Source organism: Anopheles moucheti, chromosome 2, assembly GCF_943734755.1.
Source record: "Anopheles moucheti chromosome 2, idAnoMoucSN_F20_07, whole genome shotgun sequence".
Taxonomy (NCBI): domain Eukaryota; kingdom Metazoa; phylum Arthropoda; class Insecta; order Diptera; family Culicidae; genus Anopheles; species Anopheles moucheti.
The window spans coordinates 16,090,906-16,337,701 of NC_069140.1; the positions used below are offsets into that span (position 1 = coordinate 16,090,906).

The following is a 246,796-nucleotide window of genomic DNA, read 5'->3' on the forward strand; positions in this document are numbered from 1 at the left end:
GGATAATTGGCAATTTGTTGGAGTGACGGGCCAACCGAATTAATGCTAGTTGGTGCGTTTGGCGCGCGGTGAGTTAGAGAAACTGTGAAGATGCATTTAATGCGAATGTAATTTCAGGATTATTGTTGTGAACTTTAGCAAAACGATCGAATAGTTAGATAATTGGATACAATTTTCAAACTCCGACCCCAGAAGTATGCAAGACAAATTGAATTTGCATTCTCTAAACAGTTCTTTCATCAACGGAATTGCATCGAGATTCATTGGCTCTTGTTCGAAATTGCATAATTTGTTTCCAACCTCTTAAGCGCAATTGCTCTCGATCGGTGGAAAAAGCTTTTCTAGGTTGCCATAGAAACTGTTTAGATATTCCTGGTTCAATTACGGCAGCAGTGGTACTCTAATGTCCGGGCAATAATTAATCTGAATAACCATAATTTATGACTGTATTCATTCTTGTAGCTACACAGTTTTCCCCCCCCCATAACGGGTGGTTACCTACGGCAAGCTCTAGCTCTGGTGCGATTGGGAAGAAGGGCCGCAGCCTTTATATTGCACGCCTTGGCAGTGCAGTGCCGCTACAGTTGCAGCTACTTACGTATTTCGATCAATTAGTAGTGCCTATTTGCTATGCACAATAGGGCGAAAGAAAGTGGAGCTCTGGCGAATCGCGCGTTTTCCATCCTTTTCCCCGTGCATTCCTAGGTCCAGTTTGCCGGCGAAACCAACGCGGGCCAACGCTGAACAATGCGTTGTGGAAGTTCTGTGGTCAGCAGTTTCGGGCGGGTTATGGCAACATCTTTACCCGGCGGGCCGCTTGCTCGTGGCCTGTGGCCTGAGTTTGGTCGAGGTCGAGGACGACTAATTATGGAGGTAGAAAATGAATCTGTTCGTCCATGTCCTTCCCGGAACGGGGTGGTTTGCCCTGTCCACGCCACCGCCCCGTGGACCCGTACGGGGAGGTGTGTGGCGAGTCTTTGGTTTGAATTTTGCACCGAAAACTGTACAACAACTACTCAGCAACAAATTAACAAACAACCCGAAACTTTTATCCAAGATTTTCTTCTTCGACCATGTGCCCCGGTTTTGCCCCGGCTAGTGCTCTCGTTCGCTCCCCCGAAGCTGGGCTGACAAGGCTTTTCAATCCCTTCTCCGCAAATAAAGAGCGAAGCCTTGTCGTTTGTGGGCCTTTTTTGTGGGGGTTTTGCCTACGCCGGTTGGTTGCGTTTTGGGGCGAGGCCATGTTTGCAAGTTGGCTTCGGCATTTCGGGCAGCAAGCAACACGCATCGGCGAATGGTTTTTCCATTGAGTAAACAAGGAAGCATTTCGTACCATTATTCCAGGCAGGTGAAAGACCGACGTTGGCCAGGAAAAAAAAGGGATAAGGCTCCCAAACTTGTTTATAGGCGTTCCACCGGTCCACCGCATACTGCTACTGTGTGCCGATGCAAACACCGGAGAACAATAAAAGTTCGGGAGCGGCAGCCAAGATTCGCTGAAGTAGGGTCCAAAGCCTGCCCGGCTAAGGAGAAACTTTAAACAGTTCCCATTCGCCATGGGCCGGGCAACGACCGTAACCGCCGGATCATGGTGAAACGAACGGCGTAAATCCTATAACTAAGAATAACCCGAACGCCGCTTGCGGGACACGGCGAACGCTCAACTTTTAATGTACTCCGGTAAGAGAATACCGAAGCGGCTCCTTAGGAACGCTCGCAAAACTTTCCCAAACCCCCTCGAAAGTAGTTCCGACACCGGGAAAGTCTTGAGTTTATACGACTTTAGTCTGACTGCAGTGGCGTCGTCTGACGGCAACGTGGTACGTGTGTCTCACGAATCTTCCAAGCCGTGCCATTGTTGAACGGAGATTTGTTTTTATTATTTGCATCGGATTAGTGGGTGGGAAATGATGTATCTATGCAACCACAGGATACAAGGGCGTGTTGTTATTGAAACAAAGCGGTTAACAATGACATTTACTAACTACCCCCTTCCGAGAAACCCAATTTTGCCAGCGGCCGTTGACAAAATACGGGTACGGGATGCTCCTGTCATCCGCTGGCGGTGATGATTAAAACGAGATCAAAGGTAAAGCCACCTACTTGATCGATGCGAAATAATGGCTTACTGTGATAGGAGCAAAATGTGAGGGATTTTTTTTCTCGTTTGTTGTCCCCACAACGGGGACGATGTGTAGGTTTTAATAATAATGTTAGCCTCCGTACCGGCGGCATGCCCCCGGGAGTCGGTGCAGATGTACGCCGGTTCCGTTTCGGGGTCCGTTGTTGTGACCGTTGTTCAATCAATGCTTGGAACATTGCGTCACAGTTGGGGTTGTTCGGGTGATGCATTTGATCGATTCGATGGTGCTAAGCTGTGTGTGTGTGTGTGTGTGTGTGGAGGGGTGGAAGGTATGATAGTGATAGTTTGTTTCCTTTCAGGCAAACATCGAGCGCGCTCGGTGTTGGCTGGGTGCAGCGCCGAATTTTTAGTTTTATTTCACAAGGGTTCTGTTTGTGTGGAAAAGCCGCTGGTGCGCGTTATTAAACAAGATCCAATATATGAAACGCAGTATCATCCCCGCCGGGCTTAGCGGAGTCGCTTATTGGTTCGTTTTTAAATTGAGTTTTTTAATTTCACAATCGAGGACGGGGCGCGGACGGGAGCTGCAATGTGCGGAAATGCGTGCGTGGAACGCGTACTAACGCTCCCGTGTTGTTTTTCCCTTGGTTGTTTTTTTGTTAATTGGTTTTTATTCCACGCTCATGTTTGATGATCGTGATGATGAAACGATTTTACGAGAGTTTGTGAATTTTTGGGTAGAAAATATTTTGTAGCCCTTGCTGTTGTTAGTCCGGGATGCTACGTGGATGCTGGCAAGCAAGTGGAGTTTGTTCAGCTGCCAAACGCAAGAATTTGTTTGTTTTACTTACGGATGAGCACTATTTCCGCTACCGAAGATTGTTGCAGATAACAGAGGAACAAACGTGTTTGGCGTTTGGTATGTAAAAACTCGATCGCAGCGAGCGAAAGGATGCAGCTTACCGCATTTAACTGAGTGCATTGTTCCAAAATTTGCATATTATCTCCAACACCAAAAGAGTTTATTTTGCGAGCTCGGTTGCTTCCCGTGGGAGGGGAAGGTTTTGTCGTCTTTTTTGCGCTTAAATAATAGAAATTCGATTAGGGAACATTTCGAACAAATAATTCCTTTCCACACACATACACATTTCCAGTTCGATTGCGTTGTGTGCACTGTTTGATTATAAATTGGTTGCTGTCTTCGGCGAGTGCAACTTCATTAGAAGTGTGGCAACAGTTTTTCGTCGCCGAATCATTTAGTTTGAAGCTATCAGAAAGTTTTACGTGACCAAAATCAATTTATTCTGCACTTCGCTGCCGGGGCCCTGCATGCATGTGGGCCCACGGGCACTGGCACACCCGGATAAAGTTATAACCTTTAACATTGTTTTGGTATGGTGGAGTATTTTTTTTATTCATCTCCTTTTTTTACCCCATATTGTTTGGTTGAATTTTTCCACAATATTCTCGTGTCTTATTTGCGCGGAGAATGCGCTTCTTTGCCAACAAAAAAAAACAGACCCGATCCGATCAAAATTGTACAAACGCTACAAAAAATAAACAAAATGGTGGACACAGGACAAAAAATAAACCTACATAGGGAGGCCGGTTGTCACCTGGAGAAAACAGGACCAGCCTTCTCCCTCACGCGCCCTTATTGTACTGGCCTGTGTTGAGTTCTTTTAGAAGTCGAACGGAATTTTAATTGCAAATTTAATTTTGACCTCCCCGATCGTCCCTGCGTGTCCCTGGTGTGTAGGCAGCCAATATGGCGCGGAAGGGACACTGTTGCGAAAATCTACAGGACACTCGTACGCCACTCGTCCAGTAAGGGATGCGAGATTTGCGTTAGCCCGTTGTGCCTTAAAAATGGCTTTATTATTTCTCCCGCTATTATTCCATGCCAGTGCTCCAGAGTGTCCCAGCAATGTTTGCCCACCGCTCACGTTCGATGTTTTCGCTAGTTAATGCTCTCCGATTTTTTTTTGTGCTTCCCACTCCGCGGCCTAAATGAAAATACGTTTGCAAAATTAGCATTTCCAGTGAATGGAGAAGCTGTCTTTCGCGTCCATTTCACACTTCTTTTAACGGGCCCGTTCGAGTCCGCGTGTGTCCCTCGCCCACAGTGGGGGCGCCCACACTCATTTGCCGTCTTGTCAGCCGGGACGCACTCCGGGACTAGGGTGACCAAAATTAGCTTTCGTTCTAATGAAGATTTTCCCGATGTTGTTGGAACATTGGTTCCTTTTTCCTTCAGCGTGTTCGTTTGTTCCGTTGCGGAGTGTATCGTACCGATACGAGTTCCAAAGAACTGGATCGAACCGAATGAACTGCTAAGTGCGACAACTTTCATAAGCATAATGCTGCCGAAAGGCATGTTGGGGCACTTGGAAAGGGACGGAGGAGACAAACGCAAAGGCCGCGAAATGAAAATGACCTGCTGCAAAGAATAAAGTACACGCGTCGGTAAAGTAACGGAGATTTGTGCTGGCTTTGTGTCCCGGGTCGCTTAATTAATTATTGGTCTTTGGTGCTCGTTTCGCTTTGATAACCATAGTGATTAGTTTCGCTGTTGTCGGTGAACTCTCCGGTCGGTAAGGGAAAAGGGAATTTGGAAAATACGGGCGATCGATAATAATATTGTAGCAAATTGTTTTGCAATGAAGTTAGCATAAAAGTAGTGTTTTGCTTGTATCTTTTGAGTCATTCATGCGAATCTTTAGAAAGGAGTCGCTCAAATCATGATTCTACTGTCAAAATATTTATGAATCATCAGAGAATCGTCAGAGATTCACGAATCTTCATAGTTTCTTTTAGTTTCATTCAAGTAAGATTGATAAATTTAAGTAATCAGAGATTCAAGTTCATTCTTTTGGATGAAGGATTCATTCAGAGCCATGAATCTAAATCAGTTTTACCCAACATCATTTTAAATATAATTAAACCTTTGTATGTTTTAGAGCAATGCGTTGGTATTTATGGACATTTTCCAGTTTACTACCTGCGCGGATAATAATAGAGAATTTGGCAGGAATCGATACCTCACTTCTGGTCTAGGAAGCATCACATGGATTTGCAGGTACCGCTTCCAGCGTTCGTTATGCAAAATGGAACCAATGGTTTTGTGATTTTTCCGTTACCGTCCACCACACGAGCGATGAATAATGGAGTTGCCGTAGGCGCCACTAGAAAACTTTTCGCATAGAGCATCGATCGATACATTCCGAACCCGATCGGTTCCGGATGTTCCCGCAAACAGTGCGGATTATTCAACGAAACAGCGCCCGCACACAGAGCGTTGGCGTTGGTGTTACAATGGCTAAACACCTGCCCAAAACCGTACACCCAAAAAAAAAAAAAAAAAACCCGACCATTCACCCAAACCAGGAACCTCAACCACGGCGGTTGTGGGTTGGGGTTTCTGCTGAAGATGATAGCCTTTTAGCTGCTGAGATTCGATTTTCGTTCCAACTTTTTGGAACGATCGGTGAGCGGGGAAGAGGGAGAGGGGAGGGGGGGGGGGCGGTTCTTATGGTGGTGGTAAAATATTCAAATTGAAATGCATAAAAATTGAAATAAATAGTGTTTGTACGAGGCTGGGGGAATCTGGGGAACGGCCACGGTTCTTGTTGGTGTCCAACGCCTAACGGCTGCAGGCTGTTCCTGGGCTTGGAAGTGTTCGGTTGCGTTCGGTGTATGCCCCATGCCCCCCACCATGAGTATGGAAAAGTGTGAAGGTTGTATTGGGGGGGTGTGGAGTTGTGCTTCGGTAGCCTACGTCCAAGAATTGGCCTGTAAAAGGTGTCTCGATTCTTTTGCAAACCTCCATTATCACAGCAGCAACATGGCAAAGTCGGTTCACCGGGAAACCACCCTGACGGATGGGATGTCACACCTGGGGAAAGGAGGGGGGGGGGGAAAGGTGTGCAGAAAATGGATCATAACTATCTTCCGGATGAAAGGATGTTGCTCTGAACACCGAAACGACCCTGGCTGACGTAAGTGTGCTGCACCGTATCCGGGCGCTCTCCTCTCGAAGATGGTGCTTTTCCCTTTCGAAAACCCTTTTCCAGGAGCAAAAGCAACAAAAAAAAACCCCGACGCCGGTAGGGTGTAGTGGGTCTGTATGCTAAATACTGTCGATTTTATGATGTACTTTTATTGTGCCGGTGGTGGTTGTTGTGGCCGCTCGCCGTTATCTAACTTTTCCATTTCCAAAAATCAAACATTTTGCCCAGGGTGTGTGTTGTCCCTTCCAAGACATATCACGACATACCTGCAAACTATTATCACTAAGGCCTAACAGCGGCCAAGTTCGGTGGAAGTTTGTCTATGACTTTTCCTTTTTCGCGAAACTGCGGCCCACGGGCGGAATAAAATGTGGGCCTTTTATGTAGATTTTATTGCACCAAGCGCTCGGAAGCTGTCTTCGTGTTCTTAGCATTAAGGACGCGTAGCTTATGGGTTCCATTTAGTGTGCAAGTTGACTTCGCTGCCTTTCTCCGCAAAAGGTGTGCGGGTGTGTTTGTGTGTACCATTTGATTATGTCCGCGTGCGGTGCCAGCGTCAACGGGCACGGGTTTCGTAAGAAACAAAATACACACCATAAACGCTCGAATCAATTTCACGATGGGATTTCCTGGATCGACAAATAAAAAAAGAAGAAGGAAAGGAAAACTACGAGTGCAGATGGCATTTCATGGCCATTCCATTCCACCGGGGCACTGCTTGCCATTGGCAGATTAGACATACTTTGGGGCTTTTTATTTACTCCCACGGACGAGATGATTGCTACTGAGCAGTGCGAGCAGTCGCCTCTTATCTGGATCGATCGATCGTGGGTGAGTGCTGTACGGGTTTTTGGGTAAGCATTGAGAGTATTAAACGCGTGGAAAAATAATCCAAATCAAGTACCACACGCTGGATTGTGTGAGGTGTCCCTTGAAGATTTTGCTTATCGCACACCGCACAGACATTTGGGATGGAAAAGGCAGTTTCCCCCACCCCCCCCTTTGCTAACACTCCTAGGAACCGGAAGAGGTCATAGGTTTCCAGGATCAAGTATCATTTCGCCTCCGATTCTCCACGGCAGCAGCAACGCCACACCCGACCACAGAACCCCAATCTAATCGTGCACGAGAGGAGGTCGAGAGAGGAGGTGTAAAGGGGTGGAAAAGTCTGATAATGAGAAAAGCCTTTCGTTCGACAGGCAGCATTTGGCGAAGAAGATTTTTAGGGACTAGTTTCCTCGATAACGCACCCATGATACCTGTTCCCACAGCCTCAGCGGTACACCAACTCACACACCCGATTGGGGTGGTATTTTTGGCTCGAACGAATGTCCCCATTGGGGTGAACGGAGTGCCACGAAGGGAGGATTTAATATGACCATGTTTGAGGCAATGTATGGGAGTGTTTATAATTTTAAATGAGCCTACAACACACACACACCAACACACACGAATGCACTCCGGTACAGGCGGATCCCCCACCATTTCAACCCTATTATTGGGTGCTGATGGGCAGAACATTTGCATTGGGAGCAACGTGCCAGCACTTTGTCGCTCTAGATCGAACGTCTGAAAGCGGGGGATTGTTTCGCCGGAATGGGTTACGAAAAGGTGAAGCTAATTTCGATAATATGCCAAACCGGCCATCCTTCGTCAGTGTTTGCCTCTTTTACGACTACCACGAACTTCGGGGTTTGGGAGTTGAGCTGCCAAACCTGAGCAAAGATCGGCAGACAGGACACGTTGAATGATGGTTGGCGATGTGGCAAAACTTTGCCCATTACCGGGTAATAGTGATTTTGCTTTTGGTTGCTGTTTGTTTAGCTGCTTATTTATAAGCGCTTGCTTTTTTTTTGGCAACCATTTGGCCGATCGAATCGGGGTTTGCGCATCGGTATGATGGGAAAGTTTGGACCAGGATTATGGCTTTGCTAGTCCGTACCTGTGTACGTATCTGCATAAAGTTGTTTGTTCCATTAGCGAGACGCGCAAGAGTGTGCTGAGTTCGGCTTCTTGGAACTACGTCAGTAGCAGCAGCAGCAGCAGCAGCAACAGCAGCAGGTGCAGCAAACAGCTAGTTAATGTTTTTCTTAATTTAATTCCAGTTCCGTCCATTTTTTTCGCTCTCCATTTACTACAACAACTAATGATCCACAGGGAGGGAAGTAGTTGTTTCCACCATTGTTAATCGGATTGTGTACTCGAATTGTTTCGAGTGAATTCGCTGCTCCAAAGCTCTCTCTCTCTCCCATCCCTCCCCTTTATGTTATCGCTTTTTATCGTCTTGTAGTACCATGGTAGTACTTGCACGCCCTGCCAGTTGGCCAGTTGAATTGGACGACGTTTTTTTTTCTGAGGCGCCTCCATTTCCAATTGTCCTCAGCAATATTGTTTGGCTCAATATGAAGATTGCACTAGCTTTTTGGTTCGGTTTGCTCATGGAAGGAAAAAAAAACTGGAAGCCCCCTCCTGTAACAAGTCACATTGGCGCAATAAAACCAACCGAAAGATGTCTTTTTGCTTACGCCGTGACCGGTGTTGGTGTGGTGATACATTTGTTTCCCTTCCATGCATGGCAGCATGGCCGTGTGCAATACGTTTGCCTGCTGCCGTCTGAAGGCTTTTTATGTGGCTCCCTGCTGCACTGTTCCTGATCCCCCGCAACGCTGCGTGCTTTCTGTGCCATCCGGCAAGAGACACCGTGTATGTAGCGACATCGCATAATGTTACAAAATGACGATGTCAAGTGTGTTCCTTTTTAGTGTCTGTCCGCTTGCCTTCCCACCGTTCCCACCGTGGTGATCCATTCACTCGCTTTCACTTGCCCTGGCCATCAATGGCCAGCCCGGAATCGCCGTCAGTTGTCAGCAATGGCCACTGTTTTTGAAAGTTTGTGCCAGCGCCGTCCCCGTCAGGTTCAGGGAAGATGCTGCAGTGGGGGAAGAAAGCAAGGAAAAAAACAGTGCGATTCGATTCGGGAAGGAAACAAACACAAACAGCACCGCAATTTGTTTGGACATGCTAGAATTATGTGTAGAAACTGGCGCCTTTTTGTTCGTTCGTGACCGTGTGTCCTTTTTTTCTTGGCAGCGTTCGGTGTTGGATGCTCTTGTCGCAGCTTCCGGTGAGCAGCCTGGCAAGATGGCCGGACAAGAGACAGCTCTTCTGTGTGAAGACAGTGTTGCTTCCGTCGTGTGAGGAATGTCGTGCCTTTGTGGCAAGATTTTGCATTCGGAGCATAAAGCTTAGTTAATCATGTTCAATTCTGGGCGGTTTTTCGAGAGATTTACCTGAGTATTTATACAGAATATTTCTTTAACACACAAAAGAGGCTCATAAGTATATAAATTCAAAGAAGAATAGTGAGAGGTGCTCCTGCTGCATTCAGGTAAAAGCGGATGATCAGTTAGGGTGTTCTTCTGTTTGTTGAACCCCTCGCATTCCGCTAAGACGTTTATTTAGACGTTAGGAATTTAGACTCACTTGAGAAACTTCGCGATCGGACGAAACTTTTTCCTAACCCCGAAAAAAAGTCCACCGGAACAGTGAGAAGCATTATAGTGCGCCATTTTCCCACACTGTCCGGTTTGTTTCGTGCAGTGCATACGGACACACAGCATCACCACCGGTTGGTGATCAGCTCGGTACATCGTTTATTTTATTTTATTTATTTTTTTGTGTTCCGAGACCGAACCAAAACCGAAAATTCGTCGCCTCGGAAAAGCTGATATTTACTTTTATGAGTGTGTAAGCCGGTGGAAAATATGCGCTTTATGTGCGGTTGGCGTGTGCAGTGTGTCGAGTAACAACTGCGCTCGAAACTGACGGGAGGTTCCCGCTCCCCGAGGTTCGGCAAGGAAGCGAGTGCGAATGGGTGTCCTTACGCGGAACTATTTCCACGGAGTCTCAGCTCGAGACTAAACGCTCCCATGTTCGTTCGGTTGTCGCCTTTTTTCCCCGCGACAGCCCGAACAGAGCGGAAAAACTTGCTTATTTATCTACATACTGCTCCGCTTCCTTGGATCAGAGTGGAATGATTGCTATGGAGTACCGAATGTGTACCAAATTGTGGAGTGTACCAGCAGCAACGATTTTGGCCGCTCGTTTTTTTCGCCTTCTTTTTTCCCGGCCATTCTACCCCGAAAACTTACGTGCTTAAGGAACACAATTCAGTCACTTGCAAGCATCATCCAAGCAGCTGCTCCGTGAGTGGGTGTCCTTTTTACGGCCCCCGCCTATTCCGCCGTTGCGATGCGATGAGCGACGATTGCTGAGATTTTACCGAACCACATTGCCGCTGAAAGCCAAACCGGATGAAAAATCACCGCACATTTGAGTGAACCTTCTTTTGTATGCATGAGCATAACTTACGGTCGATTCGGAGGTTCTTGATGTATTATTTTTTTTTGTTGGTCGTTCTGCTGCTCCAGCCTGTTTTCCACCGTTTTGGGGCCATCGTTTCCATCGGTATGGGGAGATATTTTGCTGGAGGTTTGAGAGGAGGAAATGGGAAACATTTTTCTTCGAGTGCTGTCGGTTGGAAATCTATCCGTGTTACTCCGTCCCGGGTGCACGAATGAATCGGGCGAGTGACAGTGGGACGCGACGCGACGGACAGGAAACATGGACGACAACAAAAAAAAAACGGCCAAGCAGCACAATGGCAAAGTAGCGGTGGGCAGCGTGTGGTTGATGCGATGTGGTATTGGGAAATCTTCGTTAGTGCATTCTGTGGCTTCACTGAATCGAAGCAAAGGATAACAAGTTTGACACGAGCGAACAAAGACGGACACGGACACGGTAGTGAAGCGTGATGTTATTTATGGCTGTGTGGCTGTGTGTGGTTTGACTAAAGAGCTGGCGCCAACGAATAAAAAAAAAACACGTCTATGATAATTTCCCTCCCATTCTTGCGCTAACTGTTGTATGATCGTTGTTATGAACTTTAACCATTAACCGTTCCGTTCCGCGTTTATTGTGTTTGACACAATGATGTAACCAATTTTCATGTAAAGCAATTAAACCCCCATTTAGTGAGAGTACTGTTTTTTTTAAGTATAATTAACCCGAATTGTAACACTGTGTAACAGAATCTTCCCTTTTCAGGGCTCCATCCAGCAGTGCGAGGAGTGGCCGCAAAATGGCAGTCATTCATAGGAATTGAGCGAAATTTAATCACACTACCGCAGGACGTCCGGTAATTGAAAAGCTGATTTGCAAAAACGGGTCTTGCACCGCGCTTGCCGGCAAGGCAATGGCAAACTCAGTGCCTGTTGAAACTTTCTCCCGGCACGTATGACACACGATACGGTGGCGTATCGCGTATGGCACAGTCGATCGCTGAGTGGGGTCGGGAAAAGTCAACCCTCGGATGGTGTGACCCGGGGCGGCCAGCGCGGTTAGCGGTGGCTCTGGTGCTGCCGTATCAATTTTACAAACGCAAAACGAATGATTGCTCCTCAACAAGTGCGAAAATTGTTGAAATATTTATAACCTCCCAGGCGACCCAGGGAGGACCCCTGATCGAACGTAGCTTTCGGTTGGTGCATGGACATGAAGTAAGCGCTATCGTGGCCGCTGTTGTGACGGTGTTGGCCCGTCAGTTTGCCTTTTACGGCAGAGCAAAAGAGGCTACTTCCTGCGGGTTGTGCATCGATTGGTGGAGTCGATGACCACGACCAAAGTCCCACACGGCCCAGTGCCAAAAGTGTAACGACAAAGTTATGACGCTGATGTTTTGCTGTAATAACGGCATTATCTCGACACTCGGCTTCGGAACGCTTCGGGGGTGTGGACGGCCGTTTGCGGGATTAGTTTGAGAGTGCGACCGATTCGGCAAACAAAACATATCCTTTTCCACGGTTGGCACAGACATGTCATTTCCTTCAACCGAGTGGCCACGTTCGGGTTCGGGCTCTGGACGACCGTAACCCGTATGCCGGCCGGAGCCTATTCCGTTGGGCGTTGCAGCGCCCGAAGCAGTGACAAATCTGGCAACGAAAGCAGAAGGTTCACGGTATGCAAATCGGAAAAGTCGGAAGTAGCTGTCATCGGCAGGTTGGCCGGAACGGTGCCTTTGCTCTCCGGTCGATGTCGAATCAGATTCGTTTGCGGCAAACTCGGATCGATGAACCGTGTACCATTTACATTCGTCGAGCAGACGTGCACCTTGCGCCACCCACCGACCGTGGCTGGGTGGCTGACACATTGAAATTTGTCAATATTTATAAATTCAAATTTCATCTCGTTCCGAATCGAAGGGAAAATCGATCGAAATTGCTCCGCAGGGGACAGGAGGGCATCAGCATTGTGCTGTGCTTTTCGCATGTTGCTTGTTCATATGGTGCTGGCAAGCAGCAACAACAGGGACACCAAAAAAAAATACGGAAGAAAGCGACAAAGCTGAATGAGAACACTGGCAAGGAGGTAGAAAATATGCTAACGTGTCGGCATCGTTATTATGTGGCTGCCGAAAACGGGGGTGGTGGCCGGTGGTGAGTGATTTCGTTCGACTAAAAAAGTTCCATTGTTATTCAAATGGATGTTGCTAGGCGTCGGAGTGCTCATTGGTGGCACAAACTCGTGGCAGAAATTTCGGGTTGCTCTCGTCGTGACGCGTACCGTGGCCGTCATCGTCTTTTCACGGTCGGTAGGTTTCGGTACTGGGATTACATTTTGCATAATCGGCACCGGGTACCGGCGACATTTGTGAGGTTTTTCAGCATGCGGGTGAACAAATCAGACAAATGCGTCCTAAGTACACCGTTGGTACACCGATCGTGTGTTTGTTTTTCGCGATCGATGATATTATTAAATGATCGTTAAATATTGAAATTGCCTTCTGTTGCCCCTAAGGTGATGGAGAAAATTCGATTTCTAATCGAAGATAGCATCTTACAACCAGCAATTTGTGCGTGGGAAAACATTAATCTAAGACCGAAGATGATAATCCTTAACGAATAAAAAGAATTCCTTCTCGAATCGAAGCATCGGCTGCATGTCTCAGTGCGGCACTCATCCATGAGGAGCTCATGTTTCGCCCCGGGAGTACATTACTACTCCCATCCATCTTCCGTGCTGCCGTGATGATCATTAGTGTGAGGTGGAGCAAAAATCTGGATTACATTCCCAATGAACTAATGTAAATATGGTTCCACCATCCGTTCCGTCCCATTCCTATCGGCAAGCACAAATGTACATGTGCAAACATGTGTAAAGGCGAGCAGGAACTAAATGCTGCAGGTTTATCGTTACGAGCTCAGGGGACACAGGGAAAGATCTTCCGAATGGCCCGGAGTATCGAATCGATTGAAGGAAGTGCTACTATTTCCCTGGCGGTATCAGGCATTTTTTCCACCCTTTGTCCTTCAGTTTTCTTTCCGGGGGTGGTGACAAGAGGGGGGAAATCCCGGACCCGGTGTGGTCGGAAAAGCGCATCTTTCCCGGGGAAGCACTGGGAAGATAAATGAAAAGGATGCTCGGTCTTATCATAAATTTTCTATGCAATTTTCGTTTCCCATTTCCCTGCGGTGCCAAGCTTCGGTTGAAGTATCTGGTTTCATAAATGATCATACGTGTACTTGCCTGCCTGCCTGCCTGCTTGCTCGTGGCTTGTCTGTCCGTGTCGAGATGGAAGCGAAAGTGTGCATGTGGCTATGGTTGGTGTTTGTGCTGCCAGATCCTTACAAAGTGTATCCTGCCTGTGAGTGCTAGGGTTCTTGTCAGGGAATATCTTTACCATTTTTTTTCTTCTCCCGTTTCGGAAACGTCCCACCGCCCTGCCAACAGCATCGGAGGATCGGTCTCGATTGGGAATGCCATTAGAAGATGTGGCTCGGATACTGTGTGTGTGTGTGACGCCATTGGCGCTACCAAACCGAGCGACTAACGTCAGTCAAAATCTCTGGCACCCGAACATCCGGTGATACCGCACCTTGTGAGCGGTTTTTGGCTTAGAGCCTTCGGTGCCAAGAAAAAGGGGAGCGGGAATGAATGGCGTTTTGGGGAGAAAATGCAATCATCCTCCGGTTTCGTCGTTTACTGACGAGCCTTTCCCGATGGGCCGTTCGATTCGATTCTTTTGGGGAAGATGTTTTTTTTTCTTTTGCTTGGTCCAGTGCTATCGTTATGGCCCAACTGATGTAGAGGTTTGGGCGAAAGAAAAAGAACGAATGACAGAACACCTTGGCGCTGAATCCAAAGAAGCAGGCTTTTCCTTACAGAGGTCACCCAGGAACGTCGCACGAGAACAAACAGGACCGGTTGCGTCGAGGAAGTGAATAATTTAACGGGAAAGCCCTTTGAAGCAAGGCAAAAATGCAAAATGCCAGCCCGAAATGCACCGCAAAACGGTTGCAGCAAAGAAGCTGAGGCGTAAAACCGCCGAAGTGCAGACATTATTTTTTGGCACCACCGTGGCCGTGGTGGTATCGTGCTGGGCGGGTGGTATTGATGATTACGAAAAATGATGCCACGGGTGCAGTTTCTGTACCTTCTGTTCATGGGCAGGGTGGCAAGGGGTAGTAAGGATCAGGCAGCAGGAACATGATGGTTCCTTCCCTTCGAGCTCTGTCAGCTTGTAGTTGATGAGATGTGTGTGTGTGTGTGGTGAAAGTGGGGGATGCAGTTTGGGTGGCAACCATTCAAATGGGAAAGCACGTGAAACGAGACTGTTGAGGTTTTAACGTGGGGAATGGGGAGAATTTGTCGATTTTGTCGTTTCTTCGAAACCGAAGCTCACAATGGTTCCCGTTGGTAGATTATTCGCCTGATTTGAGGTTGGGATGAAATATGATTTCCGGTTGCAGCGGGTTGTTACGGAGTGGAAAATGGTGGTGGAAAATGGAAATAGATTTCGGAAAACAAAAATCAAAGCCCAACCTCTCATGTACCGAATAGGATCAGATTATGCTGCTATCGCTGGTGTGCGATTTTCTTATTGCAAAATCAATGAACTGTGACGAATAAATCAAACAAAAAATGCCTGCCCTGCCCAAGTCCCTGCTAACCGACCCACGCTGACATTGACCGTGCATCTTGATGACCTTTGCAGAAAATGGGAACAAGTTCATTTCGTATCCCCCAAACAAAAACACGGTTGGAAAAATGGTTGGAAAGTTTTTCGAGGAAGTGGCTACACAGGGAAAAATCCTTTTTGTGTGTCATCCCTTTTTTCGGTTTGGAATTCTGGCCCGGCGCAGGCGTAACGGAAGCGTCGCGTACGCGGTGAGAGAGGTTCGTGGAATGGGAACAAATTAAAATTTATTGCTATCTACGGGCTATTATCCCTCGTGCATCCCGGTGGTGATCTGTGTGACAAGGCGCCCGAAGCCGCCCGATAGTGGCTCGCTCTGTTCGCTGATAAAGGATTCTGCTTTTGCCATCGGTGCAGCACTACGGTCCCAGGTTCCTAAGTCCATGCGATGTGACACTCACTTTAAGATGAGCTCTTTTTTTTACGTTATTTCGAGGCAAGCTCGGCACCACGGCACCACCACGGCTGTAGTAGTCTTGTCGGATCGGTTGACGGTTGGGTAAAACTGCCTTAAGCCTTTCGGACGACCCCGAGAGGATAATGGGCGCGTCCGAAAGGCGATCGTGGACCGGGCGGTCCGTCCGTCGCCCAGCAGGGATTTACAGGAACGGATGGAGCTGTCTTTTTTAAATGTTCATTTCCGTCGTATTTTTGGTTTTCTTTTGTCCGAGCGTTTGAACGGACACCCCCGGGCCCCGGGCAGCCGCGGCAGTGCTCGGACAGTGAAACGCGCGGCCAGAGAGCTTGGGAAAAGATTGACGGGAAGTTTAGCAGCCGAGAAGAAACCCTATGGCAAATGCCTTTGTTCCGAGTGGTGAGTGTGGGGGTGTGTGTTGGCCCTATGGGCGCCAGGGGAAAGAACTTTACAAGGCAAAGATCGCCTGAAAAGAAAGCAAAGTTCATTAGAGGAGGAGCAAAAAAAAAAAACCCCCCCGGTAGACGGAGGAACCAAATGTAGCCAAGAACCGAGTCAAATGAAAAGGAAACGTTGCAACGAGCACGAGAAATCCGACATCCGACGTAGTGCTGTCAGTTAGTTATTCAATTTAATGGAATTAAAGTGTCACATTTGCATTTAATTTATGTTCCTCACAGCTCTGGTCCGCGCACTGTGCGCTCGTAACACGGGTACCGTTTCCTGCCGACACCGTTGAGCACCTCGGCACCTGCTGCAAGGTGAGTCGTCAGGTTAACTTGGGTTTGTTCCCGCGCTCGCAACGCGCGCGATGGCACGGGAAATTGGACCCCGGGACATAATTTGTGCCGAGTGACTTCCTTCGCCGCAGGGATAATTTCATTGCAAAAGCGGTGGCGCAGCAACAACTATGTGTGTGTGTGTGGGTCGGGTGCAGTGGGTGCATTTGTGGACGTGTTGCGTCGCATTTCCACGTGTAAAAATGGTGGCACGAAGCCACCATCATCGTGACATCCAGTCGGCAGTCCCTGGCTACGGGCACGAGCGTCAATGAACTGCAATGGCAGAATTAAGCCGTTACGGCCGCCCGTACTGCAGCTGTCGTTTTCGGTAGTGTTAACTGGGTTAAGGAGACTGCTTCGTGTCGTTTCGCAAACGATGGGTTAAGTTGCTGATCTTTCCATTGGCGTTCAACGTTTGTACAAGTGTACAGTTTCTGGTGGGTTGTACTGAGTTCGAGTGAAATTGTTTTCGTCAGTGTTGGCTTTTACTTGAAACTGAGATGTTTCGTACTTACAGTAAAAGTTCAATTATAACGCGAACGTTGCTTGAAGAACTCAATTTTCACTAGCGAAAAGTTTGCCAAAGAGTTTTTATTTTCCCGTTAACCCGGGCACTTCCAGCCAGTACTATAAACTGCACCTTTATACGCACTAAAGTTGTGTAAAGTACATGTAAATCCTTCACGTTCGCACCCTTCCGGGGAGGGGGCGCTCAGTTCCATCCGAGTTGTGAGAATTATTTTAATTGGTCGGTAAGGAATCCGGGAACAGAGGAGGTGGGGGGGGGGGGGGGGGATCAGTCGAGACAAATGAATGGACGGAAAAGCTCAACTTGTTCCCGTGAACTTTCCTGTGGCGATTTTGCATCTTAATTGGTTTACCCCCATTTTACTCGACAAGGGGTAGGTGAATGTTTCCGGTAAAGCTTCATGAATACGAAATTTAATTTAACCACACCGCTCCATACACAGCGGAGGTAGTGCAGGTAATAAAGCATTAATGTTTCTTCGAGGCGCAACCGGACCCGGTTTCCTCCGGGATGTCTGGGATGTTTGAAGAACTCTTTTTCCAGCTATCCCATTGGATGGGACATGTCAATGAGCGAAGGGATGTTTATAGTGCCCCTATATAGGGTGGATATATTTTTAAACCCTTGTTGCTAGGAAGACTTACCACTAATTGGAGCTAAGCTGAGCCCTGAGCTGTACGAGATGAATCGTTATTCTGTATGAGTGATATTAGCGGGTTGTAGATATTACATCCACATCCATGACGGAAGAAGTAACATCCCTGGATGTGCTGAATTGCAAATAAACGCACACCCATCCAAATGATGTGGGCAGTGAAGTTGGTCCTTATTTCCTTACCAGTAAAGGAGCTCTTTTAATTCATTTGTGCTACAAGAACGGCTTTGCGGTAGAGTGATACTTTACCTGCCCGGTAGCGATGGTGGCAATGGGGAAAATTTTCACCCCATAAATCACTCCACCTTGTTAATCTTGCAAATATTTCACTTCCCCTCCCCCCCCCCCCCCCCCAGTACTGAAAGCGCCATTACGCCATTACCATTTCAGCATCCTGCGGGCGGAAGCATGGATGGAATGTGCTTGTTAAACGGCTGGTAAATATTTATCCTTTTCGCAAAACTTCGCCAACTAGCAAACTAGTGTGTGAAGAGGCCGAACAAAAGAGAGTGTTCCGTACGGTGGGGAAAAAAAAGGGAAGAAAAAGCACAAGACAAGTACGGCAGGGAGTTAGGGACGAGCTTGACAAACGGGGACGCAACACTGGCAGGAAGCAAGCTGGCAACTTTTTTGCTCCAAACCGGACCGGTACTTAGTTGATATTGGAAGTCTGCTTTTTATCAAAAAGTGGTGGAGTTTCCTGACAAAACCTTCGTTCGTTCGTTCGTTCGTTCGTTTGAATGTAGCGAAATCAATGAACCATTGGCTCGTAAATCAATGAAAAACCTTCGTGCGTCGGGTGCGAGCAGGAAGTGCTGGCTGTTGGCCGTGCGGCCAATGTGTAGGTAGGAAAGCAGTCTTCCGATAAGAAGGGGCAACAAAAAATCCTTTCGGCTGACGGGGTTTTCTGGGCAACTGACAGGAAAGTCGAAGGAATCAAGACGTTATCCAAAAACCAGCCAAGTCGCTCGACGGCGTGGTCCAGTGAGCTTTAAGCTTCTGGAATTTCCCACCCCAAACCAACCCCCGTGACAAAAGTGTGGTGGGCAAGGATGGAGTGGCGGATGTGATTTTTTTGTTGTTGCTGTGCTTTTGGTAAAGTGCACAAACGGTAAAGAAACAAACCGGCATGGGCGAGGTAGGAGTAGGGCGATTCGATTCGATTTGCCGCAAGACAGCAGCATCTTCGTTGAATGCGGAACGGAAAGGAACGTTCGTTTCCTACCACGGCAGAAAAGGGGTACTCGTTTGCAGAAGACATGAAGACCCGTCTGTTCGAAGTGAAATCGAAGCTTCCTTTGCAGGAAGTCGGTTGGGTCAAAGCCTCCAAAAGTTACTGAACTACGGGTGTGCACACACTGGCAGGTGAGCCCGGGGAAGGAGGAAGTGAGGCGAAACGAAAGGAATCCAATTTGTATATTTACTTATTCATTTAATCAATACACAGCCCCCACACCGGCCCGTCACATGCCGGCCGAGTCGGCAAGAAGGCGAAGCTTTTGCGATTGCAGGATTGCGGTTGCTAGGTTGGCAGCCGTGAAGTACTCGCCACGGTTCGGGCAGAGAAGTCAGCGAGGGAGAACGATTTGAATTAGATTCTGCAGGTAGCAGGAACTACCAGCCCCCCCTGGGCGGTAGCGGATTAGCGTGCCGAGGACGCTAAAGAGGACGGCTTCGATTACCGATTGACGTATTGAGTTATGGGCTTTCGTTTAGATTGTAAAGATAGTTTTAACTTATCAAGCTCACTCGCCTCCCAGTGCTCTCTACCGCCTCAACGCCTACTTTGTCTTGTTGCGGATCTCGTGTCGAATGAAAACTTGACTACACGGTGTGTGGAGCACGGTGGAGATTATTCACTACACGCGCAAGACACTTGAGACGGTACCGAAACGGAGCTACAAGCTTACGCCGGGCACTAAAAGTAACGGAATGAATGATTGTGCTTTGTTTCGGAAAGCGCCATTTTCCTGCGAACACCGAATCAGCATAACCGGCGCGTGATGGATCGCAAACAAATTGGTGACGCTCGGGAACCGAACGGTGGGAAGCAGGAATGGAAGGAATCTGCGTCATACCCGGGGTATTTCGATATTCGATTTAATAAAATTTGTTTTCCGTACCACATGGCACTGGCAGGCGGTGGCATGGTGTTCGTCTTTATTTCGTCTACTTCGCACACGGTGACACCCGGGTTCGGTGGAGGTTAATGTTGGTTTAATGAACTGGTAACAGCCAAACGCCAGAGACGCACTCAAAATGGTTCGGTCCGCATAATTAATGAACTGTGCATCCCGTCCGCATTTCCTTTTGGTTCGATGCAAATGTGCGATGCGATGTGCGCGGTGTTTTCAGCTTCTTGTCGTTGGCTTTGGCACGATCGCAGCTGATTTGTTGAGAGTGGTTGTAGTTTTTTTAATTAATGTAGATCACGTTTAGTCGATTTATAATCGTCTTCGTCAGTGAATCTGTTTGTTTGTTCGTGGTCCTCAAAATCACACGTCAAACGCAAGAGTTCGTTCGCAGGAATTGGTTGCGAGAATTATTGAGTTTAGGGGATGGCAAGACACGATTGATAAGGCGATAAGTTTGTTCGCAATGTAGGAAGGTGGGTGTTTGAAAGTCTTACGCGAGATGTCACTTACATCATTGGTTCGTTTAGCGTACGTGCGTACCCCCCCCCCCCCCCCCCCGCCCCCGCGGCCGTTAGTGAGGTTTATTAATTTGATTAACCTTTCCCAGCAGGGACCACCAGAAAGGAGCAAGGAGCGAAAAACTTTTAAATTATAATCAAGGGATTGTACCTGACAAGGGTGGCAAAAGAAATCAAACCGCCCTACCGCGACCGAAAACAGCCGGGCGAAGATGGAACGGAGGTTATATTAAAAGTTGCTCCCTAAAACATATCCTTTCCCTTGCAAGCATGTGGTGGCCGCTCGCTTTCACGAAGCTCGTGCTGTTGCAGAGCAGCGTAACGAAGCTGAAGCTTAAATTCAATCTAAACATAATTCCTCTCGGGAAATAACATCATCTTCCAGGCAGGGCTCAAGGATATGTCCTCACGGTAGTACATCATCGCCGTCCTCGTCGTTGCTGCGTCATGGACAACGGATGGGAATTTTTCACTGCACCCTTGACCCGTTTGCGTCTGCCGGGTGCGTTCGTCGGCGGGTCGGAACAGCGGGTTCACCGTGCTACGAAGTGAACGTCCCAATTCGGGTTCAGCATTGGCTCGGAATGAATGGATGGTGACATGTGGATTCTTGAAATTTCTTCACCAACACGGTGGGGAGAACTTTCCCTACACTCACCCATGGCACACCGTGCAAAACATGACGTGCCACCTTCGGGAAGAATGCTCCCCGGCTATCGCACCGGTTATCCCCCGTGGTGCAAGATGCGGTGCAAGTGCGATTGAGTCGTGCGAACTCTCGGGAGGCCGGAAACTGTTGCTGCTTGTAGACGGAATGAATACATCCTGGGACGCAAAATCGCTTCTGTCTCGCTAATCCCGGTCGAATATCGGAACCCGGCCGGCAGTTCTTCACGTACGTTGAGAGGAAGATTATCTCTTTCCCTTGATGGCAGGCGATGCAAATGCCGGTGTATATGTCTTCGTACGGTTCGGATTAAAGGCAAAAGGGCTGTTCTGATGTTGGCGTTCCGGGGCCATCTCTGGCGGCATGTGGCCGAGAAGTGTGGTGATTGAGTTATACGGAAATACACAACTTTCCCTACCGACTGTGGACGGTGGTTCGAAGAATGAGGAGCGATTTTCGGATGGCATGTGAAGAAAGAGTTAGCGATGGAAAAATGGCGTGTGGTAGGATGATGATTGGAGGCTTTGAGTGAGTATCGTTGTCGCTGAGAATCTCAACTCGCAGTCTCGGAGGATTACGACAAGCATGGCGGACGAAGATCGAGCATGTGTCTGAAGTAGTACATGGCAAAACCGTAGCAGCAGAGAAGCAACAGCATCAAACATTCATGGGACACCCTGGGACGGGGTGCGACGACGAAGAAATCAGCAAGACGCAGCCATCCTTCGCACACGGAACGGAAGTACGCTAAATTGATAGTTATTCAGCGTAAAATTGAAAATAAATTGATCCTAATCGTAGGGATACGTCCGATCGGCGTCACTTCCTTCGTTGGTCATGGTTGAGGAAATTCTGGGCTACAAAAAAAGAAGCTGCACGAAAAAGAAAAATAGAGAGAGAGAGCGTGAGAAAGCATTGAAAAAAAAAAAGAAATGACACGCAAGACAACACCATTTAGTGTGAAAGCGGGTAAAACCGATCAGCAGAAGAACGAGTCAGCACAAAACCGTGTTACTACTGTCACATTCGGGCGTCGCCTCATTTCGGTCCTACCACTGTGTCACCATAGCGACGGCTGAAGACGCCGATGAAAAGGTGCAAGATTATTAACGTTCCGAAAGCAGTGGCATGATTTCGATCGGATCTTTGATGGAAGTGATTCGTCGAACGGGGGATTGTAAAGATGAAGGATAAAGGAAGATCCAGGATGAGTGACGAAATGCGGACGCTTTTCCGGGGGCTTTCCGGACGATGTCATTGTGTGTAGTGTTTAAATTAAGTAAAGCTAGTAAAGAAGTGTTTCTTCTTTACATTGAATTTCGTTTTCGAGTAGACTTAAAATTGCCAACGTAAGGATCCTCAAGGTAAGTGGTACCAGTCCGTCCGTTTGATGCCAGCTTTCATCCAGCTATTTGTTTGCCGGACTTTGATAGCAGCAGTTAAGCACCCTGTTGGGAATTCGGTACGATATCTTAACTTATCGCAATTCCAATCCCACTCGTGATTGCAGTTTTGCAAGGGAAATGTTTTACATTTTGGGGTTGTGCTTCGATTCGAGTGTGTTTCTTTGTGTGACATCGGCACGGTTGTAGAAATATTTTGGTATTCCACCTCCACATTGTCAGTCGGGAATGAGTTGTTCCGTGGTGGCGCTTTTCCTTTCCCGCCCGGAGGGGGGAATAAAGGAAACGTTGATTTCCAATTCCATGGAACCGTATTCCCGACAGATAGCTGCACACCATTACTTTACGCCAAACGTTGCCTCTGTTTTCGCTCCGGGGCTGGGTACCGGATTTTTTTTCTTGCTTTTCGGAGCCATTTTTGTCGTTGATGGTGCGCCTGTCCTGAAGCATTTTAAGCCGGGGACTGATGCCGGTTCTGGATGATTAGATTGGTCGGTTCGGAGCGGTGCGAGCATGTAAGTTCCCTGTATGAAGCTTGGCTACATGGTTGGCTACTGGCTAGACCGAGTGAGGTCGGTTCGCCGAGTGAGAGATCCGGATTCCGGGCGGTATTCTTTTTTTTTTTCGGCTGTCTCCTGTCTCGGAAGTTGAGCACAAGTTTTGCGAATGGATTTTCCGTTTTCCGAGGCAAACGGTTGGAACGATTTGTGCGCCCAAAATTCTATTTGGTTGGTTTCGAATTGGAGGCTGCTCGGGAGCTGGTTATAACGCGATGAGCCGTCAACGGGCGACAGAAGGGCGAGGGGCCACCTCGGTCGGATTAGAGCCGGGTTGCCGCCTTTGCGAATGCTGATGAAGAATATGAATCTTCTCGCCTCAGGTAGTTTTGCACCTTCGTCATGTGGAGCGGATGTCGCGGGGGTGCAAGGGACGGCAAGCGAAGGGACGGTAAAATCCGTAACCCAATTTACATAATATTTCTCCGGTCCAACACAAAATGCCCTAATAAAGGACGTGGAGTAGTAAGTAAATGATTTATACATAATTTATGGCTCGTAATTCTGCCGAATGACATTGGGGGCGCCCGGGCGCAGCCATGGCCGTCGATCAGCGGTTTGTACCCCGGAGCTGACCGGTCGGATAGCTGGCCGGTTGGTCGGTTTGGGGATTTGCATCACCTCCTTGCGCTCCCCTCCAGAGCGGTTTCCAAAGAAAAGCTCCCCCCGGTGAGGGTCAAAGTTCGGTGTTCGGTGGCACGAAAGTTATCACCCAAATAAATATCCCGGTTCGCTCCCGGTGGAGGAAGTTAGCAAGATGGGCCGGCCTGTTGACTAAGGTACATTCACGGTACGGTGTGTACAGTTGTGATGGGTACACGATTCAGGACGTGGTTTCTGCGCCACACGGGCACGAGGGGGTGCCCAAACAGTGCTTATTAAAAATTCTTCACCCTCGCAGGTACTTCTCTAATTCTTAATGCACAAGCCGTTGCTGTGGGCAACGGTTAGTGACACTGGTGGACCATTCGCACATTTCCAAACGTCTGTTGTGTGACGCTTATTTATAGGTTTTTGTTCCATTCGAATGGAAATTTGGTAGAGAAATCTTTCAACATTAGCAGGGGGGCGATGTGATGCTGCGATGCTACGGAGAGCTTTAAGCTCGAGGGCAGCGAAGAATGTGCTGGGTAGAACTAAGTTGCGTTACGATTAACCGCACTAAAGCAACGCCGGGCAGGGAACTTGATGACGGCCCGACTGCTACCTTCTTCATAATTTAACAATTTTACGACTGTTCCGTTTTCCACCGTGACGCACCACACACCGCAAATCCTGTGGGTGGATACTGCACCACGAATCTCGGTCGGAAATTCTACCTTCAATCTGGGATCTCGTGTTAGCTAAATTTTTGTTTCGTGTGTCCCTTTCTGTCTCTCTTGCCCGCTCTTGGGGTGTCTCCGGAATGTGTGTGTCCGGAACAGCTCGTTACGTAATTTTTGATCAGTTGCGTTTCTGTTGCGTCTGTGTTGCGTAGCGGAAGCGTATATACGGGAGGCTTATCCCCACATTCAGGCGTGCCGCTGTGGACCGCTCCACCGCAACTGGTGCTGGCCACATTTGCACATGTTTGCAGGCAGTAAATGATGGGAAGAGAGAATAAACAAACCAACCTCCGAGCACATCCCGTTTGGACTTACGGCGTCAACGTGTATGTGTGTGTGTGTGAGCGATCGATGGTCCCAAGTTTCGTACCAAGCTGGTGGGGACAGCTTTCTGCTTTTTTCCGAGGGCAGATCCGAATAGCACAATAAAGTTTTACGAGTGTAAATAAATTTCGAGTGGAGAATAAATTCGGAATACATTATTTCAATTTCCTTCATCCGAAACCGCCCGCCCGAAGATCGGAGCTTAGTGTGACGTCGTTTGATGGAAACGGAAGGTAGGTGAAAAGAATTTCCCACCGAGCAGTAGAGCCTTGCGATGTCATTTGCCTTCAGAAATATTGCCTTTGCATAGTGTAATTTCGGTTCGATTCGTAAGTTTTCACGTGTTCCATTTTCCGGGATGGATAAACGCTCGATAAGCGTATGGCGCAGTGGTTAGTTTGTTGCGTTGAAGGCGGTGTCTTCCGCATCATTTGTGGTGTACGGCAGGTCAACGCTGCTTGCAGAAAGTAACAACACTGTTCCCGAAAGGAAAATCTGTCACGTGAAATGTGATGCGGTTCACTGCCCTTTTAACCAGACGCAACGCGACGCGATGAGGATTCGTTGCTCCGAAGAATAAGAATCTGTTTTTTGCAATGGCGTCGTGGTATGCGAAGGAAGCGAATTGATTTTCCCTTAAGAATGATTCCGAAAACGGAGACAATTTCTAAACACTGTATGATTTCAATGAATTGGGCAAAAGTTTCCCGAAACGGTAGCGAATCGTTCCCAGTGCAAGTGTCCAGTCCGGGTGAGTTAAATCGGTCGGTGGCACACCATGGTGGCGGGAAGCAGCGCAAGTGGTCGCAGTGGCAGTTTCCAATTTTCCATTTCGCCGAACGGTTTCTCGCCGTTTGATTGGAAGATTTATGAGCGGTTCGAATTGAAATTGAATTGAATTGAATTGTATTTTGCTTCATTTGGCGTTTCATGCTTCATGGTCGACTGTTGGCTGTTGTGTTTCTTCACGCTGTTTCTTGTAACGTTTCTGTTTCGATCGCAGCACACCGTGCTTCACTTTTAATCGTGTGTTTCCATAGAAGCTGTTTCCATCCATATGCACCGGCGGGGTCCGGTTCGTCAGGCGGTGATTGGACGCTGTACTTTTTTTTCTCTGTTCGAGTTGTCTGATGAAGCTATACATTACTGGCATGACAGATTTCTGTTGTCACACGGATGGCAGGCGGGCGGGATGGATGGGCATGGGAGACTGAAGAGAAAATTTATTGTTTTATAAGGACGTATAAGGACGCAACGAGATCACCAAGCTGCCGTTCGCAACAGCGGAGGTGGAAGTTGAAGTTAGTGCAGTGCGTATCAGTAGAATCAATTATGAAATTAAAACGAAAGGTTTGTAATGAATTTAAAATCGTTTTCCGTTCGAGTTACATGACAAAGTTCTTCCATGCGATGCAACATGCTCAACAAGACATTCGAGTAAAAGTGTATATTTATCGTTACCATGGTAACAAGCCGGAAACTAATTACCAGCTAGTTGTACTTGGTGTCTACACTGCAATCGTTGGAAGAAATTCAGTAAAGCAGCTTTGGCCGGTTTTTCCCTCCATTAGGCCTAGAGTGGTTGTTAACGGGACTATTTCTCGAAAGAAGAGGAGTTGCATGAAATATGTACGTGTTAATTACGTGTTCTGGGAATGTGCGTTGTACGGCATTCAAGTGAACCTGATTCGAATTTTAATATGCTTGTAATGATATACCTTTTAGAGCACGTTGATTGAAATTAGTAGTCGGGAATGATGTAATACATTTCCGAGTTGTAATAATTAGCTGAAAAATGGAACGCAATGAGACCATTGCCTTACGATGAAGTTTAATATGATACTAGCGACAAAAACATTCCGATGAATTTATTCACGTTGAGAGACGGAAGCACGGAAAGCAGGTTCAAAAATATTCCCAACAGCCACAGAATGGACATTTTTGATGTGCGGTTCTACAGACACGTTCACTGAGGAAAAATTGCACACACAATTTTAATGATGCTTTTTTGGCGGCGATCGGTATAGTTATAGCTCAAAAAAACAAAAACATACCTGGAACAATATTGTTTTGCAGAGAAATAAATGGAAGTACATTGGAGTGACCGAATGGAAATCAAGCTTTATGCGCGTATTTGAGGTCAATATCAGCATAAATTCAAAAGAAAATGATGAAATATGTAATTTTCATGAAACCGTGTATTAAAAGTTGTCGCTAAAAAGTAATAGATTGATGATAAAATGTATGAAAATTAGACCATTGAAGCATGTGCAACATCAATATGTTATGAAATGATGCTATCGCGGTAGAAGAGAGTCTATATTAAAATATGAAAATGAAACGTTTCATTGGACACATGTTTGTGAGATACGGTACAGAAACTCATCCAGGATCCAACAGTATCCAGGGAATAAATTCACCTTCAATACGGCTTACTAAAACAACCCTCGGAAACCGGGATGGACAAATGATAAAGCCCTGTGTACGCTTAGTCCACCGGGTGGGCCATTCACGACCACGAGCTCATCGCATTCGTACGTTCGATTTCAATCATGTAACCGCAAATGAGTGTATGAGGTTTTCAAAGCTCAAAACACCGAAAGCCCTTCAATAGCAAGAGAGAGAGAGAAAGAAAGTTCGAAGGGCGCACAAACACAACACGAAAAGAGGAAAGCACATACGATCGATACGAGGATTTTTGGACATAAGCGAGCATAAAGTCGAAACACACAAAAAAAGTGATCTTCAAAATATTGGTGCAGATTAGCATTTAATGGTGTGGCATTGATAAATGGTTGCGGCCGACCGAAACTTTGAGCACTCGTACATGGACGCCATTATAGCATTACGGCGCGATACATCCAACAACAAGCGTTGAGCTTGAAGCATTGAAATATTCATGTACAGTATATGTGAAATATAATCTCTTGAAGTACCGAGTGTTTTACTTTCGCTCTTTAAGCTGCTTAAAATTTATGTCTACGATGTCGATGCAACGTTTGTGTAAAAAACAGACCCGTAAGACACTCATCGCCGTTTTGGATGGATGGATCGTGTCCTTGGCTATCACTTTGATATTGATCAGTTGTGGGAAATCAAAATGCCGAGTAGCACAGCACTTCCTGCAAAATTGCCAGGACATGCCATGGCTCCAGCAATCGAGAATCTAGCTGCCAGAAACAGGCACAAAACTGTGTAACGTTTGCTTGCCGTGTAAACCTTGCACTCGCAAACGCTTGCTCACACTAATTAAATGTATTCAAAACAAAGCGGTCCGAATGGGTGGTGGGGTTGCAAATGGGCGGTATAGGATGCCGTTCGCCATCGTACTCGTGATCTTAGTTATGCCAGCGGCAGTACCACTGCATGTACCGGTGACAAGAGTCGTCGAGCGAAATCTCTACTTATCGCCCAGAATGGAAACGATGCTGAGACGAACGCTCTTCAGCGATCGGCACCATCGGGTGTGTGGGATGGAAGACGGGCAACGCCGGTTTGCATATATTGCGGTGCATGTTTGGGGATGCTTGGGTAAATTTATCAAATGCACCGGGCAAAACCGACATTCTCCAGGCATTCGACCAACGACGAGCGTAAGGTGAGTCGGAACCGTTGCGCCGCATACGCCGCAATACGCTGTATATTGAGATGTTGCGTCTTTTGCAGCGAAGCACCGGGTACCGGGTGGCACTCACGGCACAAACACAGCGGTTCGAGGGCACTTTGTTGTGCAAATGCAACCGGATGCATCATCGCACCGTGGGAACCCGATTGTTCTAATGCTTAGAATTACTTATTTATTTGCGAATTTAATCGTACGTGTTGTTGTGTGGTTACAGTATTGGCAACGGGGTTTTGGACAAAGGGGGGATAGGGGGAGGGAGGCAACCGCTAAAGCTGCCACATTTTGCTAAGCCTCTCCAGGGCACCGCCTTCCGTTCGTCCAATCGTCACGTCCTAGGGGAGCACTGTTGCACTGTATCTAGCACCGTTTGCGAAGCGAGAGGTGTTTTGTCTACCTCGGATCAGTATCTTGGTTAGGATTGCTCCTTAATAGGGAACAAGTGTGCCACTCCTTGCACTCACCGTACTCCACACCTTCACACACACACACACCCACCGGCCAGCAGGACGCGAGGGAATGATTGTCACTTCAATTAACGATGCCAACGATAGGATCCTTTATTCGATATCTTTCGAAACGGCAGAACGCCCCGAGCCGTTGGATGGAATGATTTCTTCACCCGATAGTGCCAAACAATACGGGTCGATTGTACGGGTTTGCCGAAGGGTCGGTGTGATATTCGATCCTCGGTTTGGACGGCACACCGTTGGGTGTTTCCTTCGGGTTACTCCCCAGTGGGGACACCCGGGAGTTCCACGGGGTTGCGGCTGGAGGCATCTACCTTAATGCGTCGTTATTCTCGGTGCAACAGCTGTGCGAAATTTCAAGACATTTGTCTCCCGATCCGTTTGCCGAACGTCGGCATCGGTCGTAGTTCTCGGCGTCGTCGTGATGGTGATGGTAAATGATCGAAGATTAATTACAGAAACATGGATAATTGGTATGTTAACATTCTCGTTTCCCATTCGAAGCTAGCGGGTTCGCTAGGCGTGTAAAGGTAGCGTTGGATAGACGGAGGCCGTTTCTCTCCGTTTTGCTTGCCTGGATGGATATTTCGGTGCCTGTTCAATTCTTCAGTCCAGAGGGTTGGGAAGAATTTATTTCGAAATGATGAAACGAGACCGTTTACCTGTAAAATCGTTGAAATAGGCGAACAGATCACAGTAAGTGATAGTGAAATGATGAATATTTCTATTGAAGTGAGTAATTGTTAACGTTAAAGCGATTTTGATACAAAAGCTTAATAATATCTTCTGAGCTTTTCTTGAAAATGTACTGTACATCTTTTAAAATACCGAAGGACCGAAGGTTGAAAGCGGTTTGCTCATGCTTTAGTCATGCTTGAGGACTTACTGCATATGTTGGTGACTTTTTGCTCGTAACATAAAGTTGTGCAACACAAACAAGGAAAGTTTCAGCCATAGCCATAAAGCAAACTTCAAGCATCATCTGAAACCGTTCTGGAGTGCATAAGCTGTTGGGTGTTGATTTAATAATTACAACATTACGTACACGAAATAGTGCTCCTGGAAAACTGGAGTCCTATTACTGAAGTGTCATTGCTGTGAGGTGTTTTCTGAAGAATGGTTTTTGTCTTGCAAAATTTGTTCAACGAAAGTGTTTTCTTGAAGAATGATTTCAGCAGTAAGGTAGGTGAAGTAGTTGCAGCTTAATACAATTTCAGCTTCAAAAAGCACCACTTTGGCCGATTTGTTGCAACAATAGGTTGGAATGAATGGCTTTGGAGTGCTATGGCGTACAATTGATAGGAAAAAATAACCGGAAATAAACTCAATTTAGGTCCGACCGGAGATGCAAACCCAGCTCGACTATTGAACTTCAAACGGGAGTCACAAAAAAGTAAAGATTGCACAATAGTCGAAAGCAACGAATTTTTGGTAAGAAACCTACCATAGAGGCCTTTCGCGTATGGATTCCATCAGCTTTGCAGGTTGCAGTTACCGTACGAAGTTCGGAAAAGAAATTGTTCGAAGAACATGGTTCACTTTTAAGGTTCACGCAAGAAGCAGATCTACCACAGCAGAAGTGCATAAGTTACCTTCGTGTGCAAGTTTTCATTGTTTCACTTGCAGGCGAAAGGTTTGTGTTTTTTGTTTTGTGTTTTGCGGCCGTCAAGCACTTCAGTATCCGGTTTTGTTCCGTTCGCGTTCCATTGTGTAAAGGGACGCCTATTGGGAGGAAAAATAAACTACATCCAGTGTAGGGAAGCAAGAAATGGGAATGCAAAGCAAAACAAAACAAAAACGCGAATCATGAAATAAGAAAATTCATGTTCCGGTCCGCAAAAGCGTCGCGGAGCTTCTGTTGGTGTGCTTTTTGTGCTTGCGTTGTTTCGTTCGTTGCCAGCTTCGTGTCACTTCTTTATACAGTTTCGCTGCAACGGTGGGAGAGAAAATTCCATCTACACCTTCCTGGGAGTTTGTTTTCTTTTTTTGGGTTTTTCCTTGGACGGTTAGGGAATAGCGCAGTAAAAGCTAAAACCCGGAACAGGGAATGGCGATGAAAAACAAACTGCGCTGCCAAGTGTTGTTGGGTCGTTAGTTTCGACGATGGTTGATCGAAAAGTGACGCAAGCAAAGCGTAATGGTACCTGGCCGCATCTCGGGGTTTTCGGGATGGTTTTTTGGATAATATGACCGAGGCAATCATGGCGTTTCATCTTCGCAAAGAGTGATGAAATGGTATGGAAAGAAAATCGCCCCTTTTACTAGCACGAAAGTGCAACTAGCAAAGTGGAACATTGTATGATTTCACTGACAGTTGCACATCACCGGTAACAAGGGTACTAGCCTGCTCATAAAACGTTCCCCAAACCAGGGCGAGCTAACAGCCGTTGCTACGGATTCGGTTACGGATTTTGAATTAAACTTCAATTTGTGCTACTTTGATGGGAGAAATTTAGCATAAACGATTCTGTTCCATCGGATCGATCGAGAACATGGTGAAAAAGGGTCTTTCGTATACACGGGGTAGTTTGTAACTTTTGCACCCATGTTTTGAGTTGCTGTGCAGAGGGTTTCGTAACTTTTCTAATCGAACCACCGTTTGGCACGATGGTGGCCAGCTGGGTTCGATGGGTGTGGTTATTTCTGAGTGTTTTGCCTTGCTTGGTAAGACTGATAATGTGTGGCAGCAGCATTGTTCTTTGTATATATGTTCTTTTTTTTGTGTGTGATTGTTGTCCGTGTGCAAATGCATTGAATGTAGAGCAAACTCATATCCGTTGTTGTATGAAGGTATACAGAGTTATTGAACTACTCTAGTCGAGGTATCAGATTAAATATTGATTGCATTTTTACGATAGCTTGAGCAACATTTGTTCTCAAATGTTCCCTGTCTTGTGATATAGAAACATTTAAAGCTATTATTATCAAATTTTCCAGCTTGTTTTGAAATAATATCAGATGATAATTTGAAAGAGCTTTTAATTACGGCACTACTTCTTGGATCAATTTCGGTCGTGTTTGTTGTGTTTAGTAGAATGCAAATTTCATTAATTATTTAGATTCTAAATTATTCAATATTGCAGTTATTTTTGCGAAATTAATTATGGACAGGCGTGAGAGTACGTTTTTTTGTACAAATTCTAAAGAAAGTAGCAAGAAGGCATACTTTTTTAAAGAAAAATATATCATTTTTACATTTTCTAGAATTCTGAAGATGTCTAAATGGAAAAATAGCAACAGACCCTTACTTTGGAATGCTACAATGAACTGCAAAAGCATCATTGTACCCCAAAGATACAATGAGTTAATGAATTCTAAAATTAATGACTAAATATTGGCCACTGTATTTTGCGATCTTGTGATCTCAGCGTGTCAAGTGTCTACAATATTGGTGTTTATGTTACGGCAAATCGCACGGTAAAACTGATTGAATGTAAAAGATGAAATGGATTACGTTTCGGTGTAGCAATGAAATGTATCTCATGGTCCAAAAGCATGTCCCCGCTCCAACCGTAAGCCCAGTAATTAGTTACAGCGTGATTCATTTGTGCACAGCAGAAGCGAACCCCTACGGGGTACGGGGACTTTTCCGAAGCCCTCTGCACGTGTGCGCTTAGTTGGGACCCCTGGCCCCGATCAAGGCCATACCGTAGGATACTTGCTTCCGTTCAATCAATCAAGCGAAGTGCTCGTAATAGGCTTTGCTGATCGTTCAGCATTTTTCATTTTATTATTCGCTACCAGCACGAGCTCTCGAGGCGCTCGGCAATCAGAGTGATTATGGTTCGGCATTACGCATTCCGTTGGATGTTGCCGGTGGTGGCGGCGCATGGTGGCGTTTTGCTGCCGTATCGAAATCAAAAGAAGCGACAGTGTCGGGATGGAGGATGTCCAGAATTTATTACCTTCAAAGCGGCGTAATCCTTCGATGGACGGTTTATCCCTCACGCCGCACCGCATCGTTGCGTCGTTGTGCGCATATTTTGGTGTTCGTACGGTTCGCATCCATTGCACGCGAGGATTATTAAGTGAAACGTTAGAAATGAGCGCGAATTGCTTCCGTGTCGGGAGTAAATTTCGTCTCGTCTTTGGCACATGGAGACGCCTGGTCGTTTGTACCAAAAACGCCGCACACTAGATGTCGCTTGTCAAAAGGGGCATAGAAGTACGCATTAACCTTATTTTAATGTACTGAACCGGATTTTTGTCAAAGCAAGTTTCTGGCCATTGGTTTAAGTATTCGAAATAGCCAAATTTGCTACTCGGTTGGCCCGATGCGACACGTTGAAGTTGAATAACGAAATGAAGATATAACATGCAATTGGATGCCTTCTTTGGAGCCTTTTTTTTGGATGGTTGGCCACTCGGTGTGCAATCGAAGGGTGGAAAAAGAAAAGAACCAACCATGACAAATGACACGGAAGTCTGCAGAAAAAGCGGTAATCACTTGAGCCGGTATGGTAGTTGTATTGATTCCTGGCTACTACTCTTTGCTCTTCGCGCACCACCACGGAAGCGGAAGAGTAAATGCAGCAAAACAGAAGCGTTTGGTACGGTTCGCCCCATTGGCCGTGGTATGGAATTGAAAAATGTGAAACAAAATCAGCTTAAGCTGCAATGGCAGCGAAAGGTGAATGTGGTTGAAAGGTTAAATGGAATGGAATAAAGACGCTTAACCGGCTGGCGACTGTCGAGAAACCAGTACCGGGCCATTTTGTGGTGACATTCGTACGAAATTGGCCAAAGTTAACTGGCGGTGGTGGGTATTTCGGGGCAGGGGCGCACACACACACACGGCACACGCAGCCCAGGAGCCCATCAACAAATGGAAAGGTTTGATTCTCATCTGTCAAGTGAAGTGAGCTCGGGTACGGAAGTCTGTTAAGTGCAGGTGCTAGAAAATTGCACCGAACCATAGATGGTACGGACCACTCCCCTCGCCCGGCCCGCCGGCCAGCCAGCCCGAACCACCCGTCGTTCTCCCGGTGAGTGATGAGGTGCTACCCGGGCTGGCAGAAGACTTACTAGCGAGGTGAAATAACGAGAGCTCATTTTGAGCACACGAGACGGGCTTTTCCACGTGACGCAACATCTGTGAGACGGTGCGGAAGGAAATTCAAATCCATCCACTCGTGGTGGTTTCGCCCTCAAGGTAGGCTTTGCCTTCTCGGAGGCACAGCACCGTCTGGAGTCAGCCGGGCAGCCGGGCAGACCATTAAGGCGAATGGGTCGACCGTTGTGTTCAATAATGCAACAAAAGGGCGAACGGAAGCATATGTTTCAGCGTAACTGCCGGGAGCGGTTGTTGCCCCAGGCAGGGCAATGCGTTGTGAAAAATTCATAAAAATGGTTGGCAAAAGATGGTTGCTTTGCTTTAAAATTTGTTACTTTACACAGCAGCACAATCGAATCTTCCGAATCCACCTACTTTGCGTTTTGGCGTACGATCCACCGATTGCTTTGTTGTTGTGGGGGCACAACTGTGCTGGCTGAGTTGCTAAGGGGGGAGAAATGCTGTACTCAAATGGTTTATCTACGATTACTGGCATCCGAAGGGTTTCAATTCGTTATGGAAATGTGCTGCAGGGTTAACGGAAGCTATAAGTTAAATGATAATGTGACTGAAGGCTGAATGTGTGAGAGGGGGTTGTACCAGTCGGCAACTCGCAGATTCGCAACCCCGAATCCAACGGCCATGAAATATATAAACATTATTTCTCTTAGCGCACCATCCCTCGGCGCTGGTTTTTGCGTCGGCTGGGGGGGGACGGGTAGAATCATGTTGTAATTTAAGCGAAAATCATAAACTGAGCAACGACATGTGGGGAAATAAAACAGACACTGCAGCGTAACGCAGCGAGGCGCAAGGATTTACTGGAGTGGAGAAACAATCCCATCGCCCGTTAATGGATGCGAAAAACAACAGTTAGAGATGTCTATTTGTTTTGTTTTTTCGCTCTCTCTCTCACTCCCTCTTTCTCTCTCTCGTTTCGTTACATTGTTGTGGCCAAACTGCGACTGGGGGTTTTTTGTTTCTTTTGCTGTGACTTTTATTCGCATACATTTTGTACACTCTCTTTTTTTTTCTTCTCGCTTTTGCCCACTGTTGTGCCACTGTTTCGCCGACCAGTGTGCCGACAGCGGCATGGAAAGAAATCTGCACACAATCGACACAGCACAGTGGTTGCGAAAAGATTCGTTTATGTTTACAACTTTGGTAACGACTTATGAAAGTAATAATAGCGCTTATAATGAGACTACGCGACCAAGATAGCGCCAAACGCTCGTACTCGCGCGCGCGAAACACCCGAAGACGCGTGAAAGTTTAGTCAAATAAAGGCAGAACTTTCCCCGAAAAACGTCTTCGCCCCTTGTGTGTGTGTGTATTGCTTCCTGTTTGAACAGTGGGGAACACTGTGGCTGGTTGTTGTGTTTATCCCTCTCTCCCGGATTTGGTTGGTTGGCCACTTCGGTCTCACAATCCCCTTCGGACCAGGAGCTGTCCAAGCCCGGCTGGGGATGGTTGTATCGCTCGCAACAGCTTTCCAGCTTTCGTGTCTTTTGTGATTGTGGTTAAACTAGCAAGATAAAGTGCAGATTCACTGGCACTGGGAGGCACTGGGAAAAGATAACAGCAAAAAGATAGCAAAAAAAAAAAGAGAAAGTGCTAGAAAATATCTACAAACGATTCGGCCTTCCCTCTCCACCCCAAAAAAGGATAAAACGGCTCGTTGTGGAGCAATTCCGAGGCGAAAAATAACCTAAAAGCGTGTCCTATTGCTATCGCGGGGTAATGCCCCGTTGCCGGTCCCTTTTGTTTGTGTTGTGCGTGTGTTTCTTAAGGAGGTGCACTATGACTCCCCAAACCGACCGCAGCCGGGGCGGGTGCTGGTGGGACAAAATGTTGCTGGAAGTAATATTTGAACGACAGGCAATAAGCAGCGTCACAAGCGACAAGCGAGCCTCGGCCAAGAGCTTTATGAGTTTGCTTTTTGAATGGATAATCGCAAGCGGAGGCCGTGGACATTAATGTGGAGAAATTTGGGAAAATTATGGCTCAATAAATCAGCACACAAAGCGCCATTGGGATGGGACTGCCCGGGAGGGGAGGGGGTTGTTTTCGGATGTCCTCAGGTCCGAGGTCATTACAGTGCGTAAGGAAGGCTTCTTTTAAATGGCGAAGGATCGTTCGTTTTGATTGATGTGGTCGGAAAATTGCTTAAGGAGGAAATTTGTTCCCAAGCCCACGAGGGGCAATGGGTTTGTTGTCATCGACAGGTCAAACATGGCTCCGGATTGAGGTCACTTTTGTATGGATGGGTTCTGGGCGTAAGCTGTGAGTGCAGCGAGAAATTCCCATTCCCAATCAACAGATACCGGATTTTGGGAAACCGTAGCGCTGGTGATTAATGCTAACCGAATAGACAAATTAACGATTGGTTCGTCATAAATTATTCACGCAACGGTGAGCGATGGCAGCGCGTGCTGCTGGTGGAGGGACGTGCTGAGCGATAGGGCAAATTGGTTTCGTGGCCAAGCAGCGCAAAATTGAAATCATTTCCGATGAATTATGATACCGAGATGCACAGTAATAAGTGGACGGGTGGTGGTCATATGCATTGCTGTTTGCCGAACCTCACCCCGGTTCGTACGAGGAAATCACCGATTGTGCAACTGACTTCGGAGATTTATCAGCTACTGAGGTTCTTCCGGCTGTAGAACTTCATCAAAATGGCATGCTAGCGATGTGAATGAAGTGGTGGTGCGAGACGGGTGACGCGGCGAATAGAGCAAAGCGAGTGGAGTTTGGTTGTGTAACTTCAAAACCGTATCTTTACACTTTGCCACAACTGTCATCTGATAGCGCTAATCGGATCCGGGCTGCCCGGAACATGCACTTAGCAACTGCACCGTTAGCAAGTGCAGAGATCGGGATGAAAGGACCTCCCATACCAAGGCTAAACCTCGGCTAACTTTGGCAGGTTACGTTCTAACCCCCGTTCTTGAACGATGATTGTGCATCGCGCAGGTAACTTGCAAGGAGAATTTTGAGGTACCACCATTCGACGTTCCCTTTTTGAGGAAGAATTGCATGTGAAGTAAAGAGAAGAAAATCGGTGAACACTTCCCGTCCGTTCGCATCAGACACAGGTTGTGAATTTTCTCTGACGCTTACGGTCTTCGGTTGCGGTGTGTGACGTTGCGTGACATGCAACCATTACGGAGAAGGACAAATTCCTAAAAAAAACAGCACACACAGCTCGCGAACTGGACGTCATTTCAACAAAATAACGTTTTCTTTGGATAGCATTCTTCCATTTCCGAAAGAAATTTGATTTGTAAAAAATTAAAATTCGCTATAAAATGAGCTAAAATTGGGCTGAAGGGTCGGTTTTATGGGGTGCCCTTCATTTAAGCATTTCCATTCGAATCATTAACACATAAACAGCATCTTCCGAGTTTCTTACTCGCATCAGATCAGAATCCCCTTTCACATTACTCGCTCAGTGCCTGAAAGGCACTGCAAAACAAACGATTGTTACATAAGGAGCAGTGTTGCAACTGTTGCCACGATTTCTTCTCACCGCGAAGCATAAACTGCATAAGTAGTTTTGCACTATTGCACCGTCGAGCGGTGGCTGGTGTTCGTTTTCCATGCTCGCCATCCCTTATCCGGCTGCTCCGAACTCGAACGTTCGTACGTGATTCGATTAACCAATTACTGGTCTCAGCGCAAAGGGCACTTGAGTAGCTCGGTGCAAAAAAAGAAAAACCCCTAAAGCCCGAGGAAAAATCGTGCCTGGGGGCTGGGGAAAATGCATTCGCTTGCCATACTTTTTTTTGTATTGCTCAAGCACTGTTGGATTGGTTTCTGTTTCAAATTTTAATTGCTTCGTTGCTCAATCTCCTTTTATTCGCTCGGTGGTGCGCTCGCCTGGACAGGGATCGAAGCTTGATCTCGTACTCGCGCAGAGCGCTTCTTAAGCTCGTTTGTTGAAGTATATGTAATTACCAACTTCCGAGGACCTCGCGCCCTGCTGTCATGTTCCGGCACCCGCGGGGCATTGATCATGTTTCCGGCTGTTATGTATTGTGTGCACTGTATCATCGTTTTTTTTTGCGCTTTTATCATCGCTTCGAACCGCTTCCCTTTACTTTCCGGTCGTACGTGAGCCACATTGGTGTCAAGTGAGTTGGTACGCGACCTTGGCATGAAGGAAGCAAGTATTAGCAGATTTTCAATCGTTTACCACTTCTCGCCCCGGAACGTGGTGGAGCATGTGTTTCTGTATCTGTTTGAACGAGCAGCGACACACTAATTGAAGTATGAGAAGGTTACAATACGTGTGCTTCGATACGCGGAGGTGTGCTACCGCTTGACCGAATGAAATGTGAAACTTGCGACGTGGGCTGCGACGTCACGACGTGACAACTGCACAATAAATTGAAAGCATAAGTTAAATTGGAAGGTTAACTGGTTGCAGTTGGCCCACCGGCAGGGGAATTCAGTGCAAATGCCATTACATTTCCTGGAACTTATAGATAGTTGCAATGTCACTTACTGGCGCATCCAAAGGGGAAATTCAGTTTGTGGAAACATATATTACATATGGACCATTTTACTGTCAACAAATCATCCATCTATCCAAGCATGCGTTGCAATTTCATCTTCTGTCAAAATGGTGCTTTTTTCCACGAACAAAAGGTACAACATATTCCATTTCTGTAGCGTAACATTTCCATATCATTGGGTTGCATGTAACAAGAACGGCTTGCCGGAAGATGCACAAATTACTTTATCGCTCAGCACACTGCAAATTTATGTGTTTCGGGAATTTTAACCTCACGCCCGTACAGTTGGAATATTAAATTGAATTTGAATAATCAAACGTGTATTACGGTTCAGTGGAAGCGTCGTCTGAAAAACAATTTGTGGAATACAATATTTTGCACAAAGTTTTTGCAAGTTTCCCCCCCACTGTACATGCGGTACATGCATTCGAATGTGATCGAAAAATAACAACTGCCTTGCCGGCATTCAATTAGATTCGTCTTTTGATGCGCAATTTGATCGTATTGAATTGAATGTTGATTCACAGCAGAGAAATATTAGAGTGCTTCTCTCTTTTTCGGGTGGAAAGTCGCATAGACTTGCTAAGGTGTTCTGGGTGGCGGACTGCTATGATCCGGAAGAGTGCTTGAGAAGAGTGAGATTGTCCTCCGATAGAATGGGGGGGGAAATATAAATAAGACTTCTTTTGACATTCAACGAACAAAAAAAAAGTATCTCAGACATCAATAAACCGAACGATCGGTGCGGCAGTCTGTACCATGCTGGTCACATGTTTGAAGTGGGAGGTGCGACAGTTGCCTAGCAGGCCGTACAAATTTACCCATCGAACGTGACTAGCGGCCAACCGAAGTTTAGTGGCTATTAAAATTCATAAACTTTCTTTGGATGGTCGGACGGTGAAGAAAAAGCACGAGGAAAGCAATCCCGGCTTGGAGGATGAGAAATGATGAAAACACAAGAATCACCGAAATTTCCACTTCCAAATCGAAGTTTTGTCTAGCCACCCGGCTCGTCGAAAATTGCAATTGGATTTGATGACTCTTTTGGACATCGTTTTGTATCGTGTGTGCGTGTGCTGAAATGTTTGATATTACGAAACGATGATTGAGGAGAAAGTGCGCATCGGACCCGCATACCGGTACGGCTTCACAAACACTGCAGGGGACCAGCGAAACTTTTGAGGCAAGATTTCATGCAGAAGAAATCGGAGCGGAGATTTTCCCGAGCTTCGGGTCTTGAACTTGAGGCCCGCTCCGCTTCGGTTGAAAGTTCAAACGGAACGGAACACACGTGGAAAGTGCGTACACTCAAAATCCATCACTCTGGTGGAAGATTTATAGAGCGTTTGGTGCCCTTTTTTTTGTGGAGGAGGATGAAGTATCTTTATTTGGCGCCCGCGAGGCTCTTCAATTCGAAGGTCGTGTGCGGCACAAATAAAAAATCGTTGGGAAGCGGCACGAAATAGGTCGGCGATGGTATCGTATCGAAATGTGAACGTGCACCGGTCCATCACGAAGGCTTTCGTCGGGAAGGCGGATGATGATTTATGAAGTAACAGCCAATCTAGGGCGGACCCAAGCCCATCCCATTTCCTCCTTTCGGTTCGGGGGGGTTGTTTTTCAACCCCTCTCCGAACGAAACGAATCGATTGCCAGGGACCATGAGGGGTGCTGGGTGCAGCATTTTTCCCTGAGGCTTATTGCTATCGACGTATAATTGATCGCAAACGTTCAGTCGAACGGAAAACAGCATACAGTTTGTGCGATTCGATTACTTTCCAACTCGAGTTTCGTGAGCTGGCGCGCTGCAGTGAGCGCTCTGAAGGGCACCGCGAACTAACCTTGACCAAATGACGCCAGGACGGATGGGTGCGGGAATGAAGCAATCCCTATTTTGTACACAGTCAGCAGTCGTAAAATCGCGCTATTCGCGCGGGCATGGAATGGATCATGTGTGAGCAGGAATCCGCGACCGTCCGGAGTAACTCGGAGGGGGTCCCGTGGCAAAGGGCGTGATCATAAACGTGTGAAAAAGGAGACTCGGTTCAGCCCGTTTCGACGCGGTAAGAAAGATATTATTGCCTTTTAAAGAGCGATCGTAAAAACAAACGGCGTTGTATTGGGCGGGGTGCATGTTCGGCCGTCGCACCGATACCATGGTTAGGTATTTTCCGATCTATCTTCCGCAGTTTGCTGCTAGAGCAACGCGTTAGCCGATGCTTATCTACGTCCAACAAAAGGTTGAGAAATACGTCCAATGGTTCGGCCGTTTGGCAATTAATGAAAGTGAACAGTGCGTTCCGTGTGCGTCATCGAGGGTCTCGAACGCACTGGGTCATAATCCTTGTGTCGGTATGTGTCGAGCCAACGGCGAATTCAATTCTTCTTGCAGGCTTCTTCCTTCAAAATCCCTTCAACTTGGCCGTGGAAACTTTTTCGAGTTTCGTCAAGTCATGGAAAACTAGACCAAATAAACCACCATTATGACAGTTTGTCAGGAGGCAAGGCTACAGGGGAGCGGGACGAAAGGGGGGATCGGAACTCGAACGACACGAAACACGGTCTCGCCCGTCGAACAGGACGGTGATCCATCGCTCTAATCAATACCGTAGCACTGGTTCATTGGTCGTATATTGAAGTTTTATCGTAAAATCTTCCAAAATGACCATAATTCACTGTGCGGACAAGAGTTTTCCTTTTTACCCCACCAGTTGTGATGGTTGGGGGGGGGGGGGGGGGGGGGTTGGGAGGGAGAAGTAGAAAAGGTAGAACATTGGGAAGAAGACGAAGACGTTTGGAGACGACATTGACGACATCGACAGCGACTTGTCGACGTCGTCCGATGGTGTCCTTGAAGGTACTGGTACTACACGACAGTTGACTTGACTCTTCCTGGACTCTTTTCGCATGGTTTATGTTAGAATTTACGTCCCTCATACCACCCCTCCGACCACCCATGTCCCTCACCGAAAACACACGAACACCCACCATCGATCGATGGTGCCACCGGAATCTGCTGACAGTGAAACTTCATCGACCACCGTTGATCCTAGAGCGTTCTGTTAGTACTCTCCTCAGCCTCTTCTCTGTTTTGCTTTCGTCCTCGGGTTTTTTGTGTCGATTCCCGTGCACTTTTTGCTCCGCTGCCTTACGTTATCCGTTTAGCTGATGTCCTGCCAAGGGTTGGATGCTGACAAATTGATGAAGCACGTCTGAAACAAAACGAAACTAAAGTTGGTGGCCAAAACAAAACCAAAGCAAAAAAGTCCGTATCCACCCGGCTATCCACGATTGGGGTCTTTTTTCGGGCAAACGGAGCGGAAACAATCCGGAACAAGCTTGTTTCTTGTCTTATCTTGGTCTGATCATCATGTGCTTCACTGGACGCATGGCGTAGTACCGGGACCCCGGTGTTAACCTTGGAGCGAATGCTTTGTCTTTGTGTCCCGGCGTTGCAAGGGATAAATTAATAGGCTAATCGACAAGGAAGGCAGGCTCGAGAGCAAACGATACTGGTAGTCTATGCTGGGAAGGCCCCGTTGGAAGTTTTAATGACGAAATTATTAAGACTGAAGCCATGTCAATCTGGCAGTGGACGGAGTAGGGGGTGGATGTAAAAAGGTTGAGTTAATTTTCCCCATGACCAGTCGAGGCGTGCTGAATGTCCATTATGGAGGATGTGTAAGCTTTTGAGGCTTGATGAGAGAAAGAGGGGCGATAAGTTAATGTCAGATCGTTGGTGTAGAGGTAGTTGAAAAGTTAGATACAACAATGTTGGAAAAACATTTACCAAAAGCCCAATCTCTTTGCGCCAAATCAAGTTTTTCGTAACGATCCCAGGAAATTTGCAGCGGAAATATTTCTTCACAGAACTTTGCTAAGTAAATCGTCCCCAAGCAGGAAGTTGGACCGCTTGGAAAGGCAGGCAGACAGGTGTACGTAGCAACGCGGTGTAAAATAATTGACAAGTCTTTGCATCTTCGCCTGCAGTGCACTCATCCTTCTAGCCCGTTAATCCGAAGTATGATGTACATCAAAGACGGTGTAGAGTGTGATTTTTTCGAAAGCAAGCGAAACGAAAAAAGCAACCAAATCGCACACTCACTGGCGTGGTTCACGCGAGAGACGTACGAAGACCCTTCCTCGCTCGGACGTATTGCTCGCTCGTGTGTACGAGAATGAGCCGGCGGTGTTCCGCACCGGAACACGGAGCAGCACCGGGAAAGTTTACCTTTTCCGTCCAACTTTGCACTACGATGTAACGCAACTTGCCGGGGCCAAGTCTCGCTTGCACACCCGGAGGCACCCTCGGCCAACTAAACGGCGCGTTATCCGCCTCAGGTTCGAGCGATGTCGAAAATTCCCCGGGAAAACAAGAGGCACGAAAAATGTAGCACATTGAAAGTGAAAACTTTAGCACAAAACTTTTCCATTTCGGCCCGAGGCTGTTTCCGAGTTGGTTGGCTGGTGTATGCATGTATGCTGAGCCCCGGTGTGCATGCGTGGCCACACACACACATCCTTCGGGATGCGAGCTAGCGATCAGTTCGCTTGTGCCATAATCCATCTTAGTCGCGTGGCCTACCGCAATCCGACAACTTTCCACGCGACGGGAGCAACGGGAGCAGTGGTCAGTTTTTGATGAACTAAGCAGCAAACTGGGAAAGGAAGCGTAGAGTCAGCAGACCACCATCAGCTCGTGGCACTAATTCTGGCGAAATTATCTGGAAGTAATATAATCTCTCTACAAAAAGGGGTGCCACATGGAGGAATGGGCTCCCCCACGAGCGAGTGAAGGGGGGCAGGGAGTGGGGAATGTTGGCACAAGGTCGAACATCGGACAAGGACGATCCATATATTAGACGATTCGGCAACATGAACTCGTAGTTTCTTGACGCTTGCCCAAACAGTGCCCGTCCCGGACGGGCTCGAGTGAAAACGAGAGGATTTGCTAATGAATTAAATTCACAGGGAAAATGTATGCACTGCCGCTCGGAGCAAACATCGCACATAAGACCTGCGATGACGATGATGGTGTCGTTTGTCGTCACTGGCCGGTGACCCGGTCCGTGTGTTCGATGCTCATTTATTGTTTCATCCCACTTATTCGACTGCGGAGTCCTCCGGTGTGGGGCGATCGGCACTGCTCGAAACGGACTGGTCAGCGAGAAACGTGGAGCATGATTCGATTCCGTAGCCTTACTCGAACGGTTCATCAATCTCAGCCCGTATGCTGGTTTTCGGGGGCCACGGAATGCTACGGACCTCCGGATGTGCAAACCTTGAACCTTATCTGTTTGGCTGGCCACTATAATTTCCAAACAAACCCAAAACGTGTTTATGCTTGTTGTTTTGCACATTTGCACACTGCACCGCTTCTCGCTCCGGTCCGGCTTCTAGTGACCCATGCTTAAGCATCGTCAGGACTGGCAGGATCATTACCAACATCAACATTGTGTACCGCGAGGCTTTTGCCCGAGTCGGTTGTGGATTTACTGCTTCTTCGTGCCCGCATCACGTTCACAGAATCACTCCAATCCGATCAAGTCAAGGCATCAAAGCGGAAACCCTCCCGGTCTGTTGGGAGACGAATTGCTGCGAGGTTAAAATGCGCACCTGAAAGTATCTTGATCCCGTTCCAGGGATGCTGAATCTCAAAGCCTAACAGTGGAATCAATGCTGTCAGTTGGACGGTTAGGTTTGACATTGGTGGTCAAATCTTGTGTTAAATGAGAATTCACAAAAATTACAGCTTTAATAAGAATGTTTGCAGATAAAATGATATAAAAATAAATATAAATAAATAATAATTTTAAAATAGGATAACAAAAATTTAAATATAAATAAACTGTTGGGAACACTACAACAGTGGGTGAAACGTTTCCAACGACTTGTCAGATAAAGCTAGGGAAAATGCAAAGGGACGTAGAAGAGGAAGAAAAAAAAGGATAAATCCGATCGCAGGATGCGCCTGCGACCTCTTTCAAAAACGAAACCTCAAGAATAAAGACCAATTGTTTGGCACACGAAAGAATCGTGTACGGCAAAGGAATTCTTTGTTCATTAAATTCGTTAGTAAATAATATAATATAAATTTTAAGAACACTTGAAATTTTTGCAATAAGTTTTACTACATCTGTGGACGTTATTGAGGAATACTACAGGCATTTCACAGTTCCTAGAAATGAGAGCAATGTAGTAACCTCTGATTGCATCCTGATGGCCAATATCGAAACTATGCCCAACGGGGCAACAGAAGCTGTGAGTGTCGGTGCGCCAAGAAATATCTCAGTCGTAGTTGAATTGCTTCTTGAATAATCGCTCGTGGAGACGACGGCTTACGTGTGATCATTTTTCATACCGTCCAAACACACTTATTCAGTCCCGAGCGGAAGGGTTTCAAAAGGGCATCTGAAGGGCGAGGCCAGTGTGGGGCATGGACCCCCGGACAGGCATGCTTGTTGCTTTGGGTGAAAAGTTCAAGCTAGTCGGGTAAACACTTTTGACTTTCCAGTTGACTTTAACATGCTGCTGAGTAATGATGGGAAAGTGTCATAAACGGTGGGGGGGGGGGGGGAGGGAGAAGGGGGGGGGGGGGGGGGAAAGGCAGGGCAGACATTTCCCCCTCGCTAGTGCAGTGCTGCGGCAGTCCAGCAACAACGAGAGCGAAACGTATTTCCCTCGGTGATCTCAGCAATCGAATGCACCCGTGAGGGGGAAAAGCATGCAAAAGGGAAAGCGCAGATTGGGGACGATTTTCTTCGAGGTTGAGGAAAGAATCTTTCGAAGGCAAGTATGTAGGAATACTTTCCAGGTTGCTCGTGCATCGTTTGCAGGGCCAACCAGCCAGCCAGTGTGCCATGGTCCGTTGATGAAACGGCAAAGACATTCCCGTACTACAGAGCATGTAGGATTTGCCGGCACCCGGCCGGAATGGGAGCGCCGTGGGTTGGAACCGACGGGAAGATCTTTTGTTTTGCCTGTCTTCAGTGATTACGTACGATGTTTACAACAAAATTCTCGAGTCCTGCATAATCACCATCATCTTTCGTCCACCTCGGCAGCCTCGGCAGCTGGAGAGACGCCCGAGAGACTGTGCAGTGCCTTTACACTCTCATTACACTTCGGTGACCTCCAGTGCGCACACACATGCACCGGATGCGATGAAACCTGTGCCCCGATAGACGAGGGCAGCACCATTAGACTGATGGCTTCAATGTAGGATAAATCATAAAATCACACTTTTGCCATCTGGAACTCAACGGTGCGCTGTCTTCGGAGTCGCTTTAAAGTGGGGGCACCCAGCTAAGGTAGGAAAGGAAAAATCGTGCGTTTTGCTGATGGCCTTCTGAACCGGCACAGTGTGCGTTCGATGGCAACGCCGGTTCGATTTCTCATCGCATCGGCAATAGCTGAGGGTTTTCGCTTCCGGAAGATAGAGATGAAAGCAGGAATGAGACTATTTGTAGTCGGGTCAACCGAACAGTGAACAGACATGCTCCACTTCCAGGGCGGAAAAAGAAGGAACTTCAAAGATGCAGTTTACGTCAATTGCCGTTCGTTGACGTTCGACATTTTCCGTTGCATCAACAATCTTACATGCAGCGTCTTAAGCTCCCGTTTTCTCTTCCTCCACGCAGCAAAAGTTCCGAAGGATCCGATTCTAATTCGAATCATTGGGTGGCCCTAACGTTAAACTTCTGGCTGCATGCATGCAGCGGCAGGAAATGGAAAGCAGGTCGACAGGATGTTTTGCCGGGGCGGCATCCCTGCTGTGGGTCGGGATTGCCGGGAAAGGGGGCAGAGGGAATCGGTGGAAGGAATGTTTCGTTTGAGGAATAACACATTTGCTTCGGGGGTGCTTCGAGTGCCATGGTTGTTTTTCCGTTCCACTGCAAGGAACAGCTTCCGAGAAGATTATCATAATATTTGCCATTTGTACTGGTCCAGAAGGACATTTTCCGATGTCTCCGGCCCTCGAAACAGGTAAGCTGATTTTCCGTTGCATTGCGACGACGTGATTGTAACGCACTGGCCTCTTCTTTGTAAGGAACGAGACCAGAGCCATCGGAATGAACTTGATAAACATGCCACTTTGAAGGAATGGATGCGAGATTTTCCGTCTCAAAATTGTTGATAACCAAACAAAAATCATGCCTCAAAAAGATGCCATCCCGGTTGAAAGGTTTATAAAAGCGTAGCTTTATTGACTGGCATCAAGGGGCAATTAAATTGTTTGTGCATTTGTTTGCCACGCCAATGGCTCGATCGAAACCGTTCATCCCCGTGCAACATTATGTTGCATTTAATCGAAATGCACCGGTTGAGGCGGTGCGGTTTTGCGGCACCACGAAACAAAGTACGGTGAATTAATGAAAACATTTTCCTTATCGGGAGGGGGTGGGGGGCAACACGACATAAAAAGGACGACAGTGTGGCCACCATTTCGCGCGCCCGCGATTTCCATACCGCTTAATCACCGTAACGGCAATAAATCATTATACTTGCTGATGAAATCTCTCTCTCTCTCTTTGAGCTGCTCAATCCTGACACGTGGGCGCAAATTAATAATTCGTCCTCCCGCCCATCGCGCGAGGTGTGTGTGTGTGGCGACCGGGCGAAAGTGTCAAAAAGAAAAACTTTTGCTCCCCACAAGCGACCGCTGCCAATCCGTTTGAGCGCGCGCGTTTTGGTTTTTTTCGTTTGTCGCCGTATCAGCCATTTCAGTTCTTTTATCCGAATGCTGTGGCTTCCTTGAGTGAGAAGGTACCGGGCCCGGGGTGAAAAAAAGGGTGGCTGTGTGTGTGTGTGTATCTCATAGTTGCATTCATTAATTCACTCCTTCGCACTGACGGGTGCTGATGTTGACGGTGGCATGTTTTTGCTTGATGTGTTGGTTTTCGGCTTTTCGCCAGCTAGTTCCCGGGCTAAGCGGATCATAACTTTACCTTTACTGTGTTATCATTTAATTTTTTGCCTTTCGCTCGTAAACATATCCTTTTGCAAAAGTAGGCCTTCAACATGTCAGTGGGCGAGTGTTTTTTTTTTTGGTTTGTTGTTCCTCCAGCGAAGTGTACTTTTGCTCCGCCGCTTCGGCCTGCTCCGCGTCGGCTGTTGTCGTTTGTCTTTGACTGGTGACTTTTGGTAATCCGCAAACTTTTTTCAACCCCACACTGCGGTGGCGTTTGTTCTGTGAGTTTCCCTTTTTTTGTCTACCCTTCGCCCCACGCTGGTTCCGTTTGGCTTCCCGTCCACTAGCGGTATGGAATCTTCTTCCGAACTGGAAAAGTCCAACGAGCCGTAGACGCTGCTTCCCATCCTTGTGCGCCCTACTAGCCCGACTTTGCCCGCTAAGAACATGGCCGAAATGCCCAAGAAACAATTTTTACTGCGACCATTTACAGGCGGTTAAGCGAGAGGGCAAAGCGGCGCAAAATTCCGAAGAAAGCTACGAAGGTTTACCGGATGGCCAACAAAAGGAACGAAAGCAAAGTCGGCACGGATGGAAAACTTTTGCCGATAAACTGTCACCTTAATACACCGTGTCCCGTGTCCCGTGTCCCGCGCAAAAACCGTGCCCGTCAGGCCCGTCAAAAGGAAGCCGGCAAGTAAACAACATATTCGATGCTGTGTCCCCGAACCAACGGATGGACGGAGGCATTCGACGCCCTCCCCAATCAGCGAATCAGGATGTAGAAACGGACGGAGACAAGACGTGAAAGTTAAAGTGAAGCAAAGCCTCGGGATTAGAATATCGCTTACGTTCGAATAAATAAATATAAAAGGGAAAAAATGCGGAAAAGATTTATGCTGTCATTATACTTACGGACTTTGAACTCGAAACGGTGGCTCAGTGTGTGCCGTTTGGACGTTCGTCACCCGGTCACCGGCAAGCACTCCGCAAATGGGAGTGTTGTGAACTCGCTGCGCATTCCTGCAACCATGGAAGGCATGGATGAGTTCCGATGAGTTGATCCAACCGGCTAGCCACTGGGCTTCACAACCTTCCGGATCTGTGGAGTGTGCCGGGCACATCAGTTTGTGGCTGATTTTCTAGCGGGAAAAACTTTCCGCAAATGCTGGCCGGACGGTTCGACGTCCGTTGCTCCGGGGCTGGCAATGACTGGAACCGACGACGACTGAATTGCTAGCGGGCAGGCGAACTTGCAGGGCGCTGTGCCCGTGGCGAGTGAATAAAATATTTACAAAAGGAACTGTAAGTGGAAAACTTTCGTCGATAAACGGCAGCAAAAGCGATGGTATCCCCGCACTAAACAGCGCGCAAGCAGCAAATCTTGGGCCCAAACACTGAAGCAAATCACTCGAAGCACGCGACCGCGCTTCGAGCACCACCATCACCACCATCGAGTCCTTTTTTATCTTTCATGCGAAATTTCCGCACTAATGGTCTAATGATACTTGCCTTTCCCCTCGGGTAGTGCTATCGGCGAAGATTTTTAGCAGCCGATCGCTGTCGCTTGTTAGCCGTGTAGGATGCTTGCGGAACGGGTGCGAAAAGCTTGCGGACCCCCCGCGCGAGTGGCGAGCAAGATGGATCAAAGAATTCCAACCGAGAAGTTCCAGCCAGAAGCGTCAAGGTGATGCTGTGAGTGCAAGCTTTATTACTTTTGACGGGTGTTAACGTAACGAGTACCATCGAGGATAAGCGTGTACCGCGGCTTCCGGTTGGGTAGAGCCACCATCCTTAAGCAATCTCAGCCTTTTGTCGGAGTGTATAAGCCAGAAATTTGCAGGATAACTAGAGACGGTGTAAAAGAAAATCTTAAAGTTATCATGAACAACTCGCCATCAAGAACAAATCTGCACAAACGCAAGAAATTGGAGTAGAAACTTAAAAAAAAGGGACGGAGCTTTAGCTTCCTTGAGCAAGAAGACGATTATTGGCATTCCATCACAGTACGCCTCGTTCTCATGGTAACCGCCCAAAGTCCCAAAGGTGAAAGCTCCATTATCCTTCATTATTACCAGTGCCGAAGCCTACTAGGTTGGAACCGGGAACGTTGGACTCTTCCCGTGGCGCACTATTATCATTCTTAATATGATCATCCTGCTAAAGCTCGAGACAAGCTATCAGTGCTAATGTCCATTGGCGGTCCATGCTTCGTCCGATCCATTGAACCGGCACCGGCCAGGGGGATCGATTCAGTAATCCTCTAAAATATGTCGCTGTCAACACCTTTGGGCCGGAAGTCTGCTGGGGGTTGGCTGGGGAGAAGGGAAAGAGAACCTTTGAGAGCTGCAATGCTTCCCCTCGAGAGACCTCGAGGAACGTGCGATAAACACAGCACGAGCTGACGGACGACTCGACGGGCTTTCAGCCCGTGAGTCCTTGGACGTACGTCAGTAACCGGATGCGACTTTCGTTAGCGAAAAGCTTGCGCTTGGGTGACAAAACAAAAACAGTCGAACGAAAAAGCTCCCGCTTCACTCAGCAGGCTTTTGGGCTGCCAGAAAGGGTGTCAACTTCGGTGCGCAAGCGCATTGCACGGCTCCGGTACTCACGGCCACACCGTAACGCATCGTAACGCTTTGGTCGAACTGTCCGGGTAACTCCTCCGGCGGAGTGGGTTTGAATGCTGTCGCTGGCGCTGCACTGCGCCTGCTCATCATGGCGGTAAATATTGGCAGCCGAAGCGAACGGGTGCCCGAAGTTTGACAGCTGCTCACCGTGCGGACCGTGTGCAGGCCGAGCGTTACCAGGCACTTGGCCGCACAAATTCGGTCGTCCCAGTCAGAGCCAGCAATGTTGTCCGGTTGGTAAGGAAGCGCGATTTTACGACAGTTGTCATCGTCCTCGCCCACCCGAACGCAGCGGATTGTGTGTGCGGATTCGGATTTTGGCAGCGGATTTTTTGCAGTGCGGTAGGTTGTGAACGTAAACCACCAGGAAACCAGAAGCGCCGAAGGAGCAGGCAGGAGTGGGAAAAAATACACTTTAAACGCCCCATTCTTTCACGTGTGCGAGATTACGCCTGAGCGCGGAGGTTTCGTTGGAGTTGGCTCTAAAATACTGTGCCAGTAAAACATTGTTGAGAAACAACTTCGTGCTGTGGTGAAATTGAACAGGTTGAAACGCGTAAGTGAATGAAATCGCCTAAGTTGCCTTTTCGTACGGTGAAGTGATTCGTCAGTGCAACAAATCAATGACATATTCAACTCTTGTCAGCGATGCGAAGCTGATCGGGCCGGGGGCGGTAAAACTGGAGAAAAGTATCTTCTTCAAGCTGATATCGCCGGGGGTGGAGTGAAACGGCGCGAAAGGCAGCCAAAAGTTAGTCCTCGCAAGCAGGCGGTCGGAAGTTTATGTTTATTGTGATCTTTTCCGGAGTCTATTCTGTATTCTGTGGAAAGTCATCGTTATCCTCTTGCCCGCCGAACAATTCCTTCACCAGTCGGGATAAGAAACTTGTTTGTGTGTGTATGCGCGATGGTTTGTGTATGTGCGTGTATGTGTGTGTGGGTGTGTGGGATGTGTGTGTGAATAGAAAGTGCGTGTCCCGGGAGATGAGTGGTGAGTGGAAAAGTTTTGCTTTCGCGATGAGAAAACCAAGCACAATAAACGGAGGCATAAAGCACTGAGCAGCACTGGCTTTGGGAAGCCTTTGCAAGAAAGCCGGCGTACGCGGCCATTGTTGTGGATGAAAAGTCAACGCGAACGATGACAACGGGACAACAACGGGATAACACCGTCCAGCGGATGGTGAATATTTTCGGTGAAAAGTTTCGCACAAATTCAGCACCTAGCCACAAACGGGGGCTCAGGTCACATTCCGGGCACGGTTTCCGATTCGATTGTTTATTATTGTTTCCTATTATCAGCTGCGCCCCGTTCGTGATTGAGTGATCGGAGTCGATGCTGCATACCGGTCCGGTGGTGCGCGACGGCGCCCGGTAAAACGCGCTCAATTTCCACCGCACCCCCGGTCGGAAAATCTCTCGTTGTTTGTTGCCTGTTTGCGAACGGTGAAATGAAAGTTTCGCGGAATTCGCCAGGGGACCCGAGCGAAGCAAAATCGAACGCGGAATCTAGCGGGTTCGGTACGGATCGGTGCAGTTTGGCGGTTAGTTGTTTTGCCTGGGTGGGCTGCTGTGGGAAACTGTGGAAAATGGTCTGATTATACTGTTCTACAAAAGGGGAACAAAAAAAATCGTTAATGTGAAAGTGTGTTTTAAATTGAATTTTATTTCGCTTCTGTGCAGGATGTGAATAAAAATGCCATTGCACGCCGTGGTGCCGATGTAGATGGTTAAGTGATAAAGTGTATTAAAGTTGATAGAAAGTGCTCCAAAAAAAAAATTGAAAAAAAAACCATAAATACCGCAAAGTCTAAACATAACGAAACCGAAACCCAAACATCTCCCACCCACCGGGTCACGTTCCTGCTGGCCGGACGGATTGGTGGCGTAGAAGCGTAGGATCGCTGTGCGGAGTAAATTTTAGGATTCCTCCCTCTTATCGCAGGCACGTCAAGCGGTGTGTCCCGTTTTTTTTTTGCTGGTTGCCCGTTTGGGCGCCCGTCTGGGACCCGGCACGCCCGCAGGGGCTTCCTTGCGATATGATTGTCCATTATTTGAGCCGTGCCACGGTCTCGGTCCGTCTGTGCTTAATCTGCATAAAAGCTTAATGAAGGAAAAAAGCGAACCATCTCCACCGGTTCTCGTCCAGGATTCCGGCCCTTTTCTGGGCCACCGGGGAACGGGAATATTTATTCGCGGAAGTGCAAACGAGAAGTGAAAAGCCAGTCGAAAGTAACGCTCCCGGAAGGTGACGTGGTGCGGCGGAAAGAAAACGGCTCCACCGAACCAGGAATCAGCGAGGGAGAGAGAGCGAAAGTGCTATCATTAGGTTTGGGGTTCAGGTTTTGGGAGATGCTGTAAAAATTCTTCCCGGAGCCCGGTGCCGTCGGGTGTTGTTCGCGAAAGCGAAAACGCGAACAGGAGAAGCACGACGAGAATAACCTCCACGGCGAGTTACTTAAAGGTATGGTTATATTCTATGTTCATTCACTGGCAAATTGATATGATTTGATGAAGAAAGTAATTGAAATTCGTTATACACGACACTCTTTATACACCGTATTTTGAGGGCTTTAAGTTGTACTGGGAAAGAGCCTCGTTTCAAAAACAAGTTTCTTCTTGGAAAACAGAACTGTCACCAGAATTATGACGTTAGCTCGGAATGGTTCCGCTTCCCTCCAATCAATTGCTGAGTGATTCCAATGTATTGTCCGGCGATAAATCTTGTCTTGATACAACGGTCCGGACATTGCAGGCGGGACTAATGTCAGGAAATATGTTTGCTCTCGAATGAAATATGTGCCGCCCGTCAGCCGGACGGACGAAGGGCTTCCACACTAAGAGGTGGGAAAAAAGCTCCTACTCCTTTCTCGTACGGATACAACGGTGACCTTGCCAGATCGCCGCACGATGGCCGTCATCCACGCGAGAATGCACGGTGTGGGGTTCGGGACTAATGGTGATCCCGGGAAGGTTGAAGCGTAGTTAACGACGAAACACACAGTAACGAATCGAATTCCTCATTTGATTGAGATTCCTATGAAAAAGCGGCAGCGGCCACCGATTCGATACGAAGGCCACCCCGGTCTCGCGGCAAAAATGGTGTTGGTGGCCACCGTCACCGCGGGACTGATAAATGAGAAACGATTTTCATCTGGAGCACGAAACCACCCCCAAAACCGGGGGGAGGGTTACTGGGGGGAAACCTCGGCTACAAGTGCCCCATGACGCCTATTTCTTCCCCGCCAACCCGGGGTGGGAAAAATCGATTGCACTGTGGGGAGCACACCGGACCCATCCATTTTTCCAGTTTTGATTGATTGTAGAACATTTCTGTCTACGCACGAAATCGCCACACAACCACACACATAGGGTAGGGGGTGCCTTATGGTCACACGGTGCGTCACGTAGAATGAATGGTTTTCACCCGAAAAATACGGCAACCCGGTCAATAGATGCCCCTAAACGAACGAAACCATTACGATGTTCCGGAACAGTTCTTAGCGTATATGCGCGCTGTGGTGAAGATTGCGACGACACGATATCTTCATTATTTCTATTAGCGAGATTGGTTTGGACGTCCACAAATGATACAATATTGACACACCGGCCTCTCGGTCAGCTGGAAGTAACGCACACGCATCCTTTGATGTGCCGGCACCATTATGCTTTGGCCGGGCCGGACGCTCAAGAATGCGCTATTGTTATCGTCTCAGGGGCCCCGGCCATAACGCCCGCCAGTTGAGGCAAAGAAGAACCCGTGGGAAGCTTAAGGGTGCTTCCTTTTGATTGAGTGAACACCAGCGCAGGTACATCCCACGCTGTCGGCTTCACCGCTGACATCTAAGTAGGCGTATTAAGTTAAGGCCAAAAAAGTAACCTTTTGTCTTCATTTTGGGTAAAGATTTGTGCTTCGAAGCAGAGTAAATGAAATCGTGTGTACGTGTAGCAAATAAATATGCAACGATCGTGGCTCGAACGCATGCACCCATTAGTTGAACGCCCATGCACGTGCAGCTGCTGATGCTGCGCTCCAACAGAAGTTAGTTACAAAATTTGCATCAAACAAATGCAAACTCAATTACCTCTTTCGCACCGCCGGCAAACGACAGGAAGGGGTGTTGCACCCCTTGCATCCCACCGGGCGGTCCACAAAAAACTTGCCAAACCCCCGACGAGAACTGAGAAAGACAAAATTATGGAAGACAACTTTTGCTCTGACGAGCTTTTCGTCGCACTCGCGCGTCGTTGCGCGTGCGAAGAAACATTAAAATAAGCCCTTTTCGGTTGTACGGCCGGAAGTGCGATACGGAAGTGCGGGAAGTGGCCCGGCAAACGCGAACGCGAAGAGCACGTTGAGCGGGCAGGGTGGAAAAATCATTCTCGACATGCAGCTTTACAAGCTGTTACAACGCACACATTTGCATAATACAATAATTATGATGATGACTAGTCATGTTTGCTAAGAATTATCTCGTTAGTGAAACATGAATTAAATATTTCCGCGGATCTTTCCGATGGAAGGGGGGGGGGGGGGGTGTAAGTTGGGGCCTGGGAAAAGCGCAGCCTGATGTGATGTGCTGGAGCAGGGAGTATGGTGAAAATTGAATTTTCCACAATAGAGAGAGAACAATACAACAGTGTGCGACCTAAGCTCCCATTTCCACATTTTCCACATACAACCACACACACACACACAGCACACAATACACATCCCTCTTTAGCGTGTGTGTGAGGGGTTCATGTGTTCGCGAATCGATGCAATGAATGGCGGCTTTTGTGATCGACCTTAGCAAAACCCTGATAGAATGGGAAATGATTTGCCCGCCGCTCATCATCACAGTAGCCCGTATCCTTCAGCTACTCGACGCAAGCTCAAGCTCAAGCTCTGTTAGCGTTTGGTTCACACGATGGTAACATCATTTCCTTAAGCTCAAAGCGCTCCCCGTTCCCGTTTCCTTTTGGGCTCGTCATTCATGTCCGACCTGGTACTCGAACCGTGCGGATGAAGCGCGTACACGGTGAGTGAAGCAATTTCACACATTTGATTCAATCAAGCACACGTTGCCCCCGTGCACATTCTGAGCTCCCCGATGTCCGCGTCCGTTTAGTGCGAGCATAATGCTGCTATAAGTGCGGTCGATTTGAGTGCTTGCACTGGGGGACACCACCGACACCCCGTGCATGACGGCTGGATAAAGATGGATGAACAGAACGGAGGGTGTCATTTCTTAAAAGCTCGTCCCCGTACAATAGCGGGAATGGGTTTACCGTTTACGACCGGAGTGAGGCCGGTCGTACGACGATGTGACATAATAAGCCTTGAACTGCTCACACTTGGCTCGACGGCCGCTCATTGCATCAGTTTCGCGATCTCGAAACCACTGGTAGTTTTCCCTCCATTGGCAGTGCCGACAGGATTCTGCAGCAGTTGCAGTGATTGAAGGGGCGTGTTGGGTACACCGGTGTGCCGGCGATGCTATTGTGTGGTGGTGTGTTTCGCTTGCTACACGATGTAGGCAAAAAAGCGGGTAGCCAGGAAAACGGCTAACAATACCGTCCATGATCACTCGAGTGTTTTATGGAATCAAACAATGGGCTCGCTTTCAGCGTCAGCAACGCGTACCACCCCCAATCACCTCACCCCGTACGTAATTGTGTGCCCGTGGAAAACCTTTACAAACGCTGTGCCTGAACGATAGCGTTTAAGGCTCAAAGGGAACCAGTACCCCGGTGGATTCTGTCTGCGTAGTCGGATGCTTGCGGCAAATAGCCATCCCGGAACGGTGAAAGCGCACTATAGCGCACCGAGAACTAAGAACCCGGTGTGGATGAAGTGCGGAAAAGCTGTGAAAAGCAAAATATGCTGATTGTGCAGAAAATGCGACAAGGCAAGGCAACTGATGGGGTCGACGGGCGCAAGGGTGGTAGAAGCACAAAGATAACAGACCGGAGAACAGATGAAAAAGGATTGCCTTTTTTTTGCTGTGCATAAAGGATAGCTGCTGGACGGTGGTTTTGTTATGAAAGTTCTAAGATTTCTTCCAACATTTATCATTCGCGTTGGTTGTGCATTTCCCTCCACGAATGGAACGGCATCGCAAAGATCAATTGCAGTGTTACTGGTCAAGTAGGCATCGCTTGTAACTAGCTCACTCTCTTTTTCGCTCTCTCTTTCCCTTTCTTGCTCGACCATCAACTTTGTTGAAGTTTGTTTATGAAATTTTCCCCACAATCAATACCAAGTCTGGTCCTTTGTGCCACGAATCAATATTTTTTTCTCTCGCTAACGTACTTCAGGGCAATAAAGGTTAATACTGCACAAGATCATCTTCTATTAGCTCTCTTTGTGGGATACCGTATTCTTGAAAGCGTATCTATTGTAACGATTTTTGATTCCATGTCCACATCATGTCCATCGTCAGCGGCATCCCTAACTAACCCTTCCCAGAAGTCGTTTACTTGATCGATGCGCCAAATGGAAAGTGCGGAAAGGGCATTTCCCTTCGTTACGCACTGTTCGCTCGGTAAGAATCGGCTCGGTAGAAAATAAGGCACCAGCCATTGGGCAAATTGAAACCCTTTACCACACCACCATTCTTGTGCTGTTGTTGCCTGAAGCTTCATTTTACTATTGCTTCAGGTTTGACGACGACGACGATTTTCCCTCCCCCCAGGGGGTGCAAGACAGAATAGCACAGCTTGTTCAACCTGCGCCAAAGCGGAACCACAAAAAAGGTTTACAATTTTCTTTTGTTTCGGTTTTGTTTGAGCTTTGGGGCTTGGCCTTCAGTTGGAGGCCGTTTTGGCTGCCGAGCAGGGTATGCAGGGACCATTTCTGGGCAGTGTTGGTACCGAACGTTGGATATGTCCTGCCTTTTCGCCGGAACCATTTGAGACGGGTCAGCTGGGGCTCTTTGTTTGCATGCATACGGTGCCTGTCAATGGTCTCTGATGGTATTTTCGATAGTTCCAGCCGTAACAGGGCGGAATTCAGTCCCTGTTTGCGTGAATGTACTCTTTTATTTCTTTGATTTTTTGTTGTTGTACAGTAGATAAAATAAAAAGTAACCGTTGCGAGACCATAATCTTCTTGAGAGTTTCTTTGATCAAAAGAAGCCCCTTTTTGTTTGGGGATTTTTACTTGGAAACGTAGTGTTCTTTCTGATGACGCACTAAGAGCAACTAAAGTAGCTTTGCAGTGTAATAAATCGTGTCCTCTTCAGAGAGGTAGTTTCTAATGGAAATTCTAATGGTTGACAGTGTGAAATCTTAACGTTAAGTGTTGATGCATGCTGAAACTTGTAATGGAAACGCGGACGGAAGGTAAAACTTCTAAAGCAAAGCAAATATCTATTCAGCAGGGAAGGAAATAACACGCACTTCGATTTCGCTACCAGAAGTCGAGGAATCACGTGATAAAAAGTGCTTTATCATAATAAATATGTTATAATGTGGTGAAAATGCGGCTAAGGCTCTGTGGAAGGTCAAAACCGTTGTAACTTCGCACCGTCCGGATGCGGGTAAAACATAGAGCCAAAAATAAACGCGCCTCGGGAGGTATCCAATAGCCGACCACCGAACACAGGTCAACATGAGGCCAAGATACAAAGCGCCAGCTCGTGGAGTGGTTGAAACGATTGTCTGCAAAGGCGGTAAAGGTAAATCTAGTCTGATGGATTTCGCACTGATAGCGTTCCGCGGTTCCTATCGTTTCGGGGTGAACCTTCGCCTTTTTTTCCTCTCTCTCTCTCTCCACTTGTCTAATTTCCCAGCCGGCCACGGTACGGTACGGTAGAAGGAAATGAATTATGGATTTAATCTTCCGAACCCACAGCAAGCGCCTGTTTTGAACGTTTCTGACAAACTGTAACGAGGCGCACGGCACGAGATCGGTTCGGGGGCGTGAGGTTCCGTGTGTAATATGGTATGGTTTTGGTCTAAAGCCCAAGTCCTCTTCCTTCGCTTATCCGTTACGCCAACGGTGGACATCCGAGTGAAGCTAAGTGGTTGCACCGTGCAGCAGTCCAACCGTTGCCGCCGTTTGTCGGATGTGCAACATTGGACGCTTTGACTGGCTTTACATATGACTGGATGCGGATTGCTGCGAGTGCAGTTCTGCCGTGTCCGACCGGGACGAATGAATGACGAAAGAGGCTCACGTCGAGATATCACTGAAAGGATAGTTTTGTGCCGGAACTGTGGCACTTGCTAACTCGAACCCGAGATCCTTCGTCACGATACGGAGAGGCACAGTCTAACGAGTTCCATTATCCCATCCATCAGGCCAGGGCCCGGTATCCATCTCGCCCATCCCTTATCGGGGTCGGTCGGGGCCAAGCGAAAACGATAGACCAGAAGCGGTGAGTCCTTAGTTTCAATTCACGGTTGGCAAGTGGCTTTCCCCGTACGGTAGGCGTAACGCGGGGCGAACGAGTCCACCCGTCGTGGGTTTAGAAAATGATGCATGGGTTTTTGTTGGCAAGTCGGGCGGGGTGGGTCATGTGGAAAGGAGGCGGCTCGGTAAGAAGGTAAATCCAGGTCGTACACCACAACCAACCTGGGCCGCTGTCTGTCACCCGTCCACCGGAGTTCACCACTCCAGGAGTTCTCGTTTCAGTGGGATGATTCCTTAAGCTTGCCTTTTTCTTCGCTTATCAGCTGCCAGTTGTGTCTGGGTTGTAAAGGTGAGCCATAGGCAGCCAAGTCGACATGGTAGTTGTTCACCGTCTATCCAGACCTTCAAATGCCACCGAACAAAGTGTGCTCCATTGTGCGCTTCCGGCATTTGTCCAACAGCGACACAAGAAAGCGAAGTTGTTACACAGGCAAAGAATACACAGCCACGGGACTGGGCGAGTGTAGCTGGTCCGAGATGTGCAAGCCGTGTTGCAAAGCGTTTGTTGTTTATGGTATCATATTCTTTTCCGTACAATAGCGACTGTTTTCGCTTTTGATACTGGTGCGGTCGCTGTTTCTCGTGTGTGAAATACATCAAAAGCCTTCAGCCTTGCTTTAAAGGTGAATTGGATCAGGAAATCGCGAAATCGTTTTTCTCAAACAGATGTATAGTTGTTTATTTATTACGATATCACTGAATGAAGAGCCACCATGTTGGATCGTTATATTAGAAAAAGGAAATAATTTGGTACTTAGTTTGCGTAATCTAAGCACCAGCTCACTTAAAATGCGATAAAACCTCCAACTTTGGTAATTGAGATACGTTTTTCACCCACCCCCACCTTTGGGCATTGAAAATTTGAATGGTTGAGCAAAGCATCTCTGTGCGTGTTTTTCTTACCTGAACGCTCGCGTCAGCGTCAAATGCGCTACCATGGCAACGACCGAAAGTGCAGGATAATCTGTTTTACAATGTGCAATTCAGTTTCCGGCGAAAATGAACTAAGAACTGTGGTGCACCGTCACCGTGTGGGAGAACTATTTGGCTGCCGTCCATTCCCTGCTGGATGCAATCGGTTGCAATCTAATGCAGCAGCTGGCACCGGCCGGGAAGGTTGAATAACACGGGCTTCGGCCAAACCCCAGAACCTCCGTTTTGCGCCGCCCGGTGCGATATGCAGCTGCATGTTTTATCGCTTCCTCAGCAAGATGCGCGCGAACAAAGAGTAGTGCAAACAATTATTTCCGAAGCTTCAATCATTCTGCTGGATGTGTGTGTGTGTGTTTTAGTTTTTTTTTTGACCTCCTCCTGTGAAGCTTGTGTGGTGGTTTTTCCACGCTGTCGAATGCATCGCATGCACCGCATCGGTCGTTGTTCGATTCTTTATCTGCACAACCTGCTGTGCGTTGGAGATGGTTTTGTGAGGATCGACAGGGAGCCACCTCACTGTGGCTGGGATGTACAAAAAGCATGTTGTTCTACTTTTCGGAAGCATTTCCGGTGCGAGCTTTGGCAATCTTGCCGATTACCGATGATGGAGGAGTGATTCGCGCTGTGAAGGATGGGAGAAATGCTCCATCCCCGGGTGCAAAGTGGCCAGGGTAAATAAAAATGTGTTGTGTACTGCTGCCGAGAGTAGCATGAAGCACCACCTGAACTATTCCTTTGGGAAAATTTTTCCCCTTGCTGGGGCCGTACGGGAAAGTGGCCAAGAGTCTGTGGATTTTGACGGTGTGGAGAAGCGCACGTTCCAAATGAAACATTGTGTGGCACATCATCATCATCATCATCATCAGCATCATCAACTGCAGCATGATGATTGAAACGAATTTTCCCTGGAACAATCGCTCACAGCACTGGGTCTGGGATTGTGGCTTTGGGCAACATTTTGCAGTGAAATCCTGCCCACTTGCGTTCGTTAAACAGTTACCACAGCAGGCGTACAGAGCGGTGACAGGTGAAAGGATGGAAGGATCTGTTGGGTTTTTTAATCGTAATAGACGCCTCAGCTCGAGATGGAGGTAGAGATGTCCGTGTCAATTTGCAACTCCGGACAGCAGCTGTTTGCTGGGAGGGAGGGGGGGTGGAGAAATTTTAATTGCACGCCCACCATCCCCCCCCCCCACTGACTCCCAATGTGGGACCCAAATAACTTGATGCTCGCTGGGCCGGGTTGGGTTGAGCATATGAAATGGAACCCTGCTGGCCTCGGGATGCACTCGACTGATTTTCCTTGGTGCACTGCTACTGTGCAACTGTCTACACGGCAAAAAACACAATCCCACACACAGGGAGTGGAGTGGTTTTTCTTCGTGGCGTTTTGTTTTGCTACGTTGGCCAGGCAATAAATCCTTCCCCCAGTGGCAACGAAACTGGACTGTTACGGAAAGTTCTCGCTGAAGATGAACTCACTGGGCACGGAGCAAGGGGTTTTTACACTTGGTTCTTTTTTGTCAAATATCGTTGTTGATGAAACATTTGGTAATAGTACTCTTGGGTGGGACAATACCAAAGTTTATTGTCCAAACGGCTGGATGAGTTCAGGAATTTGAGAATATTAATACAGCTTATGGCTTAAACGTTATATTTCATAAAACCATTTTTCACAAGATTAGGATTGGGAAATTCTATGTTCATTTTCCGCCTGGAATCCCAACGGGATTGGTTTCCATTGAAGTAGTAGCGCTCCGGGTGCGTGCTCTGCCCAACCGATTCGAACACACAAATGTGCAATGTCCTTTATTTTTATCGCCCGTTGCGAGTAGCGAGTAGTGAACGAAGAAGTTAAATTATTTTATCAACAGCGTTTGAATACGAAACGATCGCACGGAGTTGGTACGGTGGATCGCACACGCCTGAAGCTGATGCGACGAGTATCTAATAATCCTTTGCATACACTTACGTCCGCACTCAATAGTGAAGAGAACTAAAAACTGACACTCATCCACGCCGGGGAGGGTTGACGGGTGTCGCTGGAACAAAAACTGAATACTTCGTTAGCCTCGACTATCGCTAACCATCGACAAGCGCCGTCTTTTCACCACCTTTCCCCCCCCCCCCCCCCGCACCGGCAAGAGTGTTATGTAAATGAAGCGAGCAGGACGGGTGTGGCGGGTCGCATTCACCGTAGAATCCGTATCCGTAATCCAATCCACGTTCCCGGCCCAGGCGTACACAGCGCACCGGAGCATTGGATGGTTTGGAAAAGGCACGAGCTCTTTAACCACAGGACCGCAGCGAGGAAGGTTTGGATTGTGGGAGACGATGTTAGTCACGCCCTAACCGGACGGTGGACAATCGTTTGGTGCAGCTGGGAGGTTCTCCGTCCGTGGCAGCACGGAAGTGATGCATTAATTTTTGCGCAGTGAACTATAATTGTTGATATGATGAGAACGTGTCCTGGGAGTGAATAACTTCCTTTTGCCGGTACAAGCAAAGATCTGGGTGTGATTGTTTTTGCGTGTCCCGTCCTTGAATGCTTGAGCATCGTGCGTGATTATGATGAGTGTGGTGGTTGGGCGCCGTAGAGCGTGTGGTGCTTTGTTTTCGCTGGAATGGACTAACTCAGTGCTGAAAAAATTCAATCCACTTCAGTCTCAAATTAAAAAGGTCAGTTTTCTACTGCTTTAAAGCAAGTGTTATCTTAATTCTGGGAACTCCAAAGCGAATCTGCGAACTGAGCGTGCTTTGGAAGGTAGAAACCACTGCATCTTGCCGTCCCTCGGACGAACTTCAAGATGTGGGCTATCAGTGTTTCATTGCACCAATCTACCGCAGTGGTGGTTACGGTGTGTCAGAGTGCCCATGCCGATACCATCGAAACCGAAACCTTCCTTCAGCGATACCGGAAGCATATAAACAAAGCAATAGCCTCGTCGTGGTCTATCAGCACCGAGGTGGTATCGACGAACCGCAAACTCGTGTACGTCACGTGCTCTCCAGGGTCAGGACGTCAAAAGCGTGTCATATTTCAATTGTGTTGCTGTGATTCCGCTGCAATACGTTGCTGTATGTGTGTGATGTGTCCTTGACATACGAAACCGGGTGGAAGAATGTATAACACAAACACCCCGAAGGTGGCAGAACCGAGATGCAGGTGGGAAATTAATTAACATACGACATGGTGTAATCGTGATGAACCTTCAAGTGTGGGTGCGGTGCAGGTTGTCAGGAACGGCAAGATCCTGGCCTATCAGCATCCGTAGCATGTTGAGGATTACCCCCCCGAACACCCCAAGATGGAAACGGTGATGTTTACAAACATTGTTGACGCCAAGAGTTAGCGCGTGCCATTTATTTGCTGTAATCCCTTGATACAGAAATTTCATTTGAGTGTCACCTTTGTTGGTGTGCGCACGCCGCTGCGGGCTCCGTGAACTATGTTGCACTATTTTTGATGAACGGATCAAACCGCAAGGTTTTGCGGTTGCGGTTGCCATGACACCGACCATGGCACTCCGCGTCGAGCGTGGGTGATTCAATCGATGTTAGGGTGGAAAGTTTTTCTTTTGGCAACTCCCGTAACGGTTCGTGACACCTTCACCGAGACAAACACTCCGGGAGTGTCGGAACGTGAGTGATGCTCGTTTACGGCCCGTTGTCTCCCCCCCCTCCTCCCCACCACCAGCCAAGTGCCTGCGACCTAATTTCGATTCATCTGGTATGGGGCGCACATAGCGGCACTTTGTCATTCTCATTACTGTCAGACTGTTTGACATTGGCAGCACGAGAAGTCCTTCGCACGCATCCGAAAAAGGCAAAGGCTACGTGACGCGTTGTTGTTGCCGGGGCTGTTGTGGCGCCAACCGACAACCTCACGCACCCGAGAAGGATCAAGCATGTGCCAAACATTTGAATTTCTCTTTTGGCAGTTGTGAGAAGAGGGCGTTCTTCCTGCACAGTGGCAGAATTACTGCAAAGGGGGAGAAAAAAACATTCCTGATTTGCCACGTACCGAACGCCATTTTGGTTGGATGGTTTCTGCGTTACGCAAAGCGAAGCGGTAATGCTGTGATCCTTTCACTCTTTGATTCGGTGTGGTTCCACGCAGTCGTTTGTATTCACATAATTATACTTGGTTGCATGCGCCACCTTTTGTTTCACATGCGATAGCACCGAATACACACACACACACACTTTTGGACAATAACTTTGCAATTCTTATTCCATCTCACCGGTTCGGGATAATTGTACTCGGGAACTCGGTCGAAGAAAGGGGCGCCATAATGAAATCGCTCAATCGGAACGGGCTTCAGCTGAATCGCTGAAGAGATGACATTCACAATCGTGCTTGCTTAAGCGTGTGCGAGCTTATTTCGCTGTACATAGCACAACCCAGCACGCAGACACAAAACCCGTCGTGTGGGGCAAAAATATTGTTCGCAACATAATGCTCTTATCAACTTTCAGCCCGAGCCCGTCGAGCGGATTAAAATTCATTACACAATTGGTTGTTGCGTCCGATGGTGACAGTGTGTGTGTGTGTGTGTGTGTGGAAAAACTTTTGCCCACACGCGTGTGTGTGTATGTGTGGGTGCGATTTTGCACATTACAACCGCATTCCGAGCCCTTCGATCGCGAAGGGGGAAGAATTGATTGGAATTATAACCGACTTGTGCAAATTAATTAGCTGGCCGATTATGGCTTTCTCGGTAGGCCACCACCATCGGTGGGTAAGATTACTGGCAAACTAAATAAATTAATCAAGTACGGTATTATTTTCACCGGAACCAACTGTGTTCCAGTGTGGGACTTCAAACATGCATCTGCTGGGAACCAACTGGAATCGGAAAAGCTTTTCGGTAAGCGCATTCCAATCCACTACGTCGAGTGACGAGTGTATCAAAACGACGGATTATGTCCGTGATATCATGAAGATTGGAAAGTTGTGTGTTGCCTTGCTTGGTGTATAGCATACAAGCCTGTCCCATTGTTGCCATCACACTTCCAGCCTGAAGCACTCGGTCACGACACCTGAGAATGTTGAGCAGCTAGGCAGAAGCTTCTGCTTGTTAGGTCTGCATATCCATCAAGTTGTTGGGGATAAAATATGTGAAAGCGGAAAATTAATATTCTCTCGAAGGAAATAATTGAAACCGAATCTCTTGGAAAATGCCTTCGTTCGACGTGGTGCCGTTTCTCGTCTAGGCAACGAGGGGCTGTGTGTATGTGTGTACGACCGAACGAGGCAACGTGGTACGTGGGATGAATTTTTATCTTAATTAAAAGTTCGGCTATCTATCGATTGGTGAGGTCCTCGTCGTTATTGAATGTTTTCGCACATTTTCCAAAGCGCATCGAATTCCATTCGACGGTGGGCAGACGATTGGTTGGGTTGGGGGTTGTTGCCAGGGTTTTGATAATTTTGCTGTAAAATTTACACAAAATCAATAGCATCGCCTACAAGTCGCCTGAGTCGTTTGGAAGATGCAAAAGAACGATATTGAGTTGCTCCGGTTGGGGGAGGGCGGATGTTGATCGAAAATGTGGGCTGTGTGGGAGGAGGATTAATGAGCGCTTTGCGGGATAAACGGTTGGAGTTGGCGTCGTGCGGGGCGAAAAAGACAGCTTAAAATTAATGCTTCATCTAATAAACTGCCTAATAGAACTTTCTGAACAGGCTATATGCCCTTGCCATGCGTTGTTTGAAGAATGGTTAAAATATTTTATTGGGTTGAAATTATCACAAGCATCGTCAAATATTTGCCCATTAAGACGGTTTTAATAAGGAGCATACATTTGTACCCCCTTTCATGAATGGCTTTAAGGTCAGGCGAGAGCCTGTTGGCCTGAAAAGATTAGAAATAAATTCACGGAATACCTCCATTCAGCGGCGTAATCCGCTTTTCCACCCCGGTTGAGATATGAGCAGATCGACGGGTGTTGGGATGTATAAATAATCCCGGCCAGCGTAATGGAAAAGTTGATAGGCAAATGGATAAAATGCCAGCCGGTAAAGCCATCGCCACCGTCGCCAATCGCACGACACGTTGTGATATGATTTTCCCGAAAAGGAAACTTTTCGAACGGATCGGATAAGGGAGGGTTTTTGATTATCGTTTTGCTGCTAAGGCGAGCAGCTCCAGCCCGAACCGGTTACGATGTCGTTTGGCAGGAACGGGAGTCTCTGCATGGAGCTCCTGGATCTCGTGCAGCCGAATCAACCTTTCCCCGTGGGAGGTGAAATTATTATATTTATCAAAACCACGATTTATGCTAATAGGATTTTGCAGGACCTCGTGGAAAAGGCACACGTAAAAACAAGCTACCCATTAATGGGGACTTCGATAAGACGAGCGCTCGCATACATATTTATGCGAGGGTACATGTGCATCCATTTCCCGGACACGGCACCGATCGCTTACGATGGGGTCTCCCCTTTTGGAAGGCCCTTGATGGACGTGCAACCGGATCGCAAGATAGCAGTGTTATCCACTCCGAAAATCATGTGCTACATTTCCTTTCGATTTCATTTCGGAAAGCGAACGTTTAAAGTGCGAGAGAAAAGGGCAGGTTAACGCTTGTTCGTTTTGATGCGATGTCGACAGCTATGTCCCTAGCAGTCGGGTTCGTTACCGTGTTGACTGCAGGAGAGGATTAGGTTTACTTCCGGTAATCTTGTTTCTTTTCTCCGTTCCCGATTTGCACAGAGCTTGGGCGCATAAATGTCCGCATGAAGAAGGACCAGCCGAAAACGGATCATCGATTTTCAATTTTCCCGATGCAAGTGGAAGGAAGCGGGAAATAGGTCCTTCAATCGGGGGTGGTTTTTTTTTTTGTTGCCACCGACACTTGGGCCTGCAGGATGGAAGGCTGAAAGTTTTCCGATTCTTCCCTGTTTTTTTCTGCTATTGCTTTGCGAGTGTACCCGAATGTGATGGAAAGTGATGAAAATTCTGAATTTCCAATTTCGGTGTCGTTTATTTCGCTTCCTCACAGCGATGTTCTTCGTTACTGCCCTGCTCTGGAATTGGTGTTGTGTGGCAGCTAATCCTTCGGGATGCAGCGGTTCCGTTTCCCTTTTTTTCGATGGGTTTCCGGATGTAGATTAGCAACCTCGAATGTTGCTGTTGTTTCCGAGGTGCGGGACAGAGCGCCGCTGTTAACGATCGTCCAGCCGCAGTTGGGTTGACCCTGTCCAATCATGTGCCGGTTGCCCCGGGTTCGCCAAACATTCCCATACCACCACCGTCCCAGCCATCCGTGTCCGGAAGGTTACTTTCACGATGGGAGCGGTAAAAATTGGATTACTGCCCAGACTTTTACCCTAATTTTCTTTCGGGGTGACTTGATTTTATTACCACGTAGCGTAGCGGCGTTGGTCTCTGTTAACTTTTGTTGGTGCGGAAAGCGAACCTTTGGGGATGGAAAATCTTTCAACTTGAACTTTACGACTCTTGCAACACCCGACAGCGGTGTGGCGTTTGGTAACGTGACGGCACGCAACGGTGAGCGAGATTCGTGCAGGGCATGGGAAAAATGGGGTTTTTTTCTTTCTGGCTGATGGCATTTCGGGGCGCGTATGCGTACGATGCTGTAAATTTCCGGCAGCGGAAGTTATCAAAGTGTAACGGTTTGTTTTTTTTTGCGAGCCATCCGACGAGTGGTTGGATTTTGTTTGCACAAGAAATTTGCAACACATAAATATCGGATGGGTGCCAGCGGTTGAAGCAGCCAGTCCGGAACGGCTTCGCTATCGTCCGCTTCGGGGATTCGGTCAAACGTTACCTGCGCCCTAATTGGAAAGTGGGCCCGAGGGTGGGCCGTGCAACAAAAATTGCGTTTTGACTGGTTCGGCCGTCACCGTTTGACTTTATTTTGCTACTAATCCAATTTTGATTTGTTCCATTCCTCCAATGCGCCCGTTGGGATGGAAAAACCGACCAAATTGATTTACCCCCAAAAGCGTTGTCCTTTCGCACCGTCCTGCCACTCCATCTTCAGTCACCGAGCATACCGATTTATGTTCGGCAATTAAGGAAAGGCGACGAAACTGAAATACCCATAAAATGGTCGAACCTCATCTGCATACTCGAGTCGAGCGCGCCGTTCGCCTGCCGGAATTCTAATCCCGAGCAATTATCTTATCCACCGGGGCAAACGAACGGGGTGTCCAACGAGGCGCAACACCATTTTACGGTCCCAGCAGCACTCGTGGATGGCGGAGAGGGAGTTCTGGGAGGGGAACTGTATTTGGGACCCCCATTTGGGTGAATGCTAAATTGGGTATCGACAAATCAATTTATTATTCCAGACAGGTCTCACGCTTGTTTTGACCGAGACCGGCACCGAAATCAGACAAAATAAATCAAAGATGTAAAGGGCCACCTGCTCGCTGGTTAGTGCATGGGGATGCCAAAAGTTTTGTGGTTTGGCAAACAACATAAATATCCACTGGCCTGATTAACTTTAACAGGGTTAACGCTAGTTGTTAAATTAGTCGGAATACATTTTACAGCCGAGTGGGGATGTGTTTTTTTTTTTACCGTTCATTACGCCTTTATTTCAAGCGACATCTCTTTCTCTCCTTCTTCCTCTCTCCATCTATCCCTGGTGGCAGAAGAGACCGGGTCATTCGAGCGCTTGTAATCACGGCGAATCAGCGATGTCAGTTTTAATTGCAAAAATAATCTCCCATCAGTTTAAACCAAGCGTTTTGCGTAATGTTTACACTTCTGTTCCCTTGCCACCACTCCGTGCTCGATGGTTTCTATGGTTTGAATAAATACATGGCAACATTTGCTCTGGTCAATGGTCATCCTTCCGCTTGAATTCAGTGCGCAACAAGGACTGTACGATTACCAGTGACCAGGCGTCTCCATCAATTACGGTACCGCAACACTATCACGGTCGCTCTCTTGCTGGGAGGGGACTGCAGGGACAGTAGCAGGATGCAGGAAACGGGTCTATTTCATGCGAAATAAACCACAAAATGCCATGCACCTGATACGCTCATCAATCTACCGCCGGCACTGGCAGCCCGGTCCGCGAACCCGTCGGTCGCACTCACACGCGGCATGTTGCGGAAGGAGTGAATGCAACCATGCTCTAAATTATACATATCTAATAACGAATAATTGATTCATATGAAAAATGCCCATCGCTCTTCAGTATCAGTAGCGACCGGACTCTTCAAATTTAGTTACCGACATCCGTTTTGCATCGAAGTTGCCGTCGCCTTTGTGTTGGTGTGCACACTAATAAACATCGTGCCTGTAAATAAATGCAATCCCCAGCATGCTCTGATCGAAACTGACAGTTGTGGTTTATTTATTCGTTCATCGGCGTTCCACGGTGTGGCGAGAGCGAGAGAGAGAGAGAGAGGGAGAAAGAGAGAAAGCTTTCGGTGCAGGAAGGCGTGCTCGCTGGTGTTGTGGTTTTCCGAGTTTTCATATGATTGGAACTGAAATTAGAATCAATGTTTGGACAGATTATATTACAGTGGGCTAAACAAACTACACGGGGTTGGCACGGCACGGCAAACGACAGAACGCTTTACGCAGCGCTCAACGGTTACATTCGGGCGCATGTTTACCTGCGCCATTTTTATAAAATGCTTTCAAAACATAAACATTTCGTACCCGAATGTGATGAACGGATTGCTGTGGGGGCAGGGAAAAAAAATAAATAAACATACCGACACGGACCCTGCCCGTTTTTTTTTTCGTAACGCAAAACACACGGGTTGTTGGGCCATTGTTTGTGCCTTTGGAGCGCAAACGGGGAACAGCGTTCGACCACGTGGAAAATTTGAAACATCACGGACCGACCCGAAGGCAAGAAGGCGTACATAAATCATGATGCCCATTTTGGCGTAACTGTTTTCCGTTCGCTGCATAACGATGAAGTCCGTTCCTAACTGAACGCTGTTAGGCCTCAAGAATCCTCCCTGCCTGCTCGAGTGGGTCGAATGTGTGGCGTACCATTGCCGTGCCAAAACGGATGAGTTCCATATTTTAACGATCAGGTCGAGAGCGTCCTAGTGAGCATTAATATGCCACCGTGTCGGCGTGCCTGGAAAGGCAATAAATTCACCTGAACGCAGGGATGACTACAAGGTTTTGCAAGGGCGTAGGCATTTCAACCACCGCAAACATCGCTTCTTAGCATGAACGATCATTTTCTTGTATTTTGGGCCATTGTTTTTACGGCCTAGGTGTGGATGTGTGTGTGTGCGTCCCTCTCTCTCTCTCTTCCCGGGCGTTGTTTATGGTGTCGGTCAGCTGAACTCGGTGGTCGATTAATCTTCGATCAACACAAACCATTTGGAAATGGAACGATGATATATTTGCCATTGGGCGCCGGTTCTCCAGCGAAATGACCATTTCCCGTGGTGACCGGACAGCTACGCATATCAATGCGTTGAGGAAGAAGGGAATAAATCATAACCTTTTTACCGGATGTGCTTATTAACAGCATCGTTTTAGATGAGCTTATGATAGTGTTGGCTAGATGAGCCTTTTGGCAGAAACGCATTGAAACTGATAAGCATTGATGTTATATCGAAAGTAAGTAGGAAATATCTGGATCTTAAGCAAATAAATTGCTCGCCAATGATCTGTAATCAGAATTCAATTCCTCCGTTGAGCCACCTTTGGACGCGTGGAAGTCGTTCAAAGAATCAAAAATAGACAGGCGATGCAAAAGTGCTCCAACGGTGGAAAAATCTTCGGATTCGTTTTTCACGCCTTTGCCGTTGCCGAAACTTTCGGAGGCATTTTTCTCGCTTTTCTTTTTTAATGCGCTGTGAAAATCCACTTCAAAGGGTCGCGTTATAATAACTTCTCGCTTTTGGTCGTATCAAAAACTAATTTCATTGTTTGGTTGATTAACTAAGGTTATCCTGAGAAAACCGTTCCCCGGCGTTTGCCGGCGTGTTGGATGGTCATTGCCGAGAGTGTCGGCTGTGTGTTCGCCGGGCCGTGTTTCGTGACTTTCGGCAAACAGGCCTAATCCTAGCGCTCGGCTAGCAAACACCCATCCGTTCCTGAACCCGGTCCATCCGTCGGTTCATCCATTTTCTCGCCACAGAAATGGGTACATGGACCTTTTCTCGTGATTGAAGGTCCCTTGGAACCGGGAAAGGAAGCGACGGCTTGTGGCGAACATTTTAACACAAACAACATCTCGAAGGTCTTTGTAGAAACAAGGCATCCATTGAGATACAGTTTAAGAGCGTTTGCTGCTTTTAGAGCGGTAGAAGAATGAATGGAACGCTCACTTGGACGATCCGTCGGAGTCGGACGATTGCGAGAGAGAGAGAGAGAGAAGACGTTTAATAATTTCATTACTATTGTTATGATACGTTCTTATTTTAATCATCCCATCATTATTGCGGCGCTGTCTAGGGCATTGTCTGTCTTCGATGTCGATGCCGGAGGTGTATCGCACCCCGGGCGGTAAATAATCGCAGAGACCAGAAATAAAAAAAAGCCGGATCTCGCAGCAGGGTTGCCAGCTTTGGCTCCACTATCCCGATCCACAAGGCCGGAAACCCATCGGTGTACGGTTAAGTGCAGCTTCAGGACAGCGAGACTGAATTACTCTCAAAGTAGCAGAAAAACCGGGTGGGAAAACCCGTGCACGGACTGTATTGACTGTAGCTGACAGCACATTCTGCTGCCCAGAGATTGGAATCACGTCCGTCGAGTGTGTACTTAACGCCACAGTAAGCCACACCTTCGTAAGAGCATTCCGCACACAATGTGTGCTAGCGTGTGTGTGGGGGGACTCGATGTGCTTCTCATCGGCACTTTGTTTCGGACGTAGTTAGAAAATCCGGACAGGATGTGTTGGTTGTGGATGATGTCTTTCTTTCGTTCGTTCCAATAATGACCACCGGAACACTTGGGCACGCGTACAATATTTGTACCCTCGGCCTAGAAAGGGTAAAGAAATGAATGCCCACAGGCAAATGTTTGACATTTGAACAAAGGTTTTTTGCGTTGTTGTTGTTAATGATATTTGCGGTAAAAAATGGTTAAAATTAGAATCACTTTTCTAAAATCAACCAAGGATTGTTTGCTGCTGCGCCGCCGTTGAACAGAATCTTGGTACGCTCACTCGTGGGCCGAAGGTTACACCCCGTTAATGGCAAATGTGAGCCAGTTAAAAAGGGGACCCAGCAAGAAGGGCAAACCGTTGACTGACCGCTTCATTTCCATGACCTATCGCCCCCAAAAAACCCAACGGTAGTATTTTTTTTTGTTCCGGGTTGAAGTTGGACATCGCGTGGGTGTTTTTGGGTTTCGCAAAACTTTTCGATCCATGTTTTTTGGGAGGCCAGTTTTGGTGGAAAGCTCGGACCGTCACAAATACTGTGACCGTCACGGACTGTGAGTGTTGGGGTTTGGGGTTGGGTCGAATATCTTAATCAAATAATTCACCGGAATCCTCGAATGTTGATGAGGATTGGTCAGAAGGAACAAACAAAAAAAAAATCACCAGGTGCAAGCCTCCCAGAAAAGTGGGCCACAACAGCAGATGCTGACGGAAAGGAAGAAGATCATTAATAACAAAACCTGGCCGGAAAACGGAGTACCCAGGATTGCTTCCACTCCCTGCCACAGTGAACCGGCCCTCTAACGTGGGCCTTCAATTTCCGGCCCTCGTGTACGTTTGACGCCGTGGGAGAGTAAAAAGGACACCATTTCCAGGTGGCGTGACCCCGTGTACCGGCGCGATTGGAAGCGGCGCTTGCGACGCTTATCTAAACATTCGAAGCAAGTCAACACTGGCCAACAAAACGGTGCAGAGCATCACCGATGATGGTCATCACTCAGTGCGATGGTATGCAGCAGCAAACCGACATGACGCGTTGTTGATTCGCTGCCATGTTTTCCAAAAAAAGACTCTGCCTTTGCCGTGGAATAAACTGATTATTTTGGTTGGAAGCCATTGTTGGGCCCGGCTGAAGTTTGGTCTCCAAACCGTTGTTATTGTTATTATTGTATCCGTGCGTTTTTCACGCGCGATATTTTTGACGCATGGCGGAACCTTCTTTTGGCCTTCGATTGGTTGGTGTCAAGGGGTCAAGCGCTGGGGTCAGTGGTCAGGTCGTGTGTGTGTGCATTGTTTTTACTTACCGTAAAATTGGTAGCTTTGCCATATTTATTCGGTTCGCTGCCTGGCTGGCCCGGTGGAATCGATTCGGTGCAGAGCGACCGCCGGTGCTTTCGCGAGTGCCACTGACAGGCGGAAGCTGATGAGTTCGACACGGAGGGCAGGAACGGAATGCTGTACGGCAGCATCGTTTGCCCGTGGCATCAAGTTTTCATTTCGCCGTTGTTCCGGTGCACAAATGTTTGTCAAATAAAAGCAAAAGGCGCACTCCGAAACTCGACCTAGTTGGGAAGGGTGGCTCATTGTGTTGCTGACAGGATATGAAGCGGGCTTTCGTAGCCGGGCCAGTTGTTGCACGCACCGGTTCTGCAGGTATGGCAGGCAGGTTGTAGTGAGTTCGTGTTCTTTTTTTTTTGTTTTCATTCGTTCCATGCATTGATATTCTTTCTGGTTCGGTATTTTTGATGTTTGGCTGCCGTTTGTTCGCTTTTTCGCGCGCTGTATTGTTGGCCATCCTGATCGGGAAAACTGCTATAACGATCATTTCGTCTGATGGCCGATTTCCGGCAACTAGCGAATAGGACGAGCTGATGTTAAACATTGCATTCGTGAGTGAAATAAACATGCATGGAATTATTTTAACCGATAGACTTCCCGTTAAGTCGGCAAAAAAAAACGGCGGAATATTGATTGCACCTCTCGGTGCACGGTGCGGTATTAATTTTAAAGAAAGCCTTTCGTATTTGTGTAAAATGGACGGTGAATTTAAGCGAAAAATCTAAAACAAACTCGTTTGCGAAATGAGCTGACGTTTCGAATCCTGTTTCCGACAGCATCCGATTGTGAAACACCTCGATTCGTGCGGGAAGAACACTGCGATAAGCAGTTTACGAGCAGTTTAAGAAAACGATAAAATGAAACTAATAATCCTGTGACAAACTGTTGGGACTGGGCCGCTGGTTTGGCTTGCTGTCCGTGTGCCGTAAAGCATTCTTTCCTAATGTACCAACCCCCTAATTTCGGTCTGTTTGTGTGTGTGTTTTTCGTCTCCACGGTCGCGGTGCATAAGCGGCGTCTTGAACGTTTTCAAAAGCCATCGTGTTTAAACCGTTAAGCCGAATGGTCTCTTAAGCCCCGGGGCAATAAATCAGTTTTTTCTCTTCCGGGGGGTTTTTTCTTTGCGTCGCCGTCGTTGTTGTTGTTGTTGTGGCCATGGTGGAACTTTCAGACCCGGGGAAGGTAGTGTATCAGCACATCTTTCAGAATCATTTCTTCGCTTCGGCCCCGGATGTTTTGCTACTGGGCTTTGTCAATTTTTCGCAAGAAAAGCTGTGGAAATGCTGCGAAAGAGTAAAGCTGAAATCCGTTTCACTCACCCCGTCTCATCGACAGAGTTGGAGAGCAGAAGCGATCGAAGGGTGAGAAACCGTACCGGGGGGGGGAGGTTTGGTTTCGTTTGAATCTGCTTTCGCTTTGCAGCCATTTGCAACAGTTTCAAAACCCCTTCGAGGCAACAAGATGAGCAATGGTGTACAGCGTGATGCCTTTGGGACAGGCTGACTTTTACTCCGCCCGGCACGAAACGTGGTGGTAGGTAGAGCGAATGCTTAGCGCCGTTTTTTGTTTTGTTTTTTGCAACACTTTTCATCAAATCTACGATATTTTCCATCTTCTGTCAACGGCTCATTCGGAGTGTTGTCTACCGGATAGAGTCCGGAGTACTTCCACTGCTTTTCACTGGCTTTAAGCTTTCGGTATTCTTTTCCAATAGCGGTTGCAGTCGAGCGAATGTGGCAGGCATTGGCAAGAGCCAGACTAGCCTGCCTCTTTGGAGCTGAGCCAGTAGGCTCGATGTTGAGTTTTTGGACGGTTTTTTGTTGCCCTCGGGAAATAATTTCATTTTTCATCCTGCAACCACTCCACGATGAAAGCGCCAAAGTGGAGATCTGGGACTGATCGACCCAGCAGTGATGACCTGAATTTTTCCACCATTTCACTCAACGAATTCCCCTGCGGGAGTCGATCGGATCGGGAAACGCAACACACAAGCACAATCGACAGCCAGGTCGATTGTGGCAATGGAAATAAAAGAAAATGAGAAAGGAAAGGCCCGCGTGCCAATTCGTGGGTTGTGTGTTTATGTGAAAGAACAAAAAACTATCCCACAACAAGAAGGGCTTGAGTAGAACTGGAGTGTTAAGGAGGGGGTGGCAGGATGATTGTTTGCTTACCAACTAAGCAATTTCCAGCCAAACCCATTTTTTATGGCATCGTGTAGATGTGAAGAAAGGAAATGTGATTGTATCGCGGACAAAATGGTTCATTTACGATGTCTGATTGTTGTTAAGTTTGAAGATTACTTGTTTTCCCGGTTAAATATGCCATAAAGAATATTTAATAGTTTTTTTTCATAATTGCTACAAATGTTTACGAATTGTACGAAATAATACTAATACGAAATAATACACTAATACCATTCGTTTTATTATATTTCAACGGAGTATCGACATCTGACGAGGGCAGCTATCCAGGACTAGAGTACGATCCCTTTTCCGCCTCCTCCGAGGTCTGCCGGCTTCGCCGGCTGTGCAGCTCGATGGCCTCCTCGAGCGTGTTGGGCAGTGTGACGCCGGTCGTTTCCGGGAACTCCAGAATCAGAACGCCCGATAGCACGGCGACCGAACCGAACAGCACCATCGGCAACGGTGCCCAGAGCGTCTGTAGCAGTGGCATCTGCGGGGCAAGCATCGACCCGAACCGGCCCACCATCGAGCAGAACGAGATGAAGCTCTGGCGCAGGTTTGTCGGGAAGATTTCCGCCGTGTAGATGTAGAGCGTGGAGAAGGACAGCGAGATGGCCATTTTGCTCATTAAAAACAGGCCCACATTCAGCCAGGTGATGTCTGAAATCGGAAACGCGGGGCTCGATCAATGGGATGGGCTGGGATGGGAAATTTCGTCGAACTCCTACCTTTGAGTGCTGTCAGCGCCAGTAGGCAGAACACGCCGGACAGTAGCAGCGAGCCGCATTGCGTTTTCCGGCGACCGAATCGATTGAGAATGAAATTGATAGCCAGCGATGGCGGTATCTCGGCGAGCGTGATGAAGATAAAATTACTGTACTTGTCCCCGGCGAGCGTGACCGAGTTGAGCGTGAGCCCGTAATACACCATCGCGTTGGTGAACCAGCAGAACGCACAGTTGGCGATACGCAGCAGCAAACGGCGGTGCTGGCAGGTTTCGCTGACCAGCCGCAGGAAGGACTTGTTCGGACCGGCGTCCCCGTCCCGTTCGGCGTCGAGTTTAGCCTTCTGCTGCAGATAGAACTCGTCCAGCGTGCTCTTGGGCAGGGGCGGACGGCCGTTAGCTTTGGCGACCCGCTGCAGGATGTTAACCACGTCCGACTGTCGATCCTTGGTGAGCAGCCAGCGGACGCTCTCGACCGTGGTGTAAAGCAGCGGAATCGACAATACGCCCGGCACAAAGAGCACGATCGAAAGCGTACGCCAGTCGCGAAATGTCATCGCCAGCAATCCGAGAATGGCTTCGGCCAGCGCGTACGCGACCAGGATGACGCTCTTCACGATGACCCGCAACCGGGGCTCGACCAGTTCCAGGCTCAGGATGAACGCGGTCGTATAGCTCGTTGAGCCGAACATTGCCTCGGCAAACTCGAGCGCTAGGAAGGCGCGGTAGCTGGCCGCGAATGAGCGTGCGATCGCGAGCACCGCACCGATCCCGACGCACAGCAGCAGCGTCCAGCGGCGTCCGAACCGATCGGAGATGATACCGGACAGGGCGAGCGACACAAACTGGCCGATGCTGTGCACCGTGCCGACGAGTGTTACCTTCCACAGGTTTTCATCGCACATCAAGTTGAACTAGAATTAAATGACCATTATAAGACACGCACGCTGCCGGTTCGGAATTCGTCACCGTGCACTCACGTCATTCACGATGGTCCTTTCGGTTGGATCGGCGTACACGAACTCGCTGCAACGTTCGAGGGCGCTTCGATTAAACCGGCTTTCATCGCAGACGAGCTCCGCACTCGATGGCAGCACCTGGTAGCGTTCACATTTCGCGGGATGTTCCGGATTCCCGCCAAACGGTACCGCCGCTCTGATCCAGTCCGGTGCGAACGGTGCCGTTTGAGATCCCGGATCACACTCCGGCACGTGACAGCTGGGAGAGGGAAAAAGGGAATTCAAGCTTTTTTCGGCAAAGGATGGGCACTCTTGCTTACCGGTAGTGAACATCGCCGGCAGTAAACACATAGCAAAGGTTTGAAAATGCGGTAAAAATGACGGGCAGCAGCAGGAGTGTACACTGCCACAGCTGAAACGGTCCAAAGTGGCCAACCTCTTCGAGCAAATCGTCCAGCTCGACGCGATCCGGCGCCGGTGCCGTTGACTTTGACATTCTTGCGGCTGCGTCGCACGGGGTCGGTTCGGTCGGATGGTCGATCGGCCTCAGACACTAGAGCACACTAATCACAATCGCGCTCAGCAGATACGCAACCGCCAACAAACTAACCGAGAAAACACCTGATAAATCTACTCGGCTCGTACGATGCAGAAACACTCACACTCACGCACAAACACATCTCTCGCGGCCGCGTGTTTTAATTCCGGTGTCGTCGACTTATCAGCTGTTGTTATGATGATCGTCAGGCGGCAGTTGTTGTGCGCCGACGCACAACAAAACCAGCGCGATTGGCAGCGATGCTGAGTGGCATCAACCTTCACCAACACACGCGCCCAGCTCTTCCGCGCCAACTATCGTAAACGCATGGATCCGCGACAGCTGCCAAGGTTCGCGTCTCACGCAGCCGCTATCACTGTCGAGGTATTCCCTCTGCAGGGTGCGTGGACAATGTTGTACGGCGCGCGAACTTTGGGTGGCGTCGCGCGACAGATAAGTTTATCTGCGTACAGTCAACACACCGCCATCCAAACAGTTGGCAAGCTTGTGGCTGAGATGTGTGTTGACCTTCCGCGTGACTTGCGCGGCATGAAGCCGAATCCGAGCGGCAGGTATTGCGAGAGTTTTGCTGCTATCAGATCGTTGTGGAAGCGAAGCAATTGTTCAATATCGGGTCGGTGGGATGGAGGGTGAGTTCGTTTTATGGACGCTATTATCAGATTCGATGAGCCACGGTGGGGGCCCTTCTGCCGAATTGTGTTTCGTAGAATAATGATGCTCTACAGCTCCCTGCAGCGAAACCCACTGTTTGCGGAAAGTGCCTTAAACAATCGTCCAGCTCGTAAAAGTAACCGCTTGACTGTGTATCGGAAACATGGGAAACAGTCTTCTCAAAATGAAGTGTTGGAACCGTCGCTAGTGCCACTTTTTTTATGACCTTCTTCAGCAGCAAAAGGACACTATCCGGTCTGCGTACGTAATTCTTCCCATTCTTCGCAAACGGTGAGTCTTTTTTTTTTGGTCGACCCGCTATCGACGGAAACCATCGAACTAACCTTCGACCACAAGAAATAAATCATTCTACCTTCTACCCACAATGGGAATGTTGGGGCCTATCGTACCGGAAAAGCCCGGAGCACAATTTAGAATCACATTGGACCGGTGGGCACTTTCTCTTTTTCTCTCGCCAAGCGTCATCCCGTCGAGGCGACACAATATCCTACCGAGCTAATACCAAAACCGAAGCGGAATGCACAGGGGGGATGTTTCTCCAATCCACCAAGCCGGTCATGTGTCATGTAGCGCTAGGGAAGGGTTTCTCTTTATCGTGGATGTGTTTTTTTCTTCTGTTCATCCAGCCTATGGACAACCAAGATGAGAAGGATATTTTTTTTTGGTTGGCTCCTTTCGTCGAACATTGAGGTTTCCCTTTCGACACCGGGCTTTCGGTGACATTAGGTAAACCAGGCACGATTTCCCACTTTTCCCCGTCACACTCGGGCTCATGAATGCCATTCCCACCGCTTCACCGCTGGGTGACATTCGTGAAAAACCGCCGACGACTTCGCTGGATGGTGACATTTCATGTTTTCCTTCCATCGTTTCGTGTGGTGGGGGATGAAAAGGGGGTGAAGAAAAAAAGAACCCCTTAACCGCACCATTCGACGGCAACTCAGATGTCAGATAAATTCGCCACCGTTTGACACATGGGCACTCCCCCTCCACACATATCGAGTAGGCGAGTGGGATACGAGTTCCGACTCTTCAAACAGAAGTGTGAATTTATGTCCAGCAAAAGCGATATGCCTCGCCGCTCAGGTCGCCATCGATCGATTGTTCCCGACCGTACCGCAAAGGTGCCATGCCAACCATTCGGTACGCAGGCAGGTGGCAAGATCGAAATGCGTAAAACTGCACGATCTTGGCAATTGTCTGTTTTGAAGGGTACTCACGCGGTCAGCAGCTGTTGGTAACATTAAGTGCCCTTACACCAGCACGAAAAGAAAGCACCGTAGTCACAGCATTGGCCGCTGTGGACATTATGGCAGCACACGTGGAGGCACTTAATCGAATTGTTCAATTACTTCACACCCCACCGGCGTGACTTTTCATGCGTATCGGGCGCATAATTTCAAAGTCGTGGCCCTTTTTGTGCCGGTCGGTTGAAACACAAAAAGAAGGGACTTCACGTGTGTCGAAGAATGCGCCCGTTAACGGTAACGGCCACTACGCGCACCAAATATACAACCCGTCGACGAGCAATTATTGAGCGAGCAGATCGCGATTCACAACGGGATGGATAATGGGGGGGGGTTTCTTTATGGGTTGTTTGAATTTGTCCTCCGATTCCGAGAAGAAAGACACCGCCTGACTTTGTGCCGAGTGCCGTGGCACAAAACAACAACCTGTGGAAATGTCGAACCGCCTGTTTTGTGCGGTGTGCTTCGGTAGAAAATTACTTTCTTGCTTTGTTCTACCCGCGGTGGGGTTCGATCTTGTTTGCTTACATCCATTTCTTTTGCATTTACCTTTTTTATTTATTTTGCTCGCGAGAAAGAGAGTCTTTCGCGCGTGGCAGCTGCTCGTGCCCTGCTGAACGGTCGTCACCGGCACCTTGTCACGATCGAAGTGTAAAATAATCATTATGCAAATGCAAGAAACTGAGGGAAAAATACAGGGAAAACATACAAACGCGTCTGATTACGCGAGTCCTTGCTAGCGCTCGCGAAGGAAGGCTTCATAACGGCAACGACATCGAATCGCTGATTTCATGATCCATCCACGTTGAACGATGTATTTTGTTGCTGTGGTTGCTGTTGCAACCATCGATCGATCAGTTCTGTTCAGTTCGTCCTTCGGCTGGCGTTCGCTGTGTTGTTTGCTGAGCGGGAGTCTCGCGTGGAAGGCGCTGGCACTCCCCGCCCATCGCGTTCGCTCCATATTGGTTCGTTTAGCAAGACACTTCTACTACGACATTGTTGCTGGCAGCTGGTTGCCCCGGGCAATGCCAATGCTGCCAGTAAATATTATTATTCTCCTTCGGTGTTTTTTTTGTTGTTGTTGCTTCTCCTATTTGTGCTTTGTGACGGGGTTCCAATTCCGAGCTCGGTATGAACGTTTGCCAAAGGAAGAACAGCTTTTCCATGAGTGACATTCCGGCCCTTAGCGCTCGTTCACGCTTGGAACACGCTTGGATGAGTGCTTTCAATTAGGGGGTTAAGAAAAACTTTATCACCCTCCCCTTCCCCTACCCCTTCCACCCCCCCCCCCCCCCACTCATCAACGAGACGAATCGTCATCGTTTCGGTACGACGAGGTACGAAAATAAATAAAATCATTCCGTGGCTGTGCGTGTGAATAATTGTTGCAAAAGAGCGGAGAAAATAATCATGATAAAACTGGAAGGTGAAATGGCGTACCTTCCGGGAAAGCCGAAACAAACAGTAAAAAAAAAAGAATACGACAAAGGCAAACACTGTCCCATTTTGTGGTGTAAAACTTTACCAAATGATGAGAAGGAAGGAGTGTTAGAATGGAGGGTGTGTGTGTGTGTGGAAGAGGAGGGAAAGGGGCTGAGATTGTGGGAAAGTGGAGAAGATTTGAGGTAAAAACTTTGCCAAAACCCTGACCCACACCTCGTTCCGGGTGGGGGGTATTCGGGGTTTTGCGAATGTATGATTGTGGTGCCGCAGGTTCTGGAGGTTTCTTTGCCGACAATCGGCCCGGGCCCGGCAATGGCCCGGTGGCTGCGGTCGGGTATATCTCGCGGGAGTAAAACTTGTTGTTGAGAAGAGCATTATCTCGTTACAATTTCGGCATGTTTCTTCGCAGACAGGCAACCAAACTTTACACAGGGCCCCGCCTCAAAGGGTAAGGGTTGCCGTTCTGGATTTACGAACCGTACGAACTTGTAAGTGGCCTGCTGCGATGTGAATTTCTGTGGATGTGGAAGGAAAGCGAGAGAGAAAAAAGGGGCGGAGTGAAGATATTTAATTTACATGAGGGAATTTTTTGAAATGTTACACATTATCGTGTCGGCCGTGTGTTGTGCGAAACACAATTACATCTTTGCGCGAGTGCCAAATTACAACACAAACGTACGTCACATGACGTGCATTAATGTTATCCTTATGACGGCACCGTCTCCAGCGGGTTTTGAACGTTCCAACTAGCACGGATACACTCATTAACACGAATGGATGTCAATTAACGCGATGCTTTACGCCCCACCCAAAACCCTGAGCCCTGAATTGAGGTGATTTTATTACAGCCGGGTACGGTACGGTTAAACTTACAACCGTTTGATGCGATTTTTTTAATTCGTTCCATACGGCGCACGGTGCACAAATTAGGCCTCATTAGTTGCCGCATCAAACCGGCCTCGTATGCTTGCACCGTTTGCAAATTAGTTCGGCAAGAAAAAGATGGCTGTCAATCATCGTGCTGATGTAACCATGTTATCATTTTTGTGCGAAACGATTTTTTGTTGTCATATCTCTCCAATCGGTTTTTGCTCCAAACGGGCAAACGGGAAGCGGGATTTTCCTTGCCAGGACAAACCGTTCGAGCAAATGTTGGGTAATTAACACAGGGGAGCAAGACGGGAGTAAAACCAGCGAGCCATTCCTGCTTCATTTTGCACTTTTCCACAGAAAGGACATCGTTCTGGTCTGATTTCGACCCATTTTCTTATGCCATTTGATTGTAACGAATGCTGTGCTTGTGAGGTTTGGCTCCCAACATAAAGGAACAAAAAAAACCCTTATGAAAAAGGGACAAAATCCCTTTTCTGCTGTTTCGGACATGGTGTTTTCTTTCGCGAAATATACGGGGGGTTTTTTTGTTTCTTCGCCGGCCACCATCTTTAAGCATTGCACATTGTTTCTGTGCCGTTGCTGCGATTGTCTTGTCTGGTTCGTTTGTAAGATCCCAGCTTCCAGCTGAATTAATTTGAATTCTACGATTAATTATCATCGTCATGCTATACTTCGCGCTCTGTGCTGGATATCGTTCAATACTTTCGTTTGGGTGTCCGGTCCGGGGTTTGTCCTTTCGCTGGTGGATGTTTTTGCTTCTGTTTTCTGCTCGCTTTGTGTGAATGTTTTCGTTACGCTTTCTATTGGCTTTATTTGTGCATTTCTTTCTAGTTGAAAAAGCTCCATTTACACAGGCTGCTTATTGTTTGATATTTTTCCGTGCGGGGGATCGGATCTTTCCCATAAAGACATAATTTTTCATTTATGAAGCTTGATGGATGATGTTGGCGAGTACAGCAAAGCGTTACACCGACTGCAAAACGGCAAAGAAAAAACCCCGGCCAGCAATTTGCAAGCTGCATGAGCGTTGGAAGAATGGTTCCATTTTTCATGTGAAATGGAAAGTTTTTAATCAATAATGTAGCATTCGGGTTTGTGTGTGTTGCAAGTTAGCCATAATTGGAAGCTGATGATGTTTGTGCTGAAATTTGTCAAAATACAAATGATGCTGCAAGTCGCAGCAATGCGAACAACAAGGGGGACATGGGGAACACAGGCTTCCCCATCGATATTACTTCCTTTGAACGATTTATTTCTTTCCATAACTCTTCTGGGCCCCTTTTTTCCCGGTTACGGCCGTGGAGCAGTAAAATCTGTCAACGGAACAAGTCAGTCAAACCGGGTACCGCACGAAGCTTTCTCCACCGGATTTCACCATCAAACCGGTGGCAATAAAAGATGAAGATACCGGCACTGGGGTTTGGTACGAACGTCGCTCCCAAAACATCACCGCAGCAGCCACTATAAATAACGAGAATAAACATACAAGCGAAGCATATTTATGGCGTGTGTATAATTTTATTATTCAATGATTTATTTAATGGACCCCGCTTTTGCTGCCCGATGTCTGCATGGTTCTTTGCCGATTTCTGGGTTTAGTGTGGGAAAGGGGAGTCGCACCGAATCGTTAGTAAGTCTTTGGTTTTATTGTTTAAATCCATTTCCGTATTGGGTGTTCCAGGGGATTGGGATGGAAAGCGAACAGTTTATGAGACATTTCCCCCATCCAGCAGAAAACGGGGATCCTATACTGCTGGGAAAGGTGTGAACGATACCTTTGTGCAGTAAGGATCTCACAAGGAATGTCACACACATACAAAATGCTGCTTTTAATTTGCATTAATTTACCATTACTTAAGCAATTGCAATCGTACGCATGTTTGCGGTTTTGCACTTTGCTCTAAAACTGTTTACTGCTCGCACGTACGAAGCAAACTCGTGCTCGTGCTCGAATAGGAACATGGACACGCAAAAAGTCAAATAATTACAAAAAAAAGAACGAGGAAACACAACCAGTGCTGTGTAGTCACAAATGGAAAATGTCATTAACACAGTGCGGTGCTGGCGGTCGGCGGTAAGCTAATTCCCAAAACATGGAATCCTCCCGCACACACACACACTAATGAGTGATCGCAATCAAACTCCAGTATTCAGGCTTTTGGACAAATTTGGCGAAGGGACAAATTTGCCATCGGAACCAATCCCTTTCATGTTTTTGCCGTCGGTCCACGGCGGTGCTAATCAACTCGGCGGCTCGTGGCAGCTGGATGCAGGCGGATGGAATGCGTGCACATCATCATCCCAGCGTCCGCGTCCCAATTAAAGCCAATAAGCCTACACTCGGCAACCGAGGATCATTCGGTATCAATTGCAGCCCGACAACGAACTGGAGGCGGAGGTGGAGGTCACGAATGAATTTTCAAAATCCGCGTTAATGATAATGATGAGCCAAATCAAGAGCAGCGATGCGATTCGTGGGGGAGGGCGGACAGGCCCTCCCTCGACTTGGGCGAACATCCCCGGAGGGTGACGTACCGATGACAATAATTGTTAGCGCTTATTGTTTTGTGTGAAAATTGCGTTTAGAAACCAAACATCACACTATCATTCGACTGCCGACTGTGGTGGGTCCCGGGCAGGGAGCCGCACAAATATTGGCCACATGTTTCCTAATAGATGTCCCACACATGCACAATCGGGTGGATGAACACAGATCGAGTGGTTAATAGCACAATGCACTAAACAAATCCTCTAAAGATCCGAGGGCTGTGTGGTTGGATTGGTTGAGCCTTTTTTCATCACCATTTTATTGAAACCGACCAACATCAAACACACGCACACGTGAGCAGTACCAATTTGGAAGCTGCACCCAATCCCGACGCGATCCCGCTCATTATCATATTTTGTGACGCTTAGGACTGCGTTTCCGCTAGGACATTGTATAATTTTTAACTAATAAACTCAATAATTATTCCCGTGCCTTTTGGCCGTCAATTAATGGTTCGGGCACACGGCAGCCGGCAACGGAATGAGCAGTCCGAGTCGACTGTGTCCGTTTTTTGGGGTGGGTGTGGCGCGTTTGAAAGTTAATCGGTAATTAGTGGATGGAGGTTTTCGAAATTAATCAATTTCGTTGGAAAGAAAGTCAATTACGCTGGCGCTGGTGTCATGGCGAGAAAGAAGCTTATCGTGCTTATTTGCGGTAGAAATGGGGCGCTGCATTGAGTGAATATGATTCGGGGGAATAGGGAAACTGTTGATTATTTATTTTCATAAATAAAACCATTCATTGGGCTAGATGATATGATAAGTTAGATAGCATAAATCTCACGACGACATCTGTCAAATATATTCACGTACAAGGTTGTATTATTCTGAGAAGATTCATAATTCAATAGATATAAATCATTAAACAACTCGAAGTTTGAAAACTTTGCAATAAATTTAACTCATTCTAAACAACTTACAATTACTCTTGCTAAATAATAACTTTTGAAACAGAGTCATGCAAACGTAAACCTAACGGATATGTTATAAATATGTTAAAAACATTACATATGATGTGTTAAACGTAACGGATATCTAAATAAACCTCCTGAGTAAATATGTTGATCCTATTTACTGTAGAAGGATGTAAAAAGGAAATCAAAACAAACAAACGCATGCAAAAAATATCAAAGTAAATGAAAACAAAGAAAATTGCGAAGAAATTTGTAATGAATATTTCAAGAGAGATTGTCACTGGAAAGAACTTTTTATAAGTAAATTAATTATAATGGTTACCATTTTCAAACACATTAAGAGCTTAAGAGCTCTAACCCAATGCTGATGAATCATTCAAGTATTTCCCTTCCAGCAAAGCGTATTTTGATTTAAATTGTGCATTCGTATAGCTTTTTATGAAATGATGTTCTGTTTACCGAACGTCGTTAGCTAATAAAATGTTCATTTTTATCGAATTACTCCGACGACTTCTTTATGAATCGCTCCCAACTCACGCTGTTTGTCTTATTTCAATCGTCTAGCAAGTGGTTTTTTTTTTGCACGCCACGGTTCATAGCAGGCTATTTCTGCGTAGGGATACAAAATGAAACAAAATGCAAACAGCCATTTTCCCGACTAGCGCAATATGTTCCCATTACTGTAGCTAGCGCTCGGTGTGCGACACACACACACAGACACACCCACACCCACACAACCGCGCTGAACAAAAACTGACTCTCCAGCACAGTCGGGTTGGTTTGATAGGACCGGGGGGTTTTGTTCGTCCGAGTGTGCACAAATATTGAACAAGGACTTTGGGTTGTCGCTCCTGCAACCTTTTTCGCCGGTTTTCGCCAACAAGACCGGGGAGACGAACTTTTACCAACGTTTGCTTTAAGTCGCGCTGGAACAAAGTCAAACACGTCAGCACGGGGAATTTCACCGTTACCGGTGGTGAACGGAATGTAAGCAAGGGGATGTAAAGAAGCATAAAAATATACTGCTTCTTGGCAAATTTCTGCTCGCGCTGGGGCAGGGTGTCGAGGGGGGGTGGCTGATAGCAGGGTAACATTTTAACAGGAACAGGCACCGTGTGACGGACAAACATGTAAAGCGCGGGAAAATGGTGGGAAACGCGCGATCGGTGCGATTTGCCGGTGTGACTCACCGAGAATGAAGTCAGTTTGGCACAGACAGGCGGGAGGATGAGGGAGTGAAAATTTGAGAAAACACCGAATCGAATCATTTGCCCTCGCCCAGGTAAGCTCCGGATGCATACGCTTACGCTGGAAACTATATGCACAAGTAAAAGGTACGAGAATTTCCTGAGGTGGTACAACAACATAAAAAACCCCTCCCCAGTAGCGTACAGCAAAGGCAGAGCCCGGAAAAATATCATCCCCAGTGTTGTTGAAGCAGAGCTTTGAGCTAAGTAAGTCATTACATGTTTTCCGCCGGGGAGTCGAGAATCTTCCGACCCTTCTGTTAGTTTTAAAACAGTAGCGCTTTGCACGGACGGTGCGCGGGCGTGTAATGGGTCGTCTCTCTATCTTGCAGAAATCTCCACTACCTTGAGGTTTGTTTTGGTCCGTCCGGTCCTGTTACATCCCTTGTCCACATTGGCCCGGGTGGTACGGGTCCGCATGAGATGAAATATTCATAATTAAAAAGCGTTCTCACATCGTTCCCGGGGCGTTTGAGCAAACGTTAGCAGCGGGCGTCGTCCTCCTCTCGGAACACGGTTGCTGGAAGGCAGGAAACCCGGATACCCGGGCTTTCCCCGGGACCGGTTAGCGTAGCGAAAACATGCATGAGAGATGTGAAGTGTCAGATGCGCTGTTACACGTGACTCCGTTCCTCGGGTGCGGCGACGAAAGATCAAAAGCCCTCATTTAATCACTTGTAATGTTTCATGTCTAACGTGGTGCTTCTCTCCGCCGCGCACTGGCCCTCTCGGATCCCTTCCCGGTCGGGACCGTAACCGGGTGTGCTTTGTCGTGGTAAGCGTACCCTGCACCTACCTGGGATACGATAATGAGTCGTTGACGGGCGGAGATAGGCCCTGTTGAGCGCCGAGTGACGTTAGGACGTGCTTGACCGAATAAGCAACTGTTTGAACAGCCGGATGGCCGTACATCATGCAAGCACTGCCGTTCAACGCATCCCTCCGGCCGGATTCTTCGCTGTGGTTGGAAGCTTTTGCGAGCGGCATGAGGTACTCAAAAAAAGCCTCTTAAAGTCTTTAAATCAAAAGCTGCACTGAAAGTTGTTCCTGAACTATGCTTTAGCACTTTAACATGATGGCCTATCGCTACTAATATTTGAACCGTTTAAGCATCTCATTTGGTTGAGCTTTGATTTGATTAGATTTGCTATTTTTGTACCACAATTCTAGTGAAGTAATCCAAACCTAAGTAAGCCATGCGAACCAGAGAATCATTATTACGCTCATAACTCCGATTGCTGGGATCTGTGTTCGCAAAAGGCAAGAAACGAATCGCTCACTTCCAGGAATGGACTCCTTTCCAAACACTCACACCGAAAGTGATACCTTACAATTTCCTAATTTTCCATCCTGGTCCATTCCTTTCTGGACGGGACGCACCATACCCGGACGACGGTTGTGGAAGGTCCGTAGCAACAGGCGACATGATTGACAATGTCTTCTGGCTGAATGTGGATGTGTACGGATTCTTACGTAAGATTGGTGCCAATTACTTTCCACCCGGATGAACGTTACGCGACAGTTCCAAGGAAGCTGTAATAAGGTCCAGTTCCTAGTGTTTGCCGTCCTAGAGATGCTGTGCCGTCTGTGCGAAGGGGATAATTTTCTCACGAAGCACGATGCGAAAAACACATTCAGATGCGGGTTTTCATGTGGTTGGTTTTGTGTCATCGGCACATCGGGCGTGATTCATTACAAAGACGAACCCCTTAACTAATCCCATTTCCCGCTCGCATAGCTCCCCATTTGAGGCACTTGAATGTGACCTTCATCCGAGGCTGTGGCTCGACGCATGTGGTTCGCCTGCAAGCAAGCGCAAGAGCGGGTGGTCAGACGTAGTTTAATCCCACTCACCGATGGAGACGAAAAAGTGTGTAGATTACGCCACCACAATGGATGGCGTTAATACGGGTCTCGGGAACGTGTACGGTTTGCGTTTTGTTTGCGTTTTTGCCATAGACAAACAGCCGTAAACCGATGAAAGGGGTTCTTAAACGACGATATTGGCGCTGCGCTGCGAACGAAGCATTTATTATCTAGCCAAACTCGTTCGGGGATTGGTTCGTCCCAAAGGCTTAGGGGTTGTCTTTAGGTACGGTGTTTTGGGGTGGAAAATATGGGTGCGCTCGATTCATCACCAGTTGTCTCAGAATGGTCCGTGGAACTGGTCGTTCGAGTCGGTAGGCTTATAAAAACTAAATTAATTTTCCTTTCCGACCCAAGCGTTCGTCCCTTTCCGAATGCGTCCGATGCATGGCCGGCGCCGCTCGGTACACACACTTTGCCGAGCGACTTAGTGGTTGGACGTGCAAATGAATTTGCACTAAACATTGTCCTCTCGCCGCCTGCCCCATGATCGCCCATTGAGCCGATGGTAAAGGGCGATTCAATATTAACTAACAACTTCTCGGAAGCTTTCCAATGAGATCACCCGCCAACACTTTAGGTACAGCATTTGCGTCTCGTTTATGGCTTAAAAGCCTCGATCTGCAATCGTTCCATCACTGCGGGAAGCGTTCTCGGTGCGGGAAGTGCATGCCTGAGTGTTCCACCCCTGGGATTGATTTTCCCGGAACGTGCCGGAAACTTCGATTGCCGGCCGGTGTGTATAGGGAAAACACTCCGGCGGATAATCTGTCGTAAAATTAATTAATTATATAAACTGTTTTAATTTAGCGCTTCAGCCATGGTTGAAATTGTCTCACCACCACCACCACCACCACCACGGCCAGTCCCAAGCAAACGGAACCTGTGTGTTTGTGTGCAGGATATTCGCACCTGTAACGGTCGCTGTGCCTTTCGAAGCCGTTAACAAAATCCTTAATTGGAATTATAAATCAACAATCAACACAAGGCACAAGGGAAGGTGTTGAAAAATTCGCTGGAAATCAACCCGAAACTCATCTAACCGGTGAAATACGAGCGCCGGAACAGGGTGCCAACCAACGGCTACGGCTAAACGCTCCGTGTTCCAGGTGAAGTTATACATCAGGAAAGTGAGATATTGTGAGCTTAAGGCGTCGGTCCGAAACGAACCAAGATTTATTCCGATCATTTTGATTAATTGAATGCCAACCCTTGGGCTTAAAATGCGTAGAGCCACGGTACCGTTTCCTACAATGGTGGCTTACAAATTTCCACCGAAGAAGATCTGCAAGGAGCAACAATTACAAAGGAAGATTACATTTTTGTGTTTTCCTGTGAACACGGCCGAAGCGCGTGGATTGAATCGGCAACGTGGAAAGGAGTTGCTTAGCTCATAAGGAGGAAGCACCGGTTTGGGGGGATTTTCCACGAATCATTACAAAATCAAAGCTGCACGTTGAACGTGAAATTATTCACTGTAGCGATGCCAACCGGAAAAGGTAGCGTGATTAAGATATCAAAATATCATGGAAACTTTTGTAAAGATTGTGCAAAAGATGTCAACGGAACGACGGGACCTTAAGTGTTAGTGCAATACGATAGGCTCGATGTACAATTTAATCTTTTTATAATTTCTCCAAAAACTGCAGATTTCTGAAAGAGAAACCGTTTGATATGTATCCACTGCTTCAAACAGGCTCAAAAGCCGGCACGGTAAATAGGCAGGCTTTATCTCCGATGAAAGCTTTACTAACCTCGACAAATCCACCAAACCCAATTGCTGTTTGATCCAGTAAGCTCACTATTCGGTAGCTGCTCGAATCCCCAAATAGTTCCCCTTGAGTGCATCTGCTTCATGACTGTTGGTAGTGATATGGTCTGATTCTGACGCAAACCCCTTGTTAGCTGACGTCCATTCAAATTCAATCAAGTGAAGCTAATTTTAACCGCCCTCATTATCAGACAAAGCGGCTCGATCTAATCTTTATCGTACGTTTTTCCTGACCCCATCCGGTGGAGAATGAATTACTTGCCGGGCGATGAGTTGAGCTACGATGGTAATGTGTTAAGCGGGGTGTCGAGCGGTATGGGGCGGCTGGTGCTGCCATGTGGACAGTCATCTGCCTAATAGCATTCAAATGACCTGCTTTTCATCCCTGCGAAAGGATTAGGATGGTGGTCGGAATGATACACGCTGCTGAGTTTCTGGGAAGGCGATAACTGAGAATAAAAATAGCAATAGCGTCCTCACGGACGAAGCCAGCCCAAAGGGAAAGTTGTCGGAATTGCTCGAGCTGTGGAGCAAAAACAACCAACGAGGGCGAAAAGGAAGTAAAGCTAGAAGGGAAAAAAAAGCGTAATACCCTCTACTTGCTCCTTCTTACCATGAAGGGTTGGCGCAAATCCAGAGCCACATCGACATGCTCGGTGGTCACTCCTGTGCTCGACACGAAACCCGCACCGTACAACCGATGAAAGATAAGCGTCGCAAGCTGAAGGCGAGAAATTTGACATCCACCGGGGAGGAATTCCCGATTTGCACCGGCTATTCCAACCAACTAGCATATTCCCTGGCTGACTCATAACAATAAAAATAATCATAATAGTTTCATTAGTTTAAATCCCATAAAACCCCCCCACAGCAGCTGCTAGATTTAGTAAGGCACCAGCTTGGCAAAGAGGTTGGCAGAAGGAAAAAGCTGCATCCTTTTGTTTGGGAACATCAACTTCAGACACCAACGGTGTGTTGTCTTTCAGATTCATTGGTAAAGGTGGACGAGTTTCCTTACTGCAATCAAACCATCTGCTGGCTAAAGGATAAAGAACTGCCCATTCCATTCCACTGGCTTCCTGAGCTTTTCATCTTCTTTCTTACCTTCCCTTATGGCTTATGGGTCAGCGGGAAATGGATTCCATCCGAGCCAACTTCTCGCCAAACCGTGCACCGTGTAGTGATTCTTTCCGAATTTGGATTTCAATATATTCAGGATTATGGGACGGACCATGGGAGCGCCTCCGGTTGTCCAATGCCAGATGGCGGCCCGGGATGTAGGATGGGCGGAAAATAGTGCCGAACTCGCAGCAGGAAGTTCGAGCCCAACTCTCATAATCAGCATCGCAACGAAAAATTGCCGAACCTCTTGCGGCCCCAAAAACGGCCGCCTCCGGTCCGCCGTCCGGCAATGGTGGCAAGCTGTTGGCAAAACCCCGGGAAATGGAAGTGATGAAAAGAATTCGTGAAAATTACGAAAAGGAACACCGGGCAGGACAAAGTTCCGAAGCAGTTTGCACCATTGCACGTCATGCAACACTGCACTGGGCCACTGGTGTTGTGATGTGAAGGTTGTCGAGGCCACCCTTGAACATACAAACGGATACCGTGGTGTGTGGGGGGGAAAAAGCGTTAAAAACTTCCCACAGCACAAGTGACAGCACGGCTGGACGAGCCACAAATCAGGGCCGGCTGCTGCCCGGCTGCCGATCGGGGTCGCGTTCGGGAAAAGCAGGTGGAAAATGTCAAAACAAAGAGAAAACTCCCACCGGAATCCGTGGCAAAAGGCTAGCAATGAGCTGAAACTATGCATCTTTTCTGATGTTTCGTTCGTTATTTTTTCTTCCTCATTCTCGCATCTGCCTTTTCTTTCTGTCACTCCTTCCTTTTTGGGTTTCCGTTCCAGTGTTTTATGTTATTTTTTTGTCCAGTTCATCGTTTCATATTTTAAGATGACTGGCGACATCTGGTGCGGTTATTTTCTATATAATTTAAAAGTTTTTCAAAATTGCTTCTGCCAAAAGGGCGTAGGCAGGCGGAAATCTTTCCCTTTTTTTCCGTGGAGGGTTTTAATGCGCCCATTCGCCCGTTCGCCTGTTTCGTCAGGCACCAGACGGTTGGAATAAATCTCACTACAGAGCTTGGCCATCTGGTAAATTTTACATTACTCGTTTGCATACTTGCGTTGCGGGGTTCTTGTGCTTTGTTTTTCTTTCCGCAGTCATATTTTTATGTTTCATATTCCCAACTCGATGTTCGGGGTTACCGGAAAAAGTATATTGATTTTAGCAGGGAAATGCTCAAATAGATTAGGGATTGACATTAAATTTGGAATCCCGAGCACGGTAATAACTTATTTAATTTACCTATTTCTACAAAGATGATCCACGGTGATGTGAATGTCTCTGTGATGACCGTGAAGTGTTTCATTAAGCTTGCCAAATACCAAACTTGTTTGTCTGAATTTCGATCCAACAATCTAATGCTCTCCACGTGAAACTGCTATTGCTACACTCTGTCAGCTAACATTCACTTAACTCCGCACTTTAACTAACGTCATTTGCTGTCCACTGTTAGTACAAGAAGAACGACTCCATTTCAAGCTCTAAATTATGCACTAAACGTAATAGACGGGTAATTCAACAGCGGACGTCAGTGATCTTCACTGGCAGAATAGAGCTTCCGTTGAGCTGCAAGAAGTGTAGTTTCGGTTTAGAATCGTACACCGAGTCAGGTTTAATGCAATGGAAGTTGCGAAACGTTTGTTGTGTGCAGCTACCTGATAGCCGTTGAGGGAGAGAATGGTGCAAAATATCTAACTCTTGACATCTCGTGAAGAGACTATTGTCAAGGAATGGTGCCTGTCTATCTTTCTGTTCGCCTTTTTCCGAATAATCGCACTGAGAGACAACTCTTGAACCTAACACAAACTGAACATTTACTTGTGCTTTTTAGTCTTTTTGTATCATTTGGAACAATGAGCTTTTCCTACTATAAATAACTGTCAGACCGAAATGATCGATCAATTAAATCAATTCAAAACACTCTCCTGCTCCGTAAAGATGGCTAGCGCAAAGGTATGCAAAACTAACTGTCAAAGTTTGCTGTTGTTGTTCGGTCGAGCATTTGTTGACTGTGTGTAACTGGCTTCAACTCGGTTCGGTTTTTGGAAAACTGTAACTTTCCTGGCGGAATCGAAAAGCGATGTTTCGCACGGAGCGGAAAGTTAACAAGCAATACGTGTGAATACGAGACCCGGTTGTGGAAATTGTTGTTTCAAGTACTGTTTGTCACCCTCACGCGCAACATCTCATGACATCCGGAAATTTCTTCGCCAAACTCACACGGGTTCCCGTTTGCCAGCAAGGCACACAATGGCATACGGTCGTTTGATGCTGTCACCCCAACCGACCTTACCGCACAGATCGATGAGTTTAGCAAATAATGATGTTATGCGAAAGTGGCAAAAGTTTCGTGCGTTTGTTTCAAACTTCATCCCGTGTCTCGTGTTCGTGTCGTCAGGGGGACGTTTCGAAGCGGTGGTGTGGGGGGTGGCATTATAGAGAGGCCTTCTCATGGCAGGCCTACTTTGGTTGGGCTGATACGTCTGCACTCATGAATTTTACATGATGCTGCTGTAGCTTTCAAATATTGAGGTTAGGGTTGCCGTGGTGTGGGTTGCCGGTGAATTATTCCGGCCTACCTCATGAACCGCAATTTTGTTGGCACTGGTACAGAAATTTTATCCACTCGGTACAAGCACTCGGTGACACTGAAGGAAATTTGCTGTCAGCTGATGATATTCACTGGAAGTTTGCTCACATAAATTTCCTGCTCATCCCCAAAGCGAAACAAATAAATAACACAACAAAAAAAACGCACACACAACTACACTCACACTTAGTCACACCTGCATGTTTTCCCAGTCACATTTTGAGTGTGTGTGTGAGTGTGTGTTGTCTCGGAAAAAGTTTTCTACGATTGCAATTGATCGTATGCGGGTGAATGTTTCTATTTTTCCTCTTCGAATGGGCCCAAAAAAAAAAACAATAACCTCTTTTTACCGGGAAGCGACTGTATTTGACTGCATTACCAAGCGGTACGTTTTGCATTTAATTTACGTTTGCTTGTTAGAAATTTCCCCTTCGTCCGGTGATGCGTGTCGTTTGATGAAATATTGATGAACTATGAGAATAATAAAGGCTGTTTGCCATGTGTAGAAGATGTAGGGTGAATGGTTTTTTTTGGTGCTTGTTATCGTATGAATGTGGATAACATTCCCACGTTGAGTAAAATGTAAATGAAAGCTTATTTACAGCAGACGCTAGTTCATTGCAGATAGCGCTTCATTCCTTCATATTTCCGTTTTCCCCGTACACTGCGCACAAAGTCTTGCGGTAAGTACGTTACGCTGGCATGCTTTACCAAAAAACCTCGTCCGACCAGGCTGGATTTCGCCCGGGAGAAGATTAATAGTCGCATCAGGCGCAAATTATGTTGGCTACCAGGAGCCGGTCCGTGTGGTTCTTACCGGTTCTGTCGGCTCTGGTGCAAGTGTGCTCGAATGCCACCCCTTTGCTTGTCGCTGTCAGAAGTCTTGCGTTGTGCCGTGTTGTATCGCACTTCCCGCTGGTATTAGGGTTACCGGGTCAAGTAACGTACGAATGAAAAATTATACTTTCATCCCCTTTGATTATGAAAGAAAGCATTTGACAGATTAAGCACCTAAATCACCGAAAGCAAACGTTTGTACCAACACTGACACTAAACCAGGGGCTAACTAACTACTTCAAGTGTAGCAGTGAAATATAAAGTTAAATAACAAAAAAAAAACAGACTGTTCAGAATAAAAAGTCTCGTTACAATTTTTTTCTCAACCCATTATCATGAGCCCCTATTCCGATGAATCGACTCGGAAATAAATGCGACGATCGGCGAAATGGGAAACATATTGGCCAAAGTTTGCCCGGAAATGGCATCGCCAATCTCACTTGAAGAGGGAGAGGTATCCAGCCACGATAATGCCCATTGTTGTGCATCGGCCACAGGTTTGGCAGGTTCGGTCCCATTCTTCACGTATTGAGCAAGTTTGCCCAAACGATTGTTGATTGGATTACGTTGCCGCTTGTTCGATTTATGATGACTGATGATGGACGATCGCACAGTGATTCGAGTGGCCTTCTGGCCTTCGAACCGAGTGGCTTTTCGCATTTGAGGTGCCTAATGCCGTACGGCACCGGAAGCCACAGCGGAAGCGAGGTCATCCTGTTGCCATCGTAGGTTTTTGCTTCTTGCGACGGTTTCTTTGCCGGGTTTTTTTTGTCCCCCATCTCGAAAACCGTCTCCAGCCTCGGTTGGCTTAAATACACAGACAATCAGAAATCAGTGGCTCACCATCAGTGACATAATTCCTGAAGCATTTTCGTCTGTCGGTGCGTGCCTGTGCTGGTCGAAGATTCGCGTCCCCCTTCCGATAAGAGGGATCGGAACGGTGCGCCAGCTCTGGATCCGGGACTCCCGGGGTCGTAGACGAGCCGAGGAGAAGTTCATTCGCCGGCTTGATATTGTGTACTTACCAATCAAAAGAGTAAATAAGCGCCCTCCTGCCAGATGAAATCAGCAATAAATCTCGAGCAAACATTCCGAACGCACTGGGAACTAACTGAATGGTAGATGTGGTCGAGATAGACAGATACACGTGGAAAGGACGGGCCAGGTTGGCTCGAGTTGGCACCGAATGAACCGTCAGTGTGGACATACTGTTTCACAGCGATGGTCACTTCGGTGCTACGGGTGCGTCTTCCACGACCGTCATTCGACGGCACGTGACCGCTACGGAGCACGGTTTAAGTGATCTTCGCTAATGAGGTAGTCGGGCTGCAGCTATTCCTCCACGGAATGAGCAGTCGGTGCCCACAGTGAAGGTGCAACAGTAAACAGTGAGACTAAACCTTTGTGCTGCGATGCAGTCGAACATTTCATCCGTTTGGATGGTTTCCATTTTAATTAAAACATTTCACACAACGCTCCTAATGGAACGGTTGGGAATGTGCCACAGCACGAAAGAGATATCATGCGCGCCACGGAGAGCAATCCACCGGAAAGGCAGAAGATGCGAATGGGGTTTGGTGGTACATTAGTCTCCGTTAGCCCAAATCCTCTTACCGGAAGACTATTTTACCATTTCCCCGAAGCAAAGATTTCTGAACATTTTCGGTAGACCCTGTCCTTGTGTTCAACCACCCGGACGAACAACGACGGCACCCTGGGAAGAGGACATTTTTCCTCGAAATGTACCCCATCACGGGCAGGTGAATTACTTTGAATGTAAAGCAAAACAAGTTACCTTACTTCCACCCCCACGAAGGTAAACTTCACTTTACGCAATGTTTTTTCGTGAACAACAGTTTTTTCGTTCGTGAGTTCCTTGAGCTGCGAGCTTAGGTCGCTTCGTCTGCTTTCGTTCCTGCGAGCTGAGCAGAAGGCATAGAATGAAGCGCAAACAAAAACAAATAAAAAACTGCCATCCCAGCTGTGATGCCTGCAAGTGGCATTTCTCATGGCTTTCTTTGCTTGAAAATTCTCATCGTTTGCAGCGCACTAAAGCCGGGGACGTTGGTTGATGAATGTGTCTGCGATTGGACGGAAAAGGAAGGCGGTACGATGGACCGATTCCCTTCTCAGATGACACTTTTGTAGTGACTGCACCGCCGACTGAAACGCCTGTTTACCTTCCCCGATGGGAAGTTGCAAAGCAGCAGCAACATCGCGCAACGTTTGGCTGATTCCCTTTCCGTATTTACACACCCTGGGACGAGGAAGAAAACAAAAAAGGACATTCGCCTTCGGTAGCATCTTTCAATTTACACCATCCGAACAACGAACCAAGAAAGACCTTCTTACCCACAAGGTGCCACAACTGGTTCTGTGTTCCATGACAACAGTAACAGGACAAAGGAGTAATTTTCCCCCACTGTGCTTTGAGCGTGCAAAACACCGTCAAACACCGCCGCTATTCCGGGGACGGAACAATTTTTTTTTTCGCCCGTTCGACTTTTCCATAGTAATGTTTCACGGATCGTATGTTCGCATCCGGGGTACTGTATCCGAACCCCGCGGCAATGTTTGATTCTACAGGAACGAAACAAAATTGGAAGCCTCTAATTAGTCTCCGGAACATGAGGAATTAAAATACAACGCCGGGCTCCGTTGCCCCGGTGCCTTTGTAGCAGCTAGTTTGCAGCACACAAAGCAGAAGAGAGAAAGCTGCTGCAGGCGAACGAGTGGCACACTTTCAGCCAAATGAAGAGTGTTATTAGACAAAAGGCACTAGTCTTTGTTCCTGTGCGATGTGCAGCGTCTCTGCAATCAGCTTGTAAGTCAAAATCTCCCAAAGACTGCTCGAAGCTATAATCAAATTATTTGCAAAGTATCACACTCTTGCTTTGACGCTGTTTTGCAATTTCATCCCTTTGACTGATTGCTTCGTTTTTTTCTGGCGAAGGCAAATCATCCTGGCAAAAGGAGCGGTTTTTTTGCCCCGCAAATTACGTTAACGAAGGGGGGATCCTTTTAGGTTTCGTAAGAAAAAAACAAACAGGACCTGTTGCCTAGCAGAGTGCAAAGCTTTGTGGTGGAATGTTTAAAAAGTGATCATGCGCGTCTCCTCTTTCTGTCTCGTTATTTACGCAATGGTTTTTTTGTGTGTGTGCATTCCATCAATTGGTACTGTTGAATGAATGATTTGAGAAAAGCGTTCCATCTGTTCGTTTCGTGGAGCGAGCTTCATAACGCTAGCAAAGCACAGTGACATGAGGTCGAGATTGGGTTTCGCTGTGGCTGGTGAAAAATAAAAATCGTACGCGTGTGCGTCAACCAAGTTGCTTTCGAGTGTTCGGTTTCCGACGAAAGCAGGCTTCGATTGTGAGACATTTAGGTGTATTTTGGATTCGTAGTAAGGATTTACTTATCCATTTCTCACATGTATCAGCATTCAGACCCTTTAAGTTATCTATCCGTGGCATCGCTATGTCGACCTGCTTTTACTACATGCCGCCGTATGGAGATCCGATGGAGACGCCCGGTGGTTTACGACCCTTTGACGATGGAGACGCCTGGTGGTTTACTTTGTTGTGTGCGTAAGCGTTTGCAAAGAAGAATGACGTAAAGCCTTCCGGAGCACGTGCTCGCCGAAGGCTTGTGAAGCGCGTCACGCATGGTTTGGTTTAGTCTCACCCCACGCTAAAGGCAGCCAGGAATGTGTTGATGGGCTTAACGAAGGAAATGTTTCGCGGGAAAATTCAAACGCACACATTTGGCTTTCACTTTGCTAAGATCCGCAGTCGGTTTGTTTTTGTTTTGCGTCAGCTCCACAAAGAATGTGTTGCGCTTTGGAGCGCTAAAAATCACCGCAAAGCTGCACAAGTCACCAGCCGCACCACTTACCCCGGTATGACACGGGAAACGATCCGGAAGGATGGGATGGGGTTAAGTAACCGAAAACCCGTGGGAAAGTGGGAGAAAAAAAACCCCTCGGATGCGGAACGGAAATATAAAGGACGACATCCATCACATCCCGTGGATTTTAGATGAGTGATAACGGTTCAGAGCGGTTGAATGCGCGGGTTAAACCGGGAAGACACGGAGCGATAGGTGACGGTGGTGGTAGGTCCTTTTTTTGGGGGTGTCATCTTAAACGATGGGCAAACCATCCAACGAGCTGCGGTGTTTTTAACCAAACCGGGCCAAAGTGTTTGCGGTGCGCAAAGTCAATTGTTGAGTAAATATGCCCACGATTCGGGGTGGTTTACTGTTTTTTTTTTTAAATTTTCTGTTATCTCACCCGAAAGGTGCTGAAAAGGGCACAAGATTTAACCAATTTGCTGAAGCACAAAAAAGAAACAGGACTCGGATCACATGGAATTGCATCAACAGTCGCAATCCCAAATCCGAATACTAATGAGCTAATTCTCTTATTTTTTTTCCTAAAAACCACACACGCACAGACGGGTAAGGACGTGGGATTTTAAATTAATCCTTACTGAAATATGTTCCAGCACATGTTGCCTTGCGTAGGTAACTAATTCTTTCATTGTTTTGTTAATGTGTTACACACCAAATTAGCGTTTTTTTTTGTTTCACAGCATTCTCACAGTGATGAGTTTTTATTTGCAACCAAATTGCGTTAATGCTAATTAATCCTTATATTGTTTGATGCAGGTATGATTTTTCATGTTACACCTGACATTTAATTGACGTATGTAAACCCGGCACTTAGTGTTTCCACATTTTTAGATGGAAAAGGCGTTTAGATAGAGAAATCATAATCCAAATTATATTTGTAACTCATACTCCAAAAACTTTTTGATTTAGCAATTTTTATACAAACTTTATATGGTATCGCACTGACAATCGTAGAACTTGTCACGATGCAATTTTTTGCTCTGCCATTCGACTGCTTTTTGACACTCCAAACGACAAGCGCTTTCCCGTGACGAGTACAAAGAGATTCGAAAGCAGCAACCGTACGCACCGTTGCATCGATGTTCGTGGATCGACCGTTGCGCGCGCCCTCCTGCGCGGGTCCTCGAAACAACCTTTCACCTGGTTCCATAAACTCAAGAGTTAATATTTGATCAGTGCTACTGCCTGTCATCGTCACAAACTTCCCGCTAGCCACTTGACATTGTACGGAGCGCGATATGCAAGTGTCACGGCCCACGGCAAACGATGCTTTAGTGCACGATCCGAGAACCGATCCGTTTGCTTCCAGCACCGTTCTCGCTCCACCACGATTGCGATGTGTTTTGCCGTTTGCTGGTCGCCCAATCCTGCGAAACGGGAAATTCAATTTCTTTCAAGCAGCATGTTGCCGGTTCCGTCAAGAGCAGCCGGTAGCGCGCAGTCAACCAATTGTGCCGAAAAGCAGCAAAGTTCGCCCTGGGTTAGCTTTGCATGGCTTTGGCAGCAGGGTGGGGGAAGGTAGGGTGGAGAATGTGAGTCAAGTTGTTGTTGAGCACTGCGCAACAAACGACGTTACCATTCGTTACAATTTTCACCAAATCACATTAACCGTATGCCCGTCGTAAGCTTCCCGGCAATCGTGTTCCAATGTTCGAAATTGGCAGTCATCGATGCTGTTTTGTGTCTATTCAAATGGGAATCTTAAATTCCACGAAATGTTTTACCGATAATGGAGCAAAACAGCTAACCGGGCGTATGTTTTCTTTCCGATTGCGCAAAGCCTTTGTTTCCTGGAATGGACAAGCCTTTTGCCGGAACCGGTTTTGATCGATAAGCCCTGTTATGCTTCATTATTTATTTCAAACTGAGTGTGTGTTTTCCCCCCGGGTTTCTAAATTCCTCTGTTGTGCGATTCGCATTAAGTGACTAACGGCATGCAGAACTGATGACCAATATAAATTCCATTGCGATCGAACGTACTGAGCAGCTTGAAACTGTACACAACAAAAGGATTCCCAAGAACAACTCACCGTGGCGTGGAAAACAGATAGGAATACACTAGAGAGGAGACGAAACAGCCTTGCTGTTTTGTATCAACCAGCGTTAGAGTTCTGGGAATCGTGGGTTCGTGCGGGGAAGGTATGTTTTAGATGATTGAAAATTGATTCTTTCCAGCAACCGAAGGCAAATGGACACTTTGTCTAGGTGAAGCAGGCGAACGATGCCGTCGTACTGTTACTGCCTCCCTCCGCCAATATGGCCCCAAATGGTAGCATCGAAAACGTCGGTAGGCTGATAAATCGAATGGAATCCGCACACGGGAGGGCGGACAAGGAAGGAAAGGAAAAAAACCCTCCCTTCCCGGGAAGCAGTTCCGGGTCTCCGGGAGTTGATGAAACAGACAATTTCATCTTCACGCTTCAATGAATTGTAAAAAGGGGGAAGGGCTCCAAATCCGTCGTACAGATAATTGTCCTTAAACGATACGATTCCCATCGCAACACGCTGGCAAGTGCAAACTTCAGGGCAGGGATAAAATTTTCCACAAGCCCGTCAGACGAACACGGGTATTTTGGGAGCGCAAACAACCGACCAGAACGACATGGCACAACAAAAAAAAACAAAGCGCCTCAAGGAAGGAAGGTGAAGGCGAAAACATTTCCTAGCGTCGAAATGGTTGGAAAAGGAATGACATCACGTAGCAGTGATTGTTTCAGCATCCCATCACTCAGGGTGTGTCCGCTCAAACCGTGCCGTCCTTTTTTTTTGTTGTTTTGCACGCTCCCCCGTTCTTTTGCCCCTCCTTTTCGGAGGATGCGCTCCACAAAATGGCTCTGGAATTTTGGTGTTGTTGTTTTGGTTATGCTTTCCGGACGTGGGCAATGAGTGCTTGCCAAAGAACGCGGGTCAAGGTCACCGTGGGGAGAGGGTTGTGGGGAGAAGGCTGTAGCTTAACTCCATCCCCACTCAGCTACTTCGGTTCGGAAATGAGCTGCTCGTGTCGCTGTGTATGCAGAGTGGATGATACGTGATTAATTGATGAAAAGGAAAACAAGCTAACCGGCTTGCTGGTCGGGTATTTCGGTGCGACCTTCCCCAACGAGACTTGGTCAATTATGTTTGCCCTCGATGAAAGGTCATTGCGAGAGGGGAAAACCCTACCGGACGGTTTGGTCAAGATCGATAAAGCGTTGATAAGGGTAAGGCAGTTGAGTTTATGGTCGACGGCAAACGATTTTCACCAGCTCCGTATGATTTCACCGGGCGGGATTTTTGGGTCGGTGCGGGATGCCGGGTCCATCGACACTACGCCGGGTACGCCGCATGTCCCGTGACGTAAGTAGCATTCTTCAACGCTTCGGTTGATTTATGGGCCTGCTATTGATTGATTGATCGCCTGTTGATGGATAGATGCAGCTCTTATCGAGTGTGTTTCTTTTGTTTTTCACGAATTAGCGTTGGCGGTTTGGGGCCGGTTTGCCAATACTTTACACTCGTCCGTTCGCGGATGGTGGTCTCTGCAGACGGTCACTGTTAATAAAATTGACCATCTTAATTTAACCTCAACGATGATGAAACGCGTCGTGGAAAACTTTTGCAATGGATTCCATTTCCGTCATACAAATGCAAGAAGAAAAAAAAACAGCCGCACAGAAAGCATATCTGTCATAGCAACCGCCGTTTAGGGTAATGGAAAGGAATTATCCTTATTATAAGTTTCTCATTATAACCCAGCGTCGGTTAGGGAGAGATTCGATATTTCAGCATTTCACGCTGAACGGGAGCGAGCCCCACACAAAATCTGTCTCATTGGAACCACGCTCACGTCACCGCGGTGCGGAGGAAACTTTCTCATAATTGATATTATTTCCACGCGACATTTTAAGCCCGAAAATTCATGAGCTCCGCGAACCGTGACCGGGTGGGTGATCGGTGGGTGGGATTGTCCTTCCACCGTCCGCTAGCTGGGAAAAGTTATTATTTCACTCCGATTTCCGGTGAGACCTTTCCGGACACGGCAGCCAAGCTTGCTGCGGGGAGTGTTTTCGCTGTCCCGAAGGAACTGCTAACGACATTATCCCAATTCCCGGCGCTCGGGTGGGATTCGGGCGGATACTGGGAAAACTCCTCGCTGCATTCACTGCGAGATCGGTCGCTAGTAGCTTGCCAGTAGCGCCAACACCGTCCGTATCGGGTTTCATAGAGGCAGGGGATGGAACCCGGTTGCGGTGAGACAATGGCGAACACTGCACATCGAAAAACGCAAGACAAACCAAAACCGAACGCCGGTCGCTTCATTCCGCCACCGAGTACCCGGACAAAGTTTAACAATAAATATTAAATCGCATTGGCAATTTTCACCTCACTTCAGGACCACCAGGACCGCCTCATCCAGGACCGTCCAGGATGGTCTTCTTACCACCTGAAATGAGAAAATGAATCGATACTGTCCTCCAGGTGCGGGGGTTGTATTGTGTTGTGTGAGTGTGTGTCTGTGTTTTTTTTCCTTTCTCGATGGGACATTTTTGTGGCGATCGAGTCCTATGTACGGAAAAGTTAGCTTTTTGCCGAACGGAGTGGGAATTCGTGGCAACTGCTGGGAACTCCTTTTTGAAATTTTTTTTTATACTCACGTGAAGCTTCTATTTCCCGAATTGATCGAGTTTGGGTTGGAGATTATGGATGAGGACGAAATGGGTATGAACAATAATTGAAATAAATTAATTATTGGGTGTTCGGAAACGATCGATAGAAACAACACCGTATTGGAAATCCGTGCAAAGTTACTGGTACGGAAGCGTGTACATTCTCGGGAGGGGTAAAGAAAGATTATTTTTAAGCCCTTTTTGCAGCGAAACAGGCAGAGTGCAACAATTTAATAGAAAGAATTATACCACTGTACTGGTTCATTGGCATGGTAACGATGTTCCTCGTTCTCCGGCCCTTCAAAATCCCACTCCCACCGGAGGTTCGGTTTCTGGTAAGCAAATTTCGTTCATTAACCTACTTTGATTGAGCGCGAGTGCGTTCACAGCGGCATACGGATCGAATTTATTACAATCACCGCCGCCAACAAAATGGCAACATACCGAGATAATGGGTCGCTGATTAGCACTGATTTCGATTAACAGTGGAAAGAACTCTAATTAAGATTTGGTTTTTCGGTGTGGGTGGCTCACAACCCACAACACCAGCCCCCATATCTCGTCTGGCCATCGCTGACACATTGTGGCGGATGCGTTTTTGGAGAATTTAATTTCCCGCTTACGCAGCACGTGCGTAACCTTGGTGAAGTGCTTTCGCCGCGCGTGCCCCCGGTACATGAGACGCAAACCTAATGCGAACCATTCACGCAATGGGGCCCGGGAAATTCTTCCACCCACCCGGCCAGTAGCTTTCGCCGGAATGAAACCACAACTCACGGTTGTTTCACCGGAGCTGGCTGCGGAGTTCCTCGGCTACGGCAAAAAGGCACAACAGAACAGAATGAATATCATAAATTTGCACATGATTATGATCGGGAGTGCTGGAACAAAATGCGCGCCCAACATGTGACCTTCTAGTAGGTGGCCCTTCCGATTGTAGCACCCTCACAGGAAATGAGAATAAGGAGCGAAGGGTCGGTGGTCTAATTTATGGAAGTGGCTCCCGCATCCCTCCTGGTTCTGAGTCCAAATCCCAATTCCCATGTTGGTTCTTGTCGTGAACGTGAAATAAAATACAATGACTGTGGAGAAAATACCAACTCCCTCGGCGCGAGCGGGCATGTTTCAACACTCTCATACCGCCAGTGACGTCACAAATGCGTATCAAGCAACAGTAACGGCACCGAGCGTACAAGTAACGACACACCGGAAGCTTGTGGTGTGTTTTACGCGAGTGAGTTCGATGTCACTTTTAGCGAGTGCCAAAACGAGAATGGTTGAAGTCATGTTAAGATCTTTTATTACTATCAGCGAATGACTGCCGGGCAACCAAAGTAGGCAGAGCGACGCATTGCCACCATTAGGTGCAGGGCCACGAGAGCTGACAAAATACTGACAAATTTGTCAAGTTACAAAATCAGCTTGTCAAACGCAAAAAACCACTATACCGTTGCCGCGCACACAATTGTACTCTTTGATAAAGTAAATTGACAAGAATATCCACATGATCGAAGCAGCTTTCGACAGTTGTTACCAAAAAAAAAAAACTGATGTTATATTTTTATGTTTTGTGTAAATATTAAGAGATTAGAAGAATAATGATAAAAAGTACTTAAAAGTGCATGCAAAAATCAAGCTTATGTACTTTAAATGCAAAATAAAATGCACGATATAACCATATCGTATAATAAAACTTAAATAGGATGTAAGGTTTATCATACGATAAATAATAACACGATGGAGGCGCCTGGTGTTTTACTTTTTTCAACGACAATAGGTGCAGGGCCCCGAGAGTTGAAAAAATGCTGACAAATTTGTCAAGTGACAAAATCAGTTTGTCAAATGCGAAAATCCACTATACCGTTGCCGCGCACACATTTGTACTCTTTGATAAAGTAAATTGACAAGAATATCCACATGATCGAAGCAGCTATCGACAGTTGTTACCAAAAAAATAACTGATTTTATATTTTTATGTTTTGTGTAAATATTAGGAGATTAGAAGAATAATGATAAAAAGTATTTAAAAGTGCATGCAAAAATCAAGCTTTTTTACTTTACATGCAAAATCAAATATAATTTTCCGATAAAACATAATATTAACATAATGCCTTCATTAGCAAGCGGTGCAAAATTTTGTCCGCATTTTGTCAGGGTTTTGTCAACTTTTTGTTGTGGATTTTCCACAAAGTGAAGTTTGACAAAAGCTCACAAATAGTGACAAAATCTCCGTTTTGACAAATTTGTCAGCATTTTATCAGCTCTCGTGGCCCTGCACGTATTGTGTGTTTATCCAGTGCGAAGCTACTTAGGTACCGTATTCAATCCCACGGTATTCTGCTTATTTTTATAACGACCCACAAGCTGCCAGGCAGAACAAAAAGTATCACTCCACCTCGTTACGCTGGCGGCCGCTATTATCTTGGTGAAACAAATCCACTGCACTGTGTTGTCCACCTCCCCCCCCAGGAATGCTAATAAAACGCAAACATCAAAGCATCTGTCACACGCCATACCGAGAGCTTTTTTAATATGCATCCGTATTGAAAAATGGCACAATAGCACAACGAACTTCCTTGCGGTCGCAACGTGAAGCAGCTGCAAAACTACAATAAAGGGCCATATCAAGTAAACAGCGTCCAATAATGATTTTTACCTTGCTGTTGTGATGTGACGTGGTGTGGCGGAGTCGGGTTACAGAATCTCCTGCGGTTTGTGCAACATTTTCTAAACAATCTAGAAATCTTAGAATTTCGTGAGAAGCTTCTAAAAAAGAAGCTCCACCCTGTATCGGTTCACTTGTTTAAAATGGCTATTCCACTTTTCCAACTGTCAGTTTGAATTTTTATTTGCAAAAAGGTGAAACAAAAGCTGCAAACCCCGCACCTCCCTGATTTGTTGTTCCCGTGGAACAAAATCACGAAAGAATGCTCATTATCACTCCTGCAAATAGGCCATAGTGCTGCGAGCTCCCTCGGCCGCTAGCTGCTTGGCTTTGTTTGATGGCAAGGTAACAGTGCAACATTTCCTCATTAGTGTCTATGGTCGCGGTTTGTCGATTTGTGCCCAGGCCCGCTCAGGGACATTTCTTTTCCAGCCAGTCGCCCGTGTTTTGCAAATACACTAATGGCAAAGCGATGGTTGGCAACCGTGTTCATTTGAACCATTGGTTGTGCCACTCACAACAAGGCAGCGAATCGCAATAAGTCTTTACTCGGTTCTGGACCGACGCTACGCACGCAGAGCAGTGCTGTGTCAATGGCTGACGGGAGGACTCGCACACGGAGGCTACATGCTTGTTTGTTGTTTCACTGGTGTTCGCTGCAGGGCTCGGGCTCGTTGCTACCGTGCCGTGCCGGAAGTGGAACTTTGTCGTTGGGAATCTACCCTTGCTGTCCAGGGTAGTTCCACCGCAGCTGGGTAAGTAGTCACTGTGTGTGTAGCTGGCGGAAAGCAGAGTGAAAATATTTAATATCGAGCTGGGTGGACTCCCCGCTGTAACGGAAGTGGCGGTACACGGCTGTGGTAAAAGTTTTTAATAAGCTACCGCTATGGGCGCCTTCCGGTTTGTACAACAGCGGGTAATTCACCTATCTTGCTGGTTGCTTTCATTGCTGCATGCTGCTGCTGGTATGGTCCACCGACATAGCTGTGAGCCAAGGACGACCTTCCGCATGGCGAATGCATTTAAATGTGTACTTTTGCTTCGCCCCTGCAGTGTGAAAAATCTGTGTTCCGCGCGACATTTCATGTTGGCACGGGTGTTTGTACCATGGCGCGGCGCTGCATTTGCTGCATTTGCATGCATTGCACGCGGCAGTGAGGCGAATGTGACCTGTCACATTTGAGCTGCAGTGCAAGAAGATTGCTGCCTTGGCCGGGGCAGATTGTTGACTGCTTGAGCGGAGGTAAGATTATGAATGTTATTTCTTAACGATAGCATTCCCCAACTAACACCCAATGAAGCAAAAAAGAAAGAGAGAGAGAGAGAGAAAAAAAAAGAGGGAGATAGAGGGAGAGCGTAAAAATATACAGCGTGTTGTATAAGAAAAAAACCCACGGTGTGCTACATCGGTGGTGTTAATGGGAGGTATTTTCTTGTAGACCAACTCGAGGACCTCAACCTCACCGGGTGTATTCTTTTCGGGCGGCACAGGAAGGAAGTATCGTTAACATCCATCCAACCACCTTCACCACCCGGGGTCCAATTATTATAATAGCCTGCCTGCTTCCAAGCTTCCAGCTGCTGCTGACGCGCTGGTTCCTGTTCGCCTTTATTACACTTCATTAAGTTGTTGTTTCAGCCAAGTGGAAGCGTTTTGTAAGCCATTTACAATACCGCCACCGTTCGGTTGTGCCGTATGCAGTTTGATGATTTGTGAACGCATTTTACGATGTTGATTTAACCGCCGACCGGCCATGGCGTTACCTACGTTCCGGCGAGGTGATGTACGATTTATTGCAAACTGATGACGTTATGCTAATGAAGCAAAAAGTTAATGCCCACTTCCTGGGTTTTTCTCATTTACCGTACCCACGGGGCCACGGCTGGAACGGCGCGTGGAAACAACTTTAGCCTTTTTTTTTTGCAGTCAGTTAGTCTTTGAAGTGCTACCATTATTGTTCGATTACGGGAATATCAGGAATGAATACAGCCAGCAACAGGGAGCAACTTTTCGTATTCCCATTTATTGTTGCTGAAAAGATGGTCTTACTGCCATAGCGTGAAAGCACACAATTTTCCTTCTTTGATGTACTTTTCCACCAACAATTAAACAGTGATTCCTTTGTACTAGGTTTTCCAGATTCTTTCGAGATGGAAAGTTAAAGCTAAGCCCTCCACCCCTCTGCTGCTTTCGAACCAACGCTTGGCGTCAACTCACGAACGTTCTAGACGCTGGAAATGGCTGCTGGAAGAGTTATGGCCTTTTCACACCATTACCGGCTCACGGACGGACATAATAGATTACGGTGGAAGTAAAGGATAACAGCAATAAAAGAAGAATAATAAAGCTATAAATGAAAATTTATTACCTTATTCTCTGCAACCTCGCACATTTTTCTGCGTGTTCGTTGCATAGCTCCATCCCTCAAACCACTGTTTCTCGATGGCGTTATGACGGTTCCGGTTTCCGGTTGACCAGTTGAAATTCCGAGAGTGGGGCGTTTTTCTCCCCGCACTTTTTATTTGCTTATCTTAAGACTGATCTTCACAGCGGTGAAAAGTCACAAGTTGCCCACATCGCTCTTAGTAGGCCAAGAGTTACCGGTGTTACCCTTTTTTGTGGAGTTGCCAGGTAAAATTGCGTAAAGTAAGACCGGGTTTGCTGTTTTTTCATAAAGCGAAACTCAGAACATCACGCACATATCAACACGTTCGGGACATTACTCACTAGAAACAAACAATCATACGAGCTTTTTTCTGTCTTCGCTCTGCTCTTCTACGCCAACGGAGCAATTTTGCCCGCTGGAGCTCGAGAACGCTGAAGTGCTGTAAAAGCGATTCCATTTCCAATTAGCCTCCCAGTCGGCCCCATAATCCATCAGCGGAAGATGCAACTCGTTTTTTTCCCATTCCGCGCTGCTTTCTTTCCACCCATCTTCCGGCCATATTTCTGCCATTTATGTTCCGTTATCTTCGGGTGACGCTTCCATCTCTAGCTGCGACAGCGGCGATGCGGTCGGTCGGTGAGTGGGCCGATTTTTCCCCACCGGCACAGTACACGGAGACGGATCATCTCGGTCGGTGCTCGGTGGTACAAAAAAGTGAAAACTTATTCATAAAGCTTTTTGAGCCTTATGTTGGTGACCATTACAGTGTGGGGGGGGAAGGGAGGAGGCCATTTTGGCGTTTTCGTTTTCTGCCCATTCACTCCCCTTTTTTTCACGCCAAGCAGCAGCCGGTCGGGTTTTTCTTCGAGCGAGCAAGTTTTGTTGTGAGCAGTGTGCCGTTCGTTCCGTGTCGTTCGTTCGTGTTGTGTTATGACCACCAGTCAGTAATATTTATTCGCCTTTGCAGCTCTCCCCCCGCCTGCAGGCTGCAGGGGTTTGGGGGGGCGGCTTTTGTGCCGCTTTCTTGCCTAACAAATCTGTGAGCGTTTTTATCATTCCCTTCGCGCACGATGCTTATCGACGGAACGTGCCGTTTTCGGTGCTCGGCCATCTCGAAATATGAATATTTATGTTTACATCACCTCTTAATTTGCTTTCGTCTGTGTGTATGAGCAAATGGCGATGATGGGTTTTTGGTTCCGCAAAAGGCAGATTACAATGCGCTGTTGGCATAAAGGAACATCCGAACGCACCGAAACGCCCGAACCGTGCTGTGTACACGTTCATTTTCGCTTCTTTCTTCCATTTCTTTTTTTTTTGTTGTTGTCGTCTTCGTTGTTGTTGCTGGTGCCCGTTATCATTCATTCACCCCCGTTTGTTTCCGTTTTTCATCATCGAAAACGGTGATTCCGACGCTGAGAGAGAGAGAGAGAAAGAGCGAGAGAGCAACATAATGGAAATCCTGGCCCTGGCGATGGCAAAACTTGCGTTCATGTTTATTTATGCGACACGGAGTTTGACCTTTTACCTCGCACTATTGGCTGTGCTTAGTTTTGCCTGAGTGTTACAAAGGCAGCTACTACTACTACTATTACTACTACTACACCTACTACTACTACTACTACTACTACTACTACTACCACTGCAACTACTTCCCTGTCAACCAGCTCATTGTCACAATCCAGTAAGATTCGTCTGTTGTTTTTGGTTTTCTATTCACCACACTTGCCCTCGTCCCTATCGCTCCGACGCTATCTGACCGTGTCCTTGTACTCCGGAAATACGCTTTTCCAAGATAGGCATCGGCATTGGCGTGGGAGGAACAATTGTTTTACCATTCCAACGAAATGGCGCCGTTCGCTTTGTGTCGCATGCATCGTACGTATCGCCTTTCCCGATCGCAAGTTATGCCGCTCCGCTACTCGAAACCTTGGACGTGGCATGTCCAAGAAAAGTCTCGCTGCTAGATCAAAGTCCTCGTTCCCAGCCGCGTTGTCCCAGCCAATGACGAGGGAAAAGTCAATGTCTTCCATCTTTCCTTGTGAAGAGCCATTTAATAACTTGCCTGATACTTTTTTCCTCCGCCCCCACCGGGAGGGCCTTCCCTTATGGCCACCCTCAGTTGAGGGGGTGGACTACTTACATCGAATGTCATTTTGTGCTCGCATAGGAACTAGGCGGAAGCCGACATGGCTCGAGCTGTTTGACACACGATAAAAGCCTGCTGAATGCTGAAAGCGGCCCGGTCGCAACTTGCACTCGCTCGCTTCTCTGCTTGTGGCTGTGATTACACGTTTCCTACCTTCCCCTCGGATGATGTGTCCCCTCCATCTCAATCGAAGCGAATGAAGTTCGTTGTACTTCGGCTGAATGTGGCAGTGCCATCGCTCCCAAAGGAACGATGGCAGCTCAATGGCGACAGCAGCAGCAGCAGCAGCAGCCAGCAGTAACATTCTCGGCATGAGAAGTGCCTCCACATTCTGTGCGCTGTGGCATATTACGCTGGTTGGCACTTTACCGCCGGACACCAGCAGACACACAGCACCCACGAAAGGCGCGCCACTCCTCGGAACCATAAATCAACGACGAAAACATAATTTAGATATAATGCAGCGCCGTGTAAGAAATATGATCGTGTGCGCGCGCAAAAAGGGAGCGAACGGAAATGTTTTTGGGAAGCAACCAGTAAATGTACCAAAGTTGCTTCAGTCTCGGGAGAAAAGTGTGTGTGTGTTTGTGTCTGTGTGTATTTGCTGTTTGCTTGCGTACCACGAACAGCAGCAAATAGGTGGCAGCAGGCGCAAGCTTTGATAAACCCGGTTCCCACCGTGTGCGCGTTCGGAAGCGCAGAAAAGGGTCTTTCGTCAGGTTAAGTCGTGCTGAGAGCATCCACTTTGCAATCCAGTCTCGTTCTTCCGCGGGAACGGCAGTGGATCCCGCATCACAGTCAGCTGGCGTGCCACACCCACGAGGAAACCTCTTGCGTGGCGCCCGTCTGACGACTTACTGCCACAGCGTGAAAGCAGCGTGAATTTATGACGGTGGAAATCATCATAAAAATCAGAGTTGCTTACAGGCAGCCTTGGCCTTAACTAGGAATTCGTCCCAGTTTCTTCTTTTATCGGTAGATCGAAAGAAGCTAAGGCGAGTGGCGGTAAGATGCTGACGGGAATGTGGACGAAGTCTGACTCCTGATGCACTACCAAGCAGTCTGCGGCATGGAAGATCCAAAAGAATTACCAACCATTTCTCTCGCCCGTGTCGGGAGGTATTTCGTTGCATTCCGTCCTTTGTGGCCGTATCAGCAACCATAGGAAAAGGGGTTAATGAGGTCTCGTGGGGTAAATAACCTACCGCAAGTAAGCGTCATTGAAGGCGAAATATTGTGCATTGTAAGCGGTTTGATATTAATTAAATGTAGCTATCAAAATGAGCATGTTCTCAAGGTTTTCCTCAGTCACTATCTGACCTCCGTAGAGTACAGACGTAAAAATCGAAGCTTAGTAAGTGCGTACACAGATAGTGAATACATACAACATCGAGCGTACCCAAGATGGGTCAACGCTCCAAAAAGACCACGAAGCGGCCGTTCCCCATGGCAACGGGAAGCAAACCAAAACGCAGAATTGTGCCTAACCTAGTGCAAGCGTGTGCAGCTAACCCATTCGCACCTTTGCTATCGATAGCGGACAACGAGATCGATATCACGCATACAGCTCCCAAACCGTCCGGCAATGTTAAGCCGGAGCACGCACCACCACCAATAACGGTCGCCAGTTCTAACGTTCTGGACATCCACAAAAAGGTTATGGCATCTGGAGTCATGCGTTACACGACAGCAGCTACGTTCAAAGGCATTGTAGTCCGCACTACAACCACAGCAGATTTTAAGGCTGTTTGTCAGCAGCTGAAATCTACGAACACAGAGTTCCACTCCTACCAATTGCACGAGGACAAAACGACCAAAATCGTTTTAAATGGATTAACCGATATGCCCACGGCTGAACTACAGGAACTTCTACAACAGGAGAAAATCAATCCAGTGGCAATAAAAAAATTGCCTATCAAACAGAAACGGTTTGATCAGCAGGCGGTGTACCTACTACACTTCACCAAAGGTACAATCGACATAAATGTACTAAAATCAATCAAAGACCTTAACCATCAAATGGTCACATGGCGCTATTTCTCCGGGCAGCCTGGCCCAATGCAATGCAAAAATTGCCAACGGTTTGGACACGGTGCAGAAAATTGTTTTAGAGCACCAGTTTGTATAAAATGTTCCTTGGGGCACAAGTCTTCAGCGTGCCCATTAACTGCATCGGCAGGTGAGGAAAAGATCCCGACGCACAAATTGAAATGTGCAAACTGTGACGGAAATCATACGGCCAACTATAGCGGTTGTCCTAAACGATTAGTGAAGACAAAACCAAAAAGTCAAAACGGACAAATGTTCTCAGCACAGCAAAGCCAGGTACATTTATCTAGCAGTGATTTCCCTCCACTTCCCCCCCGTTACCAAAACTCCTTCCCAAATGCGCCCACTATTCCATCCCGAGTGAACGGTCAGTCAAACCGATCATTTGCAGACGTTACTAATACTAATGAACTTTTTAACACGGAAGAACTAGTGCAAATCATATCTGACACATTCCACAGTCTTCGTGGATGTAAAAGTAAAGAGGACCAAATCAAGGTAGTCTTTACAATTGTTCAAAAATATTGCTACACGTAAATGGTGCAATTAAATAACATCAAAGTCGCCTACTGGAATGCAAATAGCATTACCAATAAAAAAATAGAATTAGCCAGATTTCTAAACCTTCATTCTATTGACGTTGCCGCAGTGACAGAAACTTTCCTCAAAAGTGATCAAAGCTTCAATATTGCAAACTATTTCTCATACCGTCTTGACAGAACATCTGGTCCGAAAGGTGGTATTTTAATACTAATTAAAAAAAATCTCAAACATTCATTACTACCATCATTTAACCTCAAAACCGTAGAGGCTATTGGAATCAAAATTCACACCAGTCGGTCCCCAATTTCATTTGTGGCAGCTTATCATCCAGGTGCAAATAAAAATATGTCTAAATTCAGAGCCGATATAAAAACCTTAACCAACCTTAAGCACAAATTCTTCATATGTGGAGACTTTAATGCTCGTCATAGACTGTGGAATTGCGCTTCTAATAACCAAGCAGGAAAAATCCTATTTGATCTATTGCAAATAGGTCAATTTTCTATAAACCATCCTGATTCACCAACCTATATTCCATCTAATCCCAACAATAATCCCTCCACATTAGATCTGATCCTTACAAATAACCAAGACTTCTCCCAACCAAAGACTAAGACCGATCTAACCTCAGATCATCTACCAGTCTTGTTTACCATCAACGACACGCACTTGACTAAAATTCCGAAAAAACAAATCTTTGACTACAAAAATGCAAACTGGCCTCTGTTCAGATCTCAACTTAAAAACAGTATAAATCACAATGGAATTGACTTTAATCTGATCACACATCCATCTACAATTGATACCATGATAAACACACTAACAGCTAATTTAACACAAGCTCATGATATAGCCGTTCCTCGTTCCACTCCGGGTGATTATAATATTTTCATTCCGCAATCAATTATTTCCTTAATTAAACAAAGAAATATATACAGGAAAAAATGGCAAAGACACAGACTAAATAACAATTATAAAAACACCTACTATTCCCTGAAGCGAGAAATTGAAGCCAGACTGTGTTTACTGAGAAATTCCGCATGGTCTAAAAATCTTGAATCTATTAACCCTCAACACAACAACAACAGTAAGTTATGGAAGTTCGTGAAAATAATAAAAAAACAACCCAAAAGTATTCCAGTTCTGAAACATAATAACAACACGCTTCTGACCCCTAAAGAAAAAAAGCGAAGCAATTAAAACACATTTTCAAGAAGCGCACAACACCACATCAAATAGTACAAGTCCTATAGAAAATAAAATAAACTCAACTGTTTTAAAGTTTTTCCAATCTAACCCCACTCCGAGAATAATTCCCACCGATTTAATTAAACCTAAAGACATAATTAAAATTATAAAGTCAACTAAAAACAAATCCTCTTCAGGACCAGATAATATAAATTACAGAACCATAAAGCAGCTTCCACGAACCGTTATTGTCTACATCTCCATAATTTTCAACGCATGTTTGAAACTAGGATATTTTCCAAAAAACTGGAAACACGCTAAGGTTGTACCCATTCCAAAATCTGGTAAAGATTTGAGTCAAGCTTGCAACTATAGACCTATTAGCCTGCTAAATTGCCTCAGCAAAATATTTGAAAAAATAATTGCGTTGAGACTAAGAACACACTCAGAAATGCATAAAATCATTCCAAATTCACAGTTTGGTTTCCAACCCGGTCTCTCCACAACACACCAACTACACCGACTCAAAAACGATATAACACACAATCGAGATTCCAAAAAATCAACTGGGTTAATACTACTAGACATGGAAAAAGCCTTTGACACCATTTGGCACGACGCTTTAACCTACAAATTAATTAAACACGGATATCCAAACTATATAGTCCATTTAATTAAAAGTTTCCTAACAAATAGAACTAATGCCGTACACATCACTAACTCCATATCCAATAATTACACACCTATGGCTGGTGTACCACAGGGCAGTGTACTTTCTCCCTTACTATTCAACATTTTCACATCTGACATACCCAAAATGACAAAATGTACACAATATCAGTATGCAGATGACTTAGCAATCGGCACTTGTAGCAAAATATCGAAAACAATAGTTAACTCATTAAATAATTCCTTACTTATCTACCAGAAATATTGCAATAAATGGAAATTAAAAATCAACCCAAACAAGTCTGAAGCAATATTTTTCACTCGTTGTACTAGTAATCGTAAATTACCCAATAAAAATCGTCAATTAAATGGAATAAACATACCCTGGCGCACCGAAGTCAAGTACTTAGGTATGACCATAGACAAAAGACTCACCTTCAAGCCACTTATTGAAAACCTTATAATAAGATGTGAAAAACTATACCGAAGCCTCTACTGTTTTTTAAATAGAAATTCAAAATTAAACCTAAAAAATAAACTTCTTTTATATACTTCCCTAATCCGACCCGTAATAACCTATGGATCACCAGTTTGGAGCTCGTGTGCTAAATCTCACAAAATAAAAGTGCAAAGAATCCAAAATAAATTCTTAAAAGCTTTTTTAAACCACCCACCATGGAGTAGAACTACTCTGATACATAAAATTTGTAATATTGAAGTCCTAGAAACATTTATATTGAAATTGAACTCCAAATACATTTCAAAAACCAATAACAACCCAAAAACCACATTTTTGACATCCTCAACCCATATGTTCTTCTGATATTACTAATTCTCCAACATTCTCCCACCCTACCCACAAACTTCTATCATATCCCAAAGCCCACCTTTATCACTGTATAGATTATTAAGATTAGGTCTAGGTTTCAATCTTTTTTATTTCTCTTCTTTCTTTGTAAGCGTTTGTCTTTCTAAAAATAATAATATATATAATTTTTTTTTCTTGTCCTGAGATGGGTTTTTGCAATATTTTCCCACCCGAATTCCAGTCTCCTCTAAAGGAAAACATAAAATCTGTTCAGCAAAGCTTAGTAGAATACAAAATTCCAATATAATGAGGAAAGCGTTGGCGAACCCATTGTAAACTTATCAACTAATTTCAATGTATACTGATATCTCTATTCAATAAAGAAAACTACTACTACTACTACTACTACTCAAGGTTGTCCTCAGGGGAAAGTCACATAAAAAAGACTGTTTTGTGTGAATATTTTACTGTGTGTCATGGACAGTTATGGACAACCGTAGAGGTTCTTTAGTTTTACGTACTGAAATGAAAAAAGTATGGCAACATTGCACTGCAAAAATTGCAAGCACAGAATGCCAGTGATGCCGATAAGTGCAAGGCCACGAGAGTTGACAAAGTACTGACAAATTTGTCAAGTGACAAAATCTATTTGTCAAATGCGAAAATCCACTATACCGTTGCCGCGCTCACAATTGCACTCTTTGACCAAGTAAATTGACAAGAATATCCACATGATCGAAGCAGTTTTCGACAGTTGTCACCAAAAAAATAACTGTCTTTATATTTTTATTTTTTGTGTAAATATTAAGAGATTAGAAGACTAATGATAAAAAGTATTTAAAAGTGCATGCAAAAATCAAGCTTTTGTACTTTAAATGCAAAATACAATGCACGATATATCCATATCGTATAATAAACTTTATGTAGAATATAAGGTTTACTATACGATAAATTAGAAAAACGATGAAGGCGCCTGGTGTTTTAGTGTTTTAACGACTGAATTCCCACGCCTAATGGAAAGCCCAGTTTCGAGTGAATACAACCACGGAATGATCACCTGAAGGTTTTGTACTAATAGTAATACGAATAAGTTATGAGCTAGTAAGTTGAGCATTGTGTTCAGATGAGAGGCCCGAATGTGAAATATTCTAGTGACTATTTGCAGATAACTCCCCGTGCGCCACCGATAAAGGTAAGGATTTCGTAACAGTTCCTATTTTACGTGTGCTTTGAAGGACAATCTAAGGTTATAAACGATATGACCGAATCGTATAATAAACCTTATATAGAATAAAGGTTTATTATACGATAAATATGACAACGATGGAGGCGCCCGGTGTTTTACTTTTTCCAACGACAATAGGTGCAGTGCCACGAGGGTTGACAAAATGCTAACAAATCTTGAGGTTTCATGGGCCTATTCTCTAAACGCAATTTCTTGTCGTCAACAAATACAACAGTTGGTACAAGAAATACTATTTTCAGGGTTTCATTTTTCAAAAAGAAATGCTTAAAATACACTTAAAAATCCTACAATGTAAATTTATAGTTGGGTCTGCTGCGCTATGTCCACAGTAACTGTAGAGGCGGTTAACTTTAATTGAATTAAAAGCTTTCACTTCACTACAACTATGACGCACCACAACTAACGACTGTGATTCCCTTTCATCTCCGGTAGAAAAAGGATGCTGCAAACCTTCCTAGAATCAATTGAAAATGTATGCAAACACACCGTCTGTCGCTGTGTGGGGACCGGTTTGGCTCAAACGAAACCAATTTCTTACCACTTACCGTCGATAGTGGTGCAAAAGCGGTGAATAAACAGATCGATAGCACGAACGATCCATGTGCTACCATCATAGATCACCGGTTTCTCCGGCTTGAGCGTTTACCGGTCCTACCCGGCCAATTGTTTCAGTGGAAAAGTAATCACAATATTCGTTTTCATTCCTGCGGATGGTTGCAATCCCGATGGTCGATTGTGCGTAAGGAAGGTTAATTTTTTCTCGCTCTCTCGCTTTCTCTCTCTCTTCACTCAATTTCTGCCTGATCAATATGCATAGAGGGTCGGATAGAGAGTCTTCTCCTTTGCTGCCCTTACAGTTACCTCTGTGCAATCCAAGCGGAGGCATTCAATCGAAATATCGAATTCTAGCCAGAAGCAATACAGAAAAAGGATAATGAGCTCGGCTATTACACTTGTGAGCTGTAAGGTGGAAGGAAATCCCCACTACGGTGGGATTGTTGATAAAGTTGGACGGAGGACTGCTGCAAGTGGAGTCGGAGCAGATTGGTACTCAACAGCCCAAGTTGTTTGTTAGCCAACGATAGAATGGCTACGGATGGCAAATTAATAAACAAGAATTATCTTAAATGAGTCTACCCCACTCGCCGGGCCAGCAGCACCCCGTTTTCCACCCTGCCTTTCTTTCTCCTCGTACGTAGCAATTCGACGTGGGTGAAATCACTCAGAAGATTAGCTACCTTTTAGCCATTTCCTGAATCGGTGTGCGAAGCGTCAAGCTCGAGAAGGATGTTAGGGGTGGGTTGGACCATTTCCGTTTTCACTACCCCCCGGGTGAGGTTAAAATGTATTCTATCCGGCGCGTGTGATGTAAGCGAACGACCAGGAAGAAATCAATTTTAGTGGAAGAGTAGCTTTTTCACACGAAATTACCCTCATTTGTGAGATCGTTTCTGTACGCACCATTAACCAAGATAAGCAGCTCGCCCTGTTCGAAATCGGATCGTCCCGCACCACGAGCAAAGGGGACGGGGACGGCAGGAGTTATGGATGTAACGAGACAGTTATCATGATTTCCCAGGCCTTCCGCATGGCGCTGGCGGTGCGGGCATCGAAATGGTACTGCAAAAGTTCGCCCGTGCGATGGATTGGAATTGACGAATGAAAAATGTCAAATCGAGCCCTTGACGCAACTCGTTCCCGTCTCACGCGGCGACTCACGGTGCCAGATCGGTTGACTTCGTGCCCGTGCGCTAGACGGAAAATAACTTTCCCAATTAGTTTCGCAATGGCGAGATAACAAACTTTTCGCCAAGTCAACCAGTTTCCGTCAAGCCGGGCGCGTTTGGACCCCGGTCTGTTTATTTACTTTGAAATTCTTCCTCGATTTGCACTGAAAAATATGGCCACTTGACGGAAAGCCTTCGAGAGCGGTGTATCGAACGTCGCGTACCGAAAGCGAGAAGTCAAACCCCAATAGCAACAAAAGCTCGCCCTAAAGAGGGAGAAAGAATATTCGGAAGAAAGTGTTATTTGTAATTTGTTGCGGTGGGTACGGGACAGAGCGCACACTCACACACACAATCGAAGGGTAAAAAGGACGAAAAAATCGTTGGAACTCAAATCCGCAACAAGCAAAAAAAAAAGGATCGGAAAAACGCAAATTGACCGTAACATGTTTGGATGATACGCTTCATCAAAGTCTAATCTAAAATTCAAACGCGCCCACCCGCTTTACGGTGTGGATGCAAAACAAATCCAATTTCTTCCATTTAAGCTTTTCCAATCAATCGGACTCGAGCGGACGGATTGATTCGGTTTGCAACGGGGTTTCGGTTTGGAGTGGTCTTGTTTTCTCGCTAGCGCATTTGTTGCGAAACCGGTAGTCTCATTTAAATTTTGTTTATCTTCCAAACTCTACCCATTCGTGGGATGGGGTTTTTTTTTGTGTTTGTATTTTCGTTCGCTTCTTGTTGCTGCATTACACCTTATCCGACAGTCCGAGGATCAATTGCAGCAAAAGGGACCGGAAGGTTCGTTTCTTTTGGTTGTTTAATTTTTTATTTCGCTCGATTATCACCAACAAACGAGAAGCGTTGCTCCGCCCGGGCTTAGGTGTACTGATGCGAGAAAGCATTATTCCGACCATTCGCTACCCGGTGCGATGTGGTGCGAAAAGTGTGGCAGAGCAAATAATCGGAAACTCCACAACATTTATTTCACATGTAAATCATCCTTCACCGCACATTCCGTGCCGGGGGTTTTTCGGTTCGGCTGTACGGAAGCTATCGAAGCTCTCGCCTCTCGCCACCGGTTGATGAACAGCAAGCTCGTTTCGGTTCTTGCCGTGCAATTTAAGCTCCTCCATGGCCATGAGGGAGGGGGGTGGGCTGGATTTTTCCCACTTCTAGCCATGATAAATTTCTCACCCAGCTGTGGCAAGGACGCTTCGCAAAGGTGTCGAAAAATAGAAACCTAAAAACCACGCCGGTAAAGCGTGGTGGTCGAAAAGTGGTCTTGCTTCAGCGAGAAAAATCGATTACTTAACTGTCTTCGTGTCGGGTGGTATTACTGGATCGTTTGCACCCAACTCCGCCCCATCGCCACCCGCACCCCTTGGCATGTTGGCACCTGGCACCTGGCACCGAAATGCATAGCGTAGGAACTCTGCAAAACCCTAGCTGCAGATCACCGTTCACACCGGGTATCGTGGCACGTTATTGGAAGCTTGGCAGCAAACAAAGCGAAAGAAGGAAAAAAAAACAAACTCCTGGAAAAAGCTGCTCATGTATAATCTAAAAACAATGTTTTCCCAATCATTTCCTCACTGTTACACATCGTCCCAGTTTTGTGCGGGCAGGTACGGTCGTCCCTGACAGCTCCCTTTTTCAGCTGCCCGATGCTCGCCACAGCTCGTGTAATCCGATTCCGATTCAACGGAACAACCACAAACGTGCCAACACTGACGGAGCATATTTCCTGAGACATTACATCGTAGTAGCGTAGAAAATACGGCACCCGATAGCTTAGATGAAGAGAGTGAGACAGTGAGAGAGTGAGAGAGAGAACAGTACCGATCGAAAGCTTTAGCGCGCTGTGTGGTGCTTTCTTTTTTGTTCGGTTCGCTACTTGTGCCCGATTGGTTTTGTTTGGCAAAGCCGTGCGCGTTAGTGTTGCGGAACAGTGGGAAAATAACGCCATTGTGTTATCGGTAACAGTCTTGAGGTTGAGTGCTTTTCGGGGCATTGGTTGCCCCATCCATGGTTCATCCGACACCTTCCGGGCAGGGTAGGAAATGCGTCGCAACCAACGTGTAGCAGTGTCGAACGTTTCTCCGATTTGCGGCTAATGCGAGTGCGCCATATGCGAGCAACGCTGGAAAGCAACAATCAATCCTGGATGTAAACGATACTGGAGCGATTTTTTCCCCCACCACCGGCTTGCTCTATGCAACGCACCAAAACTTCGAGATGTAAATTGTAGCGTAACCTCGGACGCTGAATGGAAGCTAACAATTTGGAGCATAATGTAATATTGTAGATATATTTCATGCTTACGTTTTTATTTAAGCTCTTCAGCAAACCACTGGATAAAGACCCCGGTGACTGCAGAGCCTTCCCGCACTGGCAACCACGCAACGCCGGAACCCGGCCAAGTGGTTCTACTCTCTGATTTCGATCCATTTCGTTAATCCTTTTGGAGATTAATTACGCCCCGGCCCGAGACTCAAACGGAGGGTAATGCGTACGAATGGAGATTAATTTTCATTTCCATCAGCTGTTTGCAAAGCTCTCGCTGTAATTCCCAGTCCAGTATGTTTCGCAACCGGGGTGTGTTTTTTTTTGTTGTTGTTTTGTTTTGGTGCATTATCCTTTCGTTGGCAAAAAATAAGAGTGTTTTGTTGGGCGGGGAAAAAACCTTCCAGCCTACATAAATCCAAAAAACCTCGGACAGCGGGTACCGTCTGTAGGGAAATGGGCGATGGGAAATGGGGCCCACCTTCAACAGCATGGACCACGCCGTGGAGAAAATGAAACAGGGAGCGCAGGGTATATATATTATTCTGCCCTGGGACCTACATCCAACCAGCTGTGGCATCGCCCGTACTGTACCGACATGGAAAGCGTTTTAAAACGAAATAATTGATGAAAATTTCGACTCATCTTTCGCCACTCGACCATCTTGATGAAAGCGTTTTAATTAAAAACTTTTAGTCCCGTTCCCGCCCTCCCCACAAAATTAAGGTCCATATTCCACTCGAGACTAACTTTTTCTCTCTCTCTCTCTTTTTCTCTTCTTTTGGCAGCATTAAGCTCGTGGATATTCGTGGCAGTGAACCGAGGAAATCCAACAGTTGGAACAGCAGCTATAAACAGACACTCAAAATCGATTGATTTTGTTTCTGTTTTTCGTTGGTTCGATTTTTATCAACCTCCCTAATAAAGTGTATTCACCCAGTGTGTGACAGCTGAAGGACTACTGCAGGACCTCCGAAATATCAGCAACTCCTAACTGAGCAAGAAAAATGTAAACTCCCCCAACCAAGAAAAAAAAAAACAAAACAGTGAGCAATCGTAACGTCGTGGTGAAGTGGTCATGAAATTAAATTAAGTATATTTTAAGCGATTGAAGCACCGCGAACCGAAAACGAAAAAACTCCCCGGGAAAGATGCTGCCGAGCGTGAGCGGACGGTCACGGGGACCACCGTACGGCCACGAGTGGCCATTAGTGCACGAGAAGCAAGGGTCCACCACTGGCACGGGTCGAAGGTGGAGGCCACTTTACCGGTGAACGAGCAGGTCGTGCTTCTTGCCCAAACGGTGCCGGCCCTGCAGGCCGGAAGGACGCAGCAACACTCGCCTGAACTGAAAGTCTTCACCGCCACGTCTGCGAGACGAACGCGAAACCGTACAAAGGTGGTAACGGACGGCAAAAGGAAAAATCGCTACCCATTAGTCACAATCGCAAGCGGAAGCGGAAGTGGCAGCGGAAGTCGCAAACGGAAGCGGAACCGTGCTGGAAGCGGAACACGGTGACACGGTGAGCCGTACGGACCAAAACCGGCCCGGAAAGGTACGAGTGCGCGAGATGGGGGGGGGCGGGAATTGTTACCGATTCAGTTGAAATTGTGATTTATTTTATTTATGCCCGGTGTTTTGCTGCGCGTTCTTGTCACGTTTTCTAACACCGGCAGAATTGGGCAGCCGAGCCGGTTCGAAACCCACTAACGAAGTGCCACGAACTGTTGAAGGAGCCAGCGGAACGAACTGTTGAAGAATTGAGCACTGGAACCGTTCGGGCGGAATGGCATTGTAGGTTAAGCAAACATTCGAACGATTAGACAAATGAAGCGACCTGATTGGGAGCGTTGTTGCGATGATCTTTTTTGGCGCTTTCGGCCTTACTTCTTCGAATAGATCAGAGCCGCACCGATTGGCAATGATAACTGGAACAAACTCATTCCGTCTATTTCTCACCCCCTCCCTTTCGTGTGCTAATGGCAAACAGGCATGCTTCCGGTGTGCTCCGAATTTTCCCTGGTTGCCATTTGTGGCTCACTACTCCCTCAAAAGGTTTGGCGGTTGGAAGTAAAAAGCACGAAAAAACAGCTTACTGTGAAGACTCTTGCCCACCGTGAACAAAAGCGTGAAAATGTATTATTATTAATAGCAAGGCCGTGCGCTAAGCCCACCGGTTCGGTTGCTCGTTTTTTGTCTAGCGCCATTTGCAGGCGTAGGATGGGAAAGTGAAAAAAAGGTCACCGTGTCGGGTAGCTCTCGATATAAAAAAGTGTGAACTTTTTGAAAGGAAAATGGAGAAGGACATCGCCCATAAAAAACACAGTAGAAAACAAACACAAACACACACAGAGCAAGAAAACAAGCTTCTCCGAATGCACGGAAGCATGCAAATTGCTAGGCAAAAATAGGAGCATAAAACACACAATACAAATATCTTTAATGAAGGTAATAAATTCAAGCCTCAAACAGGCACTCGGTGGGTTGAGCCCGTGTAGCCAGTGGGGACACACAAAACACAAGGGACGACAAAAAAACAAAACAAAAATGGTCCTACAGACACAAAATGAAAGGAAATTTTTTAAAGCATTCAAAAAAAAAAAGGGACATAAAGCACGATGAAACAAAGCGCCGCAATAACACTTACTTGAACGAATCTAATAAAAATCTGCACTTTCTTCGCGCGGATGCGAGTGCGGAATGGTTGTTTGTGCTTTTTCCTTTTGCATCCGGTTTCGAAGCATCCATCATTATACTCATGTCTCCCATTACAGGGCTACGGCAGGCACAAAACAAAGCGACGATTTCACGAGGGAGAAAGCGCCAGAAAGCGCTCAGGCAGCCAGCTTCCCGACCCGACGGAATAAAATACCGCGCGACAGCGAAGCGCGGCGAGTGTTGCGCAGGCAAATTAACGCCGAACGATTGACGTCATGGAACTGGGAATGGAGTGCAGCGCAGTGAGAAAATGTGACAAAATTAGTGACAGTGTGTGTGTGTGTGTGTGTGTGACGACGAGTGAAAAATAACCGAAAGGTTGGAAAAGGCCTCCGAAAACAAAACCACTAGGGGCGCAAAGGCGCATCCATCGTTTATTATACGCACGCCATTATCGTTTGGTATCACACAAAGAAAAAGAAGTAGTAGAAGAAGAAGAAGAAGAAAAAGAAAAGAGAAAAAAAACAATACAAAACGAAAGACAACTCAACCTCGTTACCGGGCGCTGGTTAGTGGCTGGGGCCGCGTGTGAACCGCCTCAAAACAAAGTTTCGGGGTGATAATTTTCATCCCACCGTTCCCCGGGTCCGGTGCAGGAAACGATTTGCCACCGTCATGCTAATGGCGCCTGCGATGGCGCTAAAGGAGCACGGTTCGCGTAGCCGCCGGGGGGTGGCCGGTGTGCGCCGGTGCGGTGCCGGTTGCGGCGGTGACTGCAATCCGTTCATTTCCACACCATCGACCGTATTTTCGCGAACTTTGCTCGTTACCTTTCTGCTGATGACGTTCAACGTGAACGTATGCCAGGTGGTACAGGCCGCGGCCAGTGCCAGTGCTAGTGCGAGCGCCAGTGCAGCTGCCGGAATTGAGCGACGACCCAGCGGAGATCTACAGCGGCCCGATGGGCTGAAAATGCATCACTATGGTAAGTGGCACTGTTCCGTCCTTTTATTCTCCATTGCTTATTTCTTTATATTCCTATCCGTTATTTAACCTGTCCAATATAATTGTGGAAGGGTTTTGAAGCAGTTTAAGCTTTTAGTTCCAAAACTTTAGTGAGTCTTTTTATAAAAATCAATAAAATTCGCCTGAAAATCATTTAAGGTCCATTGCTCGAAGTGAGCTTAAATGGGTTTGATCGTTTAATATGCCTCCAGCGTTGGGTCTCCATGTTAATTGGCCCTTTTTACTCCAACATTCCCATTCTCCATCCACCCCGGTTTGCCAGGTTGTCGTCGTCAGCAAATTTAGTTTTCCCCACGTTCCTTTCCCGTCTGAAGGCAATTGCAATTGAGTTTCGGCAAAAAGTTACAATTGAAACTGGCACTTTGCTGCTGCTGCTACTGCTGCCTGCCTTCCACTACACATAACCCGCAAAAAGTTTACCATGACAATTGCGCCATTGCGATAAACAGATCCATTTCCAAGCAAATCTGTACTGCCTTCTGCAAGGAACTGCGTGGATTCGGAACTCCGTTCCCCATGCCCCCATGCCAGCGATTGTGCTGCGGATAAACAAAACAGAAAGACACGCGACACAACCCGTTGGAAACAGCAGGCACAACACGTATGCGCCATTGCACACGCACACTTATTTAAGAGCCCGCGCGGGGCCACGGGGCCACGCTTGTCGTGCCCGCCGTGCAGCAGCCATTCCGGTTCCGGTTTGGTGACATTAAATGGATGCGATCAGAAACAATTTCAATCGGTACGGAGCTATAATTCTTCCGCTTCCGCATGGCCACGGAATGGTGGCCTTTTTTTTCCCCCGCTGGTGGCCGCCTCACAGTGGAACGAAACGCAGAGCACGAAACGTAAAAGATGGTTTATCTGTCGCCGTAGGACAAACAGGACGGGGCAGAGAGTCGGTTGCCTTTCAAAACTCTCGCTACGAGCTGCTGTCGGGCGGTTTCTCACACCAGTCGGCGTACGTCGTCGTGTGAATTTGTAGCCTTTTGCAGTGTTGCCAGCAAACCGTGGCTACGCTGACTGGCACGGATCGCTCTCCTGGTTGCAAGCAAATAAAACAAATAAATCCCGGAAATACATTGCCCCCAAAATAGGACCATGGCAGCGTGCCGAGGATCGTTTTTCTTCTTGCTACACCAAAGTAAAAAAAAAAACACGACTTGGACAAAAAAAAAGCATTGGGAACGTTTCATGCTCGGTGCCTGGTTGGGAGCTGGTTTCAGTGCCGTTCATCAGAAGGCACACGTACGGAGAGGTCTCACATACTTCTGTGGATGAGTATGTTAGCCAGACTGACACTCCTGACGGGGGGGGGGGGGGGGGGGGGGGGGGGAGTAATTCATGTGCTAAAAGCCGCCCGTAGGGAAGGATGAGCGATAAACTATATCGCTCGAAGGTAGCAACGACACGCGACATGCTGTGGTGATGATGTACGACAGAGTGAATTGAATATTAACACACCTAACCGGGCGCGCACTGGTGGGTTTGGGGACTACAGCAAAAAAAAACAAGCAAAGCAAAAGGGATAACTATTGCCCTCGAGCAGTGGGAATGATTTGTGGAAGCGTACTGCGTTCACTTTGCATCAGGGTGAATCGTACAAAATTCCTTCCAATTATTGGACCACGTCAAATGGAGCATGTTGTGTTTTAATTAAATGGTTCCCTGGAAACGCTCACATTCTTACATTATCGTTTTTTTTAAGTGCACCGGTGCCAATGCAGGAACATAAAGGGTTTTCCAGCTTCATAATCGATTGCATTTCCATTGCCTGGGCAACCCATCCAAGTAGTCGGTGCCCGTCTAATGTCAATGTTTAGCTCGGAAGAAGAAGCATGACAAAAAAAAATGCAAATTGCATGTCTGTGTGGTGAAACTTTGATTACTTAATTATACATTGACCCACTTTCCCACTGACCACAGCTTTGCATGCAAGTGTGTTGTAGGTGATGCTTTTTGAAGAGCCAAAGTATATGTTTGCCATTTTCCCCTGGAGGATGCTGTTTTGGGGAGGACAGTTATTTGGTAGCTTTCGGAAGGTTCGGATTGTGGCTCACAAACACACAACGTAGCACACTTGAATACAACGCCTACTTTCTCTATCGATCTCACTCTTGCTCTCGCTCTCTGTCACTCGGTGAGGGAAAAATACTTTTCAAAGTGTCATCAAGCACGCTTGCAAAACGGCTGCCCGGAAAAACCTGGAACATGTAAACGAAATAGCAATCGATTCGGGTGGCCCGGTTTTTCCGGGTGGGGGGAAAACTACTATTTGCTCAATTTCGATTTCCCCTGCCTCTGCGTCACCGCATCGGGACCACTGTGCCATTCCACACCACGTGGCCTCGAGCTGGGGGGATTTCTTTCCCATCTGGCGAAGGAACCTATCGACACATTCCGCTCACTCTCGCACATCGGCACATGTGAGTTCGATCAATCCAAACGCCGCCGGGTTTTCGGTGGAGTGCCTCCCGGTAAGCAATTTCATTTACTGTAATCAATTTCACCGATCGACACGAACCCACAGCTCATGCATCCACACCACGACCACCACGAGGCAAATGCCCGAATACGAAGGGATAAAAATTAGCAACATTTTGTAGCGACCCAACGGGGACGTGGACGTGTTTGGGAGGATTTTTTTTCGCTCCGCAACATCGTTCCGCCCAAAAATCTGATTTATTCCTATCCGTTCAGTGGCGTAATCGTGTGCAACAAGAGGAAAGGGTGGAGCTGGGGAAAAGATGGGAGAAGCGGTTTCAGTAAAAGCCAATTTTCCTCTCCCGAGGCCAAGACAGCGTGTTGGTTATAGGCAAACATACATCGATGGTGACTTCAAATCAACCTATAAAAAAGATCTTCACAGATCCCACCAACGTGCGCCCTGGATTTCCCTGCACCACCGTATCGCTCGCTTGGAAGTGAAACGTTAGAGAATAAAAACTTAACTTCAACCAAACTCCACATGCGGGTCACGTGGCAATAAATATGTTTTTGTTGAAAATGGGAAGCCAGATAGGGCTCCAACGCGGGAATGCGTCCTTTGAGTGAGTGGGAGGGAAGGAAATGGGATAGCAGGCAGGTGCGGAACCGTATCTGGGTATGTGTATATAAATTTTATTTTCACGTTCCGTACGGTAACACCACGTCGCAGCAAAATGTGGATAGATTTTGTGTCCCTTCCGAATTTTCTCCCTAGCCCCACGCCAACCCAAACCAAACGCAAGCGTGCGTGTCGCGATTCATTTCGCGGTGGGTTCGATTTGAGTGGCTCACCAATCGCGCACCATCACACCGTTATGGGGCGGCAAGTTTTTCACCCGTGTACATTAAATCTGATTTTGTATCAATCGTCATCGTCGTCAATGTTGGGCTCTTTCGCTCTCATGCGCCTACGATACGGAGTTTTCGAATGCAGTATTTGGGCACGGTGATGGTGATGTTGGGATTTCGGGACATCCATATCAAATCAGATCACAATTTATTTGTTTTTTTGTTGTTTTTCTCCGCTGGTGCTTTCCCATGGAACGGTAGCTACATTTAGAAATTTTTGATGAAAACTTTATGCAAACGAAGCAAATTTATATGAATTTTCGGTGGACCAAATGTGGATATGAATGGCTATCGGGAGCTTTACTTTGGCACCGATGGGATGGAAGTGCGGTATATTAATTTATATCGTCCTTCATATGCAATGGAGTATCAATCTCCTTGGAGGCCCAGGGCGGAAATATAGTTGGGGCCTCTAATTTTAAAAACGATACAGGAGGGAGAGGGAACATTGAGGGGACTTGAAATGAGACAAGGCGAAAAGCGCAGTAAGAAGGGGCCTACTCCGCCTACCGTTTGATCCGCCGCTGGGCCGCCCCTAATCATCTTCTTCAAATGGTCCGCCAGGGCCATCACCATCTTCGAATACAATATCGGAACCGGCTAGACTACCTCCATGATCATCCTGAAAGACTACCTTGATCAACCTGAAAGACTACCTTCATGATCATTCGCTCACGTCGAAGTTTTAGGCGATGAACAAAAATTAACGGTTGATTGCTGTGGTGAGCTTCTACTTACTGAACTATTTCAACAATTGATTATGTTATAAGCATTCTTTGATCCCTTAGGTGCGGAGCCACGCGAGTTGACAAAATTTTTCCAACGACCAAATCAACTGGTCAACTGTGAAAACCACTATAACATAGCCGCGCAAATAATTGTTTTCAGATTTACGATACCAGGAGAGCATATTTTTCAAGTGGTGACATCTTCTTTCCCCCTCTTCCCCCTTCTCCCTTCCAGCGGCGGACCAAACGGTAGGCGGAGTAGGCGGTCGCCTAGGGCCTCGCCGTGTTGGGGGCCCCAAACAACTTGAGTCGATTGTGCGATTTTTGGAAATTTAGCAGCAGAGTTAATTTATAGCACATAATCTAATAAAAAAGGTAGAAAAATGACCGAAAATATCCTTAGATTATATATATTATATATATATCCTTAGTTAGATAATTTTTTTTTATTTCATTAGCTATATCGGCCCGGTTACACGGCTACGCAAGAGAAATATGCAATGTACTCAAACTCTTTCTTCTTTATCGGCACGACATCTTCAGGATGTTTATGCCTACCATTTCTATTTTTTTTCACTTTATTTACCCGTAGGATAGTCAGTGCTGCGTACGGAGGTTTGGTGGTCCAAATGAAATTTTTCCGTGGTCCTGTCTTGTACAGACCGACTGCGCTACCAATACACAATCTAGCCGCCCCGTGAACCCTTATATGCCCTTTTACTTCAACCTATTCATGTATTCCATTTCATGAACAGGATTTTTTCATCTGTTCGTAAATGATCCTATCGTTAGATGCTAGAATAGAAACCATGCTTGAAACGGAAAGCATCCTTCATCTCGCTCAAACTTCCCGTCGGCTGGTACGAAATTCCACACAAATCAGCTGTTTTCCGATTCCCGATACCAGGAAAGCATCCACGGAAGAGATAGCACCTTGTACAGCGATTTTGGCCGAAAACCGCCGAAGGGTATGCAAAATTTAAACACTAACTTTCCCGTTGGTCGAGTAAAATTTTGCAGCAATTTTGGTCGTAAACCGCCGAAAAGTATGCAATGTTTAAACACTAACTTTCCCGTTGGCCGTGAAAAATTTCTTCGAAAACTACCCGTTTTTGAATGTATAGTACCAGGAGAGCATCCACGGAAGAGGTAGCTCCTGGTACTGCGCCGGAAGGTATGCAATCAACTTGCAATGCAATGCGCCGTAAGGTATGCAATCAACTTGCAATGCAATGCGCCGTAAGGTATGCAATGTTTATACACTAACTTTTCGTACAAACCAGCTGTTTTCAAATTTCCGATACCAGGCGAGCATGTTGTTCAAGAGGTAACATCTTCCATCCCCCTCCCCCCTTCCCCTCAAAAATGGCGACCAAGATGGCGGTCAAGATGGCGGACAAGATGGCGGACAAGATGGCGGACAAGATGGCGGACACAAGATGGCGGACAAGATGGCGGACACAAGATGGCGGACAAGATGGCGGACAAGATGGCGGACAAGATGGCGGACACAAGATGGCGGACAAGATGGCGGACACAAGATGGCGGACAAGATGGCGGACAAGATGGCGGACAAGATGGCGGACACAAGATGGCGGACAAGATGGCGGACAAGATGGCTAACAAGATGGCGGACAAGATGGCGGACAAGATGGCGGACACAAGATGGTGGACAAGATGGCGGACAAGATGGCTAACAAGATGGCGGACAAGATGGCGGACAAGATGGCGGACACAAGATGGTGGACAAGATGGCGGACAAGATGGCTAACAAGATGGCGGACAAGATGGCGGACACAAGATGGCGGACAAGATGGCGGCCAAGATGGCGGCCAAGATGGCGAACAAGATGGCGGACAAGATGGCGGACAAGATGGTAGACAAGATGGCGGACAAGATGGCGGACAAGATGGCGGACAAGATGGCGGACAAGATGGCGGACAAGATGGCGGCCAAGATGGCGGAAAAGATGGCGGACACAAGATGGCGGACAAAATGGCGGACAAGATGGCGAACACAAGATGGCGGACAAGATGGCGGACAAGATGGCGGAAAAGATGGCGAACAAGATGGTGGACAAGATGGCGGCCAAGATGGCGGCCAAGATGGCGGACAAGATGGCGGACAATGTGGCGGACAAGATGGCGGACAAGATGCCGGACAAGATGGCGGACAAGATGGTGGGCATGATGGCGTACAAGATGGAGGAAACAAGATGGCGGCTAAGATGGCGGACACAAGATGGCGGCCAAGATGGCGGACAATATGGCGGACAAGATGGCGGACAAGATGGCGGACAATATGGCGGACAAGATGGCGAACAAGATGGCGGCCTAGATGGCGGACAAGATGGCGGCCAAGATGGCGGACACAAGATGGCGGACACAAGATGGCGGCCAAGATGACGGACCAGATGGCGGACACAAGATGGCGGCCAAGATGGCGGACAAGATGGCGGACACAAGATGGCGGACAAGATAGCGGACACAAGATGGCGGACAAGATGGCGGACAAGATGGCGGACAAGATGGCGGACACAAGATGGCGGACAAGATGGCTAACAAGATGGCGGACAAGATGGCGGACAAGATGGCGGACACAAGATGGTGGACAAGATGGCGGACAAGATGACTAACAAGATGGCGGACAAGATGGCGGACACAAGATGGCGGACAAGATGGCGGCCAAGATGGCGGTCAAGATGGCGAACAAGATGGCGGACAAGATGGCGGACAAGATGGCGGACAAGATGGCGGACAAGATGGCGGACAAGATGGCGGACAAGATGGCGGACAAGATGGCGGCCAAGATGGCGGAAAAGATGGCGGACACAAGATGGCGGACAAGATGGCGGACAAGATGGCGAACACAAGATGGCGGACAAGATGGCGGACAAGATGGCGGAAAAGATGGCGGCCACGAAGGCGGCCACGAAGGCGGCCAAGATGGCGGACACAAGATGGCGGACAAGATGGCGGCCAAGATGGCGGCCAAAATGGCGGACAAGATGGCGGCTAAGATGGCGGACAAGATGGCGGCCACGAAGGCGGCCAAGATGGCGGACACAAGATGGCGGACAAGATGGCGGACAAGATGGCGGCCAAGATGGCGGCCAAAATGGCGGACAAGATGGCGGCTAAGATGGCGGACAAGATGGCGGATAAGATGGCGCACTCAAGATGAAGGCCAAGATGGCGAACAAGATGGCGGACAAGATGGCGGACAAGATAGCGGACAAGATGGCGGACAAGATGGCGGAAGAGATGGCGGCCAAGATGGTGGACAAGATGGCGGACAAGATGGCGGACAAGATGGCGGACAAGATGGCGGACACAAGATGGCGGACAAGATGGCGGACAAGATGGCTAACAAGATGGCGGACAAGATGGCGGACAAGATGGCGGACAAGATGGCGAACAAGATGGTGGACAAGATGGCGGCCAAGATGGCCGCCAAGATGGCGGACAAGATGGCGGACAATGTGGCGGACAAGATGGCGGACAAGATGGCGGACAAGATGGCGGACAAGATGGCGGACAAGATGGTGGGCATGATGGCGTACAAGATGGAGGAAACAAGATGGCGGCTAAGATGGCGGACACAAGATGGCGGCCAAGATGGCGGACAATATGGCGGACAAGATGGCGGACAAGATGGTGGACACAAGATGGCGGACAATATGGCGGACAAGATGGCGAACAAGATGGCGGACCAGATGGCGGACAAGATGGCGGCCAAGATGGCGGACACAAGATGGCGGACACAAGATGGCGGCCAAGATGACGGACAAGATGGCGGACACAAGATGGCGGCCAAGATTGTGAACAAGATGGCGGGCACAAGATGGCGGACAAGATGACGGTCAAGATGTTGGACACAAGATTGCGGACAAGATGGCGGGTAAGGGCGATGAAGGGAGAAGGAGGAAGAGGAGGAAAGAAGATGTCAGATGTAAACCTGGAAACAATTATTTGCGCGGCTATGTTATAGTGGTTTTCACAGTTGACCAGTTGATTTGGTCGTTGGAAAAATTTGTCAGTATTTTGTCAACTCGCGTGGCTCCGCACCTAAGGGATCAAATAATGCTTAAAACATAATCAATTGTTGAAATAGTTCAGTAAGTAGAAGCTCACCACAGAAATCAACCGTTAATTTTTGTTCATCGCCTAAACCATCGACGTGAGCGAATGATCATGGAGGTAGTCTTTCAACACAAAAACTTGACCTAGCATTTTAGTTTTCAAATGCTAAAAACTATGCAAATCGAACCGACTAGGCATAACACAAATAATTATTATTATATAAAATTTGCGTTGTTTGTTTAATGGGATACACAATGTTAAACAATTTATTAAATAATAAATAAACAAAAAAACCGAATTTCACAACTTAGTAACTCGCTCATTCTGTATTGCAAAATGTATGACAGGTGATTACCCCTCACAATGCATCAGAGATTAAGCGATCTCCCGTCAGGATATGCAATATATACGCGGCATATTTACGTGGAGTTATTTGATTGGATGAATTTTCCTCTGCATTCGGCTCCATCTGGGGATCATTCTCATTGATGACGCACCACTATCTGTGTTTGTCCCCGTGCTCGATGGTCTCGGCTGTCGTCCTCGGCGACGTATCTTAAACATACCATGAGTCCAACCGGCTTCACCCCGTGGAAACAGGATCGGGTACTGTAGTGGACGCATCATCTGGTTGGTCTCATACACTGACCTTAAGGATCCTGTAGCACGATGTTGCAGCACAATCTCCCGTGTATGTATATTCCGTGCTACCGGTGATATCGTCACAAACACACATTACCCACCTCACCTGCAGTCGGTGTGTTGTTCCGGAACTGGTCAATACCTGGTTTACGTGAAAGGAGGCAAAGGCGCAGTTCATCGCGATCAGACACGCGTTCATACGTATGACTGAACATCCGTGTTAGGAGATTGTGTGTGATAAATACCCGCTGCAGGATAAACAATAGCGATTAACTTCACCACCAAATGCTGGTGCTTGAGTGTTTTGTTAAGTTAAGTTAAGATCGAAGAAGTATAACTGAGTGTTGCATGACAAATATCCCGGAAGCACAGCGAGCGAACCAATGCGATGGCAAAGTGTTCCTTACATGCTTTAGTTGTAAATTCTACCACGTGCAGCTTCTCGAAGCTGGCGCACGTATGATTGTAGCTCCATTTTGAAGAGTTCAGTTACAGTGGTAACTGGAGTTGGTGATGATAAAGCTGGTTCCGATATTGTATTCGAAGATGGTGATGGCCCTGGCGGACCATTCGAAGAAGATGATTAGGGGCGGCCCAGCGGCGGATCAAACGGTAGGCGGAGTAGGCCCCTTCTTACTGTGCTTTTCGCCTTGTCTCATGTCAAGTCCCCTCAATGTTCCCCTTCCCTCCTGTATCGTTTTTGAAATTAGAGGCCCCAACTATATTTCCGCCCTGGGCCTCCAAGGAGATTGATCCTCCACTGTCTAAACCGACTTGACAGACTGGATCTTCCGGTTTTCGCCAGGGACGAAATCTTGTCCGCCATCTTGACCGCCATCTTAGCCGCCATCTTGTGTCCGCCATCTTGTCCGCCATCTTGGCCACCATCTTGTCGGCCATCTTATCCACCATCGTGTCTTCCATCTTGTCCGCCATCTTGTCCGCCATCTTGTCCGCCATCTTGTCCGCCATCTTGTCCGCCATCTTGTCCGCCATCTTGTCCGCCATCTTGTCCGCCATCTTGTCCGCCATCTTGTCCGCCATCTTGTCCGCCATCTTGTCCGCCATCTTGTCCGCCATCTTGGCCGCCATCTTGTCCGCCATCTTGTCCGCCATCTTGTCCGCCATCTTGTCCGCCATCTTGGCCGCCATCTTGTGTCCGCCATCTTGTCCGCCATCTTGTGTCCGCCATCTTGTCCGCCATCTTGTCCGCCATCTTGTCCGCCATCTGGTCCGCCATCTTGTGTCCGCCATCTTGTTCGCCATCTTGTCTGCCATCTTGTCCGCCATCTTGTGTCCGCCATCTTGTCCGCCATTTTGGCCGCCATCTTGGCCGCCATCTTGTCCGCCATCTTGGCCGCCATCTTGTGTCCGCCATCTTGTCCGCTATCTTGTCCGCCATCTTGTCCGCCATCTTGGCCGCCATCTTGGCCGCCATCTTGTCCGCCATCTTGTCCGCCATCTTGTCCGCCATCTTGTGTCCGCCATCTTGGCCGCCATCTTGTCCGCCATCTTGGCCGCCATCTTGTCCGCCATTTTGTCCGCCATCTTGTGTCCGCCATCTTGTCCGCCATCTTGTCCGCCATCTTGTTAGCCATCTTGTCCGCCATCTTGGTCGCCATCTTGTGTCCGCCATCTTGTCCGCCATCTTGTCCGCCATCTTGTCCGCCATCGTGGCCGCCATCTTTTCCGCTATCTTGTGTCCGCCATCTTGTCCGCCATCTTGTCCACCATCTTGTCCGCCATCTTGTCCGCCATCTTGTGTCCGCCATCTTGTCCGCCATCTTGTCCGCCATCTTGTCCGCCATCTTGTCCGCCATCTTGTCCGCCATCTTGTTCGCCATCTTGGCCGCCATCTTGTCCGCCATCTTGTGTCCGCCATCTTGTCCGCCATCTTGTGTCCGCCATCTTGTCCGCCATCTTGTTAGCCATCTTGTCCGCCTTCTTGTCCGCCATCTTGTCCGCCATCTTGTCCGCCATCTTGTCCGCCATGTTGGACGCCATCTTGTCCGCCATCTTGGCCGCTATCTTGTCCGCCATCTTGTGTCCGCCATATTGTCCTCCATCTTGGCAGCCATCTTGTGTCCGCCATCTTGTCCGCCATCTTGGCCGCCATCTTGTCCGCCATCTAGTCCGCCATCATGTCCGCCATCATGTCCGCCATCTTGTCCGCCATCTTGTGTCCGCCATCTAGTCCGCCATCTTGTCCGCCATCTTGGCCGCCATCTTGGCCGCCATCTTGTCCGCCATCTTGTCCGCCATCATGTCCGCCATCTTGTCCGCCATCTTGTGTCCGCCATCTTGTCCGCCATCTTGTTCGCCATCTTGTCCGCCATCTTGTGTCCGCCATCTTGTCCGCCATCTTGTCCGCCATCTTGTCCGCCATCTTGTGTCCGCCATCTTGTGTCCGCCATCTTGTTAGCCATCTTGTCCGCCATCTTGTGTCCGCCATCTTGTGTCCGCCATCTTGTCCGCCATCTTGTGTCCGCCATCTTGTCCGCCATCTTGTCCGCCATCTTGTTCGCCATCTTTTAGCCATCTTGTCCGCCTTCTTGTCCGCCATCTTGTCCGCCATCTTGTTCGCCATCTTGTCCGCCATCTTGTCCGCCATCTTGTTAGCCATCTTGTCCGCCATCTTGTCCGCCATATTGTCCTCCATCTTGGCAGCCATCTTGTGTCCGCCATCTTGTCCGCCATCTTGGCCGCCATCTTGTCCGCCATCTTGTCCGCCATCTTGTCCGCCATCTTGTCCGCCATCTTGGCCGCCATCTCTTCCGCCATCTTGTCCGCCATCTTGTCCGCCATCTTGTCCGCCATCTTGTTCGCCATCTTGTCCGCCATGTTGGCCGCCATCTTGTTCGCCATCTTGTCCGCCATCTTGTCCGCCATCTTGTCCGCCATCTTGTCCGCCATCTTGTCCGCCATCTTGTCCGCCATCTTGTCCGCCATCTTGTCCGCCATCTTGTGTCCGCCATCTTGTCCGCCTTCTTGTCCGCCATCTTGTCCGCCATCTTGTCCGCCATCTTGGCCGCCATCTCTTCCGCCATCTTGTCCGCCATCTTGTCCGCTATCTTGTCCGCCATCTTGTCCGCCATCTTGTTCGCCATCTTGGCCTTCATCTTGAGTGCGCCATCTTATCCGCCATCTTGTCCGCCATCTTGTCCGCCATCATGTCCGCCATCATGTCCGCCATCTTGTCCGCCATCTTGTGTCCGCCATCTTGTCCGCCATCTTGTCCGCCATCTTGTGTCCGCCATCTTGTCCGCCATCTTGTCCGCCATCTTGTCCGCCATCTTGTGTCCGCCATCTTGTCCGCCATCTTGTTAGCCATCTTGTCCGCCATCTTGTGTCCGCCATCTTGTCCGCCATCTTGTCCGCCATCTTGTCCGCCATTTTGGCCGCCATCTTGGCCGCCATCTTGTCCGCCATCTTGTCCGCCATCTTGTCCGCCATCTTGTCCGCCATCTTGTCCGCCATCTTGGCCGCCATCTTGTGTCCGCCATCTTGTCCGCCATCTTGTCCGCCATCTTGTCCGCCATCTTGTGTCCGCCATCTTGTCCGCCTTCTTGTCCGCCTTCTTGTCCGCCATCTTGTTCGCCATCTTGGCCGCCATCTTGTCCGCCATCTTGTGTCCGCCATCTTGTTCGCCATCTTGTCTGCCATCTTGTCCGCCATCTTGTGTCCGCCATCTTGTCCGCCATTTTGGCCGCCATCTTGGCCGCCATCTTGTCCGCCATCTTGGCCGCCATCTTGTGTCCGCCATCTTGTCCTCCATCTTGTCCGCCATCTTGTCCGCCATCTTGGCCGCCATCTTGGCCGCCATTTTGTCCGCCATCTTGTGTCCGCCATCTTGTCCGCCATCTTGTCCGCCATCTTGTTAGCCATCTTGTCCGCCATCTTGGTCGCCATCTTGTGTCCGCCATCTTGTCCGCCATCTTGTCCGCCATCTTGTCCGCCATCTTGTCCGCCATCTTGTTAGCCATCTTGTCCGCCTTCTTGTCCGCCATCTTGTCCGCCATCTTGTCCGCCATCTTGTCCGCCATGTTGGACGCCATCTTGTCCGCCATCTTGGCCGCTATCTTGTCCGCCATCTTGTGTCCGCCATATTGTCCTCCATCTTGGCAGCCATCTTGTGTCCGCCATCTTGTCCGCCATCTTGGCCGCCATCTTGTCCGCCATCTAGTCCGCCATCATGTCCGCCATCATGTCCGCCATCTTGTCCGCCATCTTGTGTCCGCCATCTAGTCCGCCATCTTGTCCGCCATCTTGGCCGCCATCTTGGCCGCCATCTTGTCCGCCATCTAGTCCGCCATCATGTCCGCCATCATGTCCGCCATCTTGTCCGCCATCTTGTGTCCGCCATCTTGTCCGCCATCTTGTTCGCCATCTTGTCCGCCATCTTGTGTCCGCCATCTTGTCCGCCATCTTGTCCGCCATCTTGTCCGCCATCTTGTGTCCGCCATCTTGTGTCCGCCATCTTGTTAGCCATCTTGTCCGCCATCTTGTGTCCGCCATCTTGTGTCCGCCATCTTGTCCGCCATCTTGTGTCCGCCATCTTGTCCGCCATCTTGTCCGCCATCTTGTTCGCCATCTTTTAGCCATCTTGTCCGCCTTCTTGTCCGCCATCTTGTCCGCCATCTTGTTCGCCATCTTGTCCGCCATCTTGTCCGCCATCTTGTTAGCCATCTTGTCCGCCATCTTGTCCGCCATATTGTCCTCCATCTTGGCAGCCATCTTGTGTCCGCCATCTTGTCCGCCATCTTGGCCGCCATCTTGTCCGCCATCTTGTCCGCCATCTTGTCCGCCATCTTGTCCGCCATCTTGGCCGCCATCTCTTCCGCCATCTTGTCCGCCATCTTGTCCGCCATCTTGTTCGCCATCTTGTCCGCCATGTTGGCCGCCATCTTGTTCGCCATCTTGTCCGCCATCTTGTCCGCCATCTTGTCCGCCATCTTGTCCGCCATCTTGTCCGCCATCTTGTCCGCCATCTTGTCCGCCATCTTGTGTCCGCCATCTTGTCCGCCTTCTTGTCCGCCATCTTGTCCGCCATCTTGTCCGCCATCTTGGCCGCCATCTCTTCCGCCATCTTGTCCGCCATCTTGTCCGCTATCTTGTCCGCCATCTTGTCCGCCATCTTGTTCGCCATCTTGGCCTTCATCTTGAGTGCGCCATCTTATCCGCCATCTTGTCCGCCATCTTGTCCGCCATCATGTCCGCCATCATGTCCGCCATCTTGTCCGCCATCTTGTGTCCGCCATCTTGTCCGCCATCTTGTCCGCCATCTTGTGTCCGCCATCTTGTCCGCCATCTTGTCCGCCATCTAGTCCGCCATCTTGTGTCCGCCATCTTGTCCGCCATCTTGTTAGCCATCTTGTCCGCCATCTTGTGTCCGCCATCTTGTCCGCCATCTTGTCCGCCATCTTGTCCGCCATTTTGGCCGCCATCTTGGCCGCCATCTTGTCCGCCATCTTGTCCGCCATCTTGTCCGCCATCTTGTCCGCCATCTTGTCCGCCATCTTGGCCGCCATCTTGTGTCCGCCATCTTGTCCGCCATCTTGTCCGCCATCTTGTCCGCCATCTTGTCCGCCATCTTGTGTCCGCCATCTTGTCCGCCTTCTTGTCCGCCTTCTTGTCCGCCATCTTGTTCGCCGTCTTGGCCGCCATCTTGTCCGCCATCTTGTTCGCCATCTTGTCTGCCATCTTGTCCGCCATCTTGTGTCCGCCATCTTGTCCGCCATTTTGGCCGCCATCTTGGCCGCCATCTTGTCCGCCATCTTGGCCGCCATCTTGTGTCCGCCATCTTGTCCTCCATCTTGTCCGCCATCTTGTCCGCCATCTTGGCCGCCATCTTGGCCGCCATTTTGTCCGCCATCTTGTGTCCGCCATCTTGTCCGCCATCTTGTCCGCCATCTTGTTAGCCATCTTGTCCGCCATCTTGGTCGCCATCTTGTGTCCGCCATCTTGTCCGCCATCTTGTCCGCCATCTTGTCCGCCATCTTGTCCGCCATCGTGGCCGCCATCTTTTCCGCTATCTTGTGTCCGCCATCTTGTCCGCCATCTTGTCCGCCATCTTGTCCGCCATCTTGTCCGCCATCTTGTTAGCCATCTTGTCCGCCTTCTTGTCCGCCATCTTGTCCGCCATCTTGTCCGTCATCTTGTCCGCCATGTTGGACGCCATCTTGTCCGCCATCTTGTCCGCTATCTTGTCCGCCATCTTGTGTCCGCCATATTGTCCTCCATCTTGGCAGCCATCTTGTGTCCGCCATCTTGTCCGCCATCTTGGCCGCCATCTTGTCCGCCATCTAGTCCGCCATCTTGTCCGCCATCTTGGCCGCCATCTTGTCTGCCATCTTGTGTCCGCCATCTTGTCCGCCATTTTGGCCGCCATCTTGTTAGCCATCTTGTCCGCCATCTTGGCCGCCATCTTGTGTCCGCCATCTTGTCCGCCATCTTGTCCGCCATCTTGGCCGCCATCTTGGCCGCCATCTTGTCCGCCATTTTGTCCGCCATCTTGTGTCCGCCATCTTGTCCGCCATCTTGTCCGCCATCTTGTTAGCCATCTTGTCCGCCATCTTGGTCGCCATCTTGTGTCCGCCATCTTGTCCGCCATCTTGTCCACCATCTTGTCCGCCATCTTGTCCGCCATCTTGTGTCCGCCATCTTGTCCGCCATCTTGTCCGCCATCTTGTCCGCCATCTTGTCCGCCATCTTGTTCGCCATCTTGGCCGCCATCTTGTCCGCCATCTTGTGTCCGCCATCTTGTCCGCCATCTTGTGTCCGCCATCTTGTCCGCCATCTTGTCCGCCATCTTGTCCGCCTTCTTGTCCGCCATCTTGTCCGCCATCTTGTCCGCCATCTTGTCCGCTATCTTGTCCGCCATCTTGTGTCCGCCATATTGTCCTCCATCTTGGCAGCCATCTTGTGTCCGCCATCTTGTCCGCCATCTTGTGTCCGCCATCTTGTCCGCCATCTTGTCCGCCATCTTGTGTCCGCCATCTTGTGTCCGCCATCTTGTTAGCCATCTTGTCCGCCATCTTGTCCGCCATCTTGTCCGCCATCTTGTGTCCGCCATCTTGTCCGCCATCTTGTCCGCCATCTTGTTCGCCATCTTGTTTGCCATCTTGTCCGCCTTCTTGTCCGCCATCTTGTCCGCCATCTTGTTCGCCATCTTGTCCGCCATCTTGTCCGCCATCTTGTCCGCCATCTTGTTAGCCATCTTGTCCGCCATCTTGTCCGCCATCTTGTGTCCGCCATCTTGTCCGCCATCTTGTCCGCCATCTTGTGTCCGCCATCTTGTCCGCCATCTTGTCCGCCATCTTGTCCGCCATCTTGTCCGCCATCTTGTCCGCCATCTCTTCCGCCATCTTGTCCGCCATCTTGTCCGCTATCTTGTCCGCCATGTTGTCCGCCATCTTGTTCGCCATCTTGTCCGCCATGTTGGCCGCCATCTTGTTCGCCATCTTGTCCGCCATCTTGTCCGCCATCTTGTCCGCCATCTTGTCCGCCATCTTGTCCGCCATCTTGTCCGCCATCTTGTCCGCCATCTTGTGTCCGCCATCTTGTCCGCTATCTTGTCCGCCATCTTGTCCGCCATCTTGTTCGCCATCTTGGCCTTCATCTTGTCCGCCATCTTGTCCGCTATCTTGTCCGCCATCTTGTCCGCCATCTTGTTCGCCATCTTGGCCTTCATCTTGAGTGCGCCATCTTATCCGCCATCTTGTCCGCCATCTTGTCCGCCATCTTGTCCGCCATGTTGGCCGCCATCTTGTCCGCCATCTTGTCCGCCATCTTGTCCGCCATCTTGGTCGCCATCTTGTCCGCCATCTTGGCCGCCATCTTGTCCGCCATCTTGTCCGCCATTTTGTCCGCCATATTGTCCTCCATCTTGGCAGCCATCTTGTGTCCGCCATCTTGTCCGCCATCTTGGCCGCCATCTTGTCCGCCATCTAGTCCGCCATCATGTCCGCCATCATGTCCGCCATCTTGTCCGCCATCTTGTGTCCGCCATCATGTCCGCCATCTTGTCCGCCATCTTGTGTCCGCCATCTAGTCCGCCATCTAGTCCGCCATCTTGGCCGCCATCTTGGCCGCCATCTTGGCCGCCATCTTGGCCGCCATCTTGTCCGCCATCTAGTCCGCCATCATGTCCGCCATCATGTCCGCCATCTTGTCCGCCATCTTGTGTCCGCCATCTTGTCCGCCATCTTGTCCGCCATCTTGTGTCCGCCATCTTGTCCGCCATCTTGTCCGCCATCTTGTCCGCCATCTTGTGTCCGCCATCTTGTCCGCCATCTTGTTAGCCATCTTGTCCGCCATCTTGTGTCCGCCATCTTGTCCGCCATCTTGTCCGCCATCTTGTCCGCCATTTTGGCCGCCATCTTGGCCGCCATCTTGTCCGCCATCTTGTCCGCCATCTTGTCCGCCATCTTGGCCGCCATCTTGTGTCCGCCATCTTGTCCGCCATCTTGTCCGCCATCTTGTCCGCCATCTTGTCCGCCATCTTGTGTCCGCCATCTTGTCCGCCTTCTTGTCCGCCTTCTTGTCCGCCATCTTGTTCGCCATCTTGGCCGCCATCTTGTCCGCCATCTTGTGTCCGCCATCTTGTTCGCCATCTTGTCTGCCATCTTGTGTCCGCCATCTTGTCCGCCATTTTGGCCGCCATCTTGGCCGCCATCTTGTCCGCCATCTTGGCCGCCATCTTGTGTACGCCATCTTGTCCGCCATCTTGTCCGCCATCTTGGCCGCCATCTTGGCCGCCATCTTGTCCGCCATTTTGTCCGCCATCTTGTGTCCGCCATCTTGTCCGCCATCTTGTCCGCCATCTTGTTAGCCATCTTGTCCGCCATCTTGGTCGCCATCTTGTGTCCGCCATCTTGTCCGCCATCTTGTCCGCCATCTTGTCCGCCATCTTGTCCGCCATCGTGGCCGCCATCTTTTCCGCTATCTTGTGTCCGCCATCTTGTCCGCCATCTTGTCCACCATCTTGTCCGCCATCTTGTCCGCCATCTTGTGTCCGCCATCTTGTCCGCCATCTTGTCCGCCATCTTGTCCGCCATCTTGTCCGCCATCTTGTCCGCCATCTTGTTCGCCATCTTGGCCGCCATCTTGTCCGCCATCTTGTGTCCGCCATCTTGTCCGCCATCTTGTGTCCGCCATCTTGTCCGCCATCTTGTTAGCCATCTTGTCCGCCTTCTTGTCCGCCATCTTGTCCGCCATCTTGTCCGCCATCTTGTCCGCTATCTTGTCCGCCATCTTGTGTCCGCCATATTGTCCTCCATCTTGGCAGCCATCTTGTGTCCGCCATCTTGTCCGCCATCTTGGCCGCCATCTTGTCCGCCATCTAGTCCGCCATCATGTCCGCCATCATGTCCGCCATCTTGTCCGCCATCTTGTGTCCGCCATCTAGTTCGCCATCTTGTCCGCCATCTTGGCCGCCATCTTGGCCGCCATCTTGTCCGCCATCTAGTCCGCCATCATGTCCGCCATCATGTCCGCCATCTTGTCCGCCATCTTGTGTCCGCCATCTTGTCCGCCATCTTGTTCGCCATCTTGTCCGCCATCTTGTGTCCGCCATCTTGTCCGCCATCTTGTCCGCCATCTTGTCCGCCATCTTGTGTCCGCCATCTTGTGTCCGCCATCTTGTTAGCCATCTTGTCCGCCATTTTGTGTCCGCCATCTTGTCCGCCATCTTGTGTCCGCCATCTTGTCCGCCATCTTGTCCGCCATCTTGTTCGCCATCTTGTTAGCCATCTTGTCCGCCTTCTTGTCCGCCATCTTGTCCGCCATCTTGTTTGCCATCTTGTCCGCCATCTTGTCCGCCATCTTGTCCGCCATCTTGTTAGCCATCTTGTCCGCCATCTTGTCCGCCATCTTGTGTCCGCCATCTTGTCCGCCATCTTGTCCGCCATCTTGTGTCCGCCATCTTGTCCGCCATCTTGTCCGCCATCTTGTCCGCCATCTTGTCCGCCATCTTGTTCGCCATCTTGGCCGCCATCTCTTCCGCCATCTTGTCCGCCATCTTGTCCGCTATCTAGTCCGCCATCTTGTCCGCCATCTTGTTCGCCATCTTGTCCGCCATGTTGGCCGCCATCTTGTTCGCCATCTTGTCCGCCATCTTGTCCGCCATCTTGTCCGCCATCTTGTCCGCCATCTTGTGTCCGCCATCTTGTCCGCCATCTTGTGTCCGCCATCTTGTCCGCCATCTTGTCCGCCATCTTGTTAGCCATCTCTTCCGCCATCTTGTCCGCCATCTTGTCCGCTATCTTGTCCGCCATCTTGTCCGCCATCTTGTTCGCCATCTTGGCCTTCATCTTGAGTGCGCCATCTTATCCGCCATCTTGTCCGCCATCTTGTCCGCCATCTTGTCCGCCATGTTGGCCGCCATCTTGTCCGCCATCTTGTCCGCCATCTTGTCCGCCATCTTGGTCGCCATCTTGTCCGCCATCTTGGCCGCCATCTTGTCCGCCATCTTGTCCGCCATTTTGTCCGCCATATTGTCCTCCATCTTGGCAGCCATCTTGTGTCCGCCATCTTGTCCGCCATCTTGGCCGCCATCTTGTCCGCCATCTAGTCCGCCATCATGTCCGCCATCATGTCCGCCATCTTGTCCGCCATCTTGTGTCCGCCATCTAGTCCGCCATCTAGTCCGCCATCTTGGCCGCCATCTTGGCCGCCATCTTGGCCGCCATCTTGTCCGCCATCTAGTCCGCCATCATGTCCGCCATCATGTCCGCCATCTTGTCCGCCATCTTGTGTCCGCCATCTTGTCCGCCATCTTGTCCGCCATCTTGTGTCCGCCATCTTGTCCGCCATCTTGTCCGCCATCTTGTCCGCCATCTTGTGTCCGCCATCTTGTCCGCCATCTTGTTAGCCATCTTGTCCGCCATCTTGTGTCCGCCATCTTGTCCGCCATCTTGTCCGCCATTTTGGCCGCCATCTTGGCCGCCATCTTGTCCGCCATCTTGTCCGCCATCTTGTCCGCCATCTTGTCCGCCATCTTGTCCGCCATCTTGTCCGCCATCTTGGCCGCCATCTTGTGTCCGCCATCTTGTCCGCCATCTTGTCCGCCATCTTGTCCGCCATCTTGTCCGCCATCTTGTGTCCGCCATCTTGTCCGCCTTCTTGTCCGCCTTCTTGTCCGCCATCTTGTCCGCCATTTTGTCCGCCATCTTGTCCGCCATCTTGTCCGCCATCATGTCCGCCATCTTGTCCGCCATCTTGTGTCCGCCATCTTGTCCGCCATCTTGTCCGCCATCTTGTCCGCCATCTTGTCCGCCATCTTGTCCGCCATCTTGTGTCCGCCATCTTGTCCGCCATCTTGTCCGCCATCTTGTCCGCTATCTTGTCCGCCATCTTGTTCGCCATCTAGGCCGCCATCTTGTCCGCCATCTTGGCCGCCATCTTGTGTCCGCCATCTTGTCCGCCATCTTGTCCGCCATCTTGTCCGCCATCTTGTCCGCCATCTTGTCCGCCATCTTGTTCGCCATCTTGGCCGCCATCTTGTCCGCCATCTTGTGTCCGCCATCTTGTCCGCCATCTTGTCCGCCATCTTGTCCGCCATCTTGTGTCCGCCATCTTGTCCGCCATCTTGTCCGCCATCTTGTGTCCGCCATCTTGTCCGCCATCTTGTTAGCCATCTTGTCCGCCATCTTGTGTCCGCCATCTTGTCCGCCTTCTTGTCCGCCTTCTTGTCCGCCATCTTGTCCGCCATCTTGTCCGCCATCTTGTCCGCCATCTTGTCCGCCATCTTGACCGCCATCTTGTGTCCGCCATCTTGGCCGCCATCTTGTCCACCATCTTGTCCGCCATCTTGTCCGCCATGTTGGCCGCCATCTTGTCCGCCATCTTGTCCGCCATCTTGGCCGCCATCTTGGCCGCCATCTTGTCCGCCATCTTGTCTGCCATCTTGGCCGCCATCTTGTGTCCGCCATCTTGTCCGCCATCTTGTGTCCGCCATCTTGTTCGCCATCTTGTCTGCCATCTTGTCCGCCATCTTGGCCGCAACTCTTCCGCCATCTTGGCCGCCATCTTGTCCGCCATCTTGTCCGCCATCTTGACCGCCATCTTGGTCGCCATTTTTGAGGGGAAGGGGGGAGGGGGATGGAAGATGTTACCTCTTGAACAACATGCTCGCCTGGTATCGGAAATTTGAAAACAGCTGGTTTGTACGAAAAGTTAGTGTATAAACATTGCATACCTTACGGCGCATTGCATTGCAAGTTGATTGCATACCTTACGGCGCATTGCATTGCAAGTTGATTGCATACCTTCCGGCGCAGTACCAGGAGCTACCTCTTCCGTGGATGCTCTCCTGGTACTATACATTCAAAAACGGGTAGTTTTCGAAGAAATTTTTCACGGCCAACGGGAAAGTTAGTGTTTAAACATTGCATACTTTTCGGCGGTTTACGACCAAAATTGCTGCAAAATTTTACTCGACCAACGGGAAAGTTAGTGTTTAAATTTTGCATACCCTTCGGCGGTTTTCGGCCAAAATCGCTGTACAAGGTGCTATCTCTTCCGTGGATGCTTTCCTGGTATCGGGAATCGGAAAACAGCTGGTTTGTATGGAATTTCGTACCAGCCGACGGGAAGTTTGAGCGAGATGAAGGATGCTTTCCGTTTCAAGCATGGTTTCTATTCTAGCACCTAACGGTAGGATCATTTACGAACAGATGAAAAAATCCCGTTCAAGAAATAGAATACATTAATAGGTTGAAGTAAAAGGACATATAAGGGTTCACGGGGCGGCCAGATGGTGTATTGGTAGCGCAGTCGGTCTGTACAAGACAGGACCACGGAAAAATTTTTATTTGGACCACCAAACCTCCGTACGCAGCACTGACTATCCTGCGGGTAAATAAAGTGAAAAAAAATAGAAATGGTAGGCTTAAACATCCTGAAGATGTCGTGCCGATAAAGAAGAAGGAGTTTGAATACACTGCATACTTCTTTTGCGTAGCCGTGTAACCGGGCCGATATACCTAATCAAATAGGAACAAATGTTTTATATAACCAAGGATATATAAAATTCAAAGATACCAAGGATATTTTCGATCAATTTTCGACCTTTTTAATTAGATTTTGTGCTATAAATTAACTATGCTGCTAAATTTCCAAAAATCGCACAATCGGCACAAGTTGTTTGGGGCCCCCAACACGGCGAGGCCCTAGGCGACCGCCTACTCCGCCTACCGTTTGATCCGCCGCTGGTCATATGTGGCACAACATTGCATTGATGTATTTATTCTAAAGCCATTTTGGGACATTGTAATAGCGCGACGCAAATATTTAATACTGAATTGATTTAGTAGAACATTTCTTAACGAAAAAAAAACTCATGTTCACTCCGAAAAGAGAAGCCAATTTTCGATGCATTATTCTTCCAGCAAAAGGGCACAGATTTCAACCGAATCCCTCCAGAGACAGCAGCATCAAAAACGAGTTAATCTCCTCGAGCGGAAAGTCAAGCACCTCGATCATTGTTCTGTTCGGGGGATGATTTCTATTGCGTAAAGATACGGACGGCGTCTGTTTATTTATTGCTCGACCACACGTATCGGTGGTCGGTTATCGGGGCCATTGTTTTCACCCCTTTCTCTCGAGTTTAGCGAGATAATTTTCTCTCGCTTGCTCGCTCGCTGTAATGATCTTTTCAATAATTCAAACCATCCTTCCCCCAGCCAAAGAACCGCCAACCGAATCCATGTCTGCGTGCGGTTTACGGCTCACTATGAAGGAGAATATTTATGTGCAAATGTGTGTGTGTGTGTGTGGGTGGAGGGGGAGAGCTTTCCTTTGGGATCACTTTTGGGAAAATTAAAACCTCCGCCCACGGGCCATGCGTTCATGCTCTTATCGATACCATTTACTTCTATGCCACCGGGCTCCGTTTCACACCGGACCGAACCTATTTGAAAAGGGATGGGAATGATAACTCATAAATACGAAAACATCTCTCCCGGGCCCCTACATTAGGTGGGTTTACGAAAGGGTTTGCTGTCCGGCTTACGCACTCAGTTACGAAACCTTTTTTTTCCCCTCCCTCTAAAAGGATCGCTAGATTGGGGATGGAAGCTGTCGATATTTTCGCAGCAACCTGCTTCAATTTTTAGGTGCTATCGATGAAACCCTAAAGGTCGGCGTCGGAGCTTTTGTTGTGGTGGGGCCGATGGAATTTGCCGGCGCTCGGGCATCGCGCAGCATGAGCGTGCTTCACGGCAAAGGTGGAAAGCAAAGGTGTAAACTCAATCAACGCGTCGCACCCAATCGTTTTACCCAACCGGAAACTCCCTGAACGCTTGAAAGTGATTCCTGCTGTTTCCAAACCGCTCCCGAGAGCACCAAGGGAGTGATCGATTTTAATTGATTACCAACATTCTGGTGCCATTTTCAGCCCAATCTGACCACGTGGTCTCTGACGTCCGCACGTCGCCAGCATTGGCTTTCTCACTGGCGTCACTAATCACCACGTGGTCCAGTGCTTCGTTTCGTTCCGCCACCGCGCAAAGAGCAATTAAATTTTAATTTCTCTTCGTTTGTTCTTCAATGTGAAGAAAATTGTCAGATTTTCATACGCTTGTTCCTAACACTGTGGGCATGTTGAGGGAGCACCGTGGAGCTGCCCGACCGGCCTGCCCACCCGTCATTTAACCAACGTAACATCTCTGTTTAAAATTGTCCTTGTTGATTCCCTTTATGGAATTCATTCGCGGGGGGGAAAAATGGCTTACAATGAACCCATTCAACGCTGGCAATTTTGAACGCGAACGGCGTTGACAACGCCACCAAACGACGATGCAAATGATAATGAGGTTGATCATGATGAGAACCGGCACTCTCCAAACGTTCACTCGTAGGCCAGGGCCAGCGGTTACAGTGTGCCGTTGTGATTACCTGCACAATGATTAAAATTAATTAATTGCACTAAATCTTGCGCAGCCTTGTGGTGAAAGGTTCCATTTTCCGGCCGATCCGGCTAGGGACGTCCCCGCTTGTTCCGACTTGTAGCGAATTCGTTTAAATGGCTTTTATATTCTGCGGTCAATGAAGGATAATGGTGGTAATGGATTTTTTTTTGCTGCGCGTACACTGATTGCTGCTGATCGTTTCAAGTATTGCAAACGGTTAACGATCGTTCGGTGTAATAGCGGACAGGACAATTTTAATGGCGACGATTGAGCATAATGAAATCAACCTTCCCGGTTGAGCCGCTCGAGAATAAGCTCGTGAAGATTATGATTTCGATACCGGTGGGCGAATTAGCTTAACAGTACGAAACTCGACGTACGACAATAGCTAACAATGAGAAAGGGCAGATTACACGGACATGCAATGTTTCACTACGGGCAAATTAATTCCACCAACCCGTATGATAATTTGACGAACTGTTCAACTTTTTCCCCCTCCGGTCTGACGGACGGTCGGACGAGCTGCATAATGGGATCCGAACAATACGATTACAAACTTGCTTGTGCTGAATCTCCCCCTTCTCTCTTTGCCACCTTCACTCGCGCAACCAATTTGGGAAACTTTTCCGTACGTGCATTCGCCCGCAACTCTATTATGTCCAATTGCTGCCTTGCAACGCGATACAGCGCAACGGAGAGGGGCCCAAGGGCGGTGAAACAGGTTTCCCGGGGGCTGATCAACGTCTTTGAAAGCTCTCTGCACAAAATCCACCGCACTAATCGCCGCATCGACAGCCATTCATCGCTAATCTCCATCAATTCATAGCTAAAAGACGTGATAACAGCGAATCACAAGCATCATCGTCCAGCCAGCACCGAAGAATCCTTTGTCCTTTCGAGCCGTCGGATGCTACGTCAGTGCGGTGAAACTTGTTCTTCAGCCTGATGCTCTCCAGCGTGGCACGAGTGTTGGACGGACATTGTTCTTCTAATCCACCCTCGTCACTCGCACCCGATGCCACACGATGGTAAAAGCGCTGCCCCCCTCTACATGCTGCTGGGCCAGAACAATATGGGGAGTCCGCGGAGTCTCATCCGGAGACGGTTGCTGCTGCCAGCGATTCAACAGCGCTGGTTCCATTTTACAGAGCGATAGATAGACGAATGGATGCATAATTCATCCACATTTTGTCAAATTTCCCATTCATACATGTGCGGCGCTGAGCCCCATGCCTGGAGATGGCATTGTTGGCAGCAGGTTTCACCCATCACGCAGGAATACCTGTTTGTTCATTAGCAGGCAGCCACACACTCATCACTCATCACGGAAGGTGTGGCAAGGTGTGGCAACTGATGCAGCCATTGCACCCATTTCGGTCGGCACGAATTGCACACCGAACTTTATCCTTCGCTTTTTACGGGCGATATCATCGTGCCACCGTGACCCTAAAACCATGACGGAGGCGGAGTGTAAAAGCCACATGAAGGATCACTCCGCATGCAGGCTACTAGCGATGCAGCCGCGAGCCGGCCGCGGGGACAGAAGTGGGTTCAAGAAAAGTTTGCTTTGCCGTTTCGCTGAGTAAGAACCGGGTTACCTATCATCGTTGCACTCGGTAAAATGCTCTCAGAAGATGAATTTCACCGACCCCCCCGAAAAACTTTCGACAAAACTTTGCCAACTTTGCTTTCACGCTGGCGAACGCTGGTGTCTTGTGAGCCCTTTTTTGGGTCCAGCCAACCGACGGCTCTGACCGTTCGCCCGAACCCGCATTTGCCGAACTTGCACGACTTGCCCAAAGTCGGCTCGGCCCCTGCAGCTTTACAACGATTTTGGTGTAATTTATTTAAATTATGAATGGAGCCAGGGAAGCAACTGCAGCACCCGGAGCAACGTGAAAGTTTCGCTACAGGTCTTCGTCTTCGGGGCTCGTCTTCATGTGGCGTGATTAAATAATTAAATAATTTCCTCGTACGAACGAGCACGGACAACGGTGCGGCGGTGGTTTCCCCCTCGGACCGTTTGACTTGCCAAAGGTCCCGGATAAAAGACGATCAATACGTGATGTCGATGCTCGTTCGGGTCGGATTTGCTCGCAAAACATTAGCCCATTCCTTTGGGCCGTGCAACGACATCTTGTACATCCGTTCCGTTGACCGCGCACCAGGTGCACCAGGGGAAGGGTGAAAGGATGAATAATTTGTAATTGAATTTTTCCACCAGCCCGTTCCTGCCACGTGCCGGAATGTTTTGCACGACCTACAAGTTACGCTAAAGAAATTCGTTTTAAATGACGCACATCATCGGGCCGGTCACCGGTGGGAAGGTCAGCAACAAAATTAGATTACGATTAGTCGGTGCGGGTTGTGAAGGATGGGGCCTGGAACTTTCGCCCTGCAGGACGATCAAACTTCATCACATTCAGCAGCAGGTGGTGGTGGTGGTGGTGATGGAGTCAATGTTTGTTGGTTTTGGTTTTGGTGACCGAAAAGGCTGTGCTCAAATATGATCAAGTAATGAGTGACAAATTGAGTAAAATAAATGACGCCTGCAGCATGCCGATGGTTCTTTTGACAAAGTACATCAAGAAGATGACCTTTTTTTTGGAAAAGCAGCCATCAGCATCAGCATCTACCCTGGTTGAGTGTCATAACACAATAAAAGCCGGTTTATTTTAAAGATTAATATGAAATTTTACGAAGAAAATATATAATCACAAGTTGATTCGATTTTCTTTACAAATTTAGTAGCCCACATTTTTGGATACTCGATACCTCGAGTATATAACGGATAGTTCACGAGTTGGATAGCAAAAACCGGAAAATCCTCTTCCCACTCATGCGTAAGCGTGTTTATGTTATAGGATCCAGTTCTGTAACCATATGTCATATTGTAATAACCGGAATTATTCCTCCTTGTTCTGAATATTATCAAAGTCACACAGAAGGCAGCCGAGCAGAACAATGAAATAATTGATAGCAGGAGTTGTCTGTTCATCAATTCCAGTATGTAACAAAAAGAAAGCTCTAGGATGATCCTGGAATATTCATCGCTCCTAGTCAATCAAAAAGTCATACAAAAGTACAATATTTGTTCTCTTGACAAGCTCTTGGAAATGTTCGACGTGAGACATAACATTTTCTATGCAAAAGCCGTACACCGTATGCTAACAAATTGCCGCACTTAAAACCGGGACCACCAGGTGCCTCAACTCACCCCATCCCTGAGGTCCGATCTTCGGTACAGTTTGCCTGCAAGGGCCACACTGCCTTCCAGCAGCGATCGAGTGCGTCTGCTTGTGCATCGAGTGTGATCTTTGTAAATTTTGTACCGCTTTCCTGTGGAATGTTCATTCCGGGTATGAATTTGTGCGCCTGGATGCTGTTTTCCGGCAAACCGGCCAGTCTTCTGTTGATGAAACTTTCCGAATCGATACACTCTGGATTGGTTCGTTGGGTGGGGAGGGAGGGTGGAGGTGGAGGTTTTTGCTTCATGACCATCCCATCCAGCAGCGTCGATGCATGTTGAATGCCGCTCGGATAAATAGCTTCATCGAAATCCTGTTTCACAGTGCCGGTGAGTTCTTTCCATAAGGCTCAATGATGCTCGAGGCTCGGGCAACACTCTGAATACTTGCAGACAGCCTTCATACGCACTGAAAAACACACACTGAGTGGAGAGAAGACAAAAAGCCCCGTCCCCACTCGCACTGATACTGGAGCTGGATGTTGGTTGTATCATGCACGATGTAGTTTTGCAAGTGGGGTGGGTTTTTCCCGGAGGCCACAACGGAATGGAAAAGGGCGCGTAGGGTGAGTTCTTTGCTAGATGAATTGTTGTCAGATTGTTTTCATCCGTATATCAAGTGGCGTATCGAATGGTTTGCCCTGAAGTGTAGAGTGTTTTTCTACGTGCTTCATACTTTGACGTGGAGTAGAATTGCCCGAACGCTAGCGCCGGCACAAAGTACGTTGGTTGTTGTTTTCATGCTAGGAGTGATCCTTAGTTGTAACCTTTTTGCGCTTTTCGGGCGAGAGTAAATTAAACAAATGCTTGCTTTTGGCCAGGAGTGGTTTAAATGTTAACACTCCCGATCATTCTACTTGCTTTATGTCATTGTTCTATCATTTATATCCTTGAAGTTATTGAACTCCTCTTAGCGGACTCGAAATAATGTGCCGAAATGTGGTCTCTCACGAACACTAACGGCTTAATGCAATCTGCCCATTCAACCGGAAGAAAGGATATCATAATATCCTCCTCACTGTAGTGCATCTCCGGTTTACAACCCGTACTGTTCGATAGTTCGGCCCGCTCCCGAACCAGATTAGACAGTAAGTGAGCTTCGATTCAATTTTCTTAGCTCGCCTTTCCATTATCGACCATGCGTCAAATCCTTAGCGATTGGGTACGTTGCGAACCAACCGGCCGACGGCGATACCGACAGCGAACGAAACGGGGAAGGCACGCATGAGTTTCATTAATAATTACGCCCCTCCAAAATATCTCATTTACTGCCGGAAATAATCTCTGCCGCCGCGCAGTTGCACGATTAAATGATTCCCAGCGGTGCTATTTTCACCCACCGCTTATCATGTTTTCATACATGTTACGAGCGAGTTGTCTGCGAGCTACGTATCCGGGCGTATCCAACCACGGGCACGCAGGACCCCCCCAGGGCAACAGGGCCGCAAAATGGTAGACCAGGTTTGCCGATTAAGCCGGTAAACGTAATAAACATTTTTCATCCCCTTTCGCCATTTTGAGGTGGTGGTGGTTGCGTTTTTTTTTTTTTCCTGTAGGAGAGAGGTTGATGAGGCCAAAAATCCTTCCACTTAGGCTTATACTATTCCTACCCCACTGGGCTGGGGACTCTGAAGTCCGAGAAGGGAGAGAAGCATAATCTCCGCTACCATCCACCGTATCATTAATATTTCTTATTACGATGTTATTTTGGTGGTGTTTCCTGTTCGATTTTTCCGCCACAGCGCACACCCCACGGCGTTCGTCGGTGTCGCACTGCTCCAGTAGTTAGGGGAGTCATTGACTCACGTTGCTACTTTATGTGGTGCTGGTGTTTGGAGAGAGAGAGTACTAGATTTGCGTGCTACGTATCCATTGTATTAGCAACCACGCGGAGACAATGGCGCATCGACCATGTTCCATTATTCATCCACCGAACGTGAGCGGTGGCGTCCAGCAGACATGGCGCGTGAGTTGATTAGACCATCGCGCCAAACAATGAACGGTGTAGTATGTTCGACAACCTGGGGCTTGTTTTGTTAACTACTGTTTCACCTTGTGTGTGTTGGAGAACGTTAGATTATTTTACGAAGGGAAAGCCGATCATGAAACAGCCATTTAAATGAAGTTATGAACAAAGCGTTTCCATTACGGGGAGTCAGATATATTAACTTCATTTGTTGCGGTAGTTGCTTAATGTAAAGTACTGGCCTAATTTGACATTTTTACTTGCGTTTTGTTTACCTTCAGTGGTTAATGATATCAACAACGTGCTCTCTTGACAACGTGACAGAAACACACAAATGGTGAAAAACGGTCGGAGAAAATTTATAAATTCACTAGTCCAAATGTTTGGCCACCCAGCTACCGGGACTATTTTGTATGAAGAAAGTTTAAAAAAATCTAGTTGAAAAGGATATTAATGACACTTCCAGCAACACCAGCAACAGTTTTATTTTTAATTAAGAAAGATTTTGAGGCCTTTGCTTGTTTCAGGTTCCGAGGAAGAATTCAAGCTTTTGTTGAATGATTTTGTTTTAAAACTTGATAACAGCACATTAATTATCCTTTCCTTGTTGTTAACGTAATAGGCAGTATAATAACAACAAAGAAAAAGCTTTTTATCCTTGTGCAATTGTCAAATTTATCTTGTACACTCGGCACGTTGAAAGTTGCCATTGAAAAGCGCTCTCTGTGAGACCATTCTTGGAAGACTTGGTTTTAAGTCTCCAGCCAACAAATCATCCCATGAACAGTTAAGGTGTTGTTTGAATTTTAATACACGGTACGCCGAAGTTGAACACATTGTAAAAGTTGTTATCGAACAAGCGTGTGTGGAAAATTTTCGCACATTCTCAAACACACGACACATCAACCATTTTGCCTTGCAATGAATAACCGAGTGTTGTATGAGCGAACGGTGGAAGAAAACCGTCCCGGTTTTTCTGTTTGCAACGGGAAAAATCTTTTTCCATTAACTCGATGGTTCCGTTAAGTTAAAGTACTTTTTACCGAAACACCTCTCGCGAAAGCGCACGAAATGAAGCAATTTGATTTCAGCCAAAGTTTATATTGTTTGAGCATCGTCGAGAGCAGTGGCTCGTTGTTTTTTTTTTGCTGCCCCACCGGTTGAAACGTGGTGTTCAGCCACACCACCGAACAACACCCACTCAGTGGCAGCACACCTTTCGCAAGATTAGTTTTTTTTTTGCGCGCACACTTTTCTTCCCACCTTGCTCCTCAAATAGACTCGCAATTAAGCGCAAAACGAGAAACAGAAGCTAAATGTGAAAAATGAAAAACTTTCCATAATTTCCATGCTAATTACGCTAGACGTGTTTCGGGGAGGGGGAGGGCAGAATTTTGGGCATCATGTACCTGTACCTGTGCGGTGGGGTTTGGGGTGCGACTCAGCGAGAGCCTCTTGGCCCAAAAGCCGAAGACACCGAGCTTGGAAGAAAAAAAAAGGCACCAACGAAACCGAGGCAAACTTCTTTGCCTCCTTGATTGCCGATTCGAGTGAATGAAAATGGTGCAATTTTGGCCACCGTGTGCACCGCTCATTGCCGCACCCCCACCCCCCGCTTCCGGAACTGTCGACGTCGCCTCCTTTTCCCCTTTTCACCGTCAACGTCACCGTCAATCATGGGCACTGGGGATGAAAGTTTTTCGAGCATTTTCTTGAGCCATTTCGCAAAGGGGTTGAGCACAAGGGAAAGGCTTTGTTGACGAAGGCGTTGACTGGGCGGTCGTCGAGTGAGTGGCCGTGCAGCAGTGCGGACATAAATTTGCCACACCTACACGTCCCGCCCTACGTCGGGGTTTTCCAGTGTCCGGGACCGGAAACCGGGGCCACCGCCATTGCAAGCTCGACGCAAGCGACGATCGGCAGCAAACGACCCGAACTTCCTTCCGGTCCCGATTGCCTCGAATGGGCTGGAAAATCTGCCTGTAAATTATTGCTACCATTAAATTATGTGACATTAAATCCACAACCACTCCAGGACTTACGCTCCCTCCCGCTCCCGCTGAAGTGGTTCAGTGCAACCGTACGGGATACGCAAGACATTGTGCAGAGACATGGCCCCGTGTCCCGATTATTGCCTCACACATTGCTCTCGCCCCGGTTCGTTACGGTGCGTATGCGTATGTGTGGGTACTTGAGACGGACCCGATCTGCAAAACCGGGCCAATATCATTCGGTTTGCTTATTCGCCAAACAGGCCCGCTGCCTATTTATGGGCAAATTAAGTTTAAACGTTCCAAACCGGCTTCGAGACCAACTGCCTCACGTTGCCGGGTCCGGCATGACTAGTCACGGGTTGGAAGTGAGGCGGGAGGGAGGGAAATGGCCGGATGGCACCGATGGGGGTTACGATGCAATATTTATTTATGGATTCAATGAACGTCGTTTGACGACAGCGTACGCCTTACGGGACCAAATTGTTCTTGTCCCGGCAACCGAATTACACGTGTCCCGGTGTACACATGCGTCCCATTTCGCCCGTCTCCAGTAGCCATAATTCTCTCGCGCTCGCATTCTGCTGCATCGTAAACCAACGTTGCGGAGGGGCGGACCGGGAGCCATTTCACAACCGCCAATGATCGATAAGTAGCGTGTTGTTCGCATGGTTCGGTTCATAAATCAAGGAAAATTCAGTTGTTTTCCCAACAAAGACACTCTTGCTCTCTCGCTCTCTCTCTGTTGCTGGCAATAGATGTGATGTGGTCGGATAGGTAACCATAGCAACGCATAAATACACCCCATCTGTGCAGGTACTTTGCATGTGCCGATCGATCAACGCGGTGCGTGGGGCGATATCTTCCCATTTCGGTGGTTTCAGGCTAGAGCCACAAGGTCACTGGCAAAGATTTTGCTCATAATCGTCACAGATTATACCACTGGAAGACGCGACGCCACATGGACGAAGGAACCATTTCACGGTCGGCACCGAACGACACCGTGCTGGAAGATGCCAATTAAATGGAGCTGTTACCGAGCTGTTTGTAGCTCGCCCGTGCGCTAATGACTTCGTGGGAATGGTGCTCGTTTTTGCTCGTCCATCGGTGACACTGGGATAGTAAAACAGCCAGTAAACATAAAACCAGTCACTCGCAAATGAGGTACAAGTAATCGCCACCCAATAACGTGTACACCTTGTTTCGCACCGTTAACAGTGCGTTGTCGAATCGATGGAAAACGCATTTCCCCGCGAATGGCAGCAGGCGGTGCAGTCAAGTAGACGTTGCACGTGCGACAACCAAATAAAACTGTAGCTATCTCCCTCGGCTACAGGTTGTTTGTACTACACGCGCTACAAGTTCATGCTTGTGTTTTTTTTTTTGTGTTGCAATACATGCGTTGTGATTTAATCCAGTTCCTTGCTGTGACATCATTGTAACGAGCGCATCTTGTCAAATAATGCAGGATTAATGAAATGCTTTCCAGTTTCAAAGGGACGGAACCTCTCGACCGGTTTAAGTACACTTAACGACCGAACAGTGCGTGGGCAGTTGCGTACGCCCAGCCGAAAAATCAACATCGAAACGGTTGCCTCTGCAACGACTCTGTGCTTTATCCTTCCGCAAAGGTGCGACGGTCTTGGGGGACTGACATTTAAAAGGTAAACATCCACCGACAACTGTCGTCGTTCGCGATGGTCTGACCACATACTGGTCTGCCATTCGGTGGCCATTTTGTCGGGCAATCTGGCAGGACTCGTGGTGTACAACAACGCCGTAACCGATAACTCAACACCTTTATTGCCGTAAAGTACACCTTCCGGTGAAGTGCCGGCCCATCCCGTTTCGTTCGGGGCTACCAAGGGAGAGCACCAAATCCGGCCACATATGCAAATTAATTCATTAAACGTGATGTGTATAAAAATTCCTCACCCACCCCCGGGTCGGGATGCTCCAACCCACTGCAGGGCATTGGCAAGTTTAATTAAAATATCAAGTTCCCGTTTCGCTGAGCGCGGTGCTCATGGGGATGCGAAACATTACACGCCGTTGTTTGATGCCGCCGGAAATAAATGGGCAATATTTCTGTGCGCCTCATAATGAAGAAATCACTTGAAAAAGCCGAATATCCTCACTTGGCTCCGTCCCGGGTTTAAGCGGGTAGGTGGAAAAATTGTGAAACAACTTTTTCCACCACTCAACCGTACCGCTTATTCTTGAGGCGGCCACAAGTAGCGGAAGCCACTGCACGTGTACGCATACCGCTCGAACCGAACGTTCCGCCACGGATTTCCCACCCCCGACAGCAGTAGAAGCTGAAGGAAAGGTTACGAGATTAAAAAATGGGAACCAGAGCCACCTTTGTTTGCTCCATCTTTCCCCACGGCAGCAGCAACATATTTCACCGCGCTCGGTAGGTCGGTAATCTTCAAACATGCCGAACTTCAAGCGCTGTTTCGCGCTAAGCAACGTGAGACTAATTTTAAATTCCTACGCGAAACCTCGTTGCTGCAAAGGGTACAGAGCCGCTGCCAGGCACACACTTAAAGTCATCTTGCTACCTTGGTGGATGGAAAACCTCGAACCGTGTGCTTCCAAACGCAGCAACATTAGTGTCTGCCTGCCTGCTAGATATTCATTTACATTTTATCAATTAACTAACCGCCGGCATGCCGGTCAGACTGTCGCTGTAATTTGAATTTATAAACTCAGCAGACAGCAGCACATATCGTTGACATTGGGGTGGTATTAATTGGATCGATTGATTCCGTGAATTTGGTTCGGTTCGAATCGTAACGGAGGGTGCGTTTGCTGGTGGAAAATCAATCAAGGAGAAAGCACCACTGTAATATCTCCGACCGGAATTAATTACGCGAATAATACAGAGATCGCATCAGGAATTTTACCCTTTTCGCTTCGTAAATGCACATAAATTGGTTATCATTTTATCGAATCGAAGCAAAATATACTTATTGATGATGATTCACTGACTGATTCTGCAGTAATTATGATCTTTCTCATGAAAATTGTGTAACTATAAGTTTATTGTTGTGATGAAATTTCGACTAAAATTTATTTGCTTTGCTACCTTCACCACGCAGGAATTACGTCAGCAGCGTCCTCGGCCTCGCTGCATCACGCCGGCAGCGGCACGTCAACGGCCTCTTCGTCGCCTGGGTCCGCAGCTGCCCTGGTCGCCGGGGGACTCTCGTCACCGGCGTCCTCGCTGACAGGGCCGGCGGAAAAGCCCTACTTTGACGATGTCAACTCGCGCAACGTTACGACCGTCGTGGACGACACGGCGATTCTGAAATGTCGCGTCAAGCACAAAGGCGATAGAACGGTAGGTCATTAAATAACGATATAAATTATATTTTCTCTCTCACACACAAACACACCCTAGCGCATCGAGACACACAGCGAGTCCTGCAGGCATAATTGGTGCACGGGACGCATTTCGGAACGGCTAACCAAGCCCGGGAAATCTGTTGTTTCTAGCCTGGAACTGACCCATCCATCGTGACCCAGCAATGTCGTTGTCCGTTCTAATGCATTCCCCGGGCTGGACATCCTTTTTATGAACATCCTTCTGTCACTTACCCGCATGATGGCACGGGACGTTCGGCCGGTGCGTGTGTCACTGCATTAGCGACCAGGAACGGACCGTCATCGTCCATCAAGTGACCTCACCGTCACGGTTTGGGCCGTATATCTTTTATTTCTGTGACCGAAACCGAACGCGGAACATGGGTTGTACATAAATATTTAACCTCGCCGGCCCTCAGCGTTCATCCACCCTTCGGGCGCCACCGGGTGGGCGTGAGTGTGCCACCAGTTCGCAGGAAGCAACCAGTTTCGCAGGCCTCGATTGTTGTGGCGTGTTTCGTCATCGACAGCTTCTAACATCGCGAACGACGCCACGAAGAATCAAGATAGCAGCGGCGAGCGCCCAGCGCCACACTGGGTGGGAAAGTGCGAAACGGCGTAATTCATTTCACTTCCATGAATAATGATTTGCATAATTAATTCCGCGCCCCGAGAGCGGGCTCACCCGGTGCGTCGTAGATTGGGATGCACTTTACGCTTCGGAGGGACTCGTTTTTGTGTGTGGCTGCAACTGCTCCTTCTGGTGTTGGCTGGCAGCACTGGTGGTTAGACCATATAATTACAGTCAGCCCACTCTACGTGAAGGGATGACCGGACATGGGAGGGTGGGGGATGCATTTTCACCAATTTTCATTTGCTACCACTGCGCTTATGCTGTTTGTTAGTTTTATCATTTCACTCTTTTCCACAATGGGGTGCGCCATTGTGTTGATTCCATGCCGGCAACTGCCGGCCATTCGACAGTAGAAAGGGCTTGAGTTTCTCTCTCTCTCTCTCTCTGTTTCTGTGGTACCTCACTCCATTTGCACTTGATAGATGGATTGATGGAAGCGTGGAACGTGATCCATTCCTTGGGGTTGTTGGGGTTTTGGGTTGGGCAAAGTTTCGTTTTATAGCGCACCACGCTGGCTGCAACATCATTGCCGCGGGAAACTAGAACTTCCCTTTTCGGGCTAATGCAAAAACCGCTTCTTCGGACACGCCACGGCCACGGGGCGGCGTCCCGTGGTGCGAGGAATTAAACGAGCACGTCGGCGCCATTATTTGCGGGAAATGGGCATTCCTTGGACGTCGTCGTTACGAGTCAAACGGTGGCATCGCGTTTCGCCCGTTTTTTTTTCTCCTCGGGAAGCGATTCGCCACGGTGACGCTCGGGCTGGCGATAGAACTCTCGCACCGAAAGAAGTGTTTTATTTAACTGCTCCTCTTCTTTTTGGGGGTTGGGTGTGTGTGTGTGTGTTTGTGTGTGTGTGCATTACCTCCATTTGCTAGATTTCGCAATCAATCCTCCGGAAATGTGTGCCGCCTACGGGCACAACGCCGTGCATAAACGATTTTTGAGCTCATTTTCCTGTCAATTAGACGTCGTTAGCAAGACCGATGATCATGATGTCCCGGTCCGGGCTTGAATGTTTGGAGTGTACCGATTGAGCCACTGGCTTGCCGCGTTAAAGGGGGTCGAGCATGTACTAAAGTTTCGGTGCACTCAAAATTCCAGTGAGGCCAACACTCACACCACTCAGCATCACCTGACTGTGCGAGGTCACACGCTAATGGCGAGTAATCGAATTGGATGATTTTAAATTTCCACATCTGTCAATTAGAGGAATTCAACAGGGCCCACCGTCAGGTCTGTCGCTGGTTGGGTGGGAGGGTTTTTTGGGAAAATTTGCCTGCGGAGTGAAAATTAAATTTCCCTCTATTTTGTAGTCCACCGCTCGTCCCTGGTGTTACATTCACCAGCAAACAGAATTATCGCATTTTGGCTGCGGACGCTCCTTGCATCCGAACGAACGTTTCAACGAGATTCGGTCCAATCTTTTACTAACCAAAAAAAACTCCATGCTGAGTGGGTAATTCGGCCAACAACTGGTGTAGAGTGGAGTGTCAGTTTTTTGGATACCGTACAGCCAAGCCAAGCGCCTTTTTCGGTGGCCGGAAGCTTGTCAGTTCGTTATCGCCAACCAGAACGTGGTAAACGGTTGCCCATTCCATCCGCTGGCCGCCCCAACCTGCTTGCGCCTGGGCTAGGAAAAGATCGGGTATATTATTTAGGATCATCGTTATCATCGTGCTCATCATCATCATCGTCGCCGCCACCACCACCGTCGACGTCATCTGTCGGAAGTGGTCGGACAGTTCTGTTGGTGATGAATTTCAAAGAACTGGAGCATAATTCGTGCGATGTTTCGTGTCGAGATCGACCGCTCAAGTGGCGAATGCTCGCCGATCCAAAGCCAATGAAGATAAGGATTGCTATCCGAAAAAGGCTCACGCCCGTCCCCGGTACGGCCGTGTACCGAGATAATGTTCCGCAACCACGGCCGGAGTAATTAGTAATCAGGGCGTTAGTAAGGGAGACAGAAAAAAACCATCCCCCAAAAACACGGCACAGACAGGGGGTGGAAAAGTTTTCCCCAGCACGACGTCCCCTTTCGCCCTCGCTTTCTCCATCTCTGCGGGCGAGCCTTCAAATACAATTATGTCCGGTTTTGATTGATGACTTGCCGACAAACTTTTCTTCACGTTTTTTTTTCTCTGTGTGTGGCCACCGTAGACGCAACGGCCCGACAAACGACACCGTTTGTCGGCAAGGATTAAACGGACATGATAACGATGGCCAAGGACGGTGAAGGAACTGCACGTCGCATTGCGTCGCACCGAATTCCGCAACCGAACGTGGTTCATTATTATGTCGACCCGGAACCCGGTGCGAAGCCCGGACAAAAACGAGCCTCAAATCTGTGGGGTTAAGAGTTTGATAAATTTTCGGACCAACTTCGGCCGGCCCGGGAAGTTTTTCATTGCAATTTTCAGCATTGCCAGCGCACTGGGAACTGTTAACGTATTCCATTTCTTATAGCGCCATGGTGTGTGTCCGATTCCGGAGAGCAGATTTTATCAACACCCCGCGATGGCAAGAACGGTCGCTTCTTTGTCGCTTAGCCATCGTATTGATAGGCCTGGCGGGGGTGAAAAGTTCCAATTTGAGTTGAAAATGAGCTTGAAAAATTATAATTTTTTATGCATTTCCATCCATTGTGAGCTTGGCTTAATCCAAGGTCTTCCTCTTCCTGCGTGGTTTCTGGTCGGTGGTAGGCCAGCTTTTGTCACCAGAAGCGATGGATTCAGCGTAAAATATTCATCAATCTGACTTCCACCAGTGCGGGGGATTGTGCAGCGGCGGAGTTGACTTCGGGGGCCCGGAGCAGCCGAGAGGTCTAATGAAAAGAATAAATTCCGTACCGAAAAGCATCGAATCACGGTGGCTTGTGATGAATAAAACATCGCAAAGGTAGCAGATCCATCTTCACACCGGTGAACTTGCTGCCCAAGTAGCCCGATTTCAAGTAGACACCTGGAGGCATCTTCGCATGCTCGAGGAAATGAGACGCATGAATAAAAATTATCATCTCCTGCCGTGGTGCAATCGTAACCGTGCATGGATGGATGGGCTTGGGATGGGACAGAATAAAAAGTGACAGCTGATATTGCACAGTAAAAGTTCCGCCGGCTCAAGAGTGTCAATTTCATCCGCCCAAGAGCGGTGGCAATGCAGAAACTATCATCTCCATGCTAATATTGTCCTTTCTTGTTCGGATGACGGAATAGTTTCAGCCACCAATCAGCATACTTCGGCGAAGAATTATTCTCACTCTGCATTGCCAAAGTGACGGTTATTACGTAGCGAAACTCGAGCAGCTGACTCGGCTCCCAGGGACAATGATGGAATGCTTTTCTTGTATGCCCGTTCTCCATCGTACAGTTGTCACACCGCTCCAGTCCTCTCGAGCGCAATGATTGATGAGTTTTATCACTGCTTCAATCAATGAGGGAAACAATTTGCTTCAAATCGATTTAGTTCGAATCACAATCGTTCGTACGTTTTGAAGTTGCGTTGCGTCCTCATATCCGCATTTCCGTGTGTGTCTTCGCTAATGGGCATGGGTAAGGTTAAAGCCAGGGCCCAAATCCTACCATCTTCAACTTCGGCCACCATGTGCTGCTTCGATGTGAACGATTTAGGCGTGTTTGAACCCATTCGTAAGCGGTAGTTCATGTTTTTCTGAGTCACTTAAGTGACTCCACCTCCGAATGCGAATCCGTGTCGGTATCTGCTGACGATGTTGATGATGCTTCCTAATTCTTCGAATGCTTCGTCCATATCACCCACACGTGGAGGGCGTTGTTGTTTTTTGTTTCTGCATTTCCCGTTGGTACGAATCCTCTTGTGAGATTATGTTAATGCTTGCTAAACGAGCATATAACCCCAATCCGAGCCCACGCCGTCGAGCACCACATTCCTATCGCCTGCCCCAAATAACCGAGCTTAGGATCCATTCGGTGCTACGTATATAAATACGTATCTCCACTCTGCCCTTTAATAGGCCCTTGGCAAATCCAAAAACAAAAATAATGACGTCTTTGATGATGATAATACTACGGTCGTAGGAGGCTCTAGCTAGCTGGCTTTTAAAATCCCTACATCTTCAACGAACGTCTCTCGCTCTCTCGCTCTCTCTCTCTCTCTATCTCTTTCTCATCGGCTTATTTAAAGACCGTTTGAAAAATCAACGAGCGCTAAACTTTCGCTCATCATTGTCTTATCGCACAAGGCAAAACAACAAACATTACCGGTCCGGTTCGGGGTCCCCCCAACCGAACGTTGTCACAAGACAACCCCGTAAACGGTCAATTAGCCGATGTCGGCGAACGGCCAACGGAAAGTTTACCTCCGCTTCCCGAAAAGCGCAAAAACCCGAGGAATTAATTAGCATCGGCGTATCGGTTGTTTTTCTTGGAAACCACGATAATGTGGCCACTTTTTCACCGGGCCACTAACCATCCCCCCACCAAACGTGATCCCGTCCCGCACAAGATGGCTCGTAATTGGCTATCCCAAGCTTAATTTAATCAGCCAAACGGCCAGAGACCGAGAGTCTCCTGAAGCTGCGTCTGCACCGTCCCTTCCTTACCCGCGGCCGTAAAACGTCATGTTGTTTTAGTGGACAGATTACTGTTTGGTAATCATTTACTGAGTAAACAATGGCAAACAACCCCAACCCCGAAAGTTTTTCCGGCGAGCGAATCTTACCCGAAAGAATAGGGTTATAGACACACTCGTTCCCTTCTGGGACAATCTCGCTCTCACTCGCTGTTGCGAACTTTTCCCGTGCCTGGGTTTGGGATTAAAACAAACCAAGAAGGAAGCACGATGAAGAGAACGATTGGGTTGGAATGGGATAAAAAACGGAGGACACGAGCCATTGCTAGCTGCCTAGCTGGTTCCCATTCCCAATGGTTTGTGAATTTGCTCAAGTAATCAACATTCCGAGCTCTGAGTAACCGACTCGGCGAGATGGAAAACCCTTGTCTTGCCTTTTTCTTTGCCTGCGACTCGACACAGCTGGAGTCGTTCTACAAGCAAATAGCGTTCCGAGCCAACCTTAGCCCCGCTAACGCCCGGACGCACCTTTTCGTGCATATTCCACGTGGATGTACGTGTTTACCGGACCGATAAACAGGCGGATCCCGAGCCTCGGCTCATCCCGTTTGCCGGGGTGATGATCGGTCGATGCTTTCGCACATGTTGGGTCCCGGATTGAACCTTCACCGGCTCGTCAATGGACATGCGTCTCGTGCGGCACGCTGCTGGTGCCTGGCAAGTGTAGCGAGCGTAGCGCAAACATAATTGAAAATGGAAATTTATTTTACACGTTCCCGATAAGACCTGCAAAGCGGGGCAGGAATGCTTCATCATTTGTTCCCGGACGGCGCCCTAATCCGGGCACGAACGCCTGGGCCTTAAGCATCATCATTCCTCGGCACTGCACCCGGTGGCAGGGAAATCCAGTTGTATCCTCGGATAATCGTCCACGGCAGGCGGTAAGGCAGGCTGTTACGAAGGCCGAGAATGGAGTCTTAAGTGGATCCTGAAAGGATACTAATCCGCACCATTCACCGCGAAGAACGGACCCTCCTTTCCGGTGCGAGACCTGCCAAAATATACGCACATCTCGTAACGAATCGCTGACACGGTGTAGTCACCCTTTTTGCAACAACGGGACCACCAACCGAGAGCTGAATGGGCGTACCTTGTCGTTCTAAAAAAAGAACTGAGCCGCCCCGGCAAAGTTCCAGCACCGGGCAGCATGGCTCGAAACTCGAAACAGTCGGTAACGAGCGGTGAAATTGATTGAAATCAATCACCCGAGGGAATTCTCGAACGTCAAGTGCGCGCTACATCATCGATGGCACGAAACCACGGGACGGATCTCGGTTCTGCCGGTTCCGGATGCCACGGGGAAACGGGGTCAACGGGGTAACGGCAGAAGGGAAGGGTTGGCAAGAATTCGAAAGGGAAATTTATGTCGAGGTTTGATTACGAGCAGGGGCACAATAAAAACGATGATTTGATGAGAAAACATCGGAGCATCGGTGCCCCGGTGCTGCTACGCGTTGTGTGTAAAGGTGGCTCCAGGCATCCACCGTTCTTAACCCCGGCGATCCGTTCCATCCGGATATCCTGCCATGGTGCAGGGTTCGCCGCATATTTCGCGCATTTTGAGCCTCGCCCTAACAAATTCAACACACACACCCAAACCCACCCCTCCAAAGGGCCCGGAAAGTGAGTTTCCGACGAGTAGGTTTGTTATCTTCATCCACCGTCGGTATTTGATTACGAATCAAAATATTGATACAAGGTACGTCGTGCAGCGCACCCAAAAGAGGAGTGGTCCACGGTGTTCCACGGAAAATGCCGTCCGTTTTCGGTTCCATCACCAGGACCAGGACGTCAGATGTGTTTTGTTGTACCTGTTGTCAACTTTAAACGAATCGCAAACCCTGATGGATGGATTAACATATCTCCTGACGTGGCTCAAGACCGCGATTATGATGCGGTGGTAAACAGCGGCGGATTAAACGGCAGGCGCAATAGGCGGTCGCCTGGGGCCTCGCCGTATTGGGGGCCCCAACAAATTTGTGCCGATTGTGCGATTTTTGGAAATTTTACAGCAGAGTTAATTTATAGCAAAAAAATTAATTTAAAACGTAAAAAATTGATCAAAAATATCTTCCTTGGTTATATAAAACATTGGTTTCTAGGTGATAAATTAAATGCAGAGAAGAATATCGACTTTGTGACTTTAAAGTATAAACGAAATTGAAGGATTTCCGAATGTATAGTACCAGGAGAGCATCCACGGAAGAGGTAGCTCCTGCTAATTTTGCCCGCCTAAAGGTATGCAATGTTTAAACACTAACTTTCCCGTTGGTCGAGAAAAATTTCTTTGAAAACTACCAGTTTTTGAATGTATAGTACCAGGAAAGCATGCACGGAAGAGGTAGCACCTGGTACTAGCGCCGTAAGGTATGCAATGTTTATACACTATCTTTGCAACCAACTTGCAATGCAATGCGCCGTAAGGTATGCAATGTTTATACACTAACTTTGCAACCAACTTGCAATGCAAGTTGTACCGGCCGAGCAAGATGGCGCGCAAGATGGCGCCCAACGTCGAACTTGTATGCAACAAACTTGCATGCAAACTTGCATGCAAGTTTTTGCATGCAAATTCTTGTATGCAAACTTGCATGCAAGTTTGCATGCAAGTTTGCATACAAGTTTGCATGCAAGTTCTTGCATGCAAACTTGCATGCAAGTTCGAAGTTGGGCGCCATCTTGCGCGCCATCTTGCGCGCCATCTTGTCCGCCATCTTGGCCGCCAAGGGGGGGGGGGAGGGGGAAGGAAGATGTTACCTCTTGAAAAACATGCTCTCCTGGTATCGGAAATCTGAAAACAGCTGGTTTGTATGAAAAGTTAGTGTATAAACATTGCATACCTTACGGCGCATTGCATTGCAAGTTGATTGCATACCTTACGGCGCATTGCATTGCAAGTTGATTGCATACCTTCCGGCGCAGTACCAGGAGCTACCTCTTCCGTGGATGCTCTCCTGGTACTATACATTCAAAAACTGGTAGTTTTCGAAGAAATTTTTCACGGCCAACGGGAAAGTTAGTGTTTAAACATTGCATACCTTTCGGTGGTTTTTGAGCAAAATTGCTGCAAAATTTTACTCGACCAACGGGAAAGTTTGTGTTTAAATATTGCAACCTTTCGGCGGTTTTCGACCAAAATTGCTGTACAAGGTGCTATCTCTTCCGTGGATGCTTTCCTGGTATCGGAAATCGGAAAACAGCTGGTTTTGTATGGAATTTCGTACCAACCGACGGGAAGTTTGAGCGAGATGAAGGATGCTTTCCGTTTCATCCATCTTCCTTACACTAGCGATCGCTCTCACGGATTTGATAGTATGCAATGCAATAGTGATGGGAAAATTTATTCCACACTGCAGGTGTCACCTCTTGAAAAACATGCTTTCCTGGTTTCGCAAATCTGAAAACAATTGTGTTTTTCATCGCTTAAAACATCAACATGAGCAAAACTCATGTTGTTGTCGCCTCAGATTGTTACCGTAAAGTAAACCGATTGAAAACTGTGCCTTGGGCGAAAAATCGTAGAAGGCGTTGGACTAATCAGGAATCGTAAATATACGTAAATCGTAGAAAATGTGATCCAAGTAGTGGCTTACTAGGCCCGTTTACAGGGCTACGCAACAGAAATCTGAGATGTACACAAGGGAGCTTTCTTTCCGAGACTTTGCTGGTGTTGATAAATCATGCTTGAAGTACACCTCCCTAACACCGATGATGCCGTAGCAAAATTATAAATTTTAAAGGGGGGCCAAATTATATTAATTATTAGGCCCCCCTTTAAAAATTCCACCCTGGGCCTCCAAGGGGATTGATCCTCCACTGGTCGTAAATAATAGTGTAACCGCTTGTAATCCGATGCACTGCTTTGGAAAACTTTCACATCTCGCCATTCATCTCGACGGAGAAAATGGGAAAGTTTTTGCATCTCCATACAACCAGCTTCATCGAAGTTCTAGAGTAAATGAAATGAAGTGCAAAGCTAGTCACTTTAGATTGGGTTGGAATTGATGAGACCAAAGCGCCACCGCGAGCACTGCACTAAAACAAAATACCTTTTTTTTACGACCACAGCAGCAGCACAGCAAAAAAAAGGAGAAAAAAAACGCTCCCAACCGAAAGAACTCACGGGCACTGGAGGTGGAGAGTAGTGGTGGTGTGGCAAAGTTTGAAAGAGGATTAAATTTATCGGATGTTAATGCAGAACGAATTACGCTGACTCCGAAACTGTTCAACCACAAAGCCCTCACCGCTTTCGGTCGCAGTGTTCGCAGTTGGAAAAAAGGAGGGAGGAGTGCCGCAGGAGGCTACACAGTAGTTCGGCTGAATCGACTGAATCCATGGGGCAAAAGTTTAGAGCCATTCTCACTAGCTCGCCCGACCGGGATAGCGTTAAAATCGATCGGACTGACGAGATCGTTTAATTGAAAAAAGGCGTCGATGGCAACACGATGCGAAAAGGGCGATTCGTTACGATTGAAAAGTTTCCCAATTGCTACCACACCGTACACCGATTTCGACTGGCGCGATGGGTACACCGATGGGCCACAAAGTTCAGCGCTGTGTGTTTCTCGAGCGAACGAACAAGGAAATGGAACGAATCGAGAAACGAATTATCCATTGGGACTTAACGTTTTACGAGCGAATTGTGCTTTCCCAAACTGGCCACCGGGCGTAATCCTGGCTAGCCACTTTCCAGCATGAGTACCCCCAGGCGTTGGTTAGTGGCGATGGATTAAAACTCTTCCCTTGCACTGGGGCGAACGAAACATACCGGAGGGGGGTTTGCGTTGAAAAACAATCAACAACACTCTCTATTCTCGCATTCGCTGCTCAAAAAAAAGCTCCTAAATGAACGAACGACGTCATCGTGTGGTCGGTGTCCACTACTATGTTAGCCCGCGGGGTGTTCCTAGCGGTGTTTGCTGAAATTCGAGCCCTAGCCAATCAAAAAAGAAACTGCCGGCTCGAAACTTCCTTCGCAGTTCATTTATTCTATTATCAACAGCCCATTATCGGATTGCCACGACCGGAAACTCGTGCGTCCCAAACCGTACCAGCTGGGATTCCGGGAAGCGAGAGCAACAAGAGCCCAGAGTGGTCCATACACCATGCAACACCATCCAAAGGTGGATGCCGGCGGAGGTGTTGATTGTTGTTCTTATCAAGCGCGCAGGGCCGTAAATCTTGACAGAGAATAAATAACTCGTTAAAAAATTGGTCAACTTTTGGCACCCGGGAGAAGAAAGTACCTAAAGATACTGGAAACCCATCGCTACGGTTGAACCTTGGGAATGGAAGGAAGATGATACTGATGTGGTTGGAGGAACTTCCCACCCTGGCTGGCCACTCTTCGTTATCGTCCGATGCCATTTGTTATTTGTGTTAATTAAATTAATAATAATGACTTGCCGACTATCTTAAACTGCTCTCGGCGTTTTATTACAGTTCCATTACGACAGGGAGAGAGGTCCTTTCGAGAGCCTTCACAAGCCGGCCTCATTATCACAGACCACAGCTAAATAACGGAGTAGGAACTCATATGCATAAAGACACGATTTCGCAAGTTCGACGCATTTCTCAAGAGGACTTCCCTTTCTGCGGGAAGCAACACAAAGCTACCGCAATTAAAATCCCACACAACACATCCGGGAGTGGAAACGGCTAGCGGGACAAGCATGGTCCTCGTTTGTCGAGGGACTCAGGCTGGAAGATAACTGAATTTGTGGCAAATAAAACAATTTCTGCTGTGGATGAATTTTAACCGAATCACACCCGGAATGGATACGTGTTATCATATAGCGATGACGTCCAACACACGCGTACAAGAGTGAGATGTCGTGTTATTCATCACCAGAGATGTTTCATGAGCTATGGTTTACAGGAACGACCAGCTCGAATTGTAAGACCGACGTTGGTTTTAACGCACCTCAACACCTTGTGGCGCTGCTGACGATCCTTGGTTCTTGTTGTTACGAAGGTCCGCAGTTCGGCATCCACACATGATTACTTTAATCTAATTGGCCTTATGGAAAATGTAAACAAATAGCTGTCAAAAGGTTTAGATTTCCACCAGTAGAGACGCGAGAGGCGTACCAATTTTCTTTTAGTAGGCCTTGAACACTATGTTGTTCCTTTTTGAATGGTATTTCTTTTTTTTTTAAGGGTCCACTAAATTGTTAAATGAGTGATTGTCCACTTAAATAAAAAAGTTTGACATTTTTTGGCAAGTCTTTTTTCTAATTTCATCGAAATATCTTGACTTGAAAAAAAAATCTCTTAACGTCCATTTGAGTAACTTATCCTGCCGCCTTAAAAAAAAAACGCTCATCCTGCCTCTTTGAAGCGACCTGTTTCATGCCATACTGCTGTTAACACTTCAATCGTGGTTGATTTTATCATCTGCTATGCGCGCATTACCGGTTCTAAATTGAGATTCTTCCTCCCACAAACACAATATGCTGCTGTAACATTATCTCGACTTGTGTTTTTCCCAAAGTTCCCGAATGTTACTGCGTTTGATTTTACCGCTCATTATTCCCACACGCTTGCCGAAACATACACTCCATAAGCTCCCCCGCAATCGGCACACGAGCCCAACCTTTTTCCAGGCGTACTTTTTCGCAATTTGCATTTACCGGAGAACGACGTGACAAAATGACATTTACAATATACAAACTGAGCTTATCTGTTCTTAAAGTGTGTAATGCTTCACCTGCTCTGCTCTGCTCTGTGCCCATTTCTCGCCGCCTCCTCAGGTGATTCCTTACCTTCAGCAAGCAACAACCAATCGAACGTTGAATCCTTCGCCCTAAAACAATCACCCACACACAGAGAAACACTCAGGGATCCCAACACACATGGCAGGAAAATTGGACTCGGCTACCGCATCTTCGCTCCCGAGCAGAGTTTCAAGCAGCTGTCCTCGAAAACTCATCCCGAAGCCCTCTGTCGGCAGGTGTACTAAATTGCGTTAAATCTGGTACTTAAAAGAAGATTACACATGCCTGGTACATGAGCAAAAACATCGGTTCCCGTGCATGTAAGCACACGTCGCGTCCCGTCACCTCCGGTCACCCACATGTGGACGGGGCCACGTGGATCCTGCCGCCCCCGGATCTAGCTTCACCGAACCGTACGTGCCGGGCGCTCGAAGGGTAATTATCGAGTCAGTGACAGTACGCTCGACGTATCTCGTCGTAAGCTTCCCCGCTCAGCATATGCTAAGATGGGGCCTCATTCTTGGCGCGTAGCCGCGAGACCACCAACCTCTCACTGCTTGTAGTGGGATTTTCTTATTTTCCTCAAGGATGCTCTGCGTGTAGCCGGAGCTGGCTTTTATGAAAACGTGTCTAATTTAAAATTGATTACGGCGCGAAGATCCCGTGCACGCCCCGTGTACTACTGGTGAAGATAAAGCGCGGTAGTGGCAGTTCGCCGGGACCGTTAACATGATTAGATTTGACTTGCTTCATTATTCAAAACATTCGCCATCCAATGGAACCATTTCCCTTTTCAAATGCACATTCACGAAACCGCTCTCCCACTTCTTTGCGCTGTCAGGAGGGAAAGCCTGTCCAAACTGAGACACACAAGAATCGCACACACACACACACACAGTGAGACGTGCGTGAGCAAATGGCATCCTTCGAGTGTCTCATTATGGGTAACGTTTTATCGTTATCGGTGTAATTTGTTATTGCAAACGATACCAGCTTTGAAGCAATCGTCGGTGTAGCGAGGTGAGCGGCGTATAGGGAAAGAGGTAGCGAAGGCAAGTGTCACTCAAGAATCGGCCTCGAGGAAAAGGTCCCTTACGTCATACATGTCATCCCCGGCGAAGAACAGGGTGAACCGGTGAAGAGTGGGTGTCGGCTGAGGCGATAATCACATCACCCAGCTCCCAGGCGAACTTCACTCTTCAAATTTAATTACGAACGTCAACCATGTCGCCCTTGCCTTCTTATGCGCTTATCGTTCACGTCCTGCTGGCCGTGTGTGTGTGTGTCTCCTTGTTCTTCGAAGCAGCGTAGTCGCTTTCGAACCAAAATAAATTAGAGCTCGAAAATGTTTTCTCAAATGTGACCAATTGTTGCGCTTTTTCCCGAGCCAGAGTGAACTGGTCTGATGCTCTGAAGTTTCGCCGAGCTTGGCGCTAGACGCTCGAGCATTCCCCGGGTCCAGTCCTTCTCAAGGTCGCCCAAAGAAGGGGACAGAACAATCGTACGGTGCTCAGTGAGCGAACGAACGAACGAGTGAACGGGGTCAAAAGGATCCATTACCAATTTCGTCGGGGCAAATTCGAATCTCTTCTAATTACACGCTTCGTTGGAAAGCTGTGTTCCAGTCGTTCCTGTCCAGTAAGTGTCGTTCGTTCGGCAACGAATGGTAGAAACTTCCAAATTTGTAAGGCAGGATTTAGATGTGTCTCAGGAGAAGACATATCTGCTGCCCGGGATGCATATTTGTCCAGGGCCGATTCCGTTTCCCTTGCTGTCGCTGCGTGCAAAACCGGAAGTGCTGGAATTAGGTACACTGTCAAGCGTAAGCAAGAGCTTAATTAGATTCATCCGTTACTCGAACCGGGCGGAACAGTACCATTGCTGGGAGATTGTTGATTTTTGTGTCCGTTTTTGAATGGTGAAATCAAACCGATCGATCCGTAACGTAAAGGTAAAGGTGGCAGGAAAAGGTTCAAAGGCATTAAAGCTTCGCCCCTTCGCCATTAGCAAAACCGATCCTGCTGCCCGCTGATATTCCGCTCGTCACAATGGTCACAATGACGTGCCAATCGATTAACGACTTGCTAATGACCACCGAGCTTGCCATCATCGTTTGCTGTGTTGATCGAACGTGTGATGGTCATTAGACGATGCCGGTGCTAATCTCGATACAGGGCTTTGGCAGCCAAAACCTTGGCAGATTCGTTCGTTCCACTCGTTGAATGGGTTTGATCCGATCTAGTTGACCTACTTCGGTGGTCGGTGGGTGGGTCTGTGTGTGTGTGTGCCGGCACCAAGAAGAAACAACTTAAGCTGAGAAATGATCCAGCTGCACGAAATGACCTTGTTTCGTGAAGCATTCGTCCATTGAAACGCCATTCGGAACTCCTTCACTCGCCGGCAATAGAAAGTTCACATATATTTTAATTTTTTGCTCCAGCGTTTCCAGCGTTCGTTTTTAAAAGCACCAAATAAATACGCCCGTTCAAACCCAACGGGCATCGCTGCAAATCTTGTCTCAATTTACGACCTTGTTTCAATATTTATTGTTTTGTCGTCGCGTGACCTTTTCTTCTGTGGGTAGTGTAACCTGAGAAGCGCCAGTCCTTTCGCGGTGTCCTCGTGGGACTCGGTACTGAAGAACTCCGATTGGCGAACCAGTTGGTTGGGGTGGCCAATTTTTCGTTTCCACAATTACGACGATACCGACACGGTGGAAGTTAAAATTTCGTGCCACACGAAACTTCTCCAAAAAAAAACCCCGGAGACGTAGGGGAACCTAGGGAGGGAGTGAGTTCTCCGACCGGTATGAAGGTATGAAACTGTGCTCGCAAAGGCAAACGACATCCTAAGAAACCAACGATCCGAACGCAAAATACGTTAATCCGTGTCTGGACCATAAATCACACGCTTTTTCGTGGAACGTTTTTACGATTCATTTTTGCAACTTTTTTGCTGGGAGTTTGTTTGGGGGGTTTTTTTTTTGTTGCTTGACTGTTCCTTGAGTCCCGTTGGAATGTATGGTGCTCTGCTGGTGGTGAAATGTTTGTCACCGTTTACTAGTCTTCCACTGGTGACTCTGTCCATTCTTTCGGTTGCTCAGAATAGTGGGAGATGTTCGGAGCACAACAGAACTTCCATCCTGCAAACAGCCCTGCGCTGGGTGGATGAACAGACAGTACTGACCGCTCACTGAAGCCCGCCGTGGTGCTGCTTCACGCTGGTGAACTGTTTGGCCAAAGTCTAATAAAATAAATTTGTATTACGTTTATGATGCCCGCTTTTCGTTCGTTCGCTTGGTGTTGTGTGTTGCCCGGTTGGCTACTTCCGTTTGATGTCCGGCGAGAACTTCCAATCGTTGACCACCACCACCACCAGCGAGAACGTCGGTCGTTGCGGAAAGACATTTTGGCGTGAGAGCCACTGGGCGAGCGGTAAAGTGTCTCGGTAGGTCTGTTTCTTTCCGTTTTTTTTTCAATTAGCTACCAATTACTGGTGCTGGCTCTGTGCTGTATATAAAATGCTCTATTTTGTCCATTAGGTTGAGTTGAATTTAATCGAGCTGGATCAGGTTAAGCAGCCTTAACTTCATCCAATTGAACGCGAACGAGCGGTTCGTGTCCGGGGAGTTAATTAGTTTGCCCCAATTGAAATATGGCTTATGGTCTCGTCGTTCGATTATCATCTCCAAATATTCTTTCGGAAGTTCTACTAAAAACAAAACAAAAAAAAGGAGACAACCAAATCGCTCCCGGCGACACATCGACGTGTCGGTGTGAAAGGGGAACGTGTTAACCGTTCTGGGACGCACCCGGATTTGGTAACAGGTGGGAAGCTTGGGTAGTTTGCAAACTTTTACTCTTACTTATGGTGAAAACATGAAAAGTTCCATTTACCATTGCTCACATTACCCGGAAGACACACACACACCCACTTGCCGTACGACAAACTCTCTCGGGGGCAAACCATTAAACCGCATAGTTTAAATTCCTACCCGAAAATGTTGCTCCTGTGGCGTTTTGTAACAAACTACCGCCCGGAGCCGCTGGAACGCTGGAATAAAGCTGCAAAACATGACTCCCACCAATGCTCCAATGCTTCTGTTCCGAAGTGAGCCACTTGTTAAACCCTTTCCCGGCGAGGTGTTTGCCGAGGTGTTCCGGCAGGAAAACTCTTTCCCCACTTGCTGCTCCGTGGACGAAATGCAAGCAATTTCACCACTGTTTAATTACGAAACATTCCATCGGATGCACGGGAAGTGCTATTTCAAGTCGATGCAACCATCTGGAGCTGCACTGTAATTTGCAACATTCGACTGGCGAACGATTTGGCTAACAGTTTTCCACCGTGTGCCGTTTGACGTGGACTCGAGCACAAAGTGGGCAAAGTAGAACGGAGGCAAAACTGCAAAACGTTAAATGAACTATAATGGGGCCACGGCGATGGGCGATGGGAACACAACACAAAACACAACGGAAGCGATAGACAGCACAAAAGAGCTGGGATGAATGGTGCTGAGCTAGTTTTTTTTTCTTTCGGTAATTGCTTTGTGTCGATGGAGAATAACTTCAACAAAAGCAAATGTTTCCTCACCAAGAATCGTCGGGGGGTAGGTTTTTTTCATCCCGTTTTTAGAAGAACCGATTTGTTTTCTATTAAACAATGAATTATAGTGCAATTTCCTTTTGGCAAAACGTGTTGAAATCTCTCGCAACCTTGCGCACGGATATAAATGTACAGGCAATATAGCGATATGGGCGTGTGCTTAAATTAGGCTTACATTTACTGCCACTGGGTTGAGTGTGAAAGCAGCAAAGCACATGAAAAACGAGAAACAAAACTCCATCATATTATCTTTAACGATCAATCGAAACAAACTGCCAAACAATGAAACGCACCTCGCACCACCGCACGATCCTCGGGGATAAAACTGCCTTGAAAAATTGTAATGTGTCAGCTATATTGAGGCGTTCCTTCCAAAAAGTGGAATAAAGGCACATTTACACCATTCCCGGGTTGTGATAAAAAAAAACAACCATCCCATGCACCCTGCTAATGAACCTTCCAATGGTTTCCCGGTGATCGGTGGACAAATCGAATCGAGCACACCCTGTGTGAGTCGAGGGGTGAAATTTTTGGTCAACCCCTCACCGTTGGGAAGGGAATCGAAAAAGGGTCCTGCCACCGTGGAGCGTGGCTGTGACTCCCGGTTGCTGACAGGTCGGTTTGTGGCTTGCCAGCACTCGATCCGAGGTGTCCCCAGCCAGCTGTACGGTTCTGAATGTAACCAGAAAAAGTGGCTGTTTGAAAAAAAAAAATCCCCCCACACACACACACACACACACCGGAAGCTGTCAAGAAAGTAATATTGGGGTTCACTTTGTAACGACCGCAATTTGTCGCTGACCTTCCACCGTGACGGGTTCGCACCGGGTTCCGGGATGTAATCGCTTCATTTTTATTGCGGAATTTCGATATTGTGCGAGCGAGCGCTAACGTGGACAGCATTTGGGGGGAGGGGGGAAATGCTCGGAAAATCTACAGGGTAAATAACGCAAACACACACACACATACAGCGTGACCAACCAACATGTCAACCTCCGACCGGGGGGGAAATTGGGGCGAGGTTTTCGGGGGGATGGATTTGTGGTGGACGAATTTCCATCGATCTGCCAACACGTGTCCCATTCGAATTTCCCATTTCGTGCGACAGTGAAAAATTGCTTAATAAGTGTTGGCTTTCCACCTTTTCTGTCGTATGTTTTTTTTTCTCCTGCTTTTGTTTTCCGCTTCATTTGCAAATATTTTGTTCCATTTTCCGCTCCATTTTTTGTGTGTGGAGGTGTGAATTGCCACTCCGAAGGCAATGCAAATATTCTTCCAGTGTTGCATAAACCCGTGCGCTGATAGTGCGGGGCGACTATTTTCTTCCAATATTGATGATTTAGCGATGGTTTAGGGTGTGGTGTGGGAAAAAAGTGTCATCTAGCGATGGAAAACCACATTCGCACCGTCACACCTGCTTCCTGACTGGCTTCGAGAAGGTGCTAACGACACTAACAGACCCTAACCGGGCATATCGGTCAGTGACCGCAACGGTTTGCCGTTTTTAGTAACACGAAAAGGATCTCAATGCACCCAGGTGTGTCCGGCATGTTGCATAGCGACACGAAACACCAGAATGTGGACTGCCGACACCACCTGCCCGTGGTGCCTTGGTGGAAGGTAATTTAAATTTATGAAAATGGAAACTGGACGACGTAAAAGATAACCTTTCGCCTAGCAGTGGTACAAATAAAAATGCATCGTGGTAAATGGGTGCTTAGCATGTCGTACCCGTGGGTACGATTGCGTGCGCCATATCCCTTGTGCCAGCACGTTTTCCACATCGACATTGGGGCTTTGGGTGGAGTTGGAGCCCCAAAAAAAAATCGTCTTCAATTTCTAAACAAAGTCACGCAACGGCTTACGGTGGTTATCAGTGCGGATATTTGCATCATCGAAAACAACATCGGAACCGAGCATTCCCAGTGCCGGTACCGTTACCGAGCACTCGTCCGCTTCGCTTTATCTCTCGCGTTTTTTCCACCCATTACACACCAAAGCACGTGGACACGTTTGTTGGAGCCTTTTGAGCATGCGGTGGGATTTGTCGTTACGATGCGAGCTTTAGCCCCCCAAAACAAGCCATTTCGTGCTCTCCGTGCCACAAGGACAACTATGGCCGCTAACAGTAGATGAGATAGGAGAGGGAGCCATTTTTTTTTTGTTTGGCCACTCTGCCAGCGAGCTCTGGTACTGAAAGTGAACTGAACCGGTAAATTGGAACGTCCGAGAGTGTATGTATGTCCAACCGATCGGCGAAAGGGAAATTCACTCTACTGCATTGCGATGTTTTCTCGGATCGTTAAAGAGTTGTTGCCTGAAACCGGAGATAAAGTGTCCGTTTTTTGCCCCGATTCCTCAACTTCAAACCACTACCAAGGAAACGGCCCTGTTTAATTGTGTCGTAAATGGGAAACAGTTTCTTCTGCTCGATGCAGCATCGATGTAGTTTGAGAGTCGTTATAAATATCGCAAAAATTACGCCACACGCCCGTGACGGATCCGTGCTAAAACTTTTCCAGCAAAATGCCCCAAAAATCAACATCATCATTTTCCACCCCCCCCGGGTGCGCTGTAATTTCATCGCCAGCTAATCATTCATCTTTAAATACTATCATTTACGACCAACGCGCGGAACTCTTTTCCCGCTTGCGTCCGTCGACGCACATTTTCGGTGTGCGCATTGCTTGTTAATGCGTAAGAACAATATTTTCCTTCCAACCGCAAACCTTTCGCGCGTCAACTTTCCGGTTGCGGGTGCGGGGCGAAAAACGCGTTGGCCGTAAAGCGCGGGAGTCTTAATTACTTAGCGTAATTCCATTTGCACTGCGGGAAGGCGTTCCCGGGTTTTTTTCCCCCCGATGCAGTCAGCAGAAAGTCAGCGAAAGAATCTCCTTGGAGCTCCTCCGTAAAGTGGAGCTAAGTGTATTTGTTTTCGTTTTCGCCACGAGTACACAGGGGGGAGGCTAGGAGAGCGCTTTTTAATTCCATCCGAAGGGCGGTGGCGGTACCGGTGCAGATAAGAAATTGTGCTTGCGCATCCCACTGGTCGATGAGCGATAAATTTACTGAATCGAATGCTCCATGGCCTCCTGTGCGTTCACCAGCGCGAATGACGCTTCGTGTACAACACCGAAGCAGAGTTATCCATCAGCAAAGGTAGTGGAAGTGTTTATTAAGATAAATTGAACGAGACCAGAGCCTGATTGGAAAGCGAGGTTAGACGAGCGAGCGAGCGAGATGGCACGGGCAAATGAGCGAGAGCAAACCAGCCGAAACAGAGATGCTGTTGGGGATAATTCTATTACTACACCGGCAGCTTGAGCGAACTGAGCTGTGTGCCGTGCCAAAATTTACAATGCCAGCTATGGCGAGAAGAAACAAGACAATTCACCCTCTGTCGCTAGAGCTCTCGCCCAAACGCACAGAACGATAAATCATAGACCGGAATGAATTTTCCCTATCAGGATTGCATCTGTTTTACCGTCGAGGGTTTTGTGTTTTTTTCTATCCTACCATCGCACCGTAATGAGATATGAAAGGAGCGATTTAAAATCGTTTGCAATTTTCTTTTCCAAACACATCAACTCTGTTCCAACGCCCCAGCAATGGCGCCACATCCCAGCAACGGGCCCGGGAGTAGACGGTATCTAATTTTCTCCTAAATAAACAAAGCACGATTTGGTATCATCTGCATTAACCGTTGTCCGTTCGCTACAGCTACCGATTGGCAGTGTGCATGCAAAAACGGCTCAACAAGCAAGAAAGAGCCTCTAAAAATTAAATCAAATCTGGCGTAATTGTGCCTGTATTGTGTTAGCCGTAGCCGCCCTTTGCCAAGTAATTAGCTCCGCACGAGTCGTGCAGATTTACGATTTACCTGCCGTACGCGAACGCGTGTGTTGGTGGAAATTGAAAGCACTCACCCTTGGTAGAAAGTTGACAGACCGTATCAAACATTGCGCCATGTTTGTGCGACAGCTTCCGCTTCCGTTGAGCGCAGATGGATGGTCGTAAAAATTAAGACAAAAACTTCGCGTTCGCGTTGGTGTGTGTGCGTTTTTTGCTTTCTTTCAAAATGGTTCTTTACATTTTTCCGTTGACACCCTCTCCGGATTCGTCGTTCGCTGGCCGGTAAGATCGTTTCGAGGGAGATGATGAAATCTGTGGCGTAGCACTATCAGCACAACATCAACAAAAATGTTGGGGCAATGGCAAACGTAATCATATTTCATCGTTCACCCATAATAAGCCAATTAAGGTGAGATAGGCTTGTGGAAGCGATAAGCTTCCACTCTGTCCCAGCAACAGCCGTCGACGGGGAGCACCATTTTGTTTGGGCTTTGTTATCCTGGTTGAAGGTTGTTTACGCGCCCGGGCGCCTACTCAAAGCAGAAAGCATTTCGACTTGCTGCTTTATGGGTCGTCATTAAATGTCGCGAATTTTACTCTCCCCACTGCCATCCAGGTGGCACCACACAGCCTCCCTCCACCTCCCAAAAAAACAAACCCGGCAAACGTGCAAGACGATCGTTCCCATTCCCCATCCGGTACGCAGCATGGCCTTTGACTGCTTCCCGTGACCCAAGCGCCACGTAGAAGGATATTAAAAATGACACAAGCCGCGACGCCGGAAAGAGAGCAGTGATAAAAATTAAATCCCTGTCGGGGTGCCATTTTCTTCGCTTCCTACCCTTCCCATCCCTTCCATCCACCAGGTTTTCCTCGCTTGATTCACCCCGGGTGAACCGCAGAGGAGCGACAGTAAGTGAAGGCCTCGAAATGAGAAGATGTTTCCCGGTGATGTTTTGTTTGTTTATCGGACACACTTTAACGACACACTGGGAAAATGGTGACAGAGCGACATCTTTATCGCGCTTTGCGCCCTCTGTCTGTTTTGCTTGGTGCGGTGGCACCTCCAGAAGGCACCGCACAAACGCATACGAACGCGGCGAAACCATCGAGGCGAAATCCCATTTGAAGCAAGTTTAACGGTCATTAGGAGTTTAAAGTGCTGTAAATCCTAATTGAAAATAAAACCATTTGCCAGCAAGTCAAGGCCGGGAGGGGGCGTGCGAAACAAGCCACTACCACAGGCGCCGGGTAACAAGATGCATAGTCAGACCGGCGAATGGCGAGACCGTGAAACTGTTCATTTGACCGATTTTTATTGAACTCACTTCAAGTGTGGTACTTGCCCGTTTGGCGGCGATTAAAGTAGCCGGTAATGTAGTAGTGATGCGCCATAGCGAATGGCTCCGGTCTGGCCAGAAGGACAGCGTAAAACTAGCCCATAACTTCACTTAATGGAGGCGCCAGGTATTTATTGGAAAATCGTCGTTCGTCGTCGTTTAAGCGCCGGTTCGTTTATTCCGGTGCCCTCGTAACAGTAAAGAGGAATCGAATTTGAAACATTACGAGCGCTCCTGAGTGTGTTTTATGATAAACATCCACTACAGCTTACGAGCGTAAGAGACGTTTTTTTTTTTGGAATGAATGACAGCGAAAGCTCAGTTTGTTACAACCGCATTGGAAATAATAAAAGGTAGTTATCATTCTCCTTCAACCTGCAACGGTCAAATGCTTATTCACCGACACTGAAATAGTGTTTAAAGTAAAAACACACTTCAAACATCGATGGTTCCAATTGCATTGTGTGTGTGGCTGCGTTGTTCCTTGAGCACATGAGCACATGGGCATTCACCGTGATGGTTTTAGGATTTGTTGGAAGCTTTGCTCGAGTACGCGCGAGTACTGCTCAAAATGGTGCTCACTGCGAAACGATACAACACGGTAAACATTTTTATCATCCTCCCCACAAACGCTCCGCCAAAGGTTTAGAAGGGAGCTTTTCTCCGACCCCCCCCCCCCCCTCCCTCCCTTTGCATGCCCCTTAATGATATTGTACCGCCAGAACTGATCGTACACGGTGAAACGTTGAATAAGAGAGAGCTGTTTTTTTGTTTGTCGCTGCGTACTGGCACTTATGGCGTAGTAGTGCTGACCTTTCGGGTTTCGTGCGGGTCGGTTGTATTCTGGCCATGGTTTTGCCCGTGTGCCCGAGCACAAACCTGCACGACCGAAGGTGAATTCTTTAACTCCTGCAACGTTGAAAAACAGCACGTGATCGTATCCCTTGCACACGGGAGCCTGCATACGACGGTACCTTTAGCTGCAACGGGATAAAATGCGTCCACCGCTACGAATATTAACTACTATTTCACCGCCCGGAAAGTGACCGCTCTCGGTGGACCCTGGCTGGCGAAGCGTATCGTGAACGCATGCCCCACAGTGCCCGGGCACACTAGAAGGGGAAGCATTTTAAGAACGGCTGATATAAATTCCTCACCCATAATACATCACTGTCAGCGGTTTCAGCGGAACACGAATGACACACCAGTGATTTATCTTAGCGACCCAGAGAGTGCATTACCCCGTGCATCGTTTATCCCGAGGCGAGCATCGGGTCGGTTTTTGCGGTTACCACCGAGCGGCGTCGGCGTTCGAATGGCGAAAGGGCGCTGACCGTGACCGGCTGGACGGGTTTACACCAGGAGTGACGTGTTCATGAGCTTGGACCATAAATAGAGATTTCCAGATCAACATTTCACTCCGTCTCATCGATGGACGATTGTCAGATATTATGGAGTTTGGAGGGAAAAATTTTATACACTCGGCTTACCCAAAACGTGTCGTCTAACATAGCACTAAGCTTTTAATCACCATCGTCGCAGTTTTTTCCCCATCTACGTGACTCACCGATGCTGCACAATGTCTACATCAGGCTGTACCCAATCTGCAATCTTTTCTTAAATGATTTGCTTTTAACACAACTCCACTTCCTTTCTCGACTCTCCAGTCAAGCACAAATCAACCACACCAAGCTCGACTCGTTCGCCGTTCTAACCGTAGAAGCCCCCCAAGGAAATGCTATAAATGGAAATACATTAAAATAAATCATCTTGCACACTTCGCTGCCATGCTTCTGACCGGGTGCTCCACCCATTCGAACAAATAAACCAAACTAAAAGCTAAGCCCCAATGAGAGAAAAAAAACGCACTCACAGAGAGAGACCTTATCCAACCACCACGTAACGCACGGTCGGAAAAGACATTCGAGCAGCCAGATTTATGTGCGCTCGGTGTTTGCCCGAATGGTGGCTCCTTGTGGGCCGAAACGTGTCTCTGGTTGTGGTCGCGTTGCCCGAGCAAAACAACCACCCAGACGGGGCGAGGAATCTTCAAACCTCGCACGAACATGGCAACTTTTTTAAGGGAAGAACTTTCCAAACTTAGAAAACCCTCCACCCGAAACCGTTGTTGCGCTGGCCGGTCGGGTCGGGACAGCGGCAGAACAACCGGAAAACGATGTCATAACTCATAAGATGTGTGCAACCACTTTTTTGTCCGCAGCGTGGTTCGTGGTTTTACAGGCCCTTTTCGTCGAGTACGTTCGAGGCGCTGAGCGAAAGCGTTCTTGGATGCGTTCCACACAGCGTGCCAATCTGAGGCTAATTTATACATTAGAAAGTTACTCAGCTGCCATCGAGTGATAATGGAACCGTGGAACAACTGCCAAACAACGGCTGAAACACTTGCGCTTCTTGCGACTCCCGGGTTGCTACGATTGTGCTGAAATGTAACCGAAACCATCACAATGGCTGCCGATTTCCCAAAACGAGCTAAATTTCTAATTATGAAATGCGTTCGCGTACGTGCGGCCGGCCAAGTATTTAAACCAATCCCAAACCAATCATTAAATAATGAACCACCAATCTGCGCACTAATGGAAACTTATCTTCACGATTTATTCACAAAGCGCCACGGACGCTTCTAATCGTACGGAAATGCCCGTTCTGTGATTATGCTGCCTCAGTACGCTCGATTTATCGCGAGCACAACATCGAAAAGTCCGAGTGCGCGCGTTCGCATGTACGCCATCACCGTTTGAAATCCATCATTAGCCATTATTATACGCTGAAACAAGCTCCTTCTCCCTTCTGCTACCTCTCTCATGCATTCTCATTATGTGCCTCGTGCGTGTGCCTTGCATATATGCTCAACGCGTTCAAACAGACAGCATCACCACCCATCCGATAGGCACCGAATCGATCGGCATACACAAACACCCATCCCAATGGGCCTAGCCGCCTCGTCCACTATTGTCGCTATGGCAGGCTAAATTATTCGCATATAAACTGTTTAACAGATGATTAAATCAATCAATCAGCCCTGTATGCTCGTCGTGAAGCGCATCCGCACCGAACAGGGAAGTGCCGCTTCCAATGTGATGGATTAGACCGGAGAGATGGTTCGCCCGGGCGAACAAAACGAACAAAAGGCCGAGAAGCCGGGCAACATGTTGCTGCATGATCGATTTTGCTGTACAGCTTAAAGTTTCGTTAAAATTTCCCCACGACGAAGAATTCGATAGCACGAAGAATGCACGAATTTCTTCACTGTCTGCTGTGTCATAATTTAAGTCAGTAGGTTTCCCAGCAAAACCACCATCCACGGTAATGATGCTCGCAAGGTTACTAATTGAATTCCTAGGCAATGCAGTACCGAGTCCTGTCCCAATGTTTGCCAATGTCGCCAGAAGGATCTCACCACCCCCATCATACGAACTCGACCGAATTTCTGGCTGGTAAGTTTCGCTTACGCCATGGAAGCGACAATCTGTGGCCCAACTGGTGCCACACAAACACACTCACACGCACACTGACATCCTGGGGGCCTTCGGGATGCAGAATTTAATTACACCGAACGTCGTTGCTCTTGCTCGGGCGTAGAATGGAGACGCCTGGTCACGCGGTACCTAGCGGATTTGGTGTGACATTCACACTCACACACACGCACACACACAGGAGCGAATCAAACCGACCGCACATAACACATGCCACAACATGCCTGAAGGTAGACAAATCGAGCACACCAAACACTGGATAGGTGTAGGTGGTGGTGCACTGGTACTACAACGTGTGGAACATCACGCGGCAACAAACCGTGTATGGATGTTTGCCCGTAAACTTTCTTCAACATTGTTTATCACGATCCTTCCGCATGTGTTCTATTATTTCTGCAGTTCCTTTAAAGCACACGTAAAATGGGAACTGTTACGAAATCCTTATCCGTTATCGGTAGCGCACGGGGAGTTATCTGCATATAGTCACTAGAATCTTTCAGTTTCGGGCCTCGCATCTTAACATAATGACGTACTAGCTCATAGCTTATTCGTATTAGTATTAGTACAAAAACTTCAGGTGATCATTCCGTGGTTGTATTCACTCGAAACTGGGCATTGAATTAGGCGTGGTAATTCGGTCGTTAAAAACACTAAAACACCAGGCGCCTCCATCGTTTTCTCAATTATCGTATAATAAACCATTTATTGTAGATAAGGTTTATTATACAATATGGTTATTTCGCATAGAACCTTAGATTGTCCTTCAAAGCACACGTTACATGGGAACGGTTACGAAATCCTTATCCGTTATCGGTGGCGCACGAGGAGTTTTCTGAAGATGGTTACTAGAATCTTTTTAAGTTTCGGGCCTCTCATCTTAACATAATGACGCACTAGCTCAAAGCTTATTCGTATTACTATTAGTACACTCACTTCAGGTAACTGTGGTTGTATTCATTCGGAACTGGGCTTTCAATTAGGCGTGGGAATTTTGGCCGATCAAGTCGTATGAAGATTGTCGTTAAAAACACCAGGCGCCTCCATCGTTTTCTTATTTATCGTATAATATATCTTATATCTTGTTTGTTTACGAGACCTGATAGTATGACAGTTATTAATTGTCACAAGAAGTTGTATGGCATTATATTGGACTAGGTACTTACTTCCATACCTTTTCAAGCGCTATAACCGCTTCTTGGCCTGTTGCAAAAGTCCTCTAAACCGCTTAGGGTTGAGTGCCGTCGTCAGCCAATCCATTGTCCCAGATCCTTTTTGGCGGACGCTTCAACGCGATCATTCCATCTGAGTTTGAACCTACCACGCCTCCTCTGTCCATGTGGACGACCTAAAAGGACTTTACGGGCTAGGTCGTCCTGTATCATTTTCAAGACACGACTAGCCCATCGAAGCCTGCATAAATCCAGCTTCGTTCATCTTCGATGTATTACATTCATAAATAGTAAAAAACTTGGAAAAATTGGACTCTTCGGTTAATGGCAACAAATTAAACCATGAATAGAAGTTATCAGTAATCGGATTCCGGATTGTTTGTGCTTCAAAACTGTGCATTCATCCCATTCCATTTTCCATTGACTCTAGTAGATCCATTAACAGTGATGAAATTAATTAACGGTTTAATGCTCCTCACACGGTTCTCAGTTCTACACGTCAATCGAATCAATCGTGATGAATTGCTACAATCTTTCCAAAGCAAATAAATTCTTGGGTAACTAACACTATCCTATTGCATTTCCCACCGTACGCTGGTGGTTCTGAACCGAAGCCAGTATCAAACACACACATATAAACGCATCGCTCGAGAAGCGCCACTAGCGTGGTCAGGATGATAAAAGCGTAAATGATTTTCTTAATTAAATAAATCTCCGATAATTGAAAAATAATATATCAGCCAGAGCGGGACGGTACGGTTTGATTGGCGACAAGCTACGTGCGGTTATGTGCGCTGACTGTACTGGACTCTCCCAGCGAATTCCCATTCCCAGTGTAGCAATGCCCCACAGCAAAGGGCCAATTGCTTAGTTCAATTTATGCCACGTCCAATGGCGGTCGGCTAAAACGCATCAAATCGTCCCCTGCTTGTGGCCAATCGAGGATTTCCCGTACCACCCTATACCGTCTCAATCTCAGCGGACACCGCCAATCCTAGACGGTTCGTGTGTGTGAGAAGCAATAGATGTGTGGAAATAATTTCGATGTGCCGGAAAAAGTTTCGCTACCACCAGCGCCATTGGCCTTCGACTCGGTCTGACGGAACGACGCATGGTATGTTTATCTTTGGCATAAGCGAATGACTGATTGTATGTCGTCCTTTACGGTTTCCGCCACCGGGTTAGAAATGGGAAGCGACAGTAATAAAATCATCTTCGACCGCTCGCACACAATTTGGGCCCTAGCCTGCACGGACAGTAAACGTCACGTGAGCGTAACTTTGCCCTTCGCATGCCGGTATGCCAACGTGTCGGATTCTTCCGCCGCTCGCCTTTCAATCGCACGCATTAATTAGACGGAAGAAAAGTTTCCCTAGCGCGACAAAATGGCGTGCGTGGGGTGCCATGCCAGCCGCGAATCTTGAACTGTGACGGAAAGTTTCACCGGGCGCCATTTGCCTTCAGGGCAATTGAGTTAATGTTTTCCTTCAAAATGCTCTATTTACACGTCCGTGTGAGTTTTTGTCAAAAAGTCAACAAAGGGCATGGCAGCCTCCAGCAGCAGCAGCAGCGCAACTGCCGTGCCGGCATGTTCATTCGATGCGACAAATCATTACCACAGTACTTAATGAGATTGTGTGATGAAATTAATAAAAATATTGCTCTTCCCACACGGGCGACACCGCAGCGACCGCACCGCAGAGGCGAATGTTTGTTTGGCGCTGGGCTTGAAGTTAGCAATTTAAAGCAATATGATCAACAAATTAAAACCCTCGCCTTCATTCACTCAAGCTCAAATCGCAACCAGTTACCCAGTGTGACTGATAACTTCTTAATTTAATATCACACATACGACCGTGGACCGATTTGTTCGCTTTAAGTAATTTAAAGTGACACCCGCCCAATAACCATTCAGTCACGTACAGCGGTTGAAACTTCATTATGGGTCGCTGCTACTCATAAACGAATTATCCTTCACCGTGCCTGACAAGCGCGGCCCCGTTTCCGATAAACATGTTCGTTTGCAACTCATTTGGGTGCAAGGGAGTTTTGTTGTTTCTGTTAATATTCATCGAATTTTTCGACCCGTTGGCAGCTTTATCAGTTACATCAACGTCAAGCGCGCACGCGAAGGGAGAAAAGCAAGAAAAAAACATGGGACAGCGCAAAAAGATAACACATCCAGGCATTCGCACCAAATTGTCACACCGCTCCGGAAAATCAAATTGAGCTGACATTTTTCCCATCATTTCGCCGTCCGCCTGCGCCCATTTGCCGTTGCCGCTTTCTTTGTGCTTACCGCGTATGCAAGTATGCAAAAATACTTCTCCACACTATCCGCCACCGGTGAAGTCCTGTGTCGCAGGACACAAAATAAGCATCGTTTGGATTCTTTCCACCCAGACGCGTGGGCATAAATTTTTGATGCGAATGGAAAAATCGCGAAATAAATATTCAGTCTATAATTCATCAATTTGCGTTGTGCTAGATGTACTGCATCGTTCACGTGCATCGGCGCCGTGCCTTTGATCGGAATCTGTCCTCGTATTCGCCGGACTCGTGATGTCACCTTGTCGTCATGCTAGCAGAACCAGCCCGAGCATCGCGTTTCGGTTGGAAGCTGAGGCCGTGTTTTCTGTCCTTCCATCGTCACATGCTCACTCGGGCTCACCAGTTCAGGCTGTGTTTTCTGTGTAGCGCTTCAGTAACCGTCACGAATACGGTGCCGATATGCGGGTGCAGACAATCCAAATGGTTCAGTTGAAATCCCCACACCAATCCTTTGTCCATCCCTGCCTGGGACGCGAGTCGAACATATCCGACTATATCTGTTTGATATAGAATGTTGGCATTTTAGAAGGGCACAGGCCATCGCAAAACGACGTTCGCAAACAAAAAGCGAATCCACTCGATGCTTTATTCACGCGTGTCAAAAGAATGGCGTAACAGGTGGGCTGATAATTGTTTGGCCTAACACATTTATCGCGCTAGAAGATTTTTATCCATATCATATTTCGTTTGTACCAACCTTCAAAGGAATTCTGTCCAAATTTGACAGCACTCGGGCCACAACCTAATGAGCTAGAGCATTTTGTGTGACGCAACTTTTGTGTTTTGAGTAAGCATGGAAAAGAAAGAATTTCGCGTGATGATAAAATATTAGTTTTTGAAGGGGAAACATATAATTAAAGCCAAAAATTGGCTTGATGAAGAGTCTTTGGACACTGCTCTACCAAAATCAACCATCAGATACTGGTATACTAAATTTAAAAGTGGTAAAATGAGCACTGACGGTGGTGAACACAGTGGACGCCCAAAAGAGGTGGTTACTGACGAAAACATTATAAAAAATCACAAAATTATTAAGAACACCCATAATGTGAAACTGATCGAGAAAGCTGACACCCTAAAGATGTCTAAGGAACGTGTTGGACATATCGTTCACGAGTATTTGGATATGCGATAGCTCTGTGCAAAATGGCTGCCGCGCGAGCTCACATTTGAACAAAAACCACAACGATTTGACGATTCGGAGCAGTGTTTGGAGCTGTTTAAGAGAAATAAATCCGAGTTTTTGCGTCAGTATGTTACTGTGGATGAGTCTTGGCTTCTCCACTTCACTCCAAAGTCCAATAGACAGTCATTCGAGTGGACTGGACGCGATGAACTTGCTCCAAAGCGGGGGAAAACGCAACAATCAGCTGGCAAGGTTATGGCGTCAATTTTTTTGGGATTTGCGAGGAATAATCTTAATAATCTTTCTTTAAAAAGGAAAAACCATTAACAACGACTATTACATCAAATTTTTGGAGCGATTGAAGGACGAAATCGCCAAAAAACGACCGCATTTGAAGAAAAAAAAGTTTTGTTTCGTCAAGAAAACGCACCGTGCCACAAACCAGTGAAAACAATGGCAAAAACTCATGAATTAGGCTACGAATTGCTTCGCCACCCACCGTATTTCATAGATCTGGCTTTCAGTGACTAATTCCTATTCTTAGATCCCAAAAAGATGTCCTCTGAGAAGAAATTTTCGTCGGATAAAGAGGTGTTCGCCGAAACTGAGGCCTTTTTTGAGGCAAAGGACAAATACTACTACAAAAAGGGTATCGAAAAATTTAAAGACCGCTATAATTGGTGTATTGCCCTTGAAGGGACGTATGTTGAATACAAAAAAATAATTTGGCCAAAAAAAAGTGTTTTACTGTCATAGGCCAAACAATTATCAGCCCACCTGTTAACAGAAGCAACAGAACAACTATCCATTGTTTCGGCATCCAGTGCCGTCGTGGCCGATTCGCACGAACAAACGCGAAACGAACGCTTAACAAACTTCAAAAAAACAACAACAAACGACACACATAACATGCACAGTACAGCGACCGGAAATGCAAACAAAAGCGCTTCACTCTACCGGTACCAGCAGTGCGTCTGGTGCGTCGTCTAGGTGTGCGCCACCTTCATGCAAGTTGAATCTTTGTCGTTCTTGATGCATGATACGGCTGTACCGTGCTTGCACACTGCTACCATTCGAATCGATTTCAAACCTCCAAACCCATCCCGGCAAGGGCAAATCAATGGGGAAAAAAAGAGAGAGAAAACAGCAGTGGAAGTAGCTCCTTTCCCAACTCTACTCGCCGTTTTTTTTTTTTTTTGCACACATTTTTCATATGCAGCAAAGAAATATTTTTCCTACGAGCTTTGTGACGCATTATGATTAATTGATTGCTGCTACCTTACGACCGTGTCCCTGGTTGCGATATCGATGGTAAAAAATGTCCACTCGGTTCATCCCTAAGCAATTGAAAGCATTAAACATTATTCTGCAACAAAACAACGGTACGGTTCCTGTATGCCACGCGCGGCGTTGTAATCCAACAGTGGAAAATGAATCTTCATTTCCTACAAATTGATTAATGGAATTCAACTTCAAAACTCATCCGAAAGACCGGAAGGGATTTCAACACGATCCAGTAAATGGATGGAATGTAAAATTCAGTTTAAAATAAATAACTTTTTAATTAATTTCAGTATTATTAATGAATACCATAAACTGATGGTTACCACCGAGCGTAATGCGATCTTTGTTGATGCTGCCCACAATGCATGGTTGACAGATTAAAGGATTTGGGGTACGGTGTGTAATTAAACGATTTACATGAACATGGTCTATTAAAAACCCGTGGTTAGAAACACTATTCTTCACGCAGTACTAAAAAATTGGTAGCCAACATAATTTAATACCACACCGAACTAATAATTTCCCATCGTGCCATTTGTGGTCGCATCAAATTGATTCGTTATTGAAACATACGACCAGCACACAATAACGCGCCCGGTGGACGCACCCGCCTTGCTGGACGCTTTTTGTTTCCGGGTATCGCTTTTTCATATAATCTGATTAAATGCTTAAACACTTTATGGAACACACGAAAGGTATCGCTCTCAGCAGCAGCAACCGAAAGCTTATGCACAGCAATTAACTGGAACACTTTCCCATTTGTTCGCAGGTGTCCTGGATGCGCAAGCGGGACCTGCACATATTGACATCCAACATCTACACCTACACCGGCGATCAGCGGTTCTCCGTAATCCATCCGCCCGACTCGGACGACTGGGATCTGAAAATAGAGTATGCACAGCAGAAAGATAGCGGAATTTATGAGTGTCAGGTGAACACCGAGCCGAAAATAAATCTCGCCGTCTATCTGGACGTCACAGGTCAGTATCAGAGTCCCCGGGGGCCGGGAGAGCGAGAGAGAGTGAGAGAGTGAGAGAGAGACAGAACACTTTCCTTGCTGCTACTGTTTTCTGTTTTTCCCTCCCCGAAGCGTACATTTCCATCCCATTTTCCGTTTTATTTCGAAAAGCTTCTGTTGCTGCTGTCCGAAAAGCTGTCCAAGATTTCCTCTTCCATTCTTTACTTTATTCAGCTACTTGTTTATGTTTGCTATTGTTTTGTTCGTGTTGGTGAATGTTGTTCTTTTTTTCGTTTGTGCCGTTTGGGTTTTTTTTGTTTTTAATTCTTATGAGGAATTGATAGTCAGTTAAGTATAGTTGCTAAAATAACTAATCTATGACATGCCTGTCTAAAGCAGTACTCCTGTACTCCTGGAAAGTAGAGAGCATTTTTGTTTAGGGTTTATCTACTTTAGCGGAGTTAGCGGAATACTTTAAACACACTTTACCCTTAATCTGTCCGAATAATCATTCCGGTCGTCTGTCGAACGATCCGATCTACAAATGACTGTGGTCTAACCTTTTCTTCCGTTTTTGTACATTATATCGACCATAACCACACAGCGGCTGGGGATGGGTTTGAAGAAGAGCCAGAAGACATCAACAGAACGAACAATGGGAAAAACTCAATCTTGGGAAGAAAAAAGCAACAAACACCACCTTCATATCTTCCTCACACGTCTTTTTTCCCATCGTAGCCCCTTTTGTAAACCGAACAATAGGATCGATTCTGTCAGCTGGTCCAATAGCCTCCCAACACTGTTCTGTAAGGAATGAAGAGGGGTGGGACATCTACCCACATAACACTTTCAACAACAACGAAGAAAAAAAACGAACACCCCCACCGGAAATGCACGCCACATTGGCGAGCATAACCGGAGGACATAGTGAAACCCGATCCGCCGAAAGGTCAAGGCTGGAAGGAAGCTTCTTCGCCTTTCGGAGCATGAAAGTTTGGGTGACCTTTTTCGCTTGACTCGGTGCACTGCCCACCGGTCACCGGTTGTCTGCCGGTTCTTAACCGAATCCGCTTCTGAACGACTAGTTGACTTTTTTGAAGATTTTATTTCCAGCACCATTATTGGAGAGGAGGAGGGTGAAACAGCGGAAGCGGAGAGTAAAGATGTTTCAGCACAATGGCTTTTCGAGCCATGCTTTTAGAGTGGACGATTTTGGAAAATGTATTCTATTTTATGGTGCAACGATCCGTGGGGAAATTGAACGTTTATAATCAACATCGAACCGAGCCGGGTGGCGGGGGTGTGGAAAGGATGAATAAAGCAGGATGCACAGTACATCGACAGGATGGCCGTGCTTGCAGCATGGCCATCCCAAGACGTACACAACAATAAAGATCGTTTGTCATTCGATTTATTACATGTTTATTAAGCTTATACGCAATCAGCCAAGCATTCAGTCGATCAGTCGGCCATTGCTCGATCGGTAGAAGAGACAGAGGGTTGTTGAAAAATTCCCTCCAGTAATCATCAATCCACCTCAAACAGAAAAAATACCTTTCCCCACACCAACGCAATTCTTCACCCAATCAAGCTCAGTGCCCCACAACGTTTTTCTTTGCGTTATGTTTTGCACACTTTCCAAACATTAGAATAAAGCCGCACCCTCTCTCCTTCATTTGTCGAAGCAAAAACATAATACATTAGTTTCCGTGTGTTAAGCCACAAACACACACCCGACTGACACCTTCCAATAACACATAAATCTGCAGCGCGCAAAACAATGTTTTGTCAACTCTCGGTCTCTGCAAAACTCCCGGACCTCCGCGCGCGCGCTTGGAAATAAATCTTTCTTCGCTCCGCAAATCTGGCTGCTTGGTTTTAGGCCATCCCCCAAAATCCATTAAAAGCTCGATTTCTTTTCACCACAAACCAGTACCCCAGTTCCAACCCCCCGAGGGGGGGTGGGAGGGAGAAGGTTGGTTTTTGCCCCACCTTTGGCAGGATTTTATGTGCAAACCTTTCTTATTTCATTCCGTTCCGTACTTACCGCACTCATCATGGCCCAATCCCCTTTACCCGGCACCATACATCTCTCGGTGCCGTTTGCTTTATTTTATTCCGTTTGCTACGTGATCATGCTGGCCCGGTGTGCTGGCAGGATCGTCTCGGTTTGTGCATCCCTACCCCCCACCACCCCCAGCTCGAAACGACCAGCACCCGAAAAGTTCCGACAAAACAAGCAATTTTTCATCTGATCCTCCTTCTTGCGTTTTTATTCATTTTTACTCACAAAACCCACCGGCAACATCCCCGCGATTCGTGGTGCCCTATACGCCGTCCTGTACCTACCGCACAGTCTCACGCTCATACTTACTCTCTATCTCTTTCTGTCGCTCTGTCTGTATCTTTCTGTTTGTTTTTTCTTTTTCACCCGCATGCCGAACAGATGAACGGGAGTTTGCCCAAGATTTCTCCAAGTATGGTCCAAACACTGGAGGAAAGCACTTTATCGGTGCCATTGGACTAGGTAATGGATCATATTTTTTCAGCTTCAACCCGAATCCTTCACACACACACATACACAAACCTACTGCAAGCGGTAGTGAGAGTCCTTGTTTTTTTTTCGTTCCTTCCTCTCAGTTCCAACCCAAGTAACGAACGACTGGTTAGTTTCTCCCATTACCACCAAAGCCATGTTCAACAATACCACATTATATATCTTCAAGCGTACTGTTCCCTTTTTTTCTGTTAATGCCCGTAGGCAAACATTGCGAAAAGGGGGGCAAAAACACACACCCACACACCCGATTCATTCCTTTCCACCGGCTCGGTTGAGGTTAAAGTTCGTGGCAACCTAAAGCATATTTTAACTCTCACTCTCCCGCGCACGGGGATTAGCTACGGGAATGCATTAACAACCGCGCTTTGTTTTCGTGAGAGCCATTTGCCCATTTATCAGCAGAACGCAAAGAATCATTCGGGTTTCGGGTGTCTGCTGCCACGATAAAGTCTTGCCGCCCGGAATTGAACAAAAGCGATCCCGGGGGGCTTCATGTGGGCTTTAATCCATTTCGAAACTAATCCAACCGAGTACAGAAATAACGCCGAGTTTATGGTTACCGTGGAGCAGCCGTTTACTACTATTCACATTCCACCGGCACATTAAAAATAGCAGCACAGTGAAACTCGTTCCTCGTTTAACTTTTTTCCCCCATTCTAAATCAAATCCGGTCCCCCGAAATGGTATGTGATCTTCGGTGCGGGAGCTTCAATAAAACGCTTCCCAGAAATCACTCAACGGAACATACCGACGCGTTTTTTCGTCCTCTTCGTGTTGGGACGGTTTTCCTTTTATTTCCCGCTAAGCTTCACACACACACATACACACACAAACAAAGGAAAGGTTCGCGAGCTTAATGTAATTTCCCTAATAAAGAGCTTTCGGTTCCCGGGTGTAGTTTACGCGAAGGAAAATGAACATTCCGTAGTGCAATATTTGGGCCACCGTTTTCCGGGGGCCACTTTCAATCGTTTTCACGTTTTTTTTCCTTCGGTTTAACAACATTAAACCGGACCGATATTGGACACCATTTGTACAGTGGGGGAAAGGGGGAAATTGTCCTTATTAGGTACACGAGCACGGCTCGAAGAAAATGAAGGGATCGACAGTGCTGTTGAAATTTCAAAATGATTGTGTTCGTCTTGTTTTTTTCGTTGTTTCCACCGGAATCCGACTACAAAATAGCAGCAGCAGGATTTTTCCTCGACTTTGGCGAAGAAATTTAATTACAGCACCAAGTGGGCTGTTTCGCACGATGCCGGAGGCTTTATGTCCGCCCATCGACCGTGCCATTAAAATGTCCTGCAATTGCTACAAAATGTTTGGCAGATGGTTTCAAGATTTCTTTTCACTTCTTGATATTCTCGAGTGTCATTGCCGTCAACATTACTTGTGCACTCCACCGCACTGCATCCACTCTAAAGTGTAGAGACTCCACACATTTTCCAGTGATAAAAGGCACACCACATGTGTTTTTTGTCTTAACAACCTAACGTTCCAAGAATCGAGGAACTTCTTCCGGCCTTTTTTTTTTGTTTTGCTTTTTTTGGACTGTAATGACAGTTCATGGAGGCTGAACAAACATTCCCATCACACAGTGCTCACGGTAGCGCATTGTCATTCATATCATTCGACCATTTTGTCACTTTCCACACACATGCACACATTTCGATTGTGTAGGAAGCCATCTTCGTCATCCGGATGGCAAACCTGAACATCCAGTGCCTTATCAGAGGCGCATTTATTTTCATTAGTCATTTGCTGGTGTGCTGTTTATCCGTTACCGTAAGCCACTGCACGTTCTACGAGCAACTCGATACGGACACTCCCTCACCCCCGGGCCAGCTTTCGGAGACCTCGCTCGGCACCGTTGGAAAGTGTCGTTTGCTTTGTCGTTGTCATTTAAATTTCCCGTAGCAAACACGACACATCACCTTTTTCCCTGCCGAAGGTGCCGCGGCTCGTTATTCCCCCCCCCCTCCCCCCTTCCCCCGCCGCCAGTCATGGCCGGGCAGATTTGGCGTCAAAGGATGGATTTTCCTAAGCGTTAACTGTTTTTCAAGTCACACTCATTTAGCATCACATATGGCGTGACGTGGTGTGCCGTGGCGGGCACCCAACGAACGAAAACACCGAAACCCATCACGGCAGCCCCGGTACGACACACTTCAAGGAATATACGCTCCAGCGCGTTCGAAGCGCTCGAAGCATGACTTTCCGGGCTGGCCGGCTGGATGTGTAATGTGAAACACGAGAACTGATCCAAAGCATTCGGTTGCATCGTTTTTTTTCTCTCTTCTGTTGGTGCTCAAGTTCCCAATGGGTATACACATGGTGTGCTTTTCATTTTCGACATCCGAGCCGTGCTTGTGCTTTCTTCGGCAAAGGTAACCTATCCGAACATTATTGTCACGTTGACCAGTTTGTAAGCTAAAGATTTTTCGACCATTTTTTTTTTCGCTCTCTCTCTCTTCCGCTCTCTACGTTGATTACAAAAGGATCGTCAAGGCACGATATGTGGCTCCATCGTACTGCTGAGCGCTCGTTTTGTTGGATTCGATTTTCCTCAGCTCATGACAGTGGAGCTCGACGTTGTCATCAGGGTTCTAGCGTTGTTCTGAGCCGGCCCTGCCTTGTAAAACGAACGTTTGCTGTCGGTTTTGCGCAAAATGAGATGGTATTGTAAATGGAACACGACATCCGTTCGAAATCCTTAATCGGTGGCACCGTCTTACATTACCACACGCTCCGTTACAATCGCAAACAAACCGACCATGTTCGGTCGGAACGGTTTTGTCCACCAAATGCCTTACAATTCGTGCACTTCGATCGACGCAAAAATAACCAAAACGAAAAAGAAAAAAACGGATAACCTTGCCTTTGCAAGGGAGCACACAATTCGATTCGCTTATCGAAAACGCGCTCGTCCACAGGACCACGATGGGATAGTGACAAAGTGGAAATTTTAAAATTAAAGCAATCCTTATCAACAAGCGCCCAAATTGAGGATTAACTATTGATTGGAGCTATAACTTTGGGTCTTTAGTGGTATGGTTCAGCTTTGGGCTTTAACTTTCGTTGGATGGAATTCGCCGGAATTGGAACCCGCAACAGGAAATAGTTCAGGAAATAGTTGTACAATACAGCGGAAGGGACTGTAATATATGTAACAATTTACTAAACTTCCTTGGTGATCATAGTGAAAAATACTGCAACACTAACTTTATGACAACTTCAAACAAAATGGTTGTTTGGAATGCATTTTGTAAACCGCTTTTGACATGCAAATTTCTCTCTCAAACTAATTTGTATTCATAAAAAAGAAACTTCACCCATCAAGCGACGCGTCCCAAAGCGAGAACACGCTGCCCTGTTTGTCTGCACCGGTCCCGATGCTCGATCCGTTTCGCTTCCACCCGTTGGATGATTCATTTGAATGCAGTATCATTTTTCATACTCATGAATGTAATTCTTCACAATCATTTGCTGCACTATTTTTCACCCCACCGAGCTTCCCTTCATTTCCCGCGGTCCGCGCTATCGCGATCGGCGAAATGGCCAAACGAGTTACAAATTTGCTTCTTCCGCGCATAGCCTACTGTGCTTTGCACAAATAAACTTCACCACCCAAAAAATCCCACAACTACCCACTGACAGCAACAATAACGCCCATAATTCATCGCCGACGAGGAGTCGACTTTTGGCCACAAGTGCAACACGAGCGACTCGGCCAGCGCCACACGCGCCAGCAATTGGGGGTGGGGGGTTTAATCACAAAAAATGGCCAACGTCAAACACTCGCCAAACAAGGCACGACATTTCCTTTTCCGATCGCTGTGGGTGGTGGTGGTGGAAAATGGGCGATAAAGAAATGGGAGAATTTTCAATTTTGGACTTTTGGTATTGCTTCCATTGCCGAATTTGTTGCCGCCGGAGGTCACGTGGACGTCGTGTGAAAACTGTGGCGAAAATGGGCATTTTCGGGAAAGAAAATTATGATTTAAACCCCTTTTTTTTCTTTCCTGCACGAAAGAAAACTGTCCGCCCCCCACACACGAACAACGGGAATGCCACGTAATCTTTAACTGCCCGACGTTTTGACGTGCCGTACTTGCCTCGGGGCCTTCGGGGCAAAGCAGTGCTCACCGACCGACCGCAAGGCACAAGTTTATCTATTATGCAAATGTTGATGCTCAATGGGGCGACAACATACGAGCGGAGACAGCACTTTTGTGCGCGAGCAGGAAACTTCATCGGGGTGGTAGACCGAACTAGTTTTCCACTCCTATTTGTTGGAGTGTTTTTTGTTTTCTGCTTCTAAAACCTTCTATTTCACAACTCGCTTTTCTGGATCGAATAGTGACAAAAACCGTAGGACCAAACTTGCCGGCAAAGATTACGAAGAGTTTTTCGTAAGAACGTCAGGGCAGCGGCCCAGAAGCGGTACATAGATAGGAAAGCAACATTCTTCTGCTTGTTGTAAGCATATTAGACACCGACCGACCTACCAAAACTAAAAAGGCACACACACATACAAAACAAACAACATCACCCAACAACAACAGGCGACATAATCCGTGCTGCAGTGCTGCAATAAATCATTCCTCCTTTATGCGAGCACACTCAGTCCGGTTTTCTAGCCACCATTTTTTTTTCCGTTCCGTTCCGGTCCCCAATTCCTCCGTTTTACAGTGGTGGTTCCTGTTTTCCAAATCCGGCAAACCCGGGTGTGGCCCCCGGTCCCGCGAGAGAACCGAAGCGATCATCCTCACCCGTCACGGTGTTTCGTTTCGTGGCCCGGTTCGGGATCGAGTTTTCCGTCGGTTGGCGAAAACTGCTGCTAGATCTGTTGTTATCTGTTGAATTACACTATCTATCTGTCAGGGAGGTTTTGAGCTCCCAGCTCGAGTGACAGGAAGGACAACTTGCCGCTGTGTAACATGCTGGCAATGCATAATGCCAGCACGGCCCTGTCTCTCCAGCTTCGGCTTAAGTACACATTTATATTTCGCCAAACATACACGCGCCATATGAAAGTTTTCTCTCCAACTCGACAACAAAAAAAAGGCCACCCTCAATCCCCAAACCCTTTCCAATTCCACTCGTTTTCTGCGGACCTGGCGTGCAGGCAATGGAAGGATTGATGCCACCACAAAACGGCACCAACCACGGGCCGGATATGATGTGTCTGTACGCCGTGAACGCGTTCACCCACTGCTGTCAGCCGTGGTGCGCGCGGTACAAACGAAGGAACGCAATTACTTAAACGTCAAAACAATGGCGAATGATAAATAAGCGTCTTTTCATGTGCATAAATATGTTGCTTTTGGGGGGTTTTAGGGTCTTTCCGACCCACACCGCTCCAGTGTTGCTGCACGACAGCGTCATCATCATCATCATCGTCGTTCTCCGTTGGCGTCATCGTCACAACAGCGGACGCAAGATGAACACGATTCCCACGGGAACGATCATAAATTTGAATAAATAATCCCCACGACCCGTGGTGTCGTTGCGCTTGCAATTCCAACTCCAGCCAAACACAAATACATCTTCGAGGAAGTCGTTTGCACAGGATGCATCGCTTTACGTTAATCCTCTGTCACCGTTCGCGCCCCGGGGCCGGGTTTCGGTAGTAACAATTTCCGCACTGGTTGCGTGACGGTTGTCGCCCGGAACTGCTCGCGTATTCCCGTCATCGGTGTGGACTTCAAAGGCATTACCCTCTTTCGGGGTGTTGTGAGGGTCGCTCGTGGTGATCAGTGCCGTTGATGAGATCCCAATTAGGGCGAAATTTACCCTGCTAATGGAGGATTTATGCAGAACGCGCCGCGCACACTCACGGCGTCCCATCAATTCGAGCGCCGTGTGTGTGTGGGCCAAAGCGCTTGTTAAGATCGTTTTGACTAATGCGTGCGTACTTAACTGTCGCGCCCTCCGCGTTTCATTTCAGCGTTTCGCTCCCGTAAAGGATTAACTGCTGATCCGATCCCGATCCGTCGACGGGCCGCACGGTGGATGCACTATTTATGAGGTGGGCGCCTGGTCGGGGGAGGCGGAAAGCTAACAACTTACCCCGCAAAGTGCAATCATTCGAGATTCATTACCCGATCCGCATCATTGCACTCAATTTAATGCTCTTAAAACCTCGCTTCCTCCGTGCACCGCTGCTGGACCGGGTGGGCTGATTTACGTGACTCTTGCTGTGGGCTTAATCACGGCAAGAGCTAGTGATTCCATCGACCGTTGGTGCCCGATCACGATATTTCGCTCGTAATTCGAACGGGATTCTTTCGCGCCGGCCAACCAAAGGAGCCAAATCCCCCCATCACACACACACAAGCGGGCGCGTGTTTTGCTCCAATAAATTGTTTAAATTCCCCGAACGTTCGATCCGCACACCCGGGACAGTGTAGCATGGGAAGTTGTAGTTAATAACAACCCCGGGTTTAATCGAACACTGCGCGTTTAATCCGACAGGTCACGAGGGGGGGTGGAGGAAAAATCGCAAAGCAAAGCTGGCAGCTGGCACACCGTGCTGTGCACCACCCCGACAAATAACTTATCATCAAGCCACATTGGCACGGAAGCGTGGGATTTGGCCGCGACATGACCGTGTGACTTTTATCCCATCATCATCATCATCACCACTACCCGCCCTCAGTGTGGAAAGCTTTTTCCGAGCAGGATTGGAATGAAAAGTTAAAAACACACACACACGCACTGGGAAGCTTCATTCAAAGCCCGCCGAATGGAAGCTGATGTTTTGTTGCAGCGTCGCTCGGTCGCCATAAATCAATGGCTCGTTAATCTCGATGCATTCATTATTATTGACCATCATTTCTAATCTTTGCCCCCAGCGCGCGCCTAGCCGGTGCAGGTAGCGCAACGCGCAACTTCTAACGCAGAAGGATGATGAACATACACCGTCGGGAAGGGAAAGTTTTTTAAGCACTCCCAATATGCCACTGCACAGTTGCTTAATAGTAGCGCTGGGAATACCATTTTGCATCTACTGCTCCCGACACAACGCATTATAAATACATTACATCAAAAACAAGACCCCCCCTCTCTCCGGGCCCACCGCTTCTACTCCCCATGCGAACGACCGGCAGAACTAACACGTGTAGTTGATTGTTTTTTTTTTCGTTTGTTGCTCACTCGACCACTCGACTTTCCAAGCGATGTTTTTGCGTGGAAACCTATGCTGGGCCACAACCTAGAAAATGGTACACACCGCTACCTAAACTACGCGCTGGTTTGCTTTTATTTTTTGTTCTTTCTCACACACTCCTAGGTGGGACTTCCCGGCGGCTTCCCTCCGGGGGGAGTAGCAGTAGGGTTGAAATATAGCGTTGTTTCGGTACGTGAAAGTGATTTTTAATGGTATTATTTATGGACCGGTACGCTTTAAAATTTGCTTAAACAATTTATCAAACACCATGCACACTGTTTGGTCCTCCGTTCTCTCCCGGGGGGGGGGGGGGGGGGGACTCCCGAACTCCCACGCCATGCGAGAACTTGCAGGCAAAGGTCTGTGCCGAACAGGCCCGTTTTGCCACCATGGAAAGCTTCATTACGATCGGCCGGTTTCAACATCGTCAGCATTCGCCCCTTTCTGCGTTCGGCCAATTTGTTTATATTCCATGCATATGCATACCCTCCTCCCCGCCATGTTTGAGGCATCACTGAGTTCCTGCGTAACTACTTTATCCACACCGTAAAATTCAGTAAGCCTATGGGTAAAGGTTCACCTTTATCAACAATTTCCCACCCCACCCCAAAATCAACTCTCCCGGTGGAGCAACGGCAACCGGGGGTGTGTACGTCCGAAATGAACTTGATCGAACCAACAACACGAAAGCTGTATTATCTCGAAACTCTCACCCCTTTCCACACTCACACACACACTTTTAACCCAGGGATCCTGGGAAAGGATAACCGAATTCGACCAAAATACGAGTAATGGTACTTTTGCCCTACCTAACCGACCGGTACGGCAATGTACCTGCTGTCCCACCCCCACACCAAAAAAGGAAGTAAAATTTCGTTACGCTACACACCAACACGCATAAAGCCACCCGATCTTCACCGCACCCAGGCCGAATCCGATCCGATCCGAGCGCGTACAACCGATGCAGTCCCGTCGGCAGCACGAGCAACGATGCAAATGCAACCCAGAAGTCTGTCCCGGTTGTGTCTGGTGCGCTGGTACGCGCAGATATGGTGGGATAATTATAATGATATTATAAGCGCCCGTACGACCGAATCGAATAACTTTATTTTCCACCCATTAAACGCTTCCCCCCCGCGCCCCATTCGGTCGGGAAGGGAAACACTCGTTTGGTGGTTGATTTTGCACCACTTTTTTGTTCATCCAGCGAGGTGTGGGGGTTTGTTTTTTTGCTTAATTTAATGCAAACCTGCGTTAAATTGTACGTTTGGGTGAGGAAAAAACACACGCCCCGACCCGGTTGTTCCCCAAGCCCCTTTTTGTATTTGGAGACGGCGCGCAAAGTGTGTGTTCCGATTCGGCATTGTCTTCGGTGGAACATGTTTTTCGGGCAAGCGTTTTTGCGCGCTGAATTATGGCGTCTCTTCCGCTGCAGGTGCAAATGTGACTTTCCATTTCACCAGACCAGATAAACGGTTTTCTCGTGTAGCAAGCAGAAAGTGCTCTCTTTTCCCTTGCCAGCGCGATGTAAAATAGGACAGTGTAACCAGGACCAACCCATGCCCGGATTATGTGGGCATTAAGCATTAAAAAAAACCCAGCATTGATTTCACGTACGAATCGTGATCATTATCGTTTATCTAACGACTTCTCTGTGGGGCGGTACGCCAGAATGTGTGTGTGTTTGTGTGCATGATTTGCTATAGCATCGTACCCCGTGTGTGACACGGACAAAAAAACCAAATACATCGCAAATGACGCAAACAAGCGGGCGGCAAAGCACCCTTTTTCCGAACGCCGCCGTGAAGCGCTCTGGATGCTCGGGATGGATTAAATACCTTGGCAGGGACACGCACGGGCCACGTACGATTTACCAGGAAAAAAAAAACAACATTCACCATATCTGTTGTGGATTTTATGTTTTTATCCCAGCCCGGAACTGGTACGCCCGCGCGGTTCAATTTTGCGCTCCATTATCTTTGCGTTTACGTAACGAGATTAAAAACCGTGCGTCGATACGTTTTGACGAGTTGAAACGCGGAGTTTCACTGCCGCCCAATTCCCAGCTCGTTCTATTCCGTCCAATCTATCAATGGGTTTTCGTTTGCCGTTTTACCAAGAATGTGGCAGCCCTTCGTTCGATAAAGGATTTATATTTAATACTGTTTCAAATCACCTGCACCGTGAGGTGGTGTTTTGAATACGAATATCCCTTTCGAGTTCGGGGAACATGCAAGCGAAATTTGTACCCAACGTTTGGCTCCCTAATGTTTACTCAAGGGTAGTGACCTAGACAACAAAACAAACACACGTAATTATTTGTATCACGCTATCGCGATGATGGCACGGTACAACTTTTGCATCTATCTATGCCCCACAACAACAGAAAAACCAAACCCCAAGTCAGTGTTGTTGGGGAATTTCCCGTCCAAGCGGGGACCTACACAACACTAACATGACTGACCAAATGTTTCAAAATTATCCGACGCCACATGCAGACGTTCGGGTGGTAAAAGTTTCCTTATCAAACCGATAAACCATATCAACTCAACGGGAGGAAAATAAAGAGCAAAAAAAGGGAAAACACACACCCCTAACCCGCACTCGTGCACTCCTCTATTTACTCAAAGCGCACACTCGCGAGCGTGCACTCTCCGTGTAGGTGTTCATTTGTTGCAGCGTTGCATGTTTTCATTAAAATTCATTTTCAATTTATAATCATTAAAGTGCGCTTGCTACTTACCACGCGCGAGCGTTGCATCCTGCCCGTGGTGTACGTATAATATACGTAGCCAACCACTGCGATACGATCGTGGGAACTGTGCACCGGATGGGAAGCGAATGACGAAGGAAAGCAACAAAAAATCACACGCACACACACATACGGAAAAACAACACGCCATCAACTCGCACCGAAACGAGGCTGAATAAAATGAACCAACAACGGCTGGTGGGGTTTTTTCCCACCAGGACGGGAGACTCGACAAGGAGCGGCTTGATAAAAATTGAAATTGTCAATCGAGAAAGCAACATACACGCCAGCCCTTCCTATTCACCTCGGCCCGGCAGCAGCAGCAGCAGCAGCAGCGTGTGCTATTTTCCAATGTTATGCACGCACGCATGCACACTGCACCTTAATGACAACAGCACGCGGCAAGCCGCTGACTCCTCGGCGAGGCGTCCGTGCAAGCGAATGAGCTTTTCAATAAATAACACTCTGCATCCGACAGCACCGTTTCGCAATGTGATACCACCGCCCGCGTCTCGTCGTTCCCCGTGGATTATTCCGACGCAAAATGCAAAGGCAAATCGGCAAACGACATGGGACCGTTTGCGTTTGCGGGCGTCCCGGTTGCGGTAACAATCACGTTAGTGCGGGGCGCGCGGGGGGGTTGACATGCAAATTAAACTCAAATTAAAGTAGTATATCTCTCAAACCCCGGTCCACCACCGACGGGGACGAGCGTGACGGTGGGCTGGTCACGATCCCCGCACCGCGATGGAACTATCACTGTCGGTTCTAATTTATGCAGCGTGAAGTGATATTAACGATGGCGCGATAGCTAAAGAAAGGAACAACCCCTAATTTCCCATCCCACCGGTGGGTGCCCATTTCAACACGCCCAAGTGCGGCCGTTTACATGCACGCAAACCACCATTTTCCATTTTGTTTTATATTGTCCCACGTTTCACCCGTGCGGCGCTGCCTGTCGGAGTTTGCCAAAGCCATTGGCGCTCGAATACGTGATGGTTTTTGGTTTGCTTGGTGTGACCCGCTGGGATACCGGGGTGGGCCAAGAATTCTTGGCTCCAATAAGGGGAAGTCCAGTGGTGATAGTCCAGTGGTCGGCAAACTTGTAGGAGCGAAGGGCCAAATATCATTTAACGGAAACATTCAGTACATTTCAAGGTGCCAATATATGAATCAACTAGAAAACGCTCTCCTGGCGGAAAGGAAGATGTTTTCGGTTGTAAAGAGCCACACTAGACTTCAAATTGTTGTCAATAAAGATGTCGGGATATTTGTGTCAGCACATTAGCTTCGCGTAGCATGACCGAATCGTCTTAATAATAATAAATATGGAAACCTTGGTAAGGATATTTAGTGCGTTGTAATATTTCTTTCCGTAGGACGTAATTAGAAGCGGTTGGGTCGAAATGTATGACTAGAATGAGAACTATCTCTCGGTTTATTTTATCGTTAGTCGTTCGCTGTGACGTTATCGTTAGTGCTCGTGTTCGCACGCTCGTGTTAGTACATACGCATACTAACGGATACGGATTAGTAGGTTTAGTGTGTAGCGCGGTACAGTGACGTACACGAAAAAGGCTACGCTGCCACAGTACTCCCCTCCTAGACTAGATTTCCCTTTACCGATACCTCGAAGGGATTACAACTCGTCGACCGGAACGAGTGACTCTAGTCGGAAAAATATTAGGATCAGTTGTGCATGCAGGTACCTTGTCACTTGTGGTTTGCTGATCTTCTAGTGAATACGCTGGCTTCAGGCGATCGACCGAAACGTTGCATTTCCTAGCCTATTTCCATTTTCGGCATTTCCTAGCCTCGCTACCGAATTTGCGGTGGTACCAACAGGGGCCGGTCGAAAAATCGCTTCCGCGACTTAAACTGCGTCTACGTGTTAATCTGCTGCGGGAAACCGATCGTCCTCGACTTTTGTTAGGAAGCACGTTTTCGAGCCGCCTTGATAATTCGGCAATCTCTTTCCGAAGGTCCGATATAGGATCACTGGCTGGATTTGCGGTCGTTGACATTGCGGCATCAGACACGTGGCCAGACGCCATCGCTGGGTTGCTACGTTCAACGGCGTTAATGCTTCTAAGGCTCATTGACTCAACAATGGCGTCAGCGATGGTGGTTTTATCCGCGGCGTCACCACTAGAAGCGATCACTGCAGCTTGCGCATGTGGTGGCAGCCTTGATGCCCACAAATCGATCAGCACAGGTTCACTAAGGGAGTTGCCAGCGACGCGCTTCATTTCGTTAAGAAGCTGGCTCGGTTTTCTGTCACCAAGCGGCATATCGGACAAGACGCGCTGCAAGCGCCTCTGCTGACTATCGGCAAAATAACCGATCAGCTTCGCTTTGATGTACGCATATTTTTCAACCGCTGGTGTGCCGTCGATGATTGCCCTTAGCTCGGTGAGTTTATTCGGCGGGACCTGTGCCATCACAATGTTGTATTTTCGCGTATCGTGCAATGCGCCTATGCCCGAAGCAGCAAACCAAAATTCAAGGGACATGAAATACGTCTCTATATTGGTATCCGCCATGCTTGGTGGATTGAGACGCGGCGCATGGATTGCTTCAACGGCAGCCGGTTGAGCCGCGGGGCTAGTTAAATTTGCGCTGAGTACAAATGGGCTAGGCCCGATTGGGCCGGGTACAATGGGCTGGGTAGTTACAACTTTATCCTCCTCCATGCTTGCTGCGTACACTTATATTCGCGAAAAGAAAGAAAATCACGCACTTAAAACTGTTACGCTAAAGACTGATTATAGCAATCACGTCGGGGTCACCACTTTAGTGCGTTGTAATATTTCTTTCCGTAGGACGTAATTAGAAGCGGTTGGGTCGAAATGTATGACTAGAATGAGAACTATCTCTCGGTTTATTTTATCGTTAGTCGTTCGCTGTGACGTTATCGTTAGTGCTCGTGTTCGCACGCTCGTGTTAGTACATACGCATACTAACGGATACGGATTAGTAGGTTTAGTGTGTAGCGCGGTACAGTGACGTACACGAAAAAGGCTACGCTGCCACAGATATCTTGAACACCTTTTGTTGAGAATGCCGCGAACGTCCAAATTAAATTCTGTACGATATCTTTAGTTTTACAGAACAATCACAAAATTAGTCAAACTTAGGCAAACAGTCGCAGTTAAAAGAGACCGAGGGCGCGTCCTTCGGCTCTATTTATCCCTTTTTCCCAGGGCGCCATCGCAACCGCCGCTATAATAATGGTGAGCACTGTCCCACCGTCGTTTCTGCTCTTGAAGCTCTACAACAACAGACGGTTGTTGTAGGGCGTAAGCGTTATCAAAACAAACGCATTCACAACACCTTTTTTTATTTTTGTTCCGAAGGCTATTTTAGCTACGTTTTCAGACTTTTTTTTAATGAAAACAATACATTCATTGTATCAACAATACCTGTTCATTTGTTGATAACCATCCTGTTCGTTACTTGGAAGACGTAACGAAGTTTTTTGTTAAACCTTTTCATACGTCATTCATACGTCTGACGTTAGAATCGTGTGAATACTGTTAGCAAATATCAAAAACACGAGTTGGAAAGAGCAGCCATTTTGAAAAACGGCGAAATAACGCACGCATTTTTGTAAAGTCAGGAGCGCAAATTAAAATAACTGAGCTAATCAAAGTGCTTAACAGTCTATAATTTTCATATGCAATAAAAAAATTGTGGTTGAATCTCAGCCAGCTTGGAATGTTTTATTTTCGTTGATTTTCGCTAAGAGTCGACGCTTTGTCGACCACTGCCTTAGCGCCCCAAAAGCAGCAAGAACAGCTAATGCAACCAAGCAGAGGAAATGGTGGCAAAATTACACCGCGAGCTATCGATCGTTCGACTGTGTAAGGGCTTTTTTATGCTTTCATTTGTTTTCGCTCAAGTTCGTTCCGATTTGCCCCTTTTCTCACGCTGCCCATTTGTACAACACACACAAACTATAGTGGAAACTTCTCCTTCATCATGACCCGGGCCGCAGGCAATGGGTTTTGTTTGCTGCTTATTCCACTTTCGTAGGTTCCCTCAGCCATTTCCCAAGCGCAAAAAAGGGTGAGCTTTTTTTTGTTCCATTCCGAAAAACTGATTCCGGACAGTCTCAATCCACGCAACACACGCCCGCGTCATGATGGAAGCTGGCAAAGGATTTATTTGTTTTGCAAGACGTAAGCTACAAGCCAAGCATTGCTAGCACCAACCAAAAAAAGAGCCCCAAAACAAAGGTAAAGAACACATAGAACCCCCGATCTCGTGCCCGTGCACTGGCCGTATTCAACAATGTTTTGTTGCTTCGGTGTTTATGTATGAGCTATGAATGCTAAAAACATAATGATACGCTTTGAGCCGCCCTTCGTGTGGAAACGATACTCCGCAAATGCGAACCGACTGCAACCCCGCCGGAAGTTGGGCTTTCAATTGAACGCTAAATAAAAGAATCATCCCGACGAAAATGCAAAAAACCCGGCACGAAACACGCAAAGGTCCGTCGGTCTCCGTAGGTAGAACGGAGATTACGTGTTAGAATGCAAAAGTCAGCAACAAAATTGATGGTTTTGTGTGTCTTTAATTTTTCACTATTATGCAAAACATTTCCACCAGTAAAACGTTGCACTTATTGCAGCGTTGAACGTTGCGTGTTCGTCTGGATGGACTCGAGAGGAGGGGGGCTTCCATCAAAGAAGCTTGCAGCGGCAAACTTTTGCATTTCGTGAAAGCATGCTTCGGATATCGCAAGGGAATTGCATGAAAGCGACCTCCCCATGTGCATAGAAAGTGTGCTCGGAAAGAGGTGTGCATAAATAGCAGCAAAATGATGGAACCGTTTGTTGACATGATTATGTTTCATAATCATACGACCAAACCGAGCAAGTTGGGTGGGTGAATTTGCTGCGAGTGGAAGCTCTAGACCATGGAGACGCCCAGTACTTCATTATTTCGATGGAGACGCCCAGTACTTCACTGTGTTGTGGAGGCATTTTTGCCCACATTCCACCAAATGAAGCGGTATTGAAACGGTTCCTAACCGCAGTCTAATTCCGCTCAGTTGTTCAACGAATTCGTACAAATTCATGCCTTCATTCACCGGTACGCATATTTCTGCAGCAGGTCTGATTTTAATCCACTCGTGATTTATAAACCCCTCTCCCTACGAGCCGAGCATACACATCGATTTCAATCCACCCAAAGCCCGTACAACCTCGTACTCTGCGTGGTACTGTTTATAAACCTTCCCTCGCGTGGGTACGCAAAACCCACACCGCACCAGACGGGGGGTTGGGGCAGCAAAACTTAAAACCTTACCGCTTCATTTTCCACGATTCCAGTAGCTTTATAACTCCATTATAACCATTCACCGTAGTCTTCTTTCACAGTTCACCCACCGTTTGAGTGTTTCACGTGGCGTGTATGCACGTGTTTGGCGCTCGTTTTTTCTTTATAAAAAAAATCCAAGAACAAACGCGAACCGCTCGATTCACTCCGAGTCCACCGAAACAAACGGTCACGATGCAATTGTTCCCCCTTGCTTCAACCAAAACCATTCCGTTCTGTCGCTTTTAAAACCATTTATTGTTTGTGCTATCTCTACCAAACGACAATCGTAAATCATATATTAAAAGATATAAAAAAAAGAGTGCAAAAACCACCATCCCGCCTCGAATGCTGGTCCGTGTGCTCGAATAAAAGCTCATAATCTGGCAAACCGAACATGGAACATGGAGCCGCTCGACGCTCGGTTTCGATGGAGCACGTACTCGCATCTACTCGCCTGCTCGTACGATTCCCGCCCCCCCGAACCTCCCCACCACCCTGGCGCTGGTACAAACAGTCCAAGGCCTAGGATGTTTATGCTCTTCGCTCGCTTTCGTCCCCCGCGAGGCTCGTATTCCTTTTGCTAACGTTATTATATTTTCTCCGGCTTTATTTCCTACAAGCAAAACCAAGATCATTGATCGAGCATTGGTACGGCAACGGCAGATCTTTATCCCATTTGCCCGGGAGTTTCCCACACTCCACACACATACACACTCTAATGGCACACAATACCCTATCACACCCGCGGCACACGCGAATGATGCTGTACCTTGTTGCATCGCTTCTGCTGCTTCACAAATCCCCGGAGCTCCCGTTCCCGGCCATTTGCGCAGGGAAAGGAAACAAGCAGCAAAAAAGGGGTGTCACTGGCGCGAGACGGAAACAAATCGAAAGTATTTCAATCCACCAATGGAATGAGCGGCAACTTTTAATGCCTCCCATTATTACAGCAGAAATCCTTGTGGCGCACAACGGTGGTGATGATGATGATGATGATGATGCTACCGGAGGGTGCCGGGCAAACAGACAACAGTACAAGATTGCTCTTATTTATTTCGCCTTGGCGCTAACCACTGTTTTATCCTGTCATTATCCGTCTTTTATCGCCTCGGTATCGCGGCTGTTCGGTACGCGCGAGGGAAATCTGGTCCGGTGGTGTTGTCGACGCGCGGTCGATTTCGCGTAGCTGATACTGCTTCTCATCCAACATTTCCAACGGTGCCTCGAGGCGCAACGGGTCGGGGATGTTACCACTCGTACGTCGCAGCAGCATGGCATTCAACCGATGGTGGCAGGTATTTGCCACCGAGTGAGCCCCATAGAAGAATGCTATTCAGCTTTGTGTGAAAAGCATAAGCTAAATAAACACGAGCCGCACCGCATAGACAATTGCACGCTGGTGGGTTTCGTAATCTACTGCCGCTTAACAAATTATGATTAATCGCAACCGTTGCAGAACGGTTGCATACGGCGGCAACACTCGTAATCATTTTAATTCATACGATAATAGCGTTATCAGCATTACACAGAGTAGCGTGTACATGTGCGCTCGGTTAAATTGACTGGTGTTCGAACGGCTGCAAACGGTTGGAGTTTAATGTCATTAAGTTTGTACTACCATAATCTTGTCAAGCTACAACTAAAATGCTCTATTAAGTTGCTCATGCTCCATTGTTTCCCGGAAGGTCTTGTGGGAACCGAAACTAAACGAGTGCAGAAATAGCTTCAAAATTCCTTCTACCGTATTCAATCTAACTCTGAGGTACAGAATAATTGCTCCATATTTAGAACGGAACTCACGACAAACTAACCTATTGTAAGGGAAATTTCATGCACTTCACTGCTCACAAAAATACCACCGAGGTCCAGCGGTGCAGCGATGCAAGTTGATTAAAAATTCTTGACAAATTTGCATCACATTTAAGCCCACGGTTGAAACTTTGTTTGACTTACGATCGGCCCGCCCAGCTGCAGCACAGTCCGAGCCCCCTGAAGTTATCATCGATTTCCGCCGGACGGATTCGGTTCGGTAATAGTTCCTAGTCGTGTAAAAGGTCCAATTAGAAAACCACCGTAACATATCTGTCATACGTGGAAATTTATCAATAGAAAGCGAACTCGTACAATTTACACCCGGGCGAAGTTCCGGGCACTCCGGTCGCCCCGGTGCACACGAGCATCGTGGCACCATTGTGCACCGCCCGTACACAAACCGGGCACAATAGTTTGCTTCGACACCCGGACATGACAAAAGCGGACCTCCGGGTATCCCCCCTCGCCACCCTCCCTCCCCCAGTAACGGGGCACTAACGACGCCAGGAAAGAGTTGTGCTGTTCGATGCGACATCCGTAAAATCGACACAGTACACCGAAACGTGTCGAAATTACTGCAGCACGATATGTTCCGCACAAACTATTCTAATTTTTGACCATTTTCCAGCCACTCGCACGATAGCGAGTGAGAGAGAGCAAAAAAAAAGTGCTGGTTGCCCAGCATCGATGGCTCGAGAATTATCGCTATTCAGATCAGTGCCGGAGCGATGGAGAAATGGCACAAAAACCGTTGGTTCCACGACCGTTCCTTTGCCAGGCTACTAACTAAGCCAATGGTAGATGGAATGGAGCTAATACAGCTGCTAGCTCAAAGCGTAACACTACTAGAGCGGACCATACGGACGTGTCACTTTGTGCCCGTCATACAACTACAAAGCAACCCTGCCCCATCGAACCTGTCAGCGACCGAGTGCTGGCGCATGGACGTTTGTCCAACTCGAAAGTCCATCCGGGGATGTGAAAAAACTGTGTCCCCAAAATCCGCTCCATTCCGCTAAAACGGAACGAATTAAAACGATACGCATTTCCGCATGGGCTGTCAAAAAACCAACTTCCAAGCGCCGACAAAAGCGCCAATGGAATCGCGCGAAGTTGCTTCGGTCATCGGAATTCGCGGTACGGATCATATTTCGGTGGCCTATTTTTTTTGTTTTGCTTTCCTGGATGCCCATATCAAACGTTTGATTGATTCGAGTGTGCATTTATTTGTGATGGGTTAAACTATTTTTCCATCGGTCACACATGTGTGTTGGGTGATTACGTTGAGTATGGTATCGAGTTTCGGTGTGCTGCACCAACCGAGCAGCACAGTGCGGGCGAGTGTTCAATCAATCGCCAACCAGCTGCAACACGAACCACAATGTAACACAATTATCGATGCAATACTGGTCCGGTGCGCTTCCGCAGCTGGTGCCCGATGCGAAATCATTAACCTTCGCATGCAACTTGGAGCTTGCTGGAATTCAATTCCGCAACGGTGATTAAGTGGCGAGGCTGTGAAGTTTTATCGTTTTGTTTGGTTCGTTGAATTTTTGGTTCGAAGATCCCATCCCTTTCCTAACGCGATTGACTGTCTAGTTGTTTGTTCGTAGTTATAGTCTGCCCGACCCGATAGTTTCAGATCTGCCAATAGTAACACAATCCATTCTCTTCCGGATAAACGTCACCGCGTCACTTATAGATTTTCTCTCAACAGCCGCCCGTGCTAAGATAATCGGCTCGCAGGAGGTGCACGTCAAGAAGGGCAGCACCATCTCGCTGTCGTGTGTTGTGAATGTCCATGCATCGTCCATCTCATGGTACGTGTAGACCGCGTTGAAGCGTTCCCTGGTGGGTGGACAATTTAAGCCATCCCTTTTGTGTGTTCTGCTTTTTCCTCCAGGTACCATGGATCATCGATCGTTGACTTTGATTCGGCCCGCGGTGGAATCAGCCTGGAGACGGAGAAAACGGAAGGTGGCACCAGCAGTCGGCTAATGCTCACCCGGGCAACACTGCGCGACTCGGGCAATTACACCTGCGTCCCGACCGGCGCGATATCCGCCAGTGTACAGGTTCACGTTCTAAACGGTAAGCGAAGGATCACGTCAACCCGCCCCAGTCACCAATTGCCAATGTTCGTTCTTCTTTCTGCTCCTCTCCACCACAACGCAGGCGAACATCCGGCTGCAATGCAGACCAGCAGTGGCGTTCCGTGCCCGACGCATCAAACACTTATCCTTCTCTTTGTATCATTGAATAGTTGTAATCTTAGCAAATTAATCTTCTTCATATCAAACCTGCTCGAGACGGTACGTTTCCTGCTCACCACAACGATCGCCAACTTCCTCGTCCACATCCGTCGGCTAGCATCTGCGTTCGACGTGCGGCACTCAAAGTCCACCAGTTACGTTCTACTGACACTGGCTTCGATCGGTACCCATCTCCGGATTGTACTCCCAACGCTTCGCCGTACGACGACGGAGCGCCCCACAGACTTGGCTTCAATTCGCACCCAGTCGAGATGATCTTGTTCCCCGCGCAACATCGGAAGACATGCGACTCGCGGGCTTCAAACCGCGCTCCACTAGATCCAAACCACTGGTGGCCGAAGGTCACTGGTCCCTTGAGCATATGTAATCAACGTGTCCCAACCCATCTTCGCATCCAATGCCGCCCCTTTTCAGGTGAGAAATGCTGCGGATAATGTACGAAACTCCTGGTGCAAAAAATTCCGACTATCCGCAAAAGGGACACTCCAATGTCCAGTTTCCAGGAACACGAACAAAAAAAAGCTCACTCTATGTGGGCGGTCGTCGCGGTGAGGAACTTGTAAATGTATAAATGTTAAGTTTCTACTTCATAATAATTAAAATAATGTTTAAATTCCAAGGTAAGCGCCACCGAGTGGTAGTGTGTGGCATTAGCATTGGTAGTGAACCGCGAAGAACCATTGAGCGAAGCATAAACCCGGAACAGGAGAGATACAAAACAAAAAGCTACACTATTCTGGATTATGATGTAATGGATTCGGAGAATCCTAGCGAGTAAGATAATAGATAACAGGTGGGCTGATAATTGTTTGGCCTAACACATTTATCGCGCTAGAAGATTTTTATCCATATCATATTTCGTTTGTACCAACCTTCAAAGGAATTCTGTCCAAATTTGACAGCACTCGGGCCACAACCTAATGAGCTAGAGCATTTTGTGTCACGCAACTTTTGTGCTTTGAGTAATCATGGAAAAGAAGGAATTTCGCGTGATGATAAAATATTAGTTTTTGAAGGGGAAACATATAATTAAAGCCAAAAATTGGCTTGATGAAGAGTCTTTGGACACTGCTCTACCAAAATCAACCATCAGATACTGGTATACTAAATTTAAAAGTGGTGAAATGAGCACTGACGGTGGTGAACACAGTGGACGCCCAAAAGAGGTGGTTACTGACGAAAACATTATAAAAAATCACAAAATTATTAAGAACACCCATAATGTGAAGCTGATCGAGAAAGCTGACACCCTAAAGATGTCTAAGGAACGTGTTGGACATATCGTTCACGAGTATTTGGATATGCGATAGCTCTGTACAAAATGGCTGCCGCGCGAGCTCACATTTGACCAAAAGCAACAACAAGTTGATGATTCGGAGCAGAGTTTGGAACTGTTTAAGAGAAATAAATCCGAGTTTTTGCGTCAGTATGTTACTGTGGATGAGTCTTGGCTTCTCCACTTCACTCCAAAGTCCAATAGACAGTCATTCGAGTGGACTGGACGCGATGAACTTGCTCCAAAGCGGGGGAAAACGCAACAATCAGCTGGCAAGGTTATGGCGTCAATTTTTTTGGGATTTGCGAGGAATAATCTTAATAATCTTTCTTTAAAAAGGAAAAACCATTAACAGCGACTATTACATCAAATTTTTGGAGCGATTGAAGGACGAAATCGCCAAAAAACGACCGCATTTGAAAAAAAAAAGTTTTGTTTCGTCAAGAAAACGCACCGTGCCACAAACCAGTGAAAACAATGGCAAAAACTCATGAATTAGGCTACGAATTGCTTCGCCACCCACCGTATTTCATAGATCTGGCTTTCAGTGACTAATTCCTATTCTTAGATCCCAAAAAGATGTCCTCTGAGAAGAAATTTTCGTCGGATAAAGAGGTGTTCGCCGAAACTGAGGCCTTTTTTGAGACAAAGGACAAATACTACTACAAAAAGGGTATCGAAAAATTTAAAGACCGCTATAATTGGTGTATTGCCCTTGAAGGGACGTATGTTGAATACAAAAAAATAATTTGGCCAAAAAAAAGTGTTTTACTGTCATAGGCCAAACAATTATCAGCCCACCTGTTAAGTTAGTCAATATACACCCGTTTCATGTACTGGAACGGGATAAGCAGCAGACCGGGTGTAATACACGTTGTACCGGCGTGCGGTGCGGCATTGCATGGGTGCGAATTTAAGACTTACAAAAACCGAATGCAAAGCGGTACGAGTGGAAAAGTTGTAACATAGTAAAAGAATACACGAGTGAAAAATGTAAAACCAGATAAATCCAACTTGTAAGAATTTTAGTAAGAAACTGATGCAAACGTTACGAACAAAACAAAAACAAAACATAAAAAACACACACACAAACACACACATACACACTTACGAAAAACGAAACGAGTTTGTGAAAAATAGCTATAATGAAGTGTGGATGATAAAATCAAACAAAGCGTATGAAAGGAGCAAAACATAGGCGAGCGTGTAATATTATGAAGCATAATTTTCTCCCCACGTTTCCTCTTCATTTTAGCAAACAAAGAGAACGAAGCGAACTTGGTGTTCAAATGCACCGAAGGGAAGAGGCTAGCAAGAAGGGAAAGAGAAACGTCGGAGGCTAAACTAGATTCAAATTGTAGGCAATACAGGAAGTCGGATAATTAAACAAGAGAAAAAAAAAACATCGAGAACTAAACACTTGCTAAACGGTGCTGCTCAATTTGAGCAGTGAGAACAAGTATAAAACAGGCTAAACCCCCCAACACACAGTTACAAAATCCCAGTTACTTGGATTTATAAAAAAAAAACCTAACTGAACAATGGTTTTTCTTTTGAACAAATATTTTATCTCACGAAGACGACGTAAATGAAGCCGGTGCAAGTAAATCAAATAATCTCTCTCTGTATAAATCAAAACAAGAAACCAAACAAAAAAACAAATCTAACAAAACTACAAACAATCATCACTTTGAGTGGGACGACGAGTGTGTGTGCGTGTATGAAGCTGTACGATTTGCTGTTTTCCACGTGGTGAGAAAAATGAGGGAGGGGAATTTCTTCCCAAGGTGGAAACAGCACAGGTGGGGAAGAGAAAAAAAACCATTATCATCATCCGTTAAATGGCAACCCGGTTCATGTGTGATGGTTCATAAACATTGAAAATAAACGACTAACGCGTAGGAGAAATTGAAACTATTCGACCAACTGCCTGGTACATTGCGAAACAATCGTCCGAAAAATGGAAGTTTTTGTCCATGTGTTCTTTTTTTATATCTAAATTCACGATGCGCTTCACATGTTTGCTCAGTTCGCTGTCTTACGCATTTGAAAGTTCCAAGAATTCCTATTTGCAGCATCCAGAGCCCACCGCGTACGCAATCGTTCCACGCGTGTGTATGGGGGAAATTATTATTCTTTCATTTATATTTTTCCGAGCAATGTAAGCACAATTCACCGTAGCCTCAAGCATTTTGTCCTTCACGGAAGGACATATCCAGCCACCACTCCCCGAAGGCAACGCAATGAAAAGCATCGATTTTTGTCCTTCGTTTTGGAACGGAAGGTAGAAACAGGAGTTTTTTTGCTTTTCTACCCTACGCGCGGAGCATTATCGTAATGGTTTTAATTCGAAATCTAGCGTAGAGACCGGAACTGGGAAGGAAGACAACGATTCTCCAATAAATCGATACCTTTTTCATTGAAATAAAAATAAATCAAACCCAACACGATTACGCTGTAAGTTATTTCATATTTTCACTTTGTTGGAGATATTATGAAGAAAGTAAGTAGTTATTTTAGAAAATTGAAATATTGTAACAGTAAAAAAGTGTAAGGTCAGTCATAACTCCACAACCAAAATCATAACATCTACGAATCTTGGTACGGTTCTGAAAATATCCATATTCTGCTTAGCAACGTATCGCAATCTAGTTACCTAGGCACTGCACGAACTTGCTCACGATCGCCCGCTGTGCACCGGTAAACATAATTCCGTTCGCTTTCTCATAGAGCACCCGGGAATGGGAGTGGTCCGACCGCGAATCTTATGTCCGGAAGCGGACGCGAACGCCTTGCCCATCCCCCCGGATTATGTATGGCGCTGACAACGTGAAGTCGAACAACCCTTTCGAAGCGAACTTTACGTGCCTAAGCTTCCAAACACAAGCGACGAAATCGGGACAACGCCCCCTCCCCCACCGGACGCACATCAACCGTCGAGAGGTTCATTACGCATGAATATCAATGTGAGGGAAGATTGAATAAATTTCCATTTTCATCTCTGCATCTCTTCCCGCTTCCATCCGGTACGCCCGTCCGATTCAACAACACAAATCCCGTCTTAGGTCACGCTGCCGAACTGAAGGGACTGAATGGGACACTTCGCACCGATAATGGAAACATTTCTTAGCGTTTTGATTTGGAAATATTGCACAGAATTGTCCCACTCCAGGCACGGCTCTTCAGCATCTAATTGGCTTCTTAGCCAACACGTTGGCCCCATTGGCCGGAATGGCGTTCTGTTGTAAACTGATGGGTTCTGGACGGGAGCGTTACGGCTGGCGCTGAAGTGGACCCATGGTCATAGACCCGTTTGTTGGTTCGATTTAAGAAGTGTCGATGCTTACACGTGCTTATTTGGATGTGCTTACGTGCCGAACGAACAGCGGAGCGTAACAAAAGGAAAACCGAAAGCAACTCTAATAATCTTCGGTCAGAGGAAGGTCAATAGGCAATGGGATTATTTCACGGGGACGTTATTTTTTTCTGTTGTTGTACTGCGGCTATTTTAGCCGACCACCGTCCAATCCACTTTACAGACCGGAAAAAGCATCAATTCCCTCCGATGATTGGTCAGCATTCTAATCTCTCGCACACACCAAACACACCGCCCTAATCCAGCAACGGAGATATTGTATACTCCACTTTTTTTTATTTTGTCTGTGCTGCCCTTCCATTCTCATCCGTGCGCCCGTCCACCTGGTTCACCTGGTTTTTCATTTCTCCGTGCATGTCCGGATACCGATTGGCTCACTGCCCACCAGGAAAGCCGGCATGAGAATATGGCACGTGCAAACGATTTCCATATCAATTTTCATTTAAATCCCCACCTTCGACGAGCCGGCGCGAGAAACACGGTCATAGGTCGGTCCACGGTCCACCAGCGCAATGCGTCCCGCTTCCCTAGCTCCCGGTAGGCTATTGTACATCGTGATTGCTTTGGCCGGATGCAATTGGCTTGTTACACGATCGGACACCAAAGGACCGACACCCTCGCCTGAGCTGGCCTGACAGTACGGGCCACGCTGGTTCCGAGCGAAAAGGACGGACATGAGATTTGCACTTTGTTATCGGTTCCGCACGTACGTGCCAGTGTTTATTGCTTTGTGTATCTTCAGTTCTCGGCACCGCTCCCAAGCAGCCTCCACTGTAAGATCCTTAACCTGCAGTTGACAGACTCTTCCCAGCGCTAAATTTTTGCACTTCATCCTTCTTTTGTTTAACGACTCTGCACTACGCCAGAAAAGCTCAAGCATATGGAAAAGGGATCCCGTGTCTTCGCCTTTCCACAGCTAGGCACTTTCATAATGCAGGGCAAAAATTAATCTCCGGCGTGGACTTTCTTCTCCTTGGCTGAACCATTTCGCAATTCTCATTTCAGCACCAACTCCGAAATAAAGTGCATTTACCTTTAATCGTCCTTTTCAACCTCGTCTCGTTGTATATTTATTGTACTCCTTCACATCAACTCACCTGAGAACGGGCACTGCATGCGTCCATTCCATTGATCGCCAACACTGGTATAAGACAAACTTTTCTGAAAGGCGTAAATCACCCACAGCAATCATCCCATCAGTCGTACTGCTTCTAAATTCCTTTTGCCAAAGCGCCAATTACCACCACACAAGCGCTGGGAGGAGTAAATCCAAACGATGAGCGTTCACAACTGCATCAGCAGAACTAGACATTTGTTTCTCGCCGGTCAGTCCATTCGCTACGTTTTGTCTTAATTAGCGAATGTTCCCGTTTCGGCAAAAAGTCGATAGAACAGTTGAGCAACAACTTTGCCAAACTTTTTTTGTTCTGCAGTTCGGTTGCAATTTGCAGTTTTCGGAGCAGCAAGCCCGTGCGTTGTTTTAAAGTTGTGCGAAAATAGCTTATCTTGTTATGAGATCGATGGAGGGTTCATCGAAGTGGAATAAATGAATTGTTCGTAGCGGAGATGGAACAAAACCGGACAATAGATTGCGAAAGCGCTGATGTGGTTGGAAAAATACAAAAGTAAGCAAGTAATTAAGTAAGTAAGTCAGTAAGTAAGTAAGTAAGTAAGTAAGTAAGTAAGTAAGTAAGTAAGTAAGTAAGTAAGTAAGTAAGTAAGTAAGTAAGTAAGTAAGTAAGTAAGTAAGTAAGTAAGTAAGTAAGAAATTTAATTAAAGAAATAAGGTAGTTTCTAACGTTACGTTACTAAGGATTCTTACTAAGGTAATTCATTAAAGGAATGTGATTTTATCAAGTAATAGAGTAAGTACACTTTGCATGGCGCATTGCGGAAACTCTTTCAAATACACATGGCTTACATGAATCGTTTCCTATAACTGCTTCCCGATTCAACTGGGGTTACTACTTTCGAACGCCTATTTCACCACAAAAACTTATTGATCATCGAGTGCTACGGTTGTTCATTACAGTCATTTTAATAAAGCTTTATTTCGGTCTCATACATCTGCATAAATACGGTTCTGAGTGGGATGAGAGGAAAAAAAACCCGCCGGTATCTCCAAAGCGCAACTACAATATATTGCACTCAATAAATCGAACCGAAATTTTAAATCCACTAACCACCGGGCACCATTGCCAGCAGCTTGTTAATAGTAATTGGAAAGTGATAATTTATCGTCGCGCTTTTCGCTGCATTTTTCGCTTGGTCCATGGTGACGTGAACGTGAAAGGCACCTATTCCCGATCACCGTTTTAACCGCTTCTACCCGTCCGGTGGTACGCGGGAGAGATACGCGGTCTTCAGCTGACGCATTTCGTTTTAATTAACATTGTCGCATGGACTACACACTGCAGCGTTCGTGCGCCGATGTACCACACACCAAACAGGGGATGTTGTGCGTGTGTTTTTTCATTCCTTTTTGGCCCTCTTAAATCACATCTGTGTGCTCGGGGTTTGTACATTCAACAACACACAGATAAACGAAAATCGGTGGTTATGGTGGTTTGATTTTGTAACATAATGTAAAATGTGTGAACTGATTCAGGTGGGTGGTTTAGCACGAGTTTCATTAGAAAACTTCAAGAACGAAAAAAGTAAATTACTATAAACCGTACAATATAAGCATTTTCTTTTAGGAAACAGGAATCGAAATGGACACAATGATGTGAACAATAATGTGTTTATAAATTGCTCTATACCACCGTGACAACGTAGGATCTAAACAGGCAAATAAATTAAATAAGATGCATTTGTATGAGTATTATAGCTTTATTTGTGAATAACATGTTTGGTTAAAGCATGAAGTTTTCACTAAACACTTTCTCTATACCTATTTCATAAACTCATCGAATGATCAACAACGTAAACAGTAAACACGAAATAAACAATCTCAACAGAAAGTATGGCATTGAGCGGCGATTCTAAACACTAAACCGCTCTCGCAGGCAGTAGATTGACAGAACGCAACGACCCACTTAAAGCTCCTTTTCGTACTTTTCCAGATCGTACAGAACTTCCAACACGCAGCCCATACTCCAGGCTTGCGTACGACACGAATCGTTACAGTACGCCCCATTCTCGTTCGTAAGCTCGGCCAGTCCACGCCAGTGGCAACGCTGCAACTCGTTAACGTGTGTTTGCAAAATCTTCCAAGTTTCAGCAACCGTCTCCTTCAGCACACCGTTTGCTTTTGCAAAGATCAATCGTGCCCGCAGGTAGAATCCGATCGGCCACACCCACTCCGGCCCATTGTGGTAGTTTGCACCGTGTGAGACCGTCTTGTCATCGCTGTCGATGGAATTGTCGTAATTTCCACGATAGCCCCAGTCTTCGTAATCCAGTGTTTTCATACCCAACGGACCCAACAGATACTTTTTGGCGTTTTCCAGCGCACGCCAGGCGTGTTTCGGATCAGCCAGCTCCGGGGCGGCTAGCAGCGCAATCGGGAAGTTACATCGCAGCTGATAGTCGGTCCACGGTATTTCCGAACCAACCGTATCCTTGTAGATACCACGCTTGTTGATGTACGAGCTTTCGGAGGTCTCGTCGACGTAGAACTCTTTGTCGAAGTTGGCCGCTATCTTGTTGGCCCACTCCTTGTACGTCCACACCGTTTTGGTGCCATTGTACGAGGTGCGTTCGACCGAGTTCACTGGTATGATTTTCTGTTCTGCCATTTGCTGCATGAATCGCAACCCGGCCATCTGGAGGCCGACCAATTCGACCGCAGAACCATCACGAGGCGTCGAGGGAATGCCCCGATTGCCGGCCTTATCGGAGGAACCCATCTTGTCCATCCAGGTGCCGCAGTTGGCGTTATTGCCACCAAACACAAAGCCCGTGTCCGGATTGACTCCGATACGATTGTTAAAGCCCTTATCCTTCATGTGCGCGTCGATGCGTGTTCCAGCGTTGCGTTCGCGATACGCCAATCCTTGGAAGTGTATAGTTAGCGCTTCCTGAATCGTCTCGTACAACATTTGATCCTGCAATTGTAAAATTATATTATTTTCATTACTAACTATTCAATAATCAAATTCTTATATGTGTCACTCACACATTCCCCAGGTGCCTTTGCTTCGGAATCGTCCGTCGGATATAGGCGCGATACCTTGTCTTTAAGAATGGTTTTGCCATTCGGCACTTCTTCGGCGTACTGCTTGATTGTATACAGCCACCACCAAATCGCATCGCGACAGTTGAACCGTGCATTCTGTCCACCATCAAGTAGATTCGGGATCAGGCCGTGTCTCAAGCAGCCACCAAATCCGAGTATCATGTAGCGTGTTTCATCGTAACGGCCAGTTAGCAATGTCAGCCCACGGATTGCAATGAAAGTGTCCCGGCCCCAGCAACGCATATAGCCCGTCGCAAAGTGGGGCAAACCGGCGGCCATCGTCGCACAGTGGCTCGGAGATTTTGGATCGCCCACATTGGGACTCAGTTTGGGCAGGTTTGCCGACGGACAGACACTCACACACTGCACCGATCCAAGGGCAAGCCGTCGAGCAAAGTTGGAACCTTGGCGTACAAAGTCCGACATCAAATTACACGCCGCCGCAATCGCCAGCCGGTGTACGTTTGTGATAATCACGTCGAAGTAGGACGGTATCATGTAGCGGGGAATTTCCTTCAGCGACTTCAGGTTGTTTTCTAACCACTTGGATATGGGCACTAGTTTCTCGTACTTCAACAAGCGCTGAGAACAGTAATCTATTGGAAGGAAAATTCATTAGCGCATTCTAGTAAGTCGTAAACGATATCGATCCCTTCTTACCGATTAGCCAATTGCCATTCCGCAGATTGTTCGCAAACGGGTGTCCCAAATCATTGTTCGGTCCAATATCGGACAGGATGGACATGACACCCTGCAGACCACAATACACAAGATCTCCGTAACCTTCGACATTGTACGGACCTCCGCCATTGTCGCGTTCCTCCTCGGCACAGCAGTAGAGCAATTTGTTAAAGTCCACCAAGTCCAACTTGGATAGCATGTGCTGCAACTCTGCATACCGTGAACCTTTATCCTGGTGGAACTCGCGTACCAGTGACTGCAGATTGTCGAAGTGCACCCTTACGCTCTCTTTCAACGCGACTCTAACCGCGACGACGGAACCGGGCTTTAAGTTCGAAAAGTGCAGCTGCGTCACGTTACCTTTCACGACCGCTTCCTTGCCAAATATGTCCGACTCTTCCAGCTTCAGGTTACGCTTCAAATCCACCACGTACTCATTAACACCGTTAATGTAGTCCACATTCTTGACAAACTCCGTCGGGCGATCGAACGTTTGGCCAGTTTTCTTGTAGATTTGCACCTCCAGTACGATCTCCTTGAACTCTCCTTCGAACTCCAACGGACGTACACCGGTCGGACCAGCCCATGGATTGGGATAGCTGAAGGCATTATGGGCAACGAGAATAACAGTCTCGTGGTTAGTAAGCGAGTGACGTGTAACGGCCACTATTTCCGGATGCATCTGATCGACAAAGACTTGATCGAACCCATGCGTAGCAAGCCCTCCGTGAAGCACATTCAGTGCCTCCTTTACCGCAATCAGCCCCGTGCTTTTGTTCACTTGATTGCCCCATTCCTGATATTGTCGCTCTTCGTCCACCACATGGACCTGTGGTTGAAGTGGGAGAAAAACTTTTTTTTAAACGAACACAACGCTCCAGACCACGCAATACTTACGTGATGCGGGACGAACTCATCGTAACCTCGATTGCTGCCAGTGGCACAGCATGCCATCGACACGAGGGCGGCCGAAGGGATCAGATCGAAAATCGAGCGTTTCTCAACCGGCGACGGATTGTCGTGCGTTAGATCCATGAACAGAGCATGTGCAATCCCTGGTGCAAGGATACGCTTCGGACAGGGGAAGAATGCACCAACCGGAGCCCCACCGTAACGATACACCAGTCGACCTTGCTCGTGTGAGTCCCATGCTGAGAGGGCCTCTAGAAAAAAGCAAGAAACAATAACATAAGCCTGGATTCTATAAACAACCCTTATCACTCGTTGCTGCATGCATAAGCTCGTTAACGATCGCTCGCTTACTTAATCACCTTAATCAGAGACATACAACAATCGAGCGAGAGATAACCCGCTACCGATGTGAGCAATCATGCCTGATCGATCATAGCGATGATCATTCATATCAATGTCGCCGATTAATTACCTCGAATCAGTGACGTAATACCAAGACGGTTCACAAAGATGTTATCCGTGTGGTCCGAGTTGGTGAACAGCTCTGCGGCCACGTACAGTTCCGGGTTGACTTTACGCGCCGAGTCCAGCAAATATTCAGCCACATGCAATGGAGTGGAATGGCAATTGTCCAACCGTACTCCATCGAAAATGCGTGCCGTAGTATCGACGTACTCCTGCATGTGCTTCCATAGGTACGGACTGTCTTCGGGTTTATCGCCGTATCGCAGCTTCACGCTGTCACCCCAGGCAATGAGCTCACGGCGTAGATAAACGTTCGCTGTGCCCGGTTGCGCACGGGCGAAATCTTTCAACGGGTCACCATTCATTACCCATCCGTTGTGTGCCATAAAGAGCTTTCCGGCACCTCCGTACATCAAGCTTTCGATATCCTTCAGCGATTTACCCTGGGTTCCGTAGTGCGTGAAATACTTCATAAACAGAGGGTACTTCAGCGATATGCCTTTCACCTGAGGACCGTCACCTTGCACGCGCTCATAGCGAGTTCCGGCTAGGCAGTTGTCAATCGCGTAGTCAAGATGCTCTTGAATTTCACGACGGACTTCCTCGTTCAGGAACTGTAACCGGGCGCGGAACACTTCGGCACATTTACGCTTGCGACTGTCCTCGTCGAAACAGTCCTGACGAAACACGTTGTAGATGCTCATTGCACGATCAAAATCGATTTCCGCACCGAGTCGCCGATACTCCGGATCAGCGCGAAGCTTTATATCTCCTTCGGGAATATCCTGCGCACGGCTGGGACTACGCTTACTACACTCGTCATTGAACCGTGAGAGGTATTTGTCCACATCGCACTGATAAAGTTCGTACAGCTTCACCTGGGGCAAATAGTTCGAATGGATCTGCCAACGGATGGCTTGCAGGTGGTCTTCTGTTTCAACCACCTCCGGTACACCTACATGCGCCAACATTCCATCCTTAACATCCTCACCCACGCGAGCCAACATTGCGTCCAACAGAAATGCCGGGCGTAAATGGGGACAGGTGAAACAATTGTAGCTACACTCCGGATACTCCCTTATCCAGATCGATTCGTTGGCCGTGTGGTTCAGCACAATGTCACATATCGATGCAACGTTCCATTCTTGGCGCATTTTCCGCATCATCACCGCCAAATCATCATAGGACACTTCTTTGCCTCCTTTGTTCTGGAAGTCTGGATTCACCTTTAGCTGATTGCGCAAAGAGTACGCCGAACGCGATCCACCCAATTCCTGCACGGGTGTGAAGTGTACCATGTTGTAACCGGACTCCTTAGCCACACGCAACTTTGACTCCCATGTGTCCAATGGACCGAGGAGCTTTGAAATCACCGTCTGACATCGGATCGCATCCAGCGGCAGAGACGTGGCCGCTGCGCCCGTTCCAACCGACAACTGAGGTTCTATTTGTACGTAGAGCCCAGCTTGCGCTCCTGCTTCCGGACAATCTTCATAAAGAGCGTAGAAGTGATAAGCTCCCGATTTGGTAAGGTGAACATTGCAGTAATAATCCACGTCTTTTATCGAAGTGTATTCGGAACCATTCGCACCAAGTGGAGATCCTGCGGCCGAGCACCATTCCAGGCGTCTGTAGGTATTCCGACAAAACTCCTTATCTGTAAAATAATTGAGTTAAAGTTAAATGTACTAAAAAATTGATTTCGATCACCGAACACGACAAGACATACCATCTGCTGGGTAGTTGCAGTACAGTGCTACACGACGTCCCAAAAGCGAGGCACCCGGATGCACATGTACTAGCGAGTTCTTTTTCAGCCGATAGAGAGCTCCATCGCCTTGATTGCCGTCATGTATGGCTAGCTTTATTGAAATTACTCCATCAGTCATGGTGTTTGATTCAGTGACTTCCTCGATGACACTCTGAAACGAAAAGAACGACAGTACCCCGGCGAACGATGAGTTTTATGCGAATATAACGGACGTTCCAACGGACGGTTTCGTGCTAATCACCAGAGTTGTGAAAGCGCTGGACAATCTTCTCGGTATGGACATACTATGCAATGATCGGGCGATGCAACACTACTAAAAACGACCTGCTCGATCGTACCTCAAGTCGGACACACGCCTGCAGTTGCCTGCACACTTCGCTGATAATACACAAAATAACCGCAGTTATTATCGCGCGGGCGCCATCACGATCGTTCCCCAATGCGAGGAATAAAAAATAACAAACATAACTGGCGATGTAGCAGCTGATCGGCAGCAGAGAGTGCAGTGTGCCACACTCTACTTCGCATCTTTGAACTCGACCTCCAAGGGGCGCGGAGCCTTTGATTACAAACACATTCCGTTAGCATGCTTGTCGGTGAGAAAGTCTGCATGTGCTGCTGTAGCTTATGGCGTGATTTGGCTAAATATAATTCACGTGCACAACCCCATTCAGACAAAACAATCGCTTTCCTTTGCCATTAATCCTATCGAGTACTCGCGGACAATGGATGATACTATTTTAAAAGGAAGGTTTTAGAAGCTAAATAAAATTCACATGTACGCTTTTGTTCGGCAAATTTATTCTTTTCCATCATTTCACTATTTTATCTAGTGTGTCAAACGATAAAACCACATTACTGTCCTAGTTTCGCGACTATACGAAGACGGATATGTTATCCTTATGCTCTATCTGCGCGGACTTAAACTTTCCACGACTATTGTACGACACACTTGTCCACAAATAATATTATATCGTTGTCTTCATTCTTGAAGAAGAGGCTTTGAACCAGTTATCCGGTTTAATGTTTCCCTTACCTTTTTCCACAACTTTAACCGACCGCCGAAGAGTGAATTTGTGCTGCTTGCGAGAGGAAAATTAAATTCAAGGTGACCCCGCGAGAAATGTCAGTAGCCTGGCGTTGCCAAACAATAACAAATCCGCCGCCAAGCGATTTGACAGCCGCATTTTGACAGCCAAAGCTTTGACAGCGAGACACGCATCAAATTTGCAAGTTTGCGCGTCTCTCGCATTTACAAAAATTTTTCGCCGCTGTTCGCGCTAAACTAGCAAAAGAGTGTTCAATTTACTAAACAATTGGTGTTTCATTCTTCCTGTGGTAAGTGGCGATCGTGTTTGCATAGTTCGTTGGAAAGGCATATCATCGCATAACGCTACAGCGACGGTTTGCCGCGCAAAAATACGCGTATCGCATAACCAAGGCGCTACGCAGTTGAAGCCAAGACGCTGTGTTTGAGATTTCGCGATGGTACAGCATACAAATCAAATGTCGATCCGCATCGTTAGTGTGGATCATTACATGAGCAAACCGGACCCACAGTTCGACGCGTGCTATTCAGAATTCCGTGGTTCGGAAATCAAACAAGTGCCGGTCATACGACTGTTCGGCTCCAACACCGAAGGCATCCATAGCTGCGTCCACATCCATGGCGTCTTTCCATACTTTTACATCCCCTACGATGGATCGGTTGCGGACAAGCTCGTGGTGGACCAAAAAATTTATCAACTGGCTTGTGCTCTTGATAAAGGTATAAACGTTTCGCTGGGACGCTCAGCGTCCCAAACGAAGCACATCTTCAAGATAGTGCTGGTGAAAGGAATGTAAGTGCCGGTTTTCTCTTCTCGGATCAGATTTTTGAATTTTCAACAAATTAACGCTCGACCTCTTTGCTTGCAGTCCCATTTACGGCTATCATCGGAATTCGCATCACTATTTTAAGATCTACATGTACAATCCGCATTTGCTACGAAACGCCACTCAACTGTTGATGAACGGAACCATCCTTTCGGGAACATATCAAGTTCACGAAACGCACATACCCTACATCTTGCAGTTCTTCATCGACTATAACCTGTACGGGATGAGCTTTTTGGAAGTAAACTCGAACGGATTGCGACAGCGAACAAATGCCACTGAAACCGTCAACAACATCCCACCGAAGATGTCCACATCCGAGTACGAGATAGACGTGCTGGCAGCGGATATCCTGAATCGCGAACCAGAAGACAACAATACTGGTGAATTTGCTAACCCGGGCATTGCTTCTATCTGGAAGGATGAACAAACTCGACGGCTTTTGGTCGGTTTCGAGCAACCGGAACGCATGAATCTTTCACAGACCAGCGGCTCAGCGCATGAAATCGTAACCGAAAGCGATCGATTCTATCGAGCGAGACTGTTATCGAAACTGTCGAAAGAACACACTCCCAGCTCAACTGCGGACGAACAAAGAAAAGTACTCGCTTCAGCCTACCCATCAGAAGCAACTGAAGACGAAACGTTGCTCGACGCGTCCTGCATTGTCAATCATACACGACCCAGGGGGGGACACAGCAATGAGAGCTTGTACGATTCGCAAATCAGTTATCATTTCGATTCGACCGTGGTTGACGAAGAGAAGATTATATCCATGTCGCAGAATCCGGATATGACGCTCGGAGAGGAAGATTATAGTATGCTGGAAATCCTGCGAGAGCTTGAAGAACTGGAATCTAACAATATCGAGGGCGATTGTCTGTTGGCACCGATGACACAGCTGTCAGGCGAAAAGAAGCGCAGCATTATGCAGTCTAGTTTGAACTTGTCGCAAGCCAACAAACGGCTGAATGCTTCTATGTATGGAGATCTGGACACAGTTTGTCTCATGTCCGATCAAGCTAACGAGCGTACTCTACATCCGGACGATGCAAGCTTTGATTCGGATGATGAGTTTCTGCTTGATTTTTCGCAAAAGCAATCGTGTGTCGGAAACAACGAGCTGGCTGAAACGAGTACGCTCTTGAACGACAGTGACGATGACCTGCTGTCTGGTGGATTCATCCCACAGTTGGACGGAGGTGACGACAGCTTCAAAACCATTTCTTCAAAGCGTAACAGAAGCAGTAAGGAAAGCATATCCCCAAACAGCTCATCCGCCAAAAAGATGCGCATTGATTTAACGCAACCGTTATCCAGAAAATCATCGCGTAGTAGAGTATCGTTTGCCCTCTCCCCGGAGGAGAATGATAGCGAACGCGGGAAGCGTATGCTCCAAGAATTTGAAAATTCTTCTCCTAATACGCTGAAGAACTTTGAAATAAGGTAACTCCACTCCGCTGCTGGGAGCTGTAGAATGTCTTTAAAGCGTTTGCATTGTGTTTTAGGATTCCAAAATTGGGGTTGGTCAAGAAGTCGATCCTGTTCTCCAATCGAACCCGAAACTCATCGAAGTCTACAACGGTCGGCGAACTTTCGATACCGATGAAAAGTCTGCAAGTGTGGTAAGGACGTAAGCAGAGCAATACTGAGCAACACCTTTGTGAGCAAACATATCTCTTTTATAGCATACCGAAATTGGACACTACCGCTTACGACGTCAGCCAATCGTCTGCCGTTACGAAAATGGATTCAACACCGAAGGACGCCGAAGGTAAATCAGCAAAATTGGACGATCGATATCAACTTGCAAGAACTTACGATATCGTTAACAACTACGATCCGCTGGAAGGTCCGTCCACTCCGAAATCGGAGCGTGTGCGAAGAAAGATCGTAACCCCGGCCGCGAAAGGGCAGCCCAAGGCGAAGATGTTGAAGTTTGAAGAAGAGCAACAGATCGAGCTGATTCTTTCAGAAAGATTTAAAAACATTGTGCGCCTTTCTCCGAAAGTGCTGATCAAACCGTTACTCCTAATCGCGAAGCCGGCGGTTAACAGCGAGCTATCGTTGGATGAATATTCATCACCGCGCAAAATACTCCCCGAAGATGGTCCACCGAGTGGCAAAAGTGATGTTGCAGAATGTAATGGATCTGGATCTTCTAATCAATCAGCTTCAGTAGCCGAAGGTTCTGCACCTTCAACCGAACCTGAATTAAATAGTGCCGTTGCAACGGATACAGCGTGTAGTTCCGATGATAACACCACGCCAAAGCAAGTTGAAACGGTCGTAGAAGAAATTGCGACAAACGATGAAGCGGAGAAATGCTCAAATGTTAAAGCAACCGAGCAAATGGAGGAAAGCGAGGGAATGGATGTGGAGTTTTCATTGCCATGTAATAGCGACTCGGGCAGTGAAACGGCACGCAAAACAGGAATTGAAGATGCGTCCGATAAAAACGTACCCACCATTAGTATCGCGGATGACGATAGCGACGATTCACTTCCAATCAACCGTGTAATTTCGCTTGAGGACGATGTAGAAGAAGATGTGCAAATGATTGCGCCTAGCCTGCTTGACGACCTTCCAATTGCAGATCTTTTAAGCAATAACAGTTGCAATGCGATTGATGTGTCGGACGATGTTAGTGAAACACAAACTGTCACCATTGCATCCCAACTGGATGGAGTGGGGGAATTGATGGACGAAAGTCCGAGCAAGGATCCACCTCCTGAACCGGAGAATAGTACCGCCGCCGATGAAGAAGGTGTCGAAGATGATGCAAATATTGAGAGTTTTTGTGAAAAAACGATGTTATGTGAGCTGGATGACATTAATTCGGATTCAGACGACAGCTGCCCCGGGTTGTGGAACACAACCGGCACAGAAATGGGCGAACATGTAATCATATCGTTGGCTGCCGCGCCACCTACCCGCGATGATGCACAGCAGGCGATTGACAAGTTTGAAATTCCAGCCGTGGTCAATACGACTCCGTTTTATAGCGATCCCGCGGATGTGACGGGCAAGAAGGAAGTTGGTCATACGGTTTTAAACATAGCCGGGAATAGTTTGAATGATGAGCAAGAGTTTACCAGCACCATTGCTGGGCTCGGATCGCTGAAGCATTTGCGATATGACAACCTCCAGCGTACGTTTGGGGAAAACATCGACGACGTGCTAGGACCCATCGGAGCTAATGGTCCAAATTCCGAACGGATGAAAGAATTGCTGGCTTCGGAAGGATGTGTTGTTATCACCCCAGCAGTGCTTCCGCCTGATGGCACCGAAGCGGCCAACTGGATTGACAACAGATGCCGACAACGCCAGACCGATGTTGTCGCTTCGATTGATTCGGACAGCCCGATTAAGGTGAAAACAGCGGAAACAATCATGGCAGTGGAAGAAAAGGCGCTAGCGAACCACTTAACACCTAGGATTGACAGCGAATCATCGCTTAATCTAAGTGTCCTAGTAGCAAACGAAGGGCACACTGATTTGACCACTAACGGGAAGAGCCCAACAAAACCGGTTGAAGCGAAAACCGATACATTGAACTCTTTAAATACACCTGACCATGACACAAGTAGCACTAAAGTGCCATCACCTGCCAAAGCAGCCAACACCCTTACTTCTGACTTGAATGGATCTTCAGTGGAAAGAGATGCCGCGGATGAGATCGCATCATCACAAGAGGTCAGTCATTAAGGTACCCCGCTAATGGCAACAGAACTCATGCGATTGTTACCTCTTCACAGGAACGAACAAAGCGCCCGAACGCAAATGAACCTGATGCAGCTGAAGAAGCCTCCAACCTCACAGAACAACCTGTGCTCGGCACAGGTACATCCGATCAGTCAGAAACGATAGAACAAAGCAATGCAGACCTTTCGACGGCCACCCCAATCGGGTTCAAGGTCGACTTCGAAAATTTGCAGGACGCCAAATCGAAGTGTGAGGTAAGTTGAATCGACTGCTCGTGCTGCACCAACGATCGCACATGTGGAGTGGGTGCTGCTTCGCTTTTATTATATTGTTTGTGCTGTACACTGTATTAACCCGTTTGTCCATCATATACAGATATGATAAATCTAGCTAAGGCCAGGATTAACTATAAACGAGGAAACGGTACGCCATGTATGTTGTTAATTTCAAACCTTTATTCAAGCATAGTACATTCATCATCGGTAAAATGAAATTTGTAATTTAGTTATTGATTTTGTCATTGATCCAGTCAATAAAGTACGAAACACGAACGAATACACCCGGGTTTCTGTAACCACCGCACGGAATACCTCCCCAGGAAACGATGCCAACCTGCACGATTGCATCCACGGTTTCGACGAGCGGACCGCCGGAGTCACCCGAGCAGACGCTCGAGGTACCTTCCATCGTACCGGCGCAGATGTTGCTATCCTCGATCAGGTTCGTTTGGTAGATTTCGCGGCACACGTCCAGATCCATGATGGGTAGAGTCGTTTTCTGCAATACGCGACAGAGCAAAGGATGTAAAGGATCGAACATTTGATGCAAGGATTGCGTGGCAACTCACCATAAGAGTGTCCGGATAGGTGGGGTTGGCCGTGAACGAAGTTGATCCCCATCCGCTGATGGTGCACACTCCCGTAGGAAGCGCGTTCGGTTCCGGCAGGCGGACCAGCTGCACCTTACGATTCAGATGGAATGGTTTATCGACGCGGAACACTGCGATGTCGTTGGGTCCAACTCCACCGGCGTAGTCTTCGTGCACGAACATCTCCACGATACGACGACGCTGTACTGTTGAATCAAACTGGCTGAAATCGTGCTCTCCGGCGACGGCTTCTGCGAAACCGTCGGGCGAAATGGCACTAGGCACGCAATGGGCGGCGGTAAGCACGTACCGGTCAGCAATTAGCGAACCACCGCAGAAGTGGAACGGTTCCTGATTGGCCTGGTTATAGTTCCACTGCAGCGAGATCTGGTACGGGAACTCGTGCGGGATCGCTTCCTCGCCACCGACAATCTTCGGTCGCGGTGGTTTGGCTGCAACCAGCGCCGCCAGGGTAATAAGAACTGCTAGACGTTGTACGTTTGCCATTTTTGCGTGCCTTGGGTGGTGGGTGTCGAGTCGATTTGAGTCGAGTCGTTGAACTGATCGATCAAGGCAAATCGACTGGTAATTTATACTCGCCCACCGTTCGCCACTCGTACGCCAAGAAACACTCGACTAGGGAATGAAGAGGCACCGGTATCAAGCCGAAGATAATACCGTAACTTCGTCAAATTCTTCACAAGCACGTGGCTTTCCCCGGATTTTTACTCCGTGCGTAAGTCCGTTAGCATTTCAAGTGTTCTCAAACTGGTTAAGGCATCTTCAGATTAGGAAGATCTTGAGAAAAAGATCCCCACTCAACGCATTTGTTAACAACATTCACGAGCTGGGGATAACCGAGGGCTTAATCATCGCCATTATCTACTAGTGCTACTGGGGTATTTGCGCTTTCTTAAATCCTTGTGGCACGTTTTTCTTAGCGCTTCGTTTAGTTGATGGGATTACGGGCTTATGCTTATTTTACGTGTTTGCTGTTTTTTCTCTGTGTTTTCTGTGTGTTTTTGTGACTAAAATCAATCAAATGTGTCTTGTTATATGTCCAATTTCTGGTCTGGTCCGTCTGGTTGTCTTTTTCGAAAGGTTCAAAATTATTAAAATCGATCATAGTTCACATTGGACGTGTGCGATTTGTTTGGTGCAGTTTGTGATGACATGCTAACATGGTTCTCTTCTTTCTGGCCCAACTTTTTCAGTACAACTATCTGACAATACTGTCGCTCGAAGTGCACGTGAATACCCGTGGCGAATTGCGTCCCAATCCGAGCACTGACCCCATTGCGGCAATTTTCTACCGCATCCACAACGACGTTCCATCGGACCATCCGAAGGCTTCGTCCGTCTGTGGCATCATACTGAATCGTGCCCAGACGCAAAGCGAAGGTGCGAGTGCAGCGGATGATGGTGGTACGATGAGCTACAAGTACAATCAATCGGCACACGTGGCGGACGTCGTCGTAGTGTCCGGTGAGCACGAACTGTACGAAAAGTTTCTGCTGCTCATTTCCTTCTGGGATCCGGACATATTTACCGGGTACGAGATTGAAAGCGTATCCTGGGGCTACGTTATCGAGCGGGGCTACGCATTGGACATGAATCTAATGAAGAAGCTTTCGCGCGTTCCGTCCGCGGAGAAGGTGCACGTGTCGGAGGAGGAACAGCGGGAACTGTTGGAAATGCATGAGTATAGCGCGGGTTTGAAGATTCCGGGCCGCATACTGATGGACATCTGGCGCCTGATGCGACACGAGATTGCCCTGACGTCGTACACGTTTGAGAACGTAGCGTACCACGTGCTGCACCGGCGAGTTCCAAACCATTCCCACCGGCAGCTGTCCCGGCTGTGGAACAAACCATACAGCCGCTGGATTGTGCTGGAGTACTATCTAGAGCGGGTGAACGGGAACTTTGAGATACTCAACCAGCTCGATTTGATTGGCCGCACGGCGGAGCTGGCCAAACTGTTCGGCATACAGTTTTACGAGGTGTTGTCCCGCGGGTCACAGTTTCGCGTGGAAAGCATGATGTTGCGCATTGCAAAGCCGAAGAACTTTGTGTCCGTGTCGCCCAGCATCCATCAGCGGGCGCACATGCGCGCACCGGAGTACTTACCATTGATCCTCGAGCCGAACTCGCGCTTCTACGCCAATCCGATCATTGTGCTCGACTTCCAGAGTTTGTATCCGAGCATTATCATTGCCTACAACTACTGCTTTTCGACGTGCTTGGGCCGCATCGAGCACTTGGGAGAGTAAGTATTGCGCTACCGTTGAGCGTTGCGCCTGTCCTGTTGGCCTAAATGGTTTGCACTGTTTGCAGGGACACCTCGCCGTTTGAGTTTGGCGCTTCGCAGCTGCGCGTACCACCAAAGATGCTGCAAGCGTTGCTCGACAAGAATTTGGTTACGTTTTCGCCCTGCGGCATTGCGTTCGTGAAGAACCGCGTGCGGGAAGGGGTACTGCCACGGATGTTAAGCGAAATCCTTAACACCCGCCTGATGGTGAAGAAGTCGATGAAGCTCCACAAGGGCAACAGCATCCTGCAGCGTGTGCTCCACTCGCGCCAGCTCGGCTTGAAGCTGATCGCGAACGTGACGTACGGCTACACGGCGGCCAACTTTAGCGGCCGCATGCCGTGCGTCGAGGTTGGCGACAGTGTCGTTGCGAAGGGCCGGGAAACGCTCGAGCGTGCGATCAAACTGGTCGAGGGTACGGAACGCTGGGGTGCGAAGGTAGTGTACGGCGACACCGACTCGCTGTTTGTGCTCTGTCCGGGCAGGACCAAGCGGGAGGCGTTCAAAATAGGGGAGGAGATTGCCGAAGCAGTTACGCGAGAAAATCCACCCCCAGTCAAGCTGAAGCTGGAGAAAGTCTACCAACCATCGATACTGCAGGTAAGTAAAAGGCCATGTGGGATTGTGTGTTTAAAAATGCTTTATTCGTAGATGATCTTCCTTCCACGGTTCCCTGTTCATTCGTCTTCGATCGCAGTTTGAATCCATTCGTGGAAGTACGGAACGCTCGTGAACACGACCGGTTCCCTTGCCAGGCATGGCTTTTCGCCGAAAGAAAGTACTCCTATTTGAACCTGCTCGCCGCCAATGTTTACCGTCAGCGGTCCGCCCGAGTCCGCCGTGCAGCCGGTAACATTCCGATACCCTCCGGCACAAATTTGCGTCTCATCGACGTTCCCCATCGCGCTGCACTCTTCCAGTGTACGCAGGGCCAGCGTTACTTTCTGCAAAAAACAACATTACGCATGTGAAGCACGTATCTTTAATATTTGCCCTGCGTTTGATTTACCATTAGCTCATCGGGGAAAATGTTTTCCATTGTCCTGGAGATCGAACCCCAACCAGCAAACTTTGCGTGCGTGTGGGGATTCAATGTGGTGCTATCCGTTGCCAAACGCATTGTTGTAATGTGGCGGTTCAGGTGCAAAGGGCCCGATAGAAGCATCTATTGTAAGTGGTTAATAAGGATAAAAGGAAACGTTTTTCTTTGCGTCCACTTACCACGGCGATGTCGTTTTTGATGGTGTTTAAATTGAATGCCGGATGTTTGACGAAACGCGACACATTACGTCGCTGTGCGCCGGACTCTTCATCGACAATGTTGTTCACGCCGGCAACAATTTCGAACCAACCGCCTCCGGACACTTCCTCACCGCAATGCGCCGCCGTTAGAATCCATTCGCGGTTGATGATGGAGCCGGAGCAGAGATGCATTGGGCGGGATCCATTGTTAAAGTTCCACTGCAATGACACCTGGTAGGGAAACTCGTGCAGATTTGCTTCCGTCCCTTGGATAATGGGCGGCCGGTATGAGTGTCCGAGTGTCACGATGGCAGGGATGATAATAAAAATTAATCGCTTCATATTGGCTTCGAACCGGTCGAATGGAATGGAAGATCCACCACCGTATTTATAGCAGGGGCGCCCCATTACGGCAAGTGCTCCTCGAAACCTCTTGCGCGCACGTGTAGCGCGATATCTCGAGCTTTGTTTGTCGTCGGCTCTCTGAAAGCAACGCGTGATAATGAACGATCTTAATCTGCAGACGAAGAAACGCTACGTGGGATACATGTACGAATCGGCAGATCAGCAGGAACCCGTCTACGAAGCGAAGGGCATCGAAACGGTCCGCCGGGATGGGTGCCCGATTGTGGCGAAAATGCTCGAGAAGGTTTTGCGCATTCTGTTCGAAACTTGCGACGTGTCCAAGGTGAAACAGTACACCTGTCGACAGTTTACCAAAATTCTGGAGGGACGAGTCAACCTGCAGGAGTTCATCTTTGCCAAAGAGTTCCGGGGTGAGAACGGCTACAAGCCGGGTGCTTGTGTACCGGCGTTGGAACTGACGAGGTAACTGACGAAGCTTGTCCAGTCGGTGTTCCAATGTTCAAAACCGTTTCGCTTAATCGTTACAGAAAATGGAAGCAAACCGATCCCCGGCGCGAACCGCGCCAGGGCCAACGGGTGCCGTACGTGATAATCAGTGGTCCACCGCTGGTCCCGCTAATTCGGCTCGTGCGCAGCCCGGACGAGGTGCTCTCGAACGCAGGGCTTAAAATAAACGCTAATTATTACATTTCGAAGGCGATCATTCCGCCCCTCAACCGTTGCCTGCTGCTGATCGGTGCGGATGTACACCAGTGGTACAACGAGCTGCCCCGCAAGACGCTCATGCTGCACAACACCGGTGGCGTACCGGTGGCGGACAGCAAGCTGCTGGCCATCGCCGATCAACAGGCGCATAAAAAAGTCACCATCTCGCAGTACTTCTCCACCACCAACTGCATCGTGGACTGTGGCAAACAGACGCAGCATGGCGTGTGTAAGGACTGCCGGCAGCAGCCGCAACGGGCGTTGGTGCACGTGATGAACAAAGTCAACAAGCTGGAACGGAAACTCGAGCTCACGGAAAAGGTTAGTGCGTTGGATGGTTTGTTTGGAATATGTTTCATTGTTTGCTGCTCTTTTCATTGCGCAGATGTGTCGATCGTGCTGCCAGCGTACGTTTGAAACGGGCTGCATTTCGCTGGACTGTCCGGTGGTTTTCTCGCTGAACCGACGGACCGTCGAGTTTAAACAAGTGCAGTACTATCGAGATCTTATTGAGCAGCTATTCTAGGGAACTATTATTTTTGAAAAAGCATTACGGTACGACTCAAATGGTTCCAATTAGTTGCAGTTCTTGAGCAGCTGTTCGAAACAACTAGCTATTTGTTAAAGAACTTTCAGTTTTTCAACAAAATTCAGTAATTTATGGAAAGGAAGTTAAACAAATTTCAACACTCTCTATGGAACTAAGCATTTATTAACAACAGTTCGGAAGAAGGAGAAAAGAAATCCGAAATTCTCAACAATAAAAACACTAATGAAGCAGCAATTCACTGCTTTGTCCGCGTGTGGAAGTAAAGGCAGAAAATAATTAAATTTTATTTGTCGTTAAATGGTGTTCATTACACGGAGTTCTGTCCGTGATTTGTCTGTCCCCAACCGTGTCGTAAAGGTAGATGTGCACAGAGAAGTGCTTAAGCCAACTGATAGCAGCTGATAAAATACAACACAATTGCAGCGCTCACAGGTTCAGCTCTTAAACTTATGGGTAACTAGCACCACACCGATTGATTCCGATGCTGACGCCGTGCGCGGTGCGGTTGTCAGCAGATAACGAAATAGAATGCTTCCTCACTGTGACCATGACGCGCACGCACTGTTTTGAAAATGTTAAGGCACTTCCGAGAAACGGTGCATAAGTTTTGTTTGTTGTCGCAATACGGTGTACTCGTAGTTTATCGATGACTAGACGACTAGAAACTATTCGTGCTGGCGATGAAATAGCTGCCTAGCGAATGGTGGATTCACCACCCTAAGCGGTGCGTAATCGGGCAGTGCGGGGAGATGATCAAAGTTTTGATGTCACGATCGATGAGCCGGTTTCCCTTCACCTCGTGTATGAAGACCGCAAGTGTTTAATGTTAGTACGCTGCAACGATTAATCAGAGCCAGAGTTGCAAATGTTTAACGGCGTCCGTTCACGGAACGTCCATGACTTACCGTTTCTGTTATCGTACCGGAATGAAATCTCTTCGACGCTCTCCACACCATCCCACAGCTCGATCGATTCGATCTGATTGAGCGGCAACTGCACCGCAAATTCGTAATCCGGCGGGTGGTCCACACTGTCGCGGAACATCTTGATAGTGTCTTCGTGCAGTCGGAATATCATGCGAAACGTTTCGCTGCGATCCTCGTGCCAGTGATTATCGGAAACTTGCTCCTGCTGCCACTGCACGTTCTTCCAGTTCTGCACCACGCGGCTTTCGCCGTTCTCGTCGTAAATCGTTTTAAAATGGTACGCAATGTACGCGGGCGTCTGGTGCGGCATAAAATGCGGTGGCCGTGGCAGGCAGAAATTCACGGAAAAGCTGGGTGGCACGCGTGACGTAATGATGGCGAACAGGACCGGGAGAGGGGGGAGACGAGAGGAGGAGAGTTATTTCCGTCATTAGAAAATGTGGGGGAGGGAGGAGGGAGCAATTTTCTTCCCTTATCTGCAATCTGCACCACCTGCACCTTACTTACTTTCTTGCATCGTCGCACAGCTTTCCGCGTATCAGCACTTCATCACCATTTTCGGGAGTTTGCGGAAATTTTGCCGTAAATGGGCGATCGCTTTTCGCAACGTTCATATTTTCACCGCACCGAAAACCGTGTGCCTAAAGGTCCCAAAAGCAAGCAAAAAAACAAACTTTACACACACTTGCGCTAAAGGGTGGGCGCGGAAAAATGTTCCTGAAATTTTACGAAATGCGCGCCTCGCGTCACGACAGCCCCAGTATGTGTGTGGTGCGTCCAGTTCCGTTGCTATGCAATCCGCGTGTGAATGCCGCGGCACCAGGGCTAGAAAGACGCGAACGAAACGCTCTGTGTACTTGCGTAGAGAGTGCGCCGTGTTTGTTTGCATTTGTTTTGAATTTTCCGCTCTCTTGGTTCAGTCGCTCTCGCTCTTCACTCCGCTTCGCTGCTGCTCTAGCTATTTTTCAACGAAAACGTCAAAACAACCCCTATTTTTTAACGAAACTGAACGAATGGGTTGGAGCAGTGTTGCTAGTTTATCGATTTTAATTTTCAACAGCTTGATGGAGAAGCCTGGTGTTTGTTGAAAAGTTGGTTCACTGTATTCGCCTTTTATTAACAATTTATATTTGATTGAACGATTAAAGCGTGATGTAATCGTCAAGTATTTGAAAGTATTCATGTAGTAAGACATCTCGCAGTAAATGTTTATTAAGTTGAGTATAAAGAAATCTCATGACTTTGTTCATCGTGTTTAGTATTGTTAAGAAAATTAAGATTGCTTCATAATGCTCTTCCCATAGAAGTGTTCAACTTCTGGTCGAAAAACTAATGTAATTCTGGTATTGCTAGATTTTTCGATCCATGGACCACAACAACTCCTCTTTTGTTGGCTAATCAGTTGCACTTTTGTAGGTCTCAGTTCATCAGTGTGCCATCAGTTACAGTGCACATTTTCTAACAGGCCAATCTTTAGCTTTAAATAGTCTTATTTTTTAAAGTTCTCTTTATATCGCTCTCTCTTCTTGGTGTAACGAGGCATAATAACCTATTGTTGCATGCCGGCCATTTATGGCTTACTGGACTTATTTCACCGCCAAGCTCGATAGTCAGGTCCTTGCGCTACGGGGGAATGGTCCGGATGGGATACCTACCTCGGATGTAGTGCTGGAGAACCTCCCACCTCCACAACCTGCCGCGTCTGGCTTCCTGGGCAATCCTAACATGTCGGTCAACTTAGAATGTTAACTTGATGTGATCAGTATTTACGACCAACAAAAGCCAATTTCTCCATGCTACTATTAGGATAAACATTTCTTTCTTATACATCAGTACCATTGCCGAGTTCGCTATACATTGAATTTATTTACGTTTAATATGCCTTGGTATGTTCTATGGTACAACGAGAAGCAGAGATATTTAAGTAGTAAAATACACTCCCCCATCTTTAACGCAACCTTATTTAGTTCTCATCGACCGCGATGGACTCCTCGTCCGAAATCACGTTCAAGTCCACGTCCTTGTATTTATTCTCATCCCCAATCAAATCATCCGTCGACCCCACGGATTTACTGTCCTGCTCATGTTCATCGCTCATATTCCCATTCGTCTCATCGTCCGTTAGGCATCGATCCGCGATCTTATGGTTGCCATTCAAATCTCCGTAAATCCTTGGCAGGTTCTGCAGCACATAGTTTGTGCTCTTGATCGCATCGATCGTCTTATGATCGGTGACATCGCCCAAAAACAAAGATCCCATTGTCGCCGTCTGCTGTTCGGCCGGTTCCTTTGCACCGTAACCCATCTCACCCGCGCCACCATCACCGTTCTCCTGTGGGGCGGTGAGATTGATTGGGTTCGTTTTGTTACCGACCATCGATTCTCTAGGCTTCGGAACACTAAATGCCGACCCTTGGCGATCATTTCCCGTCCCGATAAGCTTCGAATGTTCACGCTTTACCGTCAGCACCGAGTCTTCCGAGCTATTCGACGAGTTGGAATCCTTTTTGCGATCGTAAATATGGCCCGAGACGCGAAGATCGATGAAGAAGTGCAGCGGATCAATACCGTACGGTGGATAGAGCGGCGGGTACCAGACGGGCGGTGGTGGAGGCAGAATAAGATCCGACGGAGGCATGGAAGCGGTCGATGGTTCCTGTATTAGGGTCGAATTATTTACGGGAGACTTGTCTGAAACTCCGCCAGCCGTCGGTGGTTTCGTGTCGTCCGATTTCCGATCATGGAACGTTGGGGCTTTAAAACCTTCGGAGGGCTCATGACCCTCGGGGTATTTTTGTGACGTTGAAGTAATGTTTCGGCTAAACGCGGACAGCTTGTTGGTTAGCTCGAGCGGTTTCTCCGGCTGCGTGGGTCGCCTATTTTCGGTATCTTTGCCATCTTTCAACGCTTCCGGATAGTACCGGTGCTGACTCCAAGAACGTTTGCGAGGCCGTCGGGATGATGCGGCTTGCAGTGCCAAATGGTTTGTAAGATGATTCGGTTGCTGAACCGGCGGTTGTTGTGACTGTTGCTGGGAATGATGTTGCTGCTGCTGCTGCTGTTGATGATGATGATGATGGTGTAGTTGTTCCGTTGCGTTGCGCAAACTTTCATTCCGCTTGTTGGCCACCAAAGATCGAAGCATTTCACTGAAGAAAAAGTTATGCGGCCCGACCGCGGGCGAGTACAGATAGGGCGGATTGGCAGCCATCAGTTTCGTGACGAGCTCGGAATTGCGATAGTCTTGCGGGCCAAGCCGTGGCTTCGGTTGGGGCTGCATTGGTGCCGTTTGGGGCTGCTGTTGGGTTTGCAATTCTTCAGTCATTTTTTCGAACTCTGAAATCAAACAAAAAGAAGAGAAACCTCTTTTAGAACGGAAAATGCTCACTGCTGTGTGCGATTCGACATTAAAAAAAAAGCAACGGGATTGCTGTAAATTACTCCACCACACTGATTGCCATCGGGCAATTCGAATTTATCAAAGCATTGAGCTGTGTCGATGTGTTTTCATTTCATTTGAATAAAATATAGCGTCCAATCGAACACGCACGCTGCACATTGAGATAGCACCGAAGGAAACGTCCTCCGGAACCGGAACACATGTGATGAGATATCGCATAAAGTGCCATTCCAATCCTTTCAATCGCATATCAAACCGTTCGTGAAAGAACAATGGTTGCTGCAAATGAATAACTGGGTTCGGACCACCGCCCAGTCCCTTCCCAGTTCGGACTGCAAATAATTTCCATCACAAAATACCGTTCTCGGGTACGAACGAACTACAACCGTTGCATTTTTATGATTGACAGCACAGGAAGGAGTCTAACACGTGTGAACAGACATGGGCCGATAAAACGATTTAAATTAAATTGGTAAATTAGTTTTCTGCTTCTTCGAAAGGAAAATATCGCTTCTTTCAGTATTCAGCGCTATTGGGCAAACGATTTTCCATATATTTGTTCATCTGTATTTTATTATATTTGCCACAAAGCATGGACGAAAGTTCTGTAAACAAAAATATGGAAGTTTTTCGAACGCACAAACGCAAATGAAACAGTTTTTTTGAAAACAAATTTCTGCGTCCACCCACATTTCGCGAGTAGGAGGTTCCGAATGGCGATGTTATTCTCCTCCTACTTTTTACGGTGTGCTCCATCAAGGCACTAAGGCACTAAGCATACCGCAAGGGATAGCATACCGAAGCAGCCAACTGGCCAGCTAAAAGAAAGAACAAAAAACGGATATCACAAGCGTAGAAAGTGTCACTCTGCTCTGCGGTCCTTACCAGTCGCTTTTGCTCTCGCAAACAACAGTGGCTCGGGCCAGCGTTGGGTGTTGCGGATCCTGCCAGGATTGGAAGCTTCTGCACGACACGTTGTAAATAAAATACAAAAGTTTCTCTTCCATTCCGTTTGAAACGGAACGGGGGAAAAAAAACACAAAACCACCACTCTCCTTACGGTCGGCCCTTCCGTCATTTAGCGTGCTCATCACCGTCGGCACAGGACTTGCACGACCGCAACGCGGCAGCGCAACCGTTTTGCAATGCTAATTTTAATTTGCCACGAGTTTGGGGGAAACGGCACCACCACCACCACCACCAGCCGTGGTGACGCATATTTACTTAGCAAAAGGCGATGATGAAGCGCAGATAAAGCGAGGTAGAAGCGAAATAAACATAAAATAAAACCCTCTCACAAACTGTTTGCCCACTTGCGGCACGGCGGTGGGGTTTTTCCCGGCTTTTCCGCGGAAAAATCAGCGCCACCGTGCCAGATGGTTTCGAGTTAATTTGGAGTTAATTATTTCCGCTTCAGCAGCTGCAACAAGCATTAGACCCCGCGGCTTGTCACGCGATTAAGCGAAGCATTCTTATCGCGGCATCGGTATCGGGCGTTTAAAAAGTGCGTCCACACAAAGCCCGGGCCGGGGATTTGCTTTTAATTGTAGTAAACAAATATGGAAATAGTACTCGCTTTAACTTTGTTGGATGGTTAAGTTAAAAGGGGAGTCCCTTTAAGGGACTGGTCGTTAAAGAGATGGAAAACTAATTCAAAACTGTTATGAGACTGATGTTTGAAATAATGGGCAGAAAGAGATTTATCTTACTCGTACGATTCATCAGGACGGTTGATACAACCTCTTTCCATCCAGTTGTGATGTTTGAAGCGGAATAGAGCTAGAAGAAACGTTCGTTTGCCAAACTAGAAACCGTACGGCTACGGCAGGTATTTTGGATAACAAAAAGAAAACCTAACCTGGACACGGAACTCCTTGGGGCGATGAAAACAATAGCTCGTCTTCTGGGCTCACCCGGAAAGCCCATTATCTACACGCTCAAGACATTCTCCCATCCCACCAGGGGGCTGTCTTATAGGAATCTAAAACAAATTTCCCCATTCACCATTTAACGATGTTCGTGTGTCTATTCTGGTGCTGGTTCCATTCTAAAGAAAATAGTCCCACCGTCACACAATTCCCATTGAATGGAGACAATTCCTATCAGCAGCAGGCGTTTGTGCAAACTTAACGTCTTCATCTCGTCGGGTGGAGTGTGTCGGGTGGCATGTGAATTCAATTTAGATTTCACTGCTCCAGAACACGGCATTCGTCTACTGTCTCGATTAGTGTCAATTCTGAACGATTCCTCTCGGTTTTGCAATACATCGCATGGCGACAGAACGTTATTTGCCCATTTCGTCCCGTTAGATATATGCCACACTCCTTCAGTCTGCGTGTAAGCTTCACCAGGCTGTTCCATTGGGGTGCACGTGCAATTTAAATTGGGTGATATTATTTACATATTAAAAGCGAATTTAGAATTTAGTCGGTTTTTGTCGTCGGATCAATAAAAACAGATTTACAGCATGGCAGATAAATTTGACGACAGCTCCGATTTTGGAAGTGCTATAAAAAAACTGCTATAAAAACCCTCAAACTTTTCCATTTTCCATCGTTAATTTTTGTTGACAAATTTTGATACCAACCGCTCCACCGAAATGCACCGACGACTGCACTCCGAAGAAAGAACCGGATACTGCCAACTGCAATAAAACTGTGAAATAAAATGGGACGCGAACATCTCTGGAGAACATTCTTCATCTCGGTGCAGCGTTATTGTTACGCCCGAAGGGATAGAATGAAAGTAACTTGCCCAGTGCACACTGCCGAGCTTCGCAATCTTGTTCGTAAGAAAGTTTTACTGTCCGCAATCTTACAATGCAACACAAAAGGCAAGGGAAAAAAACCCACCTTCATCTTGGTATTCCATTTGTGTTGCCTGGTGAAGAGCAAAAAATAAAACGCCGAAGAAATTCTTTTTAATCATCATAAATTTATTCCACACTAAATGCAACTTCTGTCGCAGCACAAGGGCATTAGCAGCTTTCGCTCATTTTCTTTAATTGTGGTATGACGGGTGTCCCTTGCCACAAGGCAAACCCACCGAGCCACACCAGTGCGGAGTTAAAACTTTCCATTAGTTCTCTGCCCAATCCATAAATCACCAGCGGGTCGCGAAAAATATCATCGCCACCGAAATGTGGCCGTCATGGCTGAAACCACCACCCCTTTTTCGGTGAGTTGTTTGTAAGTTGTTTGTCATCGTCCCCGGAGCGCAAACGGAACGGAATCAATTCACAATTAGGGTTCTCACATTTGACATTTTCCTTACTTTCGTGAGGGACATTTTCAATCTTTGAATCTTGGATTTTTTTTTGCGTTTCCCGTCCTTTCCTTTTTTTCAATTCCTTTTAGAAATCTCCCCCTTTTCTTTAGTGCTCATCACTTTTGGCATCCTTTTCCAACAGACCGATCAGCCACCGAATTTAAAACCACCCTGAATGTCCCGAACCCCATTTGTAAATATCGTTTCTATTCGATTCGAGTGATAGTGATTAAAAAATGAACTGCTCTCGTAAGGGCCAGCCACCACCCTTGTTGCCAGCGCCATCCGGACAGATTGTTGATTGGACGGACTCTCGACCCCTTTTTTTTTGTTTGGTTGAGCCAGCACTTGACGCATTCTCCGTCGACCGCCGATGAGACGCCGTGATAAATAAGTGATTGACGCGTAAAACACCCTTACACAGCTGCACGCTGTTTTGGCCGACACATACACAATTGTACGTGTGCCCCGCGGTACACTTGCGTCCACCTTGCGGTGACAAATTTATGCGCAAAAAGGACGCGAATTCAATTACACTCAAAACCGTTCCCCCTGCGGTCGGTTACGGTTTGAGGTTGTTTAAAATGTGAACAAAAAAAAAATCACCCGTGGCGATTGAAATTTAACATCGATTCATGCGGATGATAATGAAGAACTGATATGTGGCGTTTGATGGACATCAACAAATTCAATTGTTAAACGATGAGCTTGGGACTGTTGGTAGCTGAAGCAAAACGGGCATAATGTACAGGAGCATTGTGAAATTAGTATTGTTTCATCGTTCTACTATCGCCTGGAGGAAACTTTGTTCAATGTCCCCGCCCTTCTTTCCAAACCAACTACCCACGGCCACACTCCTGATTCCCATGGTAATATTCTTTGCGGAGGTCGTGTTACTCTCCGCCAGGAAAGGATACACCGATCCGTTTAATCCACCCGAGCGACCGTTAAAACACGTGTTTCGTTTGTGGCAGAAGAAGAACCACCACATGGGTGCAAGGGCACAAGGCCACCGCCACACGTTCACGTAACATAACTCCCGCCCATCATCGCGATGGCTCATGTGTGTTAACCCTTCCATTAAAAGGATATTGATGTTAGTAGCTCACTCATAAATCAGACTACACGCTACGCCACCGAAGAACCGCGTTCCATCCCAAAATGGAAATGGTCTCACTCCTGAATAATGTGCCTCATAATAGGGGGTTAGTTGCATTGTGTGTGGGCCGGTTTTTTTTTTTTTTTTGTTTCAAAATTCAACAATACCACCCATCCATCGGTGAAAACACTGGAGCGCATGGGTGGGGGCGCAAATTACGCGATTAGGAAATTATTACGAGAACGAAAAACGCACCGTTGCTTATCGGTTGCATTTTGGATGACTGGTAATTGGATCTAGTATCAAAAGATTTTCCGATAATTATGATGCTTTCTGTCTAAATTGAAGAGAAGTCTAATATTTTGGACGATTTTGATGCGAACGAATGTTATAAAATTCCCTTTTTCCATTGCTATATGAATTGTTATAAATGTTTATTACAAACACATTAAAAGAATAATTTCACTTACTTTAAAAAGGATTCTTAGCTCGTTGATTTAATTTATTATAATTATTTTAATTGTTTAATTGTTTTTTTTTTTAAGTTCACTTATTAATAACAAAATATTTCACAAACTTCACAACAATAAATCTTTATTTACTTGACGATCACTGCACCGTTGCCATAGAAACACTTGCACGAATCGATCACGTTTTCTCGCGTAGTCCACCGTTCAAATCACACAAACATCAGCCCTCGGTGGAGTAAAAGTGTTCCATCACCGTGCGCCCGTTTCGAAGACCTACGACCGACCCGTCCGATGGTTTAAAACGGAATGAATCTCTGAGCTGCCACTTACGTAAAATCATCCACAATCCTGCTGTTGCTGCTGCTGCTGCCTCCGCTCGCTATTCCCACCGTGGAAATGGAACGAACCGCTGGCGAGAGGAAACGGACGGTCGCGAGGGGGTTCCGATTGGCGGGATCCGTTCCGGTGCTGCGGCGATGGATACGGTCTCGGATGCGATGAAGGAAAATCACACCGGCAAACAAACCGCCACCGTCGCCACGCTTCCCCCACTGCACCATATCCGACCAATCGTTTTAAAATCCGAGCACTGCGAAGAGAACCATTCTAACCTCAGCGAAACGAGGAAAATAAAGTATTCCGACCGCGCGCGAACCGACAGGCGGGAGCGAAACGGGCCGCATGCCCGTCCTTCGGCAGTGAGCGGGAACGAGTGAACGAATCGGGTTGAGATTTGGTGAGATTTTGCCGTGAATAGCGCGCGCATTTGCATCCTTCTGGGGCGGAACATTATGGTGTACGGTGACGACGGGCACAGACACAATAGGACGAACCGAGCAGAATAACGTCATTGTGGGACACTCCACACACACATCCACACACCAACCCCTAACAAGCTGGCAGTGGGTGGGTATCAACAATCACAGGCAGCAACTGGTGAAACCACAGCAGCATGCCATGACTTCACATTGAGAGAGATAGAAATACAGTGATGGACATAATTTTAAACACCATATTTTTTTGTGTTGGACATATTATTTGTAGATATAATTTTTTGTTGTCAGTTTTTCTGTGATATCTTTATTAATTACACAACGCAAATTAATGTTTAATTTGCAATTTGACGAGATGTCTCCAACAAGAAAACTCCTACCCTTTTCATCGCCCATCCGTGTTTGTGTCCGTCGGCATGTGCATTAGTGTATGGGTTTTTTTTTCTCACCCCCATCCTGTCCTCAGAGCGTTTCGAGCGGTGAAGACCGCTGCTCGCAAAACATCCACCACGAATCTGCGGTTCCGGAAGCTGCTGGTCCCATTGAAACACAGCCCCTTCCGGGATTGTTAAGCCTCGGCTAAAAGCGGA

General features: G+C 47.5%; 8 protein-coding genes across 13 annotated transcripts; 2 read left to right on the forward strand and 6 right to left on the reverse strand.

Moving 5' to 3' along the window:
• Positions 1-49,861: 49,861 nt before the first annotated feature.
• Positions 49,862-212,772, forward strand: LOC128310434 (uncharacterized). Of its 4 annotated transcripts, none has more exons than XM_053047076.1 (10): positions 49,862-49,985; positions 51,324-52,104; positions 120,806-121,573; positions 122,793-123,661; positions 157,708-157,949; positions 189,904-190,114; positions 192,539-192,619; positions 211,418-211,535; positions 211,619-211,806; positions 211,891-212,772. In XM_053047076.1, exons 4-10 carry the CDS (start codon positions 123,352-123,354, stop codon positions 212,241-212,243), a joined length of 1,503 nt encoding a protein of 500 aa, XP_052903036.1. In that variant the 5' UTR covers positions 49,862-49,985; positions 51,324-52,104; positions 120,806-121,573; positions 122,793-123,351; the 3' UTR covers positions 212,244-212,772. The 4 variants fall into 4 exon arrangements, with proteins under 4 accessions (XP_052903036.1, XP_052903035.1, XP_052903037.1 ...); XM_053047075.1 differs by having other exon boundaries at positions 211,433-211,535; XM_053047077.1 differs by lacking the exon at positions 192,539-192,619.
• Positions 74,626-76,524, reverse strand: LOC128310433 (organic cation transporter protein-like). Its single transcript, XM_053047074.1, has 4 exons — positions 76,349-76,524; positions 76,050-76,287; positions 75,074-75,983; positions 74,626-75,005 (listed from the first exon to the last, which is right to left on the reverse strand). The coding sequence occupies exons 1-4, from the start codon at positions 76,522-76,524 to the stop codon at positions 74,626-74,628; spliced, it is 1,704 nt and encodes a 567-aa protein (XP_052903034.1).
• Positions 212,773-219,462: 6,690 nt separating the features above from the next.
• On the reverse strand, positions 219,463-225,706 carry LOC128310226 (glycogen debranching enzyme). Of its 2 annotated transcripts, none has more exons than XM_053046815.1 (7): positions 225,686-225,706; positions 224,608-224,800; positions 222,886-224,535; positions 222,399-222,664; positions 221,481-222,330; positions 220,761-221,416; positions 219,463-220,689 (listed from the first exon to the last, which is right to left on the reverse strand). In XM_053046815.1, exons 2-7 carry the CDS (start codon positions 224,765-224,767, stop codon positions 219,679-219,681), a joined length of 4,593 nt encoding a protein of 1,530 aa, XP_052902775.1. In that variant the 5' UTR covers positions 224,768-224,800; positions 225,686-225,706; the 3' UTR covers positions 219,463-219,678. The 2 variants fall into 2 exon arrangements, with proteins under 2 accessions (XP_052902775.1, XP_052902774.1); XM_053046814.1 differs by lacking the exon at positions 225,686-225,706 and adding an exon at positions 224,891-224,932.
• A 428-nt stretch (positions 225,707-226,134) lies between these two features.
• Positions 226,135-236,403, forward strand: LOC128309501 (DNA polymerase zeta catalytic subunit). 2 transcript variants are annotated; one of them, XM_053045908.1, is made up of 11 exons: positions 226,135-226,490; positions 226,567-227,970; positions 228,033-228,149; positions 228,213-228,813; positions 228,883-230,224; positions 230,368-230,483; positions 232,312-233,366; positions 233,435-234,008; positions 235,174-235,478; positions 235,544-236,042; positions 236,107-236,403. In XM_053045908.1, the coding sequence occupies exons 1-11, from the start codon at positions 226,135-226,137 to the stop codon at positions 236,245-236,247; spliced, it is 6,510 nt and encodes a 2,169-aa protein (XP_052901868.1). In that variant the 3' UTR covers positions 236,248-236,403. The 2 variants fall into 2 exon arrangements, with proteins under 2 accessions (XP_052901868.1, XP_052901869.1); XM_053045909.1 differs by lacking the exon at positions 226,135-226,490 and having other exon boundaries at positions 226,779-227,970; positions 228,213-230,220; positions 230,283-230,483.
• Positions 230,624-231,646, reverse strand: LOC128309506 (trypsin-1-like). The gene is made up of 2 exons (XM_053045914.1): positions 231,077-231,646; positions 230,624-231,006 (listed from the first exon to the last, which is right to left on the reverse strand). Exons 1-2 carry the CDS (start codon positions 231,602-231,604, stop codon positions 230,731-230,733), a joined length of 804 nt encoding a protein of 267 aa, XP_052901874.1. The 5' UTR covers positions 231,605-231,646; the 3' UTR covers positions 230,624-230,730.
• LOC128309507 (chymotrypsin-like protease CTRL-1) lies at positions 234,041-234,992 on the reverse strand. Its single transcript, XM_053045915.1, has 3 exons — positions 234,630-234,992; positions 234,418-234,573; positions 234,041-234,352 (listed from the first exon to the last, which is right to left on the reverse strand). Exons 1-3 carry the CDS (start codon positions 234,990-234,992, stop codon positions 234,086-234,088), a joined length of 786 nt encoding a protein of 261 aa, XP_052901875.1. The 3' UTR covers positions 234,041-234,085.
• A 125-nt stretch (positions 236,404-236,528) lies between the features above and the next one.
• Positions 236,529-237,982, reverse strand: LOC128309508 (uncharacterized). The gene is made up of 3 exons (XM_053045916.1): positions 237,705-237,982; positions 237,177-237,547; positions 236,529-237,105 (listed from the first exon to the last, which is right to left on the reverse strand). Exons 1-3 carry the CDS (start codon positions 237,809-237,811, stop codon positions 237,098-237,100), a joined length of 486 nt encoding a protein of 161 aa, XP_052901876.1. The 5' UTR covers positions 237,812-237,982; the 3' UTR covers positions 236,529-237,097.
• Positions 237,983-239,096: 1,114 nt separating this feature from the next.
• On the reverse strand, positions 239,097-240,522 carry LOC128309503 (rho GTPase-activating protein gacF). The gene has a single exon (XM_053045911.1). The coding sequence runs from the start codon at positions 240,520-240,522 to the stop codon at positions 239,161-239,163; it is 1,362 nt and encodes a 453-aa protein (XP_052901871.1). The 3' UTR covers positions 239,097-239,160.
• Positions 240,523-246,796: the final 6,274 nt, after the last annotated feature.

What these genes read in the sequence shown, in the direction of transcription:
- LOC128309501 (XM_053045908.1), top strand. Translation starts at nt 226,135, where the DNA reads ATGGTACAGCATACAAATCAAATGTCGATCCGCATCGTTAGTGTGGAT. An exon ending in ATGAAAAGTCTGCAAGTGTG is followed by an intron (nt 228,150 to 228,212) that starts GTAAGGACGTAA and finishes TCTCTTTTATAG; the next exon opens with CATACCGAAATTGGACACTA. An exon ending in ACGCCAAATCGAAGTGTGAG is followed by an intron (nt 230,484 to 232,311) that starts GTAAGTTGAATC and finishes CAACTTTTTCAG; the next exon opens with TACAACTATCTGACAATACT.
- LOC128309506 (XM_053045914.1), bottom strand. Translation starts at nt 231,604, where the DNA reads ATGGCAAACGTACAACGTCTAGCAGTTCTTATTACCCTGGCGGCGCTG. An exon ending in CCTATCCGGACACTCTTATG is followed by an intron (nt 231,007 to 231,076) that starts GTGAGTTGCCAC and finishes CGCGTATTGCAG; the next exon opens with AAAACGACTCTACCCATCAT.
- LOC128309508 (XM_053045916.1), bottom strand. Translation starts at nt 237,811, where the DNA reads ATGAACGTTGCGAAAAGCGATCGCCCATTTACGGCAAAATTTCCGCAA. An exon ending in CTGTGCGACGATGCAAGAAA is followed by an intron (nt 237,548 to 237,704) that starts GTAAGTAAGGTG and finishes CGTGCCACCCAG; the next exon opens with CTTTTCCGTGAATTTCTGCC.
- LOC128310434 (XM_053047076.1), top strand. Translation starts at nt 123,352, where the DNA reads ATGCTAATGGCGCCTGCGATGGCGCTAAAGGAGCACGGTTCGCGTAGC. An exon ending in GCTGAAAATGCATCACTATG is followed by an intron (nt 123,662 to 157,707) that starts GTAAGTGGCACT and finishes TTCACCACGCAG; the next exon opens with GAATTACGTCAGCAGCGTCC. An exon ending in ACAGGTTCACGTTCTAAACG is followed by an intron (nt 211,807 to 211,890) that starts GTAAGCGAAGGA and finishes ACCACAACGCAG; the next exon opens with GCGAACATCCGGCTGCAATG.
- LOC128310433 (XM_053047074.1), bottom strand. Translation starts at nt 76,524, where the DNA reads ATGTCAAAGTCAACGGCACCGGCGCCGGATCGCGTCGAGCTGGACGAT. An exon ending in GCCGGCGATGTTCACTACCG is followed by an intron (nt 76,288 to 76,348) that starts GTAAGCAAGAGT and finishes TCCCTCTCCCAG; the next exon opens with CTGTCACGTGCCGGAGTGTG. An exon ending in GGCGCTGACAGCACTCAAAG is followed by an intron (nt 75,006 to 75,073) that starts GTAGGAGTTCGA and finishes TTCCGATTTCAG; the next exon opens with ACATCACCTGGCTGAATGTG.
- LOC128309507 (XM_053045915.1), bottom strand. Translation starts at nt 234,992, where the DNA reads ATGAAGCGATTAATTTTTATTATCATCCCTGCCATCGTGACACTCGGA. An exon ending in TCAAAAACGACATCGCCGTG is followed by an intron (nt 234,574 to 234,629) that starts GTAAGTGGACGC and finishes CACTTACAATAG; the next exon opens with ATGCTTCTATCGGGCCCTTT. An exon ending in TTTTCCCCGATGAGCTAATG is followed by an intron (nt 234,353 to 234,417) that starts GTAAATCAAACG and finishes TGTTTTTTGCAG; the next exon opens with AAAGTAACGCTGGCCCTGCG.
- LOC128310226 (XM_053046814.1), bottom strand. Translation starts at nt 224,932, where the DNA reads ATGTCCATACCGAGAAGATTGTCCAGCGCTTTCACAACTCTG. An exon ending in CCAGCGCTTTCACAACTCTG is followed by an intron (nt 224,801 to 224,890) that starts GTGATTAGCACG and finishes TTTTCGTTTCAG; the next exon opens with AGTGTCATCGAGGAAGTCAC. An exon ending in CAAAGGCACCTGGGGAATGT is followed by an intron (nt 220,690 to 220,760) that starts GTGAGTGACACA and finishes TTACAATTGCAG; the next exon opens with GATCAAATGTTGTACGAGAC.
- LOC128309503 (XM_053045911.1), bottom strand. Translation starts at nt 240,522, where the DNA reads ATGACTGAAGAATTGCAAACCCAACAGCAGCCCCAAACGGCACCAATG.